This window comes from Musca domestica, unplaced genomic scaffold (genome assembly GCF_030504385.1).
Source record: "Musca domestica strain aabys unplaced genomic scaffold, Musca_domestica.polishedcontigs.V.1.1 13, whole genome shotgun sequence".
NCBI classification, from domain to species: Eukaryota; Metazoa; Arthropoda; class Insecta; order Diptera; family Muscidae; genus Musca; species Musca domestica.
Window position 1 is genome coordinate 5,154,992 of NW_026712172.1, and position 256,641 is coordinate 5,411,632.

At 34.8% G+C, this 256,641-nt stretch overlaps 10 protein-coding genes and 2 long non-coding RNA genes across 25 annotated transcripts; 7 read left to right on the forward strand and 5 right to left on the reverse strand.

Annotated features, from left to right (window-relative positions):
• Positions 1-11,051: 11,051 nt before the first annotated feature.
• LOC101892722 (calpain-D) lies at positions 11,052-24,751 on the reverse strand. 2 transcript variants are annotated; one of them, XM_005179313.4, is made up of 10 exons: positions 24,077-24,751; positions 20,699-21,228; positions 15,131-16,313; positions 14,590-14,831; positions 13,967-14,248; positions 12,368-13,908; positions 12,106-12,312; positions 11,777-12,043; positions 11,574-11,716; positions 11,052-11,510 (listed from the first exon to the last, which is right to left on the reverse strand). In XM_005179313.4, exons 1-10 carry the CDS (start codon positions 24,415-24,417, stop codon positions 11,333-11,335), a joined length of 4,914 nt encoding a protein of 1,637 aa, XP_005179370.2. In that variant the 5' UTR covers positions 24,418-24,751; the 3' UTR covers positions 11,052-11,332. The 2 variants fall into 2 exon arrangements, with proteins under 2 accessions (XP_005179370.2, XP_019890894.2); XM_020035335.2 differs by lacking the exons at positions 20,699-21,228; positions 24,077-24,751 and adding an exon at positions 23,607-23,682.
• A 5,925-nt stretch (positions 24,752-30,676) lies between these two features.
• On the reverse strand, positions 30,677-32,330 carry LOC131800751 (uncharacterized). The gene is made up of 4 exons (XR_009341522.1): positions 31,510-32,330; positions 31,001-31,420; positions 30,800-30,944; positions 30,677-30,749 (listed from the first exon to the last, which is right to left on the reverse strand). It is a non-coding gene; the product is annotated as an uncharacterized LOC131800751 (long non-coding RNA).
• Positions 32,331-33,115: 785 nt separating this feature from the next.
• On the reverse strand, positions 33,116-33,877 carry LOC101900881 (acylphosphatase-2). The gene is made up of 4 exons (XM_005175768.4): positions 33,719-33,877; positions 33,638-33,654; positions 33,469-33,578; positions 33,116-33,411 (listed from the first exon to the last, which is right to left on the reverse strand). The coding sequence occupies exons 1-4, from the start codon at positions 33,765-33,767 to the stop codon at positions 33,297-33,299; spliced, it is 291 nt and encodes a 96-aa protein (XP_005175825.2). The 5' UTR covers positions 33,768-33,877; the 3' UTR covers positions 33,116-33,296.
• An 8,922-nt stretch (positions 33,878-42,799) lies between these two features.
• Positions 42,800-47,205, forward strand: LOC101889117 (uncharacterized). The gene is made up of 5 exons (XM_005179910.4): positions 42,800-42,988; positions 43,077-43,336; positions 43,391-43,631; positions 43,687-45,177; positions 46,599-47,205. Exons 2-5 carry the CDS (start codon positions 43,219-43,221, stop codon positions 46,714-46,716), a joined length of 1,968 nt encoding a protein of 655 aa, XP_005179967.2. The 5' UTR covers positions 42,800-42,988; positions 43,077-43,218; the 3' UTR covers positions 46,717-47,205.
• An 8,648-nt stretch (positions 47,206-55,853) lies between these two features.
• LOC101889633 (serine/threonine-protein kinase par-1) lies at positions 55,854-97,896 on the forward strand. The gene is made up of 14 exons (XM_020035514.2): positions 55,854-56,405; positions 78,739-78,891; positions 78,952-79,247; positions 79,314-79,430; positions 79,498-79,561; positions 79,635-79,750; positions 84,065-84,235; positions 84,314-84,437; positions 84,504-85,738; positions 85,820-85,935; positions 85,999-86,114; positions 91,033-91,432; positions 91,495-92,575; positions 92,656-97,896. The coding sequence occupies exons 2-14, from the start codon at positions 78,774-78,776 to the stop codon at positions 93,025-93,027; spliced, it is 4,326 nt and encodes a 1,441-aa protein (XP_019891073.2). The 5' UTR covers positions 55,854-56,405; positions 78,739-78,773; the 3' UTR covers positions 93,028-97,896.
• A 9,304-nt stretch (positions 97,897-107,200) lies between these two features.
• On the reverse strand, positions 107,201-147,862 carry LOC101888937 (G-protein coupled receptor moody). Of its 2 annotated transcripts, none has more exons than XM_059118554.1 (6): positions 147,716-147,862; positions 125,760-125,943; positions 125,458-125,696; positions 121,485-122,031; positions 107,831-107,898; positions 107,201-107,759 (listed from the first exon to the last, which is right to left on the reverse strand). In XM_059118554.1, exons 1-6 carry the CDS (start codon positions 147,766-147,768, stop codon positions 107,357-107,359), a joined length of 1,494 nt encoding a protein of 497 aa, XP_058974537.1. In that variant the 5' UTR covers positions 147,769-147,862; the 3' UTR covers positions 107,201-107,356. The 2 variants fall into 2 exon arrangements, with proteins under 2 accessions (XP_058974537.1, XP_005179966.2); XM_005179909.4 differs by lacking the exon at positions 147,716-147,862 and adding an exon at positions 141,803-142,389.
• Positions 146,346-182,006, forward strand: LOC101888758 (G-protein coupled receptor moody). 2 transcript variants are annotated; one of them, XM_005179908.4, is made up of 6 exons: positions 146,346-147,631; positions 170,227-170,307; positions 173,785-173,925; positions 178,483-178,653; positions 180,192-180,982; positions 181,044-182,006. In XM_005179908.4, the coding sequence occupies exons 2-6, from the start codon at positions 170,228-170,230 to the stop codon at positions 181,733-181,735; spliced, it is 1,875 nt and encodes a 624-aa protein (XP_005179965.2). In that variant the 5' UTR covers positions 146,346-147,631; position 170,227; the 3' UTR covers positions 181,736-182,006. The 2 variants fall into 2 exon arrangements, with proteins under 2 accessions (XP_005179965.2, XP_011291038.2); XM_011292736.3 differs by lacking the exon at positions 146,346-147,631 and adding an exon at positions 164,359-164,516.
• Positions 182,007-186,874: 4,868 nt separating this feature from the next.
• Positions 186,875-188,318, forward strand: LOC101888468 (E3 ubiquitin-protein ligase TRAIP). Its single transcript, XM_005179906.4, has 2 exons — positions 186,875-187,188; positions 187,239-188,318. Exons 1-2 carry the CDS (start codon positions 187,049-187,051, stop codon positions 187,858-187,860), a joined length of 762 nt encoding a protein of 253 aa, XP_005179963.2. The 5' UTR covers positions 186,875-187,048; the 3' UTR covers positions 187,861-188,318.
• A 17,876-nt stretch (positions 188,319-206,194) lies between these two features.
• Positions 206,195-211,967, forward strand: LOC101888295 (E3 ubiquitin-protein ligase TRAIP-like). 4 transcript variants are annotated; one of them, XM_059118565.1, is made up of 3 exons: positions 206,195-206,289; positions 210,404-210,541; positions 210,603-211,967. In XM_059118565.1, exons 2-3 carry the CDS (start codon positions 210,420-210,422, stop codon positions 211,915-211,917), a joined length of 1,437 nt encoding a protein of 478 aa, XP_058974548.1. In that variant the 5' UTR covers positions 206,195-206,289; positions 210,404-210,419; the 3' UTR covers positions 211,918-211,967. The 4 variants fall into 4 exon arrangements, with proteins under 4 accessions (XP_058974548.1, XP_058974547.1, XP_058974549.1 ...); XM_059118564.1 differs by having other exon boundaries at positions 206,201-206,289; positions 210,357-210,541; positions 210,603-211,966; XM_059118566.1 differs by lacking the exon at positions 206,195-206,289 and adding an exon at positions 206,295-206,411.
• Positions 211,968-219,495: 7,528 nt separating this feature from the next.
• Positions 219,496-221,636, forward strand: LOC101888119 (E3 ubiquitin-protein ligase TRAIP-like). 3 transcript variants are annotated; one of them, XM_059118563.1, is made up of 3 exons: positions 219,496-219,556; positions 219,730-219,867; positions 219,929-221,636. In XM_059118563.1, exons 2-3 carry the CDS (start codon positions 219,746-219,748, stop codon positions 221,280-221,282), a joined length of 1,476 nt encoding a protein of 491 aa, XP_058974546.1. In that variant the 5' UTR covers positions 219,496-219,556; positions 219,730-219,745; the 3' UTR covers positions 221,283-221,636. The 3 variants fall into 3 exon arrangements, with proteins under 3 accessions (XP_058974546.1, XP_005179961.2, XP_058974544.1); XM_059118561.1 differs by lacking the exon at positions 219,496-219,556 and adding an exon at positions 219,581-219,653; XM_005179904.4 differs by lacking the exon at positions 219,496-219,556 and having other exon boundaries at positions 219,564-219,867.
• A 1,831-nt stretch (positions 221,637-223,467) lies between these two features.
• On the forward strand, positions 223,468-225,585 carry LOC109611979 (uncharacterized). The gene is made up of 2 exons (XR_002194228.2): positions 223,468-225,183; positions 225,235-225,585. It is a non-coding gene; the product is annotated as an uncharacterized LOC109611979 (long non-coding RNA).
• Positions 225,586-228,210: 2,625 nt separating this feature from the next.
• On the reverse strand, positions 228,211-248,617 carry LOC109611981 (E3 ubiquitin-protein ligase trul-1-like). Of its 6 annotated transcripts, XM_059118558.1 has the most exons (6): positions 247,005-247,570; positions 246,837-246,939; positions 240,807-241,150; positions 240,577-240,593; positions 229,834-229,971; positions 228,213-229,772 (listed from the first exon to the last, which is right to left on the reverse strand). In XM_059118558.1, the coding sequence occupies exons 3-6, from the start codon at positions 240,849-240,851 to the stop codon at positions 228,266-228,268; spliced, it is 1,707 nt and encodes a 568-aa protein (XP_058974541.1). In that variant the 5' UTR covers positions 240,852-241,150; positions 246,837-246,939; positions 247,005-247,570; the 3' UTR covers positions 228,213-228,265. The 6 variants fall into 6 exon arrangements, with proteins under 6 accessions (XP_058974538.1, XP_058974539.1, XP_058974541.1 ...); XM_059118556.1 differs by lacking the exons at positions 240,577-240,593; positions 240,807-241,150; positions 246,837-246,939 and adding exons at positions 247,646-247,859; positions 247,924-248,617 and having other exon boundaries at positions 228,212-229,772; positions 247,037-247,166; XM_059118555.1 differs by lacking the exons at positions 240,577-240,593; positions 240,807-241,150; positions 246,837-246,939 and having other exon boundaries at positions 228,211-229,772; positions 247,037-247,166; positions 247,394-247,582.
• Between the last annotated feature and the right edge of the window lie 8,024 nt (positions 248,618-256,641).

Below are 256,641 nucleotides of genomic sequence, written 5' to 3' on the forward strand. Positions count from 1 at the left end.
TTATATATAAATATATATAGATATAGAAAATTATTTTGAGAAGAAATTTTGACCTACTACTCACTTTGGTGGGCTTTGGTAATTAATTCAAAAATACCAAACAAACAAAACTACTTATTGCATTAGTCTGTCATTATATTCTTTAAACATCATGTTACAAATTCTTCTGTTCTTAAAGAAAAATGGTGAGACAATGTTTTAAACCGATATTTTTCCTTGTTTGACCTTACAAAACATTTGCAACGTCAAATAAATGTTTGACAAAAAATGAGGAAAATAATTGATCATATGTGTTCACATTATGGACACACTGGTCAAATTTTTGTTTCCTGGCAAATAATTTTGTTTTCCCAAAATCAGCTGTTTTTGTATTTGCCGTCAAATAATATTTGTTGGTCAGATTGTGACAAAGAAATATTTTACATTTTTCGTCAAATATTTGCCCAATGTGACCTTACCTTAAGTGTGCCCGACTTCTGCCAATTTTGTGTATGTATTTGTTGTTTTAAAAAATAAAAAGATATTTTCAAAATCAATGATTGGAAGAAACTTAAATTGCGGGGCGCGCATTAATAACATTAACGAGGTTTACCATGGAATTGAAAGATTGAACACTTAGGATCATATTTTTGAGAGAACATCAAGGCATTTCATTTATATTTCGCGTTATTTGACTCATTTTAGAAATGAACAAAAATATCAAATAAATTAAAACAACTTGTTGCCTATAATTTTGAATAATTCTGAGAGGAAGCGGGCATAGCCTCAGGGCTGTATTTCTGCAGTTTAACGAAGCTGTTGTACCTCCTTATTGTACCATGATAGCACCTTTTGAAAGGTTATAGTGTCAACTATAATTTGGGTTAAATTTTATGGGCTCCAAAAACGGGTCCAAAAAATCAATGATTTTGATTCTTGCTCTCAAATGTTGGATATTTTTCAAATATTAGCTTTCAAAACATACCTATATTGTCAACATCGGTTTAGTAGGTCCGGGTCTTGGTATATGGATCCGTCCCCCAAGAAAAAAATACTTTCCCGGAATCAGCGTAAAAACTAAACTAAGCCAAAACATTTCAATGAACTGAATGGGGTTGTATGGAATCCATGGTAAAGTTAAGAAGGTAAAGTCATTTGAAATAAGCATACCCATTTCTGCATTTTCTGTAATTTTCCTTGTCACATTTCACTGCATAAAAACAAGTTCCCATCTCTGAGTTGTGTATGTACAATGGATTTATAAATACAAATTTTGACAATGAGATGTTGTCAAATGAATAATTTTTGAAAAAAATTCAAGCATGACTTTACCTCCTTGATTCTACCATGCATGGAATCAAAGTGACATATCGTTCGATCCGAGAAAGACAATAACACAAATTGTATCATTTTGGAAATGCTAGGGTGGAAATACATAAAGCGCATATTAAGCTGATGAACAAATGAGTTTTAGGTTGACTTAGTTCGATTTTGGCCCTAGGCTCCTTTGTTAATCTCCGAAGAAGCCAGCCGATAACATAAGTCAGCCAGATAAGCGCTTTATGTTTTCCCACCTTTAATTTAAATTGTCATATCCATTACTTTTACTTCAAATAAATCCTCTCAAAGTAGGTTAACCCTACAAAAAGTTCTAACGTAAACATGGCATTATAGTGTTCACCATAACTTGCCACTCGTTTTGTGTAAATTCCTATATAAAGTTCAATCCGGGACCTTCGATTTTGGGATGGATACCAACACAGTCGAGTTGAGGAAAGTACTTCTTCGTAGAGGTCTTTCAGTGTTATGCTAGGAACACAATTGGAGCGAACGACGAATTTTTTCGCGGCGTATGTTCGTCGTCAAAAATAAAAACCATATGTGTATATGGAAGTGCACACAATTACGGCGCCGGCGAAAATTTCGTCGGTCGCCGCGAACTCAATTAGCTTTATTTCTATTTCATACGCCGGCGAACGGCGACAAAACAGTACAAGGTGGCCATACTTGTACGAATTTTATGTGTTTTAGTAAATAAAGTTACTTTTTACTTAAAAATTTGTTATGGTCACTCTACTATCTGTTATTCGTATAAAAAAACATAAATAATTTGTTTATTTATTTGTGCACTTGCGCCTGAGTGAAGATGGATATCAGTGAATTTATAATAGAGAAGATGGACATAACTGAAATTATAAATTATGAGTTCTTGTATAATTTTCATTGAAGTCAACAAATGAGCAAAAAGTAAACAACTTCATCAGCTGTTTTATAATTTCGTCGGTATTGTGTTCCATACGACGAATTTTCGCGGCTCATTTTGTCGCCGCGTAGGGCGAAATTCGTCGTTCGCTCCAATTGTGTTCCTAGCATTAAGCTATTTTTGATTTGTCTTCCTAGAAATTTGATTGTATTCATCGTTTCTATGGTGGTGTCTTGTATTATTATATGGGGAATCTTCCTTGCTACTTTGGATACATACATGGTACAATGAATTTAAGGTAGGGCAGAACTACCATATGATTTTAATTTTTTTATTTTCCTGGCTTAATATGTCAACTTTATTTGTTCATGTGTGTGTATTCTTTTCAATAATAAAAAAATTGTTCAGAAAATATTCAAATTTGGGTGTTTTCAAAATGCTTATTGCGACGTATGCATCGACAAAATCTACAGTTTTTGTCGCGAAATAAACTATAAGAGATATATAGTACATGATTTTGAAAAGAAATTTTGATTTTCATTCTGTTTTCGCGGTTTTAAATTATTTATTCAAAATCAATGCAACAAGTTGTTTGCTTTTTTTATTGTTTTGATAGTAATTCTGACATTACAAGCCAAACAGGTAGACCTCTATACTTGTAATTTTTTCAAAGTTAGCCTACCTTGTATTCATTGTACCATGGTTACATATGTTTCTGCAGTTTTTTTTTCCATATATATTTTATTGTGACATATTCGGCCCTATTACGGTTATCGTCGGCGTCGCAAAATTAAGTCGAGGCGACAATAATGATATTAGGGTTGTCGTTTTTTGTCGATAGCGACAATGGTTGCCATTATCATTGTCGATACAATAGTCGACGTGAAGTCGATTTTTGAGAATATCTGTCGCCGTAAAAAATTGTGACGACATAGCATTTTTTAGTCGACGTTGATATTGTAAGCATTTTGTATTTGATATTTGAGCATGAAAATAACAACAGCAAAACAATTTGAAATTTTGGTTTCCGAATTGGAAAAAAATCCATGTTTGGTAAAAGGGTTTACCAAAGGTCATGTTCCAGCTAATTTTAAATCTGATTGGGAATCTATTGCTACAAAATTAAATGTAAACGGGCCTCCGATTAGAGGCTCCGATGGCTGGCAAAAAGTATGTAAAAATTAAAATTAATTTTGTATGTTTTTATTAGTTGGTTTTCTAAAATTCTTCTAGGTTTGGAAAAAATTTAAAACTAAAAAGGAACTTGTGCACAACAAAGATGAAACCAGCAGCACTGGAGGTGGCATTTTTAAGCAAATGACTGTCGCCATTGGATGAGTCTGTCGCTAATATAATGCAGTTTCAAAAGTTACTGAACAGACCAGGTGGTGCACTTGGAATAGAAAATAAGGAAAACATAAGGGTAATAGACGTTATAGTTCATGAAAATGAGCAAGTGGACAATGCTGAAGACGAGACTGATGTAACCTACTATTGAAACTTCTCGATCGCCCAGAAAAAAACAATGGTAAAAAGTCATCAAGGAAAGTACAAACTATTGAACTCTTGGAAGAGCGTTATAAACTTTTGGAACAACAAAATCAAGAGCCAGGCAATGCAAATATGTTTGTTGGTTGCCTTAACACTCGCCGCTGCACTACTAATACACACTTCTTTTCATCCTCACTTGAACTTAAGATATGTAACGCATTTATAATCTTCATTTTTTTTCACTATATTTTTTATTTTTTCGAAAGAGTCGAAATTAGAATTCAAAATACAAAACAAAATTATCTTTTTTTTTGTCAATAACAAGGGAGTGTTGCCAACGTTTTTTAATTGTTGCCAACTTTTATTTTAAACTGTCGATGTCGCTTCTATGCCTTACCATAATACCATTTTTGAATCGAAGCGACGGCGAGGGCGACTCGCACATAAAGTCGACGACGACTATAGTAACGACAACCGTAATTGGGCCGATTATATTTTATGTGACTGGCTTCTTCGTAAAAAACAAAGAAGAGTATAATAGATTTTTTCGACATCATAAAAGGATAATCGGTTATCGTAATAAAAACCTTTGCATTCTTGCAGTTTCGGAACAGAGCATTTGTATACAAAGGATGACTTAATCTTATGTTGAGAATACATAATACGCTTTTTTGACTCGCTTAAGTGTCATCCGTTGGCTTGTTCGTAGATGATCGAAGAAGTTTCAGGTTGACTTAGTTCGATTTTTAGCATACGCTCCTTTGTTCTTCTCTGAAGAAGCCAGCCAGTATTCTTACCTTTATGGTCTCTTCCAGAATGTTAACCTTTTTTACTTCGGTAGCCGATTTTCCCATTATGATATCGAAAAAAATTGCAAAAATAGTACATTCCTGCATGGCTCAATAAGAATGGTTTTTCAACTTCAAAGCAACTAGATAAATTCAACTCTGTACCGGAGTCTTTTTATGTTAAATATACATTTAAGCATTCAACAATTGGTTTAGTTTATTTTACATTTTTTTATCAGAAAATTCTTATATTGAGTGAAAAACCACAAAACATGAATGGAATATTACAGTTATTCCACAAAGTTGATTTTATAATAAAAGGATAATCATTATCTCAAAATTTTACAGTTTGTTGTCCAATAATATCAAAATTATGAATTTCTATTGGAACTGAAATTGAAATAATTTCAAATTGTTTTTTATAGTTGAAAACAATACTCACACATATACAAACTGTGTATATGTGATGAAAGGTAACATTACAACAAGCTTGAAATTCCTTATAATCTACATGGTAAATTAAGAAGGAAAATTCATTTCAAATAAGCATAACCATTCTTGCATTTTCTGTAATTTACCTTGTCACGTTTCACTACATAAAAACTGGTTCCAATCTCCGATTTGTGTATGCACAATGCCTTTATAAATACAAAATGCCTGTATAAAAATGTTGTCAAATGAAGATTTAAAAAAAATATAAACATATGATTGCATGACTTTACTTTCTTGAAGGTGGGACAAAGCTACCCCCTAAATACAATTTTTTCTTTTGATGCTCTTAAGGTGGGAATACATGAAGCGCCTGTTTGGGCCTGATTATATTGTTCTTAAAACAATTAAAATACTTAATGGATGAATTCGTGGTATAATTATTACAGGTATCGGTAAACCCCAGCTGATTTGACTCTACAGTAGTAATAGTATCAAATTCCGTATGACGGTTTGTGATTTAATTCCATTTTTACATATAGGAGGTATACACTTTTTATATAAAAATTCACTGCAGCTCAATGTGATTTTTTTTTTTGCCTAATAATAGAAAAAATCAGTTATATTCTACAAAACACCAACACCGATGGTGCGAAGACATTTACATTAGGTAATTAGTCGTATGTTTCATGTTTCCTAAAATTGCAAAATGTAGAATACTTTACGTATATATGCAGTGTGGTTTGAATTTGAAAGGGATGTTGCTTTTCCACGATGTTCTAGAGATTACCTGAAAGGTTAAGAGATTTGGACCTAGAGTTGACAACTATACATCCAGGGAAATGATATGAAAGCATTAAAATTATATATTTTAAGAACCATTCTTCTTCCTTTTTAAAATTAGAAGCCAAAATTCCAAAAATGTAAATTTTTGAAATTAAAATAATTTATTGAAAATGAATCGTTTTGTTTACATTTTTGGACATAAATTTTTATGTGGTTGTTGTTACGTTTATTGTACAACAACTCTGGCTGTTACCTGCATTAATCTACCATGCGTCGAATTTTAACCGCAAATTTAATTGTTTAAGGCTGGAAATACATAAAGCGCATATTTGGCTGACTTAAGGCTGGAAATACATAAAGCGCATATTTGGCTGGCTTAAGTCATCGGCTGGCTTCTTCGTAGATGAACAAAGGAGTTTTAGGTTGACTTAGTTCGATTTTGGCCCTAGGTTCCTTTGTTCATTTCCGAAGAAGCCAGCCAGATAAGCGCTTTATGTATTCCCACCTTTAAGGTTACTAGCTTAAAGGTGCTGGTACAAAAATAGGTTTTGTACTGGCCTAAGCCATAGGTTGATTTAGTTCAATTTCAGTCAAAAGTTGTATCTTGTTCACCCACGCTCTTTTGCTCTCTTACGAAGAAACCAGCCGATGATTTAACCCAGACAAAAAGCGTATTAAGGTGCAAGTACATATAGAGCTTTTTTACTGGTTTAGGGTGAGAGTATATAAAACATTTTTTGACTGGCTTAAGTCATCGGCTGGCTTTTTCGTAGTGGAACAAAAGAGTTTTAGGTTGATTTAGTTCGATTTTGGTCCTATGCTCCCTTGTTCTTTTCCGAAGAAGACAGCCGATGACTTAAGCGTTTTACGTGTTCTCACTATTCTCATCGACTGACTTCTTCCTAAAATAACAAAGGATTCTTAAGGTGACTTGAAGCCAGCCGATTACTTAAGTCAGCCAAATATGCACTTTATGTATTTCCACTCTTAGTTCAATTCCGGCCCATCATTTATACTTGTTCATCCTACGCTCCTTTGTTCGTTAACAAAGAAGCCGGCCGATGACTTAAGCCTGTCAAAAAAAGGGTTTTACGTATTCTCATCTTTAGATTTCCCAGCGCCTCACCCGCTCTCAATAGTATGAAGAAAGTATTTTGCAAATTCTCCAGCGCGGCTTAAATGTATATTTTTAGAGGACTGTATTATTATTTAAATTTGGTGATGAACTAGGCAATCGCTCTCTTCCAGAAACTGCAAGAATATACCTGGTTTGGAATTTATGACGATATCATAAATGGAATCGTTAATTTTAGTAAAAAATTTTCTTTCTTGCAGTTCTGGAACAGACCATATAAAAATATTTAGATAATCAGACTTGAAAATGATTACAATCTATATCTATAAAAGAAAGTTGTGTTAGTTACTAAGCTTATAACTTAAGATCCGCTAGACTGATTTTAGCGATTCACGCAAATTCGGAATTGTCTCCTGTCAGAAAAGGATAACATCAAAAAAAAAAAAATCGCGTAAAAATGTGATATATTAACATTTTCATTTTGACTTTTGATATGTACAATAGTAATGTTTTATTTTGCATTATTTTTTTCCACTTTGACTTACTTTTCTCTAATGTACATTTGTAGTGTTTTTTATATTTTATTTTTGAATTCGAATATTAATACCAATTTATTTGACTTGATTTCTGGAGAACTGAAATTGATGTCGGGTTACATAGAGTGCCGAATTATGTGGTGGCGAAACGGAATAGATGATATCAAAATAATTTGACGCTGTCACACCAAAGTTAAAAGATGTTTACTTTTTCAAAATCGCTAAAAAATCACAAAAAAAATAGATCTCATTGCAAAAATTCTCAAGTCGGGAAAAAATCGAATCGAATCGAATGGAATCGAATTTTAAAATAACAGTACATTCTCTTGACAAACTTTGTAAGGATTTTTAAACATTTGCTGTAAAAAAAATCAGCGAACAAGTTAAAGATTTTTTCAATTGGTTATTCTTCTTTTGTCAATTCTTCTTTTTTTCAATTTGTATTATTATATTGAATTCAGTGGATTTTTTGTGAAAAAAATAATGAATAATTTTTCACTATATACAATTGTTCACCATAAAAATGAAATAAGTGCGAAATATGATGTTAACTGACATCTACCTTTTAACTCCAGGGCCGACATCGTGGTTCAGCTGGAAAATGCGAACACATTTAAACAAACAAAAATTACCGAAAAAGCCTAATGGGGCTAGCGTAGCGTGGACCTACTTCTTTCATGTGACAATAATTCGTCCAATGAGAGCTAAAAAAGCTAAATTTTTTTGGAGTACAATCAGTAAAATACAATATATAAAGGGTGGAAAATAGTAGAGCGAATGGGCCGACATCGTGGTTCAGCTGGAAGATGCGAACACATTTAAACAAACAAAAATTACCGAAAAAGCCTAATGGGGCTAGCGTAGCGTGGACCTACTTCTTTCACGTGACAATAATTCGTCCAATGAGAGCTAAAAAAGCTAATTTTTTTTTGGAGTACAAATACCATATATAAAGGGTGGAAAATAGTAGAGCGAATGGGACTCTTAGTAAGAAAAGGATTCATATTCTTCCAGAAATTCTTCCCAAACATTCAAGATACCTTAAATCGCTTTTGCAGGTCATGATATCGATCATAATTCACGGATAAGGGTACAACCCGATTTCATATTTATATAACCATCATAGCATACGACATAAGCTATTTTTGGGGTCTTGGTCACATTTTCATTTTTTAGCCCTTATTTGGCATGTTTGTTTCTAAGGGGGTAGTGAACATCTTCGCAAAAAATTTGAAATTTTTGGAGTAGGGTCCATATTGGTCTTGAACACATTCATAAATTTTTATTGGCAAAAAAATTGTGTTTATGCTACCTTGGGGTAGGGAACCATCATACTGATAATTGCCCCATAGGAATTTATTTAAGTAAAGTCCCCACATTGGAGTATCCCCAAGTGCACTTTCACATCTAATGTGTGGTCAAAAAAAAAATATTCTATTGAATTTGTAACCAAGAGAATATTGATTGGGAATGAAGATTTGGGATGTACATCTATATGAAATAAATTGTGAAAACATGAACAAATTACAAATATAAGAAAGTTGCATGGGACCGAATATTTGTTGAATTGTCATTGAATTATACTATGATGAAAAATATGGACTTTATGGGGTCTCCAACTTACAATTTAAATGGCAAATAAAATTATTTCCCATCTTTGACTATTTACAAATTTTGTGAATAATTATGCTTTGACAAATATGCATAATAGACAAAAACTACGGACCGGCAACGCGGACCGGACCAGCTAATACATTATAAAATTCATCCTTTGTAACCGCTTTCAAGAATCGACTCCAATTCTTGATTCAGCTTCTCTTAACGCTACCACCATTTTTATCAGCCGGTTTCATCTCTCAAGTCTTAAAACTTCTTGGTGATGTATAATTTTGTATATGTTGGCCGCTATCATGGTAAAATTAAGAAGGTAAAGTCATTTCATTTCATCTCCGCATTTTCTGCATTATTTCACTACACAATAAACAGGTTCCCACCTCTGATTTGTGTATGTACAATCGATTTATAAATACAAATTTTGACAATGAAATGTTGTTCAATGAATAATTTTGAAAAAATGTTAAACATATGATTGCATGACTTTACCTCCTTAATACTACCATGGCCGCTATCATGCAAATAGTGAACTTCCCGGCGGGAACATATTCCCAAAATCTCCGGTAATATGTATTTTCTACTTTCAATGCTACGACGTGTTTCACCCTTTGAAGTTGACGTTAACGCCACGAACTAGTCTGTCAAAGTTGTGACAGCTTTGTCTATATATTTATACATTTTAAATTTAATATATTTTTATTTAATTTTAAATTTTGTGGTAGGACTCTTTTAATTTTTTTTTTATTTGGGACTTTTTTTTCCCTTATTCAGTTATTTTTCTTGAATATGCCACGTGGGTCTTTTTTGTATGTGTATATATTTTTTAACATTGGTTCTATGGCTTTTTTTATTTTGCGTCAATTACTTTTTGTTGTTTTATTTAGTCCCCTGGATGGACTTTTTCAGCAATAATCAACTTTTTTGGAGAACAGCTACCTTTTTGTTTTTTTTAAGTTTCTTACCACAGGTGGTGGATAACTAAAACCAATTGTTTTTGTCGCTAGTTCTTTTCACTTTAAGAAAAGTGAAGGCCCGAATGATCAATTGTACGAAGGCGAGAAAAGAACACAACATTATGGTTCGATTGTTGATTAGACTTTCCATCCGGCTTTTTTATGTTTCAAAGCAATAAATATATACCCAAAATTGGCAGAATTCGGGCACACTTAGAAAAAAATGTAATCAGCTGGAAGCTCTACCTTACCTTTTTATTGTACCATGCTTAAGGTCAGATCTTGTTTTCTTTTGCAGTATTAATTTAAAATATTAATTTTACACGCAAAAAATTGAAAGCTAGAAAAGACTAAAGCAAACCACACACGATACAACTGGTTGTACAACTTGGAGAGGTTGTATTCAAGTCTGTTTCGTTTATGGGCCGGTTGTACAAAGTTGTGTCCCAATTGTACAAAAAATCAACAATTTTTGATACTTAGCATGTTGTATCAACCGATTGTAACGTTTATGGGCATGTCGAATACAATATCATTCTGTGTTTATTTTTGAAGGGGCAACACCATTGTTTCGCACATCAAAACAACAAAAAAAAATCGATCAAATGTGTGATTTTAATGACTATTATAATATTGTAAAATGAAATTGCAAAAAGTAATAATAATAGAATTGCAAAAGTAATAAAGTAATAATAAGTAATAAAAATAATTTATAATATTTTATAATAAAAAATAAATAAATATATTAAAATCTATGAACAGTGAAGTTGTACCGCAATGTTGTATCGTGTGTGTTCCTTTACACAAAATAGTAGCACAATTTAAAGGAGAGCCGTATTGAAATGTAAATAATTTTGAAAAATATCAAGGTATTCGCATGTAACTTAAAACTTTTACCCCTTTATTTTTACATAGGCGATTCATAATTGCATCTAGAGAATGAAATTTATAGGCAAACTTTGGCATAACATCTGTCGCATTGGGAAGATATGATACATGCATCAAATTATATGAATTGTTCACAGTCGATGGTTTATATCCATAATTTTGTAAAAGTTTGCAGTTTTGGATTCTGTGGATAGAAAGACCGACTCACGTAGAGAGCGATCCGTTGCTCAGCATATTCTTGAACAACACTAATCACTACAACTCTTCTATTGAACACACATATCCATTCTTAATTTGTAAAATGCGTACTTAAGATAATGTACTTACAACTTTCTTTATTAATAGTTAGATGAACTAAAACATTTTTAAATAATAATCATACCGTAGAGCGTAATATACCTACATTTAATAATAAATATAATCAAATACATACACTAATTAATTGGTTGTTCAGTTTGGTTTTTGGTTATTCTTGCAAAAATTGTTGATGAGTGGAAATGGGCGGGAGGGATATGGGGTGATGTGAGCAATGGTATTTAATGACTAGATGTTGTGAAATAATGTCAACTGAAGTGGAGTGAGCTAACGCCTTATGTGATCAAACGTGGGGCATGCAGACCGTGCACATTTTCAATTGGTGGACAATGCGTTGCACCCGGAGGACCCCAGTCATGTAGTCCTCTAGAATTTGCCAAACGATGTGTTAGACGGTGGGCAATACTAAATCCTCCACTACCTTCCAGCTGTGTTAGAACTATAATGACTTGCCTAAAAATAGAGACGGATTGAAACTCCAAAAATCAGTACTACATCCAAATGCATGTATGTTACCTTTGAAGTGGCGGAACAGAGTCGACAGTTTTCAATTCACCTCTGGTGGAAACAACATTGTAGCTCTCCTGGCAGTCGCATTTGACATGGATCCATTTATTTTCATGTCGATTTTCAACCATTACTACCAAGCCAGCCCATCCCTTAAAGGAAACAACGGAAGCATTTTAGTGGTAATTATCGCTTTAAATGAAATTATCTACCTTGGTTAAATAATAAGCAGTCATGCCTTCTCTGCCTTCGTGGCGTTGTCCTTTGGTTAGCGTCAAACTGATGATGGCATCCGCTAAGAGATGTGGTGGGGGTGTTATCTGTTCAACAAGTAAACGTTTCGAGCTATGAATGGCTAAAATACAACGAGGATATTGGTGGGGATCCTCGATACCAGTATGCCAATGATTAAATGCTAAACAAACTAGTAAATAAATATCACGCTCCAACATTTTGTGGCAGCCCACAAATCCGCGAACCTGTACAGGAGAAATTTGGTGTTAGTTGTGCCATAGATCGAAAAATTAACTCAGCAAATTACCTGTCGTTTACTGTGTTCCACTAGGCGTCCAATTTCTGGAGATGCTGGAGAACGTGTGCGGAAAATGACCACACACAAGTCTAGCTGTGAACGTTGAGATTTCTCCGAATTTCTTTGGCCCTCTTGAAATAGTGTGAATTCGGCTTCCGTTGGTTCCAGAACGGTAAGGAGCACACAGGACATGGAACACAACGGCTGAAGAGTACCCTGAAGAAAGACAAACTCTTGAAAAATGGACGTTGTATTCTGCTTTATAACTTACCTTTAGACGAACTTCATTCCATCCCGAGCGTACTTTACAGATGTCTATGCAGTCAAAGTAATTTAGAACGTCTTCAAAGGATATCCAGAAAACGCCTTCTGAGGCTCCGTGGGGCATTAACGCCTCACGAAGCTCATCTGTCCATAGGTCTGAATCGTCGGACCAATCTCCACGCCATGAAAAGTGTCCCCATGGATTTCGCAATTTTAAAAGTCGATGCCCGTGTATATCTTTAACGTCCAGAACTGAATAGGCGTGTCGTGGTCGCAGACCTTTTCTATGATATTCGTCCTCATCGACTTTCATATTACCTCCACCACAGCTGGCACCCATTAGGAAACGTACACCTCTTGAACTCAAAAGCTGGGCCCAAATGAGGTCTTTGTCGAGTTCATCCTCACTGGGCATTGGTAAAGAGCTTGCCTGCAGCGGTATACTTTCGCAAGGTGCACCTGTTAACGTCGCTAAACCCTCAATGGCTCTACCGGAAACTAAAGCTTCGTAGCATCCGTGGATTTTGGCCACAGCCTTCTCAATAAGAGGGACCCACAGTTGTTTTCGTTTGGCTTGAGAATAAACTAGATGACCGCGTTTGTCGCATGGCAACAAATCATCTACTAATACCGTAGTCCACTTCCCATCTTTACACAGTCGAACTTGATACGCTCCCTGGGGACAAATCTCCTTGGTAACCAAAACTTCTCTAACGAGATCTTCCCGTTCGGCAAGTACGGCAAGAGCGCTCAACAGCCAACAATTACCCAAAACACCCTGACATATATCTGAAGGTAATGGTGTACGGAATACTGCCCACGGAGGAAAGGCACCTCCATCGCAATTGATTTCATGTGGCCTTCGCCACTGTACAACAGGATTTCCTTCTGCCAAACTCTGTTGTGGATTATAGTAGAGACTTTTCGGCGCCGGAGGAAAAGAATCATCAACAAACAGTTCATTATTGTCGCGGCAGTACTGAATTATATTTTCCCATTTATGCAATGCCTCGGCCTCCTCTATTCGCCGCAAGTTTTCCATTAACTTGCTCTCCTGTTGCAGTTCAGCAGAATGTCGATTTGTTTTATGCAGCAGTGCCATTTTTGTTATGTTATTCACTAAACCACGGGGACTAGAACACATTTCACAGACGACCGACGCTGAACAATTATCGTAGGTGCATGCAGGACATTGCCATGTTTTTATGGCCCCACCAGCGGCTCCACTCGAACTATGACGATTTTGAGATATTTGTTGACTTGTACTGCTGATGATATTGTTGCTAGAGGAAGCCACAACAGTGCTATTGCGCGATATGATACCACCCGAACCGCCGGTACTATGCCGCTTCGGAATGGCCCCAGATGAGGAACGATTTTGTCGCGGAGAAGGGCTTCTCGAAGTGCGTATTGACGGAAGTTGCAAATTTGTTGTTGGTGTTACATTTGTCGCCGATGTTCGGTGGTGTGGACCCACACCACCAGGTGATATTGCATCAGGAATGAATACACTACTACCTCCACTGTGATTAACACTGCGATGAATTTCTGAAAAATGATAAATTATAGTTGAATTAAAAATCGAAAAAAATCACATAAAAATTACCTTCGGGAATTGGACACACCATACGATCTCGGTCACTTTCGATTGGCAGTGTTCGAACAGCCTTGCAAGCACTACACACTCCCGTTGCCAGTGAGTTTTTCAACGTACATTGTGAACAAGTCCAAAATTCTCCCTTACGTAGTGTCATATCCTCTACAGAGGATATGCTTTTCAACTTTGATCCTCCGCAAACAACACAGGCATGATCTTTGATGGAATTGACCAGGGTACATTTTTTGCAAGTCCATGTTGTAATTGGGTCATTAGATCTTGGTAAATTATCTACAAAAAAAGTTAGAAAAGTTTTTACAAGACATTTAAAGTCAAATAAAAAAAGTTAAAACAAATTGAAATCTGCATAAAACTAATCGATACATAATACTAAAATGGAAACACAATATTACGCCAAAGCGGTTTATGGAAGATGGAAGTTTGTTTCTGGGAGATTTGTATTTTTTTTAATAAACTATGGTAATATCAAACGATCTTCCTGAGTTTGAAAATGTATCATCTGCTTCCAGGAGTTTATAACTCGAATAGATGACAGAAAACAGAGTTTGCAAAAATTCAGTTGTTAATATATATGAAGCCTCTTCTACACGAAAATGCTAAGAATTACTCACCAGTCGCATGAATATCAGTTTTGGTAACAGTTATTAAATTAGGCTGTGTCAAGGATGGTTGAGTGCGCAGATTTTCACAGATTTCGCAACGCTCAGTCCACATACGGTTGTATGCATAGGAACAGTTTGTACAAGTCCACATTCTTCGGGAATTTGGAATTGAGTTATTGTCAGTACGTGTAGCTGCCATTGGTGTGCCTACTCTATCTGCACCACGAACAGAAGTTGCTGGGACATTGGATCTAGAAATAATAGTTTCAATTATCAATAAGAAGATTGCCAGTAGTGGCGTATGTTAATAAATACTACGGGAATTGCGGTTGGAACTAATAAACACAATAGCCAGTTATGTGAAAGTTATTTTTGGGTTGATGTATGTGTGTTTGTGTTAAAAGTAAGTAAAACAATAAAAATAACAAAATATTCAAACAAGTTAATAGTTCGTTTTATTTGTGTCCCTTCTTTGAGTGAGGTAAAATAAGAAAAATAAAACTAAAGGAGTTAATACGTTATTTCAATATAATCACACATTATGGCATACATTTTAGATTCACTGGTCTTACGGGGACCCTTCCACACTTTTGCGTATATGGAATGTTCAGCATTGCTATCGCCTTTCAACGCATCTGCGGTAATTGTCGTTGTCGTCAATATTGGGTCAAATTTATTCGCGGCATGTGGGTGCGGGCCTGCTTTGTTGACTGCCTGTCCTTGGTTGTGATGGGTATGATGATCTAACCGTAGAGCACCACCACCTATTGCACCACTACTGCCACTTGCATCCAAAATTGTTGCTTCAGCCTGCAACATATTACCCATGATGTCAGATGCACTGCAAGAGGAAGAATTCGAAGAGCTGGAAGTGTGGCTGGTAGATACTCTTAACTTCACATTACCACTGCCATTATGGGCACTGTTAAAGTTATGGTTGTTATTATTCAATAAATGCGTCGTTATAGCCGTAGTGGCCGTTGCTACAGCCTTAGCTTGCAGTTCGGCTAAAGTGTGCTGCTGTTGTTGTACAGCTATACCAGCAGCTAATTCATTTGAATTCTTATTTTTTGATTTGTTATTCTTATTGACCACAGCATAGAGGGGATGGTTTGGTGCAGCAGTACTTGTGGCAGTTGTATCATCGTCGGTATCAGCAGCAATCTCACCCGCCCCTCGACTAGCAATCGAGGGTCTTTGTATAATGCAATCATTTTCATATATATGTTGTGACTTGTACATTCCCTTGCTAAATGTGGCATAGCATATTCCTGTGGTGGCGGTCTCATTGGAACTTCGTCGTTGAACGGGCTTACGTTCAATGCTGTCGCTTCTATCGCAATATTGGGGCAGGGATTCAGCCTTCATTACCGGCTGGCGATATCTCTGCCGTTCATCGCTTCCTAGTCCACCACCACCACCACTAACACCGTTTCCGCCGACATCGATTGTTGGCTGATGATGAGCGGCAGCAGTAGTGTTGGATTCTTGTGTGGCCCAGCAATCATTGACTGCAATGAATACACTGTTGCGCGGAATGGTAAACTTCTTGCTGGAATCATCTACTTTATTTGTTCGCGACAGTGTTGTTATAGTAAAATTACACTTTGGCTCACGATTCTGATTCTGGGTTTGGTTATGCTTTCGACAAATTGTGTCCTTACCGCCTACCAGTTGATTTAAACGTCTTGATGATTGCTGTTGTAATGGTGGCAGTTGTTCAAATGTTCTTCCTAGAGTGTTAAAAAATTACAACAATAATTGGCATGTCTATTTTTTGTGGTTTTCTATGAAATAAAAATTCAGCACATACAAGAATTAAAGTAAAAAAGTTAAAGACTCTTAGAAAGTATTAAGGAATTCAAAATAGGTAATTACTCAAAGGAAAAATTCAATGAAAGAAAACGTTGGAATATAACAACGAAACATCAAAAATTTGAAAACAAACAATTGTTATGCTTTATTGCTGTGTTTCTTTCTTCTCTTCATGCTTGTTTGCAATTATCTTGGATTAAGAGATTCGTGGCCTACATAAGATCGGACAAAGACACATTGTGATTTAAAAATTCAAAGAGAGTCATATCACAATAGTGCAAAAAGTATTAAGTTTATTGTAAAATTGTTGTCAAACGTAGTCTCCTTGGCCGACCTTGTGTAGACCATGTTAAGTTTCAAATTTAAATGTTAATGCAAGCCACACACGATACAACTGGTTGTACAGCTTGGAGAGTACTCAAATTGTGTGTTTCGATCACAAACGATAAAACTTAGTGTACAACCTCTTTGTACAACTTCACTTTTTGTAGAGTTTATTTGAGTTAAGATGATACCGGAAAAAATTCATGCTCTATAATTTATTATAAATTATTATTAATATTTGAAATTCCACTTTGTAAATTGAAATTCAACTTTATATATACATTAAAATCACACATTTGATTGAATTTCGTATTGTTTTGATTTGCGAAACAATGGTGCTCACACATTTGATTGAATTTCGTATTGTTTTGATTTGCGAAACAATGGTGCTGCCTCTTCAAAAATAAACACAAGATGAAATTGTATGCGACATGCCCACAAACGTTACAATCGGTTGCTACAACATGAAAAATATCAAAATATTTTGATTTTTTGAAACGATACAACCTCTTCAAGTTGTACAACCTGTTGTATCGTGTGTGGCTTGCATAAAGGTGAGCAGTCGATGTGTCTACCTGTATTCTTCTACCATGGCTCCTTTGTTCTTTCCGAAGAAGCCAGCCGATGACACCTTAAAGGTGAGAATACATAAAACGTCATCGGTTGGGTTTTTCGTAGGGGAACAAAGGAGTTCTAGGTTGACTTATTTCGATTTTGGCCCAGGCTCCTTTGTTCTTTTACGGAGAAGCCAGCCGATGATTTAAGCCAGTCAAAAAAGCTATTTATATACTTCCACCTTTAGGGTTAACAAGCTTAAATTATGAGCCGAAATTGAACGAAGTCAACATAAAGCTCCTTTGTTCTTTTAAGAAGCGTTTTATGTATTCTCACCTTAAATATGCATGTCGTTTTAGAAGCACATTTATTATAATTTGTCAATAATATATAGACTTTTCGTTCCAATCGAATGCGGGGAGAGACATGAAATTGTTCTTGACTTTTCAACATACAAAAATTTGTTAAAAATAAAATATAACTATTGCAGTAAGTTTTCATATAAAACTGACGATTTTTTATATCAAATTGATACTTTCTAAATGTCTCGAAAAATATTAAGGTAAAGGTGAGAGTACATAAACAGATTTTTTGACTGGCTTAAGTCATCGGTTGGATTCTTCGTAAAAGAACAAAGTTTGACTTAGTTCAATTTTGGCCCGTTATTCATACTTGTTGCCCAAGTGTCCTCTGTTCTTTACGAAGAAGCCAGTCTAAGACTTAAGCCAGTCAAAAAAGCGTTTTATGTATTCTCACCTTAAATCCATGGTGCAATAAGGAGGTAAAAAAGATTCGTAAAACTACGGAAATACAGCACTGAGGCTATGCCCGCTTCCTATCAGAACTATTCAAAATTATATGCGACAAGTTGTTGTCATTAATTTGATATATTTCCTCAAACACCAGGAATTAATGAAATGTCTGGATTTTCTTTCAAAAATATGGTCTAAACTCTTTAATGGCAAATTCCGCAATCTACGTTTCTTCCAATCATTGACTTTGAAAATAATTTATTTTTATTTTTTAAAACAACAAAAACAACACAAAAATGGCAATTTTTACATATGAAGTTTCCAAAAAACAAGCTTTGTCGTAATTTTCGCCCATGTTGCTACCTGGTATTTCTACCATGGGTAAAACGGAACAACTCCAGTTTAGTACAAACTCCCCGATTGGGGGGACGGCCCCAGGATCCCAGATTTTTGACCCGAAAATCTAAACTAGAGTTGTCTCGTTCTACTCATGGTAGAAATGGCAGGTAGCAATAAAAGCGAAAATTACGACAAGGCTACTTTTTTGGAAACTTCATATGTCAAAATTGTATGCAAAACGATTTTTTTGACACATCAAATTTGAGACAAACTGGTTTGGTTTGCACCAATCAGAACATTGAATTTTGTAACATGAACAATTTTGTTTTCTTTTATTAAAATTTTTATTTTACACGGTTCTCAAATTGAAATAAAAGATTTTAATGGACTCTATCGACGCTGTGCGTATCATTTTTAAAATAGCTCTCCGACTTCCCTAGGTATTAATGTGCATGGATATCTTAAGATCATTGCAAACTTATTTTACACCCCTCTTTGCAGATCAGCTATAAATTGTCTTTGTCAAATACAATTCCAATTTTAGCTACCTATCATTTAAACAAGGAATATTTAGTGCAATCAAAATTTTGACAAGCTACACAACGCGGGAGTATTTCACTGGCAGTTCTGCGCTTTACATAAACGTTAAAGGAATGTCTTTGAAGATTGTTGAATACTATCGGGGGATTCGAGGATCTTTGTATCAGTAGAAACAGGTTACGTCTCACAATGTGTTGTAAACATGGCCGCTTGTGTCGCTAATTTTGGATTCAACAAATATTGAAACGGAGTCGCATCAAAATTGAGCAAAGTTTTGGCTAACACATGCCTTAGGTTAATTTCCAAACGTGTTTGTATCAAACTGTAAAGGTTTTTATACAAAACTAGAATCCCAAATAAAATTGTATTCCGATTGCATTTTAGTCATTTATTTAAAACATTCAAACCGCATAATGTTAATAGTTTAATGAAGGCATGTGGGAGTTCGATTTTTATACTTAAAAAAGAATAACGAAGATTTTTAATTTCAGTTACTAACGTTTCAGTCGCATTTTCAGCAGAATTATGCAAATTGTTTTACATTTTCCGCGCTCTGGTCTCAGAGATTTTCTCGATTAACTCTCATTTGCTTTATATACATTTTCAAATCGTTCAAAAAAAATTTTATACGCATATATGTGGCGAATTCAAATTACAATCATATTAAGTTGCCACCAGCTGTCTTGATAGGGTAACCTTGTAATTCTACCATAGCTTTACCTTACCTTTTGTTGTACCATGTGCAAACCTATTTTGCCCCAATTCATGACCTACATAATAAAGTCGGCCTGTAAGCCCATATGACAACTAACTTTTCTCTCAAAAGACATTTTGGGATTTGAAATTCAAAAAGAGTCAAATCACAATAGTGCAAAAACTAGTCTTCTTGGGCGACCATATACAGGCCTTGCCCAAATTTGATACCGGTCGTGTCATATGTTATATCGGTTGTTACATTTCAACATATCCGATTTTACCAAAGGACATTAGTATATAATGGAAGGAGTATTCGCAGAGTGTTTGACTGGTAAAAACGTTTTAGAACAGCGATGACATTTTTTACCAACAAAAACGTTTTATTTTATAAAAATTTTTGCTTTCTTGTTACTAAAAGAAATGACATAGACATTTTAATACCAAACAAAAAAAATGCCATTCAACTTCCTACCACAATGTAAATTACTTTTTAGCCCCTTTGGAACTCTACAATCGCCGCCGAATTCATCAATGTTTCAATTTAATAAAATAAACAGTACGCAGGAAGCTAATAAAATGAGCTTTACATGATACGATTGTTGAATGTATTCTCGAGTTAATTACACTATTACAGTAACAATACAATTTTTTATTTAGCGGTGGGCTATCCAAATTACGTTCGTTATCTCTTGAATACCATCAATCAGTTATGATTATCGAATTCTAATGACTCAATATTGACTGACTAACTGACATTAATTAAACAACATAAATAAAAGAGGGAATATACAAGGAGGTAATTTCAATTTGGGTTTTCTAACAGTTCTACTTTTCATAATTCTTACTTGAAAGCAATGATCAAGGTACTAACTAACATTTCTCTAATTGGAAGGATAATGTCGAAAAGTCATGAAGTGGTTATAGAATTAAGACTTTTTAGAAAGTATTTTTGTTTTATATACATCCATACAACTCAAAATAATACAAACTTATATATTAACGGAAGAAAGCACAAAAAGCAAAACAAAGACAAAAATAATAAAATCAACGAAAAGAACACCAAAGTACAAAGTGTAAATATGCATAAACTTGCTCACCAAATAATTCATTCGAGCTCGAAGCTCCACTGGCGGAAGAGTATTTATGCATAAATGTTTCTGGTAAGTTGAATATATCTTTGCGAGTATTAACAAAGCATATGTGACAACTGCGGCAGGAAAATGCCTTTTCCGATGTTAAGCTTTGTGTTCTACGAAAATATGGCGCCCTTTTGCCATTTCGCTTTGATTTTCCGTCGAGATTTTGACCACTATCGAAACTTGATTGCTTACAATTTGGCAACTTTCGATGGTTAAGAGTTTCCTTATATATGGGCGCTAAATAGCTAACCGTATCGCAGATCAAGCAGTGCCAAGTTACCGAATTGTTGTCCGTGTCACATTTATCGCAAATCCAACGACGATTGAGGGAAGGATTCGAAAAATGATGAAACAGTTCAATGGAATTTTTAACGTATTTTCTAGTATTTTCACAGTCAATGCAGTTTGCCGGCAAATTTTGTTGATTACGTTGCGGTCGCTTCAGGCAACCTCTAAGTAATGATTTATAGACGCGTTTGTATTCCGTCCTGAAATTTAATTTGATGTTAATGTTTAATATATATATTATATTAAATACATTTATATATGGCCTACGTACACACATAATAAAATATATGTTAACGTGAACCAAATCAAATAAAAAGAAAAAATTCTGAAAAATAGAAATTCACCCTAAAATAAAGAGCAAGCTATGTAACCCACATCCACAAACGGAACCTTTACTGAAACGCCTTTTTATTTGGAAAATTCACAAATGCTAGACAAGAAAGTAACAACTATTAAAATCAATCGAATGTTTAAAAAACCATTTACGTATCATAACCGAGGCCAATACTTTTTAAACAAGAACAGACTTCTGTGACAATTCACTACTCCATTATAATGTGTATGTATGCACATTCCAATTATAATTTAATACCCCTACTATTTGCTTATGTCGTATTTTGATAACAATTTTCAATAGATAAGAAAATAAACGAGGAGTAGAAGAAAAACTTTCTATAAAAAATTTGATATATTTTTTGGGAAATGTTCTGTTAGGTGTGTTATTTGTGAGTTCCATATTAAAATTGTAAAATATCACATTAAAAAAATTTTAGGAAATTTTATATAAACTGTGAAGTCAAATAACTAGGTTTGGGATAGTTTAGTTCAGAATTCTGAACGAAACATTATCTTACAGAGAATGAGAAAGAGATGACAATAAAGAAATAATAAAAAATAATTCTCAAATTAAAGTTCTTTATGAATTAACAGGGATTCCAACCGATTTGTATCACGTCCTTGTTCGGAGAGCTACTCATATTCGTCCTAAAAAAGTAAAATAATGCAGATCGCTCACACAAAAACTATGTATCTCTTGAAACTCGAAACCTTCACAGCATTAACAGGTAAAAAGCAGTTAAGATCGGCCGTGTCGATCTTTTACCATTTACCTTCTACCATTTGGAAAGAACTTAAAAATTTCAAAAAATTCCGAAAAATACTGCTTAAATGAAACTCGAGCTATACGAAGACGTGAACTTGCACAAGTAATTTTTTGTCATAGGCTATAGTACCCATTAAGATCTTCAAATACGAAATTCGAAAAAATTCCGGTGAATAATGTCGTGGAGCGACACGATCCATGCCAACTGGCAAAATACAAACGAGTGCAAAATTTTAGCCTCCTATCTCAATTCGTTCGAAAGAATACGTAATTACAACATGCAGACAAATAGACAGAAGGATACCTCTAAATCGAGTTAGAATTTTTTACTTATCCAGAACATATAACATTGTAGGGTCTATCATGAGTATTTCGAGGAGTTAGAAACGGAATGGCAAAGCTCATATACCATCCATTGAATGGTGGATGGAATAAAAATATGTGTAATTAGAACATGTTATGAATAGCTATAACACAATCGTAGTGTTATAATCCCTTAAACAAATTGTGAAATGGAACTTTCAGGACTTTATTTTAAATCATTTTTAATACACCCGAAGCAACTATTAATATAGAGAAGTTCAGCCTTACTTTTACAAGAGAGTTTGGTCTGCATTAAATGCATATTTAATATCATGAACTTTAGAGCAATCGCTCTGCTCCTTCACTTTAAATGGTTAAAATGGCAAAAGAAGCAAAAGCGGTGACTCCTCAGTGTTTGCTCACCTATTGATGTAAAGAAACCCGCTTCGAGTAAAAACTTGCAAACCTTGAAGATTCGTACACGTGAAGGAACGGAGTTAATATTAACAGGAAAAAAAGTATGTCAGTCATTTATATAATAGCTCCAACACGAAGATAAAAGAAGTCTATTCAATAGTGCTTATTATACACACAACATCAGACATACATAAGTATATACATTGATACCTATGTACCATACATATGTGAGTTATGACTCCAATGCAAGTAATTTATAATGGTATTTACATACTCACAATTTTCCAGGGATATAGGTAAATATTTATCAGATTAAAATATTGTCGAGGCAATTCGTTGCATTATGTTTGCAAAATTTTTAATTGGGTTTTCCCAAAACATCTAACAAATGATGACGTGAAAATTCAAGGACATTTGTTGTTAACGCACTACACTTGACTTTAACGACCTACCGAGTACATTTATTTAGCTTGCAAAATAAGTACTAGTTGCAACATATTTTTATGAATGTTCGTGGAATTCTCTTTTACAATTGTGCTGGAGTTATGCAAACAAATTATTGTGTTATTGTTTTGAAAGTATTACTGTTGGCTTGAGCATTTGTAACAATTCAGGAGAACACCTGACACCATGACACACTGACTGTGGTAACATTTTTCAATCTACACTATATATTATTTTTTATACACCTTTAATTGATTACAAAATATTATCTATAGTATTTTAACTGAAACTGATCAATTGAAAATAGCTCACCATTGTGAAACCAAATGAAAAAAACATGTACGCACGGACCGACCGACCAACCAGCAAGCATGCCTGACGATTTAAAACTTAAATTTGGTTTTCTGTTTTCTTTTGCTTCTGTCCTTTGCAGAGTCGTTTTGACATTTCTGTTCGTATAATAGCTTTTGTTGTTGTCTACCCAACAAGAACAAAAATCAATAACAGTCTTGAGTCTCGTAAACAAAAAGGTTTGTTGGCACTCGAATCGATTTTTCACATTACTTAAACGAGAGCCACGAGTCGTCCCCAACGACGAGGACAAAGCAATACAAACAGAGAGAACTGCACACAAAACATTACTCTCTCACACATATGGACAAAGGACGACACACATATGTTAGACAATGTAAAAGACAAAATATCAAATGAAAATGGGCGCCTATACAGGAGGAATATTGTCCACAGATTAATATGTTCCCTAATTTTAAGAGGATACAAACCTGTTGGCCTGAGTGTCCTCACGATCAGTATCAAGTGGTTGCTGTATTGCAGTTTGTTGTGGAACCGGGCTGGGATTTTGATATTGTATCTGTGTTTGTTGATTGCTAGAGAATGTTGATGGCGACTTGTTGTCTCCCGGTGTCGTTGGTCCTTTGGCACTGTTTGCTCCTCCCGTAGAATGTTTACTGCCCAAATCGGTATTTGTATTGTCGCTATTTTTTAGAGTGCCATCACACACCTTGCGCATTGAACCACAGTTTAGACATTTTAGGGATTCCGTCGGATTGATAATATTGCAATTTGTGCATTGCCACTGTAGAACAGATGCTATTGTGCCCATCCTTACAATTTTTAACCCCTTTGTGTCTTAAAGCGATGGATGATTATAATAACACTTATTTCTTTATATGAAGTCCACCAATCCATCCAGCAATTCATTCATTCCTTTTTTGGCCGACCACCCACAAATTTCCACCCCTTTTTTAAGAGCGTCATCCAATCTTAAAAATCCATTTGAAGTTTATATTTTAGGCTATTATTTCAAGTGGAGGACTTTCCTGGGATCCCATTTTAGACATATATCGCTCAAAAATCCAGTTAAACAAATATATACACTACTTTTTTACACGAAAAAAATATTTGCGACCACCAACTAGAAGGCAAAGTAAAAGATAAATTGACTGCAACGACGGCCGCTGCTGTCGATTAATTTTCGTCGCCGATCTGTCTGTTATGATTGGCTTCGACTTGTTTAAAGTACAATTGCAGTGTTTTATTTAATGTAAATTCAAAAATATGATGCTATTATTTAGTTTGTTTGTTTCAAAAACGAAAGCTTTGGTTGTGAAATCTTTATCTAGATGAGCTTTAATTTGTATATATCACTGTCAAAGACAGGTTATGTTCAAATTATCGCAGCAACAGTTTTCATTTTTGCCTTTGCGCAGCCAGAGCGTAGTAAATCTCGAAGATTATAAAAAGTTGCCAGCAATTTCAAACACTGATTCAACCATGGTACAATGAAGAGAAGGTAGGATTCAACCATGGTACAATGAAGAGAAGGTAGGCCAACTTTGAAAAAATTGCAAGTATAGAGGTCTACCTGTTTGGCTTGTAATGTCAGAATTAATATCAAAACAATAAAAAATTAAACAACTTGTTGCATTTATTTTGAATAAATAATTGAAAACCGCGATAACTGAATGAAAGGTCAACACTTCTTTTCAAAATTATGTACTATATATCTCTAAGGGATTATTTCGCTACAAAAACCCTAGATTTTGTCGATGCATACGTTGAAATAAACATTTTGAAAACACCCGAATTTCAATGTTTTCTGAACAATTTTTTTGTTATTGAAAAGAAAACACATACATAAACAAATAAATATGACATATTAAGCCAAGAAAATAAAAAAATTGAAATCATATGGTATCATAGCCCTACCTTGATATCATTGTACCATGGATTCAACTACTGGTTTTATTTACATACCAAGGGAACTTACATTAGACACGGTCTTTTAGGGTGGGAATACATAAAGCGCATATTAGGCTGGATTAAGTCAAAGAGGAACAAAGGAGTTTTAGGTTGACTTAGTTCGATTTTGGCCCTAGGCTCCTTTGTTCATTTCCGAAGAAGCCAGTCGATGATATAAGCCAAATCAGCGCTCTATGTATTCCCACCTTTAATGTGGTCGTGCAAAACCAAGTACAATTCTATTAAAATGTTTATTACACTTACATGACCATTCGGAGTAAATCAGTTGGTATGAAAAATACAAAACAATTAAGTCTATTTACTTACCGTCACAAGAAGATATTTTGTCTGTAAGACGTAGACGTTCAAAAAAATCAAAAAAATAAAGTTAAAATCAGAAATAGTGCAGTGTCTTTTAAACGTGTAATAAAAATCAGTATCCGTCACATGATTCTGATTAATTAGGATCCCGTCAAATATGATTTATTCAAAATTAGAATGATTTTGAAAATCAGTCGGTCCTTCATAACGACCCATGACTGAATCAAAAGGAGGCAGGAGGCAGAATCATAGTACGAAAAGTAAACAAACAAAACGTAAACAAGTTTTGACATTTCGTCTGATTTTTAAAATCTTTTGTAAATGTACGTCTGACGTTTCGTCTGATTTTGAAAATCTGCTGTAAAAGTACGTTTACATTCGATATATATCAAGGTTAACCAAGACCAAATTGTTCAAAGGAAAATTTCAGATATTTGGCTGACTTCTTCGTATAGGAATAAAGGAGTTTAAGGTAAATAAGTTCGATTTTGGCCCTACGCTCCTTTGTTATTTTCCGAAGAAGCAGGTATGTGACCTAAGGTGAAAATACCTACAATACTTGTTTGATTGGTTTAAGCCATCGAACCAACATCGAACTAAATCAACCAAAACTATTTTGTTCCTCTACGAAGAAGCCAGCCGATGACTTGAGATGAGAATATATAGGGGTGAGAATACATAAAGCGCATATTTGGCTGGCTTAAGTCATCGGCTGGCTACACAGAATCAGAGGTGGGAGCTGTTTTTTTATGCATTGAATTTTGAGGTAAAGTCATGGTATAATTATTACAGGTAACAGCAAGTCCCAGCTGATTTCACTCTACTGTAATACTAGTGTCAAACTCGATATGACGTTTTGTGATTTAATTCCATTTCTTGATATACAATAGGTATACCCTTTTTTGATATAAAATTTTACTGCAGGGCAATGTGAACATATTTTTCGTCTAATAATAGAAAAAAACGCCGTTGTACTTAACAAAACGCCAAAGGCGATGGTTCGGAAAACTTTTTTTGTAGTTAAAGAACATCGACACCACGTTAGATAATATATTCGTATATTTTATGTTTCCTAAAATTGCAAAATGTAGAAAACTTTATGTATGTATTCTGCTTGGTTTCAACGTGAAAGAGATGTTGCCTTTTCCACGATTTTCTAGCGATTGCTTGAAGTGTTGAGAGATTAGGACCAACAGCTAACAACTATACATTCAGGCGAATGATATGAAAGCATTCAAACTAAATAATTGAGGAACTATTCTTCTGTATTTTAAATTTAATAACCCAAATTCCAAAAATGTATATATTGGAAATTAAAATAATTTATTGAAAATTAATTATTTGGTGTACATTTTCGTTTTAATTATTTGGTTTACATATTTCTGACACTTTTATTACTTACAAAACCAAATTTGTATGTGTTTGTTGTTACGATTGTTGTACAACAAAACTTGATGTTACCTATATTATTCTACCATGAGGTAAAGTAGAGAAAATGCATAGTTGGCGATGCTAATTTGAAATGTGGTTAAATTTATTGCATTGTACCACGCGAAATAATATAAAATTCCACATGTTTGAAATTAATTAATTAATTTAATTTTAATTTAATACATTTGAAATTAAAATAATTTATTGAAAATTAATTGTTTTGTTTTCTTTTTTTGGGCACATAATAATTGTTGTTACGTTTGTTGTTCAACAACACTCGCTGTTACTTGTATCATTTTACCTTGGCTTGGTTCGATTTTGGCACTAGGCTCCTTTGTTATTTTCCGAAGAAGCCAGCCGACGACTTAAGACAGTCAGTATTCTCACCTAAGGTGAGAATACATAAAACGCTTTTTTGACTGACTTAAGTCATGGGCTGAATTATTCGAAAAAAGAAAAAAGGAGCAAAGGGTCAAAATCGAACTAAGTCAACCTAAAACTCCTTTGTTCCTCTACGAAGAAGCCAGCCGATGACTTCAGCCAAAAAAGCTTTTTATGTACTCTCACCTAGTGTCAAATAGACTTTAACATATGTAACAATTGGTTTGTTTACTTTACATTTTTTCACAAAATGTTCTCCATAAAATTGAATCTAAGATAGAGGGACTGTATTGTTTCATCCCAAAATTATACATTTTGTTGCCCGTTAACGTGGAAAATATGCATTTCTGTTGCATCTAAATTTGAAATAATTTTCTTTTTTATTCAAAACAAAATTCACATATACAAACTCTGTATATGTTTTGACATAATAGGGACAATAAAAAAAATGTATTTAGGAGATATCTTTGGTATACCTCATGCCAGAACTTGCAGTTACCTTGTAAAACTGCTATCAGACAACAAGGTTTTTGCATATCTAGTCTTAAATTTTCCATATGTAGATGCTGCACATCTACATGGAATACATGGACGACATTTCAATTGTGAAATACATGAGTAAAGATCATATGTACTTTTTCGATCATAGCGGGCCCTATTTTCATCGGAAAATATAATTTAATCGAAAGTTTTGTTTGTTTCTTGTGTAAAAATATATAATTAAAATTAGCAGTAAAAACTCATCCAAGAATAATTATTTTTTTTAGAAAATACAATATAGCACAATAGTTTAAAAAAATAAACAAAATAGCCTAAGCAAGTGTGTGCTAGTAAATATTCACCCTTATTACGGCTGCCGTAGTCGTATCGAAAATTGCAAGTTGGCGCGTCGTAACGACTAATTGGTATGATGTGCGTCGTATGCGAGAAATTACAATTCTGCATGAAATTCTGTTACAATTATCGTACAACAAGACGCGTTCTAATTCGACAAACCCTTCAAAATTAGTCGTTAAAGACTTTGTTGCCGACACACACAAAAGTTTTTTCCCAATTGAGATTACAAAAGAATAAATAATATACAAAATGAATTTGAATAAGAAGTATGTATCAACATTACAAAAACATATGTATGCACATCCATGGTACAATGAATTCAAGGTAGGGCAGAACTACCATATGATTTAATTTTTTTAATTTTTCTGGCTTAATATGTCAACTTCATTTGCTTATGTGTGTGTCTTCTTATCAATAATAAAAATTGTTCAGAAAATATTCAAATTCGGGTGTTTTTAAAATGCTTATTGCAACGAATGCATCGACAAAATCTACAGTTTTTGTTGCGAAATAAACCATAAGAGATATATAGAATATGATATTGAAAAGAAATCTTGACCATTCATTCAGTTTTCGCGGTTTTAAATTATTTATTCAAAATCAATGCAACAAGTTGTTTGCTTTTTTATTGTTTTGATAGTAATTCTGACATTACAAGCCAAACAGGTAGACCTCTATACTTGTAATTTTTTCAAAGTTGACCTACCTTCTCTTCATTTTACCATGTGCACATGTATTAACATTTCGCTTTTTCTAGATTTAAAGTCACAACGAAGAAACAATTGAACGAAATGATCCAGATCTTGCAAATTAATATAAATTAGGCTTAAAAAAAATTAACATCAAGGAAGAATGGAATAAAATTGGGGCAAAACTCAATATCCTAGGACCGCCGGTTCGAACAGGCGAGGCCTGGATGGATGTCTGGGCCGACTACAAATTCAACTTAAGGAAAAAGCTAGTTCATAACAAGGCAGAATGTCGTGCTACAGGTGGAGGGCCCTTCAAGCAGTTAATTTTAAGCGACACGGAAGAAGCAGCATCCCGCTTGTTACAATTGGACACAATTGTAAATGCGGGAAACCAAGCAATTGGAATTCTACATTGTCCACTACTTGTTGAACTGGAGACTGAGGAGGAAGTTTTTGACGGATTTGACATTAGTGAAGACAAAGAAAACCACAATCCCTGCACACTGACTCCCCCAAGTGTAAACACTCTACACCGAAATACGCAACAGAAGCAGGCTTTGGTCATCCAGGATGTCTGTACGCTTCCCTCTGTAAGCACAAATAACCCGCATCAAAATGAAGTTCAGGAAGAGCTTCCAACGACTTCTTCAAAGAGACAAAACAAGCTGACCACAAATATGACTTCTTGAAGAGCAACTGAAGGTGCAAACAGAACTATATAATGATGTTAAACGATCATTAAATAATATTGAAAGGTACCAACGCAAAAACTACAAGCTGAATGAAGAAATGTTAAAACAAAAAAAAAAAAAGTTAAGTTAAGGGAAGAAAAATTAAAACTTTTTAAAGAAGAATATGAAAATAAGACGGAATTCAGAAAGGAACTATTGCGAGAAATGAGGAGTAGTTTTCAGTGAAACAATTTATGTAAATAACTTGAAGCATAGCTTTTATATTTAAATATTAATAATTAATTTTATTTTTTACACGATAATAATAAAATGATTTAAATATTTAAAGATAGTATTATTGATGATCTTATCAATGGTCGTTCATTTCAACATCATTGGGATCTGACATGACGTAGGGGCTTGTGTTAACTATCGGCATTTCAATTTTGAATTGTATGCAAGTGTTGTGTAAGGCTGGAAATACATAAAGCGCATATTTGGCTGGCTTAAGTCATCGGCTGGCTTCTTCGTAGATGAACAAAGGAGTTTTAGGTTGACTTAGTTCGATTTTGGCCCTAGGCTCTTTTGTTCATTTCCGAAGAAGCCAGCCGATGACTTAAGCCAGCCAAATAAGCGCTTTATGTATTCCCAGCTTAATGCTGCACAAACTGCTGTTGCTTTCCCACACATATCAGGGGTGTAATGCAATTGTCTCGCTCCTAATATACATCGAAATCTGTTTTTCAACACACCAATTGCTCGTTCAACTATATTTCTTGTTTTTGAATTGAATCTACACTCTGGTGAGCCTTCGTCAGCAGATCTAAATAAAAATTTTTCCAATGGATATCCTGCGTCACCTACAACGAACTTTTTAGAATGCATCACTAATTTTAGTTAATATACATACCTAATATCCATGTATTTCTTTCGCCATTTTCAAAGTTTTCTTTCAAGTGTTGTTTCAAATCACTTGTATTCCGAACCAACGAATCGTGAACGAATCCATGATGGTGTGACGTTATATATCTAATTCTTAATTTGTGATCACACACCTACAATAATACAGTGACTAAAACTATTTGCATTATTTATAAGTTATCCAACATACCACCGTTACATTAAGACTATAGAAACCTTTTCGGTTCAGGTATTTGAAAGTCTCTTCCATTTTCAGCGCAACAATTTTTATGTGCGTCCCATCTATACACCCAATCACTCCAGGAAATCCAGTATTGTTCAAAAAATGTTCCTTAATTTCATATTTCTCTTCTTCTGCAGTGGGAAAAGAGATCCAATCTGGACACAGCTTATTATGCAATACTTCTATGCACTCGCGGAACACTTTGCTGACAGACGACTGTGATAAACTGACATGGAAATCATTACCAGCGCCCTTTTGATAACTTCCTTCAGCCAGTATTCGAATCGTTGCTGCTAGTATGCTTGGCTACGGCTACGAAAATCTGTAGTGATTTGAGCCAAAACATAATTGAATGCATCCTTACTAAGCCTGAAGTAACTAACGAATCTAAAGAAAAAACTGTTTATTTTAGCTTCTTTCCCATTTTACTTTTTACTTGCTGGGAATCAGTCATGGAAAATATGTTAGACTCTTACCGCAATATTTTTCGCCTTACGTTTAAATCATTTTGAAGATATTCATCTTCATCCTCAGATAAAAAATTGCCAACACTTAACATATTTCTATATTTAATTTAACAAAAAATCGTTTTACTTCAACTGACGATTTTATTTTTTTACCCAGGTAGCTCATAAATTCTACAAATGTTTGTTATTCCAGAGCACCCTGCTTTTTCACATCTATCACAAAAAAGACGTATTCGAAAATTGTACATAATACCAAAAAAATTAGTTACGACAACGCCTACGACAACGTCTACGACACTTAAGGGCTAAGTACATAAGAAGCTTGAAGTCATGGCTAGGCATTTTAATGTCAAATTATAATGGAAAACGACGGCTGGATTTTAGTGCGGCTCTGGAATCCCTTTGTGAAATGTCACAAATATGCCTAGCCATGACTTCAAGCTTCTTATGTACTTAGCCCTTTAAACGTCTACGACAACGCCAACCATAATAAGGGTGATGAGTCAGATGTAAAATGACAGTTAAAACATACACAATTGAAATTCTTATCGTATGACAGCAGCTCAATAATTATGCCATGGATATAATATTTGAAATTTTCATTCAAAAATATGATCCAAACAATTCAGTCTTTCAATTCCATGGCAAAACTGGTTAATGTATTTAAAGCGCGGCCCGAATATACCTTTCTTTCAATCATTGATTTGAAAATATTTTGTTTTTAATTTTATTAAGCATGGTAGAATTAAGAAGGTAAAGTCATGCAATCATATGCTTAAGGTGGGAATACATAAAGGGCTTATCTGGCTGGCTTAAGTCATCGGCTGGCTTCTTCGTAGATGAACAAAGGAGTTTTAGGTTGACTTAGTTCGATTTTGGCCCTAGGCTCCTTTGTTCATTTCCGAAGAAGCCAGCCGATGACTTAAGCCAGCCAAATATCCGCTTTATGTATTTCCAGCTTAAGCGCTTTATGTATTCCCAGCTTTATTCTGTCAAAACAAATACACATATTGTGTATGTGTGTGTATTGTTTTAAATAAAAAATACAATAATTTGAAATTTTTCAAATTCGGTTGCAACATAAGTGTATACTTTCGACGTTAATATGCAAGACATTGTACAACTTTGGAATAAAATTGTATTGGCAATGTGGTTTCCCTCAATATGAAAATTTTGTTAAAAAATGAAAATTAAACAGAACCAACTGTTGCACACTTAAAAGTCTAGTTCACACTATAAGACTCCAGCACAGTGTTCCAAGTTTTTTTTTTAAGTTGACCAAACTTTCTTAATGAACCATGATTCTGCCGTAACTTGTAATTATTGTACCATGTAAGTGTGTGCATATTGAAATTAATACGCTTTATTGCCAAAGTAATAGTACGTTTATATATATGAGGGTTAACCCACTGGATTTGGATTTAAATTGTCATATCCATTACTTTTACTTCAAATAAATCCTCTCAAAGAAGGTTAACCCTACAAAAAGTTCTAACGTAAACATGGCATAAGAATTTAATTTTCTCTTTGTGTTTTTGCCGGGAATTTCAAATTATAAATAATAATAAAGTTGTGCAACCATTTCGAAAGCCATAATAATTCTATTCATAAACAATTATTAAAATTATAAATGAAGAAGGGTGTAAGAATATTTATTTTCATTTTTAATTAAATACAATTTTCATTCATAATTTTATTATTATTATTATTATTTTTTTTTTTTTTTTTTTGTTTTAAATCATAACTTGTTTTGGCATATTCTTCAAGAATTGTGTGCAACTTTATATAAACATTATCTAGTATCTAATAGAAAAATTGTCAAAAGTGAAGCTTTCGATCTCCTTTATTTGTCCAAAAATTGCCTTATCGATTCGACTCGTGGGACTTCCCGTTTTCTCTAGCCATATTTTCCTGTGGAAAGAAAGTTATTTGCAAGACAGCACACACGATTTACATCAACTTACTTACATTTGATTAAAGGCTTCTGGCGGACCTTGTATTTCGCCCTTTACAGTGTCGTCCCTTGTATTCATACACCAACCACGAACACCCAATTTCTTCGCTTGCTTTTCGGTAAACTAATAATATATAAATTACATCAATTCTTTACTGCCTTATTCTTTTTGTTAGACCATACCATTCTAAAAGAAACTCCTAATAAAATTTGAAACATTAATGGTAATGAAGCCAGCTAGTTTTTATATTTTTTTATAATTACCTTGAACGATTCCAAACACTTCAAAATCACAATGTAAAATTGTAGACATTTTTACAGAGTTTTGTTTTATTCCTATTTGTTTGTCTATTTCTATTTGGGTGCTTGAGAATAATTCATTTTTTACCCATATGATTATCAGATGGTCGCTGATGTGTCCTGAAAATGAGTATGTGTGAGTGCAATTTGTGAGCGTTGTAAGATTAATCGTTCAACAGATGCCTATTTTTTAATACATCTAATTGTTTGTGTTCATGTCGTGTACATGGTAGAAAAATACAAGTTGTGTTCCAGAACCTGCAAATTAGTACTTATTAGCACTAATTCTGCTACAACGCGTTCCCGTATTCCAAAAACTAGCAAAACTTGCAGCTCTCTCAAGAAAAAAATGGCGCTGAGTGGTGCACATTTCTGCTTGTTTTAGCTACATGAATTTGGCCGAGCAGAAATGTGCATATTGTAAATTTGACATTTAATTGGCAGGGCTAACAAGGTTGAAAAATGTATTGATACATTTCAATAAAGAAAATGATCAACTTGAAAACTAAAGGAAAAACTAATATTTGTCGTGCAAAAAACAAAAAGAGAAAATATGGAGCAACTGATGTATTTACTTTTGGATGATTCCAGCAGTGAAGAGGACTGGCTGAATGAGGAATCAGATTATTAAATTATTATAAATTATTAATTTTAACTTATCGTCTTCAATACTCATTTTTTAAATGTTGGCGCTCTTTTCAGTAAGGTTTCACCAGTCCTATTTAGGCTGTTTACTTTTGGAATTTTGAATTATGACATTTTATCGCATTTCTGCTAATTTTCCGTTCCCTTATTTTTTGAGCAAACCTAAATGAGAATGACATTTCGAACTGTTCTCTCTTCTGCTAGTTTTACTACTAAAAAAGTACTGGAACACAACTACAGGTAGATGCATCAACGCTTAGGAGCATTGTTGACATATCAATTGTTTAAATATTTCTTCAAAAATAAGTATATTTGTATATGTTTTCCTACACGACGCCAATCGGAGGTTGTTATATGTATTTTTTAACAATATTTAAAAATTTGAATAATTTTTTATTCAACAACTTTGATTCCAAAATTGGTTTGACAGTTCATTGTCCCAGCAGCTGTGTCGAAGCGTCTACCTATATTCTTCTACCATGTGTCGTGTAAAAGTATATATTTATAAAATTTTCTCGTGATAACTGATCAATCACAATAAATTTAATTGGGAAAGATATGCTTTAAATGTTTGGGGTAGTTTGGCTTCAAAGGTATAAATGGAACCCTCAACTGGAGTCTTATGTGGCGTTTCCACTGCACTTGATTCGCTCTCTATTCGTTGTTTGACAATTAACTATGAAAAAACTACCTAATTCTTCACACAAAATTTCCTGAGCGAACACTCATATTTGTACGTTGTTCAAATCAAATCACTCTCAGAACAACAAAAAATATGTCCCATCCCTAACAAATGAGAGCATTTATCGAAAAAATAAATTATGACATTTAAAAATTATAAATAGAAAAATTTAATGAAATTTTGAAAAATTTTCGGAAGACTGAAATTTATGAATGAAAACTACAAAGTAGAATAGTGTATGTACATTCAAACGAAAGTAAATTTTGTTTTCTCTCTCATCCGAGGTACGCATTTTGTCCACGAGTTGAAATTACCACAGAAAACAGGAAACAAAAGAGGCAATATTTTCAAAATGTTTGCATCGGCAGAAAAAATGTTTGACAAGAGTCTCTCCAGCAGAATTTAAAAATAGAAAAATACAAAAATATGTTCAAAATGTCAGCATTTACACAAAAAGTTGGAAACGTGAATGAAAATTATAAAATGAATGTTTTAATAAATCTTTGGGAGAAAAATAATCATTTCTTCTATCCATATTAGTGAGAATTTAATGTATTTTAGTATAAATTCCCATTAAAATCAACAAACAAAATTTTGAAAAAAAGGAATTATTTTACTATGAATTACGAATCGTGCCGTATGAACGGGTTAATTCGTGTACCTAGTTCTGAGAGCTAACAACGTTGTTCGGTTTCCAATGGAAACATGCTATTATTGTGTAAATTGCTTTACAAAATGTGTGTATGTTTTGATTGAATTGTGGCATCAGAAATGTAAAGGTGAGAGTACATGAAAGGCCTTTCTGACTGGCTTAAGTCATCAGCTGGCTTCTTCGTAGATGAACAAAGGAGTTTTGGGTTGAGTTAGTTCGATTTTGGCCCTAGGCTCCTTTGTTAATTTCTGAAGAAGCCAGCCGATGACTTAAGCCATTCAGAAAAGCGTTTTATGTATTCTCAGCACATTTATACTGTTGATGATTACCCCACTGGGTTTATTAGCTATTGCGTGTATTGATGTACCCTTTAAAATATAACCCGGGTGAATATTCGTATTTCTGTAACATCCTTTTGATATATGTTGTATGGCAGAATTGTTAAGGTAGACCTGTGCAACCATATGTATAATTTTTTCAAATTTGTACGTTCGACGACATCTCATTTTTAAAATGATTATTATATATCAGGATTGGGAAGATGTTTTCTATGCAGAGAGAAAAGAGATTTTCTTGAAAGAACTGTATTTTAAATGAGGCTAACCATGTCAGAATCAAGAAGGTATTCATTTGACAACATCTCATTGTCAATATGTATAGGCTGCCTTGAAATTATTATACCACGGTATATTTTATTTTACCTAAAAGTTCATTAAAATAGAATGAATTGAGACGATTTGAAGAAATAGTAGAGTAAAGTTTTTTAGGTTCAAACAGACTATAACCTGATTTGAGAACGTGTGTAGATGACTATATTAATTTTCCAATTAAACTGAACGTTTTTACAAGTTTGTGCAGAAGATTATATGAATTTTCCAATGATTGTGGAATGTTTTACTGGCTGTTGTATTTTTCCTTTACATATAAAGGTGAGAATACATTGGTTCGTCCCAAAAAAAAAAAAAATGGTCGCTGACCGCCTCCAAGTACATATATTGGCCAACATTGAGAGACTTCTGTTTTTTGTCAGGCACTAACATCAATTAAACAAGTCACACCAAACACAATACTAGAAATCAATGATTTTGGTATTCATTTGGCAGTATGAGATGTTTTCAATCACAGTAATAGTTTTTTGTTCTGTTTACACGACCTATCTAATGAGCCTTAACTCATGCCAAAAAATATCATATATATCTCCACCCTAATTGTGTATGTAAACACACATGATTAATAAACCAATAGATCTGGTTAAACTAGTGGGTTAACCTTCAATAATGTAAACCATGGTATAGTTATTATAAGGTAGAAGCAAAACTACGAAGTTGACTTATATGTCCCTAGTCATTTTTGAGTCTCGGTACTAGGGATAGGTAATGGGAAGCAATAATCGACTTTCCGAGTTTTCGATTTTGTTCTAAAAGTGAAAACTCGAATTTTTCAACAATCGACTTTAGTAAGTTTGAAAAATCGAATATTGACTTCGAGTTCAAGTTCCAGAACGTTAAATACTGAAATCAATTGATCGAAAGTCGACTTACCTACCCCTATTACCGAAACCATAAGCCTTTGAAAGTTACCAATTTATGTCGGTAATTCAAAAATGAATTATAGAATTCCACTGCAGGTTCTTGAACAGAGAAAACTTGTGCACTACTGATACTATTCCCATCCCTTTATTGTAAAACATCTGGCATTATACAACCGAAATATACTTGAATGCCAATAGTTAAACAGCTGAATGGATTTCGCCGCACTTCCTTGCAAAGAATTTTCTCATGATAGAACTAAGAAGGTAACGTCATGCAATCATATGTTTGCAGTTTTTTCATAATTATACGTTTGACAACCTCTCATTATCAAATCTATATTCATAAATTAATTGTATACAATTAAAGATCAAAGATGGGAACCTATTGTCTATGCAGTGAAATTCGACAAGGTAAATTAGAGAAAGAGTAGAGATAGGCATTATAATTTGAAATGAGTTTACCATGTATTTTCCCTGCAACTTCGAATCCAAGTGCCTGCACCGTTTTGTCCAATGGTGTGTAAACCACCTTACACTATTTTCATGTTTCCCTTTTTCGTTCAACAATGGTTCAAATTTAATTTGTAGCTAGTTCCGCGTTCTTTTAGTGAATGTGTTTAGTTTTCCTCATATCTCATTCGTAAACAACAGGGTACTCCAGGATTTTGCTTTTTGTTTATTTTTTTTATCAAATATTCCTTTTTGGCCTTCATATTCGTTTCGTTGGCGGCGCATTCACTCTGTTTTGCAACAACAAAACAGGACAGTAGGGCGCGCGCAAGATAGATTTTTCTGATTAATATGCGGCATTTAAAAAATAACTCCTTTACTTTTTCGCAAAGTTCAACCTTTTCACTCCTTCTAATCAACAATTGCCGAAGTTTGGGGGCATACCAAATGTTCATGCCATTGATATCATTAAAAAGTATTTTCAACTCTTTCATTTTATCAAGGACTTGATCACTGGGCTTTATCATCGAGCCCTGTGAAACTTGGGAACAACTCTAGTTTAGTAAAAACTCAGATTTTTTCGAAATTTTTTCCAGAGGTAGGTATTTTTACCCTGATCCCGGGAAACTATTTTTTCTTGGGGGACGGACCCGGGACCCCAGATTTTTGACCCAAAAGTCCGGGATCAAGACCCCGCCTGGACCCGGATCCACTTACCCGATATAGACAATATGGGTATCGATTGAAAGCTTATGGAAATACCTATCCAACAAGTGGTCACATGAAGGGGTAAGTTGGTTCGGAAGTTATAGTCAAATTATCGATTTTTTGGACCCGGATTTTTTATGAAACCCCCAAAAAGTCAAAAAAGGGCCCACTATGGGTCAACAAAATTGTTTCCAAATTATAGCTGACACTCTTACCTTTCCAAAATGCTACAATTTGTGCTAATACCTTTTTCGGTTCCAGAGATATGGGTCTTTCCATCCGCATAACCCGATTCTAACCAGTTCATTAAAATTATGTTTTTAATAAAAAAAGTGTTTATTTCGCGTAGCAGTCGTCGGAATAACAAAAGTTTTCTAAATTTGGCACTTTTTGTAAATAGCCGGCCTTCGGCCGGGGCTTGAGATTTTCACCTATGGGTATGTCCGACCCCGGCTAACGCGAACAAAAGGTTCATAATTTCGGCACTTTTTGTAAATAGCCGGCCTTCGGCCGGGGCTTGAGATTTTCTCCTCTGGGTATGTCCTACACCGGCTAACGCGAACCAAAGTTTTCTAAATTGGATACCTTTTGTAAGTAGCCGGCCTTCGGCCGGGGCTTGAGGTTTTCTCCTCTGGGTATGTCCTAAACCGGCTAACGCGAACCAAAGTTTTCTAAATTTGACACTTTTTGTATATAGCCGGCCTTCGGCCGGGGCTTGAGATTTTCTCCTCTGGGTATGTCCTAAACCGGCTAACGCGAACCAAAGTTTTCTAAATTTGACACTTTTTGTATATAGCCGGCCTTCGGCCGGAGCTTGAGATTTTCTCCTCTGGGTATGTCCCACACCGGCTAACGCGAACCAAAGTTTTCTAAATTGGATACCTTTTGTAAGTAGCCGGCCTTCGGCCGGGGCTTGAGATTTTCTCCTCTTGGTATGTCCCACACCGGCTAGCGCGAACCAAAGTTTTCTAAATTGGATACCTTTTGTAAGTAGCCGGCCTTCGGCCGGGGCTTGAGATTTTCTCCTCTGGGTATGTCCTACGCCGGCTAACGCGAACCAAAGATTTCTGAATTTCATTCTTACGCAAAATATACCTTTTTTTATTGAAAACATAGTTTTAATGAACTGGTTAGAATCGGGTTATGCGGATGGAAAGACCCATATCTCTGGACTCAGTAAAGGTATTAGCACAAATTGAACCTTTTTGGAAAGGTAGAAGTGTCAGCTATAATTTGGCATCAATTTTGTTGTCCCCCATAATGGACCCTTTTTTGACTTTTTGGGGGTTTTATAAAAAATCCGTGGATAAGTGGTCTAGTCAAGAAAAAAAATAGTTTCCCGGGATCATGGTTAAAATACCTACCACTGAAAAAATTTTCGAAAAAATTGAAGAGTTTTTACTAAACTAGAGTTAAGCCGAAACTTGTGTCTTTATAGCCGTTATCATGGGTATACTCTTCGGCCTCTTGGATGCTATGTTCAAACACAACTGGTACTTGAATCCTCTTTCTTACAATATTGATGATGTAAGAATGTAAGTTTTATAAAATCTGTTGTTTGCTCCGATTTATATATTTCAAGTCCCAATGACCTGCATAATGAAAAGTTCGTGCACATGCGGTAGTGATTGATGCGAAAAAATAATGCGTGAAATAAAAAACCATGCGATGAGGGAAAATAATAATGATCAATAATTCTAAGTTATACTATTCTTATAAAAACACTATTACTAAATTAAAATCTGTATTTTTATTTACCGTTTTTACCGATGTGATTAATACGCAAGTTAATACCGATAATATGCTTACCATGTGCGATGCTTAAATCTTTCCACAATTTACGATTCGATGGACCCATGTCACATACTACTGCCACAACTAAAAATTCTGCACTCCGTAGGGGTTCAATAGTCTTCTTCAATATTTCGGAGCTTATGTTGAAGTTAAAATCATAGAACACGGATTGCTTCCGTTAATTAATTATTTGCATCATAAAAGTCGATGCATGCCGACAGAAGCCCTTCACTAAAGTTTATTTTGCTGCACCATCGCTGAAGAGTAGAGACGTGTGGTAGCGGATGACCTTTATTGTACAAATGTCTGTATGCTCTGGGTCCCGCAGTATGAAGGCATATATCATTTGAAATATCTTGTCATTTCCATTCTATTCTGTGCTTCTTGCTTAGCATTTCAATTTGGTCATTAGTAAATATTTCTTTCATTGATGCACAAAGAGTATTTGCCTACAACAATTTATGATTCAATTCCTTCCTTTCGTTTTGAAACTTCACTTTATTTTCAGTATATTTTTTGTAATCTGCAACAAAAACTACTGGACTAAAAATAAGTAAGTTAGTATAACAAGTAAAATCTGTTAAGGTCGAACGGGCCGAACTTTTAATACCCCCCTCAATTTGGAAAGTTACAATTTCGAAAATAAGGTTCTGATATCAGTTATACGAACGGTATATATATGGATAGGACATATGAAGATGTATATGAGAAGATATAAGATATAAGAAAGTTCATTTCATAATTTTTTACGCAATGCCGAGAGTATCGATTGTTTCTGTAGAGCGAATTCCTGTGCCTGCCCCCAAAATTTTAATTACGATTAATTGATTAAACAGCATTCCACAATACATTTTGTTATTAAAGTCACAAGTTTCTATAAAAATACAATTTCACTTGCAAAAACAAAAGTGGTTTCAAATTGAAAACATTACATCTTCTGAAGAAGCTAAATACAAAATTAAAATCACTTTCGTACCGAATTCATTCTTATGGCATGCCTGATAATGTTGAATGGCGTGTGTACATTCAAACGAAAGCAAATTTTGTTTTTTATCTCATCCGAGGTACGCTTTTTGTCCACGAATTGGAATTTTGACAGAAAGCTGGAAACAAAGAGGCGAAAATTTCCAGATTTTTGTATCGACAAAAGATTTTTTGACAACCTAATTTAAAAACAGAAAGTGTCTACATTTATACAAAAAGTTGAAAACATGAATGACCTAAATTACAAACTTAAAAGCCCAATAAAGCAATGCCTTGAATCATTCATGAATGAAAATTGTTAAATGAAATTTAAAATAAATCATTGGAGGAAAAACAATAATTTCTTCTATTATTATTAATGCTAATTTCATATAATTTCGTACAAATATCTATAAAAAACAAAAATTTTTGGAAAGGAATTATGTTACTATGAATTACGAATCGTGCCATATGATCGGATTAATTCGTGGATTTATTCATGTGCCACTACTATTGTTAGTACTTTTTATGATACTCTTCTCAAATGATACTGCAGAAAGAATATTAAGCTTATTTTGGGAAACGCCAGAAGGGAGTACGATTCTCATTTACTATGATAAAGTTCGACACTTAAAGTGCTTGCTTTTCACCAAAATCGTCCAATCATAAAGCTAAGTGAACAATCTTTTCAGCGGGATGAATTCATGATACTGGTAGCGATCAGCAAATATTGCAAAGCTATCAGTTTCTTTTTGAAAAACACTACTCTCTGTAATAGAGGGTAATATGAAGATAATAAGTCAAATGGGGAATACTCCAGACTTAACTAATCGAGTATCTAGCAACTTAAATAATTGTAAAACAAATTTCAGAAACACGCACAAATATTATTTTTTAAGTTATAATGCAGGGTTGCCCATCTTCGACGGACCCCGGAAACAAATCATTCAGAAATTCATTCAGAGCGCCGTCTTGTTGAAACCAGAACTGCCTCATACGCTTTCGACGAATAATTGGCATCACAAAATTGGTCATCATGTCGCGATTCAATGTGAAATGGGCTTCATCGGACATGATAATTTTGTTCCAAAATTGCTCGTCATCTTTGGCCATTTCGCTCGGACGCTCGCGTGGCGTGTATTGGTTCATGGTAAAAATCTGCTTGGACTGACGCTTCAGACGCGGTATGTCATTAAGCGATGTGACATCTCTGTCAAAAGTTACGGCGTTGCCAGATGGGTCCATCGAATATGGGCAACCCTGTAAATTTTTCATTTAAATTTGATATAACATGAATTTACGTTTGTTTTTGGGCTATATAGTAATTTTTGTTTAAAAAATTACTTTTATTAAAAAAATGTTGATGCATGTGTTATTTTTTCCAAAATGTGTAATATTATTACACTCCGTGTGTATTATGCAGCTTTTTTGGTGGCAACACTGTCGTGTACCTTATTTTGTGAGCGAACAACGTGATTGAAATTGCAATGAGAACATAACATAAGTCGAACAATCGACTATGAATAGTCGAGTACTCGGTTTTCACCCAAGTCCATAGTCGAGTTCGGCAAACGATAGTAGCAACTAGTTTCGCGCTCTTTAGTGAAGATGTTCAATTTTCTCATGTCTCATTCGTAAACAACAGAGTACCCCGAGTCTTTGCTTTCGTTAGTTTTTATCGACTATTCCTTTGTGGCCTTCATATTCGTTTCATTGGGACGTTTTTCATTTTTGTTTCCAATGCTCTCATAATTCGCTCTTCATTGTTGCGCTGTCGGACTTTCTCGGTCTCCATAAGCTCATAAGCAGGTAATTTGGAATTGTACAATATAATTTCCAAATCCAAATATCCATTCAAATATAAAAAAATGAAATATTTGGCATTCTCTCCGTTTAGATTCTACAACAGCTGGCCTGCATTTGCAAGCAAAGATTCATTGGATACACCTATTCCCGTTCCCGTTTTCCGAATATACTTTCTGGAGCTTGAGTTTTCTGTTCTCTTTCTCTGTATCAGCTTAGGCTGCCGCTGCTTCAGAATGGATCAGTTTTCCCATGATTTAACGGTGGCCTTGGAAGAAACCTCACTACTTGATCGCGCCAAAGTCAGCCGATGGGGTCAACAAAGGAGACGAACTCGTTCCACTGGCAATTTGCGTAAGTTGGGTGTATTTGTGCTGCAGTTGATTCTTGAACTATCATTTTTTATAGCGTGTGCCCCACAGCCAACCGAAGACTCCAGTAGTCCAACCGATGCAGCACTAGGAGCATCTGTTCAGACAGCCACAAATAATAACGATGGACTCGATACCGTAAATGTTAATTTACCAAGTGACTCAGATGACAAGGAGGAGCTGGGTGTTCCACGTCTGGCTTGTAAATCATTGAGTACGGCACGTGTTTTGGGCACATTGGAATCGGATTCACTTAATGAGACATTCAGTCCGGCGAGGTATGTTTTGTTAGATGGTATGATAAACTAATAATTGCACATACATTCTTTCTAGATTCTTTAAACCGAGCGCAAGAAGGAAACGTAAGCTGAAACGCATCTCAATGGATTATGAGGTAATTGGTGCAGGATCTACAAGTCAAGTTCCCGAGCCATCTGTATCGACTTTGAGCTTGGCCCCGAATAACACCTCAACAGGATGTCCTGGCACATTATCGATGCGTAAACGAGGCCTAAAACCCGAAGTCAACAGTCGTCAGATGTTTTTCTGTGGAAAGCGTAAGCGTTCGAACCGTGATCGTTATCAGGAACATGACCACTCTTCAAGTATGCCACGCCACAACAGCCATTTGGAAGAATATAGCATGAGACCACGCAGTTTTTCATCCACATCAAAACCACACAGCGATAGGCTTTTACCTTTGAATAAGGGTCTCTTATCAAAAATTGAGCGCATATCCCAACAACAACAAAAGACTGAAGCTGCAAAAACTTCTCAATTCGAACAAATGGAAAAGGAAAGTTTTATTACTACAGTGAGTGTGGCTGATAGTAAAATTAATGACGCCATCGAAGATATTGGAAACGAATCAACAATTTTAGACGCGTCGTCAACTTTTAATTTGAGCCCGGACGCGTCTGGATCAATGATAGCTGAACAAATATTTGGTCCCGGCAAGGAATCCTCATTTCTACTTTCCAATGTCATGTCACAACAACAGGACACAAATTTTCAAAACCACCGTAAGAAACGTTCTGCTGGTCATCATCATCGTCGACGATTACTGCAATTTTCTGTAGACCAAAACTCAATGGATTGTGAGGATTTCAACAGTTCGAGTTCGTTGAGCTCATCTGATTCGGATGATCATGCTGTTAATGACACCGACCGAGAAGGGGATGATGAGTTAACTGACTGGCCAGGGAACGAAACGCTATGTGGTGAATCGAAATACGATACCAAACGTAAACTTACAAAACGCAATACATTGCCGCAAATTAAATCTGACCCTGAAAGTGTGGGATCTTTGCAGATTGGCGAAGATGACACTGTGATGTCGAACAATACCACTGTTGGTGAAAACACATCGCTAAACTTCCCGCCATCCGCCGATTCAAACAGGGGCGTGGTTACAGAATTACCGTATCAGTCGTCGGAACCCATCAACATTGCCAGTAAAATTGGATTTTCCTCGTTGTGTCGTTCGGATGTGGTCTCTGATGATGTCACCGTACCAATTAAACAGATCGAAAGTGAAATGTCAGGTGAAACTTCAAATCCCTTTCTCTCATCGCCACCTTGCCAGCCAAGTGAAGTGAGAGAAATACGGGCAGGTTGTCGCCGCGTTAAAGGCGAACGACCAGGATTTAGTATAAAAACATCAGTGAATGAGCGTTTGGCACGTTTTTTGCAAGATCCAAGACAACTTCAAATTCGTCTGCCTGACGTGGAAATATATGAACATGAAAGTCTTTTAAACTTGGCCCAATTGTATTCTTTGCAAATGTCACTGGATAATGGATGTGCTGTGCTAAATAAAACAAGGTAAATAATTGCGATGAGTCAATTGGATTAGGGATGGCATATTCCTCAGGGTCACCACTCCACTAAATTATTCCATATTCAATTTTATTTCGATTATAACAAAATAAGATTTTCCGGAAATGTAAAATTCTAAAGATGACTATGTTTAAAATTCTGATGCTATGTTCTCATTGCAATTTCAATCACGTTGTTCGCTCTCAGAATTAGGTACACGAATTAATCCGTTTATATGGCACGATGCGTAATTCATAGTAACATAATTCCTTTTTTCAAATTTTTTGTTTGATGATTTTTAATGGAATTTGTACGAAAGTACATGAAATTAGCATTAATACTAATAGAAGATGTTATTCTTCAAAAGACTGATTTTATCTTTAATTAAAAAATGTTCATACAAGTTTTGAATTTTTTGTTTAAATGTTGACATTTTATTTAAGTATATTTTTGTATTTTCCGTTTTTAAATTCGGTAAACTAGGTTGCAGTCACTTGTCAAAAAAAATTTTTGTCGATACAAAAATTTTGAAAATATTGCCTCTTTTGTTTTCAGTTTTCTGTCGAAATTCCAACTCGTGGACAAAACTCGTACCTTGGATGAGAGAGAAAACAACATTTACTATCGTTTGAATGCACATACGCCATTCAACATTATATATTTCATTCATAAATTTCAGTATTCCTGTAAAATTTTAAAATTTCATGAATTTTTTTAATTTATTTTTATTTTTTCGATAAATGCTCTCATTTTTTAGGGATGGTATACATTTCATAGTAGTTCTGAGAGTGATTTGTGGGGGAATCAAGTAGATATTTCATAATTAATGGTCGAACAACGAATAGAGAGCGAATCCCGTGCCATGTGAATTTTGCATGATTTTGTTCGAAATAAGTACATATAGTTTTGAAGTGAGGCTTAAAGGGATATTAATATTCTTATAATTTGTATCCATAAATTATCTTACTTTGATATGAAATTGTTCTACATATAGAAAATGTATCCCCCGAGCAAGCTCTTCTATATGTGTTCCATACGAGTCGCATTGAGCATGAAATCCATTGAAATTAGTGGAAATCGGTTTAAAGCTATGATTAACCGGTAACTAACTAACTAACTACCAGTCCTTGCTTCGGAACTACTTTTGAAATATTTAGGTATTACTGCGTGTGCGATTTATATTTTTCATGTTTTGATAATAGTACTTTTCGACGTGAAAGTGGACATGGGAGGCTTTATTGTAAATTCTATAAAAATCAGAAGTTAGAAAATTGGACAGTTCAATTGTCACTAAAAAAAGTCCTCAGAAAAGAAAACAACGTGACACCCATAAATCCAATTGACACCGGCCAACTTCTGTTTCTCTTTTCCAGAAAGCCACAATATGCATGATTTTATCATTTTTAAAATTTCATTATATTTTTTAGCAAAACTACACAATCCGTCAACATTGAACAACAGAGTCTGCAGGATGGTCTATTTTTGAGCGACTTTAAAAGACGTTGCTACGACAGTAATGAAGCTGAGTTATTGCACAATAAATAATCAATTTATAGATGTGGATGGAAGCACATGTATACAGTTGCCACCGGATGCAGTGTCATTTGAACAAAAAAGTGCAACTTGGAAAATCAAACATTAATGCGTTTCAAATAATTAATACGTTAATTTGTGTATGTATATGATGAATGAATGTACGTATTATATATGTATGTATGTATGTTATTTGTATTCCTAATATCAAAATATTAATATTAATTTTTAGATAATTTGTTTGTTTTTTTTTTTTTTTTCATATAAAGTGGTCATACAAATTAATTTATAGTGGCAATTATTTTTAAAATATGTAAAGTTCGAATGATGTGTTTTGTCTAGGTAAAATTTAGTATTGGCTTACTTATACCCATTAAAATAGCTTCGATCATATCGACGTCACGATATATACTAGATATAGTTTTATTATTATGAGTTTCATGATCAATTCTAATATATGCATTCAATTCGGAAATATTAGAGTACTAATTTTCATCCAGATTTTTGTGTTTTTTTGTGAATGCTAAATTACACAGTTCGTTCTGAAATAATTAACATGTAAAAGAGTTAAAACGTTACAATAATTTGATTTTAAAGCAGGCCACGGCCATTAAGTTAATATAAACGTTTCAACTCGAGCTTTTGACTTAATTGAAAGACGAGCATCTATTTTTAGTTGAGAGGAAATATAAATACGTATTTGAAGATACACGCGTTTCATGTAAATATCAATTTAGAAATCAGCTGTAAAAAATAAGAAATTCGCTTGCTTAAACATAAATTATTTCACAACACAAATAAATACTTATACAACAATGCGATCATGTTTTCTTTACCTTGACTTTTGAATGACTGTAGATAAGTTGCTTACGACAATTTAAATGCAGTTTAATATTTATTTTTTTTATCTTTAAATCCGCCGTTCGCGGAAGCATAGATGGATGTTACAGGATACATCCACAGGTTGCGGATAGTGGAATACCCATTTGAAATTTTGGATAGCTGCGAGTTCAACACGACGAACTTAGCGCCCCTAATTGAGAAATAATTGGTGAAACCTGGGCACATCACGGAGTAATAGGTGGCCAAGACCACAACATTGTAGGAAGACTCCAATTTGGTGGAGAGTTAATCCCTCTCCAATGAAGAATTGAATAACCACCCCTAAGGGGAGGTCAAACTTTGTAGAGGACCATATGTCGGGTAATGCCAATGAGGTAATGCTACTGTTTTCGTTTCCCAGAAGCTGATCATCAACACGGATTCCGAAAATTGCATAGCATAACAACAGCTTTACACGCCATTTCCACACATGTCAGCAGAGGAATCAACCAGAACAGGCCGTGTGACAGAACAGTTATGGTGGCAGTCAATCATGCCACATTGTTCGAGGACATTGAACGCAACGCCCTCCGGCCAAGTTTGAAACGTTGGATTGTAATCTACTTTCGTCCACCCACATTCGTACGTGGAATTGAGAAACAAGAAGTCGAGCTACCGTAGAGTGAAACAGGGAGTTCCCCAAGGTGGGGTGATGTCTCCGGAACTGTTTACTCTACCTTTCTGACATTCCACGCCCTTCCAGACGGCATAGAGATAATATCGTACGCAGATGATTGTGCGTACGTGGCGTCCGGACCCATCATAGATGACATATGCGATCGGTTAAATGCCTACTTAGTTGATCTAACCGCCTTTTTCACTTCGAGGAATATGAAGATATCCGCCACTGAATCGACGGCCACACTTTTCACCACATGGACTGCGGAGATGAGACTATCTTTGAAAGTGCAGAGCGATGGAGCTGTAATTCCGACCAACAACTACCTCAAGGTCTTGGGGTCACATTCGATAGCCTTTTCAAGTCGTTCGCGCATAACACAGCTATCTGCGATAAGATCAGAAGTAGGAACAAGGTTCTCAAGTCTCTTGCCGGCAGCTCTTGGGGTGCTGATAAGGAAACCTTGTTGGCCTCTTACAACTATGCGGCTCCGGTGTAGTCCGCCAATGTGAGTGCTACGCAGGAGAAAAATATTTAGTCCAGCCAGATCGGCATCTTTGAAACGCAACAGGCCATCTACATGAGGAGGCGAAGGTCTTACCTGTGCGACAGCATAATAAAATGCTGTCGATGCAACACCTGCTTGGGTGTTACCAACAAAGCCATCCGAATCACCATCTGGTGGATAGACAACCTCCGCCCCGACAAACCGGAGTAGTTTTGGCTCAACTAAGTTCCGGATGGTGCAGCCGCTTCCATTCCTATTGGCCCCCGATGGACGGCGATGTGCAGAACATCTGCCTAGCTTGTGGCACAGGACCGCATGATACGCTGCAGCCAAACGTACTCACCTCAAGGGCTACCAACACTGTTCTGTCACACGGCTTGTTCTGGTTCAGTCCTCTACTAATATGTGTGAAAATGACGTGTAGTGCTGTTGTGGTACTATGTTGTGGACGGAATCCGTTCTGGTGGTTGGGAACTGTATAGCTTCCTCTAATGCTGGGGAGGAGTAAAGCCTCAAGAGTCTTGGCTACTGGGACAAAAGTGAAATCGGCCTGTACGATTCGCCTTTACTGGCATCCTTGCCTGGCTTCAGTAGCGGGCCCACCTCTTCGGATCAGTCACCGTTACGTCGATAAAAGTGAATGAGGTCCTATCACCGGGTGACACTATGGTTAAGTCTGGCGAACTGTGACACTCTCCTCTCACTCTCATCCTCGTTAACCGTGTAGAATGTGGAGCAGTCAGTCTGCTCTGCCAGCGCTGATCCCCTCTGGTCATTACCTAGGACGGAATGCCACAACTCACGGTGGGCATTAAAATCCCCTAGTACCAGGCTGTTGTTGCCTACCAACAATAGCCTAATATCAGGCAAATAACGTGGTTCACAGCTATTAATCGGCGGGATATACACATTAAGCACCTCTACCTCGGCAGTTCCACACTTGACTGCTACCCCCATACATTCCATGTACGGGTCACTAAAGACTAGCTCAAGCAAGATAGGTCTGTACTGAACAGAATGGTGTAACAGGAACGCTAATCCCCCACCTCCACTTCTGGTGCGATCCTTCCTTAGTACGTTGTAACCATAACAACGTTGTAGGCTGCAATTTTCATTCAACTTGGTTTCCTGCACCGCTGCGATCTTAATATTCCACCGATTCATAAATTCCACTATCTCATCTATTTTGCCTCGGAGTCCGTTGCAATTGAATGGCAAGAATGATGCACAGTCCGGAGTTGGAACAGCAATGTGTGGCGTTAGGTGCTGCGGTGTTGGTTGCTGTTCTGGAGACTGCGGTGGAGTTCCATACTCCGACGACGTCTCTGATGAGGACGACGAAGAAGTGGACTCGTGGACTACGTTACTGCAGCAAGTCGCAAAATAATCCCTTTCGCTGTAGTTTCGCAAACGCCTTAGTCCGGAACAGTTCTTGAAGTGCACCCATTCTCTACATCCATTACATCGCACCGAAACAGATCTGTGGTGGATGACGTTCTGACAATCCGAGCAGAACCAAGGTCAGGGGGAAGCATTCCGGGATATGCTGCTCCCAATGCAGAAAAATGAACAAACACAAACATGTACATACTGGGTTGGCAGCCGCTGGCCGAAACTGGGATCTTGTTGTTTCGGGTCAATCCGATATCGTAGAACCCGCTGCCGTGGGATTGATGCTTAGTAATAGAATTATTTATATCACCAGTCATGAACTCCGATTGACTAGATGTCCGCATTCTTGATAGAGATATCTGGCATGAACTTCGATTGGACCCTCAGCTATCCAACTCTAGACGGTCTAACTGTATATCAGACGAAAGTTCATCATCATGATTAGATGTTTTATGCAAAATTGGGAGCTCTTTTAACTTGGTACATCGTAATATTTTTGTTAAACTTAGATCGAGGAGATGGGCAACATCGGTCCATCTCCTCCGCTACAAAAGGTAAAAAAAGATAATAATTTGCCGTATAAAACAAGAACATATCATCCAATTTTGGCAAATAAACATCATGTTAACATTAAGAGTGTCTGTTTACTCGATAATTTGTACAAATTTTTCAAATTTCTTAATCTCCAATAAGAGAGAGACACATTTGGATTTGAGTTACTGGGAGTATGCAAATATTGCGACTTTACTTTAAAAACAAGTAAAAAAAAAAACAAAGTTCGGTCGGGCCGAACTTTTAATACCATCCACCCTAGGGTAAAGGAAACATTAGTACCCATTATGACCAACAAGTACGAATTTTTAGACAAATTCAAGAAGAAATGTGGCAAAAATAATCAAACTACCGAAAATCGGGAGGTAGCGTTATATGGGAGCTATACCAAAGCGTGGACCTATACATACAATGTTTCGCCACACGAACTAGGACCCATTATGACCTACAAATACGAATTTTCAGACAATTCTTTGAAAAATGTTTCAAAAATCATCCAAATACCGAATATCGGGGGGTACCGTTATATGGGGAGTATACCAAAATTTGGACTGATATATCTCATTTTCAATACCAACCATCCTAGATACAATACAAATTGTTCTGCTAAATTTTGACGCTCTACGTCAAATAATGTGGGCTGTATCGTGATTTCAATGGACAGACAGACAGGCGGACATCGTTAAATCGACTTAGAATTTTATGCTGATTATGAATATATATACTTGGGTCTTGGGTCCGTTTGTAACATCCCTAAATATTCGTCATATTTAGGGATGTTACAAACGGAATGGCAATGTTAATATACCCTCCTTTCCAAGGTGGAGGGTATAATAAGGTGTGTCTGGTTACTTTTCCAGCAGGAATTGTCCAGCAACTTCTTTCTGAGAGAAAAGGTAGTTTTATTCTCTTTTGCAAGTAAAATGCGAAAAGTAAACAGACGGTATTCCTGCAGAAGCTTGCAACTAATCAGCTGATTTGTCAAAACAAACCAATTTGTCCCCCATAAGGAGAATTAAAACAAAGGAAGCAATACTAATTTAACAAGTTTTTTAAATAAAAATGTTGGAAATAGTCTTTTATTTTCTTATTACATATTAACATTAACGTTTTTCACATTTTGTAAAGTTGTTCTCCAAAAACTATTAGTCTAGCTAATTCCAAAAAAAAAATATTTTCAAATTGAAAGCACAAAAATAAATAAACAAACTATAGAAAACATCTGATTGAATGTCGATAAATGAGAAGAAGAACAGTTGCAAGTGATTGCAAGAAAAAATTTGTCCAGCAAGAATTTGCAAACTCTCACTGAAAAAACTGTCAAAATTTCTCTCTCCAACCGCTCTCTTTTGCAGAACTTTCGGGTTAACAGACGACTTCCAGTAACAATTTGTAACAATTGTTACAAATTTTAGGGTAACCAGACACACCTAATAATGCTAATGTTGCAGAACGTGTACCGTCAACTTCCTATATAAAAAAGCTAAGTTCCGGCAAACCCGCACGTATGCTTTGAAAGGCGATGCACCCAAACCAATCAGAGTTCTGTGCAGATTTTGGTCCAGAGACATAATTGGGCCTTTTTTTCTTCGGAAATGAGCAAGGAGTGGCCGTTACGTTATCGTGCAAAGTTGAATGCATTTTTGGTCGCGAACATTGAAGAGGAGAATAGGTGTGTCTGGTTACCCCCAAAATTTGTAACAATTGTTACTGGAAGTCTGTTAACCCGAAAGTTCTGAAAAAGAGAGCAGTTGGAGAGAGAAATTTTGACAGTTCTTTAATTAAGAGTTTGTAAATTCTCAAATTCTTGCTGGACAAATTTCTTCTTGCAATCACTTGCAACTCTTCTTCTTCTCATTCATCGACATTTAATCAGATGTTTTCTATTGTTTGTTTGAAAAATTGGTGAGCTGAGAAAGGATTCTTTTAATTCTTTGAATGGGGGACAAATTGTTTTGTTTTAACAAATCAGCTGATTAGTTGCAAGCTTCTGTTTACCTTTCTCATTTTTCTTGCAAAAGAGAATACAACTACCTTACTCTCTCAGAAAGATGTTGCTGGACAATTCCTGCAGGAAAAAGTAACCAGACACACCTAATGTTGACAACGTTTGGTTTCAACAGGACGGCGCTACGTGCCACACAGCCGAAGCCACACTCGATAATTTGAGTCCTGTTTGTGAAGATCGCATTATCAGACGCAGAACTAATGTCGGTAGACTAGCTCGAAACTGCGATTTGACATCGTTTGATTATTATTTGTGGGGTACCGTAAAAAACAAGAGATACGCCGACAAGGCAGAGACAGTAGACGCTTTAAGGGACAATATTGTGAAGCCATTGGTGAAGGCTACTGCATGGCCAGCCGAGACAAAAATTTGAATATTTTTACTTTCAAATAAAAAAGGAATTTTGAGAAAATATTTGGTAGTTTTTAGCTTTTTTTGAATGTTATGTAGTTGAACAAACTTTGAGAGCACATACTTGTACTGATTGTTGCTCTGTACCAGAACCTGCAAGAATCTACTATTTTTGCAATTTTTTTTGTCAATATCATTAAATCAGGTTTTGCAGTAAAATTTTTTTACATTCTCACAGTTCTGGAACCGGTCATGTATGTTGGAAATAATAGGAAACCATAACATAAATCTGAATGAGCTACATTGGAAAACGATACAATTCGAATATATTTGGCATGGTACAATGAATTCAAGGTAGGGCAGAACTACCATATGATTTCAATTTTTTTATTTTTCTGGCTTATTATGTCAACTTCACTTGCTTATGTGTGTGTGTCTTCTTTTCAATAATAACAAGAAAAAAAGCTGTAAGTTCGGCCGGGCCGAACTTTTCATACCATCCACCATTTGGTACAAATTTGGCAATTTCCAAAAAAAAAAAAAATATAAAATAAAATCCGTTAAAAATTCTGTTAAAATCTAAAAAAATACCGAATGCTTATACGACGACGTGGATCTGCATAGGCAACTTTTGTCATAAGTTATTACAATATTTAAATGCGAAACTTGAAGAAAAATCTGTTAATAATGTAGCTGAAATCATCAAAATTCCGAATATTTGGGGTACCGTTATATGGGGACTATACGTAGACGTGGACCTGCACAGACATTTTTCTGGCATGGGCTGAAGTATCCATTATGAACTTCACATGCGAAATTTTAAACAATCCCGGTAAATAGTGTCGCTAAATTCATCAAAATACCGAATATCGGGGGGGTACGGTATATGGGGGCTATATGAAGACGTGGACCTACATGACCATTTTCTGTTTTATGCTGCAGTATCTATTACGAACTTCAAATACCAAATTTGGAACAATTCCGCTAAATAATGTCGCTAAAATCATCAAAATACCGAATATCGGGGGGTACTGTTATATGGGGACTATATGAAGACGTGGACCTACATGGCTCATTTTTTGACTTAGGATGTAGTATCTATTACGAACTTCAAATAACAAATTTGAAACAATTTCGGTGAATAATGTCGCTAAAATCATCAAAATACCGAATATTTGGAGGTACCGTTATATGAGGGCTATATGATAACTTGGACCTACATGGCCCATTTACGAACTTAACCTGCCTACTAGCAAAATATACATGTGTGCAAAATTTTAGCCTTCTATCTCAATTTGTTCGAAAGATAGCGTGATTACAACAGACAGACAGACAGACGGACAGACAGACAGACACACAGACAGACAGACGGACATGGCTAAATCGTCTTAGAATTTTACGCTGATCAAGAATATATATACTTTGTTGGGTCTGGCATGAGTATTTCGAGGAGTGACAAACAGAATGACAAAATTAATATACCCTCCATAGTATGGTGGAGGGTATAAAAAATTGTTCAGAAAATATTCAAATTCGGGTGTTTTCAAAATGCTTATTGCAACGTATGCATCGACAAAGTCTACAGTTTTTGTCGCGAAATAAACCATAAGAGATATATAGAACACAATTTTCATTCAGTTTTCGCGGTTTTAAATTATTTATTCAAAATCAATGCAACAAGTTGTTTGCTTTTTTATTGTTTTGATAGCAATTCTGACATTACAGGTAGGTACAGGTACTTGCAATTTTTTCAAAGTTAGCCTACCTTGTATTCATTTTACCATGGTATTTGGGTAATATGGGCGCACTAAATATGTTACCATATAGGGATGATCATTATTTTTGTACCAATAGAGTTGTCGATCGTACAGAGTTTTATACCCTCCTCCATACATAGTATGGAGCATGGTACAATTGTACCATGGTATGGACGGTATATTAAGTTTGTCATTTCGTTTGTAACTCATCGAAATAATAATTTTGGACCTAACAAAGTATATATATATTCTTGATCAGCGTAAAATTCCAAGACGACTAAGCCCTGTTCGTCTGCTTTAATCACGCTAGAGTCAAAATATTTTTTTGTGAAATTATTTTTAATGGAATTATCTGAAAATCCACAAAAGGAGTTATTTTTGAGTACTTTACCCCCTGGAAGAGAATTCTCTAAATAGGCCCCCATACAACGGTACCACCCGATATTTTAATGATTTTAGCCACATTTTTCAATGGAATTATCTGAACTCCTACACAAGAAGTTCTTTGTGAGTACTCTACCCCCTGGAAGAAATTTGCTGATATAGGTCTACGATATTGTATATCCCTCGTATATCGACATTTTTACCGGAGTTGTTTCAAATTTCGTATTTATAGATCATAATGAGCACAAGAGCCTATGACAAAAAATTGCGTATACAGGTCCTCGTCTAGGGATTAAAGTATTAAAAGTTCGCTCCCCCGAACTTGGGTGCTTTTTTACTTTTTAAATTACGTACGACGTACGAAACATTTTACCACTGTGGGGAAAGTGAGTATTTTTCGGGTCTAAGGTAGGCCAATTACGAAAAAAACCTGCAATACTTTTTTAGTTTATTTTATTAATTATTATTATTAATTATTTTCATTTATAATTTATAGCAACTAATTGCAAATCTAATAGATTCTTGCAGTCGTTGGAACACAGTACAAAAAGTAGTTCAAAAAACAAATTGCAAAGTCGATAAATTGAATCGAATAGTCGATAATCGACCTGCATACCCCTAGTAGGAATATTCCGTTTTGTAACGGTAACACCGTAACATTTTTATCACTGCTGCAAACGACAAGGAACAGTTGAAAGTTCACGAACAGTCTCACAATAGTCGTGTGTTAAATAGAAGAAAAATAATATTTGGCCAGTGTCGTTGTTTTGCGCGAGTCTTTTCATAATAAAATATTTTCATTAAAATTCAACAAATTAAGATTACAACAATAAATTGAAAATCTATTGACGAAATCTGTGATATTTTGCATGTGTGATATTTTCTCACTTTGATTTTTTCTATTGAAATCGGGTAATTTGTGTGTGTGAGTGCGAGTGTGTTGGGTCTAGCCGACATTGACGACCTCGTTCGAGGCCAATATGCAATGTTCTCGTTAATTTTGCGGTTGAAGAAGAAAATTCATTCAAATGCTCGTCGTTCGTTTTCGGTGAATAGCAAGGGAAGTGTTTTTCCATCGAAAATAAATTAATGGCCCTCGATGAAGTGAAAACGCAGCCATGATTCATTTAGTGAAAAAAATAATTGTGAATATAAAATCAGCCGTTGACGAAGTCGCAATGGCTGTAACTTGTTAATGGTTTTCGGGGGCTGGAAAATGCATTCATTGTGTTTAACAGTGGAAAAATGGTGAGTTTGCCTGTACATGTGAAAACGTTCGACATGTAGAGATGTGTGTGCTTGTATGAGTATCTATACGAGGTTGGCCGTGTACACGCGTTTAGACTTTTCTGTTTATATAACTCTCCAACTTTTCCAAATCGCAGTTAGACATCGAGAAATCGAGAATTACAGCATGTGCCTGCCAGGCACTGAGTGGAGCAGGTGTTTGAGTGTGTGGGGCATTATTGGAATTGTTATGAACTATTGATAAATTGAATGTCCATGCATTAAACCGTCTTTACATGGGGTAGATTATGATTTGTGTTGCGGATGGGTAGCAGAATCGGTGGTGGGTGGCTGATGGTGACAGTGATAGTGGTAATTGTGACGGTGGTTGTTTATCGATTTTCCCCCTTCAATGTTAATAGTTCTTTGCTCCTTTGTTGTGCTGTCACTTTGGCGTGTGACCCAATGACTGTTGATAAGATACAGTGTTTGTTTGTTTTCGTTTATTTTTGTCTTTATAACGGTTAATTGTTAAAGACTTGGTTGGATATGTTGTCCAACAAATAGGTATATTATTTTTAGATACATCGATTTTTTTTGTTGAGAGTGGCCCGGGTTGACACGTGTGTAGTAGACGGAGCTGATTTTTGAATAACCCCTTTAACCATCCTTGAAATAATGAGACGCAATAAGGAACTTCTTATATATGTGGGTTGTTACACATTGTCAGGACAATTAAGTTCAAATCTATATAAAAGTCTAGTTCGTATGATTTTTTAGACATAAGATTTAAGTAATTTTTTCGATTGAATGATCTGACCAATTAAAGTGAAAGTAAGTAGTTAATTTTGTGCATATCCATTGTACGCAAAAAGCAGTTCTATTCAAGCAAGAATCTTGAAAATGTTCATGAGGGCATGTGGAAGTTCTAAATGCAGTTAACTCACATGCACTAAACATTATGCTATAAGAGCGATGATTCTTGCGGCACGTAAACTACATAGTGTGTGCGATTTGTACTAAAAGAGTACTAGGAAGTTATGGATACTGAACTAACTTCATGTATTGCAATTTTAAAATATGTCATGTATTCGGATATCATACTACAAAAGTACAAAATATAATAGGGTAAGTGCGCCTAAGTTCGGAATGTCTCAGTAGTCGGCATTTTTTTTATATTTAAACTCAAATAAATACGAATTTTTATAGTTAAGTGTAAAAAAGAAATAAAAGAAATTATAATAGCTTCGAATATGATGCCAACTATGTTTGTATAAAATTTCGCTAAGAAAAATTATTTATTCCATTAAAAACTACATTTTTTCTCTGAAGGACTTTCAGCACGAAAGAAGCAATGCATTTTCTAAAGAAAATATGTTTATTTTTACAAATTTTCAACAGGGTCTTCTCAAAACCTTTATGGAACTGCCAGAAGACATGAATATTGCTTTCGAATTATTATAACTATGATGTTCTGGAACAGACCAATTACTGACAAAACTTTGAAAATCTTGAAATAAATACTTTAAAATAATGTTAATCAACCATGGTTGGGCATATTGCACTAAATTTTAGTGCACTAAGAATTAAAGAATTAGTAAATTTTTAGTGGTAGTGCAATTAACTAAACTTTAGTGGTATTAAAATATAAATGAACAACCACTATAATCTAGTGCTTCTAAAAAATACAAGTTAAAAGGCGTCAGTCGGTTTTGCCGATAGATGTATACTCTCAGCCTATATTATTAGTCTGATATAAATACTGTGACGTTTGTTGGGAAAATACATCGAAATATATTAAAAATTAGGACGGAAAAAACTAGAATATACTCCTTAAGGTATAAAAATACTAATAATAATAACAACTAAATGAGAGATGTAATGGACGAGAACAATAATAAGATATATATATATATATATATATATATATATATATATATATATATATATATATATTTATATTTATATATAAACAAAGAACAAAGAGAAATTTGAATTTTATAGTGACAATTCAATACTTGATCTAACGTTTACTCCTGAAAATGGCACTGCCGATGTGATAGACCCTTTCGAGCTTGATTTAGTAGGAGTCAACAGACTTCTTTTTAGTGAAGAATTTATTAAAATAATTAAAAAGGTAATAAAAATAAAGCTTTTTTTAGAGAAACGAAACTACGGAAATGTGTGTAGTAAAGGGTGTCAGAAATAAGTAAAAGGATCGACTTAAGTAAGTTCTAATTGCATTCTTCACATGCGGAGCAAACACACAAAATAATGTCGAGTTTGAAGCAAAAAAAAAAAAAAAAGTTAAAAAGCAGAACTTTGAATACCCTCCACCATTTGGAACGAATTAGGAAATAAAATCCTGAGAAAACTTTGGTAAAATTTAAAAAATACCGAATATTGCCGTTATATTGGTGTATACGACGTGGACCCACATAGGCGTTATTTGCCATGAGTCATTACAAATTCAAATTCGGAACTTGAAATAAACGGTGAATAATGTAGCTAAAATTGTCAAAATATAGAATATAGGGAGGTACCGTTATATCGGAGCTGTGCGAAGACCTGAAGACCTGCGTAGACAATTTTTTGTCATATTCTGTAGCATCCATTACGAACTTCAAATACAACATTTCAAACAATTTCGGTGAGTATTGTACCTGAACTCGTCAAAATACCTAATATAGGGAGGTACTGGTATATGGGGCCTATACGAGGACCTGGACCTGCATAGATAATTTTCTGTCATAGACTGGAGTTTCCATTACGAACTCTAAATGCGTAATTTGAAAAAATTTTGGTGAATAAAGACGCTAAAATTACCAAAATACTGAATATAGGGAGGTACCGTTATATGGGGGATATACGAAGACGTGGACCTGCACAAAAAATTTTATGTCTTAGGCTGTAGTATCCATTGCGAACTTCAAATACCAAATTTTGAACAATTCCAATTAATAATGTCTCTAAAGTCATCCAAATACCAAATATCGGGAGGGATAGTTATATGGGGGCTATACGAAGACGTGGACCTGCACAGACTATTTTCTGTCTTAGGCTGTAGTATCCATTACGAACTTCAAATGCGAAATTTGAAACAATTCCGGTAAATAATGTCACTAAAATCATCAAAATACCGAATATCGCGAGGTACCGTTATATGGGGGCTATAAGAAGACGTGGACCTGCACAGACAATATTCTGTCTTAGGCCGTAGTATCCCTTTCGAACTTCAAATACCAAATTTGAAACAATTCTGGTGAATAATGTCGCTAGAATCATCAAAATACCGAATATCGGGAGGAACCGTTATATGGGGACTATATGAAAACGTGAACCTACATGCCCCATTTACGAATTTAACCTACCTACTGTAAAAATAAACCTGTGTGCAAAATTTTAGCCTTGTATCTCAATTCGTTCGAAAGACGGATATCGTTAAATCGACTTAGAATTTCACGCTGATCAAGAATATATATACTTTGTTGGGTCTGGCATGAGTATTTCGAGGAGTTACAAACGGAGGGTATAAAAAAAATGAAAACAGACAGAAAGCTGGTCGGAAATCAGTATTTTCAGAAGATGTGCTAAGCTTCTTGTGTGATACCTGTTCTCCGCTCTCCTTGATAGAAAGTAAGAGCTTTTTAAAATTATTTCCCGGAAAAATGCCTAGCAGGCTATCTATCACCCGACTACTGTCCGACAGTAACCAAAAATATGTCCACAAATTGTCAAGTATGTTTGCACTACAACTGATTTTTGGTCTGGAGGAAAGAAGTAATTTTTGGATGCTTTCTCTCTAAAAAGAAAATCTGTTGCGCTGGCCTGCCGAAGATTCAAAGAAACACATAAGAGTATCAGACATAATATGCGAGGTAAACGAGCAATATAATTTGCCATTTAGCACAATTGTTTACACTATAACTGGCAAATATGACGTGTTTTGTGCATTATAACATGAAATCGGCCGAAAATATATATGGGAGCTATGTCCAAATCTGAATCGATTTCAATATAATTTGACAAATTTATGTTTGTTCCAAATTCCGTTAAACATTCCAAAGTTCATTGAAATTGGTTCATCCAATACATGAAATCGGCCGAAAATATATATAGGAGTTACATCCAAATCTGAACCGATTTCAATATAATTTGGCAAATAAATTTTAAGACCAAATTTTATAGGGTGTTTGATGAAACAAATACATGAAATCGGCCGAAAATATGTATGGGAGCTTTATCCGAATCTGAACTGATTTCAATATTATTTGGCGAATTTATGTTTCTTTCGAATTCCCTTACATATAGAGATACATAGCGTGCTTGGTGCATCAAATAATTGAAATCGCCAGAAAATTTATATGGGAGCTATATAAATCTGAACTGATTATAAAATTATTTTTGCAAATAAATTTTTTAGACAAATTCCATCGCACATTAAAAATTTCATTGAAATTCGGCATACACAGCGTGTTTGAAGCATCAAATACATGAAATATATATGGGATCTACATCCAAATCTGAACGGATTTTAATATAATTTGGCAAATTTGTTTTTGTTTCAAATTTACTTCCGATTCTGTAAAATTTATATAGCCTATGTTACTTTCATGTTTTCATAGTACACTTGGATATTTTCAGGAAAATCTCAGCGGTTTTCGAGCCTGCAAATGACAAACAATCAAACGTACAAACATTTTCCTCATTTATAAATATAGGTAGATATATCACATCAAGTGCTTTAAAATTATTTAATTTGTGAGAAATTCGTACTCTATAGGACCAAAAAGTACTAAAATATACAATATTGTTACGATCGGTAAGAGGTAGACTAAATAATATTGTTATTATGCAATTAGTACGAAAAAACAAATCTTCTACCATGATTTGTAACATAAGTTATTTAATTTATTCTTTGCTATAATTAATTAGCACGAAGTGTAACCGGGACTTTACTTGGATCGTAGGTATTAAAAAATATATACTAAATATATAATATTTAGTTTAAAAGCAAATATTGTTTGATTCCGTCCCATCATCATAATACGAGTACGTGTTAAAAGACGTGTTTTAATATTGAAAACAAGCAAACTAATGAAAATTTTATTTTCTGTATATACATACAAAACTTATGTATGAGAAATATATCAAAGCATTCTACAATAAATAAGACTAAGGTTTATTTTATCAAAGTACAATCTTCAATCTCAACACCCCCACTAGATTGGTCTTTGATACCAAGTAAATTGCAGCAGTGGATATGTTTAGAGGATGGCAATGCTTTGGTCATCACGTCTGCTACCATATCTCCTGTTTTTATATAGGATATCTTTATTTGATCTTCTTCGATTAATTCTCTAATAAAGTGGTCGCGAATGTCGATGTGTTTAGATCGAGCATGAATCTTGCTATTTCGAGAAAGATAAATTGCGCTCTTGTTGTCACATTTGATTTCAACAGATTGAAATTCATTAAGCTCTGTGAGAAGTGATTTCAACCACATAGCTTCTTGTGGTGAAGTCGATAGTGCCATGTACTCGGCTTCGGTGGTAGAAAGTGCTGTGGTTTGTTGCTTCCTTGAGTTCCAGGATATTGGCCCGTTTTGGAATATGAAAACATAACCAGTGCTTGACTTTCTATCGTCCACGTCACCAGCCCAATCAGCATCGGTAAATCCATTTAATCGGATTGAATCATCTTTGCTAAATTCCAATGCATAGTGCTTTGTGCCTTTTAAGTAACGAAAAACTCTTTTGACGGCTTGCCAATGTGCTTTCCCCGGATTTTTATTAAATCTTGAAAGAACCCCCACTGCATATGAAATATCTGGTCTTGTTACCTGGACTGCATATATAATACTTTTAATTGCTTCCTGATATGGTACATTTGCCATTTCAATTATTTCTTCTTTGCTTTTAGGACACATATCTTTAGTAATTTTCTGATTAATGTCCATTGGGGTTGAAATTGCGTTGCATTGATCCATGTTGAACTTTTTCAGCATATCATCTATATATAGTTTTTGATCGAACCAAAGCTTTCCTTTTTCTCTATCTCTTGTAAGTTTCATCCCCAATATGTAATGCGCCGGACCAATGTCCTTCATCTTGAAGCATTTTGAGAGACTTTCCTTTATATGCACTTTTCGTTTTTGATTATTCGAGAAAATTAATATGTCATCGACATAAACTGCAACGTAAGTTTTCTCTCCATTTTGCGTTTTGAAATAAATTCATGGCTCGGTTTTGGATTGTGTAAGTCCAATTTTCTTAAGTTCTTCGTCCTATTTTCTATTCCAAGCCCTACTTGCTGATTCAATCCGTATATCGATTTCTTTAGGCGGTAAACTTTTCGTTTGTCCTCGTTGCACCCTTCTGGAATCTTCAAGTATATTTCTTCCTTAAGATCACTTTGTAGAAATGCAGTCACCACATCCATTTGATCTATGTCCAAGTCGTAACGCACTGCCAAGCTCAGGAGTAGTCGAACTGATGAAAAGCGCACAACTGGAGAAAAGGTCTCACTGTAGTCGATTCCTTCTTTCTGTGAGTATCCTTTAGCTACGAGTCTCGCATGGTAGCGTTCAATTTCACCGTTGAAATTTCTTTTTATTTTGAATGTCCATTTGCTATCAATTGCATTCTTTCCTGGAGGCAAATTTGCTATTTCCCAAGTACCATTTTCAGATAAGGCATTTAGTTCATCAGCGATAGCCCTTTTCCAGTGTTCACTTTTTAGAGCTTGTTTCATACTTGTCGGCTCTTCAGGGCATTCAATATGACTCACTTGTGCATATTTTGGATTGGGTTTCATAGTTCTGGAAGACTTTCTTAATTGCGGAGATGTGATTCCAACTTCATCATTCATTTCGTTTGTCAAATCAGTACATTCTTCAATTTCTTCTTCGGAATTTCCTTCCAGATCAGTTTTATTTTAAATTTTTTGTACTCCCTGAATGATGGAACTTTCTTCCCCCACTGAATCACATCCGAGATCAATTTTGTAAAATGAAAATCCATTTTCTTTAGGTTCCAATTCGTACATGAAATCTGTCTCAAAAAATTTCGCATCTCTATTTAAGATTACGTTGTTAGTTTTGGAATCGTAAAATCTGTAAGAAGTCGGATGTTTTGAATAACCAACAAAAATAACCTCTTTGCCTTTTGGGTCCAACTTCTTGTGTTTCTCCTTTGGAATTTGAATGACAGCTTTGCACCCAAAAACTTTAAAATTTTTCACATTAGGCTTCACACCATACCAGGTTTCATCAGGACTCTTGAAATTTTGGCTTTTACAAGGATTACGATTCAATAAATATTCCGCAGTATAAACAGCTTGTGCCCAAAAATCTTTATGCAGATTGGAATCTATTAAGAGGCATCTTGCTTTGTCCATAATAGAACGATTCATCCTTTCTGACTTACCGTTTTGTTGCGGTGTGTAAGGCACAGTAGTTTGATGCTGAATACCACTTTGCACGGTGATAGATTTCATTCTGGAATTGCAGAACTCAGACCCATTGTCGGTCCTGAGAGTTTTGATTGTTTTGCCGGTCTGGTTTTCGACATTGTTCTTGAATTCCAAAAACTTCTCAGCCACTTCACTTTTCGCCTTTAAAAAATATACGAAAACTTTTGAAGAAAAGTGGTCAACAAAGACCACCATGTATCTTGAGCCTGCAAATGAACGGCATTCCATTGGACCGTAAACATCACTGTGTATCAACTGAAGGACATCAGTGGTACGATTTGCCGATTCATGAAATGGATGTCTAGAAAATTTTCCTTTGTAGCACGTAAAACATTCAATGTTACATGGCTCACAAGTAATAACAGCGACAGATCCTTCAACCATTTTCTTTCAAATTTCACTACTGACATGTCCTACGCGCTTGTGCCACATTTTACCATCTTGCGGAATTTTGCCCATGTAAGCACCATAATTTGAAGTCTTCAATTGAAACATGCCATTCACATGATATCCAGCTGCAATTACTTCCTCATCATTGTTGATAACTTTGCAGCCTTTATTATTAAAATGAACTTCGTGACCATTTTGCACTATTTTTGACACCGACAACAGATTAAGGCACAATTCAGGTACCAGCAGTACATCTTTGAGCACAACGCTTTCGAATTGTTTAGCCACACGAGTTGTCAATTCCACATTACCCATGCCTTTAACATTGATTTTTGAATTGTTCGCAATTGTCACTTCAGCAGTCTTGGGTTCCAGCTTCCCATTGAAAAATTTTTCGTTGGAGGATATATGAGCCGAAGCTCCAGAGTCAAAATACCAATTTTCCTTTGCAGTGCTACATACAGAGAACGAACCATTCATAGCATTTACCTTCTTCTTTGTATTGGACTTATTTGGACACTTAGCAGCTATATGTCCAAATTCCTGGCAATTGAAACATTTTGGACCTTTAGGTTTTTGCTTCTAACGGCTAGGAAGAGCGAGATTTTCATCATCACGGGTTCGAACATCCTGCAAAAGTTTTAGCTTGATGGAATCGCCAGTGATTTTCATTCCTGAACTTTGTATGCCCATGATCATTGGTTTGTACTCCTCTGGAAGACCAGCAAGCATCATGGATCCGACCCATTCTTCATCCAACTTCAATCCAGCACTCCTTAGCTTATGTGCACTAGTCAATATATCGTTTACATACCCTTCCACGGACGCAAAGCTATTGAGTTTCGCAGAACAGAACTTCTGGATAAGGCCGACTCTTCTTACTAAGCCAAAATCAGCAAAGACTTCGTTCAATGTATCCCATATTTCTTTGGCACTGTTGCACTCTCGAATATGAGGATACACACATTTATCCACTAACATTATTAGTTCTGCTCTAGCTTGAATCTTCTTTTCCGGCTTGGTTTCCAGTCCTTCCACAGACGCCCATAATTCCTTCATTTGAAAATAAGCCATTACGGCAAACTTCCAATCCTCAAAGTTTTCATTTCTGCGGAGTTTCTCAATAAGATTATTGTTCGTTGCCATTGCAGATCGATAATGTAATCTCAAAAAGTTTAACAAATTTAAATCTTTTACGCGTTCAGGCCCATAACCTGTTAAAAGACGTGTTTTAATATTGAAAACAAGCAAACGAATGAAAATTGTTTTTCTGTATATACATACAAAACTTATGTATGACAAATATTATATCAAAGCATTCTACAATAAATAAGACTAAGGCTGGAAATACATAAAGAGCATATTTGGCTGGCTTAAGTCAGCGGCTGGATTCTTCGTAGATGAACAAAGGAGTTTTAGGTTGACTTAGTTCGATTTTGGCCCTAGGCTCCTTTGTTCATTTCCGAAGAAGCCAGCCGATGACTTAAGCCAGCCAGATAAGCCCTTTATGTATTCCCACCTTAAGGCTGGAAATACATAAAGCGCATATTTGGCTGGCTGAACAAAGGAGCCTAGGGCCAAAATCGAACTAGGTCAACCTAAAACTCCTTTGTTCATCTACGAAGAAGCCAGCCGATGACTTAAGCCAGCCAAATATGCGCTATATGTATTTCCACCCTAAGGTTTATTTTATCAAAGTACAATCTTCAATCTCAACAGTACGGTACCGTGTTTTAACCGTTTTGGTATTTGGAATTGGCATTAAAAAAATAGTACAATTAAAATGTAATTGTTTTATTCTTAGGATAAGCGATTAGCGGAGAATTGTTTTTATATCCTCTGGAACGACATGAGATTGTATCCTTTGTGTGCTGGTTTTGGCGGATTGTGCTGGCTGCTTGTGGAACATTGCCAAGTAAATAGGCCGCCAATGTTTAACAGTGATTTATAACATCGACTGTTTAGGGAAACTAATCGTCAAATCACCCCCGCAGCGTACAGAAATGAAAATTCAAGGTCAAGGTCAAGTTTTCTTTCGAAATGAAATTTACAATATTAGCAGACTTAAATTAAATAAATCATAAGAAAGGGACTCCGAATATGAGGTTTGAGATTTAAATAATATGGGTGTTGCGAAAATATTGGTTTTTGATCATAGAAAATTGTGCATAACCAAATCGCAAAGTGGCTGTCCTGTGTTTCCCATAACCCCACTAATTCTACTCTGGAGATCTTGAATAGACGCTGGGCTGTTGGCCTGTAAAAGAACAATAGTTTCGATGCTTGTGTGAAAGTGAACGTTGTCCCAGGTAGGGTTTAGTGTTTGCATTTCGTTATCGGCTTTCGATGGAACTCTGGATTAGTTTATTGGGTTTTCTAGTGGGCCAAGACACGACGTAGTTGATGTTCTTCCGGCAATTTTTACTCCGAATGACAATGTAATGACGTTTGTGAAATACATATTCCTCCCCGGGGAGACAAAAAACTGCTACCTGTTATGTGCCAGGTAAGGTGGTACCAATCGAGAATCTCAAATACCAAACATCAAATATTACCATATAACTGGATACCGGGCTACATCTGCCAAAGAAGCTGGGATTTGTTACGAACTTTAAACGCCAACTTTGAGAGAATTTCGTTGTAAAATGTGTTCAAAAGTCGTCTAAATGCCTGTTATATGAGGGCTAGGGAGGACTCATACCATAGCAATTTTGGACCCTTATGGAAAGTTTACCGAATATCGGGAGGTGCGTTTATATGGGGGATATACGATATCGTGGACCCATATAGACAATTCTCTTTCAGGGGTTAAAGTACTTATAAATAACTCCTTGTGCAGAATTTCAGACAATTCCATTGAAAAATATGGCAAAATATATGTAGCCCATCTTCGAACTTGTCCTGCCTGCAGACAAAAAACGGATCGATGCAAAAATTTAACTTTCTATCTTAATTCGTTTTGACTGTATCGTGATTACAACAGACGGACGGACGGACAGGGCTAAATCGTATTAGAATTTTTCGCTGATCGAGAATATATTTATATACTCTGTTGGGTCTAAAATTATTATTTCGATGAGTTACAAACGGAATGACGAACTTAAGATACCATCCATACTATATATGGTGGAGGATAAAAAACAAAATTTTCTAATATTGGATATACCATTATATAGGGGCTATATCAAAAAGGTGACTTATATTTTACGAACCTAAAATACATTTGAGTGAAATTTTGTCCACAGATTTCATTCCATTTAGAAGAGAGTGGTTGTCACAGACGGACGGACATCGCTAAATCGACATTTGCAATTTTTTGACATCATAAAGGACAAATCGGTTATTGCAGTAAAATCTTCTACATTCTTGTAGTTGAGGAATATAGCAAGAATGTTATGCTGATTTGAAATTTAAATAAAACAGATGCCAAATTATAAAATGGACAAAAAAATGTATTTGGTAAATATTTTTTGTCAATAAACATTTAAATATAATTTCGGCCTTTTGAGGGCGTATTTCAGCAATGACCTTTGCTTTCCGAAGCGTATGTATCTCCAGTGGAGATTCTCCACACAAAAATAATAAAGCGGCACCAAATAGCAAGAACTCACGTTCGGTCCATTTCTAGAAATAATGTTGTCGTTGAAATGTTCAATAAGTCCATTGTTTCAACCGCAGTATGACAAATGGCACCATATTTCGTTCACATCCGTATCTTGACATTTTGACAACAACAATTCATTGATCATGATTCTGTATCCCCACTGTATCTGTATTCCCCACTTTTTATACCCTCCACCTTGGAAAGGAGGGTATATAAACTTTGTCATTCCGTTTGTAACATCTTTAAATATTCGTCGTAGACCCCATAAAGTATAAATATTCATATATATAAATACTAGCTGGCCCGGTCCGCGTTGCCGGCCCGTAGTTTTTGTCTATTATGCATATTTGTCAAAGCATAATTATTCACAGATATGACTGATATAAGTGTTCGCGTACTGGTCGATTAAGTGTTTTAAAATACCTATACCCATATTTAAGCCGTGGGCTTCACTATTTAAACCGTGGGCTTCAAAGGTGTGGATGTGCCATACAAATCTATTAAAAAGTATATATCAATCTTATCCACATGTAAGGGGTCAACTTAATTTTTAGTATGCAAAATTTTTCAGTCAAATGAGCAGCAATTTGGAATTTGCTGTATTTTGTACACCTCATAATTGAGGGCTGAATGAATTCAGAATAGCCAAAGTTAATTACTTTTTTAAAGCCATTAGCACCTCAGATTGTCCATTAGAGTTCTTATAAGTCCCCCTAACCATGTCGGTCTGTTTGTCCGCCAAAAGGTGGACTTGAGGGGGTACTATTATATGGAAAAAATTCTAAAATTTGTATATTTGTTCAAATTTTTATGTAAGATTTTCACCCCCAAATACACAATTTTAGCCAAATCCTTTGAAATATGGTAAAATCAGGAGGTTCCTTTATATGGGCACTACTCCGAGACATCGACCTACATTGAAAACATTCTTCTACCCCTTATAATCCAATATGACAAATAGAGACCAAATCAAAAATATAGTACAACATCATCTGATCTGATTTAAATGAGTAAAAAACAAGTTAAAAAGTATCGGTCGGTATTGCCGACAGATATATACCCTCAGCCTGTGTTCGATTATTTAAATATAATTTGACTAGTGTTACAATTATTCAAACGTTTTACCCTCTATGAAGCAGGTTCCGAAAGAATGGGCCAATATTGTCTATTTCGTATCGGACCCCAATATATGATATAAATATTCCGACGTTCCTGGTATGGATTATATCGACTAACTCCTTCACTATGTATGAGATATGTAATAATTTTTAGAAAATGTTAAAATGTGAGTGATGTACAAGATAGAGTCTACCGAAATATTCCACTTTTATACTTCATCTGATACAAATAAAAAATATTGAGCGAAATATTTGGCAACAATAAAAGAAAGGATATTTATGTACACTTTTATGCGAAATCATAATTCCGATAAATTTCATATTCATATCAGGCTCTTGTTTAGAGAATTATTTGAGCATAGCAAGTAGTAAAGAATTGCTAAATTGTTTCGAAAGTTATGACAGATAAAATTATTGAAAATTGTGACCCCAGAAGGGTTGGCAGGTATATATTAATTTCACAACCGATCTTGTATGTGTGAAATTTGAGGAGAGTTGGATGTTTATTTCGCTTTATTTGGGCGTTCGTTTTTCAAAATCTTGAACCCTATGTATGGGGGAGAAGTAATGGTTCGATCTATACCACCTTTATAACAGATCTTGTGTTGATAGAAATGTTGAGATGTGCCAAGTCTAAATGGAATCGGATGTTAATTTGGCGGTTTATTACTTTATGGGTATTCAAAATTTCGACACTTTGTGGGGGAGGTACCAAAAGGAGTGTGCCGATAAATTCCATTTTCGCACCAGACCTTGGACTAATAAAATTATTGGGATGTGTGAAATTTAAAGACTATCGGACTCTTACATCACATTTTATAAGAGTTTTAATAATCCAAAATTTTGACCCTTTGTGGGGGAGGTCCCTGATGGAGTGGACCGATATTGTCCATTTTCGCACATGACCTAACAATGATGAAAATATTAGGATTCGCAAAGTTCCAGCAAAATCGGATTATCCTTTCTCTTTTTGTGCAAAAAATATTTTTTGAAAAGTTCGACCTTTTGTGGGGGAGGTACAAGAAGGAGTTAACCGATACATTCCATTTTCGCACCAGACCTTGGACCAATAAAGGTTTTGGGATGTGTGAAATTTTAAGACTATCGGACTCTTACGTCACATTTTATAAGAGTTGTAATTATTCAAAATTTTGACCATTTGTGGGGGAGGTACTTGATGGAGTGGACCGATATCGCCCATTTTCACACCTTACCTAGCACTGATGAAAATATTAGGATTCGAAAAGTTCCAGCAAAATCGGATCATCATTTCTCTTTCTGTGCAATAAATTCGTTTCTTTGAAAATTTTGACATTTTGTGTGGGAGGTACCAGAAGGAGTGGACCGATATCGCCCATCTCCGAACTCGATCTAAGTTTGACAAAAATATTACGATGTACCAAGTTTGGATTAAATCGGATACTTCCTTTGAGAGATATCGTGCGCACCAGCCAGCCAGACAGACAGACGGACGGACGGACATCGGTAGATCGACTCCAAATGTTCTGAAACGGATTTGGTCCAAAGAGACCTAGGGTCTAAAACCGTTATTTCGACTAGGCACGTTTTGACCGTATCAAATGATGTATACCCTCTGTAGCCATATGGCTGAGGGTATAAAAACTATCCACCATATTTTTCATCATAGTATAATTCAATGACGATTCAACAAATATTCGGTCCCGTGCTATTTTCATATATTTGTAATTTGTTCATGTTTCCACAATTTATTTTATATAGATGTATATCCCAAATCTACGTTTCCAACTAATATCCTCTTGGGAGTTACAAATTCAATATAATACAAAATGTTCTTTTTTGACCACACATTATATGTGGAAGTGGGCTTGGAGATACTCCAATGTGGGGACTTTACTTAAATAAATTTCTATGTGGCAATTATCTGTATGATGGTTCCCTAACCCCTTAAAGACAAAGATGCTAAATAATGGCCAAACAATGAAAAAAGTGGCCAAGACCCAAAAAATAGCTTAAATCATAAGATGGTTATATTAATATGAAATCGGGATGTACCCTTATCGTGAGTTATGATCGATATCATGACCCGCAAAAGTGATTTAAGGTATCTTGAATGTTTGTGCAGAATTTCTGGAAGGATAGAAATCCTTTTCTTACTAAGAGTCTCATTCGCTCTACTATTTTCCACCCTTTATATTTGGTATTTTACTGATTGTACACCCAAAGAATTTTGCATTTTGAGCTCTCATTGGACGAATTATGAAAGAAGTAGGTCCACGCTTTGAAATGAGCTCAATTAGGCTCTTTCTGTCATTTTTGGTTATTTAAATGTGTTCGCATCTTCCATCTGAACCACGATGTCGGCCCTGTAGTTGAAAGGTAGATGTCAGTTACAATCGTATTTCGCACTTATTTCATTTTTTGGTGAAAAATTGTATATAGTGAAAAATTATTCTTTATTTTGTTCACAAAAACTCCACTGAATTCAATATGATATTACAAATTGAAAAAAATGACAAAAGAAGAATAACAAATTCAAAAAATCTTCAACTTGTTCGCTGATTTATTACAGCAAATGTTTATAGACTCGATTTTGAAAAAGAAATTATCTTTTAATTAATAATAGCTCTCTTTTGGTGTGACCGCGTTAAATTATTTCGATATCATCTATTCCGTTACGCCACCACATAATTCGGTACTACACTTCCATGTAAACCGCCATTAATTTCACTTATCAAGAAATCAAGTCAAATAAATTGGTATTAATATTCGAATTCAAAAATAAAATATAAAAAACACTACAAATGTACATTAGAAAAAAGTAAGTCAAAATGGAAAAAAATCATGCAAAATAAAACATTACTATTGTACATTTCAAAAGTCAAAATGAAAATGTTAATATATCACATTTTTACGCAATTTTTTTGGATATTATCCTTTTCGGAGAGGAGACAACTCCGAATTTGTGTGAATCGTTAAAATCAGTCCAGCGGTTCTTAAGTTATAAGCGTAGTAACTAACACAACTTATATTTATATATATAGATTCACTAGCTGGCCCGGTCCGCGTTGCCGGCCCGTAGTTTTTGTCTATTATGCATATATTCCCAAGCATAATTATTCACAGATATGACTGATATAAGTGTTCACGTACAGGTCGATTTAAAGTGTTTTAAAATACCTGTACCCATTTTTAACCAGTGGGCTTCAATATTTAAACCGTGGGCTTCAACTGTGTGGATGTGCTATACAAATCTATTAAAAAGTATATATCAATCTTATCGCCATATAAGGGATCAAATTAATTTTTAATATGGTAAAAATCGTAGCAAAATCTTCCAGTCAAATGAGCAGTAATTTGGAATTTGCTGTATTTTGTATACTACATAATTGAGGGCTGAATGATTTAAGAATAGCCAAAGTTAATTACTTTTTTAAACCCATTAGCAACTTAGATTGTGCATTAGAGTCCTCATAAGTCCCCCTAACCATGTCAGTCTGTTTGTCCACCAAAAGGTGGACTTGAGAGGGTATTATAACATGGATAAAAATTCTAAAATTTGTAGATATGTTGAAATTTTAGTGTAAGATTTTCACCCCCCTAATACGCATTATTAGCCAAATTCTTTGAAATGTGGTTAAATTAGGAGGTACCTTCTTTATATGGGCACTACTCCGAAACATCGACCTACATTGAAAACTTTCTTCTACCCCTTATAATCCAAGATGACAAATAGAGGCCAAATCAAAAATATAGCAGAACAATATAGCATGTCATAGCATTTCGCGTGATTTAAATAAGTAAAAATAGTTTTATCCACCTCATAATTGAGGGCAGAATGATAAGATGGGAATTAATTTTATTTGCCATTTAAATTGTAAGTTGGAGACCCCTTAAAGTCCATATTTTCATCATAGGATAATTCAATGATGATTAAACAAATATTCGGTCCCGTGCTACTTTCTTATATTTGTAATTTCTTCATGTTTCCACAATTTATTTCATATGGATGCACATCCCAAATCTACGTTCCCAACCAATATTCTCTTGGGGGTTAAAAATTCAATAAAATACAAAATTGTCTTTTCTGACCACACATTAGATGTGAAAGTGGACTTGGGGATACTCCAATGTGGGGACTTTACTTAAATAAATTCCTATGTGGCAATTATCTGTATGATGGTTCCCTACCCCAGGGTGGCATAAATAAAATTTTTTAGCCAAATCAATTGATGAATTTTGTCAATACCAATATGGGCCCTACTCTGAAAATTTCAAATTTTATGCGAAGAGGTTATCTACCCCCTTAGAAACAAAAATGTCAAATAAGGGCCAAAAAATGAAAAAAATGGCCGGCCAAGACCCCAAAAATAACTTAAATCATAGATGGTTATATAAATATGAAATCGGGTTGTTCCCTTATCCATGAGTTATGATCGATATAAAGACCTGCAAAAGTGATTTTAGGTATTTTGAATGTTTGGGAAGAATTTCTGGAAGGATATAAAACCTTTTCTTACTAAAAGTCCCATTCGCTCTACTATTTTGCACCTTTTATTTCAATATTGGTATATTACTTATTATTCTCCCAAAGAATTTTGCATTTTGAGCTCTCATTGGACGGATCATTGTCACGCTTTGAAATGCGTGCTTTTTCGGTCATTTTTGTTTGTTTAAATGTGTTCGCATCTTTCAGCTAACCCACGATGTAGGCCCTGGAGTTGAAAGGTAGATGTCAGTTAACATCCTATTTCGCACTTATTTAATTTTTTTAGTGAAAAATTATTCTTTATTTTGTTCACAAAAAATCCACTGAATTCAATATGATAATACAAATTGAAAAAAAAATTGACAAAAAAAAAAAGAATAACAAATTGAAAAAGTCTTCAACTTTTTCGCTGATTTTTTACAGCAAATGTTTTAAGATCCTTCCTTACAAAGTTTGTCAATAGAATGTACTATTACTTTAAAATTCGATTCCATTGAAAATGTTTTTTTTTTGATTTTTGCAATGAGATCTCTTTTTCATGATTTTTCAGCGATTTAGAAAAAGTAATTATCTTTTAACTTTGGTGTGACCGCGTTAAATTATTTCGATATCATCAATTCCGTTTCGCCACCACATAATTCGCTACTACACTTCCATGTAACCCGCCATCAATTTCAGTTCTCAAGAAATCAAGTCAATTAAATAAATTGGTATAAATATTCGAATTCAAAAATAAAATATAAAAAAACACTACAAATGTACATTAGAAAAAAGTAAGTCAAAATGGAAAAAAATCATGCAAAATAAAACATTACTATTGTACATTTGAAAAGTCAAAATGAAAATGTTAATATATCACATTTTTACGTGATTTTTTTTGTATATTATCCTTTTCGGATAGGAGACAATTCCGAATTTGTATGAATCATTAAAATCAGTTCAGCGGTTCTTAAGTTATAAGCGTAGTAACTAACACAACTTTCATTTATATATATAGAAGATAGATATATAAATGAAAGTTGTGTTAGTTACTACGCTTATAACTTAAGAACCGCTGAACTGATTTTAATGATTCATACAAATTCGGAATTGTCTCTTATCCGAAAAGGATAATATCCAAAAAAATCGCGTAAAAATGTGATATGTTAACATTTTCATTTTGACTTTTGAAATGTACAATAGTAATGTTTTATTTAGCATTATTTTTTTCCATTTTGACTTACTTTTTCTAATGTACATTTGTAGCGTTTTTTATATTTTATTTTTGAATTCGAATATTAATACCAATTTATTTAATTGACTTGATTTCTTGAGAACTGAAATTGATGGCGGGTTACATGGAAGTGTAGTACCGAATTATGTGGTGGGGAAACGGAATAGATGATACCGAAATAATTTAATGCGGTCACACCAAAGTTAAAAGATAATTACTTTTTTAAAATCGTTAAAAAATCACGAAAAAAGAGATCTCAAAATGGGAAAATATCGAAAAAAAAATTGCCAATGGAATTGAATTTTAAAATAAAAGTACATTCTATTGACAAACTTTGTAAGGATCTTTAAACAGTTGCTGTAAAAAATCATTTTTTCAATTTGTTATTCTTCTTTTGTCAATTTTTTTCAATTTGTAATATCATATTGAATTCAGTGGATTTTTTGTGAACAAAATAAAGAATAATTTTTCTCTATATACAATTTTTCACCAAAAAAAAATGAAATAAGTGCGAAATACAATGGTAACTGACATCTGACCTTTCAACTCCAGGGCCTACATCGTGCTTCAGCTGGAAAATTCTTAGACATTTAAACAAACAAAAATGACCGAAAAAGACTAATGGGGCTTATTTCAAAGCGTGGCCCTACTTCCTTCATGTGACAATAATCCGTCCAATGAGAGCTCAAAATGCAAAATTTTTTGGGAGTACAATCAGTAAAATTCCAAATATAAAGGTTGCAAAATAGTAGAGCGAATTTGACTTTTAGTAAGAAAAGGATTTCTATCCTTCCAACAATTCTTCCTGAACATTTAAGATACCTTAAATCGCATTTGCAGGTCATGATATCGATCATAAATAACCATCGTATGATTTAAGCCATTTTTGGAGTCTTCGCCACTTTCTTCTATTTTTGGCCCTTATTTGGCATCTTTGTTTCTAAGGGGGTAGAGAACCGGTTCGCGGAGTAGGGCCCATATTCTTGACCACTAAAAAATTGTATTTATGCTACCCTGGGGTAAGGAACCATCGTACAGATAATTGTCACATAGAAATTTATTCATGTAAAGTCCCCACATTGGAGTATCCCCAAGTCCACTTTCACATCTAATGTGTGGTCTGAAAAGAAAAATTTGTATTCTATTGAATTTGTAACCCCCAAGAGAATATTGGTTGGGAACGTAGATTTGGGATATACATCTATATGAAATAAATTGTGAAAACATGAACAAATTACAAATATAAAAAAGTAGCACGGAACCGAATATTTGTTGAATCGTCATTGAATTATACTATGATGAAAAATATGGACTTTATGGGGTCTCCAATTTACAATTTAAATGACAAATAAAATTAGTTCCCATATTACGGTAATGGGTGTAAAATAGTAATTATATTTGACTATTCTGAAATCAGTCTGGCCTCAATTATGAGGTGGATAAAACTATTTTTACTTAAATCACGTGATTTTTTTCAGTTTGACATGCTATGTTTTTCGATTTGGCCTCTATTTGTCATCTTGGTTTATAAGGGGTGAAGAAAGTTTTCAATGTATGTCGATGTTTCGCATTTTACCATATTTCAAAGGATTTGGCTAAAAATGTGTTTTTGAGGGTGAAAATCTTACACAAAAATTTCAACATATCTATAAATTTTAACATTTTCTCCATGTAATAGTACCCCATCAAGTCCACCTTTTGGCGGACTAACAGACCGACATGGTAAGAGGGACTTATGAGGACTCTAATGCACAATCTGAGGTGCTAATGGGTTTAAAAAAGTAATTAACTTTGGCTATTATTAAATCAATTAGCCCTCAATTATGAGGTGTACAAAGTACAGTAAATTCCAAATTACTGTACGTGAACATTTATAACATTCATATCTTTGAATAATTATGTTTTGACATATATGCATAATAGACAAAAACTACGGGCCTGCAACGCGGACCGGGCCAGCTAGTATATATATAGATAGATAGATAATCAGCATAAAATTCTGAGTCGATTAAACGATGTCCGTCTGTCTGTCCGTCTGTCTGTTGAAATCACGATACAGCCCACATTATTTGACGTAGAGCGCCAACATTTAGCAGAGCAATTTGTATTGTGTCTAGGATGGTTGGTATTGAAAATGAGATATATCGGTCCACTTTTTGGTATAGCCCCCATATAAAGGTACCTCCCGAGATTCGGTATTTTGATGATTTTAGCCACATTTTTCAATGGAATTGTCTGAAAATTCTTATTTGTAGGTCATAATGGGTCCTAGTTCGTGTGGCTAAACATTGTATGTATAGGTCCACGTTTTGGTATAGCCCCCATATAAAGGTACCTCCCGATATTCAGTATTTTATTTTTTTGCCACATTTTTTCACGGATTTGTCTATAAATTGGTATTCGTTGGTCATAATGGGTTCCAGCTCCGGTGGCGAAACATTGCATGTATGGGTCCATGATTTGGTATAGCCCCCATATAACGGTACCTCCCGATATTCGGTATTTTGATGGTTTTTGCCACATTTTTTCACTGATTTGTCTAAATATTGGTATTTGTGGGTCATAATGGGTCCTAGTTCGTGTGGCGAAACATTATATGTATAGGTCCTCGTTTTGGTATAGCCCCCATATAACGGTACCTCCCGATATTCGGTAATTTGATGATTTTTGCCACATTTTTTCAAGGGTTTGTCTGAAAATTGGTATTTGTAGGTCATAATGGGTTCTAGCTTCTTTGGCGAAAAATTGTATGTGTAGGCCACGATTTGGTATAGCCCCAATATAACGGTACCTGCCGATATTCGGCATTTTAATGGTTTTTGCCACATTTCTTCTAATGTTTACTTTGCCCTAAGGTGAAGGGTATTAAAAGTTTGGCCCGGCCGAATTTAATGTTTTTTTACTTGTTTTTTAAAGAAATAAGGGTCGATGATTCCGCCAGCCAAAAGAATGCACAGACAGTACATTTATCGTGATGCATTGATCATTTTTGAACGGAGCAGATTAACTTTGCGGTAAATTTGCTTGTTGACATATTCATTTAACCAAAAATGTGGCTCATGACAGAAAAGAATTTTGCGGCAAAAAAGCGGAATTTCGTCCAATTGAAAGGCGAACAATTACTGAATTCATGGCTGATAGTGTGGCTCGCAAAAAATATTCTATATATATTTTGCGGGATCTAATATGCTTATTTCGAGGAGTTAATGCTAGAATACATAAAACGCTTTTTTTGAGAGTCTTAAATCACTGGATGGCTTCTTCGGAAAAGAACAAAGGAGCGTAGGGTCAAATTCGAACTAAGTCAACTTAAAGGTGAAAGTACAAAACGAGCATTGTTTTCTTCGGTTGGCTTCTTCCATGGTGGAAGAATTTAGGTAGTCGCATAGACACAGCTGCTGGGACAATGAACTGTCAAACCAATTTTGGAAATGACATTTTTAAATGAAAAATTATTGAAATTTATAAAAATTGTTAAAAAATGCATATCATAACAACCTCCGATTGGCTTCGTTTGGGAATACATATAAAAATCTACTTATATTTGAAAAAAAAAAAATTAAACAAATTTGACATATCTATGCTCTTAAGCATTGATGCATCTACCTATATTCTTCTACCATGGCTTCTTCGTAGTGGAACAAATAAGTTTTAGGTTGACTTAGTTCGATTCTGGCCCAAGACTCCTTTGTTATTTTCCGAAGAAGCTAGCCAACCAGAAGGGTTTTAGGGATTCTCACTTTTAAACTCCTTTGTTCCTCTACGAAGAAGTCAGCCGATGACTTAAGCCATTCAAAAAGCGTTTTATGTATTCTCACCTTTACACACACGGAATGACAAACTTAAAATACCATTTGCAAATGAAACGAACTATTATTATTTACATAAGAATATATATCCCCTCTCATCTATAATCTTTGCAATTTAATATACTTGTCCTTAATTAAATGCTCTATAATATATAGACTTTGCTAATGCCTTTAAAATCGATTTTGTTTCTTCTCCACGATTTTTTTTCTTAAAAGCACAACAATATAATGAATACTAGAATATATTTTTATATAGAGATTTCGTATATTTTTTTTCAGGATATGATTGCCAACAACTGAAGATAATAACAAATATGGGAGAAAGTGACAACGAAGACATCAAGACAAAGAAAAGTGGGAATTCTGAAACGAAATCGTCAACAACAAAACCACAATCGCAAGAGGAACGAAGTGATATTGCAACCCGAAATGGTAGGCCCTCGTGGCACGAATCTAAAAAAATGTTAACTCGAATATTTCTGTGTATTACAGGTGATATCGGTGTGGAGAGGACACGGAATCGCGTGTCCTCCTCATCGTCTTCGTCGACGGTGGGTGGCGGCGGTGGTTCGAGGGATGAGACCCATGCCGAGGCCACTGACACGAAGGAGGCCGCCAATGCAAAACCGAAAATAGACTCAAAAGGGCATTCAATTCTTCTGTCAGCAAAGGATAGTCTGAAAGTCAAGGAACCGATACGTGTGGGCTTCTATGACATCGAAAAGACAATTGGAAAAGGAAATTTTGCAGTAGTCAAGTTGGCAAGACATCGTATCACCAAAAATGAGGTGGGTGATTTGCAATTTTGTAGTCCAGTTTCAAATAATTGAGCTTTGTGTCTTTCCGATTTACAGGTTGCAATCAAAATCATTGATAAATCACAATTGGATGCTACGAACTTACAAAAGGTCTATCGGGAAGTGGAAATCATGAAACGTCTCAACCATCCGCATATTATCAAATTATATCAGGTAAATCCACTCAAATCCATTCAAGATCCTAATAAGACGAACGAACATATGTGCTCTTCTTCTGCAGGTGATGGAGACGAAAAATATGATTTATATCGTGTCCGAATATGCTAGTCAAGGTGAAATATTTGGTAAGTTTATGACACAATCAAAGCTAACTCGGACATTATTTAATCCTGTATGTTTGTATACCTACATTCACAGATTACATAGCAAAATATGGAAGGATGTCGGAAAATGCTGCACGCTATAAATTTTGGCAAATATTGTCAGCTGTGGATTACTGCCACAAAAAAGGAATTGTCCACAGAGATCTTAAGGTAAATTAGTAAAGGCGAAAAAATCAATGAATAATTTTACTATCTCAATACATAGCCGAATAAGATACGGTTTGAGCTCGGCTTGTGTCATGTCGAATGTGTTTAAGTAACAAGATGTAAGATCGTTATTAACTTCTTTACATCAAATGTCCCGAAATTAAATTTGTTGTGTTTGTTCCCAGCAAAAACCTAGGCCGGTTAACTCATTTAAAAATAATGAAAAAACAAACTTCCATCGTCCGACGAAAATTATGGTACTAGTACATAGAGTTACGGATCTTTATGTACCAAACATCCAATACACAAGTGTGCAAAATTTTAGTCTTCCATCTCAATTCGTTCGAAAGATAGCGTGATTACAACAGACAGATAGACGGACGTCGAAGCTGATCCAAAATACATATACTTTGTTGGGCCTAACATGAGTATTTCGAGGAGTTGCAAATGATATTACAAAGTTAATATACCCTCCATAGTATGGTGAAGGGTATAAAAATTATACAAACAAATTTTCAATTCGAAGTTGAATTTTATCATGAATGCCACAAAATCGAATCGATCGTTTTTGTTTTAGCTTCTCCTGATTCCGTAGATGTGGAAATTGTGGAAAATATTATGTTCAAAAAAATGTTTTGTGTGAAAAGGAAACTTATTTTGTTAACTATTACACAATGTCGGGAGTGTTGATCATTTCTGTAGTTGAAGCGCAAACTAATGGACACAATACTAAAAAAATACGCCGGATATTTGTAAATTCCTGTTTGTCATTTTAGACCCCACAAAGCATACATATTCTTGATCAGCATAAAATTCTATGTCGATTAAGCAATGTCCGTCCGCCTGTCTGTGGAAATCACTCTAGCTTCCAAACGAATTGAAGTAGATTGATAAAATTTTACACAAATGTATATTATGTCTGCAGGACTTTGGTATTGAAAATGAGCCATGTAGGTCTACGTTTTCGTATGGCCCCCGTATAACGGTACCTCGCGATTTTCGGTATTTTGATGATTTTAGCGACATTATTCAACGGAATTGTTTCAAATTTGGTATTTGAAGTTCGTAATGGATACTTCAGCCTAAGACAGAAAATTGTCTGTGTAGGTATACGTCTTCGTATAGCCCCCATATAAGGGTGCCTCCCGATATTCCGTATTTTAATGACTTTAGCTACATTATTCACCTTTTTTTCTAAGTTTTGCATTTGAATATTGTAATATAATAATTTTGACAAAAGTTACCTATGCAGGTCCATGTTGTCGTATTGACCCTGATATAACAGCTACATTCGGTATTTCTAAGATTTTTTTGAAAATTGTCAAATTCGTTCCAAATGGTAGAGGGTATTCAAAGTTCGGCCCGGCCGAACTTACAGATTTTTAATTGTTTTTTTTTTTTTAACTTTGCATCAGTTTATTATACGTAAGGCCAGAAGAAAAATACTAGTTTTCGAGAAAAAACTATGTGGCAACACTTTGTCAATAATTTGCTTCGTCAATTGAGAAACAATTACAATTTGCTAATCACTTTAAATAAAAATATAAAAAATGTATATTTAATTGTATTTTTATTATTAAAACGAAATTTTTATTACTTAAAAGTGTTTTAAAGTTACAAGTTCCAACAAAAATACGATTTCACTTGTAAAACCCAAGGTGGTTCAAAACCGGAGATTTTCTTCGTTTTCTGAATGTATGTATCTTCTAGGAAAATGCAAACTACAACAACTAATCTGTACAAGTCATGTTACCATAAGCTGATTCGATACGATTGTCTGGTATCCACATAACGATAGAAAACTTCCTGGCTAACATATTTGAGGACAACAGATTTAAACGTAAATTAAGGTCTTACAAGATGGAGAATATTAAAAGTTCGCCCTTTCGAACTTAATTCCCTCATTCTTCTTAAGAAATACTATTTTCCAAATGAAAATGAACAATTCTTTCTTTTTATACCCTCTTTATACCTTCTTTCTTTTTATACCCTCCACTATCGTATAAAGGGTTCTAAGATTGTTATTCCGTTTGAAACACATCGAAATATTATTTTTAGACCCCGCCTTGTGATTTCCGTCTATGGAAATCACTCTAGCTTAAAAGAAACGAAGTAGGTTGATCAAATTTTACTCAGATGTGTTTTCGGTCTGCTATATAGGTCCCCATACAGGGAGAGATAAGAAACTGCAACAAAGTCAAACGCCATAATTTTTACATTTTTTTGACTGAAAGCATTAAATTTTAGAATAAGTTTAGATTTGGTTAACTTTGGTACGAATAATGGACTTCAAACTTCAAACGGCCTGTTGGAATGTCCAAGGTCTGCGGCCAAAATCTTTTCGTGTCCCAAGGATTTAATACACCCTCCAGAATATTTTCCCGACAATATTCGGCGCTTATTCTGATGCCACTGTCGATTATTACGAGCGGAGAGCGACCATTATTTGTTATGGCGGCCCACACCATCACCATGGCCGGCGCTTGAGTTCTGGTGGCCAACCGAAGGTGCACATTTTCAGCTGACCTCTTTGGCAAGTAAACACGATCATTTTGTTTGTTTACAAACTGCTGGACAACGCATGTTTTATAATCGGAGAAAACCAAATTCGGCAGTTCACCACTGTCGGCCAAGCGAGGCAACTCCTTAGCTCTTTTGAGTCTATTTTTTTCCTGTTGGGGTGTAAGTTCTTGTACTTTTTGGAATTTCAATAGCTTTACCCCAAGCTCATTTTTCAATATTTGCCGAATGGAGTATTGCGATATGTTCAGCACACGAGCCATTGCGACGCGGGTTCCGATCAAGTCGCTTCTTTACTTTTCGATCCATTTCTGCTGATGTTGCGGTTTTCTTCCGTCCACTTCCTTGACGCCGGGCTACGCTACCAGTATCACGGTAACGAGCGATGGTACGAGACACAAAAGATTTATTCATATTTAAATGCTGGAGTGCTCTAACTATAGCCACTTGTGGTTTTCCAGCCAAATATAAAGACGTCACACGATCACGCTTGAATTCCATAGCGAATAACTTTTTTTCTGGAAAATTTTTATCAAAATGCTTAGGTACGCTTGTAAACAATATAATGAGCTGTCACTGGAATAATTTTAACAGATGTTAGACGAGTGTCTTAGAAATGGCAGCAGTCTGAAATTGGTCGCAGTTTTTTTCATCTCACTCTGTATAACTGCACCGATAGATTTAATAATTTTTGGGTTTTTTAGTCACAATTTTAATCTGAATTTGCTGTAAGTTGTCAGCATGTGTCCCCATTATGTTTTGGTGATTTGTGTCACACTTTTCACCGGAATTGTTTCAAATTTGGATTTTGAAGCTCCCAATGGGTACCTTATCCTATGTCAGAAAATTGCTCTTCGTATAGCCCCCATATAACGTTACCACCCTTTATTTGGTATTTTGATGATTTTAGCGATATTATTCATCGGAATTGTTTCAAGTTTCGTATTTAAACATTATAATGGCCTATGACAAAAATTGCATATACAGGTCCACGTCTGTATGTTCGGCATATTTATGCTAAACATTTGCTAATTCCTTGAAATTGTGGGGGGTATTCTAGGTCGAACTTATTGCTTCTTTACTTGTTTTACATACGAATATGCTTATTGATATACATAAATAAAATCAGAAAAAGTAAAATTATATTTTGTCCTATTCTGTCAAAACATATACACAGTTTGTATGTGTGTATTATTTTGAATAAAAAAGAAAATAATTCGAAATCATTTCAAATTGGAGACAAAAGAATGTATACTTTCTATGTTAGCGGGCAATAAAATGTATAATTTTGAGATAAAACAATATTGTCTCTCTACCTTGGATTCAATTTTGTGGTGAAACCTCAATATTCTATTCATGTTTTGAGATTTTTTCGCAACATTAAAATTTTGTGAAAAAATGTTTAATAAACAAAACAAATTGTTGAATGTTTAAAAAAGTCTATTTGACATATTAAGATTCCAGTACAAAGTTGAATTTTGCCAGTTTCCTTGAAGTTGATCAACCTTTCTTATTGAGCCATAGTAGAAGACGGAAATTTCCAACCAAAAACAATGTTATATTTTTGCCACGGAAGACAACAACATTTCTAACACTCGAATTTTGATTTTTAATTTTGAAACTTGGATGTAGTCATTGAAATGTTATGAAAAAATCACTGATCTCATTTTGTCATAAGACCATGAGGTAATGATTTTTATATCGCCCGGTCAATCTTGAAATGCCCTAAAAATAACAAGTCAAATATTTAAAAAAATCTGATTTCAAATTCGTATTTTTTTCTTTTCACTTCTCAAGGCTGAAAATCTACTTTTGGACAATAATATGAATATAAAAATAGCAGATTTTGGATTTTCCAATAATTTTAAAGTTGGCGAATTGCTAGCAACATGGTGTGGCTCACCGCCGTATGCTGCACCCGAAGTATTCGAGGGAAAACAGTACACCGGTCCGGAGATTGATATATGGGTATGACAATAAAACAAAGAAATCGCGAAGCACGAAAATATGTTTTTCCAATCGATTTCCAAATTTCTTTCTTCGCAGTCTCTTGGCGTGGTTTTGTATGTCCTGGTCTGTGGTGCTTTGCCATTTGATGGCTCAACGTTACAAAGCCTCCGAGATCGGGTGCTATCTGGCCGCTTTCGCATACCATTTTTTATGTCTTCAGGTATGTTTTCAAGATTGTTTTTGTTTTGCGATGTTCTCCAATATTTGATTGCAACGTGTCTTACAGAATGCGAGCATTTAATACGACGCATGCTTGTATTGGAACCATCGCGCCGCTACACAATCGAACAGATCAAATTGCACCGTTGGATGTGCCCCGAAATACTGGAATTGTCGAATATAGCCAAATTCAATGTCAACATGGACGGTACTACGAACATTGAACCCAACGAGGACATCTTGCGCATTATGTCTGAATTCGCTGGCATACCACCGGAAAAAACTCGTTCTAGTCTTAAAAAGAACAGTTACGACCATGTCGCTGCCATTTATTTACTACTCCAGGATCGAGTCTACAACAAGAAACTGCAGCAGGAGCAGAAACACATGCTAGGGAGTGCCACCTGCAGTACTGGAAGTACTGCCTCCATTTCACTGCCAAAACATTCAAGTATAAGTAAACAGCATGCCCTAGCTGGTTCCACACTCTCCCAGCTGTCTGCGGTATCCTCGACCGCTGCAGCCCATCAGTATTCCTCGAAAATGCTGTACAAACAGACCAAATCAAGTTCTACGGATCAGCATCACCGTCTCAAGTCCGGCCATGTTCTACCGCCAGAGGAACACAATCAATTCGTCAGGGATCATTACAGTCTCATGACAAGGTTGAGCCGGCAGACGTTATTGGGCGAACGCGGTGTCACCACCACGAATGCTGATCACGTACTGCAGCCCAAGATGCCCGACAGTCAGATGCGGTATCATTTCGAACGGTTGGGTCGAATGTCTCGCCAAGATCTGAGCAGCAGCCAGCTGCCCATAGGTAGTTCAACATACGGCATAGACAATAACAAACACTCGATATCCAATTTAAATTGCCGAGACATTGGCTCCTCCAATCATTGCTTGAATGGCGGTCTGCCAACAGCAACAACAACAACAACTCTTAGATATGCAGACGATCGTTCAATGCGCGAACGTCTCTTTGGGGGAGTTGGAACAGCAGGAGCTACAAACTTCAACATCGAGGAAAGTATCCTAAAACAGAGTTCAGAAGACTGTAGGCTTTTGTTACAAAAGGCCACTGCCATATCCGAATCCAAAAACAATAAACACAAAACCAAAACGACTGAAGCCAAACAAAAGTCCGACACGAAGCTCAGCGATTCTAAGTCTATTTCAAGCTCAACTAGTTTCGATTCCTCGTCAAATTTAGATCAAAGTCTTAGTTTTCGATTCAAAATGTCTGCAGAGGCGACAAAACTGTTCCAGACATTGCAGGAAAGTCCCCTGCCACTGGAGGTAAGTTGTATTGCCAATATCCGAATGTCGTTAATTGAACTCACCCCACCCTCACACACACACACACTCACACACATCTAGAGCCCAACGCAAGAGAATGAGGGCGAAACCAATCCCAGTGTTACAATAAATTTTAATAACGATCGCACGACACCACAATCATCTGAGAAGGGTAAATCGAAGAAAAATTATTCCAGGTAAGTGTCATTCGAACCATGGAGATGGCTAATTGTAATTCGTTATTTTTCAAAATGTTACAGCACCAATGACAACGAAAAGTCTACAACGAAGAGTTCTTCGAACAAAAAGGTTTCGGCTCAATGTAGTTCGAGTACTGATGAGGGTTGTGAAACTGACATGGGTAACGATGCCAAAGGTAAGATAATATTTTATAAATTACTTATCAAAGAAGAGCTCAAAACAAACTTCGAATAGATTATACAGTTCATTATCTAATAGCTCTTTTAGATACAACATTTTATCCGGATACCAACCCACATTATCGGGATTTATTGCTTAATTTCGAATAATTCAACCAAAATTAGCGTACAAAAACAGATCTTCTCACGACCGGATTTATTTAAAATTCGGTGTGGAATCTACATACAATCGGGAAGCATCACTGGGTACTGCATTAGTATTGCGGTAAATCGCAAATGTTTCCGCAAAGGCATTTTTTACATTTTGCATTGGAACAATGACAAAAAAAAAACAGTAAGGAAATGGTAAAAGTCGGGCGGGCCGGCTATATGATACCCTACACCACCATACATATTTAGTAGAGCTTCCGTAACAGAATAATTTATTTAAAGTTGATCATTCCACCTATCAACATTTGACTTTAGAGCAGTCATAGTTTCAGAGGGAACTAATATATGGGAGGCCTATTCAATTCGATTTTCACTAAATTTGATTCGATTTTCACATTTGAGTGCATGATATCACTTAAAGAAGGATCATATTAAAAAATATATATCGGAGCCGAGTTCCACAAAATGGAAACGTACGTCCCGAAATTCTCTCCATTAGGGCTAATATTAGCCATTATTTGCACAAAAAATCTGAAATTGGTATATGTGGGAGCTATATCCAAATCTGAACCGATCTTCTTAAAATTTGGCAGAAGTATTTCCGAGCTCTATAAGATAACTGGTTCCAAATATCATTGTTGTCGAATGCATATTACAAATGTGAGGGACATAAACACCAAATAAGACGAAACATACATATATGGGAGCTATAGCTATATCTGAACGGATTTTCACTTTCTTCTAGACTGTATTCGGTCGGATTTGGACAGATATTGGCTATTTGGTGCACAACTAACCCGAAATCGGTTAAAGATATGTGTGGGAGCTATTTCCTAATCTCAACCGATCTCGATAAAATTTGAAAGAGGTATTTTCGAGCAGTATCTGATGTCTGGTACCAAATATCATTCTTCTACAGTGGGTATTACGCATGTGAGGGACTTAAAACCCCAAATCGAATGAAACGTATATGTGGGAGCTATAGATATATCTGAAGCGAATTTCTCCAAATTTGATGTACTAGCTTCTAGCCTGAATTCGGTGGGATGTACCAAAATACAGGTCATTTGGATATATATTAGCCATTTGGTGCATAATTAACCCGAAATCGGTTGAAGATGTATGGGAGCTATATCCAAATCTTATCCGATTATCATCAATATCAATAGGGTTCATTCTTGGGCCAAAACAAATATTGTTCGCAAAATTTCACATCAGTCGGATAATAAATGCGACCTGCATTTTGTTCACAAGAATACATAGACGAGCGGTCGGACTGACATGCATAAATCGATTCTATGAAGATCCTCAAAAGTAACTATGGGTCTATCTAGCTTCCTTCTCCATGTTACAAACAAATGCACAAAGACATAATACCCTTGCTACCATGTGGTGTAGGGTATAAACAAACCCGTCGCCGTACATGAGAAAACAGCTGCTTCGCATTGGTGGTAAAATTCAGTTTGTGCACACACGCAAAATTTTCTGTTAGTTCCACGTTTTTTTTTACAAAAATTTAACAAAAAAAAAAAAAAAATAAAAAAGTGAACAACATAAGAATACACAACTGAAAATGAGATAATTTTATCAGCTGATGTCTGTGCCGGACTTGACGCATGTCAAAAGTTGAGAGTGGAAAAATTCCGTTAAAAATGCTGTTAAAATTAAAAGTAGATGTAGCTGTTATATTAGGGTCTACGACGACATTGACCTGCATAGGTAACTTTTGTGATAAGTTATTACAATATTCAAATGCGAAACTTAAAAAAAAAATCGGTGAATAATGTAGCTAAAATCATCAAAATACCGATTATCGGGAGGTACCGTTATATGGGGGCTATACGAAAATCTGGACATGCATATGAAATTTTTTTCAAAGGCTGTAGTATCCATTACAAACGTCAAATACCCAATTTGAAACAATTCCGTTGAATAATGTCGCTAAAATCATCAAAATACCGAATATCGGGAGGTATCGTTATATGGGGGCTATACCAAATCGTAGACCTACATGGCACAATTTCAATACCAAAATTCCTGCAGACATAAAATACATTTGAGTAAAATTTTATACTTCAATTCGTTCGGAAGCTAGAGTGATTTCCCCAGACGGACGGATATCGCTAAATCGACATAGAATTTTATGCTGATCAAGAATATATATATACTTTGTGGGGTCTATATAGTATGGCGTTTACGTTTACAAATCAGTAGAAACCTTTAGAGGTATGCTAGAAGAGATCAATCTATAAATGTGAAAAAACTCACTTACATATGACTCTAATACGTAAGGACCATGGTATAATAAAGACAAGGTAGGGCATAACAATCACGTGAATGCAATTTACCTTTTATCTATTATTGTCATAACATTTATATTTTTTTGTGAATATGTGGTTTTGAATAATTAACAAAATCTATATATATATAAAATCAATTGTTGTTCGTTGGTAATGGACGGCTGGACCGATTTGCATAATTTTTTGTACAAACGTTCGTCATACCTCGAGTTAGGTTTAAAAAAAAAAAATATTGACCACGCCCACTTTTACGCCCACTATTTGCTAAAATAATGAAGATATCCGGTTGAAAATTATTACACGAGATACTGTTGACTTTCCATCCAACCCTAAGTATTTGGGGACTGAGGAACTAACAACGCCTACTTTTTAATCTAAATATATCAATATGTATAAAAGAAAGTTGTGATTATGACTCAAGAACGATTCAGACAAATTCGGAGTTGTTTCTTGGCAGAAAAGGATAAAATCCAAAAAAAGGGTAAAAATGTGAAATTTTAAAATTATCATTTTGACTTTTGAAATGTACAATAGTAATGTTTTATATTGCACGATTTTTTCCATTTGGACTTGCTATTTTCGAATGTACATTTGTAGTGTTTTTATACCCTACAACACTATGTGTTGGGGGTATTATAAGTTTGATTGGGCCAGAATTTATGTAACACCTCGAAATATTGGTTTCCCATATAGGAAAGTATATATGGATCTTCCTAGCTCGCCGAGCTGAGTCGATCTAGCTATGTATGTCCGTCCGTCCGTCTGTCCGTCTGTCCATGTTAATTTGTAATAATACAGGTCGCAATTATGGCCCGATCCTTACGAAATTTTGCACGAAGGTGGGGTTAGGGTCAGAATAGAAGCCTATTTCTTTTGGAGACGATCGCCAAATGTTTAGGGGTTGAAATGGACCAAATGTCGGATTTTGCAGTAGCTATACAGGTCGCAATTATAGACCAATCGACGCGGAATTTCGCACGTAGCTAGAGTTTATGGCGGGGAAGAAGCCTACCAATTTGGGTGGTCATCGGATAATATTTAGCGGGTAAAATATACCATATCTTTTGTGTTGAAAAAATTCAAAATTTTTCATTAAACCGCGAATATTTTAAATCCCGGCGAAATCACAAAGCCATGACAAGGTTACTTCTGATCTTTACATTGATGTTAACATCCAACAAATCGGATATATAGCAAAATATGTGCGAATATATGTCTATCAAAGAAGAAGCTTGAAAGATCTCTTATATGTCGAGAACGGCTGAATTGATTTCGACAGTTCTCATTAATTCAGAATGGCCTCTTGACAGGAAACAAAAAACTTCTAAAAAAATCGCATAAAAACATCTCTCTAAAGATGAAAATATTGGATTTGTAACATTTTCTTGTATTTTTTCAATTTTGTCATATTTTTGCCATATTTTCATTTTGAATTAAACATTTGGTAATATTTCTACAGCTAACAAAACTAAGTAGTAAGGATATCAGGATATCATATACAGATCGCATTTATGGCCCGATCCTTACGAAATTTTGCATGGGGATAAGATGAGGGTCAGAATAGTTGCCTACTCTTTTTGGAGATGATCGCCATATATTTAGGGATTGAAATGGACCAAAAAACTGCAAAATTGTCAGCAGGTCGTAATTATCGCCCGATCCTCACGCACATTTGAATGGGGGTTACCGGACATTACAAAAGCCAAGCAGTTTTGTATGGCCATCCAAAAATATTCAATGTGTGAAATAGTTTGCCAACTTTTGTAGACAAAATACGAAAATGTCCATTTCAGTGACTTTTTGGAGAATTCACAAATACAGGAAAGACGCACTTCTGACTATTTATGTAATGCTGATTTCGTTGAAGAATATAGTCAAATGTCTGTATCTCATATAGATGCGTTTCAGTCAAAAACCAATAATAAATGTTAATCTTTTGCCACTTCTGAGAGATTATAGGTCTTTGGGAAATATTGGTTCCAGATCTAGGAAGACCATTTACGTGCAACATCTACCAATAAATTGGAAATGAGCAAATTAGTTTAAGTTGCTATTATTCGAAAATTAGAGAGGTTTCGTTCTCTAATTTTCGAATAATAGTATAGATAGATGGTATTCTTTTATTATTTGTCACAATATCTTGTGGAATTCTTTCGAGTATCTCGCCTATATAAACTGTATCGTTTTTTATAGTGTTGTAGGGTATTCAACGGTCGGCCCCGCTCGACTGTAGCCTTTGCTTACTTGTTTTTTTTAATTCTAATATGATGTGTATAAAAATGTCCAAAATCTGTTAAAATACTTGTAATTATTGTACCATGGTGTGGACTATGTATGTATGGACCAGGCTTTATATTGTATTTTAATTAATGAACTAGTGTCCTAACTTCTCCCTAATCGCGGGCGAAAAGACAGGGCACACAAAGCTTATGTAATTGCTTAACTCTTCCTCGTCTCCTTTCAGATACTTCGCAATCCTCTACGGACTTGCGCAATCAACGTATACAGTCATACGCAAGTAGCAGTTCATCAAGTGGTGTTATCGGAAGTTACTCCAAGAGTCTCAGCCAAAACCTAAGCCGGGCATCGTCGAAAAGCAACTGCTCCACATTCGAGAGCATTGACTTCAATTTAGTTACCAGCATCGATTTGGCCGGTAGCTTGCCATCGTGTGCGAGTAACTCGACCATTGCCGCTGCGGTGTCGGGAGCCAGTGGCAGTGCAACACCCGAACAGTCATCAGAAGGCTCCTTCTACAACAGCAATAACTCATGCGTGTACATGCCCCCTGTCACAAGCACATCATCCATGCTGTCGACCAAATCCACGCCCTATTCGGACAAACGATCTCCAATACATTTTCGGTAGGTTGGAATGATATTCCGCCACAACTCGGCCATCAATTTTGTATTTTCTCTCATTACAGGGAAGGTCGCCGTGCCAGCGATGGTCTAGTTGCCCAGGGCATTGTCAGCTCCACGGGACCGCTGCACAATGGCTCTGCCTATGGCAGCTATCGCTATGATACCCCAAACAAGCGAAATGGCTGGCTCGAACTACAGCAGCTGCAACGCGAAGCCCACACTCTCAATTCCAAGTACAGATCCAATCTGCCAATGGACGAATTCAATAACTGTCAATTCCAGCATAGTCAATTTTACACCCTGTCAAACAGAATACCTGCTATGGATTTCCATCCAACATATACATCGCATTTGATGCGAACCATGGATAACATGGAAAACTTTCCCGAAAAAAACGGCGGTCCATTTCACCCGTCTCTCTACCATTACATGCGCATGGACGCTACCCAGAATGCTTACCCCGGCAGTTTGCCGCGACAAGATCCTAATCTCATTCTAAGCCAGATGAACCCTGCCACGGCAATGTTGCCAATGCAGAAACCGCCATTGCAGCAACAACTGTTGCAGCATAGATTGCTGCAACAAAAACGTCAATTGTTTCAGAAGCAATACGCTTTGGAGGCCCACTTGGGTCGTCCTCATCACCTAATAAGGGAGCACAGCTACAAACTTGGCGCGCATCCGTCTCACGCTGTTACCCCGACGTCCACGCCGCCTCCTCCACCACCGCCTGCCGTCATGCCTCACAACGATGACTTTGTACAGTTGCAAATGTTTGAACGCAGCAGTGGCAAGCTTCATCACAATTCCCTGACACCGTTAGCGGTGTACAATCATCATCACCAGCACAGCATCAATAGCTACATGAAGACGACATACATTAAGCAACAGTCGGCAGATGTGGCCGTAATACCGCCAATTGTCCAAGGCAGGAGGAGTCCCAACATAAACCGACATGCTTCGGAAATATGGTCAGCGACCGGAGCCCATGTGGCTGGGAGTGGCATGGCAACAGCAGGAGGAACAACGCCGCTATTAGATCATCGCAAAATGTCTCCAGTGAAATTGGAAAATGGCGGTAGTCGTGGAACCGTCTCAACACCGTCACCCTCCCCATCTGTATTACCACCGCATGCATACCATGTAATTGTGAATCCATCATTTCTTTTATTTCGTAATTATTAATCGATCGATTGTTCTTCTTTCCTCCCCTCCGTGTACAGCCATCGTCATGTACAACAACACCATCACTAGCACTATCATCATCATCGTCTGTGGCTGCTCTAGCTTCAGCGTCGCTGGCACCCGCCTCATCATCCTCCATCAATCCATCCACCTCGAACACCTGTTCCTCCTCATCCTCGTCCTCCACCGCATCGTCGGCATCGGCATCGTCATCATCATCATCCACGTCATCATCATGCTCAACCAATACGACAAACACAGCCCCTCTATCGAAAAAACCACCACCAATGCAAGCATCCGCAACGGCTTCTTCACAAATAAATTTATACACACCAAATTGGCAGACTGTTATCAAACCGCTTAGCGAAAGTCCCATACTCGAAATTGCAGAGCATTTGGAATCGGTGTAAGGCTTTTAGTTTTGTTTGTTACTCAATTCTGCGCCTATTTATCGATCTATCTATCTACTGTTTTATATCTGCATACCTATATACAAGCATACAGACATATGGAGTATATTTAAACATAAATACTATAAATAATATAATCTATACATACATACATACGTACATACATATATTGGTATACAATATGCTATTATTATATACTAAACATAGGTATTGCGATTATAAATATATCTACTATGTAGTTAGCATTCAAAGTTCCCAATGTGCGTAGAAGGGGAAACGATTTTTGTGCATTTAAGGTTACTCTGGTTGTCCCATAAATCATTAGAAGTTTTTTAACGACTGTACAGTGGGGTTACAACCTAAAAATAAACCCGTCGTTTCGGTCAATTGAAAGGTTCCAGCACCGACTAACTACTGTTTTTGATAGTTTGTTTATTTATTTAAAAATTAAGTTATTGACTCAGTGAACAAATATTTGAAGGAAATGACATGCCGTTGAAATAAGGTATTAGGACAAATTGTAGCATTTTGGAAAGGTGAGAGTGTCAGCTATAATTTGGCATTAATTTTGTTGACCCCCATAATGGGCCCTTTTTCGACTTTTTGGGGGTTTTATAAAAAATCCTGGTCTAAAAAATCTATAATTTGACTATAACTTCCAAATCGCTTTACAAAAAAACTAGAAAAAAGTTTATGTGAAAAAAAAAATATGTAGAGGCGATGCTCCCAAAATACAAATGTCAAAAAAATAAAAACACAATTAAAAACAGCATTACGAATACTTTTTTCAGTAAACTAAAAAAGTTGGACCTAAAATAGTATTCCATTGACATTTACAGTTAAACGAATGTGACATTTGCTGTTAAAATATCTTAACATTGCTAAAGGCTAGTATCTAGCATGTTACAATAAGGAGGTAGAACAGCTTCGTAAAACTACAGAAATACAGCTCTGAGGCTATGCCCGCTTTCTGTCAGAATTATTTTAATTTATAAGCAACAAGTTGTTTTTATTTATTTGGTATTTTTTGTTCATTTCTAAAATGAATCAAATAGCGCGAAAGATGAATGAAATGCCTGGATGTTCTCTCAGAAATATGATCCTAAGTCTTCAATCTTTCATTTCCATGGCAAATCTAGTTAATATTATTAATGCGCGCTCCGCAATTTAAGTTTCTTCCAATCATTGATTTTGAAAATATTTTGTTTTTTTTTTCAAAACAACAAATAAATACACTAAATTGGGCACACTTAGAAAAAAAATTGAAATCAGCTGGGTGCCCTACCTTACCTTTTTATTGTACCATGGCATAGACAAATGAAAATATAGACAACGAAATGCTCTCACCGTTTATCTTCGAAAAAAATCGAATCAGCAGATGTCGTCTATATCGTTTCAGGGGTTTGAGTGGGAATATTGAAATCACTCAATTCTAAAACGTTAAAAATAACAAAAACTGTAGGATATTTGTCAGTTGGAAATTGTTCCATAATAAAATAAATGTGGAAATTACGAGATGACATCAAAAAATTCCGGAATAATCAAGTGAAATTCTTGAAAAACGATGAAATGTGTTTTCGAAGTCGAGTGGCTTGAACGCGTAAATGAGCATGTTGACTATGCAAAACATGATGAGAGCCACCTGGAAAAAAAGACCAAACTAACTTTTCGTTGTCTATATCTTAATTTGTCTATGACCATGGTATCTAGTACCAAAGACATAAAACTATAAAGATTGGACAAAATGCATATGGGCATTAATTTTTCTATCAGGTAATAGGTGGCAGGCGACATAACAGACATTTGGACATTTTAGAAAAATATGTTATTTCGATATCGCCGAAAAATGGCGGAAATACGCGGAAAAAATATCAGGTATGCCATACATGCCATAGACAAATGAAAATATAGACAACGAAATACTCTCACCGTTCATCTTCGAAAAAAATCGGATCAGCAGATGTCGTCTATATCGTTTCAGGGGTTTGAGTGGGAATTTTGAAGTCACTCAATTCTAAAACGTTAAAATTAACAAAAACTGTAGGATATTTGTCAGTTGAAAATTCTTCCATAATAAAAGACAAGTGAAAACTATGTAGTGACATCGAAAAATTCAGGAATAATCAAGTAAAATTCTTGAAAACCGATAAAATGTGTTTTCGAAGTCGAGTGGCTTGAACGCGTAAATAAGCATGTTGACTATGCAAAACATGATGAGCGCCATCTGGATAAAATAACAAAACTAACTTTTCGTTGTCTATATCTTCATTTGTCTATGCATTCAATCGATAAAAATCAACAATAACCCTTAAAAAGTGTCAGTTCTGTTAAATTATAACATAATGCTATATCACGATATCGTGACATAACATATTTTTCCACTACCAACGCCATTTCTATTAAGTATTTTATAACATACTTTAAGGCGCTTCACACAATTAGTTATCTTAAAGAGAAAGTGCAAGAGGAAGGAGCACAAGTGTAAGATAAATTTAATATATGTATGTTATATAGCACTGTACAGCATGTATTTTATATAGTATAGCGTTTCGTTTAAGATCTTTGAGATTAATCCACCTGCAGGCCATAATCTGTAACTTTTGCCGATTAAAAAGTCTATGTAGTGTCTTATATTTGCTCATCTATGTCTTTAAAATGTATCTGACATTATAAAATATTAAAAAAAATGCACAGATCGCGATGCACTCGATGAGAGAACTTTTATCGCTGTAGAGATAAAATGACACCACATGGCATAACCAAGGTAAATTTTAATACTACAACACAGGAGGTGAATTTATAGCTTAGCCTTATTCTGCTAGACAACAAAACTATACACTTCAATATTATGCACAAAAGAGATACATTTTTTTGCAGATTTTTAATTATCATGTCACCATGTAAATACACCCGGTGTATAATCTAGCTGTTCGTTTTTTTAAATGTTCAAAAGCAAAGAATTCAACTGACATAAAAAATCCATATTTATACCCTACAACACTATGTGTTGATTGAGCCAGAAATTATGTAACACCTCGAAATATTGGTTTGCCACATAGGAACCTATATATGGATCTTCCTATCTCGCCGAGCTGAGTCCATCTAGCTATGTATGTCCGTCCGTCTGTCCATGTTAATTTGTAATCAAGCTACAGGTCGCAATTATGGTCCGATCCTCATTAAATTGAACATGGAGGTGGGGTCAGAATAAAAGCCTATTGTTTTTGGAGATGGTTGCAAAAGTATTTAGGGGTTTTTCCTGATTTTGCAGTTGCTCTATAGGCCACAATTATGAACCAATCAATGCGAAAATTTACATGGAGCTAGAGTTTAGGACTGGGCAGAAGCCTACCAATTTGGCTTCGGCCATAGGACAATATTTAGCGGGTAAAATAGACCCAAACTTTTATGTAAGAAAATATGAAAATTGCCACTAAACCGAGAATATTTTTAATCCCAGTCATATCAAGAAACATTAAAAGATCACTTCTGGGCATTAATGGGTACAATATATATGTAAAAGAAATAGATCTTCACAATTCCCATCCCGATTTTCACAATTCCCATTAATTCGGAATGGTCTCTTGCCAGAAAAAGAAAAAATCTAAAAAAATCGCGGGAAAATATACCAATAAAGAAGTGAATATTTTTTGTTCCATTATTTTCTATTTTTGCCAAATTTTTTATCGCCTACGTTTTGATAGTATTATATACATGCCACAATTGTAGTCCGATCCTCACGAAATTTTTCATAGGGGTCAGAATTAAAGCCTATTTACTAAAAAAAATTAAAATTTTCTAATTTTGTAGTCGCTCTATAGCCCACAATTGAAAACCAATCGACACGGAGTTTCGCATAAGAAGAGAGTTAAGGACAGGGAAGAAGTCTAGCATTTTTGATGGATTACATTTAGCTGTAAAATGGACCACAACTTTCGTGTGAATTTTTTTTAATACCTAACAACACGACGGAGTGCGTAAATATTGGCCAAATTCCCCGGGACAGAAACCTAAGGGTAACATCTGTGTAGGGCTCTTTGACATTATTTAAAAAACGAAATCATCCAAAACGGATTCGGACAAAGGCGACCTCGAACATATTGTAATGTTGTAGGGTATCACATGGTCGGTCCCGCTCGACTATAGCCTTTGCTTATTTGTTTTTTGATAGAGATGGAAGGAAATACAGTAAAATAAAGGTAATAACCAATGAAATTCCCACAGCAGTCAGTTTTATTATATCCCAATACGTCTGCTCCGAATTGCTTTGGTCTCTTTGCATCTATAAAAGGCTAGTTTTGGTAAGATGTAGTGCTGGTGGTGTATATGGATTCCACCGGATGAAAACGAACAGTGGCTGCTGAGTTAGCAAATCTCCAAGCTCTGAGTGAGCTGTGTTGTCCACAAAGTGTGGGAACAAAAATTTATTACAAATGACAAAAGTATCCTTCAATGTTCACTCATTCATGCGATTCTTTCACGCTGAATAAAACTCTTGCATATAATTGCTATAACAAAAAAACATACAAGAGCTTTATCCCTCCACGTTCTTCAAAAGCCTGCAGATGATGAACGAGCTTGTTTTTAGAAATCTTCCAACACCGATTTGCTGACCTTCTAATCATATTGGGAACTCTTATAGAACGTTCTATAAATATTTTAATGTTAGTTGAGCTTAGTCACAGACTTTTATTATTATCACTTTGCAGAGAATTGAAAAATGTAGCGCGGCTTTGCTTTGGTACTTAATTTCTTTAAATTGCTGAACATATATCATAAATATACTGAACAATTTTGTACTTAACAAATTATAATTACATTGGAATGTACAATAACATAGTCAAATATAATTGTATACAAAAATAAAAAGCAATGCACTATAGTCATAAATACATATACATACATACATACATATACAATTCATATACACAGACGAAGTTTATGTATTGCATTTGTTGACTGATCACCGTATTAAGATTGGGAAAAACATGTTTTCTTTTTCGATCAGATACATGAATCAAATGCAGGCGATAAGCAGCGTATTACAATTACATAAACACATTCACATATACAACGCATAGTACGACAACAAAATGATAATCAAATAATGTACATCATCAATCTTTCCCACAGCGACATATTTTAATCATAATCTGTTAAATAGTTTAGAATCGATTAGAAACCCGTTTAAACCCTCTTGAAAAAATAACTAGACTCAATAATAGCTAATGTAAGACATGAATAAATACAACTACAAGAAACATAATAATATGGTCCTTGAATATTTTTCGATTTGGAACAAAAATTGCAAAACATTTGGCCCTTCGGTAGTTATCACGGTTGGATTCAAAAAGTTACGAAATAAAGAAAAAATAGATATTTTGTAAAATTAAACAAAAATCCAGCGTTGCAAATGTCTGAAATCAAAGAAAAAACAAAACAAGAAATGTTTAATTTTTTTTATAGAATTTCCTATTTCACAGTCTAAAAAATATAAAAATTAAATCTTTATTACCAGAAAGTAGGCTTAGACTAAATCAATTGCAATCGTTTGGCAGAAAAAAAAGAAAAAGAAATGGCCAGCATTTGCCCCAAATTACTTGCAAACAATGAAACATAGTTGTGTTACTAAATTCTAGTTAAATTTTTTGATTAGCATTGAGGAAAATTACAAACGATAACAATAATATTATAATTATTATTATTATTATTATTATACTAAATATTTATTATATTTAAATTAAGCAACAAAATAATAACAATAATAATAAACATAAATAAACAATACAACAAACAACAATAAAACAATTGATTATTATTTATAATAAATAAATAAATAAAAACAATTTAATAACAAATATCAATTATTCAAATGCATTTATACACTTTAATATTATAATAATTAAAATGACAAAAATAAACTGAAAGAAGAAGAAAAAATCAATTAAAAATTACAAATAAATCATTGCAAAATAAATAAGCGAAATATTCTTATTCCTACAATGGCGAAATTGAACAATTTCTTTTTAATTATTTATAGTATCTTTATAAAATTAAATAAATTTACTCACTCTGTGTCAAACGTCTTCCATTGCATTCGAAAAAAGAAGTATTCAATCCTGAATCTAGTTTTTTCTTTATAACAACTGTTCGAAAGCGAGAGGTTTAGAACTCTTCAGTTATTTCAATTTAGATTGGGACGAAGCGTACGTTGAGTATAATTAGCAGACCTCATCTCTTGGAACCTTCATCTTAAGGAGATCTTTAGGAATTCCATATACAGATGATCTTTAGCTTATCTTTACAGGGTGAGATACAAAACTGCAACAAAGTCAAACGCCATAATTTTTACATTTTTGTTTAAATTTTATTGAATAAAAAAAAATGTGGGAAGTTGGATCAACTTTTAAAATAAGTTTAGATTTGTTCGAATTGTTTGCCTTTGGCATGAATTATGGCCTTCAAACCGCCAATGAAACCGTCACACGCTGTCCCAATGTTGCTCTGCGATATTTTGACCCATTCCCAGGGAAGCGCTTGCTTTAGTTGATCGACACTTTGGTATTTTTTAGTGCCAACTTTGCCTTCCAAAATACTCCAGACACAATAGTCCAACGGATTGGTATCCGGAGATTTTGTTGGTCATTGTGCGCTGGAAATGAACAGTGAAACCTCACTTTGTAGCCAATCTCGGGTGGCGCGTGCTGATTGCGATGGTGCCGAGTCCTGTTGACCGATAATATTCTGATGCCACCACGATTAATACGAGCGGAAAGCGACCATCGCACAGTGGTCGCTGCAATTGGCCAAAATTCAAAAAATGAAAATCAGATATTTATTGTCAAATGTGTACGTATGAACTCTTAAGAGGTTAAGCTTTTTAGAAAACATAATAATCTTGACTCCTTTTCTAACGGTACACTTCGAAATTAGCATCAAAAAAGAGAAAATGTAGTTAGTTGCTTTTTTCAGTGGGATCAGTAAAAAAAAGAGTAAAAATAGATCTGTATTAAAAAATTAAATACATTTTAAAATGACAACTCTTGGCATTATTATTGAAAAGCAAGGTATTGACTTATTTTTAGTGCAGTAATTTGTGTGTTTAGTAGTTGTGTATAATATAGACGATGTGAGTGTTCTGAGTGGCCTTTAAGATTAATTTTGAAAATAAAATTGGATTTCAGTTAAAGTTTTAATTGTCTTCCCCCCTGAATCCTCCAATGTGATTTTTTTCACGCCATTTGTAATGGTCCTAAGATTCTAGAAGTGCTAATTTAACTTTCAGATTTTGGCAGATTTGTATGTTATGCCCAATATACTGAAGTGACTTCGCTCCAATTTTGTCAGTTCTATGGTGCTAGTAACATAGGATATGTTATTGTTGTTTGGGATTGATAAGGATATAATTGAGGGGTGTTTAATAATGTTGCCTGCATTGTCTTCTGGGTATAATATTAATGTCGAAAAATTTAAGGACTCTGCACAGGAAAAGGCTAAAGAGTTAACAAATAGATATCCATGGCACTATCTTCCACCCGCAGCTAATAAAATGTTAATACATGCACCCGACATTATAAATTTGTCATTGTATCGATTGGAGAATTATAGGAGGTGGCCGTGGAGTCTAGAAACAAAGATATAAAAAAGTTTCGACTAAATCATACCCGAAAAAAATCTCGTGTTTCAACAAACACAGATCTTATTAACCGTTTTCTTCTGAGCTCTGACCCTTTTATAACGGGACAGCGAACGTTACCAATCAATAAAAAATCTATATTATTAAAATCTGCATTTGATTTACTTGAATAACACTGAAATTTATAAATATCCATTAGTAACTTTGATTTAATTTTATATTGAATTGTTTATTTTGTTTACAGAAAAATTGTCTATTTTGTTTACAAAAAAATAATCAAATTTGGAATTGATTTGTATAAAAAATACCTCTATTTTTGAAGGTACCTTTACAGGGGGACTCTACCTAAAGGCGGGCCGTTCCAAATAATTTTCAGTAAGACTATTTTTTAGCTCTTTTGAACGTAAAATGTCAATTAACAGAACAATCTAGTGTAGAAATGTGACAAAAATTGGGCAAATAACCTTTATTCGGGAGGTACGTTTTAAGGTGACCATGCCGAAACATGCATCGACCATATCCATTTTGTCACATTTTTTATTTTTATCCCATCAACCATATTGATATCTGCACTGAAAGTATTTTTGGACGCTGTTCCCATACGACGTCGACCACTGTGCATCGGCTGTTATGGCGATATAGATACCTTTTTTTGGCGGTAATAGTATCTAAGTTAAAATCGCATTGATGATGCCAAAAGATAATGGCTGAGCATTGCTACGGTCGATGCCACCAGTCGGAACTTGAGGACTTTTGCCTGATGTCGCTGCTGTTGTGTTCACTATAAACAGAACATAGTGAACATATAAACATAACATTCCTTTTTAATAGTCTCCAACATCCTTTAGGGATTATATTATTAAGTTTGTCATTCCTTTTGTAACTCCTCGAAATAAACGTCCGTTTGTTAATATCACAATAAAACCCGACAATGCTTATTAATCTCGACAGATGGCCATTTATGTATACCCTTCGTGGGGAAATGACCAGAAAGAAGGATCTACATATCACATATTCATTGGAGACGTAAAGTTGGTAGAAAATGTTGGACGCTCGATGTTTGAGGAATATCGGACATTAATTTCACACCTCCCTAGCGATATTATTCAAAATGTTCACCATTTGAAGTAAAGATACGCTGGCGAATGGGTCAATATTGTCCATAATCGCACCTGACCTAAGTTGTTTATACATTAAAATGTGGAAAGTTTGAACTATTTCGGGCATTCTTACTTAGCAACATTTTGAGTTTGATTTTTGGGGGGGGAAATAGCAGAAGTAGTAAACAATACCGGCCATCTCCCATCTCTCTCGAGAGCTATCGTGTGCACTAGCCGGACGGGTATATCTAGTTCAACTCCAAATGTTCTGATACGGATTTTTTCGAAAGAGATGTAAAATATAAAACCATCCAGATAATGTAGACATTTTTTAAGGATTAGAACGCGCGGGAACTCCGGAGTTTCGTTACTTTCTCCAAACTGTTTAAAAATAATTATTTAGTTTTTCGTTATTTACGTTTTTCAAATTATAATTGATTGTCAACATTACTTTTTAGTTTCTATCACAACAATGTTTTTTTTGTAAAATTTTAGTTGTTGTAGCTGATGAATTGGTATACAAATGCTGTCAGATACGAAATTAATGAACAAGAAAAATGTAAATAGCATTAAGTTTTACAATTAGGAAAATAATTTCTTAATATAATAGGTTATATTTATATACTCCAATATTACTAAGGGTGTATCCATAAAAATATCCGATTCAAGCATTTTTTTCGTTTTTCTTCTGGACTATAAACAAACAAATCGCTTGGTCTACAAACGCTTTAACATGCCACGTACAACTGACCACGTAAAAAACGGGAACGTGTCAAATTTAGTCCGCATACACGAAGAGTTTGGCCTTACGATTAATTTATTGTCATCGCGAATGTCGAGCATAGGGGAACCTGCAATCTGCTTGCCACACCCAAATCTAAGCCGATCTCATTATTTCATTGTCAAATTTAATTGAAATTCGACATACCTAGCGTGTTTTGTGCATAAAATACATGAAATCGCGAGATATAGCCAAATCTGAATCGATTTCAACATAATTTGACAAATAAAGTTTTAGGCCAAATTCTACCATACCTTCCAAATTTCTTCTCAATATAATTTTGTAATTGGTATTTTTCCACATGGTTTATTAACAGTTTCCTGAATAAATAAGTTTGAATGCTATTAGTATACTTCTTAATCAAACGTGTATCATATACTGGGATTTGAGTAACGCTTTAGTGTTGTAAGTAACGCGAAGTGTTTTTTTTCAATTATTCCAAACTCTTTCATTACAGTTGGAGAATCTGGGAGCCATATTGGAAATGCGAACATTAAAACAGACCCAATGCTAGTTTTGCTATTAATAATTCTAACAAATGACTCCTAAATACCACATACCTTACCTATGTAGACTCGCGCATTTCCATTAAATTGAAAAATATATTCAAAACATCCAAATATTTGAATCTATCTCTGAATGATATTTCTACAATCCAAAGGACTTTCTTTCTGGCACAACCCTTCACTTATATTTTCCTGAAGCGTTCCTCAAACACATCAACTTCCGTATTACAAGTATTTATTTTTTTATATTTTGTCATTATTTTATATTGCACGAACTGTTTTCAACATAGGTTACAAACGTTGTATTCCAGAATCTGCAAATAACTACTTATTATTTTTTTTAATTCTTGCATAGGGCAAGAACAGAGCTAATATTGATTTGTAAATTTTTTATTATTTTTATACCGGCTATATGCCTAATCGAAATAACGGCATTAGACCCTAGGTCTCACTTTGATCTGGCAGTGTCCGTCCGTTCGTCTGGTTGGTCACACATCCCATATTTCTATCAACACAATATCTAGTGTGATGATGGAATATAGCGGTCGACTTCTTCTGTTACCTTGGCCATAAAGGGTCAATACAAAATAAACATCTGATTCTTTTTCTTGGAAGATGGTAGAGGTCGGACCACTCCTAGGGTACCTTGTCCATAACTGGTAAACATTTGCATTCCAATAACCTACATTAATTGTAAAATGAACGTATGAATCCTCTGAAAGTCCCAATATTTCTACCAGCACAATATCTGATGTGAGTATGGAATTTATTGGTTAACTTCTTCTGGTACCTTCCCCATAAAGAGTCGATATTTTGAATAATTATAAAAATAAAGTATACACATATCTCATAGCTAAAGTTGATAGAGTCCAAACCTGGCACTTCATAATATTTTTATTAGACTTATCAATTATAGACTCGTATTAATATTTTACATATCAACACCTGGAGGTACATTTTGTATTAATCAATTCAGCTGGAAGATGGAACAAAGACATTCAAAGTTACTTAATCGGCTGACACAGTTACTAATTTCATATGGACAATTTCAATCAAACAATCCCAAACTACTTCCTTCCTACAGAAAATGTTCCAACATGCACATGTTCCAACAACAACATTCATGGTACAATGAAATAACGGCAACCTCATTTCAAATTAGCATTCCCAGCTCTGCGTTTTCTGTAATTTACCTTGTCAAATTTCAATGCATCGGATTTTGTGTGTATACAATGGATTTTTGAATATAGATTTTGACAATGAGATGTATTTATACATTTGACAACATCTCATTGTCAAATTTGAAAACAATTGTAAACATATGATTGCATGACTTTACCTTCTTAGTTCTACCATGCTTATATTTTAAAAGGTCATAAAAATAAATAAAAACCCCTTTGGAGTTTTGCTTTTCTGAACTAATAGCAAAAACGCCACAAAAAAATTATAACACGCCACACCAAATCGAAATTAATGAAATCAGGGTGAGATGAAAAAACTGCAACCAACTTCAGACTGCTGTCATTTCTAAGCCACTCGTCCGACAGCTGTTAAAATTATTCCAGTGACAGTTCATTGTATTGTTTATAAGCGTACAAAAGCATTTTGCCGAGAATTTTCCAGAAAAAAAAAACAGTAAAGAAAGTCATAAAGTCGGGCGGGGCCGACTTTATGATACCCTACACCACTTTGCTAATTTAGTTGAGCTCCACATAACAATTGAAAGTTTTTATGGGAGAATTTAATCATACACGCTATGATTATAATTATAATTTAAAGTTCAAAGGACTAAATATGCCGAAGCATTTGTATCTTTCAAATTCGGACTTGTATTGCCCATTTGGTGCACAATTAATTTGAAATCAGATAAAGATATATATGGGAGCTATATCCAAATCTGAACCGACATCGATAAAATTTGGCAAAGATATTTCTGAGCTGTATTTGATATATTTCCCTGAATATCGTTGTTAGGGAGTGCATCTTACGACTGTGGGTAACAAATATAACAAATCGGATGATATATGGGAGCTATAGCTATATCTGAACCGATCTTCACCAAATTTGGCATACTACCTTCTAGACTCAATTCGGTCGTATGTGCAAAATTCCATCCCACTTGGGCAAATATTATACGTTTGGTGCACAATAAAAGGTAAATCGAACCAAGTTATAAATGGGAGCTATATCCAAATCTGAACCGATCTCGATAAAATTTAGCAAAGGTATTTCTGAGCTGCATTTGATATATTTCCCTAAATATTGTTGTTACAGAGTGCATATTACGGCTGCGGAGGACAAAAATAACAAATCGGATGAAGAATATGTATGGGAGCTATAGCTATATCTGAACCGATTTCGACCAAATTTGGCATACTTATTTTCAGGCCCAATTTTGTTGTATGTGCAAAATTCCATACTATTCGGGCTGATACTACACGTTTGGTGCACAATAAAAAGGAAATCGGACGAAGATATATATGGGAGCTATATCTAATTTTTTACCGATTTTCATAAGTCCGATTTCAATAGGGTTCGTCCTTGGGTCCAACAAATGTTGTGTGGAAAATTTCATCTCAATCGGATAATAAATGCGACCTGTATTTTATTCACAAGAATACATGGACAGATGGACTGGTATGCATAAATCAACTCAAAAAGTGATTCTATGGAGATCCTCACAAGTAACTATGGGTCTATCTCGCTTCCTTCTCCATGTTACAAACAAATGCACACAGACAAAATACCCTTACCACTATGTGGTGTAGGGTATAAAAACGTTATTCGTGATGGAATTCAAGCGTGATAGTGTGATTTCTTTATATTTGGCTGGAAAACCGCAAGTGGCTATCGTTAGAGTACTCCAGCATTTAAAGGTGAATAAATTTTTTGTATCTCGTACCATCGCTCGTTACCGTGATACTGGTAGCGTAGCCCGACGTCAAGGAAGTCGACGGAAGAAAACAGCAAAATCAGTAGACATAGCTCGAAAAGTAAAGAAGCGACTTTATCGAAACCCGCGTCGCAGTGGCCGAAGAATGACTCGTGAGCTGAATATATCGCAATATTCCATTCCAATATTGAAAAATGAGCTCGGGGTAAAGCCAAGTACTTATACCGCAACAGAAAGAAAATAGACTCAAAAGAGCTAAAGAGTTGCTACGCTTGGCCGAAAGTGGTGAACTGCTGAAAACATTTGTTGTCCAGCAGTTTGTAAACAAACAATATTATCGTGTTTACTTGCCAAAGAGGTCAGCTGAAAATGTGCATGTCGCTCTCCGCTCGTAATAATCGACCGTGGCATCAGAATAAATGCCGAATATTATCGCGAAAATATTCTGGATGGTGTATTAAAGCCTTGGGCACGCAAACATTTTGGCCAGAGACCTTGGACATACTCAGCACCATCGCACTCAGCACGCGCCACCCAAGAATGGTTACAAAATGAGGTTCTTCGCTTCATTTCCAGGGCACAATGGCCACCAAAATCTCCGGATACCAATCCGTTGGACTACTGTGGCTCTAAAAAATAACAAAGTGTCGATCACCTCAAGCAAGCGCTTCGCCGGGAATGGGCCAAAATACAGCAGAGCAATATTAGGGCAGCGTGTGACGGTGTCATGGGCCGTTTGAAGGCCATAATTCGTGCCAAGATCACCAATTCGAACAAATCTAAACCTATTCTAAAATTTGATGCTATTTCCGACATTTTTTGCTTTCATTCAATAAAATTAAAATTGTGGTTTTATTTATTTCACCCTGTACACCATATTATGGAGGGTAGATTAAGTTTGCCATTCCGTTTGTATCTCGAAATAGACATTTCAGACCCCACAAAGCGCATATATTCTTGATCTGCATAGAATTCTATGTCGATTCAGCAATGTCCGTCCGTCTGTCCATCCAAAATTTTTGGTATTGAAAATGGGCATATATTTTATATATATTACTGTACCGCCATGGGAAGATTAAAACAAACTGTATGGGGAAGACAAGTAAAACCACTGACCCAAAACAGACCAGAATGGAAAAGTATCACAACACCGTCTTGCTAACTCTTTCAAAAAAGCCTACATTTTGAAATACTTACCGGAGTTGATCCAAATTTGGCACACGTCGTACATAATATAGCAACAAGTAATTGGGTGTGTGTATGTGTGTTTATTTTTTTTAAACATTCATGTATTATGAGAGTGCGTGTAGTACACAAAAAAATGAATCTTATAAAGAATGTACAAAAAACGGAAATCTAAATTTTAAGATACAAACGTTTCTTAAACCTAAAACTTTTGCACAGTTCAAAAAGTTATGATTTGGGCTTTCGATTGAACTCTTTATTCTGGGAATTGCCTTCACACCGACACCTCAACAGATTCCAATAGGCTTGACGATATTCCGACGACATCAGAACGTATATAATCGGATTGATACAGGTCGTCAAGTAGACCAACAAATAGCCGCTTATATTGAAGATGTGGTTATCGGATAGTCCTTTCCAGATTTTCGTCAGCGTTATGGGCAAATAGCAGATTACGAACGAAACAAATATAACCAGGATCATTTTCAAAAGACGACGATCCTTTTGACTCATACGGCCTGGATAAATTGCCGAGGCGTTTGAGGTGTTGACCATAGAGACGTAATGATTTGTTCGGGGACTGAAACGGGTAAACGACGTCCTTATGGAGGTTTTAATGGGGTTTTTAGTTCTACGAAAAACAAAACGATAATATTGGTTAGCTTATGTTGGCATTAAACATTGTATGATTTGAGAACTTACCGAGAAGTGGTATCCTTTGCTGGAGTCGTAGCAGGTTTTTGTTGAGACTGATTGGATTTATCGGTATCCTGTAAAATTGAGAACATTGTCATAGCATAATCAATAAAATAATTGCAGGAAATACATTAAAAATCTTTGGTTATGGATATTTGTACTTATGTGTACTAAATGGTACCACATTTCGTACAAATTGGAATTGGGGTGGACCGATAGAACTGGAATCCTGAAATTTACAATGAGAGGCACTGATGGAGTGCAGAATAGATGTTCCCAAGGGGTTTTGGAAATTCAAACTTTAAGGTTTCGAAAAGTTCTAAAATAGTACTAAACTTCTAAAATGGTACCCTTTGGTATTATGTGAACGGTAGCCCTATCCGTTACATTCGGTATGAGGATCATGGTGGGAAAGTATATCAATGAAGGTGGTTTTGGAACTGCGTACTAAATGTGCGAACTATACAAAATGGTACTAAATTTGGAATTTTGTATTGGAATCCCTGTTGGTGGTAGGTTTGTTTAACACATGCCCACTCTACAAATGCACGAAAGCACTAAATGGTACTATATTTGGTACAATTTGGTACTGGGTGAACAGATAGTTCTAGAAGTTTGTAATTTGTTTATATTAGGGTCGCTGTGATTTTGGAAGTGTGTATTATAACTGTACTAATGGTACTAAATTTGGAAATGGGGAAAATTACAGAGCGAATTACTGAAATTTGATTTTAAAATTACTGTTGGTATCTGAGTATTAGATTTGGAGGTGGGTTTGGAGATTCGTTCGAAAAGTACTAAATTGAATTAAATTTGGTATACTCTTGGTGTCTGTGATTACGATGTAGCTTTGATTTGGAAATGCTTCCAATTTTTGTGGAAAAATATTGTGTGGTACTATATTTAGCATTGGGTGCAGGAATAAAACTGAAATCCTGAAATTTGATATTAAGATTACGAATGGGATCTGTGTTTGAGATATGGAGGTGATTTAGGAAATGTGTACTATAATTGTATGAAAAGTACTAATTAGTACTAAATATAGTGTTGGGTGAAGAAATAGATATAGCCACACATTCTGGATTTCATTGGTATCGGTCATATATATCGTGTTTGGTGCATAACATGTATGAAATCGCCGAAATATATATGTAAGCTATACCCAAACCCCAACTGATTTCAATATAATTTGAAAATTTTTTCTGGTGCCAGATTTCGTCTCTCAAATATGTGAAATCGGCCGAGATTATATATGAGAGCTATAATCAAATCTGAGCGTATTTGAATATAATATATAATATATATATAATATATAATATATATATATAGAATATAATTTGTCAAATTTATTGTTGTACCAAATGAAGTCACTCATGCCGAATCGGAAATACGTATCGTGTTTGTGCATCAAATATGTGAAATCGGAGGAAAATATATATGGGAGCTATATCCAAATCTGAACCGATTTTAATATAATATAACTAATTTATTTTCTATTCAAAATCCCGTTACATATTCCAAATTTCTTTGGAATAGAACATACGTATCGTGTATGGTGCATAAAATATATGAAATCGGTCGAAAAAATATATAAGAGCTATATCCAAATCTGAACCGATTTCAATTTAATTTGACAAATTCATTTTGGCTCCCAATTCCGTTACTTATTTTAAATTTCATTACAATTGGAAATACATATCGTGTTTGGTCCACCAAATACATGAAATCGGCCGATATGGGAGCTATATCCAAATCTGAACCGATTTCAATATAATTTGGGAAATCGATTTCTCAAATAAAATCCATCACACGTTTCAAATTTCATTGAAATTGGGGATACATAGCGTGTTTGGTGCATCAAATGCTTGAAATCGGTCGAAAATATATATGGGAGCTATATCCAAATCTAAACCGATTTCAATATAATTTGACAAATTTATTTTCGGATCAAATCCCGTCACACATTCCAAATTTCATTGGAATCGAACATTCACATCGTGTTTGAGACATCAAATGAACGAAATCGGTCGAAAATATATATGGGAGCTATATCCAAATCTGAACCGATTACAATATAATTTGGCAAAATTATTTCTGTTACAAAATCCGTTACGCATTCCAAATTTGGAGACTGCATCTGTAATCGATCTATAGATATGTGCATATAAAATCTACATTTTTGGGAGGTACCTCCGATTCGGATGCTATATCTCCAGTTCCAAGTGGAATTTCAAAAATGTATATAGCCTATGTTACTTTCAGGCGATGTTGCAGTATACATAGAAATTTTCAGGAAAATCTGTTCAGCGGTTTTCGAGTCCATAAATTACAAACAAACAAACAAACATACAAACATTTTCCTCTTTTATAGATATAGATTTATACTCTACTTATACTCATGGTACAATAAAACAAGTAAAAACACATTAATTTCGTCCGGGCCAAACTTTTAACACCCTCCACCTTAGGGTAAAGGAAACATTAGAAGAAATGTGGCAAAAACTATTAAAATGCCGAATATCGGGAGGTACCATTATATGAGGGCTATACCAAATCGTGGACCTAGACATGCTATGTTTCGCCAAAGGAGAACCCATTATGACCTACAAATACCAATTTTCAGACAAATCCGTGAAAAAATGTGGCAAAAATCATCAAATATCCGAACATCGGGACGTACCGTTATATGGGGGCTATACCAAAACGTGGACCTATAATTATAATGACTCGCCACACGAACTGGGGCCCATTATAATCTACAACTACCAATTTTCAGAGAAATTATTGAAAAAAATGTTTAAAAAATCATCAAAATACCGAATATTGGGAGGTACCGTTATATGGGAACTATATCAAAACGTGGACCTATACATACAATGTTTCGCCACACGAACTAGGACCCATTACTACCCACAAATACCAATTTTTAGACAAATCAGTGAAAAAATGTGGCAAAAACCATCAAAATTCTGAATATCGGGAGGTACCGTTATATGGGGGCTATACCAGAACTTGGGCCGATATATCATCATTTACAATACTAACCATCCTAGACACAATACAAATTGCTCTGCTAAATTTTGGCGCTCTACGTCAAATAATATGGGCTGTATCGTGATTTCAACAGACAGATAGACGGACATCTTTTTCATTTAAATCGACTTAGAATTTTATGCTGATTATGAATATATATACTTTATGGGGTCTACGACGAATATTTAAGGATGTTACAAACGGAATGACAAAGTTAATATACCCTTCTTTCCAAAGTGGAGGGTATAAAAAGGTAAGAAAGAGCTAACAGCTGATTACATTTTTTTTCTAAGTGTGCCCGACTCCTGCCAATATTGTGTATGTATTTATTGTTTTCAAAAAAAAAAAAAATAAAATAGTTTCGAAATCAATGATTGTTCCATGTTTACCATGCTGATCAAAACACTTATTTTGATTGGAATCCTAAGGTTCGTTCGTTTACTTTCCCAGCAGCATTTACTCCCTAAGAAGTAACTGAGAAAAAATACAACTTCTTTTCTCTCGAGAGTAAAAATTGTAAAAATTAGACGAAGAGCATCATTTGTAAGATAACAGCTGATCCATCAAAACAACTTTGGGGCAAACCTTAACAGCAGAAATATTTTGATGCAGTTTCTTTGTTTTTACTTTTTCATTACAGAAAAAAAAAACAAATAATAAAAATATATAAACTCTTTCCATGCACAAAATATCTTCAACAAAAAAAAAAAAACATTTTACTCCTGCATGTCCATGGACAATGGTGTTCCACGGTTGGCTATGTTTTTAGCTGGATTTGACAATAGATCATCATCCACTCTTAAACTATTTTTTTCCTCTTAATTCACGTTTTCTTTGTCCATTTTTTTAATAAGTTTTATTATTATTTTTTTTTTCTTCAAAAAATTAACCAATCTAATTTTGTTTGTTTACAAAACAACTCATTATTTAACAGCTGATGTTACTGAATGACTCCTACTGGAGAAATTTTCCCAGTAAGAATTTCCAAACTTTCAGAAACTCTATTTCATTTCGCTCTACTTCACTGGACTTAAACAAATTTTGACATTTCGTCTTATTTTGGTTTATGATCTTATTTTTGCACCATAATGCCTATATTATTTATACTATATAAAATTGGATATACGAAAAGGTCCGCAATGTAACGTTGTTTTTCTTCAGCTAGTGCTTATTTCATGAATGGCAACACTTAGCTCATGTCTGATTTAAGCCGAAGCCAGGATCAATGTTTTGTGCCCTGTTTTGGAGTTCAACCGCAGAGCAGGGGCCGTATTCTGTAACTTTTTAACAACTTTACTCAATATTTATTTTTTATACCCTACACCACAAGGTGGTCAGGGTATTATGTCTTTGTGCATTTGTTTGTAACAGGCAAAAGGAAACGAGATCACATTCTGAGTCGATTTATGCATGTCCGTCCGTCTGTCCATGTATTTTTGTAAACAAAGTACAGTTCGCATTTATTTCCCGATCCAGATGCAATTTTGCACAAATCATTTGTTTGGCCCAAGAACGAACCCTATTGAAATTGGAGATTATCGGTCAAAATTTAGATATAGCTCCCATATATATCTTCGTCCGAATAGTATAGAATTTTGCACGTACGATCAAATTGGACCTGAAACTAAGTATGCCAAATTTGATCGAAATCGGTTCAGATGTTGCTATAGCTCCCATATATACTGTTCATCCGATTTGTTATTTTTGTCCTCCGCAGCCGTAATATGCACTCTGTAACAACAATATTTGGGGATATATATCAAACTAGCTGAACCCGGTGCGCTTCGCTACCCCTTTTGATTTTATATGCATTCAAAATTTTATTTACGAATATATGTTGGATAAAGAAAAACAAATTTAAAAATTAAAAAAATATTGCACTAATTTAATGCGTTAATAAACAAAATCATTACAAAAGCAGTAACATGACATGCATACACGAAGGGTTTGTCCTTTGGATTTATTTATTTCATAGCAAATACCAAGCGTGCAGGAAACTGCAATTTTTTTAAGTAGAGTGGTTTTTCTATTGTAATTAGTGGATTCGAGATAGCAACATACTTCGCCGTAATAATCGTATTTCAAATAAATTGTTGTGTTGTTTTTAGTGTTAGCCTAAGGCGTTGTGGGTCAATGGTTCTTATTAAAATCATATCCCAATCTGATCCGATTTAAATACAATTTTAAAAAAATTACTTTTAAACCAAACTCCGCCACACCTTTCATAATTCATTGAAATTGGTGCGTCAAATATGTGAAATCGGCCGAGAATATATATATGGGAGCTATATCCAAATCTTAACTAATTTCCAATTAATTTATCACATTTATTATTATAACCAAATTCCTCCACACATTCTGAATTTCATTGGAATCGGTCATATATATCGTGTTTGGTGCATAATATGTATGAAATCGGCCGAAATATATATGTTAGCTATATCCAAACCTCAACTGATTTCAATATAATTTGGCAATTTTTGCTGGTGCCAGATTTTGTCTCTCTCGCTTTGGGTGCATCAAATATGTGAAATCGGCTGAGTATATATTTGGGAGCTATAATCACATCTGAGCGTATTTGAATATAATTTGTCAAATTTATTTTTGTACCAAATTTAGCCACTCATAATCAAAATCCCGTTACATATTCCAAATTTCTTTGGAATCGAACATACATATCGTGTCGAAAATATATATGAGAGCTATATCCAAATCTGAACCGATTTCAATATAATTTGACAAATGTATATTTGTTTTAATTTCCGCTACACATTCCAAATTTCATTGAAATTAGAGATACATAGCGTGTTTGGTGCATCAAATACATGAAATCGGTATATTTTCGACCGATTTCATGTATTAATTTGACAATTTCATTTTGGCTCCCAATTCCGTTACTTATTTTAAATTTCATTACAATTGGAAATACATGTCGTGTTTGGTCCACCAAATACATGAAATCGGCCGAAAATGTATATGGGAGCTATATCCAAATCTGAACCGATTTCAATATAATTTTGGAAATCAATTTTTTAGATAAAATCTATCACACGTTTCAAATTTCATTGAAATTGGGGATACATAGCGTGTTTGGTGCATCAAATGCTTGAAATCGGCCGAAAATACATATGGGAGCTATATCCAAATCTTAACCGATTACAATATAATTTGGCAAACTTATTTTTGTTCCAAATTCCGTTACGTATTCCAAATTTGGAGACTGTGTCTTCAACCAATCAATGTGCATCAATGTGCATATAAAATCTAAATTTTTGGGAGGTACCTCCGATTCTGATGCTATATCTCCAGTTCCAAGTGGAAATTCAAAAATGTATATAGCCTATGTTACTTTCAGGCGATGTTGCAGTATATATGGAAATTTTCAGGAAAATCTATTCAGCGGTTTTCGAGCCCATAAATTACAAACAAACAAACAAACAAACATACAAACATTTTCCTCTTTTATAGATATAGATACAGCTCAGAAATAAATTTGCTAAATTTTATCGAGATCGGTTCAGATTTGGATATAGCTCCCATACATAACTTCGTCCGGTTTACCTTTGATTGTGCACCAAACGTCTAATATTTGCCTAAATTGGATGAAATTTGGCACTTACGACCGAATTGAGTCGTAGTATGTCAAATTTGGTGAAGATCGGTTCAGATATAGCTATAGCTCCCATATATACAGTTCATCCGATTTGTCATATTTGTTACCCACAGCCGTAATATGCACTCCGTAACAACGATATCTTTGCAAAATTTTATCGAGATCGGTTCCGATTTGGATATAGTTCCCATATATATTTTTATCCGATTTCAAATTAATTGTACACCAAATGGGCAATACAAGTCCGATTTTAAAAGATACAAATGCTTCGGCATATTTAGTCATTTGAACTTTAAATTATAATTGTAATCATAGCGTGTGTGATTGAATTCTCGCATAAAAACTTTTAATTGTTATGTGGAGCTCTACTAAATTAGCAAAGTGGTGTAGGGTATCATAAAGTCGGCCCGCCCGACTTTAAGACTTTCTTTACTCGTTTAAATCCTCATTTGTTTGTTTATGTTATAATACAAAATAAATGTTATAAACTTTTGAATAGACAAAAGTTATAGAATAGGCCAGCAGATTTCGGTGGGCTTTTTCTCGGAGCTGAGATCAGACATCGTTGGACTATTATTTGCTAAAGATAAGAAAAAATAGGGAAAATTGACGCTTTAAAGGACAATATTCGTGCGGTCATTGGTGAAATACAGCTGCACACAATTGATAATGGGATTGAAATTGGAATCTACTGCATGGCCTGGCGATGCCGAAAGGATTGCACTTTCAAACAATAAAATAATAATGCAGTGGTAGTTATAGCATTTTCGACAAAAATTGTTGGACCCATAAAGCGTTTCTGTTTAGATTAAAAATAGTGTATAATCTGATCTATGAGATGGACGGAAATAACATGATATACTTCGATGGCAGCTATAGATGAATTGGTTTTACAAATATGGGTAATATGCTCACAAGGGCTTGGTTCCAGAAGTAGAAGATTCTACAATTTTCTGGGAAGCTCTTATCTTTCTTACCCCACTTTGATAAAAGGCAGTTTCCACAACCTGTTAAAGACATGTCCATTAAAGTGATTTTTACACATTTTACGATTAACATTTTTGTAGCAAACTTCAAAGCGGGCCCAACAATTTTGAAACTTAAACGAAGTGCTACATTTTAAGAATTATATGATGTAAAAAGTAATATTCATAGAATAAGTGTAATATAATATGAGTAATATTACACATGTTCTATGAATATATTAATATATACTATAAAGCGTTACCTTTCAGCCTAAAAGTATGTTATAATATTGATTAACAAAAATGTAGAAAAATTAGCTTTACCTAAAATCCCGTATTTTATGTAAAGTAAAGGATGAAATTTACATCATCAGGCTTTCATTATTATATCTTTCCTTTAAAATAAATTCATTTTTTTCAGAGATATGGCAATAAAATGTAAATGTGTCATCTTCATTTTAGTTGAACAAAAATAAACAAAACAAATTTGTAACAAGTAAAAAATCAGTAAAGAAAGTCTTTATGATACTGCGCATAACAATTAAAAGTTTTTATGGGAGAATTCAATTATACACGCTATGATTATAATTATAATTTAAAGTTCAAAGGACTAAACATGCCGAAGCATTTGTATCTTTTAAATTCGGACTTGTATTGACCATTTGGTGCACAATTTATTTGAAATCGGATAAAGATATATATGGGAGCTATATCCAATCCTGAACCGATCTCGATAAAATTTGGCAAAAATATTTCTGAGCTGTATTTGATATATTTCCCTAAATATCGTTTTTACGGAGTGCATATTACGGCTTTGGGTAACAAATATGACAAATCGGATGAACGGTATATATGGGAGCTATAGCTATATCTCAACCGGTCTTCACCAAATTTGACATACTATCTTCTAGACTCAATTCGGTCGTAAGTGCCAAATTTTATCCAATTTGGGGAAATATTAGATGTTTGGTGTACAATAAAAGGTAGATCGGACGAAGTTATATATGGGAGCTATATCCAAATCTGAACCGATCTCGATAAAATTAAGCATATGTATTTCTGAGATGTATTTGATATATTTCCCCAAATATTGTTGTTACAGAGTGCATATTACGGCTGCGGAGGACAAAAATAACAAATCGGATGAACAATATATATGGGAGCTATAGCTATATCTGAACCGATTACGATCAAATTTGGCACACTTATTTTCATGCCTAATTTGGTTGTATGTGCAAAATTCCATACTATTCGCGCTGGTATTACACGTTTGGTGCACAATAAAAGGCAAATCGGACGAAGATATATATGGGAGCTATATCTAAATTTTGACCGATTATCTCCAATTTCAATAGGGTTCGTCCTTGGGCCAAACAAATGATTTGTGCAAAATTTCATCTGGATAGGGCAATAAATGCGAACTGTACTTTGTTTACAAAAATACATGGACAGACGGACGGACGGACGGACATGCATAAATCGACTCAGAATGTGATTCTATGCAGATCATCAAAAGGAACTATGGGTCTATCTCGTTTCCTTTTGCCTGTTACAAACAAATGCACAAGGACATAATACCCTGACCACCTTGTGGTGTAGGGTTTAAAAACATTAAGTTCGGTTGGACCGAACTTTTAATACCCTGGGTAAAGGAAACATTTTGATATAAAAGTATCTGAATTTAAACGTGTTCCACTTTAAACACAATTTACCAGTAAGGATAATAACGTTTGGATAATGCAGCTAAACTTAACAAAAACAAATTAAAGAGCACTAAATTCGACCGGGCCGAAGTTTGAATACCCTCCACCATTTGGATAATAAAATAAACAAGTAAAAAAGCTGTAAGTTTAACTTTTAATACCCTCCATCATTTGGTACAAATTTGGCATTTTCTAATAAATAAAATCCGTTAAAAATTCTGTTAAAATCTTAAGAATACCGAATGCTTATACGACGACGTGGGCCAGCATAGGCAACTTTTGTCATAATTTATTACACTATTTAAATGCGAAACTTGAAGAAAAATCTGTTTATAATGTAGCTAATATCATTAAAATACCGAATATGGGGGGTACCGTTATATGGGGGCTATACGAAGACATGGACCTGCACAAACAATTTTCTGGCATGGGCTGAAGTATCCATTCCGAAATTCACATGCGAAATTTGAAACAATCCCGGTAAATAATGTCGCTAAAATCATCAAAATACCGAATATCGGGGGGTACGGTATATGGGGCTATATGAAGACGTGGACCTATATGGCCCATTTTCTGTTTTATGCTGCAGTATCTATTACGAACTTCAAACACCAAATTTGAAACGATTTCTCTGAATAATTTCGCTAAAATCATCAAAATACCGAATATCGGGGGGAACCGTTATATGGGGGTTATATGAGGAAATGGACCTACATGGCTCATTTTTTGTCTTAGGATGTAGTATCAATTACGAACTTCAAATACCAAATTTGAAACGATTCCGGTAAACAAGGTCGCAAAAATCATCAAAATACCGAATATCGGGAGGTACCGTTATATGGGGCTACACGAAGACATGGACCTGCACAGATAATTTTCTGTCTTAGGCTGTAGTATTCATTACGAACTTCAAATGCCAAATTTGAAACAATTCCGGCGAATAATGTCGCTAAAATCATAAAAATACTTAATATCGGGAGGTACAGTTATATGGGGGCTATATGATAACTTGGACCTACATGGCCCATTTACGAACTTAACTTGCCTACTGGCAAAATATACATGTGTGCAAAATTTTAGCCTTCTATCTCAATTTGTTCGAAAGATAGCGTGATTACAACAGACAGACAGACGGACAGACAGACAGACACACAGACGGACATGGCTAAATCGTCTTAGAATTTTACGCTGATCAAGAACATATATACTTTGTTGGGTCTGACATGAGTATTTCGAGGAGTTACAAACGGAATGACAAAATTAATATACCCTCCATAATATGGTGGAGGGTATAAAAATAGAATCCGTTAAAGATTTTGTTAAAATCGTAAAAATGCTGAATAAATGGAGTTACCGTCAGTTTGGGATCACAGGCTGTAGTACCCATTACGAAGTACAAATACGAAATTTAAAACAATTCCGGAGAATAATGTAGCTAAATTCATCAAAATCATACAGTTATATGGGAGCTATAACAAAACGTGTACCTATATAGTTCATTTTAAATACTAAAAGTCCTGCGGACGAAATCTACTTCAATTCGTTCGGTAGCTAGAGTGGTTTCCATAGACGTACGGTCATCGTTAAATCGACATAGAATTTTAGGCTGATCAAGAATATATATACTTTATGGGATCTACGATGCATATTTAGGGATGTTTCAAACGGAATGACATTGTTAATATACCCTCCCTTTCTTGATATGAATCGTTAATTCAGTTCTTTAGTCTAAAATAAATGATATGCATTATCGATTTTTATATCCTTCGTTTTGGAAAGGAGGGTATGTGCCTAGGATGGTTGGCATTGAAAATGAGATATATCGGTCCAAATTTGGTATTGTACCCATATAACGAACGGTACCTTTCGATATTCAGTATTTTGTTGATTTTTGCACATTTTTCCACGGATTTGTATAAAAATTAGTATTTGTAGGTCATAATGGGTTCTTTCTCGTTTGGCGAAACATTGTATGTATAGGTCCACGTTTGGTATAGCCCCCATATAACGGTACCTGCCGATATTCGATATTTTGATAAAAATTGGTATTTTTAGTCATAATGGGTTCTAGCCCGGTGGCAGAACATTGAATATTTTGTTCTACGTTTTCCTATAGCGCACATATAACGATACCTACCGATATTGGGTATGTTGATAATCCTAGTCACATTTACCCGCATAATTGTTTCAAATTTGGTATTTTAGAATATTTGATAGATGGCAATCCTTGAAGTATAAAATTGTCTGAAGATGTTCCCGTTTTGGTATGGCCCCATATAACGGCCTCACTCACTTCATGGTTTTTGATGATTTTAACTGCATTATTCAAAAGGTCTTACAGGTGTATGAAGTTTAAAGTGAAACACGCTTGAACTCAGATGCTTTTATATAAAAACTAGCTGAACCCGGTGCGCTTCGCTACCCCTTTTAATTTTATATGCATTCAAAATTTTATTTACGAATATATGTTGGTTAAAAAAAAACAAATTTCAAAATTAAAGAAAAAATTATTGCACTACTTTTATGCGTAAATAACCAAAACCATTAGAAAAGCAGTAACATGACATACATACACGAAGGGTTTGTCCTTCGGATTTATTTATTTATGTAACTGCAATCTTTTGAAGTTGAGTGGCATTACTATTGCAATTAGTGAATTCGAGATAGCAACATACTTCGCCGTAATAAGCGTATTTCAAATCAATTGTTGTGTTGTTTTTTAGTGTTAGCCTAAGGCGTTGTGGGTCAATGGTTGTTATTAAAATCATATCCCAATCTGATCCGATTTAAATATAATTTAAAAAAATTACTTTTACACCAAACTCCGCCACACCTTTCATATTTCATTGAAATTGGTGCGTCAAATATGTGAAATCGGCCGATAATATATATATATATATATATGGGAGCTTTATCCAAATCTTAACTAATTTCCAATTAATTTGTCACATTTATTATTGTAGTCAAATTCCGTCACACATTCTGAATTTCATTGGTATCGGTCGTATATATCATGTTTGGTGCATAACATGTATGAAATCGGCCGAAATATATATGTTAGCTATATCCAAACCTCAACTGATTTCAATATAATTTGGAATATGTAACGGGATTTTGTCTCTCTCGCTTTGGGTGCATCAAATATGTGAAATCGGCTTAGTATATATATGGGAGCTATAATCAAATCTGAGCGTATTTGAATATAATTTGTCAAATTTAAACCGATTTTAATATAATTTGACAAATGTATATTTGTTTTAATTTCCGCTACAACTTCCAAATTTCATTGAAATTAGAGATACATAGCGCGTTTGGTGCATCAAATACATGAAATCGGTCGAAAATATATATGGGAGCTATATCCAAATCTGAACCGATTTCAACTTAATTTGACAAATTCATTTTGGCTCCCGATTCCGTTACTTATTTTAAATTTCATTACAATTGGAAATACATACCGTGTTTGGTCCACCAAATACATGAAATCGGCCGAAAATATATATCCAAATCTGAACCGATTTCAATATAATTTAGGAAATCAATTTTTTAGATAAAATCTATCACACGTTTCAAATTTCATTGAAATTGGGGATACATAGCGTGTTTGGTGCATCAAATGCTTGAAATCGGCCGAAAATATATATGGGAGCTATATCCAAATCTGAACCGATTTCAATATAATTTGACAAATTTATTTTCGGATTAAATCCCGTCACACATTCCAAATTTCATTGGAATCGAACCTTCATATTGTGTTTGAGACATCAAATGAACGAAATCTTTCGAAAATATATATGGGAGCTATATCCAAATCTGAACCGATTACAATATAATTTGGCAAACTTATTTTTGTTCCAAATTCCGTTACGTATTCCAAATTTGGAGACTGTATCTTCAACCAATCAATAGATATGTGCATATAAAATCTAAATTTTTGGGAGGTACCTCCGATTCTGATGCTATATCTCCAGTTCCAAGTGGAAATTCAAAAATGTATATAGCCTATGTTATTTTCAGGCGATGTTGCAGTATATATGGAAATTTTCAGGAAAATCTATTCAGCGGTTTTCGAGTCCATAAATTACAAACAAACAAACAAACAAACAAACAAACCTACAAACATTTTCCTCTTTTATAGATATAGATTTTTTCTTTACCCCTCCTTTTTACTTGTTAATTTGAATATGGCAAGGTGAATTCAGTAAACTTGACGAAGAAATTTGGTATGAACTTTAGCTTATCTGACAGTTGATATTTAAATGAAACTCGTAATGACAAAAAACGATTTATTTGTCAGACAACATCACTTGTTAAAGTATCAGGACATAAGAGATTCGAATACTTACATGTGAGCTACTCGAAGCAGGATCGGTTACATTGTGCATTCTTGAATTGGAATTCTTATATGAAATCGGTAGATTTTCCAGAGAACAATTAACATCGATATATTCGATGTCTTCGTTGACACTAAATGGACGCAATGGTAAATCTTCAGTATTTGCAGCAGCAGCTTCTTTTCCTTTTGGTTTTGCGGAATTTGCATTCAACTGAGGGACTGACTCATTCGGGCGAATATTTGTGGCTGGAGGTGGTGAGGCCGGTGCAGTCGACGCCTTCGACGCGGGATCCCTTGTACGAAATGCAGCTTTTCTTACCAAATAGAAAATTCGAGCATAACAGAATACGATACAAAGGCACGGCACCATAAAGGCCAACACGAAGAGAAATTCCTTCGGTGTGTGACCGTTATTATCTGGCAATATGGAGCAGGAGCCAATAGAAATGTCAAGTCCGAACTTTCCCCATATACCGCGCCAGGTGGGTATCATAATGGTGAAACTTAACAGCCAAGTGCCCAGGACCATGAGAGCCAAGTATCGTCGTTGATATATTCTGGAAGAGAAGTTAAGATCGCGCGTTGGCAAATGATTTGATTAAAAGTGAAAATTAGAAGATATACACATGCAGTACAGATTCCATTATAAAAATCTCTTAAAGCAAATCCATGACACAGTTAACAATGTAATCTCATTTGCCAAATCGGCATATTGGAACTCATCTATAATTTCCATATTATTTAAAAGTTTGCTCCATGATTATTTACGCAGGACGAGTGACACATTTCTCGTTAAGTTAAACAATAAACAAATATTCCTTTTTTAGCTTGTCTGCAGTGGAATTCTCCAACTCATTTTTGAGTTACCGACAAAAGTCGGTAAGATTAGAATGCTAATAATTTCGGTAATTAACGAAATTTGTCGGTAAAACCTACCGATAGATACCAATGTTGTCAACTTCAACTTATTTTTTACCCTCCACCAAACATAGTTTTAAGTTCGTCATTCCGTTTGTAACTCATCGAAATAATCATTTTAGACATAACAAAGTATATATATTCTTGATCAGCGTAAAATTCTAAGACGTTCGTCCGTCCCTCTGTCCGTCTGTTGAAATCACACTAGAGTCAAAACAAATTGAGATAGGAAGCTAAAATTTTGTAGAGGTCGGTCTTTTGTCTGCAGGCTGGTCAAGAACGATCGGTCCACGATATCATATTGCCCCCCATATGCTGGTCCACGTCTTCGTATGGACCCCAATATAACGGCGACTTCCTATATATTTTAAGGATTTTATATATTTTTAAGATTTTAACAGAATTTTTAACGAATTTTATTTTATTATTTTTTTTGAAAATTTCCAAATGCGTTCCAAAAGGTGGAGGGCATTCAAAGTTCGGCCCGGGCGAACTTACTTTTTTTTTACTTGTTTATATCAAAATTTTGGGTATCAAAATTACCGATTTTTGTCGGTAAATCAAAAAATGGGTTGGATAATCCCAGTACTGATCAGGTCTTTTTATCGGCTAATGGATAATTTTAATATTCCCTATTATACAGTGTGAGATGAAAAAGCTGCAACCATCTACAGACTGCTGTCATTTCCAAACCACTCGTCCGACAGCTGTTAAAAATATTCCAGTGACAGCTCATTATATTGTTTAGAAGTATACAAAAGCATTTTGGTGAGAATTTTCCGGACAAAAAGTTATTCGCTCGTAGTAATTGACCGTTGCATAGGAAAAAATGCCGAATATTATCGCGAAAATATTCTGGAGGGTGTATTAAAGCCTTGGGCACGCAAACATTTCGACCGAACATTTGACCTTGGACATTCCAACAGGACTCAGCACCATCGCACTCAGCACGCGCCACCCAGGAATGGTTACAAAATGATGGTCCTGCTTCATTTCCAGCGCACAATGGCCAGCAAAATATCTTGATACCAATCCGTTGGACAATTGCGTCTGGAGTATTTTGGAAAGCAAGGTTGGCACTGAAAATACCAAGTGTCGATCATCTCAAACAAGCGCTTCGGGCAGCGTGTGGCGGTTTCATTGGCCGTTTGAAGGTCATAATTCGTGCCAAAGGTGACCAATTCGAACAAATCTAAACTTATTCAGAAGTTTGATGCTATTTCTGACATTTTTTGATTTCATTCAATAAAATAAAAAAAAAGTCGGGCGGGGCCGACAATATGATACCCTACACCACTTTGCTAATTTAGTAGAACTCCACATGAAAATTAAAAGTTTTCATGGGAGAATTCAAGCATAAACGCTATGATTATAATTATAATTTAAAGTTCAAAGGAATTAAATTAATTGGTGCACAATTAATTTGATATCGTATAAAGATATATATGGGAGCAATATCCAAATCGGGACCGATCTCGATAAAATTTGGCAAAGATATTTCTGAGCTGTATTTGATATATTTCCCTGAATATCGTTGTTAGGGAGTGTATATTACGGCTGTGGGTAACAAATATAACAAATCGGATGAACAGTATATATGGGAGCTATAGCTACATCTGAACCGATCTTCACCAAATTTAACATACTAGCTTCTAGACTCAATTCGGTCGTAAGTGCCAAATTCCATCCCATTTGGACAAATATTAGACGTTTGGTGCACAATAAAAGGTAAATCGGACGAAGTTATATATGGGAGCTATATCCAAATCTGAACCGATCTCGATAAATATTAGTAAATGTATTTCTGAGCTGCATTTGATATATTTTCCCAAATATTGCTGTTACAGAGTGCATATTACGGCTGCGGAGGACAAAAATAACAAATCGGGTGAACAATATATATGGGAGCTATAGCTATATCTGAACCGATTTCGATCAAATTTGGCATCCTTATTTTCAGGCCTAGTTTGGTGCACAATAAAATGCAAATCGGACGAAGATATATATGGGAGCTATATCTAAATTTTTACCGAGTATCTCCAAATTCAATAGGTTTTGTCCTTGGGCCAGACAAATGTTGTTTGGAAACTTTCATCTCAATCAGATAATAAGTGCGACCTGCATTTTGTTCACAAGAATACATAGACAGACGGGCGGACGGAAGGAAGGGCAGACGGACTGACATGCATAAATCAACTCAGAAAGTGATTCTATGGAGATCCTCTAAAGTAACTATGGGTCTATCTCGCCTCCTTCTCCATGTTACAAATAAATGTACAAAGACATAATACCCTTACCTCTATGTGGTGAAGGGTATAAAAACAAGTAAAAAAGCAGTAAGTTCGGCCGGGCCGCACTTTGAATACCCTCCACCATTTGGAACGAATTAGAAAATTTTCAAAAAATAAAATCCATTAAAAATTCTGTTAAAATCTTAAAAATACCTAATATCAGAAGGTGCCGATATATGAGGGGGATATACGATATTGAGGACCTATATAGATAAATCTATGTCTGGGGGTAAAGTACCCACAAGGGACTCCTTGTGTGGAATTTCAGACAATTCCATTGGAAAATGTGGCTAAAATCATCAAAATACCGATTATCGGGGGGTATCGTTATATGGGGGCTATACGACATCGTGGACCGATATAGCCTGTCTTCGAACTTGACCTGCCTGCAGACAAAGAGATATGTGCACAATTTTAGCTTCCTATCTTAATTCGTTTAGACTATAGCGTGATTGCAACAGAGGGACAGACGGACGGAAAGGACTAAATCGTTTTAGAATTTTACGCTGATCAAGAATATATATACTTTGTTGGGTCTAAAATGATTATAAATGATTGCAAACGGAATGACGGACTTAATATACCCTCCATACATGTTTTGCTCGAAAGTGACAATTTTTTGAAAGTTAGATGCTAGATAGCAAATTAAGAAGATTACATTGCTACTGTAGCAATTTCCGATAATCTTTTCGACTTTTTAATATCAAATAATTAGATTTTATGGAGCGTGCTCTGTACAATTCAACAAATTTTCACTACTTGGCCACTGCGTACCTGGTATATTGACGAGGATGTGCAATGATCACATAACGGTTAATGGTTATTAAGGACACGGTGAAAAGGGACACTGCCATAAGGCCATATCTTAACAACGGGAATAAACGACACAACAGGTCCCCATGAATCCATGCTCGTCGTAGAAATGTGGATGCAGCCAAGGGCAAATTGAAACACCCGAACAATAAGTCCGATACTGAGAGGTTTATTATGAACATGGCTGTGGAATTTCGGTTCTGTAAAAATCAAGTTGTTTTAAAATAGTGGAATGGCCATTCAAATTACTCTAGCCCACTCACCTGTTTCCCTCGGGACAGGGCAAATATGGTCAAAATATTACCCGGTATACCAATAACAATGAATAGTATGCAACCTATGGTGGCCGTGTTGAGTAGATCATCCGAATAGCCCGCAAAGAGTTCATTTGTTTCACTCGGTATTTTGTTTGTAAGAGTAGTGTTCGGAGGGGATGGCATCTTTTCTCTGAAATATTTGAAATGAATTATAAGTTAATTTGAAGCTTGAATTGGTTTCCGATTCAACGATTGTTTTTAAATTAGTGGTGCTGCAAGCTAGAGCCAACAGTCTGGCATTATGGATTCCTAAAGATTTAAGGATCTTAATGAGTGCATAAAAATCCCTGGATTACTTCGCTATGCCCTAACATTTAATTTTTGTCTACAGGGTGAGATAAAAAAAAACTACAAACGCCATAAGCTTTACATTTTTTTAAATTTTATTGAAGGAAAGCAAAAAATGCCGGAAATAGCATCAAATTTTAGAATAAGTTCAGATTTGTTCGAATTGGTCACCTTTGGCATAGATTATAGCCTTCAAACGGCCAATGAAACCGTATATGCTGCCCGAATGTTGCTCTGTGGTATTTTGGCCCATTCCCGGCGAAGTGCTTGCTTGAGGTGATCGACACTTTGGAATTTTTTAGTGCCAACCTTGCTTTACAAAATACCCCAGACACAATAGTCCAACGGATTGATATCCTGAGTTTTGCTGGCCATTGTGCGCATCAAATGAAGCGATCAACCTCATTTTGTAACCATTCTTGGGTGGCGCGTTCTCAGTGCGATGTCGCTGAGTCCTGTTGGAATGTCCAAGGTCTGTGGCCAAAATGTTTGCGTGCCCAAGGCTTTAATACAACCTCCAGAATATTTTCGAGATAATATTCGGCATTTATTCTGATGCCACGGTCGATTAATACGAGCGGAGAGCGACCATCGGGTGTTATGGCAGCCCACACCATCACCATGGCCGAGCTTGAGTTCTGGTGACCAACCGAAGGTGCACATTATCAGTAGCCCTCTTTGGCAAGTAAATACGATCAATTTTTTTCTTTACAAACTGCTGGACAACGAATGTTTTCTCATCGGAGAAAACCAAATTCGGCAGTTCACCACTTTCGGCCAAGCGAAGCAGCTATTTAGCTCTTTTGAGTCTATTTTCTTTCTGTTGCAGTGTATGTTCTTGCATTTTTGGAATTTCAATGGCTTTACCCCAAGCTCATTTTTCAATATTTGCCGAATGGAATATTGCGATATATTCAGCTCACGAGCCATTTTTCGGCTACTGCGACGCGGGGTCGATATAGTCGCTTCTTTACTTTTCGAGCTATGTCTGCTGATTTTGCTGTTTTCTTCCGTCCACTTCCTTGACGTCGGGCTACGCTACCAGTATCACGGTAACGAGCGATGGTACGAGTCAGAAAAGATTTATTCACCTTTAAATGCTGGAGGGCTCTAACGATGGCCACTTGTGGTTTTCCAGTCAAAGATAAAGAAACACATTATCGCGCTTGAATTCCATCACGAACAACACTTTTTCTGGAAAATTCTCACCAAAATGCGTTTGCACGCTTGTAAACAATACAATGAGCTGCGACTGGAACAATTTTAACAGTTGTCAGACGAGTGGCTTAGAAATGACAGCAGTCTGAAGTTGGTTGCAGTTTTTTCATCTCACCCTGTATATGGGAGCTATATCCACATCTGATCCGGTTATCACACAGTTATAATCAGAATTCGTCCATAGGTCAAAAAAATGACCTGTGCAAAATCTTATCTAAATCGGATTATAAAAGTGACTTGAATTTTGTTCACAAAAATACATGGACAGACAGGCGGACATCCATAAATCGACTCAGAAAGTGGTTGTATAAGGATCTTCAAAGTTCTATCTCGTCTCCTCCTTCATGTTACAAACAAATATGTAAAGACATAGCACGCTCTACCAAAGTGGGGTGTAGGGTGTAAAAATTGTGCTAGTGTTAGTATAAAAATAATAAAACGAACCAAACAACCGAATTTGTATGTTGATTGAAGTCCAGATTTATACTATGCAATTTTACTGGCGGCAATTTTTATCGTTCTCCTTTAGCAACAAAGCAAAGCAATTATTTTAAGAAATTTTAATTTTCATCATTGCCTTTTCTGTCATGTTTATACCCTCCACCATTGTGTGGAGGGTATATTTAGTTTGTTATTCCGTTTGTAACACCTCGAAATATACATTTTAGACCCTACAAAGTATATATGTTCTTGATCAGCATAAAATTTTATGTCGAATTACCGACGTCCGTCCATCGGTCTGCCTACCCGTCTGGGGGAATCACTCTAGCTTCGGAACAAAATGAAATAGGTTGAAAAAATTTTACTCAAATGTATATTATGTCTGCAGGACTTTTGGTATTGAAAATGGGTCATGTAGGTCCAGGTTTTGGTATAGCCCCATATAAAGATACATCCCGATATTCGGTATTTTGGTGATTTAGGCGACATTATTCACAGGAATTGTTTCAAATTTGGTATTTGAAGTTCGTAATGGGTAGTACTGCCTAAGACAGACAACTGTCTATGCCGGTCCACGTCTTCGTATAGCCCCCATATAACGGTACCTCCCGATATTCGGTATTTTGATGATTTTAGCCGTTTTTTCAAGTTTCGCATTTGAATATCGTAATGGCTTATGAAAGAATTGCCGCTAGAAAACTTGCCTAACATAAATTCGGATTAACAGCCTGCCTTTTGTAACAGTATATTTTCCCATTTGTTCGCAAATTTTATGAGAATAAAACATAATTTGATTTTAAAGCAAAAGTTATTTTCTGTCAGTGACATATGCATGGAAGCTCTTGACATTTTTCCAATTTATTTTAAAATTTTTTATGAATTCTAAATTAATGTCGATCCGATTCTATTTATCGCAAAACCCTATAACTGGAGATTCCTTTTTATTTATTTATTTATTATTTTTTTTTTTTTTTTTTTGAACGAAAATATTATGACAATCTGGAACCCACCGCACCAGATTCAAAATGCCACTACCCATAATTAGAGGAAGCGTTTTATGGGGGTTCTAGATCCATTCACAAGTAAAAGTGATTACCACAGAATGGTGTGTATAAATGGTTATAGGGCTTTAAACGATTACTTCGATAAGCCAGAGATGGTATGGCAAACTTGCAAGTATAGAGGTTTACCTGTTTGGCTTGTAATGTCAGAATTAGTATCAAAACAATAAAAAATCAAACAACTTGTTGCATTTATTTTGAATAAATAATTGAAAACCGCGATGACTGAATGAAAGGTCAACACTTCTTTTCAAAATCATGCTCAATAGAAGAGAAGCTTACAATCTCGTCACTTGGGTAAAAAAATGTTTTTTGTTAGAAGTTATTTTTAAAATAACTTCTGGGGAGAATAACCCAGACAAAAAACAAGGGAACTGATGAGGATTGGTGGCTCTTTCCGAAACCTAGATATTCCCTGCCTTACCCCCTGGTAAACATTACCACGTTCTCCACTAATAAACAAACATTGTTTTTTATAAAAACAATAATAAAGGGATTAAGCCTGACCATTTTAAACAAATGCTAAAAACGTGCGGGGCCGACCATGGGATACCCTACAACACTACAATATGCTCGAAGTCTCCTTGTATCCAAATCCATTTTGGAGGATTTCGTTTCTAAAATAATGTGAAAGAGCCCTGTCTACATGTTACCCTTGGTTATGTTTACGCACTCCGTCGTAGTATTCAAAACAATTTCAAACGAAAGTTGTGGTCCATTTTACAGCTAAATGTAATCCATCAAAAATGCTAGACTTCTTCCCTGTCCTTAACTCTCTTCTGATGCGAAATTCCGTGTCGATTGGTTTTCAATTATGGCCTATAGAGCGACTAAAAAATTAAAAAAAAAACAAGTAAAAAAGCTGTATGTTCGGCCGGGCCGAACTTTGAATACCCTCCATCAATTGGAACAAATTTGGCAATTTTCAAAAAAAAATAAAAACCGTTAAAAATTCTGTTAAAATCTTAAAAATAGCGAATATCTATACGACGACGTGGACCTGCATAGGCAATTTTATCATAAGCTATTACAATATTTAAATGCGAAACTTGAAGAAAAATCTGTTTAGAATGTAGCTAAAATCATCAAAATACCAAATATGGGGAGGTACCGTGGGGGTTATAAAACGTGGACCTGCACAGACAATTTTCTGACATGGGCTGTAGCATCCATTACGAACTTAAAATACCAAATTGGAAACAATTCCGGTAAATAATGTCGGTAAAATCATCAAAATACCGAATATTGGGGGTACCGTTATATGGGGACTATAGGAAGACGTGGAGCTGCCCAGACAACTTTCAGTCATAGGCTGTAGTATTAATTACGAACTTCAAATACCAATAGTTCCGGTAAATAATGTCGCTAAAATCATCAAAATACCGAATATCGGGAGGTGTCGTTATATGGGGGCTATAGAAGACGTCTACCTACATGGCCCATTTTGTATGCTGTAGTATCTATTACGAAATCCAAATACAAATTTTGAAACAATTCCGTTAAATAATGTCCCTAAAATCATCAGAATACCGAATATAGGGGGGTACCGTTATATGGGGGCTATACGAAGACGTGGACCTACAAGGCCCATTTTCAATACCAAAAGTCCTGCAGACGTAATACACATTTGAGTAAAATTTTCGGAAGCTACAGTGATTTCCACAGACGGACAGAATTTTATGCTGATCAAGAATATGTATACTTTGTGGGGTCTAAAATGTATACTTCGAGGTATTATCAAGGGAATGAAAAACTTAATATACCCTCCATACTATGGGGGAGGGTATAACAATTTTTAGTCCATTTTAACCCCTATATGTACATATTAAGAACAATGGGCTTTAATGCTGACCCTAACGATGCGCCATGCAATTTCGTGAGGATCGGACGATAATTGCGACATGCATATAATACCCTCACAGCGTAGTGTTGAGGAGTGCAAAAATTTAGAAAATTTTCAATTCAAAATTGTTGGCCAGAGACCATTCTGAATTGATGGCAATTGTGAAAATCGGCCTAGCGGTTTTTGACTCATAAGCAGAATAAATAACATTTATTTCCTTTACATATATATATATAGTTCCTATTTTGCTATATATCTGATTTCTTGGCTATCAGCATGACTTTAATGGTAAGGAGTGACCTTGTAAAGTATTTGTGATTTTAATGGGGTTAAAAATATTCGCGGTTAGTGGAATTGTTTTTAATATCTTACATAATAGTTGGCAGGCTTCTTCTCAGTCCTAAACTCTAACTCTATGTAAATTTCTGCGAGTGCAAAATCAGGAAATTTTTCTGTTTTTGGTTCATTTCTATCCCTAAAAATTTTGCAATCATCTCCAAAAACAATAGGGTTCTATTGAATAATAACTGAAAACATTTCGGCGAAATTGGGGGAACTGAAATCAGTCAGTATATCAATTGGAGAAGCAGGAATAATAGGTACTTGTTGCAGATGGTATCTTTGTGCATGGAAACGGTTTATGTTTTTTATTATTCATATTTATACCCTTCACCACAAGGTGGTGAGGGTATTATGTAGGTGCAGTTGTTTGTAACAGGCAAAAGGAAACGAGATAGACCCATAGTTCCTTTTGATGATCTGCATAGAATCACATTCTGAGTCGATTCATGCATGCCCGTCCGTCCGTCTGTCTGTCTGTCCGTCTGTCCATGTATTTTGTAAACAACGTACAGTTTGCGTTTATTGCCCTATCCAGATGATCTCAGCACAGATCATTTGTTTGGCCCAAGGACGAACCCTATTGAAATTGGAGATAATCGGTCAAAATTTAGATATAGCACCCATATATAACTTCGTCCGATTTACCTTTTATTGTGCACCAAACGTCTAATATTTCTAATGGGATGGAATTTGGCACTTACGACCGAATTGAGCCTAGAAGCTAGTAAGTCAAATTTGGTGAAGATCGGTTCAGATATAGTTATAGCTCCCATATATATTGTTCATCCGATTTATTGTATTTGTTACCCACAGCCGTAATACGCACTCCGTAACAACGATATTCAGGGAAATATATCAAATACAGCTCAGAAATTTCTTTGCCAAATTTATTCGAGATCGGTTCAGATTTGGATATAGCTCCCATATATATTTTTATCTGATTTTAAATTAATTGCGCAATAAATGGGCAATACAAGTCCGATTTTAAAAGAAACAAATGCTTCGGCATATTTAGTCCTTTGAACTTTAAATTATAACTAGCTGAACCCGGTGCGCTTCGCTACCCCTTTTGATTTTATATGCATTCAAAATTTTATTTATTTTATTTAGAAAAGCAGTAACATGACATACATACAAGAAGGGTTTGCCCTTCGGATTTATTTATTTCATAGCAAATACCAAGCGTGCAGTAAACTGCAATCTTTTAAAGTTGAGTGGCATTTCTATTGCAATTAGTGAATTCGGGATAGCAACATACTTCGCCGTAATAAGCGTATTTCAAATAAATTGTTGTGTTGTTTTTTAGTGTTAGCCTAAGGCGTTGTGGGTCAATGGTTCTTATTAAAATCATATCCCAATCTGATCCGATTTAAATATAATTTAAAAAAAAAATTACTTTTACACCAAACTCCGCCACACCTTTCATATTTCATTGAAATTGGTGCGTTAAATATGTGAAATCGGCCGAGAATATATATATGGGAGCTATATCCAAATGTTAACTAATTTCCAATTAATTTATCACATTTATTATTATAACCAAATTCCGCCACACATTCTGAATTTCATTGGAATCGGTCATATATCGTGTTTGGTGCATAATATATATATATATGTTAGCTATATCCAAACCTCAACTGATTTCAATATAATTTGGCAATTTTTTCTGGTGCCAGATTTTTCTCTCGCTTTGGGTGCATCAAATATTTGAAATCGGTCGAAAATATATATGGGAGCTATATCCAAATCTGAACCGATTTCAATTTAATTTGACAAATTCATTTTGGCTCCCAATTCCGTTACTTATTTTAAATTTCATTACAATTGGAAATACATATCGTGCTTGGTCCACCAAATACATGAAATCGGCCGAAAATGTATATGGAAGCTATATCCAAATCTGAACCGATTTCAATATAATTTGGGAAATCGATTTTTTAGATAAAATCTATCACACGTTTCAAATTTCATTGAAATTGGGCATACATAGCGTGTTTGGTGTATCAAATGCTTGAAATCGGCCGAAAATATATATGGGAGCTATATCCAAATCTGAACCGATTTCAATATAATTTGACAAATTTATTTTCGGATTAAATCCCGTCACACATTCCGAATTTCATTGGAATCGAACATTCATATTGTGTTTGAGGCATCAAATGAACGAAATCGGTCGAAAATATATATGGGAGCTATATCCAAATCTGAACCGATTACAATATAATTTGGCAAACTTATTTTTGTTTCAAATTCCGTTACGTTTTCCAAATTTGGAAACTGTATCTTCAACCAATCAATAGATATGTGCATATAAAATCTAAATTTTTGGGAGGTACCTCCGATTCTGATGCTATATCTCCAGTTCCAAGTGGAAATTCAAAAATGTATATAGCCTATGTTACTTTCAGGCGATGTTGCAGTATATATGGAAATTTTCAGGAAAATCTATTCAGCGGTTTTCGAGTCCATAAATTACAAACAAACAAACAAACAGACAAACATTTTCCTCTTTTATAGATATAGATTATAATCATAGCGTTTATGATTGAATTCTCCCATAAAAACTTTTAATTGTTACATGGAGCTCTACTAAATTAGCAAAGTGGTGTAGGGTATCATAAAGTATGCCCTGCCCGAATTTTAGAATTTCTTTACGGTTTTTTTAGTTTGTAATGAAAATGTTAAAAACGAATAAACTGCGTGATAGTGTGATTTCTTTATATTTGGCTGGAAAATCACAAGTGGCTATCGTTAGAGCACTCCAGCATTTACGGTTACCGTGATACTGGTAGCGTAGCCCGACGTCAAGGAAGTGGACGGAGGAAAACAGCAACATCAGCAGAAATGGTTCGAAAAGTAAAGAAGCGACTTTATGGAAAAATGGCTCGTGAGCTGAGCATATCGCAATATTCCATTCAGCAAATATTGAAAAATGATCTCGGGGTAAAGCCAATGAAAAAGTGCAAAAACTTACACCGAAACAGAAAATAGACTCAAAAGTGCTAAAGATTTGCTTCGCTTGGCCGAAAGTGGTGAACTGCCGAATTTGGTTTTCTCCGATGAGAATACATTCGTTGTCCAGCAGTTTGTAAACAAACAAAATGATCGTGTTTACTTGCCAAGAGGTCAGCTGAAAATGTGCACCTTCGGTTGGCCACCAGAGCTCCGCTCGTATTAATGCCGAATATTATCGCGAAAATATTCTGGAGGGTGTTTTAAAGCTTGGCTACGCAAACTTTTTGGCGGCAGACCTTGGACATTCCAACAGGACTCAGCACGCGCCACCCAAGAATGGATACAAAATGAGGTTCCTCGCTTAATTTCCAGCGCACAATGGCCACCAAAATCTCCGGATACCAATCCGTTGAACTATTGTGTCTGGAGTATTTTGGAAAGCAAGGTTGCCACTAAAGAATACCAAAGTGTCGATCACCTCAAACAAGCGCTTCGTTGGTAATGGGCCAAAATATCGCAGAGCAACTTTCGGGCAGCTTGTGGCGGTTTCATTGACCGTTTGAAGGCCATAATTCGTGCCAAAGGTGACCAATTCGAACAAATCTAAACTTATTCTAAAATTTGATGCTATTTCCGACATTTTTTGCTTTCAATCAATAAAATTTAAAACAAAAAAAGTTTGTTGTGGTTTTTATACCCTTCATCATACTATGGAGGGCATATTAACATTGTCATGCCGTTTGTAAATCGTTTATATTCGCCGAATTTTTTTCATGTTTCGTATTTCAATATTATAACGGCTTATGACAAAAGTTGCCTATACAGGTCCACGTCTTCGTATAGACCCCAATATAACGGATTTATTCGGTATTTTGAAGAGTTTAAAAGAATTGTTGGCGATTATTATTTTTTTCGGCCCGCCTGAATTTACTGCTTTTTACGTATTTTATATTGCATTGAATGCTTATTTTTCGAAATTTTTACTGGAAGTCGCCTTTTAGCAGAAAAGCTCTGCCAAATGAAATAGATTCCAAATAATGTATAGACAGATAAAAAATTCTAACTTAGAGCGTGAGCTTATTCGACTTCGAAAAATATGTGTTAATTTTTTTAGAATTGGATTTGTTTTTAAATTTTTCGATCTCATCGTGAATTATACAATTATTATATGCCCAAGCATATTTTTAGTTTATAAATGTTAATATTAGGTATGTACGTTAAGACGGTTAAGAGAATTGTCTGTCTCACGTGGACTGGACCGATATATCCCATCTTAGCTTGTTTTGACTATCCGATGATATATTTTTTGGATAACAAAGTTGAAGAGTGGAAAATTCTTCCAATTTTGGCATATTTTTCTCTTATATTTTAAAAGACAACACCCTTGGCCTACTTAAGGTCGGCCAATAAGCCCATCTGACAAACAAGTTTGCCGTCAAAAGACATTTTATGATTTGAAATCCAAAGAGAGTCAAATCACAATAGTGCAGAAACTACTAAGTTTGTTGTCAAATTGTTGTCAAAAGTAGTCTTCTTGGACGACCTTTTGTAGGCCTTGGACAATGCAAGGTGCAATCATGGTAGAATTACAAAGTTATCCTATCAGGCCAGCTGGTGGCAACTTGAGATGCCAACCAAATTGTTGCAATATAAATTCGCCACACATGTGCACATAAAGAAAGAAACTGAGAGTAAATCTGTCTTTTTACGCTCTATGAGATCAGAGCACGGATAATGACATTAGAAAATTTCTTTATTTAGTAGGTACACCAAAATGAACAATAAATGACAATAAAAAAATAAGTGAAAATTCGGGCGGGGCCGACTATATGATACCCTACACCACTATGCATATTTAGTAGAGCTTCCGTAACAAGAGCATTTATTTCAAGTAGATCATACCACCTATCAACATTTGGCTTTAGAGCAGTTATAGTTTGCTATAGAGTCTAAGATATCACTTGGAGAAGGTTTATATAAAAAATATATATATCGGAGCCGAGTTGTACAAAATTTAAATGTATGTCCCGAAATTCACTATTAACATTATTTGCACAATTAACCTGAAATCGGATTAAAGATTTAAATGGGAGCTATATCCAAATTTTAGCCGTTCTCGATAAAATTTTTCAAAGGCATTTCCGAGCTTTATAAGATAACTGGTACAAAAATTGCATTGTTGTCGAATGCATATTACGAATGTAAGGTACGCAAACAACAAAGCGGATGAATCATATATATGGGAGCTATAGCTATATCAGAACCGGTTTTCTCCAAATTCGATGTACTTGCTTCTAGACTGAATTCTGTCCGATGTACTAAAATTCAGGACTTTTGGACTGATATTGGCCATTTGGTGCACAATTAACCCGAAATCGGTTGAAGATATATATGAGACCTAGATCCAAATCTGAACCGATCTTGACAAAATTTGGCAGAGGTATTTCTTCGCTGTATATGATAATTTGTACCAAATGTCATTGTTGTGGAATGCATATTATGCATGTGAGGGACCTAAACCCCCAAATCGGATGAAACATATATATGGGAGCTATAGCTATATCTGAACCGATTTTCAAATTTGATGTACTTGCTTCCAGACTGAATTCGATCAGATGTACAAAAATTCAGGTCATTTGGACTTCTATTGGTCATTTGGTGCACAACTAATCCGATATCGGTTGAAGATATATGGGAGCTATATCTAAATCTGATCCGATTATCATCCGATAGGGTTCGTCCTTGGGACAAGCAAATATTGTTTGCAAAATTTCATCTCAATCGGATAATAAATGCGACCTGTATTTTGTTCACAAGAATACATGGACGAAATGAAATGCATAAATCGACGCAGAATGCGATTCTATGAAGATCCTCAAAAGTAAATATGGGTCCATCTCCCTTCCTTCTACATGTTACAAACAAATACACAAGGACATAATACTCTTACCACTATTTGGTGTATAAAAATCGAACTTCCAATTGTGGTTTGAATGTTTTAAATAATAGCATGTTTCCATTGGAAACCGAACAACGTTGTTCGCTCTCAGAATTAGGTACACGAATTAACCCGTTCATACGGCACGATTCGTAATTCATAGTAAAATAATTCCTTTTTTCAAAAAAAATTGTTTGTTGATTTTAAAGGGAATGTATACGAAAATACATGAACTTCTCACTAATATGAATATAAGAAATTATTGTTTTTCTCCCAAAGATTAATTATATCATTAATTTTACAATTTTCATTCACGTTTTCAACTTTTTGTGTAAATATTGACATTTTGAACATATTTTTGTGTTTTTCCATTTTTAAATTCTGCTGAAGAGACACTTGTCAAACATTTTTTCTGCCGATAGAAACATTTTGAAAATATTGACTATTTTGTTTGCAGTTTTCTGTAGAAATTTTAATTCGTGGACCAAATGCGTACCTCGAATGAGAGAGAAAACAAAATTTACTTTCGTTTGAATGTACATATGCCATTCAACATTGTAGTTTTCATTCATAATTTTCAGTCTTCCCAAAAATTTTTAAAATTTCATTAAATTTTTCTGTTTTTCATTTTTAAATGTCATAATTTATTTTTTCGATAAATGCTCTCATTTGTTAGGGATGGGACATATTTTTTCGTTGTTCTGAGAGTGATTTGATTTGAACGACGTACAAATGAAGGGCTCACAGCTATACCGAACTAAGTCATAAAAACATAATTCGAAGATATTTAGAGGTAAAGTAAATGCACTGCAATTAATTTCTGTAAGGAATATTTCAGTCTACTAAAAGAAAATGTAAAAGTCTATATTCAAAATTAACTAATGATATAAATTTAAAAACAAAAATAATAAAATATATTACTAAAAATATATTCAAAAACAAAAAAATCTACTTTGGTTCATTATTACTCTGATTAAAATTTGAATGTTTCACAGTTAAAGCGAACCAAGTCAAAAAATATAATAAAGTGTTCGCTATATGACTAAATATAGTTGATGTTCCGCTTGTAATAAGCAACTGATGTTGATAGCTTTGGAATGCTTTTTGAAGGTCGAAAGTACAGATATAGTGTTCATCAGATGGTACTTCTGAATTCAGTGAGTCTCGAGCTAGCTGTGCTGCTTTTAAATGAAGTTCCTGTTGCCAAATTAAATTTGTATTTTCATCTTCATGGAAATTTATTTTCATGTCAAGTTCATCACAAACTCGACAAGTATCCTTATTCGGATAAAATTTCGTGCTGAACTTTATAATAAAAAAACATTTTGTTTTGCGTAATCTGCAAGTTTCCAAAATGACTCGAAAAATAATTCTCTGTTAGATTCATTCACCTGGTTGTTCCATTTTATTCTGCATCCAAAATCATAATTAGGTATAAATGTTTTTGCGGAAGTTGTAAGACACTTCTGATTTGTGTATGCTTTTCCACTGTTGCAGCGAAGCTTATGCACACTCCACTTTTCCGGGATTATTCATCTTTATTCATCTTTTACTTTTAAAAATTATAAAAATACCGAATAAAGGGAGTTACCGTAATATGGGGGTCTATACGAAAATTTGGACCTGCCCAGGCAAGTTTTGTCATAGTTCATCACAATATTTAAATGGGAAACTGCAAAATATCCGGTAAATAATATCGCAAAAACATCAAAATTCTTAATACGAAATACGAAAGTCATCAAAATACCGATCATTTTCAATACCAAACGCCCTGTAGACCAAACACACATCTGAGTAAAATTTTATCAACCTACTTCAGTTGGCTTGGAATCTAGAGTGATTTCCACATATTGACGGACATCGCAAAACCGACATTGAATTTTATGCTGATCAAGAATATATATACTTTGTAGAGTCTAAAATATATATTTCGTGGTGCTACACACGGAATGACCAACTTAATATGCCCTCCATACTATACCCTCCACGTACATCTGTCGGCAAAACTGACTGATACTTTTTAACTTGTTTTGTTTTTTATATTGCTGAAAACTGAACGGCAATATACACTTGCTCACTAATAGAACTGATTTACAGTGAAACACACTGACTTGGTTCATTTTTGCTTTGAATAAAAACGAAAAGGACAGTCGTTGACTTAGGTTTTTTACCGTTATCTTTGGAACGAAACACTTTTTGACATTATGCTTTGCAGTGTAAATAGAGTTGCCACATGCGGGGACATTGGCACTAGTTTCGGCATTTTTTATTTTTCATGACTTGGTTCGGTATAGCAGTGAGCCCTCCAAATATGAGTGTTCGCTCAGGAAATTTTGTGTGAAGAATTAGGTAGTTTTTTCATAGTTAAGGGTCAAACAACGAATAGAGAGCGAATCAAGTGCAGTGGAAACGCCACATAAATAACCGGAATCCAATCGAAATACAATTTTATTTGGGATTCTAGTTTTGTGTAAAAACCTTTACAGTTTGACACAAACACAATTTGAAATTAACCTGACACATGTGTTAGCCAAAGCTTTGCTCAATTTTGATGCGACTTCGTTTCAATATTTGTTGAATCCAAAACCAGCCACAGATGTTTCCTTGTTTACTCTATAACCTGTTTCTAAGGATACAAAAAACCTCGAATCTCCGAATAAAATTCTACAATTTCCAATGGCTTCCCTTTAATATGTATGTAAAGCGCAGAACGGCCAGTAAAATACTTTCGCGTTGGGTAGCTTGCCAAAATTGTGATTGCACCTTATTCGAAGGGTAACTAGCCAAAATTGAAATTGAATTTGCCGGGCGGCCAGAATTTTGTCATAAAGCCTAAGCCAAAATTGACAACTCATATCACAAAGACAATTTACAATTGTCAGTTACTCCCAAGTTCTATGCAAAAGAAAAAGTCTTTTATGTCAATAAAAGAAAAAGATGTTTATATTTGCTTTGTTGTAATATTCACCTATGTTGCTACCTGGTATTTCTTCCATGGGTCCAATGGTTTCGTATTGGCAAATCAGATTGTTGCTAGCCGATTCATACAGAGGTACGACTGTTTACAGCTTTCTTGCCAAAGAGAAAAAAACACCTTAAGCTGCGAATACTTAAAGGGTTTTTTGACTGGCTTAAAGCATCGGCTAGTTTCTTCGTAGAGGAACAAAGGAGTTTTAGATTGACTTAGTGCGATTTTGGCCCAGCCGATGACTTAAGCCAGTCAAAAAAATCGTTTTATGTATTCTCACTTTTACTATCTCTGCTGTTTTTATACCCCCTCCATTCTATGGACGGTATATTAACATTGTCATTCAGTTTGTAACTCCTTGAAATTCTCATGTTAGAGCCTACAAAGTATATAGTATATTCTGGGTCAGCGTAAAATTCTAACTCGATTTAGTCATGCCCGTGTGTCTGTCTGTTGTGACCACGCTATATTTGGAAAGAAATGAGATAGAAGCCTAAAATTTTTGAGCACTTGCGTATTTTGCAAGTAGGCAGGTGAGCTTGTGAATGGGCGATGTCGGTTAACGTTTTCGTATAGCCCCCCATAAAACGGTATCTCTCGATATTCGGAATTGTTTCAAATTTCGTATATGAGTTTCGTAATGGGTAGTACAATCTATGACGGTAAATTGTTATTCGGCATTTTGATGATATTTGCAACATGATTCACCGGTATTGTTTCAAATTTCGTATTTGAAGTTCAGAATCGGTACTACAGCTTATGACAAAGAATTACTTATGCAGGTCCAAGTCTTCGTATAGTCCCATTTTTATTTGAGCGCTATTTTTCGACGGAATTTTACTGATATTTTTCAAGTTCCTTCCAAATGGCGGAGGGTATTAAAAGTTCGGCCGGTCGAATTTTATTAATTGTGAATGTTGAGAGGAGAGAGTACATAAAAGGCTTTTTTGATTGACTTAAGTCGTCGACTGGCTTCTTTGTAAAAGAAGAAATGAGTTTTAGGTTGACTTTGGAAAGTTCGATGTTGGTCCATTATTTACACTCTTTCTCCCATGTTATTTTACGAAGAAGTCAGCCGATGACTTAAGTCAGCCAAAAAAGCGTTTTGTGTGCTCTTACCTTAATTGTTTTGTTTTGATTGCTAGCAGGTTTGTACAGGGATGCTGCTTGTTTACTTCTACCCTAGGGAAGAAGTAAGCAGACCGACCTTATATTACCAGCAAAGTTGCTCTCTTCTGTGTTTTCCCTCTGTTGGGTTATCATACACACGTATGTATTTATCCAACCATTTTCGAAATTTGGTCTAATAGGCACACTTCTTCTATGTATCCTTTATTCCCTATTTTCGTAATATGGTTAGGTTTTTCGTTTGTGGTTGACTGGACTGATCTCTACGACAAGCAAGCAAGATTAGATGATTTTGCAATGATCGTTTTCTAAACAGAAGCGTCGAATGTCTAAATGTTTCGCCACAGATTTTTCATGAACTTGGATTAATCACATCCATACGGCCCTAAACTGATGACCTAAATGGCGTTCATATTTTTTTATTTATCTCACAAAAAATTCCAATCAAACAAACAAACACACTTTGGCTATTGAACCCTGGCATTTCCTTTTGTCTCTTAACGCGTTGTTGACATTTCTACATGTATCTTAAATTAATGCCAATATTAAAATTGTTTCGAAGATCATTGGTCCCAATGCATTTTTCTGTTGCTCATTCAAAATCACCAATTGTGGAATTTCATGATTTATGTTCGATATATAATAGATATTGTTATTATTGTTATTATTATTATTATTTCTTCTGTGCTATGTAGAATTGTTGCGGAATATGAACATATATACATACACACACGCATATATATTTAAATAACGCATACATACATACATATTCATGTTTGTTTGTACGACGAATACTCATTGACTTACTAAATTAAATCTTATCAAAAAAAAAAAAAAAGAAAGAAAGAAAAAAGAACGGCCAGTTTGTTTATTAATCCGTCCGACTGCGTGCGATGAGTCCACCAAGAAATTGGGAAATTCTTCCAATTTTGAACTTTGTGCGTGCTTTTCTGTTCGATTTTTTTTTGGTCGATGGATCGATTGTTCTTTCGCTCGTCACTCGGCGTCGACGACTGGGTGGACGTTCGAATTGTTGCTACACGTTGGATGATGCATCGTTATATATTACATTGAATCTGTAGCGCGATTACCACTGTGACGTATGTTTTTGACTCTAAAGAAGTCCATTTGATTTCACCCGAATGTCACCACCGGCACACCACAATCTGTTTCGCGCCACACTTTATGACCGCAAATTTAGGGACTTTTGTCGAAATTCCAGAAATCCAAGGAATTAATGAAAGTGAGTTTGGAATTTTTGCTTCTGCTGCTGCTGCTGTTGTTGTTGGGTGTTATGTAAGTACATAAGTATACCGAAACGAGCGCGGCGGCGTTACGATCGGAAAATGGTACTTTTGTATATTAACGCTCGAAACATCTGAATTATACTAAAAAGTGAAAAAGTTTTGAAAAGAACAAAAACAACGAAAACAGATGAAGTCTCAATGGGAGCAATGAGGCAAGAGTGAGAAATACATACCTCCTCATTTTCCCACCTCCTTCCACCCACCCACCATTTTTCCCCATGAGCACAGAAGGCAAACCGATCGAATACTTCGGGTAATTTTGAATTGGATTTGTTTACGTTTTCGATATTGTTTTTGGTGGTCCTATGGCCGATACATTTTTATTATATTTGTTGCTATTGTTTCATTTCGAATACAACAACCAAGATTCACTAGAGAATCGTGCTAAACGTGCGATCGGAATATTTTCGAGTTGATCCAAACAAAAAAAAATTATACACTTCAACAGCAAGCACACACACACACCACAAACATTCCAACAATTCCTACAAGAGCGGCTGCCAACACCATAGCTGCCTAATTCATGTTCGATAAACTAAATTGCGTTTGGATCCATTCCTATGATCTCTTCTAATAGATTTTCCTACAATTAGAATATGTTGTCTACAATGACATTTTTCTTGGGGGCTATTTGAATATTATATACGCGGTGCTTTGCGTGTATGCCCAGGACCATTTTAAAAAAAAAAGTTGATATGTTTGAAGATGTGCTGATTAAATATGAAAACAAGTTAAAAAGTATCAGTCGATTTTGCCGACAGAAGTATACCCCCAGTCAATGTTCGATTATTTAAATATATTTTGGCTTCTGTTTTAATTATTTGAACTTTTGACCTTTTATGGAGTAGGTTCCGAAGCCATGGACCAATATTGACCATTTCGTATCGAACCTAAATAAATATGATATAAATATTACGAGGTGCCAGATGTGGACTATATCGACTACTTCCTTCACTTTATATGAGACCAGCTGAACTCGGTGCTCTTCGCTACCCCTTTTGATTTTATGTGCATTCAAAATTTTTTATACGAATATATGTTGCTTTAAAAATAAAATAAAACAAATTCAAATTTTTTGAAAGAAAAATGTAATACTTTAATGCGTAAATAAACAAATAGCCTACCAACGCGTAAATATGACTGGAACAGCTGACCATGAGAAAAGCAGGAACATGGCACGCATACACCTAGGGTTTGTCCTTCGGATTTATGCATTTCACAGCAAACGCCAAGCGTGCAGGAAACTGCAATATTTTGAAGAAGACTGGCATTTCTGTTGCAAGTAGTGAATTCGAGGTAGCATTAAATTGTACTGTTAGCCTAATACCATTGCAAAGGAGTTGTGGGTCAATGCTTCTTAATAAAATCATATCACAATCTGAACCGATTTCAACCTCAACCGACTTCAATATAATTTGGCAATTTTTTTTTTTTTGGTACCAGATTTCGTCTCTCTGTCCTAATTTCATTGATATCTAGCATACATAGTCGTTGGGTGCACAAATATGTAGAATTGTCCGAAAATGTATGTGGGAGCTATAACCAAATCTGAACCGATTTGAATATAATTTGACTAATTTATTTTCTGATCAAAATCCCGCCACACATTCCAAAAAAAATATATGGGAGCTATATCCAAATCTGAACCGATTTCAATATAATTTGACAAATTTATATGTGTACAAATTTAGGCTCCCATGCCAAATTTCATTAGAATTGGACAAAAGTATCGTGTTTTGTGCATCAAATATGTAAAATCGGCCGAAAAAATATATGGGAGCTATATCCAAATCTGAACCGATTTGAATATAATTTGACTAATTTATTTTCTGATCAAAATCCCGCCACACATTCCAACTTCCATTGGAATCGAACATACATATCGCGTAATATCGAAATCGATCGAAATCGGAGCTATACCCAAATCTGAACAATATAAATTGGCAAATGTATTTTCGATTTAAATTCCGTTACGCATTCCAAATTTGGAGAATGTATCTGTAATCGATCAATAGATATGTGCATATAAAATTTAAATTTTTCGGGGGTACGTCCCATTTTGATGATATATCTCCAGTTCCAAGTGGAATTTTAAAAATGTATATAGCCTATGTTACTTTTAGGCGATGTTGTAGTACCCTGTGAAATTTTCAAGAAAATCTATTCAGCGGGTTTCGAGTCCATAAATTACAAACTTCATTCGGTTTCTTTCTGTTTCGTAGAATGAGGCGGAGACTGCAAGAACTGATTCAAGTTGTTTCTTTTTTCTAAAATGTTCTTGCATTTTTTAAATCAAATGTGTGAATCCAGTGCCTATCTTCTGTAACCTTGTCCCTGTGGTTTTTTGCCTCAACATCAGGCCATTTGACCCATCAGGCCCATAATTCGTCTGTGTAGCTGTAAGATTTGAAACAACCCTTAATTTTCGTACCAGCTTGTAGTATGGTAAACCATAAAATCAGAAGATTACCAATTCTATACCAGTAGCGCACAAAATAAAAAGAGAATAGCAAAAAAAAACAAGTAAAAAAAAAATTTATACCCTCCACCATTCGGAAGGAACTTGAAAAATGTCAAAAAAATCCGTCGAAAAATACCGCTCAAATGAAAACCTTTATATGGGGGCTATACGATTCCGAACTTGAAATACGAAATTCGAAACAATTCCGGCGAACAATGTCGCTAATATCATCAAAATATCGAATAGAGGGAGGTGCCGTTATGAGGGAGCTATGCTAAGACGTGGACATGCATAGAAAATAGGTTGTAGTACCCATTAAGAAGTTCAAATACGAAATTTGAAACGATTCCGGTGAATAATGTCGCTAAAATCATCAAAATACCTAATAGCGGGAGGTAGAGTTATATGGGGGATATACAATATCGTGTACCCATACATACAATTCTTTTTCAAGGGGTAAAGTAGCTACGAAGATCTCCTTGTATAGAATTTCAGTCAATTCCATTAAAAAAAATGTAGCTAAAATCATCAAAAACCCTGCTTGCGGACAAAAGACAGATCGGTGCAAAATATTAGCTTCCTATCTTCATTCGTTTTGACTATAACGGGATTAAAACAGACGGACGGACCGATATATCCAGCCATGCATACCTTCAGTTGCTAAAAATTGACATGTAAAAATTCCATGACTTTTACCCGAACACTGTGATCATTTTACAAAACTACCAACATTTTCATTCACAATATTTTAGGTTATTTCTCATTTTCTGAAGAGATACAAACCAAAAAGAATGGAGGCTATAGGAGAGGAGAGAAAGAGCGAAAAATATAACAATTAAATGAAACAAACGTTGATTTTTCTTTTTTGCTGGTACAAACCAAGAGATTCCAGCCATGCTGTTGATTTGTTGGCCCGCCTGTCCGGCAAAACAAACAGAGAACAGAGAGAAACAGACAAATACGTAATTATCTGTTTTTTTCAATTCGATTTGTTTTTGGCTGTTATCTCTCCTACGGGCTCTCATTTAACGATTTGGAGGGGCCCCGAGTGAGTGCGTACGTGTGTGCGTGTATCGTCTATATCATGTTTGTTTAATTTCGATTATTCGATTGAGATAAAGAATAAGTGTCGGAGGGTTAGTGAAATGCATGCAGGACTGATTGGAGGGCGTCAAAAGGCTAGGCTCGGCAAAGAGTATCTACATGTTGCAGGGTCTGTAAGGTTTTCACCATTGGTTGTTTGTTTTTGTTGTTGCATTTGTTGGTAATGGGAGTGTAAATTTAATGTGTTTAATTAAAAATATTTCAGCCCAACAACAAAAGCCATAGAATGAGCGACTGACCGATCGAACGTCTGTCCGCCCGGCGGGCTAGTCATATCAGAATTGATTGTCAGCCAGTGATGACAAACAATAACTACAGATCAGTGAGTGGTTGATGATGATGGTGGTGTTGTTCTTGTTGTTGTTGTTGTGGTTATGTGAGACTAAGCAAACTAAAACGGACCAAAACATTCAACAGAGTTTCTTTGCGTGTTATATGCTACGTCTGTATGTCGTTGGAATCATTTGTGTGGCGGTTCACTGCTCGTCCGTCCGTCAATCTGTACGTACGTACGTGCTCATAAAACAACTGTGTCCCACCAACTTCGTTATCCACGCTGCTGTTGCTGCTGCGTTTTACTTTACAGGGCGCGAAGTTTTGGTTCGCTTTAAAGTAAAGTATTGTATAATGGCAAAACGACCATAAAATGGAATGAATTGTGTTTAACGCGCTTTGAATTGACTCTCGGGCCGTTCTCTTAAGCATTCGCTGATAAACAATCGACAGAGCCAGAAGCAAACGATCGACGATCGGCAAAGGCCAAGACCGGATGACAGAAATTGAAAGCGACGATCGTGGTGTTTTCAGTATTTGGCCAGTTGTGAGCAAAGCGTGTGTGTTTTCATTTTATTAATTTGTTGTACTTTAAACGGAGTTTTCCGATTGTGAGCTGTTCAAGATCCAAAAGAAAAGCCTTGCGCTATCAAAGAATATTTGTTTAAATTTCCTTGACAACAATTTACGTTGCGCCAAATTAGGATCGTATCCCTACACTACGTCGTCACGTAAACGCGATCTTTAATAATTAATTGCAATATTCTCTTGTAAACTGTGATCGCGCGTGTTTGCTGTCTTTATGTGTGCGCGCGTGTGTGTGTGTCTGTGTCGGGAATAAACAAAACAATCTCAGAGCTTTGGGGGTGTTTTGTGCTCAGAATTAATTGTGAATAAAATCTGTTTGGAGTGACTTGGCCCCCTCCAATTCAATGGAGGAAATTCATACTCAGTGATGTCATTACAATAGCTCAAGCTAAAACTGTTACTCGTGAATACTTGGCTAAAAAGTTCGGAAGCAAATAAACATTCCTATCATTCGATTTCGTATTCGATACAAAGTGGCGTGTAACCTTATCAAACGGGCTCCGGGGTACGTACGTATGTACGTGATCATTGATACAAATTTCTATAGAAGTTTTGTTTTGTTCTTGTGATTTGATTGGAGATCGAATTTAAATCGAAAACAAATAAATTCAATAATTTATTATTGTTATTTATATTGAAGAACCAAATTGTACGATATATACATAACACCACGCCAAACACTCGCATGTCTAAAACACCGAAAGAAATTCGCCCGGCAATAAATCATGACACATAAGAGTGAAATGTGAAAAGTAAACAAACGGAGCAAACATCGACAAACAACAACAACAACAGCAGCAGCAACCATATCGAATTCAAGGCATTTAATCGAATACCTTTAAAACACACATAAATAATAGAGAAACAAACAAGTAGACATACCTACACACATATATCTAAAAGGTAAATAAATAAAGCAACGCAAATCTCTACAAACAAACTACAACAACAAATGCATACATTTCTACCTTAATATACCTAACTTACCTTACAATAACACCATCCCATGCAACAACAATAACAAAACGATATAATATCATCAACAAAGCAAGTGTTTCCTCAACACTCTTTATTAGTCATCTGATGCCAGCGGTGTCTGTCTGTCCAGTCAGTCAGTCAGTCATTCATTCAGCCATTCCGACAGTCATTTGACTCAGTTCAGTATCACAGAATTTAAATGATGTTCCAAACAATATTTAATGTTGAATCACCGTTTTAATCGAGTTAATATATTTGTGTTTTTACCTGGAAATTGTACAACGCAGCGGCCTCGACAGCCCCCTTCACCTGTATGCATCTTAGCTTCTCTTTTGAACGAACTACACTTGCTCACATTCTCTGTCCCCATTCCATCTCTCTCTCTCACTCTCCACATTTCTCCCATATAAAGAGGCCAACCTAAAGTCACAGCTAAAACGGCAAAAACATTTGTCAAGTTTCAAAAAAAAAAAAATACACTCAGCATCTTTTATAGGAAATTCATATAAGTGTTGTATAGCGGTATACATATGTATGTATGGGGGTAAATAATTTATAATTGCATGAATGTTATTGTTAATTGATCGTGAGAATGTGTAAAATGCTGAGAAGTATTGCCAACATAAGAGTTTGTCATAATTGTAAGGGGTTTTCATCGATTACCCTCTTTAATTAACAATGGTCGTTGGTAGATATCCGGGTAAATGGATTACAGCGCTACGACTACGGGTGTCCAATTAGGGTCTCTTTTATTCTTCAACTGGATATTTTTCAATAAAACTATATGAAAATAGCACTGCGTTTTTTATGCAGACCAAAGAAATGAAGCAAAGGGGTCGGCAAAGAAGTTTTCATAGATTAAACATGTATCTTAAATGTCCGATGCCAGTGGTCCTTTATGTGTAGTTTGTCAATTTCATCACACTCGACACATACATTATCGGAATTTATTCATTCATTTATTATTTATTCTATGAAAATTAGAAAAGAAAACTTGTATAAGAAAATAAATGCCAAATAAAAAAAATATAATGTTTTCTATATATGATCGGCCAGTAAGCCCATTTGTCAACCATGTTTGCTGTCAAATGACATACACTGAAAGAAAACGCTTCATACCATAAATGAAATCCTACGTTCCGTCAATGAAATTTGTTATTGACTTTGAACCAACGTACAGGTTCATTGAATAAATGAAAAAAGTTTCATTGAGTTTCATTAATGTAAAATTAACGAAATTGTCCATTAATATAATGAAAATTATTCATTGATTCAGAGAAATGAAAATGGTGGAGGGTATTAAAAGCTCGGTTCGGCCAAACTTTGTTTTTTTTTTACTTCTTAATACCTACACCACAATGTGGTAGAGGGTAATTTGTCGTTGTGCATTTGTTTGTAACAGGTAGACTTACGCGAGATAAACCCTACTTTTTTGGATGATCTTTATAAAATCACGTTCTGAGTCGGTTTATGCATGTCAGCAAGTCTGAACGTCTGCCCATGTATTTTTATGAACAAAATGCAGATCGCCTTTATTGTCAAATTAATATGAAATTTTCCATGTATCATTTGTTTGGTTTAAGAAAAAACTCCATAACGTAACGTTTTATCCATTTCATGAAACTGCTTCATTAAATTTAAATATAACAATTATCACAATTTTCCCACTAATTGTAAATACTATGGTTGCGTATTTGTTTGTATAAGACAGCGCTATTATGTATAATTTCTATATTCACATTTTTTCTGAATTTTGTAAAAATAAATAGTTTTGTAACATTAATGAAATCCGCTTCATATATTCAATGAAACCAAAAATCATTGAATTTAAAAGCAACGTAAGTTTTCATTGCATGAACAAAAAATTTATTATATTAATGTAGATTTTCATTGCATCAATGAAAAAAATCAACGAAACCGGTTCATTGATACAACGAAGCATTTTTCTTTCAATGTATGGTGATGTGAAATGCAAATAAAGTCAAAACACAATTATTTTTCGGCCAGGCCGAACTTTGAATACCCTCCACCATTTGGAACGAATTTAGAAATTTTCAAAAAATAAAATCCGTTAAAAGTTCTGTTAAAATTTTAAAAATACCGAATATAGCCGTTATATTGGGGTCTATACGACGTGGAGCTACATAAGCATTGTCTGTCATAAGCCATTACCATATTCAAATTCGAAACGTGAAATAAACGGTGAATAATGTAGCTAAAATCGTCAAAATACAGTATATCGGTCCACTACCTGAATCTGCATAGACAACTCTCTGCCACAGGCTGTAGCATCCATAACGAACTTCAAATACGACATCTCAAACAATTTCGGTGAGTATTGTACCTAAAATCGTCAAAATACCGAATATAGAGAGGTACTGATATATGGGGCCTATACGAAGACCTGGACATGCATAGACAATTTTTTGTCACAGACTGTAGTTCCCATTAAATACGAAATTTAAAACAATTCCGGTGAATAATGGCGCTAAAATCATCAAAATACCAAATATTGGGATGTACCGTTATATGGGGTCTATACGAAGACGTGAACCTGCATACGAAATTTATTGTCATAGGCTGTAATACCCATTGTGAACTTTAAATACGAAATTTGTTACAATTCCGGTGAATAATGCCGCGAAAATCATGAAAATACCGAGTATCGGGAGATACCGTCATATGGGGGCTATACGAAGACGTGGATCTGCATACGAAATTTTTTGCCACAGGTTGTAGTACACATTAAGATCTTCCAATACGAAATTTGAAACGATTCTGATTAATAATGTAGCTGAAATCATCAAAATACCGACTATCGGGATGTACCGTAAGAAGGGAGATATACGAAGATGTGGGCCTGCATACAAACATTTTTGTCGTAGGCTGTAGTGCCCATTACGAACTTCAAATAAGAAATTTGTAATAATTCCGCTAAAATCATGGAAATACCGAATATCAGGAGGTACCGTTATGTGGGGGCTATACGAAGATGTGCGAAGTACGAAGCTGCCCACTGGTAAACTATGCATGTATGCAAAATTTTAGCCTTCTAGCTCAATTCTTTCGAAAGATAGCGTGATTACAACAGCCAGACAGCCGGATTCGTTTTAGAATTTTGCGCTGTTCCAGAATATATTTGCTTTGTAGGGTCTGTTATGAATATTTCGTTACAAACGGAAAGACAAAGCTAATATACCCTCCATAGAATGGTAGAGGGTATAAATCAAAGGTCAATATTATAAGCGCGCTTTTATTATCACCTACGATATCCAATTGTTTCCACCGAATTTATTAGTTTAATCGAGCCAAAATTCAAATTTAAAAATAAAAACTATTGAGATTGGTTAAAATCTCAAAGTTTGAATCCGTGAGGCTTTCGAAGAAATAGGGCGCCACTTTTCGACTTGATTATGCAAACTTTCATAAAAGCGCAGTGAGAGCTAGTGATAGCACGAGTAATCGATTGATTGGAAATCATCGATTATTTTCCTTCAAATATCCGTATAATAATCGATTGACATACAGAAATAAAAAGTTTTATGGCCAACCTCTATGTGTAAATCATTTATATGAATGTTACAAAAATACCCCGGGCGTACAAAATTTAGAAGTTGGACAAATTCAATTTTGACAGCGCTTATTTTTCTCTTATTTGTTTCATAAAAAAAACAAATAATAAGAAAAATGTGTACATTTAATAGTGGAAAGGGCTATATTTGGAAAAGTTTGTTCTTTTTTATAGTTTTCTTTGCATTAAAATATAACACTTGTGTTTTTGCTTAATACGGCAGTACCATAACCATAACGAGAAAGGCGAGTATTTTATATGCCACGTCGGATATTAGGTAGCCCTATATTGTATAAATATAAAAGAAAGTTGTGTTAGTTACTACGTTTATAACTTAAGAACCGCTGAACTGATTTTAATGATTCATACAAATTCGGAATTGTCTCCTATCCGAAAGGGATAATATACAAAAAAATCACGTAAAAATGTGATATATTAACATTTTCATTTTGACTTTTGAAATGTACAATAGTAATGTTTTATTTTGCATGTTTTTTTTTCATTTTGACTTACTTTTTTTCTAATGTACATTTGTAGTGCTTTTTATATTTTATTTTTGAATTCGAATATTAATACCAATTTATTTAATTGACTTGATTTCTTGAGAACTGAAATTGATGGCGGGTTACATGGAAGTGTAGTACCGAATTATGTGGTGGCGAGACGGAATAGATAATATCGAAATAATTTAACGCGATCACGCCAAAGTTAAAAGATAATTACTTTTTCAAAATTGCTAAAAAATCACGAAAAAAGAGATCTCATTGCAAAAATTTTCAAATCGGGAAAAAATCGAAAAAAAAAAAATTCAATGGAATCGAATTTTAAAATAATAGTACATTCTATTGACAAGCTTTGTAAGGATCTTTAAACATTTGTTGTAAGAAAAAGCGAACAAGTTGAAGATTTTTTCAATTTGTTATTCTTCTTTTGTCAATTTTTCTCAATTTGTAATATCATATTGAATTCAGTGGATTTTTTGTGAACAAAAAAAAGATGAAATAAGTGCGAAATACGATATTAACTGACATCTACCTTTAAACTCCAGGGCCTACATCGTGCTTCAGCTGGAAGATGCGCACACATTTAAACAAACAAAAATGACCGAAAAAGAGTAATGGGGCTCATTTCAAAGCGTTGACCTACTTCTTTCATGTGACAATAATCCGTCCAATGAGAGCTCAAAATGCAAAATTCTTTGGGAGTACAATCAATAAAAAGTCAAATTTAAAGGGTGCAAAATAGTAGAGCGAATGGGACTTTTAGTAAGAAAAGGATTTCTATCCTTCCAGAAATTCTTCCCAAACATTGAAGATACCTTTAATCGCTTTTGCAGGTCATGATATCGATCATAACTCACGGATAAGGGTACAACCCGATTTCATATTTATATAACCATCGTATGATTTAAACTATTTTTGGTGTCTTGGTCACTTTTTTCATATTTTGGCACTTATTTGGCATCTTTGTTTCTAAGGGGGTAGAGAACCTCTTCGTATAAAATTTGAAATTTTCGGAGTAGGGCCCATATTGGTCTTGACCACATTCATCAATTGATTAGGCTAAAAAATGTATTTATGCTACCCTGGGGTAAGGAGCCATCATACAGATAATTGCCACATACGTAAGTAAAGTCCACACATTGGAGTATCCCCAAGTCCACTTTCACATCTAATGTGTGGTCAGAAAAGAAAATTTTGTATTCTATTGGTTGGGAACGTAAATTTGGGATGTACATCTATATGAAATAAATTGTGAAAACATGAACAAATTACAAATATAAGAAAGTAGCACGGGACCGAATTTTTGTTGAATCGTCATTGAATTATACTATGATGAAAATATAGACTTTATGGTGTATCCAATTTACAATTTAAATGACAATTAAATTTAGTTCCCATCTTACGGTAATGGGTGTATAATAGTAATTATATTTGACAATTCTGAAATCAGTCTGCCCTCAATTATGAGTTGAATAAAACTATTTTTACTTATTTAAATCACGTGAATTTTTTTTTTTTCAGTTTGACATGCTATGTTTTTCTGCTATATTTTTGTTTTTGTTTGGCCTCTATTTGTCATCTTTGATTATAAGGGGTAGAACAAGTTTTCAATGTAGGTCGATGTTTCGGAGTAGGGCCCATATAAAGGTACCTCCTGATTTTACCATATTTCAAATCTTACACAAAAATTTCAACATATCTACAAATTTTAGACTTATTTGACTAAAATTTAAAAATTAATCGACCAGTACGTGAACACTTATATCAGTCATATCTGTGAATAATTATGCTTTGACATATATGCATAATAGACAAAAACTACGGGCCGGCAACGCGGACCGGGCCAGCTAGTATTGTATAAAAACTACCCAAAAGTGCCAACCAATTTCTAATTTCCCATTGTGATATTTGACGCAATTCTCTCCACTGTGGGCAATTAAATGCATTTTCCGTTAAAGGGTTCTAAAGTGAATGTTATATTACATCTATACGAACATCCCCTGCATTATGCAAATACTTAAAAATCGACAACCCTATATGTATATCAAACTATGAGAACCTGTTGTGAATTGGTAAGAGATTTGGATAAGAATAGAATCCCCAACACCTCACCGAACTTGGCGCAGCCATTTATCCATTCATAAGGCCATAACAAAACGTGTGGATGCGTGTGTGTGTGCAGCTATCTTTGTCTATCGGCATGATATTACACTTGTTGCGTTCAGCTGACTCTTCGTTGTTATTGTAGTTGCCGCTCTACTGCCTTGGATGCACACACGCACGCACGCACTCACTTCTTTACTCGTAAATCTGTCTTCTGCCCAGCAAGTAAAGAGTAACAATCACATGGTTGGATGAATGCACATACAAACATATGTATGTGCTCATCATTGCGTTGGCTCGCTTGCCCGTCTTCCGTACTGCGATAAGAATGCTGGCTGTTGCATTGGATCGATGTGGCAAATCATCAAACAAACATAGATTCTGATAAGACTCGCCTCGATGTAAAATCGACGGCTGAGACGACAACATCCAGACAACCAACCAACCATCCATCTACAAATCCGACAATGCCAGCGAGTAGGCTAATGATGGACAATTAAGACAATTTCGTAGACAATTAATACAATATCGCATTACCAGCACCATTTATGCCTACATACGGATGATAATGAATGATTATTGTGCATGTGTGAAAGTATGGGGTATTTGTTGGGCGGAAACGTCTGTAAGACGTTTATTTTATTGTCAATGGGTGAAATGTTGTGTTTTATTAATCTAGAGATGACGCGACTTCTTTTTGAAAGTAGATACAATTTAAAAGACAGCAAGGAAAGGACAATAGTTTGGGTTGACCGGTTATAGGGTACACAACACCAATATGCATATTTAACTGGTCTATGCGCTAAAAGTAAGCGTTTACGTTGAGAGCTCGTGTGTAGAAAATCTTGCCAACTCTGAACGTTGTTAAATGCGGTTAGTTTGAAATCGTATGGAACTAACATTTGAAGTGATTTCCAGTAATTTTCTTGGAGGTATTTTTGTGATGTTTATGACCATTTGTTTAACCTATATTATCTTTCTCGTTATATTTTCTTTATTTACCGGTTACGAACCGAACTGCTATTTCTGTATTTTAACCAATTTCAATTAAAACAAGTAGAAAACTGCCGAACTTTGAATACTCTCCACCATTTGGATCGAGTTGGCAATTAAAAAAAATAAAATCCGTTAAAAATTTTGTTAAAATCTTAAAAATACCGAATGTTGCCGTTATATTTGGGTCTATACGACGACGTGGACATCCATAGAAAACTCTTTTCATAAACCATTACAATATTCAAATGCGAAACTTGAAAAAAAATCGGTGAATAATGTAGCTAAAATCATCAAAATACCGAATATAGGGAGGTACCATTATATGGGGGCTATACCAGAAAGTGGACCTGCACAGACAATTTTCTGTCTTAGGCTGTAGTGTCTATTACGAACCTCAAATACAAAATTTGAAACAATTCCCGTGAATAATACCGCTAAAATTATTAAAATATCGAATATCGGGAGGTACCGTTATGTGGGTGCTATACGAGGACGTGGACCTGCGCAGACAATTTTCTGTCATAGGCTAAATAAAAAAAACTAGATAGGCTAGATAAAAAAAAACTGCAAAAAAGTCAAACGCCCTAAACTTTACATTTTTTTTAATTTTATTGAATGAAAGTCACAAATGTCGGAAATAGCATCAAAGTTTAGAACAAGTTTAGATTTGTTCGAATTGGTAACCTTTGGCACGAATTATGGACTTCAAACGGCCAATGAAACCGTCACACGCTGCCCGAATGTTGTTCTGCGGTATTTTGGACCATTCCCGGCGAAGCGCTTGCTTAAGGTGATCGACACTTTGGTATTTTTGAGTGCCAATCTTGCTTCCCAAAATACTCCAGACACAATAGTCTAACGGATTGGTATCCGGATATTTTGGTGCTGGAAATGAAGCGATGTACCTCATTTTGTAACCATTCTTGGGTGGCGCGTGCTAAGTGCGATGGTGCCAAGTCCTTTTGGAATGTCCAAGGTCTGCGGCCAAAATGTTTCTCATCAGAGTGCTCTAAAGATAGCCACTTGTGGTTTTTCAGCCAAAGATAAAGAAACACATTATCACGCTTGAATTTCATCACGAATAATTTTTTTCTGGAAAATTCTCACCAAAATGCTTTTGTACGATTGTAAACAATACAATGAGCTGTCACTGGAATAATTTTAACAGCTGTCGGAAGAGTGGCTTAGAAATGACAGCAGTCTGAAGTTGTCTGCAGTTTTTTCATCTCACCCTCTATTTACACATAACAGTGAACCGATCCGGACAAAAACCACGGTTGGAGCTGCCTGAAAAACCTGCTGCGAAAAAACCGAAGTTCAAAAGGTATCGGGAACCACTGAACCAAACTAACCCAAATCGACCAGTTGTTTTCAGCCTTGCTATTAAATAATAAAATGTCGTGATATATCAAATTTCTTGATTCGAAAATTTTCTGATGTCTATATATGACTAACCTTGCGTTTACAATGTATTAGTTGTCGAAAGAAATAAGTTTCCATTTCTAATAAAATTATGAGAGGAAAGTTAAAAAATCTTTTTCTTGACCTCTCAATGTTTTCTTTCTTCCTCCTTTCCGTTGGCTTTGCTTCATTTTTTGCAAAGCCGAAAATTATTTGCCGTTGCTCTTTATGAAGTCGTGTATTTGTCAGTAAAATACAACGCAATAATTTACCTTGTATAAACATCGGGTTAGTCATTAAAAATTACAGCCAGACTAATTGTTATATTGAGAACTCATTCCTTAGCAAGGCTTTTAAAAAGTATATTAATTTGTAAATTTTTAAGGAATAAAGGTGAGAATACATAAAACGCTTTTTTTGACTGGCTTAAGCTATCGGCTGGCTTCTTCGTAAGCGAACAATGGAGCGAAGGGTGAGTAAGTATAAATTGCGGACCGAAAATGAATTAAGTCCACCTAAATCTCCTTTGTTATTTTAAGAAGAAGCCAGCTTATGTCATCGGCTGGCCAGCAAAAAGAACCTTTGATGTATTCTCACTTTAGCCAGTTATTTCTTAATTTTTCTGGTTTGGCAAAGAGTAAAGAAAACTCTTATTACCCGAAGTGGAGGAGGATCCTTATTGGTTGAGAATTATTCACCGAATTTTTGGTATTGCTTTCAAAAAAGCAGACATCGTATTAGTTCCTAACTAGCACCTAGTCTACATGCGAAACTCTACAAAGCCATTAAGAATTTATAAACTGTTGTTAATATTCATTTTACATTTTGTCTTCATTGTTTCACTGCATTTTTTGATGATTCAGCTTTAAGAGTTTAGCGCAGACAACAGAACACATCCACAAGATACAACACAGCCGTGTCATGCCCATTGTTTCTATAACAAATATTTGATGAAATGTAAATCGTATGTATCACCCGGATGAGTAATCGCCTCCAACTCTAAAACTCTCGTCATAAGCCAGTTGTCGTGGTGGTCCGTCTGTCTACCTTTACCGTTGACATAGAGTTGGTGTTTATCAGAAAAATTACGAAAAAAACGGGTTGAGACAACTTGCCAATGAAATCGTAAACACCGAATGGTATATGAAATAATTAAAAAAAATCAACAATACAAAGGTGAGGTTAATTTTTGAAAGAATTAAATTGCATTTGTTGCGCAAACAATTTATGTTCAGGGAAGACTCTGCGACTGTACGAGTAAGATGAACAGAGTCTAAAAATCTGAATCTGAAAATTAAAAAAATGCAATTCAAGGGGAATGATATAAAATTGATATCAAATAAAATTCAATAAATTTAAATTTGTCAACCCGGTTTGGGTCTGAGTGTGTGTGTGTGTGTGTGTGTTTTCTATGAATAATAAGAGAATTCTAAAGACAACTAAGACTACTATTAACACAAAATTCAAACCGCATTTGATTCATCAGTTTATGGGTGCTTATTTCAGAATTTGTTATCATTTTTCAATTTTATTACAAAACAAAAAAGAAAATGAGCAAAAAAACAATTGAAACAGCGAGTAATGGGTGTGAGTCGTTGCGGTTTCGAAAGAAATGGCATTGCTCAAGAAATTCCCAATAATTTATTACGTTTTATAAAGTTCGATACAGGGCATATTGAATCGGTAGTTATAGTTCACAAAGAGATAAACAGATTACGTAAAAGTAAGTTTTATGAGAAAAGAAGGGAGTTGAATGAGGTAAATGCACTTTTCTGCGACCTTCACTCCAAAAAACTACCTTTTCGTTCCGGTCAACTTTGCACATGTGAATTGTAACTCATCACATCTGGACTTCAAAGGGAAAATTGCGGAAAATCCACAATCTTCATTCTACCATGCACTAGTTGTTCGAATATTAAATGTCAAAAACATGATCCTCTAAATCATAAAAAAAATTCTTGAGAAAATTGAATTCAAAATTCAATTGTTATATCCTCTACAGGAAGGTACAAAGTGAGATGAAAAAACTGCAACCAATTTCAGACTGCTGTCATTTCTAAGCCACTCGTCCGACAGCTGTTAAAATTATTCCAGTGACAGCTCATTGTATTGTGTACAAGCGTACAAAAGCATTTTGGTGAGAATTTTCCAGAAAAAAGGTTATTCGTGATGGAATTCAAGCGTGATAGTGTGATTTCTCTATATTTGGCTGGAAACCCACAAGCGACTATCAATACAGCACTCCAGCATTTAAATGTGAATAAATCTTTTGTGTCTCGTACCATCGCTCGTTACCGTGATACTGGTAGCGTAGCCCGGCGTCAAGGAAGTGGACGGAAGAAAACAGCTACATCAGCAGAAATGGTTCGAAAAGTAAAGAAGTGACTTGATCGAAAATTAGCTCGTGAACTGAACATATCGCAATATTCCATTTGGCGAATATTAAAAAATGAGCTCTGGGTAAAGCCATTGAAATTCCAAAAAGTTCAAGAACTTACATCGCAACAGAATGAAAATAGACTCAAAAGAGCTAAAGAGTTGCTTCGCTTGGCCGACAGTGGTGAACTGTCGAATTTGGGTTTCTCCGATGAGAAAACATTCGTTGTCGAGCAGTTAGTAAACAACCAAAATGATCGTGTTTACTTTCCAAAGAAGTCAGCTGAAAATGTGCACCTTCGGTCGGCCACCAGAAATCAAGTGCTGGCCATGGTAATGGTGTGGGCCGCCATAACAACCTATGGTGACTCTCCGCTTGTATTAATCGACCGTAGCATCAGAATAAATGCCGAATATTATCGCGAACATATTCTGGAGGGTGTTTTAAAGCCTAGGGCACGCAAACATTATGGCCGCAGACCTTGGACATTACAACAGGACTCAACACCATCGCAATCAGCACGCGCCACCCAAGAATGGTTACAAAATGAGGTTGCTCGCTTCATTTCCAGCGCACAATGGCAACCAAAATCTCCGGATATCAATCCGTTGGACTATTGTGTCTGGCGTATTTTGGAAAGCAAGGTTGGCACTAAAAAATACTAAAGTGTCGATTACCTCAAGAAAGCGCTTCGGGCCAAATACCGCAGAGCAACATTCGGGCAGCGTGTGACGGTTTCATTGGCTATTTGAAAGCCATAATTCGTGCCAAAGGTGACCAATTCGAATAAATCTAAACTCATTCTAAAATTTAATGCTATTTCCGACATTTTTTGTTTTCATTCAATAAAATTAAAAAAAAATGTAAAGCGTTTGACTTTGTTGCAGTTTTTTATCTCACCCTGTATATTGAGTTTGTCTTTTCATTGGTAACTTCTCGAAATATCACTTTTAGACCCCCGATATTCGATCTTTTGATCATTTATGGTCAATTGTCAATGGGATTGTTCAAAATATGGTATTTGGGGTTCGTACCAATTTGTGATAACCATACCACCTCATTTTACATAAAATTGTTATTTATTTGAAATTTCAAATTCCAGGGTGCGTGGCCAGTAAACGCATCCGACAACCAAATTTGCTGTCAAAAGACTGATTTTCTTTGAATTTCAAATTGTTGTCTTCTTGGCCGATGTTATATAGGCCCTGGTCCATGGTATTTTATAGTATTCTGTGTTAGCAATGTTGTTTTTGTAAAATTGTTAAGTACTGTAACTCCTGCTCATTCCTTATAAACACATGTATTTTGGCTTTCGCATTATTTAACAAAATATCTCTCTCTCTCTTTCCTTTAAAAAACAAAACGATTCCCTCCATTGTGAGAAACTAAAAATAGATTGTTAGTTTCAGGAGATTGAAAATTAAAAAAAATTACAGCACAAAACAAAAAAAAAAACAACAATGAATGAGTAATCAATTAATGGTTGATTGATCTTTGAACTTTTATAAAATGATTAAAATTTGTTTTGTACTCGGGGATACGAATGTAGGTGTGTGTGTGTACATGTTTATACACATGGTTATGTATTCGTACATATGGTGTGTAGTTCCATGTACATTCTCACACAACATTAGTTCATTGCGTTCTGATGATGTGAAGTGGTGTTGTTGTTTTTCTTTCTTAAGTTTAATGGCAACATGCGATCGTATCGAAAACTCAAATTCAATCGTATCGAAAACTGAAATTTTATAGCAACACATTCGATTTGGTTTTCTTTTGTTGGCGGTATTAAATTATCATTTGAAGATAGGCTTCCGGATAACTTTAACGCCAAATAGTTTGCATAATATTGTTTTTTTAACCCGTCCAGGTATTGTATTGGTTTATTGAAGCTACAGCCTAACGTACCTTAACAACACTCAATGCGCAGAATTTACTAAGCAATGCCGAAGTACAGAACAAAACTTATGTACATTGTCATTGGACGAAATTGTTCACAACATTTGGTGACCATATCCATCCACCATTTAAATCAAACATCCGAGGGTTGTATAATGAATGACTGTGGATATGGGAAATAGACGGAAGTGAGGTAATAAATTCAACATTACCATTCTCATTATGAAAAACTTAGACTGTTTTTTCCGACTCCAAATAGTAGCTGTGACCATAGGCTGGACAGTGCCAGTGGCTATCATCTTCGGCAATACAATTTGAAATTTATTGATTTTTTAACACCACTTAACTGTCCGATTTCGGGAGAAAGAAAGTTTGACACTTACGGTCGTAAATTTTTAATTGTTGATTTTATGAAGCCATCCAAACTTTGACATTATCATATTCCGGATATAATTCGATTTATTGGAAAGCCATAGTTATGACTGAATATTTGTTTATTTCAGTTACAAATGGGAACAAAGCTTTCAAAGTAGTATTTTGGCAATGTTCCGCCAAATAATTATTTACAGGGTGACACATTGAGAACACGCTGCCTCCATATTCTGACAAAACACATTGTTTTCATTAAAAATATATAAGAATTTTTTAGGCAAACGTGTGTTTCCGAAATATATGTTCATTGCAAAAAAATAATCAAAAAAACATAACAGCAAGGGCCCAAGCTGTAATATCGCATCATGTGTGACCTTGTTAAATTGACATAGGCTGTAACCTCACTTTACGAGGTAATATTTTTGTTGTCAAATATATAAAATATTTTTTTTACTCAAATATACTTGCACAATATACATTTTGTGAAACACTTTTTATACCATCCACCGTACATAGTATGAAGGGTATATTAAGTTCGTCACATATATTCTTGAGTTAGCCCCGTCCGTCCGTCCGTTTGTTGTAAACACGCTACAGTCAAAACGAAGTTGGATAGGATCAATTTTTGTATGCAGGCAGGTCAAGTTCGAAGATGGGCTTTATCGATCCACTATATAGTATAGGCCCATATAACAGTACCTCCCGATATTCGGTATTTTGATGATTTTAGCCACATTTTGAAACATCAATGAAATCATATTTTTGAAGGTATTTCATTTATTTATTTATTATGTGAATAAATCTAACAGCAAGCGGAAATAGTCTTATGGCTGTATTTCTTTCTGTAATTTTAGGAAGCTGTTCTACGTCCATATTGTACTGTGATTATAGTCATGGTAGAAGAATACGAGCAGATGCATCAACGCTTGGGAACATAAATGTGTCAAAATGTTTAAAATGTTTTTATACCCTCCACCATTCTATGGAGGGTATATTAATTTTGTCATTCTGTTTGTAACTCCTCGAAATATTCATAATAGACCCTACAAAGTATATATATTCTGGATCAGCGTAAAATTCTAAACAGATCTAGCGATGTCCGTCTGTCTGTCTCTCCGTCTGTCTGTTGTAATCACGCTATCTTTCGAACGAATTGAGGTAAAAGGCTAAAATTTTACATACATGCATAGTTTACCAGTTCGTAAATGGGCTATGTCGGTCCACGTTTTCGTACAGACCCCATATAACGGTACCTCCCGATATTCGGTGTTTTCATGGTTTTAGCGACATTGTTTAACGGAGTTATTTCAAATTTCGTATTTGAAGTTCGTAATGAGTACTACAGCCTTATATAACGGTAACGTATAGCGTATAGCCCCCATATAACGGTACCCTTCCGTTACTCTGTATTTTTATGATTTTTGCGACATTATTCACCGTAATTGTAACAAATATCGTATTTGAAGTTCGTAATGGGCACTACAGCCTATGACAAAAAAATGTGTATGCAGGTCTACGTCTTCGTATAGTCCTCATATAACGGTTTTCATTTAAGTGGTAGATTTCGGATTTTGTTTTGAAAATTTTCAAGTTTCTTTGAAATGGTGGAGGGTATTAAAACTTCGGCTCGGCCGAACATAGCTGCTTTTTATACCCTCCACCATACTATGGAGGGTATATTAATTTTGTCATTCCGTTTGTAACTCCTCGAAATACTCATGTCAGACCCAACAAAGTATATATGTTCCTGATCAGCGTAAAATTCTAAGACGATTTAGCCATGTCCGTCTGTCTGTCTGTTGTAATCACGATATCTTTCGAACGAATTGAGATAGAAGGCTACAATTTGCACAAATGTTTATTTTTCCAGTAGGCAGGTTTAGTTTGCAAATGGGCCATGTAGGTCCAAGTTATCATATAGCCCCCATATAACGGTAGCTCCCGATATTCGGTATTATGATGATTTTAGCGACACTATTCACCGGAATTGTTTCAAATTTGGCATTTAAAGTTCGTAATGGATACTACAGCCTAAGACAGAAAATAATCTGTGTAGGTCCACGTCTTCGTATAGACCCTATATAACGGTACCCCCCGATTTTCGGTATTTTGATGATTTTAGCGACATTATTTAACGGAATCGTTCCAAATTTGGTATTTGAAGTTCGTAATAGATGCTGCAGCATAAAACAGAAAATGGGCCATGTAGGTCCACGTTTTCGTATAGCCCCCATATACCGTACCCCCCGATATTCGGTATTTTGATGATTTTAGCGACATTATTTACCGGGATTGTTTCAAATTTCGCATGTGAAGTTCGTAATGGACACTTCAGCCCATGCCAGAAAATTGTCTGTGCAGGTCCACGTCTTCGTATAGCCCCCATATAACGGTACCCCAAATATTCGGAATTTTGATGATTTCAGCTACATTATTAACAGATTTTTCTTCAAGTTTCGCATTTAAATATTGTAATAACTTATGACAAAAGTTGCCTATGCAGGTCTACGTCGTCGTATAGGCCTTTGGGTATTATTACGTTTTTAACAGAATTTTTAACGGGTTTTATTTATTTTTGTTTTTGGAAATTGCCAAATTTATACCAAATGGTGGAGGGTATTAAAAGTTCGGCCTGGCCGAACTTACAGCTTTTTTACTTGTTTTCATGTTTACAAGCTACAGTAGTTGCCTGTTTGACCTTCCCAAAAGGGCGCAAAGAATTCTATACCCTCGCCACATTTCTCTCATCATCAGACCATCGCCGCAGATGAAACCAAATGAAAATCGTTAAGGCAAGAGTGCATTCGCACCAAATGTCTCAGATTACAATAGTACAGTCTTAGGAAGGGGGAAGTTAGATGGCCGTCCCAATCGAAAGCGAGCAATATGCGGCGTATGAATGAGGCGCAATGAAACTGACCCTCTTAAATTATTTAATTGACACTAATTTAAAAATAAGAGTAACGTAACCCGAATGTTGGCACCAATTTAACCCAATCCGTCCATAGCATGGGTGTGTGTATGTCTGCCCATCTGACAGATAGATAGATAAATGAATGGGTGAATAGATGGATAGGAGAATGATGATGGCGATGTGAACCCATATGGGCTACCATACATTCTCGAATTGAAGTTAACCAAATTGGATGTGAATGTGCATGTGTGCGATCTACACCATTCGAACTTTGAACAATCATTATTACAAGCATACAACAAAATTCCGTTAACATATATGCACATGTCCATATTCATTCATTCATTCATTCGGTCCTTCCATCATTCATACAATGCAGTCATTCATTCACCCATTGGTCGGAGTCTGATGAATTTTTTATTAAGATCTCTTTTCGATTTTGTTTTAATTTTTTTCTCTTCATTTTTGACTTGATTCGCCAAAGAACGCGTTCTTTTCGATTTCTAAATTTGTTACTGCGAGACAGTAAGACAAACCGCGTTACTGTGCTCAGTCGATATCCGGAAGATAGCCGTGATAGTTGAAAAACAAAAGAAAAACACAAATCAGACAGAAGTGAAAAAGAAAAACCTAAACATCAGTAAAATTACAACAACAACATAAAAGCGAAATCGGTAATTGATTATTGTGTAATAAAAAGTTTATTAAAATTACCGTTTTTTTTTTTTTTTCAAAGAAATCTGAAGCCTCATTTTGTTGAATTTTTAAATTCTGTGAAACTATAATTATTCAATGTGGTGTGGTTTGGTGGATATCAAAGGAAGCTAACCATAAAAAACCGATGATTAACACCAACATCCATTTTTATTATTAATAATCCACACTCAGACTATGTTCTCTGTTTACAAACCGACATGTGAGCGGAATGATTCTTGTGAAAGTCAGATAAATACCAAACGTTTTGTAAGATCATTAAATTTCAATAAATGAACTTTAAAATGACAATAGCAGTGCTTAACAAGTAAAAAAGCAGTAAGTTCGGCCGGGCCGAACTTTGAATACCCTCCACCATTTAGAACGAATTAGAAAATTTTCAAAAAAATAAAATCCAATAAAAATTCTTTTAAAATCTTTAAAATATCTAATATAGGAAGGTGCCGATATATGGGGGGATATACGATATTGTGGACCTATAAAGACAAATCTATGTCTGCGTGTAAAGTACTCACAAGGAACTCCGTGTGTGGATTTTCAGACAATACGATTGGAAAATGTGGCTAAAATCATCAAAATACCGAATATCGCGGGGTACCGTTATATGGGAGCTATACGTTATCGTTAACCTATATAGAGAATTCTCTGTCGGTGGGTAAAGTGCTCACAAAGAACCCCTTGTGACCATTCCGTTGAAAAATATGGCTAAAAACATCAAAATACGGAATATCGGGGGTACCGTTATATACAATATCTATACAATATCGTGGATCTATATAGATAATTCTCTGCCGAGGTATAAAGTACCCACAAGGAACTCCTTGTGTGGATTTTCCGACAATTCCGATGAAAAATGTGGGTCAAATCATAAAATACCGAATATCGGGAGGTACCGTTATATGGGGGATATACGATATCGTGGACCTGTATAGATAATTCTCTCTCAGGGGGTGAAGTACTCACAAGGAACTACTTGTGTTGATTTTAAGACAATTCCATTGAAAAGCGTGGCTAACATCATCAAAATACCGAATATCGGAGGTTACAGTTATATGGGGGATATACGATATCGTGGACCTATATAGACACTTCATTTTGAGGAGGTAAAATGCCCACAAGGAACACCTTGTGTGGATTTTCAGACAATTCCGTTGAAAATGTGGGTAAAATCATCAAAATACCGAATATCGGGGGGTACCGTTATATGGGGGCTATACGATATTGTGGACCTATATAAATAATTCTCTGTCGAGGTAAAAGGTACCCACAAGGAACTCCTTGTGTGGATTTTCAGACAATTCCGTTGAAAAATGTGAGTAAAATCATCAAAATACCGAATATCGGGGGTACCGTTATATGGGGGCTATACGATATCGTGGACCGATATAGCCCATCTTCGAACTTGACCTGCCTGCAGACAAAAGAGAGATCTGTGCAAAATTTTAGCTTCCTATCTTAATTCGTTTAGACTGTAGCGTGATTACAACAGACGGACAGACGGACGGACAGGGCTAAATCGTCTTAGAATTTTACGCTGATCAAGAATATATATACTTTGTTGGGTCTAAAATGATTATTTCGATGAGTTACAAACGGAATGACAAAGTTAATATACCCTCCATACCTTTTTTGGTGGAGGGTATAAAAATATATTTATTTAAAATTTTAGAGCGTTACCCAAAAATTCGACGTACTTAGTCCAAGCTTTTCCACCACCAAAATAAAACACATGTATTTATATGAAAGTTACCCAAATATGTCGGATGTACGAAATTTCAAAATTGAACAATTTCAAAACTGATCATTTGGATCATACCGACGTACAAAAAATTTTAACATATTTGTGTGGGCTCGATATAACGCAACAGCTAGGAAGGCATTTTCACTACTTGAGACTACTGGATACTAATGGGAAAAACGTCTATTAAAGTCTTGCACGTTATGTTCTTGTTTCGATCTGCTGTTTTTATAGTTAGCTGCTCAGCTTAAAGCTAATTTAAGCGTTTTTAAAATAACTTTTTATACCCTCCACCATACATAGTATGGAGGGTATATTAAGTTCGTCATTTCGTTTGTAACTCATCGAAATAATCATTTTAGACATAACAAAGTCTATATATTCTTGATCAGCGTAAAATTCTAAGACGATTTAGTGCTGCCCGTCCGTCCGTTATAATCACGCTAGAGTCAAAACGAATAAAGATAGAAGTTAAATTTTGCACAGACCAGTCTTTTGTGTGCAGACAGGTCAAGTTCGACGATGGGCTGTATCGGTCCACGATATTGTATAGCCCTCATACAACCGAACCCCCGATATTCGGTATTGTCATGATTTTATCCACAAGGAGCTCTATGCAAGTACTTTAATCCCTGAAAGAGAATTTTCTATATAGGTCCACAATATCGTGTAGCCCCCATACAACGGTATCTCCCGATATTCGGTATTTTGATGATTTTAGCCACATTTTCAATGAAATTGTATGAAAATAAACGCAAGTAGTTCCCATTGTTAACTTTTATCCTCTGGAAGAAAATTGTATGTATAGGTCCACGATTTGGTATAGCCCCCATACAACGGTACCTCCCGATATTGGGTATTTGGATAATTTTAGCGACATTATTCACCGGAATTGTTTCAAATTTGGTGTTTAAGGTTCGTAATGGGAACTACAGTCTATGAGAGAAAATTGTTTATGCAGGTCCAGGCCTTCGTACAAGCCCCATATATCACTACCTCAGTATATTCGGTATGTTGATGATTTTAGCTACTTTATTCACCGAAATTTTTCATGTTTCGTATTTCAATATTATAACGGCTTATGACAAAAGTTGTCTATGCAGATCCACGTCTTCGTAAGACCCCAATATAACGGCTATATTCGGTATTTTTAAGATTTTAACAAAATTTTATTTTATATGAATATAGGTATGTGAAAATGTTATATTTTAAGATTGTCAAAGTTTATGCACAATTGGATGTTGTTAACAGGTGCCTCTGGGTTCTTAAAGTTTTTTTTTTTTTCTACCATAGTATGGAGGGTATATTAACTTTGTCATTCCGTTTGTAACACCTCGAAATATACATTTCAGACCCCACAAAGTATATATATTCTTGATCAGCATAAAATTCTATGTCGATTTAGCGATGTTCGTCCATCTATCCGTCTGTGGAAATCACTCTAGCTTCCGAACGAATTGAAATAGATTGATAAAATTTTACTCAAATGTATATTATGCCTGCAGGACTTTTGGTACTGAAAATGGGCCATGTAGGTCCACGTTATGGATTTTTTTTGTAAGTTCCGCATTTAAATATTTTAATGGCTTATGACAAAAGTTACCTATGCAGGTCCATGTCGTCGTATAGACCCTAATGTAACACCTACATTCGGTATTTTTAAGATTTTAACAGAATTTTAACGGATTTCATTGTTTTTGAGAATTGCCAAATTCGTTCCAAACGGTGGAGGGTATTCAAAGTTCGGCCCGGCCGAACTCACAGCTTTTTTACTTGTTTTATACTAACAATTTCTTATGTTATACCAATAATGTGGGGTTCGCCTTAAAGTATGCATTAAAAAGTTGAAGACTAATGAGAACATGACACTAACAAAAAGTGTAAACTAGATTCAAACTATGAAAGAATCGCCAAGGTAATACGATACAATTTTTTATTTGATGTTCCTTCATTGTCAAATTTATATTTTGTAGTTCTTAGCTTTTGTCCAGAAAGAATATAAAAAGTCGGTAAAGGCTAGATTCCACATCGTGTTAGTGTCATATGTAAAGTGATTTTTTAACATTTTAAGTAGAAATTTAAGTGCGCCCAACAACAAACTTAAACTTATTCCTTATTCCTTTATGTTTCCTTTCAGGAGACAAATTATTAGAATCGCCTTAAAGTATGTAATAAAAATGGTTAACAGAAATGTAGCAAAATTAGCTTTAGATAGGATTGTAACATTATGTGTAGCCTTATTGAGTTTTGATTAACATTTTGTGCAGGAAGGACAAGCATATTTCGTCTTGTTTTGCTATAATATTTGTAGAATATCTCGCATTTTCAGTTTTTTAGTACAAAATTCGAATAACAGATATTGTGAAGTTTTTGGCAAAAAACATTTAGCCTGTTATTCTGGGATTTTTAACCCATAAAGACTGAAAATTATCAAAATACCGAATATCTTAAGCTACCGATATATGGGCGCTATACCAAAACGTGGATCTATACACACAAGCTAGAACCAATTATGACCTACAAATACCGATTTGCAAAATCCGTGAAAAAATGTGACCAAAAACAAAAAAAAATCCGAATATCGGGAGGTACCGTTATATGGGAACTATGCCAAAACGTAGACCGATATATCTCATTTTCAATACCAACCATCCTCGACACAATACAAATTGTTCTGCTAAATTTTGACGCTCTACGTCAAATAATGTGGTCTGTAGGACAGACAGACGGACATCGTTATATACGATGAATATTTAGGGATGTTACAAACGGAATGACAAAGTTAATATACCATTCCTTTCCAATATGGAGGGTATAATAATGGATTATTCATTATTTTTGTAAAATATGACGAGTGGCAGACGTAAATATTTATTTGGAGTTTTTAGGAAAAGGGTTGCCATATTCGATTAGCCAATTAGTCTACCTCGACTGTTTTGCCATGTCTCGAACAATTCTCTTTTACTTTTTTCTCTATTGTTGTTCGACAAAGAAAAAACATGTTTTTATCTTCCTGAATAAGTCTTGCTTGAAAAGTAAAAAAACATTTCTATCGCTACAAGGTTTATTTTATGTACCAGGTTGAAAAATAAAAAAAAATAAGTACGGAGATCCAAATACCTAACAAACATTGAAATAATTCGAAATTTATGAGTATTTTAAAACGTAGCATTTTTGCTGCTACGTCTTAACTAATAATTTCATAACATTTTTTGCTCTCATTGGAGTAAAAACGTTAACGAACTGATCTTGTGTAGGCTATAAATATTACTATTTACCCAGAGAAACTTTTCCCAGATTACTAATTTTCTCATCGCCAATGTGCTGTTGCTACAGATCCTTAAAATTTTTCCTCGTTTTTATTTCCACATTTTAAAAATTGAATTTAATCATTTATTTCAATTTTTAGTGTATTTGTTCAATTGTGTTTATGTAAGCATGTAAACATTAACCAAACTCTTAATCTCAGAATGTTTCAATTAATGTCACAATAGTGCCGGCAATCTTTTATTGTCTACATATCTGTACTTCTTCTATGTTTGTTGGAAAGCCGAACAAAATATTTTATCGTCCAAAAAAAAAAAAAAAATAACGGGAACTTATCAAAATTTCAAAATGAGGTCGTTTACATATTTAGCTACTTTAAATGTCTACATATATGCATAGGTATATACACGAATCTGCTATTGAAAGCTCTTTGAAATTTTGATAAGTATTCAATTGTTTGACAATTCGGTATTTAGGGGACTTGGTTATCATCAGTACAAATCAAGTAATATTCCACCCCATTTTGAAATAATGCGCTTTACTCATGGCAATATCCCCCCAACTATTTGCCTCCACCCCTCTCACAAGCAATTCCTCATTACTGATTAAACAAATGAAACAAAACACAATAATAATATTCTCATTCTCTTTTTGATTTTTTCCAGCATGAGTAGCAGTACCGCAACCTATGACAATAACTCTGACATCGGCAACGTCGACGACAACATGGCAGAAGCCACAGATGGGTAAGTCCGGTAGCTGCTTAAATTATGAGGGATTAATTCTCAAGTCATTATTTTGTTAAGGTTTCTATCCTCGTGCCACGATCGTGCCATAGGTTATCTATACAAAATAACACACAAATATAAAATATTTCCGAATAACGGCTTTCTTAGGGTTATAATGATATATGTATGTACGTCATCATGACCAACAAATGAATAAATGTATGAATGTTTACCCCATATGCAAACGGGAGTTTTCGAATTAATCATTCGAGGAATATTACTTTTAGCATATTTGCCCATGAGGGTAGCCATTCGTCACAAGCTTCACATACGTTCGTTTACGGATAAAAATGGAGACTAATTCTCCATTTTCTCAGAATTTCTTGTTGAATATTTAGCTTCTTTTGCAGAGCTTAGAACAATTTCCAAAAAAAAAAAGACATTCTAAAACGGTGCAAGGCAGAGAATGTCACAACTTGCTCGCGCGCAGGATTGCTCGAAAAGTGGGAGTTTTTTACGGATTATACTTTTCTCTCTTTTGTTTTGTGGGGCAGAACTCCCAAGCTGCTCCTGTTTAAAACTAGTCTCCACGATATCGAACGAATTTCGCTCCAACTCAAAAACGAGGATAGCAAGATTATCATATGTCACATATTATATCGTAGCTCTGGGAGTGATGGGTGAATGGACGAACAAAACAAAAATTTACACATTCCCGTCCACACGATCAAATGGTCGTACAATTCTAGAAACAGTTAAAAAAAACAGTAAAGATAGTCCTAAAGTCGGGCGGGCCCGATTTTATGATACCCTACACCACTTTGCTAATTTAGTTGAGCTCCACTTAATAATTAAAAGTTTTTATGGGAGAATTCAATCATACACGCTATGATTATAATTTAAAATTCAAAGGACTAAATATGCCGAAGCATTTGTATCTTTTAAATTCGGACTTGTATTGCCCATTTGGTGAAAATTTCATTTGAAATCAGATAAAGATATATATGGGAGCTATATCCAAATCTGAACCGATCTCGATAAAATTTGGCAAAGATATTTCTGAGCTGTATTTGATATATTTCCCTAAATATCGTTGTTACGGAGTGCATATTACGGCTGTGGGTAACAAATCGGATGAACAATATATCTATATCTGAACCGATCTTCACTAAATTTGGCATGCTACCTTCTAGACTCAATTCGGTCGTATGTGCCAAATTCCATCCCATTTGGACAAATATTAGACGTTTGGTGCACTATAAAAGGTAATTCGGACGAAGTTATATATGGGAGCTATATTTGATATATTTCTCCAAATATTGTTGTTACAGAGTGCATATTACGGCTCCGGAGGACAAAAATAACAAATCGGATGAACAATATATATGGGAGCTATAGCTATACCTGAACCGATTTCGATCACATTTGCATACTTATTTTCACGCCTAATTTGGTTGTATGTGCAAAATTCCACACTATTCGGGCTGATATTACACGTTTGGTGCACAATAAAAGGCAAATCGGACGAAGATATATATGAGAGCTATATCTAAATTTGTACCGATTATCTCCAATTTCAATAGGGTTCGTCCTTGGGCCAAACAAATATTGGTTGGAAAATTTCATCTCAATCGGATAATAAATTCGACCTGCATTTTGTTCACAAGAATACATGGACAGACGGACGGACGGACAGACGGACTGACATGCATAAATCAAATCAGAAAAGGATTCTATGGAGATCCTCAAAAGTAACTATGGGTCTATCTCGCTTCCTTATCCATGTTACAAACAAATGCACAAAGACATAATACCCTTACCACTATGTGGTGTAGGGTATAAATATCACTCGCCAGTTATTTAAATTGCCTTATTAAAATATTGGGGAAATATGGAGAAGAGAATAGAATGTTTATTTTGCATTTTACGAGACCCGTTTGACCCGATGTCGGGGAGGAACCCGTAGGAGTGGTCCGATATATACCATCTTCACACGACTTTTTGTTTTAGCAGATGTATTGGGATGTGTGAAATTTAAGGGCAATCGGATGCTTATTTCCCAGTATGAGAGCAATAATTATTCAACATTTTGAACTTTTGTGGGGGAGGTACATGATGGAGTGACCCGATATTATCCACTTTAGCAGCATTTGAAACAAATGTTAGGGTTTGCAAAGTTTGAATGGTCCCAAAATGTTTTTTCTGAAAAAATTGTTACCATTGTGGGGTAGGTACCAGAAGGAGTGGAACGATATTGCCCACATCCGAACTCGATCTAAGTTTGATAATAAAACTACGGTGTACCAAGTGTGGATCAAATCGGATACTCCTTCGTAGGCACCAGCCAGCCACACAGGCAGACAAATGGACGGACGGACACCCCTAAATAGGCTCCGAAGAGACCCAGGGTCCAAAATCGTTATTTCGGTAAGGCAGGTATTGGCCTATCAAATGATATATACCCTCTGTAGCTGAGGGTATCAAAAAGCTTAAAATTTGTGTCCATCTGTATCAATAAAATTACTCGTGATATGGAAAACTATTAAAATTTATTGGAAATGTTAACATTTTCTAAAAAAGAAGACAATTAGAAGTATAAATCCTTTGGTTAAAATTCCTTTGGTTAAATTAAAAACAAGGAAACAAAAAATGAGAATTTGTGAATCATGTTACTGTGAATGACGAATGGCGTCGTGTGAACGGGTTGATTCGTGTACGTTGCTCGAATTCATGCTATCACATCCACGAAATACCTTAACTGATTTGATAAACTTGTCAAATATTCAAGGAATTTAAAGATATAGAAGATGGCATTGTGAAAAATGATATTGAGAGAAGAATCAGTCAATTCATCACAGGTGGGACCCTGTTACAGTTTAATTTGACATGGTAATATAGGACCGTACCTAATACCCGATGTGACGTACAAAAATACTCACCATCCAGTGGTAAAAATTTCGCTGCAACTACTGCTGCTGAGAAAATAGGCTCTTCCAGGTACAAATAATACCTAAAGTTATATGTAACACTCGGATATGTTCCATGTTCCAAGTGTACTAACCTCGTCGTATTCCCACTTCCATACATGACATTTCACTTGGCTGTATACATAACGGACTAGTGAAATCAAGTTGTCAACTTTAAAATACAAAGACATTGTTTATGATCGCGCAATATGACAGATAGCTCAAAGGAATGCGATCTACTCACTAAAGAGTACCATCAAATGAATGAATTTCTTTAATGATCGCAACCAATGCTACCAAAGACACTTGGGTCATTCTGCCATGAACCATGATTTCACAGCGCATCAATGCAAAATAAAAGCAAACAAATATTAAATTCGTTAAAATGTTCAAAGGCAGCTCTTTGAGTTCTTAACACAACATAGCCCGCTGGTGGTTTGATCGACCATCGGCAACATGAAACCCCCCTCTGTTATTATCTTGGGAAGTACGACTGACAGTAATAACATTTCGTTTTATTTCTTTACAGATTTTCATCTTCGATGCTGACATTCGCCGCCATTATGACGTTGCTAATAATGATCATTGGGATATTTGGCAATTTTCTAACAGTAGCCGCCTTAATCAAGTGTCCGAAAGTTCGAAATGTAGCTGCGGCTTTTATAATGAGGTAAAACATATTCCAATACATTTATTCAATTTTCAGAACATTAAATTTCTTTATCTATTTTACGGGCTTTTTATCAAGTATTTTAAACAAAATTCTCTTCGAGCCTGAAGTCAATATTTGCTCAGTTCCAGGACGACGGGAATATAAAAGTGTTTATTACGACAACCGATTTTTCATTTATGATTTCTTCAAAATTGTAAAAAATTTAGATTCTTACAGGTTCTGAAAAGATAAAGCCATTGTTTTTTTATGATATTTAACCCAACATTTGACGATTTTCAATCTGCATCTTCAGGGTTGACCTACGAGAATAATAAGTCTACAATTTATATTAAAATATCACAGCATTATACGGAACAAGTAAAAGTTGCCATTACACCAAGTTAGCAAGGAAATCGGGTTAGATACAACAGTACCTCCAATTAATATACTTCATATGATTTGATATGCTTTCCAGAACAATGGATTTCGGTACAAGATATCAGATATAGCCTAGAAATCACTTTGTCAAATTTTGTCGATCAGATGTATATACAGGGTGGGATAAAAAACTGCAACAAAGTCAAATGCCATAACTCTTACATTTTTTTTTAATTTTATTGAATGAAAGCAAAAAAATGTTGGAAATAGCATTATCTTTTAGAATAAGAATTTTAGAATAAATTCAGAATAAGATTTGTTCCAATTGGTTACCTTTGGCACGAATTATGACCTTCAAACGGCCAATGAAACCTTCACACGCTGCCCCAATGTTGCTCTGCGGTATTTTGGCTCATTCCCAGCGAAGCGCTTGCTTGAGGTGATTGGTCCTTTTTAGTGCCAACCTTGCTTTCTAAATCACTCCAGACTCAATAGTCCAACGGATTGGTATCCGGAGATTTTGGTGGCCATTGTGCGCTGGAAATGAAGCTAGGAACCTCATTTTGTAACCATTCTTGGGTGGCGCGTGCTGAGTCCAGTTGGAATGTCCAAGGTCTGCGGCCAAAATGTTTGCGTGCCCATACACCCTCCAGAATATTATCGCGATAATATTCGGCATTTATTTGGACGCCACGGTCGATTAATACGAGCGGAAAGCTACCATCGTGGGCTTTTATGGCGGCCCACACCATCACCATGGCCGGCGCTTGAGTTCTGGTGACCAACCGAAGGTGCACATTTTCAGCTGACCTCTTTGGCAAGTAAACACGATCATTTTGTTTGTTTACAAACTGCTGGACAACGAATGTTTTCTCATCGGAGAAACCCAAATTCGGCAGTTCACCACTTTCGGCCAAGCGAAGCAACTCTTTAGCACTTTTTGGAATTTCAATGGCTTACAATGGCTATCCCGAGCTCATTTTTCATTTTTTGCCGAATGGAATATTGCGATATACTCAGCTCACGAGCCATTTTTCGGCCACTGCGACGCGGGTTTCGATCAAGTCGCTTCTTTTCTTTTCGAGCCATATCTGCTGATGTTGCTGTTTTCTTCATGTGGTGTCCGTTGGAATTGCAATTTTCGAATTTCGGTTTGTGCCCATTTGTGCCGTTACAATTTTTTCGATATCTCTTACCAATTCCGAAAAAAACGACAATTTCGAAAGTATGTCAGTATTGCAATTTTCGAATTTCTAAAAAAAATTAAAGTTGTGCTGGGTCCTGCTTGATTTGTGCTAACTTGTGCCGTTTGTTTTTTCTCAATATCTCAAACCGTTTTCAAGATATGCAAATTCCGAAAAAACCAGTATTTTTCAGAAAAATTGCTGTAATTTTTGTAAAAATTCAAATATCGAGATGCGATAAATTGTGCTGAGTTTTGCTCACTTAGCACACTCGTTACTCGTTAAAATCGTAAAAATCACGAAAAATTGTGCTAAGTGAGCACAACTCAGCACAATTTACCGCATCTCGATATTTGAATTTTTACAACAATTACAGCAATTTTTCGTTATATGTATTTTTTTCCAATTTTAACTAGTAACGAGTGGAAATACAAATTTTCAATGTATGGACGAAAAATTGTGCTAGGTTAGCACAAATCAGCACAACTTTTAGTTTTTCGATATCTCGTTTCTAAATATGCGATTTTGATTTTTACGATTTTAACGAGTAACGAGTAGAGATACAAATTTCCAATGTATGGACGAAAAATTGTGCTAGGTGAGCACAACTTGCAGATTTCAAAAATTCCCCATATTACAAAAGTTATTCATTTTTTTAATTTTTAGCGAGTAACGAGTAAAGTTGGAAATTCGTTATGTATGGACGAAAAATTGTGCTAAGTGAGCACAACTCAGCACAATTTATCGCATCTCGATATTTGAATGTTTACAAAAATTACAGCAATTTTTCTGAAAAATACTGTTTTTTCGGAATTTGCATATCTTGAAAACGGTTTGAGATATTGAGAAAAAATAAACGGCACAAGTTAGCACAAATCAAACAGGACCCAGCAATTAATTTTTTCGAAAATAATTTTTTCGAAATTCGAAAATTGCAATTCTGACATACTTTCGAAATTGTCGTTTTTTTCGGAATTGGTAAGAGATATCGAATAAATTTTAACGGCACAAATGGGCACAAACCGACTACGACTTAGCACAACTTTTATTTTTTCGAAAATTGCAATTCTCTCAGATTTTTTTCGAAAAAAAAATCTTTTTTCGAATATCTCAGAAATTTTTTCGAATTTCGAAAAAAAATTTCGGCACAATTGAGCACAAACCTAGCACAATTAAGCACAACTTTCCTTTTTTCGAAACTCGAAAATTGCAATTCCAACGGACACCACATGTTTTCTTCCGTCCACTTCCTTGACGTCGGGCAACGCTATTAGTATCACGGCAACGAGCGATGGTACAAGGCACAAAAGATTTATTCACATTTAAACGCTGAAGTGCTCTAACGATAGCCACTTGTGGTTTTCCAGCCAAACATAAAGAAATCACACAATCACGCCTGAATTCCATCCCGAATAACTTTTTTTTCGGGAATATTTTCACCAAAATTCTTCTGTACGCTTGTAAACAATATAATGAGCTGTTACTGGAATAATTTTAACAGCTGTCGGACGAGTGGCTTAGAAATGACAGCAGTCTGAAGTTGGTTGCAGTTTTTTCATCTCACCCTGTATATATAAAAGATAGTTGTGTTAGTTAGTTACTGAGCTTATAACGCAAGAACCGCTGATCTGATTTTAACGATTCAGACAAAATCGGAATCGTCTCTTGGCAGAAAAGGATAAAACCCAAAATAACCACGTAAAAATGTGAAATTTGAAAATTTTCATTTTCATATTGCGTGATTTTTTCATTTTGACTTACTATTTTCGAAAGTACATTCGTAGTGTTGTTTTTTATGCATTTATTGATTAAGCGGAACTATACGAATAATATCATTTCAGAAGATAACAAGCTATAAAAAACATCAATATTTCATCGTACACGAACGGTTTTTTTCAATTTGAATAACTTTATTTAATTGACCCGATTTCTTGAGAACTGAAGTTGAGGCGGATTACATTGAAGTGTAGTACCGAATAATGTGGTGGCGAAACTGAATAAATGATGTCGAAATAATTTAGCGCGGTCACACCAAAGTAAAGGGATAATTACTTTTCCAAAATCGCTAAAAAATTAAAAATAAAAAAGAGACTATCTCATTGCGAAAATTCGAAAATCGAAAAAAGTAGAGAAAAAATTTTGCAATGGAATCGAATTTCGAAATAATTGTACATTCCATTGACAATCTTCGTAAGGGCCTTTAAACATTTGCTGTTAACAAAATAAAAAAATATTTTCACCAAATAAAAAAAAAAGTTATGTTAGTTATTACGCTTATAACTCAAGAACGGCGGTAAAATTTTATAAACCTACTTCATTTCGTTCGGAAGCTAGGGTGATTTCCACAGACGAATAGACGGACATAACGCTTTGTTATGGGGCTCATTTCAAAACGTGGACCTACTTCTTTCACAAGACAATAATCCGTCCAATGAGAACTCAAAATGCAAAATTCATTGGGACTGCCATCAGAGAAATACCGAATATAAAGAGCGCAAAATAGTAGAGCGAATTGGACATTTAGTAAGAAAAGGATTTCTATCCTTTCAGAAATTCTTCTTAAACTTTCAAGATACCTTAAATCGTTTTTGCACGTCATGATATGGGCCACACCCGCGGATAAGAATACAACCCGATTTATAGTATATATTACATTTTTACCATATTTTTCATGCTAAACATCCTTGCAAAAATGATCACGCATAAAATTTTCAATTTTCGGAATAAGACTTCAAAAGAGCTTCAAAAAATATGCATTAAAGACTAAAGGTACGGGGCGGCAAGGCCAACCGGGCCAGCTAGTAATATATATTCTGTATATTGCTCTGTTTCAGAACTGCAAGAATGTAACAATTTTCTTTTGTCAATTCCATCGCTTATACCTCAAATCAAATGCACCAAATTTTAAGATTCGACCTATACGCTGGAGTCCTTTACATTTATTATGTTTATGCATGTTTTATGGTCGTTCAAACATTAAATTCGCTTCTTAATTATTTATTTTCCATTTCAGTTTATGCATTGCCGATTTGTTGTTCTGTGCTCTGGTTTTACCGTTCAGTGCCTATCGTTTCATTGAGGGAACCTGGGAGCCAAGAGATGTCCTATGCAAAATGATTCCATTCATCCAGTATGGAAACATTGGTGTTTCGCTTTTATGTATAACCATGATAACTATCAACAGGTATGTCTATGAACAGTGCAGTTTAAAAGTATCTGCTCATGCCCGATTGCGCCTTGCTGAGCAAAACGAGTAAAAATTGCAACATTTGTAGATTTTTTAGTCGTTCTGCAACAGAGCCAAGTTTTTCTCAGAAATCTCTTGAGGGAGAGAGAGAGAGGGTAATGTAATTCCTACTTACTCGGAGAAAAAGTAAACTTTCAAGTTCATTATACCCTCCACCACAAGGTGGTCAGGGTATTATGGTATTTGTTTGTAATAAGCAAAAGGAAACGAGATAATCCCATAGTTCCTTTTGATGATCTGCATAGAATCAGATTCTTAGTCGATTTATGCATGTTCGTCCGTCCGTCCGTCTGTCCATGTATTTTTGTAAACAAAGTACAGGTCCAGATGAAATTTTGCACAAATAATTTGTTTGGCCCAAGGACGAACCCTATTGAAATTTCAGATAATCGGTCAAAATTTAGATATAGCTACCATATATATCATCGTCCGATTTGCCTTTTATTGTGCACCAAACATGTAATATCACCCTAAATAGTATAGAATTTTGCACATATAACCAGATTAGGCCTGAAAATAAGTATGCCAAATTTTATCGAAATCGGTTCAGATATAGCTATAGCTCTTATATCAATTGTTCATCCGATTTGTTATTTTGTCCTACACTCTGTAACATAGATATTTGGGGAAATATATCAAATCCAACTCAGAAATACCTTTGCTAAATTTTATGGAGATCGGTTCAGATTTGAATATAGGTCCCATATATATCTTCGTCCGATTGTGCACCAAACTTGTAATATTAGAATAGAAATTGAGTCTAGAAACAAGTATGTCAAATTTGGTGAAAATCGGTTCAGATATAGCTATAGCTCCCATAAATATTGTTCATCCGATTTGCTGAACTTGTGCTGCACAGCCGCAATATGCACTCCGTAATAAAGATATTCGAGGAGTATATCATATACAGCTCAAAAATACCTTTGCCAAGTTTTATCGAGATCGGTCGAGATTTGGATATAGCTCCCTTATATATCTTTATCCGATTTCAAGTTAATTGTGCACCAAATGGCTAATACACGCTCGAATTGAAAAGGAACAAATGCCTCGGAAAATTTAATAGAAATTCATTCAGAGGAGGATATTCCTCTCATATATTGGTTCTTTTGGACTTTAAATTATAACTATAGTCAGAGTTGGTATGATTTAATTCTCACAAATTCCCCAAAACAACTTTCATTTGTTATGTGAAGCCTGCTAAATGTGTAAAGTGGTGTAGGGTATCATAAACACTTTCTTTACTGGTTTTTAATTTCGAATATGTATGTTTCACACAAGATCTCTGTTGCAAAATTACTATATTTTACGCAACTAACCCTACCCAGCCTCAAGATCGATTTATCAACAGATTTCTGAATTTATAATCAATAAAATTGCTCCGAAATGCAACATCCGGTACAATTTTCTATCACTTGCTGCAGAATACTAAATACACCGATCATCTTAACATTTTCAATATTTTCTCTCGTTTGCAGATACGTTATGATTGCCCACCACAATTCGTATGGAAAAATCTATAAACGCCATTGGATCGCTGCCATGATGGTGTTTTGCTGGGTATTCTCGTACGGCATGCAACTGCCCACTCTAGTCGGGGCTTGGGGTACATTTGCATATGATCCCAAACTGGGAACGTGCTCGATTCGTGAAGACGACCATGGTCACAGCAGCAAGACCACACTCTTCATAACCGCCTTCGTTATACCGTGCCTTATTATCATTGCATGCTACACCAAGATATTTTGGGTTGTACACAAATCGGAACAAAGACTCAAACGACATGCCAACAAACAGAACTCCATACCGAATAATCTGAGGCCGCCACCTTCGGTGGGTAGCAATGTCGAGACGGGCAATCTCCAGAGTAGGGTATCGTCCAGTAGCAGTTTTTCAACAGACGTAAAGCAGGAATCTGTGCAAAAGCAACCCACCACCCGCATCAAGGACCAGAGAGAGGTACGTGCCAAACGCAATGAATGGCGCATCACTAAGATGGTGTTGGCCATATTCCTAAGCTTCCTCATATGCTACCTGCCCATAACAATAGCCAAAGTTGCTGATCGGGATGTGGAACATCCCAATTTGCAGATACTCAGCTATATAATGCTGTACATGTCGGCCTGCATCAATCCCATCATCTACGTCATTATGAACAAGCAGTATCGCAAGGCATACAAAACGGTGATCATGTGCGAGCCGTCACGCTTATTGCCCTTTGGCAAACACGGCGCTGGTGCAAACGGCGCCGGTGGCAGTAGTGCTGCAGGTATGTGAAACTATTGCCATGGTTATGGAGCAAACATCTAAGTCACTCTCATTTGTTTTAGAGAAATGGAAAGATACCGGGTTGAGCAACAACCACAGTCGCACAATTGTCTCGCAAATGTCGGCAGCGGACCCGGCAAATACCAGCTGCAGCAGCTCCGCCCAAGTGCCAGCTATGGAATTGACACCATCCCAAAGAAGTTCTCTGGTGAGCGACAATACAGCAAATACGATGGACTCAACAATGACGGCGCAAGCGGTGTCAGTGCCAACATCTATCGACAGCGTGAACAAGGAGCCATTGAAAAACGAGATGACTCCCTCAACGGCCCCATTGAGTCTGCATTCGATCACCGACACTCAAAACAACAACAGCAACAGCAACGGCAACGGCATACAACGCAATGGCAGCAATACGGCACCACTGCGACCAATCAAAGAGATCAATCGCATAGCCCTAGTGGGCGGAGATATCATTTTGGAGGAGGAGGAAGAGGAGGACGAGGAGGTGGCGCAGACACTGGCAGTACAAGCACAGAAGGCGGCGATACCTGCTCCCCATACGGAGCCATTGATTACGGCGGTGGTGCCACCACAAGCAGCCGCAACATCAAGTCCAGCATCCATGACACGGCCCGCTCCAGTGTACGTGAACGCGAGTGTGTTGCACCAGAAGAAAAACCCATCTTACGGTCAGAACATAAACGTCACTCCAGATAGTAAAAACTCCAACAAACAACTACTCAAACTCTGAAAGACTCCATCTGAATGCTTTAATAACCAAATAAGTCACATTCCAATCGAAGCACATTCCATTGCGCACATTCCATACACTCCGATTACTAGTATTCCATTGTCCATACTCCAGGTTATCTCTTGTATATTTTCTCTGCTTCTTATTGTTAATCGATGACACACAAAGTGCTATAGTTTAAGTCGACAATGGAAAACACATCCCCAGGTCCTTCACAAGACAGTAGCAATATAGCGAATCTGTAAGAGTGCTAATGAATGAAACAAAAGTATTTTTTATATTTATATTTTCTATTTATTTATACATACATATAATTATTATTATTATTGTAATTATTGATCAAGACAAGATAAACCGAACCATCGAATTGTGCCTAAACAAACAACTCACTCGCATAATAAATGATATTTTGGTTGTCCTATCGAACGTTGCGGTGCCATCGAAGCATATATATAGAGATGTACGCCGAAGCGCTCACAGGTCAATCGAGTGCAATGTACATTTTTATCTTCTATTTGACCTGCTTTCTTTAAATGTGTATGATTTCTGAGTTGATATGTAATACTGTTTTTGTTAAATTTAGTTTAAATTTTAAAAGACAAAGTCATTCCAATGTTGCCTTTACATTTTTTTTACATCTAATATTACTACTCTTTACATATGTATGTATGTATGTGTACATGGATATTTACATACAATTAAGAATAAAACATGTACTCGATTAGATTTAAGTATACACCGAATAAACAACACCATTCCAAAGTTTAAAAATTTAAAGCAAAGTTTTTCTTTAATAACCAAAAGACATATTAAAGATCTGGTGATTGATGAGGGAAACGGCATTCAGGAAATAATCTGAGTTTATACAAACCATCCTTCTATTTATTGGAGAATCGTAGGTAAGTGTAAGAAGTCATTTAATTTCATTAGTCCTTATTGCCTCAGACTAGGCAATTTCACATGCGGCAATTTTTATCTCGTAAACTCGGCTTAGGTGAAATCAATTTAAAAATCAAAGTACCATTTTGGTACTGACCCGCAGTAATGTCGATGGAATCACTACTTGTTGCGTGCCTTAAGAAACTTTATGACTTATGGTTACGCATATATAGTTGTTATTACTCGTCAAACATGCAGCTACATGTGAAAAAGGCACGTACAACAAGTAAGCAAAGGCTATAGTCGTGCGGAGCCGACCATGTGATACCCTAAAACACTGCAATATGTTAGAAGCCAATGAACCAATGGTTATCCAAAATGCTAGAATTCTTCCCTGTTCTTAACTCTCTTCAATTGTGTGAGCAGGACATTTTTTCTGTTTTTGGTTCATTTGAACCCCTAAATATTTTGCGATCAACTCCAAAAGCAAGAGGCCCCTCTGTATCACCAAATTTAAACTCATCTATATTATTTGCTTGTCTACGATATTTAGCTTTATTCATCAACGAAATCAGCATTAAAAAGCCAGAAGTTCACCTTTTGCGTATTTCGGATATCGCCTATGAGTAATGTTGGTATTTTTACACACAAAAGTAGTGGTCCATTCTACCCGCTGTCCTAAACTCTAACTTCATGCGAGATTTCATGCGGCAGCAAAATCAGGAACATTTTTAGTTGTTGGTCCATTTCAACCCCTAAATACATTGCGGACATCTTTGAAAACAATAGACCTGTCCATTCTGAGCCTAGCCCTACCCTACTTCGTGAGGATAATTGCAATCTGTATATAATAACAAAATGTACAATTTAATATTATAAATCAAATTGAAAAAATCGCATGCGATAAAAAATATAAAAATGTCACAAAATACTACAAAATCTATATTAACATCATTATAGATATCTTTTTATGTGATTTTTTTTAGATTTTATACTTTTATGTAAAGAGAGCATCTGAATTGACAAAATTTGTCGAAATCGGTCTTGCCATTCTTGACATGGACAGATATAAGCATTCTAGTTAACATCCCCTTCCTTTCTATATATACATCCTATATATTTACTATCGGCATCTACGTAACGGCCAGAGTTGACCTGATCGTCTATTTCGCGGTTTAATAGAAAATTTGAATTTTATATAACACAAATGTTATGGTCTATTTCACCCACTAAATATTACCCGATGACCATCAAAATTGAAAGGCTTCTACCCAGCCCTAAGCTCTAGCCCCATGCTAACTTCCGCTTCGATTGATCTATAATTGCGACCTGTAGAGCAGCTGCAAAATCATGAAATTTTTCAGTTTTTGGTCCATTTCAACTCCTAAATATTATGCGATTATCTTCAAAAACAATAGGGTTCTATTCTGACCCTACCCCCACCTTCATTCTAAATTTCGTGCCCATAATTGCGACCTGTAGAGTGATTACAAATTAACATGGACAGACGGACGGACGGACATAAATAGCTAGATCGCCTCAGCTCGGCGAGATAGGAAGATCCATATATACTTTCCTATGTGGGATGTGCGTGAAGATAAAAACGATTTTAACTCTCGAATACAACGCTTAGTCTGGCAACACTTTCTGTTGTATAACAGTGTATAACAGATATGCGGAAAATAAAAACGATTTTTGTAGAGGTGAAATAAAAACGATTTTTGAAGATACGAAACAAAAATGCATTTTTTTTTAAATTTGTAGTTATTCTTGTTTGTACCTGATAATGAACATAATTATAAATATAAAAATATAAAATAACTAATTTAAAGGTTTTTCAATAAAAAAAACCATCGTCATCATACCGATTATTTTTTAATGGAAGAAAATTACATAGCCCACTGTGCAGCAATAAAAAATAGTGCACGCATATAAATGGTACTGCAGGAAAGGCCGTTCCAAGAGATTTCCAAAACGCTTTTACTTGGCCAAATCGATCGTGGAAAATTAGAGAAAAAATGATTTTTCTTATTTTTCAAAAGTTATCAACGAGTCCCACTGTGCGAAAACTCATGGAATAGCACGTTGGAAAGCCCATGAGGTGTACTTTCAAGATATAAACACTCCTGAAAGATTAATCGTGCAGATTTTTTTAAAAAAATATTTTTCCTAAAATCAAGTGTTTCCTAGAGGGAAACATAAAATGGCCTACTGTGCAGCAATACAAAATAGGGCACGCATGTGAATGGCACCGCAGGAGAGGTCGTTCCAAGAGCTTTCTAAAACGCTGTTACTTGGCAAAATCGATCTTGTAAAATTAGAGAAAAATTGATTTTTCTTATTTTTAAAAGTTGTCATCGAGTCCCACTGTGCGAATAATGGAAATAGTGCAAGCTCATGGAATAGCACGTTGGAAAGCCCATGAGGTGTACTTTCAAGATATAAACACTCCTGAAATAGTAATCGGGCAGATTTTTTTTTTTTTTTTTTTTTTTTTTTTTTGTAAATGTTTTTCCTAAAATCAAGTTTTTTCTAGAGAGAAACATAAAATGGCCCTCTGTGCAGCAATAAAAAATAGTGCACGCATATGAATGTCACTGCAGGAGAGGTCGTTCCAAGAGCTTTCTAAAACGCTATTACTTGGCAAAATCGATAGTGAAAAATTAGAGAAAAATTGATTTTTCTTATTTTTCAAAAGTTATCAACGAGTCCTAAGAGGCACTGCAGGGAAGGTCGTTTTAAGAACTTTCTTAAATGCTATTACTTGGCCAAATCGATGATGAAAAATTAGAGAAAAATTAATTTTTCTTAGTTTTCAAAAGTTAACAACGAGTCCCACTGTGCGAAAACTAAAAGTAGTGCAAGCTAATGGAATACCACGTTGGAAAGCCCATGAGGTGTACTTTCAATATATAAACACTCCTGAAAGATTATTCGGGCAGATTTTTTTTTAAAAATTATTTTTCCTAAAATCAAGTGTTTTCTAGAGGGAAACATAAACGGCCCACTGTGCAGCAATAAAAAAATTGTGCACGCATATGAATGGCACTGCAGGAAAGGTCGTTCTAAAACGCTATTACTTACGATTAATCTTTCAGGAGTTTATATATTGAAAGTACACCTCATGGGCTTTCCAACGTGCTATTCCATGAGCTTGCACTATTTTTAGTTTTCGCACAGTGGGACTCGATGATAACTTTTGAAAAATAAGAAAAGTCAATCTTTCTCTAATTTTCCACGATCGATATGGCCAGATAATAGCGTTTTGGAAAGCCCTTGGAACAACCTTTCCTGAAAATTTTCCAAACCATTCAATATTTTATCCAAAACAATAGGAATGTTCGTTTACTTGATAATTTGTACAAATTTTTACTTGACGCTGTTCGTTTAACCATAGACAAATAAAGGTATAGACTAAAAAGTTTTAAAATTTTCCCTTCCGGCAGATGTCACTATTGTTGATCTTGGGCCAGTCATTTTTCACGACATATTTGGATAATGTAAAAGTAAACAAAGTCGATGTGTCGTTTTTAATTGATAAATAATAAAGAATCATAAAAATATTTAATATTTTGTATTTTGAGAGAATTGAGTGAGTCTACTGAACCTCTCTCACAGCATGAACGACATCTATTGAAGCCCTTTTTTCAGAGATAACAGATGAGACAACTTTTTAGTCTATACCTAATTTGTCTATGGTTTAACGAAAAGTCCAGTAAGTGAGAGCGAAATGGGAAAGACTTGTTGACATTTATAGTTAAAAGAAAAAGCATTTAAATTTATTAAAGAAAATGGATAAATAAAAAGTTAGTAAAGGTGTTCAATTAGGTGTCAAGTCTATCTAAAAAAAATTGTGGATCCGTGAAACACCATAGCCCATGGAGATGCTGGAATTATAGGTATTTGTATCTTTGTGAATGGAAGCGATTTATTTTTTATTATTTATTTTTTTGTAATAAAAATGTAAAAACAAATAAACTCCATCAAAATATATCTACTGTTGATATTTGCGCCAAAGTTGTTTACATGAAACAGCTGTTATCTTGCAAAATTTTTGCACAATGCTGTTCGTTTACTTTTTGCAAAGTTTTTCTCTCGAGAGAGACGAAATCGTTTTTTTTTTTTTCTTTTTCTCAGTAATTTCATACTCAATTAATGTTACTGGGGAAAAGAATCGAACGAACCTAATACATTCAGAGACTTTTTATATGTTTTGAACTAATACATTAATCAGTTGGCTTGGCATTGTATTGTGAGAAGCCGTATACAACATTTTTGTTGCGACAGTGGAGTCTTCTCATAATCGAAGTTTGTGTTTCCCAGCCGGGATCATTGCCAGCTGATATCGTCGAATACGTAGTTTCTTTGTTTGAAGTGGTTAACGTCTGGTGATGCAGAAGTCGTAATATGCACACCTAATATTTAATATCGTTGATGAAATCGAATATCCATACAATGTCTTCGTCCAGCCAGTGTCCAATTTGTGTGGAATCGTATGACGATCCAAACAATATTTGTAGTACAATATGCGGCCATGTCTTTCACAATTCATGCCTATTAGAATGGCTGGAACAGTAAGTACTTTCAATATTTCCTGGAATTCTGCTAATAAACTCTTCTTTAGCTCAGATACATGTCCTATGTGCAATAGAAGAAATCCAGCACCCCACCGAATTTTTATCGATCTCAGAGTCGATCAAAACAATTCAAATGAAAAGCCAGCCAAGTTGGTGATTAAAGGAATTCCACCACTACTACTGGAAGCTCCGTTTTTCAAACCCGTATTGGAATTGATGAGCGTAATGCAAGTACATATTAGCGAATCAGACATAAAGACAGTTACAAGAATAGCCAATACACTGCATGTGACCTTCCGGCAGGTCGAACATATGGAAGCGGTACTGAAAAATAAGCACAAACTGAAGAAGAATCCAACTACATCAGCCATAGTTATCCATGAAGTTGTCGATCCTGAGGTAAAGGCTTTATTCCAATACAGCCACAAATTGAAGAGGATAGGCTATAAAATCTTTTTCATCAGAGATAATAAAGTATTTGTTAAGAAAGAACAAACTGACAGTGAAATTGAAATATCTTCCAAAGAGACAGTGAACAGAATTTACGATGGCAACAGATGGAACACACCAAGCGCGCCTTCGTTATATGCTATATCAAGTTCGACTTCTAACCAAATTCCTGTTGAATATAATAATGAGGTCCATCGATATATTAATGATAGTGATTAAAATTGTCTAGTTTTAAGAGTTTGATTATCCATTACAGTATACCATAACGTTTTATATTTAACTCGTTGACATTTAGAAAGCATTCATAAACTGAGGGAATGTAGAAATGCTCGTACAATTGCATTTATAACAAACATTTATGTGTAGCTTATTTGTTTATATGCGTGGAACTATCAAATATGTGGTAGGAGCTAAAAAAAAATACACGTGTTTTCCGAAACGAGTAATTTTTGGATAGTATAACAGGTAGATATGGCTGCATATGGTCATATATTTTACTGAACTCTATGTTACGAAGAGATATGTACTATTTTTATTACACATATGAGTAAACCATTGACCAAACCATTTCTAAAATAAAATCAATTAATTCTTTAAAAATATCCAACAAGGAACTATTTCCTGATGATAAACTTTTAGAATCGATAATTTGTAAATAAAATGAATATAAATTACAATCAATGAGTTTCAATATTTGATTTGGAAGTTCTGTGTAAAAAGAAATGCAAGTGCAAATATTTTTTTTTTCAACTAATAATGGTTGTAGTCTTTTGCATATAAACAGGAATATACTTCCTTATATTAAAAAAAAAATTGGTGTTCATAAAGTCTCTTTTGAAAGGAAAATACGAAAAGTAAACAGACGGTATTCCTGCAGAAGCTTGCAACTAATCAACTGATTTTTCAAAACAAACCAATTTGTCCCCCAATAAAAGAAAGGAGCACCACCAATTTTGCAAGTTTTTTAAAAAGGAAATTAGCAATAAAATAAAGATAGATCTGATGTGTTCCCCAAAATCCTTTAAACAAGTCGCTAATGGCTAATTTGTCATAAAATGTTGGACATTTTCTTATTACATATTAATATTTACGTTTTTCACGTTTTGTAAAGCAATTAGTCTTGCTAATTCAAAAAAAAAAAAAAACAAAATATTTTCAAATTGAAAACACAAAAAGAAATAAACAAACATTAGAAAACATCTGATTGAATGACGGTGAATGAGAAGAGTTGAAATTGAAAGATTCCTAATTCATTCGTCCTCTTATTCCTCTAATGTTGCCATATTTACTTAAATAATGAGATTTTCGTACATCACCAAATCGAACGAGATCTGAAGGCGCTAGAATAATCGATTTTGAATTACGGAATTCCAACCATTCCGATTGGATTTTGTAATATCCCTGTTCGTTTGGCTTCGTGTTTTCCTCATTTAAGAATGTGTGCACTTAGGGCATAGTTTTTAAAACAATAATTTTGTTCAAAAGCCCTAGAAACTTTCCAACAAATAGGGTCCGCACCAAAATTACTTACATCGCTTTAATAATAATGAAGCCTTATTCCCCTTAGTCTCATTTAATGAAATAGAGGCATGCGAAGGAAAGCATCTGCGCTAATTGTCAAAAATTTATATCCGATGTAAAGCTCAGGCACGTTTAGCGTTCAATATTTCTTTGGTAACAATGATGCCACAGTCTCATACATATTTTCCATAATCGGTTATTAAGAAATCAGCTTGTGGGAGGAGCCACACCCCGGAATTTCTAACAAAATTATGCCCTATGTTACTTTCGGACACTCCAGTACCATAATGTTACTATATTCCCTACAAACGTAAATATGAATTTAAATTGAAACAAATTTCAAAAAATTTAAAATAACAGCTCTGTTCCGAAACCTGCAAGAGAATCTCATATCATTTTTTCTGCTGCCTATTTTGTAAATAATTAACAATGGTAGTGTTTTTGAAAAATTTTATAACTTTAAAAGCAAAATATTTTCCAAGAAATGTTAAATAAACAATTGCGTTATTGTCGTACTGATAAAAACGGCCTTAGTGGATATCGGAACAAATTTTTAAAGGATGGACATAAAAAATGTTCAGACATGAAACCTTTTTAACTGGTTTAATTTCAATTAGCGGCTGCATACCTACACGGAGTTTGTAAAATAAAAAGACAACATGTAATTGACCATTGGTATAAATATTTATTCCAAGTTAAAACTTCTGCAAGTAGTGACAGACTTAGAACTAAATACACACTGATATGTGCATATTTTCCATGACACGATGTACCCCGGGGGTCATTGGCTACTCATAAGAGAACATACATGTGTAACATATACGTAGATGCGAACATATTCATTTATACAAAACACTGCAGTGTCTGCATGGAAAGAATTCATTTTGATTTCTTTAAAACATTTACGTGGGTCTGTGATTTAATGTGTATTGGCTCGCTAGATCTTGTCTCCTTTGCATACACGCAATTGTTTCTCCAATATACCGAATTGTAGCCATATTGTGATTTCAGAACTTTCGCAAATTGGTACAAGTCGTATACCTCTTCGCTAACAAAATCTGTAATTTCTATATTTTTTGCGGAATCGTTGGTCTTAAGTCTTTCCTTGTGTTTCAGAAAGTCCACTTTGAGTTCTTGGTTATTGAACTCTACGATCAGTATGATCTTATCTGGTTGCATATTCTGGCGTTCGTAAAATTTTCTTTCCTTTATTGTAGTTCGTTTTACGTCCGTCTTGGACAACTTTATTTCCATAATTTTGCCAAGTTTTATTATGGTTTTTTTGTAATCATCAGAATCCATTTGCGCTCTCGGCAGATTCTTTACAAGTACACTATTTGCATTGTTTGTATTTGAGGAGGAAATTGCTTGCTGAGCATTCTGCTTGATGGTGTTAGTATTATTTTTTGAAGACTCGTCGTCTGCATCTACATGATTTAAAGCCCTGCCCCTTTCTAGTTGATCGATTGTGGCTTCCAATTTTTTATTTTTTTCCATGAGATCAGCATTTTTGTTACGTAGCTGTTCATTCAATTTGTTAAGTTCCTTTGTTTGACTTAGCAATTCATGAATTCGTATTTGGACTCCGAAAAGATCCTCCTGTACATCGATGTACTTTGTATCCAGTTCTTTGTGTGATTTCTCCAAATCAGCATATTTTTTCAATTTATCCTCCAGCTCCAATATATAAACTTGTATTTTTGGATCGGTCCCCTGAATCAATTCAGTCGATGGTCTTGTTGCGGCTATTTCGTCTTCCATTGTATTCAGAACCTGTGCAACAGAACTCTTTTATTCAATAAATAAATTTTCAAGTTTCTATAAAAAAAAAATCTGATATTAGCGCTTTAAAGCTTTGCACAAAGCTGCCATATGTAAAGAATTTGCTCAAAAATGGATGGATGGGTGTTCACTCGAATAGGATTGCGAAGGTTTAAGTTGTCCAATAATTAATTTCGTAATTTTTTTTTACAAAAATTATGAAGGTATTTGAAAAATTATAGATTGTATGTGTATGACGGGGAATTTATATATGAACTATTTGTATACCCTCCATCATTCTATGAAGGGTATATAAGCTTTGCCATTCCGTTTGTAACTCCTCGAAGTATATATATTCTGGATCAACGTCTTGGACGATCTAGCGATGTCCGTCTATGCAGGTCTACGTCTTCGTATAGTCCCCATTTTTTTAAGTGGTAGTTATCGGAATTTTTAATTCCTTTTAAATGGTGGAGGGTATTAGTTGTTGCTTTTTAGTTGTTACACATCAAATTTTTGTTAGCGGTTTTGCAGGACTATATTCTTCAAAAGTTTTATTAACATTTTATAATTTTATTTTACAAATTTTTGATAAAGTTTAAATTTTTTGGGGTTTCCGCAATTATCAAATAAAATACAAAAAAAAAAATAATGTATATGGAACCTCAGACATATCAAAGCCTTTCGCAAATGGACGAGAGATTTTAAAATATTTAAAAAAAAACCTTTATTAAAATCAATACGTCTAAATACGAACGATTCGAGTAAAAGTAACTTTGTTTGTTTGAGCATTAATTAAAAAAAACATACTTGATTCCCCACACAAAATTTTCTGAGCGAACAAATCATGTCAACCTCTGAACGGCATTTTATAAGAAAATATTTTTTAAACCATTTATTTTTGCAGATATTTTCAAATATGTTTGATATATCAATGTTCGCGAGTGTAGATGCATCCATCGTACAATAAAAAGGTAAGGTAGAGCTAACAGCTGCTTATAATTTTTTCCTAAGTGTGCCCGACTTTTGCCAATTTATGTATGTATTAATTGTTTTGAAAAATGAAAAAAACTATTTTCAAAACCAATGATTGGAAGACACACGAATTGCGGCTTGCGCATTAAAGCTATTAACCAGTATATCCATGAAATTGAAAGATTGAACAGTTAGGATCATATTTTTGAGAGAAAAATCTAGACATTTTATTCACTTTTCGCGGTATTTAACTCATTTTAAAAATTAGGAAAAATATGAAAACAATAATTTTGAATGAGTCTGACAGGAAGCGGGCATAACATCAGGGCTGTATTTTTGTAGTTTTACGAAGCTGTTCTACCTCCTTATTGTACCATGGATACATCTACCTGTATTCTTCTACAATGGCCCATATGGGGAATTCCCCGTAAAGAACAATAACATTCATAAAAAGCTTTTTATTTAAGAAAAGTAATGTTGCCATATCAAACACAATGGTTGCCATCAAGGCCTATATAAGGTCGGCCAGTAAGACCATCTGACGACCAAGTTTTCTGTCAAAATACATTTTAAATTCTTCCTATGACTACAACAACCAAATTGTGACAAAAACTTTTCGAAATAATTTAAATTATTAAAGGAATTTGAAGAGAAATCTATATAAATTATGAATAAATAGGAATTTGAAAATGAGACTTTGCCAAATATGTATGCAGAAAGAAGGAGGTTCCAGGAAGGGGTACATTTTTTTCGATCCCAAAGGATGACGTGTCGTGAGCAGAATGGACTAACGTTTGTCAGGTAGAATTTAAAGCAACGTCTTCTGTATGCTCTGAAAACTTCGACGTTGTTCATGTGGTGAAATCTGGAAGAGAATATTGTCGCGAAAATATTCAGGAGGGTGTATTAAAGCCTTGGCCACGCAAACGCTTTGGCCGCAGACCTTGGACATTCCAACAGGACTCATTATGGCGTTTAATTTTTTTGCAGTTTTTATCTCACCCTTTATGAATAATTGATAGGTATATCATTTGATACGGCCAAGACGTGTCTCATCGAAACAATGGTTCGAGACCCTAGGCCTCTTTGGACCAAATCTGTTTCAGGACATTTGGAATCGATCTAGAGGCGTCTGTCCGTCCATCCATTTGATGCACACGATAACGATAACGATCGAGTTCTTAGATGAGCAGTATTAGTCCAATCCTACTTGTACCTACCTCAAAAAGGTCAACAATATCAAAGAAATTAATTTACCTAATACATAAAAAACAGGTCATCCAATTTTGTTCAAACTCTGTGCATCTAAATAACCATATCAGGGCTAGGACGATATCAGTCCACTCTCTCAAGTTCCTCTCCCACAAAGGGCCAAAATGTTGAATAATTTTATCTATCATAAAATGCATAATTATCAAACATCCCACACAAAAGTCGGCATTCTGATACATGATGTGTTCCTTTTAGTTTTGTTTTTCTTTGTTGGCAATCTGCCGTGATTACTAGATTTCGTCTAGAAAAAAAAAAAAAAAACAAAAAATTGACATTAAAATTAACAGACAGAGCTGTATTTTTTACTCGCTTCTTGGCCGACCTCATGGTACAATGATATCAAGGTAGGGCTATGATACCATATGATTTTAATTTTTTTATTTTCTTGGCTTAATATGTCATCTTTATTTGTTTATGTATGTGTTTTCTTTTCAATAACAAAAAAGTTGTTCAGAAAATATTCAAATTCGGGTGTTTCCAAAATGTTTATTTCAAAATCTAGAGTTTTTGTAGCGAAATAATCCTTTAGAGATATATAGTACATGATTTTGAAAAGTAGTGTTGACCTTTCATTCAGTTATCGCGTTTTTCAATTATTTATTCAAAATAAATGCAACAAATTGTTTGATTTTTTATTATTTTGATACTAATTCAGACATTACAAGCCAAACAGGTTGACCTCTATACTTGCAATTTTTTCAAAGTTAGCCTACCTTCTTTTCATTGTACCATGGCCGACTTTATATAGGCCTTGGTTGCCATCATAAAATTGTCTTTCAATTTCAACTGGATTCTGCAGCAGACAAATCGTATGCAATACTCACTTTTATCAATTTGCCTGGCATTTTAAATAATTGTAAATCGGACAAATTCACCACATCCTTTGAAAATATACCTATGTGATCTAGTTATTATTTAAAAACAAAATAAATATATTCTTAAAAATTCAAAACCTAATAAATTGGCAAGATTAATTATTATTAGATTGAACTTGATTTATGGAAACTTGGGTAATAGGAGCTATTTTTAAATAACTCCTGAGCAAAATATCCCCAGACAAAAACCAAGGGAACCGATGAGGATTGACGACTCTTTCCGAAATCATGTTATTTCCTGCCATGCAACAATAATGGGATTCAGTCTAGTAAGTCACTAGTAAGTAAATAGCAGTTATGAACAATTGTTGTGTTCCCGTACTTTTTTTATTCGCTCTGAGATTACTGCTTTGCCCATAAAGTACGGGAACGGAAAACGTTTCAAACGTGTACCGGAACGGAGTTGAAATATAAAATTGTACAATTAGTCCCATATAGTTCTACATTGAACATGTTACACTTTTAAATTGTAAAGAAATGGTCTGTTCCAGGTCTAGCAAGAATCTACTAGTTTTGCCACTTTTATCGATATCATAAAGGGAAAATCTGTTATCGTAGTAACCTTTAAATTCTTCTGACTTCTTGTTTACTTTATTGTTTTGAAAAACAAAAACAAAATATTATCAAAATCAATGATTAGAAGACGCACATTAAAGCTATTCGCCAGTTTTGCTATGGAATTGAGAGAAAAAACTGTTTAACTCATATTTTTGAAAGAAAATTCAGGCATTTAATTCATTTTTCCCGCTGTTCAATTGATTTTAAAAATGAGGAAAAATATTGAATAAATGAAAAAAACTTGTTGCATGGAAATTTGACAGGTAAATTGGAAGTAACAAGACTCTAGCTTCAGGGTTTTTTTTTTTTTTTCATATGTAATCATTTTGCCCTACCTTGTAAGAATTAAGAGTTTTCGTACAAATTTTTACTGGAAGCTGTTCGTTTAACCAAAAGTCCAGTAAGTGAGAGCAAAATGAGAGAGACATTTGAGTTACTGAGAGTTTGCAAATTTTTACTAGAATAATTTCCCAGTAAGAATTATTCAGTAACATCAGCTGTTCAAGAATCAGTAGTTTCGTAAACAAACAAATTTGACCAATCTTTCTTTGCGGAAAAAAGTCACTGAAATATTAAACAACAATGGATAAGGAAAACGTAAACGAAAAGATAAAAAAAATAATTTATTAGCGGATTATGAGCTTTTTCGTTTATTTATGTGTCAAATCCAGCTGAAAATTATGCATCCGCGGAGTACCGTTGCCCATGCCTATATCAATTGGAGGTGCATGAATAATAGTTATTTGTTGCAGACTTTATCTTTGTGTATGGGAACAGTTTATGTTTGTTATATTTCATTAGTTTTGTAACAAAAATGTAGTGTGTGTAAATAATTTGCTTCTAAATATTTCTGCTGTGATGGATCAGCTGTTATCTTACAAATGTTTTGCAAGATGTTGTTCGTTTACTTTTTGCAATTTTTGCTCTTTTGTGAGAGAAAGTCGTATTTTTCTCAGTAACTTCCTACTGAGTAGATGTTAAGGTGCAAGTACATAAAAAGCTTGAAGTCATGCATAGACATATTAATGTCAAATTATAATGGAAAACGGCGGCAGGATTTTAGTGCGGCTCTGTAATCCCTTTACGAAATGTCACAAAATACGCCTAGCCATGACTTCAAGCTTCTTATGTACTTGCACCCTTACTTTTTATCGTATATACTGATATTTTCATTTTCCTAAAAAAAAAAAAAACAAAAACGTAAAAAAGTTTGTCAGTACCACCTGATTACTTTTTTCTGAGTGTGACCGACTTCGGTATGTATTTATTATTTAAGGTTCAATTTGTAACAGATATACACAAAATCTAGAATATAGAAGAAGTGTTGGATGAACTTAACACTGCCATTGATAAATCCAAACAGATTATCAGAAAACGTGAAAACTTTAAAGGCAAAAATCGTCAAATTACCGAATATCGGGAGGTACCGTTATATGGGGGCTATACCAAAACGTGGACCTATAATTACAATGACTCGCCACACGAACTGGGACCCATTATGATCTACAACTACCAAATTTTCAGAGAAATTCGTGAAAAAATGTGTCAAAAATCAGCAAAATACTGAATATTGGGAGGTACCGTTATATGGGGACTATACCAAAACGTGGACCTATACATACAATGTTCCGCCACACGAACTAGGACCCATTATGACTCACAAATACCAATTTTTAGACAAATCAGTGAAAAAATGTGGCAAAAACCATCAAAATACCGAATATCGGGAGGTACCGTTCTATGGGGTGGTATAGCCCCAGCTGGAGCTGGAACCCATTATGACCAACAAATACCAAATTTTAGACAAATTCGTTAAAAAATGTGGCAAAAATAAAAAAATATCGAATATCGGGAGGTACAATTACATGGGGGCTATACCAAAACGTGGACCTATACACGCAATGTTTTGCCACACGTACAGGGACCCTACCCTATGACCTACAAATACCAATTTTCAGACAAATCCGTGAAAAAATGTGGCATAAATCATCAAAATACCGAATATCGGGAGGTACCGTTATATGGGGACTATACCAGAACGTGGACCGATATATCTCATTTTCAATACCAACCATCCTATACACAATACCAATTGCTCTGCTAAATTTTGGCGCTGATTGTGAATATATATACTTTATGGGGTCTACGGCGAATATTTAAGGTTGTTACAAACGGAATGACAAAGTTAATATACCCTCCTTTCCAAGGTGGAGGGTATAAAAATTGTGAACTCGAGCATTCCGTTTGGCTGAGGGTAAGTAACAATTTATAAAGAGGAGTCAACTTTTTACCTATGAAATTCCAACAAATTGAACTTGAATTTTAGTGGAATGTTGATGATTACCGTGATGCAGCAGGAAGATACAACTTATTGATAGGGTTTCGTCCTTTATAAATTATACCACAATAAGGTGGGGGAATAAGATCCAACTTGATATTTTTGATGATCTTCTGTGAGTAATAAATCTTTATATATGAAAAAAACTAAATAATTTTATAAACTTTGGTCTAAAAAATATTTAAATTATTAGTAATTTTTAAATAATTCTTTAAATGAAAATGGGTCTACCTGAAAAAATCGCCTTTAATAAATTATAAAAAAGGCTAGATGTTTTAAAATGTTTGACTTAAGCTAAGAAATGTCGTTTTGGCCATTTTCGGCGAATTCTGACACTTGATTTGGCGATGGCTGTAGAAACAAGTAAGGGCGCAAGTACATAAGAAGCTTGAAGTCATGGCTAGGCATATTTTGTGATATTTCATAAAGGGATTACAGAGCCGCACTAAAATCCTGCCGTCGTTTTCCTTTATAATTTGACATTAATATGCCTAGCCAAGACTTCAAGCTTCTTATGGACTTGCACCTTAAGGCTGGAAATACATAAAGAGCTTGAAGTCATGGCTAGGCATATTTTGTGACATTTCACAAAGGGATTACAGAGCCGCACTAAAATCCAGCCGTCATTTTCCATTATAATTTGACATTAATATGCCTAGCCATGACTTCAAGCTTCTTATGGACTTGCACCTTAAGTTCGGCCGGGTCGAACTTTTTATACCCTCCACCATTTGGAAGAAACTTAAAATTTTTCAAAAAAAAAAAAAAAAAATCCGTCGGAAAATACCGCTCAAATAAAAACCGTTATATGGGGGCTTAAGAAGACGTGATCCTGCATAAGTAATTTTTGTCATATGCTGTAGTAACCATGGTACAATAAGGAGGTAGAACAGCTTCGTAAAACTAGAGGAATGCAGCCCTGAGGCTATACTTGCTTCCTGTCAGAATTACTCAAAGTTATATCCAACAAGTAGTTTTCAGTTATTTGATGTTATTTGTTCGTTTTTAAAATGAGTCAAATAGCCCGAAAGATGAATGAAAGGTCTGGATGTTCTCTCAAAAATATGATCCTAAGTGTGCAATCTTTCAATTCCATGGTAAAACTGGTTAATATCATTAATGTACGCCTCGAAATTTAAGTTTCTTTCCATCATTGATTTTGAAAATATTTTTTTATCTTACCTTTTTATTGTACCATGAGCTTCGTAAAGCTACAGAAATACAGCCCTGAGGTTATGCCCGCTTCCTGTCAGAATTATTCAAAATTATTGGCAACAAGTTGTTTCCATTTATTTGATACTTTTTGTTCATTTTTAAAATGAGTCAAATAGCGCGAAATATAAATGAGATTCCTGGATATTCTCTCAAAAATATGATCTAAGTTTGCAATCTTTCAATTCCATGGCAAATCTGGTTAAAATTATTAATGCGCGCACCGCAATTTAAGATTCTTCCAATCATTGATTTTGAAAATATTTTGTTTTTATTTTTCACAACAACAAATACATACACAAAAGTGGCAGAAGTCGGGCACACTTAGAAAAAAATTGTAATCAACTAGTAGCTCTACCTTACCTTTTTATTGTACCATGGTAGTAACTGTTCCGAACTTTATATATGACATTTGAAATAATTCCGGTGAATAACGTCTAAAAAATCATCAAATCATCGGGAGGAACCGTTACATAAAGGATACATGATATCGTGGACCGATATAGATAATTCTCTTCTAGCGAATAAAGTTCTCACAAGGAACTCCTAGTGTGGAATTTCAGACAATTCCATTGATAAATGTGTCTGAAATCATTAAAAGACTGAATATCGGGGGTTTCATTATTTGGGGGCTATGCGATATCGTGGGCCGATACAGCCCATCTTCGAACTTGACCTGCCTGCGGACAAAAGACAGATCCGTGCAAAATTTTAGCTTCCTATCTTAATTCGTTTTGAGTGTAGCGTGATTACAACAGACGGACGAATTTTACGCTGATCAAGAATATATATACTTTGTTGGGCCTAAAACTATTTTTCTACGGAATGACGAACTTAGTATACCCTCCATACTATGTATGGTGGAGAGTATACAAATTCTGACAATGTAATTTTGGTTTTTGAGTTTTAATTTGATTAAGGTTATGAATATTCCTATGCCTCCGGCCATGGTACAGAAAAATCGAGATAGGGCAGAACTACAATATGATGTATTCTTTTCAATAATAACATTTTTCAAAATGCTTATTGCAACGTATGCATCTTCAAAATCTACAGTGTTTGTAGCGAGATAAACCTTTAGAGATATATAGAACATGATTTTGAAAAGAAGCTTCGACCTTTCATTCAGTTTTCGCGTTTATTCAAAATCAATGCAACAAGTTGTTCGGTTTTTTTTATAGTTTTTATAGTAATTCTGACATTACAAGCCAAACATGTAGACATCCATACTTGCATTTTTTTCAATGTTAGCCTATCTTGTCTTCATTGTACCATGGCTACGGCTATGCTGTGTGTCACGTCTAATTGAAACTTTAGAAAAATAATATATTTTTATTTTAAATAAAAAATACTTACATTTTATTTTGAATATCTCTGACAGAAAGCGGACATAGCCACAGGGCTGTTTTCAGTAGATCTACGAAGCTATTTTACCTCCCAATTGTACACTGATAATTTGGAACTATTTTATCCATTGCTATTACGATGACCCAAGTAAACTTGTGTAATGCAATCGCGGACATAAATATACTTTAGTTCTAATGTAAGCCACACACGATACAACTGCTTGTACAACTTGGAGAGTACTCAAATTGTGTGCTTTGGTCATAGACGATACGACTTTGTGCACAACTTCATTTTGCGAGCAGTTACTTTGGAATAAAGATGATGTCGGAAATAATTGCCTGTGCTATAATTGACGAAGTGTTGGAACAAGAAGAAAAATAATGTAAAAAAGAGGCAAGAAAAAGGAAAAAGCGGTCAAAGAGGTGGCTTTTACAAAAAGAAAAATATTCAAACAATAAACTTTCAAAAACATTAAAAAATGTGAACCAAATGATTTTAAAAATTATATGCGCATAACGGAGGATGTATTAAATGAACTCCTGTCAAAAGTTTCAATTCACATACAAAAACAGGACACAATAATGAGACAGGCCATTTTCATAATGAGACAGGCCACCGTTTGGGAATAACATTGCGTTTTTTGCAACAGGGTGTTCATACGAAGAACTAAAGTTTTCAACGACAGTATCTCAACAAGCAATAGGAAAAATTGTGATCGAAAATTGCGAACCAATTATAAGAGTATTAAAGATATATAAATATATATATTAAGATAAAATATACTTCAATATTTTCTTTAATTACAGTTTCCAAAAACTCCAGCCGAATGGATAGATATAGCTGAGAAATTTTATGAAAGATCAATGTTCTCAAACTGTGTTGGAGCCCTTGATGGCAAGCACATTAATATTATAAGGCCATGTCATTCAGGATCATTGTATTTTAATTATAAAAAGACCTTTAGTATTGCCTTAATGGCAGTTGTCAATAGCAAAAGTGACTTCTTGATGGTCGATATTTTAAAACCTTTTGGACAGTCTAATTTAAGAAGTGATGAGATGTACAACAAAGCGAGATGTATAAATAAAACTAAGTTCGGCCAGAGTAAAAGTAGAGAATGCTTTTGGCATTTTATCTTCCCGCTTCCGCATTTTACGAACTGTGATAAACTTAAGTCCAGAGAAGGCCACTACGGTTGAACTAGCATGCTGCTACCTACACAACTATTTGCGTCGTCAATCGATTTCCAATTTTGAAAAGACTCAAAAGTAGTGCTCTTGACTAGATTCATAGAGATCATCCCGTCGAAGCTAGACAAATTAGGCTTAAGTTTTGTGAAACAATAAAACAATTGAAAACACTTTAATAACATAATTTTTATTTACATTAAATATTTTTTATTAATATTAAAATAATTTAAAAAGTATTTGATTTATTGGTACTCAGAATCATTAAACAATTCTTTAAAATCTTGATAGTGGTGTGACCTATTTGCTGGGTTTGAAGTTGTACCTATATTAGCTTAGGTTTCCCTACGGCTTGGCAATACTGATGTCTGTATATATTGAACAGAATCGTCACTAAAAAAATAAACGGGGTCGAGCTGCTAGAATGTGGCGTGGAAGAACCATTCCATATATTTTTTTGGCTATCGCTTGGCAGTACTGATGTCTGTATATATTGAACAGAATCGTCGCTAAAAATCATCCGGGTCGAGCTGTTGGAGTGAAAGATCTATTGTAACTGTTTTGCAGTGTATTATAGGTCAATTGATTTAATTGTCCCATCATCAAAATTGCATCAATGACTCTTTTTGCATGGTTTGGGTTCATTTGCCTATACATGCAAGCCCATCCATTTGTATGTGTAGTGGCTTCATCTTCGACTTTTTAATTGTTTGCTGTTCAGCAGCTTTTTTTTCAAAAACTATTTTCTTGTGGGCCTGTGACTTCCTCTATCATGAAATTAAAAATGTTTTTATTCACTACAAATAAAGTATTTACCACAGCTTTCCTACCTACCATATTTGTTGGAACCGGTTCTTGATCTGAACTTAAGTTGGATCGACCAGGTAAAGGAATTCCAAGTCTCGTAAAAGGCAAAATCTTCATAGTACCACAAATTTGACACATAAATTTCATTTACTCCCGATCCAAACTTTTGGCTCTTTATCACTTTCTTCAATTTACGGCGCCAACAAGTCCGAGTATTTACTGTTTTCTCTTTCAATTCTTCAAGGGTCCCATAATTTTTTATTTTTTTTATTCAATTAACAATTTATCATAGCTTTTATTGCACATGTTTTTATTTTTATAATTTTCATTTTTGCAATTCCACAATTCCGGCATACTTTTATAAAATTCAATAAAATCACGCATTTGTGTGGAGTCTTCCACTTTGATGTCGTTTTGATGCGCCCAAAAGTGGTGTTGTCTCAACGAAAAAAGGCAAAAAATGAAATTCTATGCGACATACCCACAAACGTTACAATCGGTTGGTACAACATGCCAAAAATCCACTTCATATAACTGCCCCACACGATACAATCTTGAACACAACCTCTCCGTGTTGTACAACCAGTTGTATCATTGTGGCTTGCATTATGATATCATAACAACATATGTTTAGCTCAGAGGGGCTCCGCCGATGGGAGTAAAACGCCGAATGCGTCGAGCAGTGTACCGTAGGGGGGTAATATAAAAAGAAATAAAACACAATAGTTTTTCTTAATATATAGAACTATTTATTGCTAGTTTGATGGTTGGTAACAATTTTACCAGTGGCAACAATATGCCTTTCTATGCACAACGATATGTGCTGCAAACGATATTGCGGGTGTTGTCTGTCCGAATGACAGCGAATTACTCCTTGATGACTAAAGGAGGCGGCAAAACAAGTGACAAATAATTACTCGTTAAAATGTCAAAGGCGCTAGCACAAGGTTGCAATAAACCGTAGCGCGTACATTTTAACGAATAATTAATGACCAAACCAGGGGTCAATAAAAACCAATTTTGAATGCAATTCTAAATTAAACAACATAGTTACCAATGTCAGCTGATTTAAAACGCTAAGGCAATATGCAAGTTTTTGGAAAGGTCTATGGAAAAGAATATTGGAACCACATTCTTGGATTTTCCAAACTTTTATTTGTCATATGTTTCTGTAATTCGTAATGGTATTTGATGTTCGTAATGGATGCTACAGTCTATGACAGGAGATTGTCTGTGCAGGTCCTCGTCTTTGCAAAGTCCCCATATAACGGTACCTCCCGATATTCGGTATTTTGACAATTTTATAGACATTATTCACCGGAATTGGTATTTGAAGATCGTAATGGATACTACAGCCTAAGGCAGAAAATTGTCTGTGCATGTCCACGTCTTCGTATAGCACCCATATAATGGTACCTCTCGATATTCTGTATTTTTATCATTTTACCTCCAGATATTCGGTATTTTGATGATTTTATCTAGCTATTCACCGATTTTTTAAGTTTCGCATTTAAATATTTTATTGGCTTATGACAAATGTTACCTATGCAGGTCCATGTCGTCGTATAGAATTCCCAATTCGTTTCAAATGGTGGAAGGTATTCAAAGTTCGGCCGGCCGAACTTACAGCTTTTTTACTTGTTTATATTAACATTCCTCTGTCATGAACTGTATTTTAGACACAAACCATTTGCGCAAAATGCACTTTTTCTAGTCTTTACCATTTTAGGTCTTTGGTACGGGTTCATAGGTAAAGCATTGGCCCAATTATAAGGTTTTCCTTCGAGCGAATTAATCTTAAAAAGCTGTTATTTTATCAGGTGAAGTGCCAAAATTCATGCTTGAGGCAAAAATACATATTTTCGCCTTGACAGAAGAATTTTATGGCGTATGTGTTTGTTGCCAATTTTTTGTATGTATAACAGCTCTGCTGCATTGTAGAAGAATGAATAGAAAGAATGAATGAATGAAGAATATGTAAATTTTTTTAAAATATTTTTTTTTCAATAATAATTGCATTTTTATTATTTTTCTTATACGACACCAATCGGAGGATTTTATGATATGCATTTTACAACAAGTTTTCGAAATTTGAATAACTTTTCATTTAAAATTTTCAATTTCAAAATTGGTTTGACAGTTCACATGTACATTCGCAAATAGTAACTCAAAAAGGAAAAAAAATCATGCAATACAAGACATTAAAATTGTACATTTCGAGAGTCAAAATGAAAAATTTCACAGTTTTACACATTTTTTTATCTTTTTCTGCAAGGTGACAATTCCGTATTTGTCTGAATCATTAAAATCAATTCAGCGGTTCTTGTGTTATAAACGAAGTAACTGTCACATTACTTTCTTGAAATGAAAAACAAACAGTTGTTGCATTCGTTCTTAGTAAATCCGGGTCTTGAATTCGGAATTTCGGGTCGGGTCTGGGATCCCGGGACCGTCCCCCAAGAAAAAATAGTTTCCCGGAATCAGGGTAAAAATATTTACCTCCGGGAAAAAAAATCGTTTTTACTAAACTAGAGTTGTTCCAAACTCTAGCTTCAGTTTTGTGTTCTTCACATTTAATCAATCAATAAGTGACAAATCTTCGTTAATCTCGTAACTCAGGTGTTCAACGCAAAAGTATCATGTCGTGTACAGGAGTTTTATACCCTCCACCATACTATGGAGGGTATATTAACTTTTTGTCATTCCGTTTGTAACTCCTCGAAATACTCATGTCAGACCCAACAAAGTATATATATATTCTTGATCAGCGTAACATTCTAAGTCGATTTAGCGATGTCCGTCTGTCTGTCTGTTGTAATCACGCTATCTTTCGAACGAATCGAGATAGATGGCTAAAATTTTGCACACATGGTTATTTTTCCAGTAGGCAGGTTAAGTTCGTAAATGGGCCACGTAGGTCCACGTTTTCATATAGCCCCATATAACGGTACCTCCCGACATTCGGTATTTTGATTATTTTAGCGACATTATTCACGGGAATTATTTCAAATTTGGTATTTGAAGTTCAAAATGAATACTACACCCTAATATAGAAAATTGTCTGTGCAGGTCCACGTCTTCGTATAGCTCCCATATAACGGTACCTCCCTATATTCGGTATTTTGATGATTTTAGCGACATTATTCAGCGGAATTGTTTAAAAATTGGTATTTGAAGTTCGTAATGAATACTACAGTCTAAAATAGAAAATTGTCTGTGTAAGTCCATGTCTTCGTATAGCCCCCATATAACGGTACCTCCCGATATTCGGTATTTTGATGATTTAAACGACATTATTAACGGGAATTGTTTTAAATTTGGTATTTGAAGTTCGTTATAGGAACTACAGTCTGTGACAGAAAATTGTCTGTGCGGGTCCAGGTCTTCATATAGGCCCCGTATATCAGTACCTCCCTATATTCGGCATTTTTATGATTTTAGCAACATTATTCACCGGAATTGTTTCAAAATTGGTATTTGAAGTTCGTAATGAATACTACAGTCTAAGATAGAAAATTGTCTGTGCAAGTCCATGTCTTCGTATAGCCCCCATATAACGGTACCTCCCGATATTCGGTATTTTGATGAATTTAACGACATTATTCACGGGAATTGTTTCAAATTTGGTATTTGAAATTCGTTATGGGAACTACAGTCTGTGACAGAAAATTGTCTGTGCGGGTTCAGGTCTTCGTATAGGCCCCATATATCAGTACCTCCCTATATTCGGTATTTTCATGATTTTAGCGACATTATTCACCGGAATTGTTTGAAAATTGGTATTTGAAGTTCGTAATGAATACTACAGTCTAAGATAGAAAATTGTCTGTGCAAGTCCATGTCTTCGTATAGCCCCCATATAACGGTACCTCCTGATGTTCGGTATTTTGGTGATTTTAACGACATTATTCACGGGACATTTTTCACCGTTTATTTCAAAATTGGTATTTGAAGTTCGTAATGAATACTACAGTCTGTAAAAGAAAATTGTCGGTGCGGGTCCAGGTCTTCGTATAGACCTCATACATCAGTACCTCCCCATATTCGGTATTTTGACAGTTTTAGGTACAATACCCACCGAAATTGTTTGAAATGTGGTATTTGAAGTTCGTAATGGATGCTACAGCCTGTGACAGAAAATTGTATATGCTGGTCCAGGTCTTTGCACAGCTCCAATTTAACGGCACCTCCTTATATACGATATTTTGATGATTTTAGCCAAATTATTCACCGTTTATTTCAAGTTTCCAATTTGAATATGGTAATGGCTTATGACAAACAATGCCTAGGTATGTCCACGTCGTATAGACCCCAATAAAACGGCTATATTCGGTATTTTTAAAATTTTAACAGAATTTTTTAAGGATTTTATTTTTTAAAAATTTCCAAATTCGTTGCAAATGGTGGAGGGTATTAAAAGTTCGGCTCGGACGAACTTAGTGCTTTTTAACTTGTTATGGCTAATCTAATTCAAGCAACAGTATGGACGGCATCATACTTGAGTCCTTTTTAAACATCAAAAGTGATTCCTGCAAAATGATATCGAGAAGATGCACTGTTTGCAAACTATTGAGTTATCTAGTATACCCTGCATTCCACCATAATGTTCTTGCTTGACTTTGTGGAGATTTGCAAATCCCCCCAATAAGAAAACGCTCTGGCACGGCTACTTCTTATTTGAGAATAAAAGCTTTTTCAACTCTTAGTATTCAATTGCAGCGACATACTATTTTAGTTGTTGGCTATATACTATTTTAGTTGTTGGGAATATACTATTTTTGTTGTTGGGATTTAAGTGAGTTACGATATATTGTGATCTGTGTTCCTGGGATGTAAATGGGAGGACAAAATATGACCCACCCAAGAGCAAAAATCAAAAAGATAGTGTGAAATAAATAAATTAAAACATTGTAAAAAGTTAATATTTCATTCATTCTTATTTATTCGAGCAGTAATACTTGGCAGCACTGTCATGACTTGCTATTTTTTTTTACTGTGCTTTCGGGAAAAATCTTTAAAATACTATTTTTTGGAGTAAAATACACCTATGTTATAATGTTTTTTGTCTAAATCGAATCCCGTCTAAATGAAGATTTGCGGTAATATTTTAAATTCACGCTAATTAAACTCCGCGCTTTCGTACACAAAAAACTACACGGCTGCGCTAAGAAGGAGAAGATAACAAAACTGTTTCTGTTTTTCCATACATTAACAACTTCAACATGGCTGCGCTGAGAAGAAGAAGAAGAAAATTGTTTATTTTGATGCACCAGTTGTGACACCTGCAAGACTGTCTGTTTATTTTCATTCTCGATTGATTTTTATACCCTCCACCTTGGAAAGGAGGGTATATTAACTTTGTCATTCCGTTTGTAACATCCCTAAATATTCGTCGTAGACCCCATAAAGAATATGTATTCATAATCAGCATATAATTCTACGTCGATTTAACAATGTCCGTCTGTCTGTCTGCTGAAAGCACGATGCAGCACATAGATCGTCAAAACTTAGCAGAACGATTTGTATTGTATCTAGGATGGTTGGTATTAAAAATACCACGTTTTGGTATAGCCCCCATATAACGGTACCTCCAGATATTCGGTATTTTGATGATTTTTGCCAAATTTTTTCACGGATTTGCCTGAAAATTGAAATGTTTTATGTTTGGGCCCACGCTTTGGTATAGCCCCCATATAACGGTACCTCCCGATTTTTGGTATTTTGATGATCCGACGAATATGTCTATAAATTGGTATTTATGGTTCATAATGGTTTCTAATGTTTCCTTTACCCTGAGGTGGAGGGTATTAAAAGCTCGGCCCGTCCGAACTTAATGCTTTTTACTTTTTTTGTTTGCAACCATTCACTTATGATGTCATCCAGATCAACAATTTATACATGCCGTATTTGTGGAAAAACTATTGGAAAAGTCTACAGTGTTGGGTGCTCTACTTGTCCCAATTTTTTCCATCCGGCATGTATTGGAACAGCAATGAAGTTAAATTAAAGAAAGGATTTGTAATAAATGTTCACAAAATATAACACCTTCATGTAGTAATCCTGGTCGTACTAGTGATAATGATGTTATGTTGTTGCTGTTGTGAATGATATGGCTTCGGCATTGAAAACTAAAATTGAACAGCAAATGCAATCATATGTTGCCGATTTTCAAAGGGCTTTGGATGATGTCGTGGCATATTTTCGGTAGGAGTTTCTGGATGGGTTGCGCAAAGTTTCAGATGATGTTAAGAAATGTGAAGACAGGATTGGCACATTATCTTCAACCCTAATCACCATCAAAGGGGAAATTGATATATGCAATTCCTGAATATCGAGTATTGATACTCGCCGAAAGCGTATTGAGAGAAAGGAGGTACAGGATGGTATTCTTCAAATCTGTCAAAAAAGTTCAAAAATTGTCCCTAATGGACTTCCTAGCGGTCTTCACAATATAAGTGTCTGTCATTAAAAGTGCCACCATCTGTCATGTCTGCATTAATCAAATTGACATACAGAATTGCTGTTATTTTGCCGGTGATAAATTTTTTGTTAAGTTTAACTCTGCGCTTTTAAGAGACAATATTATGGATAATTACCGACTTCCTCCCATTAAGTTGAATGCCGTTATTGGTGGTAATCTTCAAGCCAATGTATATTTAGACGATAACCTGACTCCTGCTTCTGCCAGGTTAATGTATGTTTGCAGGCAACATAAAAACCAAGGAAAAATTACGAAAATTATATTAGGTAATAGTGACGAGCCGGGAGTTAATGTTTTGCTGGTGGACGGCAATGAATGATTTCTTAAAATTGATTAGAAAACTAGCTGAATTGTTTAATACTTGAATGGTTTTTGTAATCTTTGAGTAGTTATTAATGATTCTTCCTGAGGCGAACGTTATTTTAATATTTCTTTTTTGAAAGAGTTTTTATTTTCTTTTTTAATAAGTTTCCATAATATTATTTTTTGCCTTCATCTCTTTTTCTTTTGTATTATAAATTTTTTAAGAGGTAATTCCATTATGATCTCAATTTCGGTTTCAATTAGGTTCCCCAGTATATTATTTATCTTTACTTTTAATAATTTCAAATAACCTTGGTCCTATTGTTGGTAATTCGTCTTTTTTTTCAAAAACATTGTATGTCCATTGGTCATCTAAATTGTCAAAGTTTGCTTCCGTCTATTTATAACACCACCCTTAGTGAGCTTAAAAATCCTAACCTTACGTTTCGTCGAAAACTGTTGCGATTCCTGGCTGCTCATTTGTCCGCAGTTGCCGACATAGAGGTGTTGGTATTTATATCTTGAAAAGCATTAAGTATAGGGTGGTTTTTCGCTCTGAAAATCCTGGTGTCTGTGAGTCGTTATTCATAGAACTTGTTTTTGGTTTAAGAAAAGTCGTTCTTGATGTTGTTTATCTGCCACATGGTAATATTCACAACTTTGAGGAGATACATAGAGATATTTTATAAAACTACGATTGTAGGCGACTTTAATTGTAACTTTTTCGACAATTCCAATTCGTTGCCTACCCATTTTTGATCCAGTTTCTCTAATTATTTTTTTTTTTTTTGCCTGCAGTCACCTCTGTTCTCTAATCTCCTCTGATGTCCTTCTATTTCTCACCATTCCTTAATTTTTGGCATCACTTCTATAAATTTGACATCTGCGGAACATTTTTTTTTGAATCTCGGGACTATAATGATATTAATTGGGACGGCCTGATTGATTATCTTGTCGATGTTGACTTAAGTAGTTTATATAATACGTCTGATATTAATTTACAGCTTTCGTTTCTAATTTAGCTTATTGTTAATATTTTTCATTTGTTCCTATCGTTAGAAAACGTTCCATTGATCCGTGGTCGAAAAGCAATTCTATAATATTAGCGAGCTCTTTGCGTGATATTGCGTACACGAATTATTTAAAATTTCCTACGCAGCAAAATAAGGCGGTGTATCGAACAAAGCAAAGTCTATTCTTAGAAAGTAGCGTAAAAAATATTATGAACAACTTTTCAATGTACTAGATGCCACTCAGGTCTGGAGACAACTTCTTACCGGTGTTATCATTGACAGGGACGACAACCTCTCAACTGACTTTGATGTTAATGTTTTGAACGAATATTTTACTTAAAAAATGGTTTTTCCCATCATCAAAATGAACACTATTGAGAATTTGAGACATTTTAGTATACTACAGCCGCTTTCTAAAGTTGCGGAACATCTCATAAGACTGCAGATTCAATCATTTATAGATGACCGTAATTCATGTAAATTAATTGCTTCTTATTTATCTGGAAGTTCTCAGTATGTTTCATGTAATGGTAAGGCTTCTAGATTACGTAATATTTACAACGGTGTACCTCAAGGTTCAATTTTAGGTCCGCTTCTTTTTGTATTATATGTTAACGATATTAGTAGTATCCTATCTAATTGTGGTTGTCATCCGTTTATGTACGCGGACGACATTCATTTATTTTTTAATGGACAATCAAGCTTCTAATTAGAGAATAGCATAAATACAACATTAGGTTATATTTCACGTTGGTTGAGTAATAAAAGTCTAGTAGTAAATGTTTCTAAGGCGAAATCAATGATATTTGGCCCCCCTAGTCGACTGAATTGGAGTATTAACATACAAGTTAATGGTGTAGCAGTGGATTTTGTTGACCGTATAAATTGTTTAGGTGTTGTCCTTTATATGTTTATGTTTTCTATTACAAGCAATAGCCATATAAATACATTTTTCTTGGGCTGGGGAGCCTAGTTGACAATATTTTTTATAAATAATTTCATATGTTACTTTATGATACGCTATGTAATAATTTTAAAATATGTTTTTTTATTCCTATTATTGAGTACACTTTGGCTTTTTCATTGCAACATATAAATAAATAAATGAAAAGTTTGCAAACAAGGAAAATGGCCGGACTTAACTTGGTATGTCCTATCTGCGCGGATGAATTTCAAATGCAGGATGATGTGTATAGCACCAACTGTGGTCACCTCTACCATTTCAGTTGCATGCAGCAATGGAGAAGCCGGTAAGTAGTCGCCAGATTTAAAATACACACGAAGTTATACTGATATTTATGCTATATATAGATCAACCATCTGCCCTCAGTGTCGGCATCAGAATCCTTCCACACATAAAATATTCCTACTTGGTAATACGACTTCCACTCCTTCTCCCCGTAAAGAAAATTTAGAGGTCTTGAAGATGAAATTAGAATCCAGTATCGATAAAATAAATGAATTGCAATCCCAACTTGATCTGACTGAGGTGAATTTTCTCCATATGCAAGAACAGTTTACAAAGGAACGAGAAATAAAACAAAGCATTGAACGAAAACTGGCAGAATACAAAACCAACGACGACAACTTTTTGAGTCTACATGCTCAGTATTCAGAGTCAGAGGACCGTATAAAAGTGCTGCTGGAAGAAAATGGTCGCTTAGCGGTAGATATTAGATGCAAATCAGATGAGATCGATTCCAAAAATGTCGAAATTTGTATGTTGAAAAAGCAGTTGGATACCGCACTTCAAGTTGACCAAATTGAAAATGGTAATGGGAGTTCTCGTATTGAATTTCTTGAACGGCAAAATTACCTTTTATGGAAAGAACTCGCTAGGAAAAGTATAGAAATATTGGAACAGAAAGATAAAAACCCGTCATCGTCAGAAATAGTCGTAAAATCATTAAAGCAGAAACTACAGCATATCACAGAACAACTGGAAAAAGAAATTAATACAAGCACACAGCTTGCTATAGATAAAATAAATTTAAAAAGTCAAATTCAACTTATGCAACTGCAATCCAACAATAACGAGCAGGCCACCAATACACCACAAGAACTGCGAATGGGTACAAACAAGAAGGAACCCAATACAGACATGCTTGACATTACTTCGGTTGCTCCAGCAACTGAAGATTGCGTTCAGGATAACGAATCGAATAGTGGTGTGGTGCTTCAAAAATTTCCCTATAGAGAAATTCAATATCCTTTGGAAGAATTAATAGTTTCAATTGGATCAAAAATGAATATACATCTACTACCAGAAGATGTTTTAATAGTGAGGATTTTAGATAAATTTACAACAAGAACATTGCCTACAACTGTTTGCATTCATGTAGTTTTTACAAAAAACAGTCTAAAGCATTGTTTTATTGCTCAACAACGATTGTTGAGACCTTTCTTCGGAGGTATCGCCATAAAGGAATACGTCGACCGAGATATAAATGGGTTATTCTTGTATGCTATAAAAAACCTACGTGGTGTAGCCTTTGATAGTATTACAATGTGCAATAATGTTGTTATTGCAAAAAAGAAATCACAGGACGAGAATGGTGTAGTTATTAATAGCAGAGAACAAGTTGATGAACTGCGCAATAAAAACTATTACAAGATAACCGTATAAAACTCAATTTTTTTGTAAACTTCAGATGAAAAATGAAATATATCTTAATATTTAAATTAATATTGTTAAACAAAATATATATATTTTTTTCATTTCGGTTCACTATGCACAAAAATAGCGCTTTTAAAAATACTGGCATTGTGTTAGTTTATTTATAATTGAAGTTATACAACTAATAAAGTACGAACAATTTCGTGCTGAAAATTCATAGTGTTACCTTAAATTGGACGTAGTTTACAAAAATATTCAACTTCACCACTATGGCAAAATGTTTTGTACGTCCGTATTAGCCAATTACGTCAGGTCCATATTAAAATAGACTTCATTAAACTGTAATATTTTCAGATTACAAACATTTATATTTTTTTGTATAATTCATTAATGCTTTCAATACCATGGTTAGTTATTGCAGGTAGCAGCAAACCCAGCTGATTTGCCTTTGTAGTAATACAAATGTCAAATTTCATATGACGTTTTGTGATATAATTCCATTTCTTGATATGCACTTTTTTCATATAATTTCACTGCAGTTCAATGTGTCTACTTTTTGTCTAATAATAGAAGCAAAACATTGTTATCCTTAACAAAACATCAACAGCGACGGTTAGGAAACTTTTTTCGGGTTAAACGATCAGCGATAGCACATAAGGTAATATAATCGTATTTTCACGTTTCCAAAATTGCAAAATGTTGAATACTTTGTATGTATATGCAGTTTGGTTTCAATTTTAAAGGCATGGCGTTTTCCACGATTCTCTAACGGCTCTTTAAATTGTTAAGAAATTCAACAGCACTTTGCTGTTACCTTTATTACTCTACCATGCATATGAACATTGTTGCGAAAATACTCTAATTCAGTTGCAATACAAATGCGTATTATGTTAAATTTGTCATTCCGTTTGTAACATCCCTAAATATTCGCCGTAGATACTATAAAGTACACTAGAGCCCCGACTTGCGTCGTTAATTGGGACCGGAGAATTGCGACGCAAATCGAATCACCTTTTTCTATACATATACAAAATGCACTGTAATTCAATTTACTTACAATATTCAAAACAAAGAAAAAAATTATATTTTTGAGAAAAAAAAACAAGTATGAATACATTTTTATTTATCCCATTTATTTCAAAAAATGTTTATAATTATTATAAAGAAATAGCAAAACAATAAATCAAGAAAAACTTATTATTATACCCTCCACCTTGGAAAGGAGGGTATTCCGTTTGTAACATCCTTAAATATTCGTCGTAGACCTCATAAAGTATATATATTCATAATCAGCATAAAATTCTAATACCATATAAAGGTACCTCCCGATATTCGGTATTTTGATTATTTTTGCCACATTTTTTAACGGATTTGTCTAAAACTTGGTATTTGTTGGTCATAATGGGTCCTAGTTCGTGTGGCGAAACATTGTTACTATAGGTCCACGTTTTTGTATAGCCCCCAATGTTCGGTAATTTGACGATGTTCGGTAATTTGACGATTTTTGCCACATTATTTCTGGGATTTGTCTAAAAATTTGTGGGTTGTAATGGGTCCTAGTTCGTGTGGCGAAACATTGTATGTATAGGTCCACGTTTTGATATAGTCCCCATATAACGGTACCTCTCAATATTCGGTATTTTGATGATTTTTGACACTGTTTTTCAAGAATTTCTCTGAAAATTGTAGATTATAATGGGTCCCACTTCGTGTCATAATGTCATAATGGGTTCTAGCTCCTTTGGCGAAACATTGCATGTGTAGGTCCCCATATAACGGTACCTCCCAATATTCGGCATTTTGATGATTTTGGACACATTTCTTCACGGATATGTTTAAAAATTTGTTAGTTGTAGATCATAATGGGTCCCAGTTCGTGTAGCGAGTTATTGTAACTATAGGTCCACGTTTTGGTATAGGCCCCAATGTTCGGTAATTTGACGATTTTTGCCACATTATTTCTGGGATTTGTCTGAAAATTGGTATTTGTAGGTCATAATGGGTTCTAGCTTCTTTGGCGAAACATTGCATGTGTAGGTACCCATATAACGGTACCTCCCAATATTCGGCATTTTAATTGTTTTTGCCACATTTCTTCTAATGTTTCCTTTACCCTAAGGTGGAGGGTATTAAAAGTTTGGCCCGGCTGAACTTAATGATTTTTTACTTTTTTTTCTTTGATTTTGACTCATTTTTTACGTCTTTAATGTACTCTGGCGAATCTCACACTAAATTCTAACCACGACCAGACAGTTGTTCTTAGCACCACAAAGAAAAGGAAATTCCACCTATTTCACGCAATTTGAAAATGTGTTAACGTACAGGTGACGATCAGTAGTGTTGCCAGAAGTTGTAAAAATGACAAACCACAGAAAAGATGCAAATGCAAAAAAATAGTAATCCACAATGTAGCTCGGAACGACGCAACTTGAAATTGCAACGACACAAATCGAATTTTCTGTTTTTTGAAAAACGACGCAAGTCGGGGCTCTAGTGTATGTATATTCACGATCAGTATAAAATTTTAAGTCGATTTAAACATGGCAAAATTACAGAAGGTAGGACAAAGCTAAATACATTTTTTTCTTTTGGTGCCAAAATATATACAAATTTTGTGTATGTGTGTGTTTTGTTTTGAATAAAAAATGCAATAATTTTTAAATAATTTTCAATTTGGTTGAAAAATAAATGTATTTTTTCAACATTATTGGGCAACACATTGTACAATTTTGGGATACAACTGTATTGTCCTACTATTTTAGATTTAATCTTGTGGAATAACCCTAAAATTCCATTCCTGTTTTGAGAGTTTTCCCCAATTTAAGAATTTTGTTAAAAATGAAAAATAAACAAAACCAACTGTTGCATTTTAAAAATTCTACGTGACACTATAAGACTCCAGCACAGAGTTGTATTTTTCTAGTTCATTTGAAGTTACGCAACCTTTCTTAATGAGCCATGAATTTAACGATGTCGGCCCGTGTGTCTGTTGAAATCACAATACAGCTCATATCATCTGACTTAAGCTGGAAATACATAAAGCGCTTATCTGGCTGGTTTAAGTCATCGACTGGCTTCGTCGGAAATGAACAAAGGAGCCCAGGGCCAAAATCGAACTAAATCAACCCAAAACTCCTTTGTTCATCTACGAAGAAGCCAGCCGATGACTTAAGTCAGCCAAATATTCTCTTTATGTATTTCCAGTCTTAGAGCTTCAAATTTGGCACAACAATTTGTATTGTGTCTAGGATGGTTGGTATTGAAAATGAGATATGTATATCGGCCCACGTTTTGGTATAGTCCCCATATAAGGGTACCTCTCGTTAAAATCAGATCAACGGATCTTGTGGTATTTTTGTTGTTATTGTGCTTTTATCTTCTTCTTCTTCTATATATATAAAAATCAATTGTTGTTCGTTGGTAATGGAACCTTTATATTTGCCATATTTTAAAGATATCGGTTTGAAAATTATTATACGGGATAGTGTTGACTTTCCCTCAAACCCTAGGGATTTATTTGGGGGTTGAGGAACTGACCACGCATACTTCTTATCTATCTATATATAAAAGAAAGTTGTGTTAGTTACTACGCTTAGAACTCAAGAACCGCTGATCTGATTTTAACGATTCACACAAATTTGGAATTGTCTCTTGGCAGAAAAGGATAAAATCCGAAAAAATCGCGTAAAAATATGAAATTTGAAAATTTTCATTTTGACTTTAGAAATGTACAATAGTAATGTTTTATTTTGCCTGATTTTTTTCCTTTTGACTTACTATTTTCGAATGTACATTTGTAGTGTTTTTTTCTTTGAATGTAGTCTTTTTTGGTAATATAAAGCGACGACAATTATGGAGTGGCAGACCTGAATAGATGATGTCAGAATTATTATAAATGGAATCAAATTTAAAAATAATAGTAAGGACCAAACTTCGTAAGGACCTTTAAACTTCGCTGTAAAAAACCAGCGAACAAGTTGAAGATTTTTTTCACTTTGTTTATTAGTTACTATGTTTATAACTTAAGAACATTTTGACGGATTTTCACAAATCATACAATTTCCGAATGGAATCTTGGCAAAAAAAAGGGGTAAAATATGCCAATAAAAATATAAAAGAAAAAATCCTTTTGGAGTGAAATTTTTTCAATTTTAAAACTATATAGAAGTGTACATTTTTTATTGTTTTGAATTCTAAATGAATAATATCAAAAATGAAATAGTACGCATTACGATGTTAAATGGCGCTCTTTCATGTCTGAAATTGGCATTTAGCTTTCGACTCCAGGATCTACGTCGTGCTTCAGCTGGAAAGAGAACACATTTAAACAAACAAAAATAACCGACAAAACGTTATGGGGCTCATTTCCAAACGTGGACCTACTTTTTTCACATGACAATAAACCGTCCAATGAGAACTCAAATATAAAGAGCGCAAAAAGAAGAGGGAAAAGGATTTCTATTCTTTCAGAAATTCTTTCTAAACTTTTACGATATCTTAAATCGCTTTTGCAGTGATATGGGTCATTACACCCGGATAAGCTTACAACCCGATTTCAATTATATCTTACATTTTAACGATATGAAAACATAAATAATTTCGGTAAATGTTTGTAATTTGGGAAGAAACCATCCTTGCAAAAACTGATCACGTTTTGTATAACCATTATATGATTTAAGGAACCGGACATTTGAATTATACAATGATAAAAGATATGGACGTTATGGGGTCTCCATAAAGTGTATGAGGCCGTTATATGGGGCCATACTAAAACGGGAACCTCTATGGACCCATTTATACTTTAAGGATTGTCATCTATCAAACCGTCTAAAATACCAAATTTGAAACAATTATGTGCGTAAATGTGACTAGGATTATCAACATACAAATCCGAGCAGAAATGTGGCAAAAATCATCAAAATACCGAATTTCGAGATATGGGGACTATACCAAAACGTGGACCGATAGATCTCATTTTCAATACCATCCATCCTATACACAATACAAATTGTTCTGCTAAATTTAAACAAATAGACATACAGACGGACAAATCGACTTAGAATTTTATGCTGATTAAAAATCAATTGTAGTTCGTTGGTAATGGAATCAGTTGAGAACGGCTGAACCGATTTGCATAATTTTTTCTACAAATGTTAGGTTTTTAAAGAAAAAATATTGACCACGCCTACTTTCACGCCCACTAATTCGTGGTCAGGCTGAGGAACTGACCACGCCTACTTTTTAATCTATATGTACGCAAATCAATTGTTATTCGTTTGTAATTGAATCAGTTGAGAATTGTTTTTCGTTTGTATTGTATTGTTATTCGTTTGTAATTGAATCAGCTGGACCGATTTGGATATTTTATTAAAATATTCGTCCTACCCCGAGTTAAGTTTTTATGCAAAGAAAAAGTGGCCACGCCTACTTCTGCGCTCATTTTTCGATTAAAATCCTAATATTTTCCAAAATAATGAAGATATATGTTCCATAGTTAGTCTATAACGTACTCTTAACTCTCACTCCAACCCTAGGCTTCTGTTTGGGGTCGAAGGAATCGGCTACGAATACTTCTTTAAAACTATATGTATAAAATTTAAACAAGAATAGTAACACATGAGTTGAGATCTGAAACAATTCCGGTGAATAATGTTGCTAAAATCATTAAAATACCGCATATCTGGAGGTGTCGTTATATGGTGCCTCTACGAAGACGTGGACCGTGGACAAACAATTTCCTGTCGTAGGCCGCAGTATCCATTACGAACTTCAAATACCAAATTTGAAACAATTCCGGTGAAGAATGTCGCAATCATCATCATCATAGGATTGTACGCTGCTCAAGAATATAAATACTTTGTGGGGTCTTAAATGCATATTTCGAGGTGTTACAAACGGAATGACAAGCATAATATACCCTCCATAGTATGGTGGAGTACATGCAAAATTATCTCCATTCATCATAAATATTGTGCACCTTAAATAAATATGTTGAAAAGAATACAACAGTAAACCACAAAACGAGGAAAACATCAATAATCGCTAACCATGAAAATCGGCAAGTTTTGTATATTGACTACAGTTAGAAGCATGGTAAAAGAATGCAGGTAGTCGCATCGACTCAACTGCTGGGACAATGAACTGTCAAACCAATTTCAGAATTTAAATTTTTGAATTGAGGATTATTAAAATTTATAAAAAATTAAAAACTGCATATCATTACAATCTCCAATTGGTTTCGTATAGGAAAACATATACAAATCCACTTATTTTTGAAAAAAAAACCTTTAAAACTGTTTACATTCCAATGTTCTCAAAAGTTTATACATCTTTCTGTATTCTTATATCATGGTTGTAAGACAACATTTATAACACAGTTTAGGTTTTTTCAAAGAGAAAAGCTTAACTTTACATTTTATATTAGGTTCCTAAAAATATGCATTATACACTAATACTACGGGCCAGCAACGCGGTCCCGTACAGCTAGTGTATATATATAAGAAGATTGGGCTTAACTCTCTAGATTTAGTAAAAGCACTTCAATTTTTTTCGAATTTTTTTTCCAGTGGTAGGCATTTTTACCAAATGATTGATCTTACCTTTCCAAAATGCTAATACCTTTTTTGAGTCCAGAGATATGGACATTTTCCATCTGCATAACCCCACCAGTTCACCAGTCTTTGGAATTACAAAAGCATCAAATTTAGAAAGCTTTGGTTCGCGTCAGCCGGTGTTGGACAAACCCGGAAGAAAAGAGAACAAGGCCCGGCCAAAGGCCGGCTATTTACAAAAAGTGTCAAATTTAGAAAACTTTGGTTCGCATTAGCCGGTGTAGGACATACTCAGACGAAAAAAGTCTCAAGCCCCGGCCGAAGGCCGGCTACTTAAAATAACTGTTAAATTTAGAAATGCTATAGCTCGCGGAGCCGGTTAAACGTACACAGACGAGAATATCTCTGGACCCGAAAAAGGTATTAGGACAAATTGTAGCATTTTGAAAAGGTTTTTTGTTGATTTTGTTGACCCTCATAATGGACTTTTTTTTGACTTTGTGAGGGTTTTATAAAAAATCCGGGTCCAAAACACGATAATTTAACTATAACTTCCGAACCATGACCCCTTACGTCATCTTGTGACCACTTCGATAGGTATTTCCATAAGCTCTTAAACGATACCTATCGGGTAAGTGGATCCGGGTCTTGAACCCGAACTTTCAGGTCAAAAATCTGGGGTCCTGGGACCGTCACAAGAAAATAGTTTCCCGGAATCAGGATAAAAATACCTACCTCTGGAAAACTAGACTAGAGTTGTTCCAAACTCTAGCTTCAATTTTGTGTTCTTCACATTTAATCAATCGTAACTAAGGTGTCAACGCAAAAGTATCATATCGTGTACTGTCCTTTGTAAACATCAAAAGTGATTCCTGGATAATGATCTCGCGAAGATGCACTGTTTGCAAACTATTGATTTGTCTAACATACCCTGCATTCCACCATAAAGTTATTGTTGCTTGACTTTAGGGAGATTTGCAAATTCCCTCAATAAGAAAACGGTTTGGCAGGGCTACTTCCTATTTGAGAAATAAAGCTTTTTAAGTTCAATTGCAGCGACGCTCTATGAACATACTATATTAGTTGTTGGGATTAAAGTGAGTGGCGATAAATTGTGATTTGTGTTCTTGGGATTTAAATGGGAGCACAAAGTATGACCCACCCAACAACAAAAATTACAAAATCAAGAAGATAGTGTGAAATAAATAAATTGTGAAAAGTTAACATTGTAAAAAGTTAATATTTCATTCGTTGTTATTTATTTGAGCAGCTTGCAAACAAAGAAAATGGCCGGGCTCAACTTGGTATGTCCCATCTGCACGGATGAATTTCAAATGCAGGATGATGTGTATAGCACCAACTGCGGTCACCTCTACCATTTCAGCTGCATGCAGCAATGGAGAAGCCGGTAAGTAGTCCCCAGATTTAAAATACACACGAAGTTATACTGATACTTATGCTAAATATAGGTCAACCATTTGCCCTCAGTGTCGGCATCAGAATCCTTCCACACATAAAATATTCCTACTTGGCAATTCGACACCCACTCCATCTCCCCCTAAAGAACATTTAGAGGACTTGAAGATGAAATTGGAATCCAGTATCGATAAAATAAATGAATTGCAATCCCAACTTGATCTGACTGAGGTAAATTTCCTTCATATGCAAGAGCAGTTTACCAGAGAACGAGAAATTAAACAAAGAATTGAACGAAAACTGGCAGAATATAAAAACAACGACGACAACTTTTTGAGTCTACATGCTCAGCATTCAAAATCAGAGGAGCGCATAAAAGTACTGCTGGAAGAAAATGATCGCTTAGCGGTAGATGTTAGATGCAAATCAGATGAGATCGAATCCAAAAATGTCGAAATTTGTATGTTGAATAAGCTGTTGGATACCGCACTTCAAGGTGGCCAAGTCGAAAATGGTAATGGGAGTTCTCGTATTAAATTTCTAGAACAGCAAAATGACCTTTTATCGAAAGAACTCGCTCGGAAAACTAAAGAAATGTTGGAACAGAAAGATAAAAATCCCGCATCGTCAGAAATAGTCGTAAAATCATTAAAGCAGAAACTACAGCTTATCACAGAACAACTGGAAAATGAAATTACTACAAGCACACAGCTTGCTATAGATAAAATAAATTTACAAAGTCAAATTCAACGTATGCAACTACAATCGAACAATAACGAGCAGACCACCAATACACCACAAAAACTGCGAACGGGTACTAAAAAGAAGGAACCCAATACAGACAGGCTTGACATTACTTCGACTGTTCCAGCGACTAAATATTGCGTTAAGGATAACGAACCGAATAGTGGTGTGGTGTTTCAAAAGTTTCCCTATAGAGAAATTCATTATCCTTTGGAAGAATTAATAGTTTCAATTGGATCAAAAATGAATATACATCTAAAACCAAAAGATGTTTTAATAGTGAGGATTTTAGATAAATTTACATCAAGAAAATTGCCTACAACTGTTTGCATTCATGTAGTTTTTAGAAAAAACAGACTAAAGCATTGTTTTATAGCTCAACAACAGTTGTTGAAACCTTTCTTCAAAGGTATCGCCATAAAGGAGTACGTCGACCGAGAAATAAATGGGTTATTCTTGTATGCTATAAGAAAACTACGTGGTGTAGCCTTTGATAGCATTACAATGAGTAATAATGTTGTTATTGCAAAAAAGAAATCACAGGACGAGAATGGTGTAGTTATTAATAGCAGAGAACAAATTAATGAACTGCTCAAAAAGGCTTTACAGTTATCAAATAACAACGTGCAAAATCGAATTTCAGATAAAATAGTTATTGATTAATAAGATTACAAGATTAACGTATAAAACTCCATTGTTTTTCTTTTTTGTAATCTTCTATTGAAAAAGGAAATTTATCTTAATATTTAAATAAATCTATATCTATATCTATTCTATTCTTTATCTATCTATCTATATCTATCTATATATATATAAAAATCAATTGTTGTTTGTTGGTAACGGAATCAGTTGAAAACGGCTGGACCGATTTGCATAATTTTTTGTACAAACGTTTGTCATACCCCGAGTTAGGTTTTTAAAGAAAAAAATATTGACCACGTCTCCTTTTACGCCCACTATTTCGATTTATGTAAAACTCTTATTTTTCCCAAATAAACAAGATATTTATTTTATTTATTTAATCTATTAGTCTATGGATAATTCCTTACAGGCTTTAAAAATTTTTACACGAGATACTGTTGATCTTCCCTCCAACCTTAAGTATTTGTTTGGGGGCTGAGGAACTGACCACGCATACTTTTTAATCTATCTATACATCTATCATCATTTATTTCATATATCATTTATATATGAAAGTTGTGTTAGTTACTACGCTTATAACTTAAGAACCGCTGAACTGATTTTAATGATTCATACAAATTCGGAATTGTCTCCTATCCGAAAAGGATAATATACAAAAGAAATCACGTAAAAATGTGATATATTAACATTTTCATTTTGACTTTTGAAATGTACAATAGTAATGTTTTATTTTGCATGATTTTTTTCCATTTTGAATTACTAATGTACATTTGTAGTGTTTTTTTATATTTTATTTTTGAATTCGAATATTAATATCAATTTATTTAATTGACTTGATTTCTTGAGAACTGAAATTGATGACGGGTTACATGGAAGTGTAGTACCGAATTATGTGGTGGCGAAACGGAATAGATGATATCGAAATAATTTAACGCGGTCGCACCAAAGTTTAAGGATACTTCTTTTTTCAAAATCGTAAAAAAAAACACGAAAAAAGAGATCTCATTGCAACAATTCTCAAAACGGGAAAATATCGAAAAAAATTTCCAATGGAATTGAATTTTAAAATAAAAGTACATTTTATTGACAAACTTTGTAAGGATCTTTAAACAGTTGTTGTAAAAACTCAGCGAACAAGTTGAAGATTTTTTCAATTTGTTATTATTCTTTTGTCATTTTTTTTTTTTTTTCAATTTGTATTATCATATTGAATTCAGTGGATTTTTTGTGAACGAAATAAAGAATAATTTTTCACTATATACAACTTTTCACCAAAAAAAATGAAATAAGTGCGAAATACGATTGTAACTGACATCTACCTTTCAACTCCAGAGCCTACATCGTGGTTCAGCTGGAAGATGCGAATACATTTACACAAACAAAAATTACCGAAAAACCTAATGGGGCTCATTTTAAAGCGAGGACCTACTTCTTTCATGTGACAATAATCCGTCCAATGAGAGTCTTCGTCATTTTCTTCTATTTTTGGCCCTTATTTGGCATCTTTGTTTCTAAGGGAGTAGAAAATTCTCGGAGTAGGGCCCATATTGGTCTTGACCACTAAAAAAATGTATTTATGCTACCCTGGCGTAAGGAACCATCGTACAGATAGAAATTTATTCATGTAAAGTCCCCACATTGGAGTATCCCAAGTCCACTTTCACATCTAATGTGTGGTCAGAAGAGAAAATTTTGTATTCTATTGAATTTGTAACCCCCAAGAGAATATTGGTTGGGAACGTAGATTTGGGATGTACATCTATATGAAATAAATTGTGAAAACATGAACAAATTACAAATATAAGAAAGTATCACGGGACCGAATATTTGTTGAATCTTAATTGAATTCTACTATGATGAAAAATATGGACTTTATGGCGTCTCCAATTTACAATTTAAATGACAAATAAAATTAGTTCTCTTCTTACGGTAATGGGAGTAAAATAGTAATTATATTTGACTATCCTGAAATCAGTCTGCCCTCAATTATGAGATGGATAAAATTATTTTTACTTATTTAAATCACGTGAATTTTTTTCAGTTTGACATGCTGTGTTGTTCTGCTATATTTTCGATTTGGCCTCTATTTGTCATCTTGAATTATAAGGAGTGAAGAAAGTTTTCAATGTAGGCCTGATTTTACTATATTTCAAAGGATTTGGCTAAAAATGTGTATTTTGGGGTGGTGAAAATCGTACACAAAAATGTCAACATATCTACAAATTTTAGAATTTTCTCCATGTAATAGTACCCCCTCAAGTCCACCTTTTGGCGGACTTATGAGGACTCTAATGCACAATCTGAGGTGTTAATGGGTTTAAAAAAGTAATTAACTTTGGCTATTCTTAAATCATTCAGCCCTCAATTATGAGGTGTACAAAATACAGTAAATTCCAAATTACTGCTCATTTGACTAAAAACTAAAAATTAATCGACCAGTACATGAACACTTATAACAGTCATATCTTTGAATAATTATGCTTTGACAAATATGCATAATAGACTAAAACTACGGGCCGGCAACGCGGACAGGGTCAGCTAGTTGTTATATATATATACATAATTTTTTTCATGTTTCTGCCACAATTTTCGACTGAATGCGTTTGACATTTTGAAATTTATGTCATATAGATGTACATCCCAAATCTACGTTCCCAACCAATATTCTCTTCGGGGTTACAAATTCAATACAATACAAAACTTTCTTTTCTGACAACAAATTGTTTGGGAAAGTGGACTTGGAGGTACACTAATGTAGGAACTATACTCGAATTAATGCCTATACGGACAATTATCTGTAATAATGATTCTCTACCCCAAAGTAGCCGAAATTTTTTAGACAAATCAAATCAATTGATGAATATGGTCAAGACCAAGATGGACCCTACTCCGAAAATTGAAAATTTCATGAGAAGAAGTTTTCTACCCCCTTAGAAACAAAGATGCCAAATAAAGACCTAACAATGGAAAAAATGTCCAAAACTCCTGCCATCGTTTTCCATTATAAATTGACATTAATTTGCCTAGCCATAACTTCAAGCTTTTCATGTACTTGCACCTTAACTTTTGTACGTATATACGTTGTAATACGCATTTTGGTTACAACCGAATTTGAGTATTTTCGCAACAACATTCATATGTATGGTAGATTAATACAGGTAACAACAAGAGTTTTTGTATAACAAACGTAGCGACAACCACATACACATTTGTTTTTTGTACGCAATGTAGTTGTCGGAGATATATGCTCAAAATGACAACAAAACAATTAATTTTCAATAAAATATACATTTTTGGAATTTGGGTAATTTGGATGCTTTAAATCATTTCATTTAAATAATAAAATATCAAAACGAATTTGACACTAGTATTACTATAGAGTCAATAAATGACGTGGCCAGTTCTTATCACATAGATAATTCTTTGTTCATTTTTTATAATTGGGTGGATCCCCTCCATAACAAGGAAAAGCTTTTGTACACCGTATTGCCAGACGTTAGCACAAACCGAAATATCTGCTTTCCTATTGTTGGTGACTAAACTTTTTGTTGGTTACTTTGTTGTTTTTATTTTATGTAAACAAAACGGTATACATATGTATTTTGTCGCCTATATAATCGCCATACGGTAAATTGTAGCTTTACACCAACAATGTTTGAACTCACTTCCAACATTATAATCTACTTCTCCGAGATTACCATAACGATCATAATTACAATACCGATCACGATAACAATATATATTATGTGACAAAAAAAGTATTTTCCATAAATATATTTCATTGCGTTTATTTGGTTGTTAAGGATATGTCAACGGGTGGAACATGTTCAATTTGTGCCGATATATTAGGTTCCGATGACATATGCAGCACTATATGTGGCCTCATATATCACTTCGAGTGCCTGTAAAATTGGCTCCAGAGGTAGGTAAAGATTATGCAACAATAAGATATTTAAACAATTTCTTCTTCAAGGTTCAACAGGTGCCCTTTGTGCAAACGGGATAACCCGCAACCACATCGCATTTATTTGGACATCGAAGCTTTGGGAGGACTGACTTCAAGTAATGAAATATATGAAGTTATAATTAAGAATGTTCAGCCAAATTAAACAGATCCGATGTCAACCATGATATTAATTGTTGTTATGCAAATTCCTACAACTGAAGCGACATATGCACTTCACGTGTCGTTTAAGAAGGCTCTGAATAAGGATATATTTTTGAGGAACAAATATAAATTAAAAAGGTGTCAACATACTTCAAACATGCGTTTATATGAATCACTGAATAGAAAACAAAATAAACTCTTCACTTATAGCCACAAGTTGAAAGAAAAAGGTTACAACATATTTTTGTGAGGAATAAACAATATTTGTGAAAAAGAAAAAAACGTTCACCACAAAATGCAATCGTCTCAACAGAACAGGTTGACCAGCTATATAATACAAAACCAACTGTGTGGATCACACACAGATGCGATTTACTCCACAGGTATCAGTAAGGACGACCAATGTAGTATATGAAAGGACAGTGCGAGTACAACCGAGAGAACAGAATGCAAATGCGATAATCTGAAAAAATATATAATTAATTATTTATTACAATGTTGTTGTACAACAAACGTAAAAACAACCACATACCACATCTACGTAATACAAGTGTCAGAGTTTTATGTCCAAAAATATAAACAAAACAATTAATTTTTAATGAAAAATACCGCTAAATTCATAAAAATACCGAATATCGGGAGCTTCTGTTATATGGGGGCTATATGAAAACGTGGACCTACATGACCCATTTAGGAACTTTTTAGGAACTATGTGTGCAAAATTTTAGCCTTCTATCTCAATTCGTTCGAAACATGGACAAGCAGACCATCAATACACCACAAAAACTGCGAATGGGTACAAAAAAGAAGGAACCCAATACAGACATGCTTGACATTACTTCGACTGTTACAGCGACTGAAGGGTGCGTTCAGGATAACGATAATGAAATAGTAAACCCCTTTAGGGATTTTGATCTACTAACCGAATACTTTTCATTTAGAATTTACCCACAGCTATATTGTCTCTTGCATAGTGTAATTACTCCCTATTGCGCATAGTCCCCCGTATACTTGTACCAGCGATTTAAAGTATATTGAAGGTTGTGGAAGAATTTTCCGGAGTATATAATTACTTTTGCTACTAAAGTTCTAATTTGATCTACTATTTTGTTTAGTCCGCATATTGCAGTGACCCTTTCATTGACATCCGTCCCAAAGAATTTTGCATTTTTAGTCCTCATTAGACGGATTATTACCAAATGAAAGAAGAAGGTTTAGGAGTTCGCATCTTACAGTAGAAGCACGATGTAGGTCCTGAGATGTTAATTCCTGTCAGGAATGATCAGTATTTAACATCGTATTGTGCGCTAATTTCTTTCATTCGAATATCTTTCATTCAAAATTAAAAAATAACAATTTTTTCCTTGATATTTTTGGATTTTATCTTTTTCTGCCAAGAGACCATTTCGAATTGGCTATCATTTTGAAATTCGATTCCATTAAAAAATTTTTCTTAATTTTTTTCCCAATTTTTGAATTTTTTTCGAATTTTCTCTTTTCTATCGCAAATTTTGAGAAGTTTAGAGAAAAATATTTGAGGTCCTTTGTGTTTGGTTACGGATATATAATGGACCTTAAAAAGTTTGGCCTGGGAACCCTAAACCCTTTCAGGATTTTGATCTACTAACTGAATACTATTCACTTAGAATTTCCCAACGCCCCAGATTGTTTCACAACGCTATTGCGCACACACTCCCGTTTAATGGTACCTACGAATTAAATAACTTGAAGGTTTCAGTATAATTTTTCTCAGTATATCATTTATTCTCTTACTAAATTTTCGATTTGATGTACAATTTTGTATAATCCGCATAATGAATTCCTCTTTTTATTCGGCATTTTACTGATTGCAGTTCCAATGAATTTGAATTTTGGATTCTCATTGGGCGTATTACTGCTAAATGAAAGGATTAGATCCATGTTTTGATATGACCCCTATCGTTTTTTTATTAAATTCGGTACTACAATTCAATGTAAACAATTTCCATTATCAAAGAAGTTAACCAAATTGAAAAAACCGCTGGAACACGCTATTATTTTTTTCATATTTTATCCTCTTCTGAATAACACGTATATTTCCACTTACCCAATAAATACATAAAATCAGTAAAACAACAGTTTTGTCCGTTGTCGCTTTATACTACCCGAAAAATACTACACATTATATTAGAATTCAAAAAGAAAAAAAACACTAAACATGTACATTCGAAAATAGGAAGCCAATTAAAAAAAAAAAATCATGGAAAATAAAAAATAGCTATTGTACATACCAAATTTTTGGATTATATCTTTTTCCGGTAAGAGACAATTTCGAATTTGTCTGAATCGTTAAAATCTGACCAGCGGTTCTTGAGTTATAAGCGTAGTAACTAACACAACTATATATATATATATATATATATATATATATATATATATATATATATATATATATATATATATATATATAAACACTAAAAATGTACATTCGAAAATAGGAAGCCAATTAAAAAAAAAAAAATCATGGAAAATAAAAATAGCTATTGTACATACCAAATTTTTGGATTATATCTTTTTCCGGTAAGAGACAATTTCGAATTTGAATCGTTAAAATCTGACCAGCGGTTCTTGAGTTATAAGCGTAGTAACTAACACTAACACACTAACTATATATATATATATATATATATATATATATATATATATATATATATATGTATATATATAAATATGTATATATATATATATATATATATATATATATATATATATATATATATATATATATATATATATAAACATATATATATATATATATATATATATATATATATATATACATATTTATATATATACATATATATATATGTATATATGTTTTTAATAGAAAATTACAAAAAAGAAAAACAATCCAGCTTTATACGTTAATCTTGTAATAGTTTTCATCGATAACTATTTTATCAGAAATTCGATTTTGCACGTTCTTATTTGATAGCTGTAATGCCTTATTGCGCAGTTCATTAACTTGTTCTCTGCTATCCAGCTTTATAGCGTTAATCTTGTAATAGTTTTCATCGATAACTATTTTATCAGAAATTTGATTTTGCACGTTCTTATTTGATAGCTGTAATGCCTTATTGCGCAGTTCATTAACTTGTTCTCTGCTATTAATAACTACACCATTCTCGTCCTGTGATTTCTTTTTTGCTGTAACTACATTATTACTTATTGTAATCGTATCAAAGGCTACACCACGTAGGTTTCTTATAGCATACAAGAATAGCGCATGTATTTCTCGATCAACGAATTCCTTTATGGCGATACCTCCGAAGAAAGGTCTCAACAACTGTTGTTGAGCAATAAAACAATGCTTTAGACTGTTTTTTCTAAAAACTACATGAATGCAAACAGTTGTAGGCAATTTTTTTGGTGTAAATTTATCTAAAATCCTCACTCTTAAAACATCCTCTGCTTGTAGATGTATATTCATTTTTGATCCAATTGATACTATTAATTCTTCCAAAGGATATCGAATTTCTCTATAGGGAAATTTTTGAAGCACCACACCACTATTCGGTTCGTTATCCTGAACGCACTCTTCACTCGCTGGAACAGTCGAAGTAATGTCAAGCCTGTCTGTATTGGGTTCCTTCTTTTTAGTACCCGTTCGCAGTTTTTGTGGTGTATTGGTGGTCTGCTCGTTATTGTTCGATTGCAGTTGCATACGTTGAATTTGACTTTGTAAATTTATTTTATCTATAGCAAGCTGTGTGCTTGTAGTAATTTCTTTTTCCAGTTGTTCTGTGATAAGCTGTAGTTTCTGCTTTAATGATTTTACGACTATTTCTGACGATGCGGGATTTTTATCTTTCTGTTCCAACATTTCTTTAGTTTTCCGAGCGAGTTCTTTCGATAAAAGATCATTTTGCTGTTCTAGAAATTTAATACGAGAACTCCCATTACCATTGTCGACTTGGTAAACTTGAAGTGCGGTATCCATCTGCTTTTTCAACATACAAATTTCGACATTTTTGGATTCGATCTCATCTGATTTGCATCTAATATCCACCGCTAAGCGATCATTTTCTTCCAGCAGTACTTTTATACGCTCCTCTGATTCTGAATACTGAGCATGTAGACTCAAAAAGTTGTCGTCGTTGTTTTTGTATTCTGCCAGTTTTCGTTCAATGCTTTGTTTTATTTCTCGTTCTTTGGTAAACTGCTCTTGCATATGAAGGAAATTTACCTCAGTCAGATCAAGTTGGGATTGCAATTCATTTATTTTATCGATACTGGATTCCAATTTCATCTTCAAGTCCTCTAAATGTTCTTTAGGGGGAGATGGAGTGGGTGTCGAATTGCCAAGTAGGAATATTTTATGTGTGGAAGGATTCTGATGCCGACACTGAGGGCAAATGGTTGACCTATATTTAGCATAAGTATCAGTATAACTTCGTGTGTATTTTAAATCTGGGGACTACTTACCGGCTTCTCCATTGCTGCATGCAGCTGAAATGGTAGAGGTGACCGCAGTTGGTGCTATACACATCATCCTGCATTTGAAATTCATCCGTGCAGATGGGACATACCAAGTTGAGCCCGGCCATTTTCTTTGTTTGCAAGCTGCTCAAATAAATAACAACGAATGAAATATTAACTTTTTACAATGTTAACTTTTCACAATTTATTTATTTCACACTATCTTCTTGATTTTGTAATTTTTGTTGTTGGGTGGGTCATACTTTGTGCTCCCATTTAAATCCAAAGAACACAAATCACAATATATCGCCACTCACTTAAATTCCAACAACTAAGATAGTATGTTCATAGAGCGTCGCTGCAATTGAATTTAAAAAGCTTTATTTCTCAAATTGGAAGTAGCCCTGCCAGACCGTTTTGTTATTGAGGGGATTTGCAAATCTCCGTAAAGTTAAGCAGGAACAACATTATGGTAGAATGCAGGGTATGTTAGACAATTCAATAGTTTGCAAACAGTGCATCTTCGCGATATCATTTTGCAGGAATCACTTTTGAAGCTAGAGTTAGGAGCAACTCTAGTTTAGTAAAAGCTCTTCGACTTTTCGAAAATTTTGCCTGAGGTACGAAATTGTTCGTACTTTATTAGTTGTATAACTTCAATTCCATGGAAGAAATAATTATACAACTAATAATAATTTTAAAAATTCTCAGCGTTACCTAAAATTCGACGTTGTGTACAAAGATATTCAACTTCAGCACTATGGTAAAATGTTTTGTACTTCCGTATTACCCAAATACGTCAGGTCCATATCTAAAATTAGTCGGGTCCATATTAAAAATAGATACTTCATTAAATTCAACCCACTGTAATATTCTCAAATTACAAACATTTACATTTTTTCGATAATTCATTTCTATTTTCAACACCATGGTATAGTAATTACAGATAACAGCAAACCCCAGCTGATTTGCCTCTATAGTAAAACAAGTGTTAAATTCCATATGACGTTTTGTGATATAATTCCATTTCTTGATATAATAGGTATACACTTTTATGCCCTCCACCATACTATGGAGGATATATTAAATTTGCCATTCCGTTTGTAACTCCTCGAAATACTCGTGTCTGACCCAATGTCCCGATGTCCGTCTGACGGTCTGATTGTTGTAATCACGCCATATTTCGAACGAATTGAGATAGATGGCTAAAATTTTGCACACATATTTATTTTGCGAGTAGGCAGGTTAGGTTCCTAAATGGGTCATGTAGGTCCACGTTTTCATATAGCCCCCATATAACGGAACCTCCCTATATTCGGTATTTTGATGATTTTAGCGACATTTTTCATCGGAATTGTTTCAAATCTGTCTGTGCAGGTCCACGTGTTCGTATAGGGTAATATAATCGTATTTTTCACGTTTCCCAAAATGTAGAATACTTTGTATATATATGCAGTTATTTTCAATTTGAGGAGGACGTTGCTTTTTCCACGATTTTCTAGCGATTGCTTAAAGTGTTAAGAGATTTGGATAAATTAAAGTATTTTATTTAAAATTAATTGTTTTGTTTACATTTTTGGACATAAAACTCTGACACTTGTATTACGTAGATGTGGCATTTGGTTGTTTTTACGTTTGTTGTACAACATTGAATAAATTGTTCAATTGTCAATGTTGAATTTTAGGTAACGCTGGCATAAGAGTTTCTCAAGCATTGTGAAAAAATGATTATGACTAACCATTGATAATAATATTGTATATTATTGCTTTATTTATTTATGGTATATTGCGTATGTACAAATCAAATAATTACTTATATATTTTTTAGATTATCGCATTTGCATTCTGTTCTCTCGGATATACTACATTGGTCTTCTTACTGGTACCTGTGGAGTAAATCGCTGGTCAACCTGTTCTGTTGAGACGATTGCATTTTGTGGTGAACGTTTTTTTCTTTTTCACAAATATTGTTTATTCCTCACAAAAATATGTTGTAACCTTTTTCTTTCAACTTGTGGCTATAAGTGAAGAGTTTATTTTGTTTTCTATTCAGTGATTCATATAAACGCATGTTTGAAGTATGTTGACACCTTTTTAATTTATATTTGTTCCTCAAAAATATATCCTTATTCAGAGCCTTCTTAAACGACACGTGAAGTGCATATGTCGCTTCAGTTGTAGGAATTTGCATAACAACAATTAATATCATGGTTGACATCGGATCTGTTTAATTTGGCTGAACATTCTTAATTATAACTTCATATATTTCATTACTTGAAGTCAGTCCTCCCAAAGCTTCGATGTCCAAATAAATGCGATGTGGTTGCGGGTTATCCCGTTTGCACAAAGGGCACCTGTTGAACCTTGAAGAAGAAATTGTTTAAATATCTTATTGTTGCATAATCTTTACCTACCTCTGGAGCCAATTTTACAGGCACTCGAAGTGATATATGAGGCCACATATAGTGCTGCATATGTCATCGGAACCTAATATATCGGCACAAATTGAACATGTTCCACCCGTTGACATATCCTTAACAACCAAATAAACGCAATGAAATATATTTATGGAAAATACTTTTTTTGTCACATAATATATATTGTTATCGTGATCGGTATTGTAATTATGATCGTTATGGTAATCTCGGAGAAGTAGATTATAATGTTGGAAGTGAGTTCAAACATTGTTGGTGTAAAGCTACAATTTACCGTATGGCGATTATATAGGCGACAAAATACATATGTATACCGTTTTGTTTACATAAAATAAAAACAACAAAGTAACCAACAAAAAGTTTAGTCACCAACAATAGGAAAGCAGATATTTCGGTTTGTGCTAACGTCTGGCAATACGGTGTACAAAAGCTTTTCCTTGTTATGGAGGGGATCCACCCAATTATAAAAAATGAACAAAGAAATATCTATGTGATAAGAACTGGCCACGTCATTTATTGACTCTATAGTAATACCATGGTACAACAAAAAGGTAAGATAGAGCTACCAGCTGATTACAATATTTTTAAGTGTGCCCGACATCAAAATGAAAACAAAATATTTTCAACAGCAATGATTGGAAGATACCTACATTGCGGCTCGCGCACTAAAGCTATTAAACAGCTTAGCCATGAAATTGAAAAATTTGCAAGTTTGGATAATATTTTTTAGAAAAAATCTGAAATGAATGAAATACACACATACGCACTATTTAACTCATTTTAAAAAGAAGGAAAAATGTGAAAAAAAAAAGTATAAAACAACTTGTTGTATATAACTTTGAATGGGTCTGTCAGGAAGCGGGCATAGCCTCAGGTCTGTAGTTTGTAGTTTACGAAGCTGTTCTACCTCCTTATTGTACCATAAGTGTCAAATTCGATTAGATATTTTATGATTTAATTCCATTTCTTTTTGATATAAAATGTCACATTAATTACTTTTTTCCCTAATAAGGGATAATAACGCTGTTATACTTTGCTTAACGCCAACGCCGATGGTGCGGAAGTTTTATTCGCGGTAAAGGCGACTCCACATTAAGTAATAAAGTCGTATATTTCAGGTTTCCTAAAATTGAAAAATGTAGTATACTTTATGTTTATATGAAGTTTGGTTTCAATTTGAAAGTGATGTTGTTTTTCCACGACTTTCTAGCGATTGCTTGAAGTGCTGAGAGATTTGGACCCACATCTAAAGAGAATACATACAGGGAAATATATAAAAGCATCTAAATTATATAATTGAGGAACTATTCTTCGGCATTTTCAATTTAATAACCCAAATTCCAAAAATGTATATTATTGAAATTGAAGTAATTTATTGAAAATTAATTGTTTTGTTGTCATTTTTGGGCATATATCTCTGACAACTATATTGCGTACAAAAACAAATTTGTATGTGGTTGTTGCTACGTTTTTTGTACAAAAACTCTTGCTATTACCTGTATTACTCTACCATACATATGAACATTGTTGCGAAAATAATATAATAATAAAACAAGTAAAAAAGCTGTAAGGGCCGAACTTTTAATACCCTCCACCATTTGGGACAAATTTGGCAATTTCCAAAAAATAAAACCCGTTAAAAATTCTGTTAAAATCTTAAAAATACCGAATGCTTATACGACGACGTGGGCCTGCATAGGCAACTTTTGTCATAAATTATTACAATATTTAAATGCGAAACTTGAAGAAAAATCTGTTTATAATGTAGCTAAAATCGTCAAAATACCGAATATCGGGGGGTAACGTTATATGGGGGCTACATGAAGACGTGGACCTACATGGCTCATTTTTTGATTTAGGATGTAGTATCCATTACGAACTTCAAATACCAAATTTGAAACGATTCCGGTAAACAATGTCGCTAAAATCATCAAAAAACCGAATATCGGGGGGTACCGTTGTATGGGGGCTACAGGAAGACGTGGACCTGCACAAATAATTTTCTGTCTTAGGCTGTAGCATCTATTGCAAACTTCAAATGCCTAATTTGAAATAATTCCGGTGAATAGTGTCGCCAAAATCATCAAAATACCGAATATCGGGAGGTACCGTTATATGGGGGCTATATGATAACTTGGACCTACATGGCCCATTTACGAACTTAACCTGCCTACTGGGAAAAAATACATGTGTGCAAAATTTTAGCCTTCTATCTCAATTTGTTCGAAAGATAGCGTGATTACAACAGACAGACAGACAGACACACAGACAGACAGACGGACATGGCTAACTCGTCTTAGAATTTTACGCTGATCAAGAATGTATATACTTTGTTGGGTCTGACATGAATATTTCGAGGAGCTACAAACGGAATGACAAAATTAATATACCCTCCATAGTATAGTGGAGGGTATAAAAAGAAATGTAGACCTTTATTAAATTTTCGCGTTTTTATACACTCCACCTTGGAAGGGAATGTATGTTAAATTTATCATTCCGTTTGTAAGACCTCTACATATTCGTCATAGATCCCCTGGTATAATAAAATTAAGATTATGATACTATCATGGCAAAATTAAGAAGGTAAATTCATTTCTAGTAAGTATATCCTTCCCTGCATTTTCTGCAATTTACATTGTCAAATTTCACTGCGACGAAAACATGGTTTCCATCTCTGATGCGTGGTTATACAATGGATTTGTAAATATAAATTTTGACAATAGGTGTGTCTGGTTACTTTTCCTGCAGGCATTGTCCAGCAACTTCTTTCTGAGAGAGTAAGGTAGTTTTATTCTCTTTTGCAAGGAAAATACAAAAAGTAAACAGTATTCCTGCGGAAGCTTGCAACTAATCAGCTATTTTGTCAAAACAAACCAATTTGTCCCCCATTAAAAGAATTAAAAGAAAGAAAGCACCACCAACTTACAAATTTTATATATAACTAGCTGGCCCGGTCCGCGTTGCAGGCCCGTACTTTTAGTCTTTAAAGCATAATAAATCACAGATCTGACTTATGTAGGCGGCACAATTTTGATTATAAGTAATGACGCCATTATAATTACTCCAATTTTGATTATAAGTAATGACTTGATTATGAGTAATGACTCCATGACTAAATATAAATTATATTCATGGCAAAAATTATAATTACCGTCGGTTTTAGATATTTTGAATAGCCTGATCTTATTTTTCAGCTATAGGCTTTAATTTGAGTGTTAAATACCTATATGATAAAGAACATCTATAATAGCCCCATGTGAAAATTCAGCTCAATTTTTGATATTGTAAAAAGCATTCAAATGAGCTATAATTTGAAATTTGTATTTCCAACGTTTAAAATACCGTACTGCGTGGTATTCAGTTTTGTCCACCTCATACTTGAAGGCAGAATGTTGTCAGAATAGCCAAAAAAATTACTCTTTTGCTCCGATTACAGTAAGATGGGCATTAATTGTTTGTCATTTAAATTGTGCGGCGGAGATCTAATAAAGTTACTTTATAATTTCGTATTTTTTTCATGTTTCTGCCACAATTTCCGACTGAATGAGTCGCAGATTGACATTTCGGAGTTTATTTCATATAGACGTACATCCCAAATCTACGTTCCCAACCAATATTCTCTTGGGGGTTACAAATTCAATAGAATACCAAATTTTCTTTTCTGACCACACATTGGTTGGGAAACTGGACTTGGGGGTATGCTAATGTGGGGACTATACTTAAATAAATTCCTATGAGGATAATTATCTGTAAGATGATTTTCTACCCCAGGGTTTTTTACCCCAGGTAGCCTCAAGACTAAGATGCGCCCTTTTCCGAAAAATAAAAATTTTATAAGAAGAGGTTTTCTTCTCCCTTAGAAACAAAGATGTCAAATAAGGGCCAAAAAAATGAAAAAAGTGACCAAGACCCCGAAAATACCTTAAATCATATGATGGTGATACCAAAACGTGATAATTTTTTGCAAATATGGTTTCTACTTAAATTATCAACATAAGCTAAAATTAGTACGAAAAATATGGTTAAAATGTAGAATATACTTGAAATCGGGTTGTTCCGTTATCAGGGGTTATGATCCATATCATGGCCTGCCAAAGCGATTAAAGGTATCTTGAATGTTTAGGTAGAATTTCTATTTTGCGTTCTTTATAGTCGGTATTTGACTGATTGCAGTCCCAATGTATTTTGCATTTTGTGTTCTCATTTGACAATTTATTGTCATATGAAAGAAGCAGGTCCACTTTTTGAAATTAACGCCATAACGCTTCTTCGGTCATTTTTGCTTGTTTAAATGTGTCCGCATCTTCCAGCTGAAGCACGATGTAGGTCCTGGAGTAGAAAGCATTTAACATCTTATTGCGCCCTCATTTTCAATCAAATTCAAACCAATAAAAAAATGTACACTTCAATATAGAAAAAAAGAAAAAGAATCTTCAACTGGTTCGCTATTTTTTTTTTTTTTCGAAAATAGTAAGTCAAAATGGAAAAAAATATGCAATATAAAACATTACTATTGTACATTTTAAAAGTCAAAATGAAAATGTTCAAATTTCACATTTTTACGCGATTTTTTTTTGGATTTTATTCTTTTCTGCCAAGAGGCAATTCCGAATTTGTCTAAATCGTTAAAATCAGACCGGCGGTCTTTATGTTATAAGAGTAGTAACTAACACAACTTTCTTTTACATATAGAGAGATAGATTTAAAAGTAGGCGCGTTCCTCAGCCCCTAAATAAGTATTTAGGGTTGGATGGAAAGCCAACAGCATCTCGTGTAATAATTCTCAAACCGATATCTTCACTATTTTGGCAAATATAAAGATTTTAGATAAATCGTAATAGTGGGCGTAAAAGGAGGCGTGGTCAATATTTTTGTCTTTAAACACCTAACTCGGGGTATGACGAACGTTTGTACAAAAAATTATGCAAATCGGTCCAGCCGTTTTCAACTGATTCCGTTACCAACAAACAACAATTGATTTTTATATATATAGAAGATAAAAGGGAAATTAGCAATAAAATTAAATATGAGCAATAAAAGAAAGATAGGTTTGATGTATTCCCCGGAATTCTTTAAACGTGTTGCTAATGGCGGTTGTCTAAAAATGTTGGAAATAGTATTTTATTTTCTTATTGCATATTAATATTCACGTTTTTCCCATTTTGTAAAGTTGTTCTCCAAAAACAATCAGGTTTGCTAATTACAAAAAAATATTTTCAAATTAAAAACACAAATGGAAATAAACAAACAATAGAAAACATCTGATTCAATGTGAAGAAGAAGAGTTGCAAGTGTTTGCAAGACGAAATTTGTCCATCAAATATTTGCAAACTCCCATTAAAAGAACTGTCAAAATTTCTCCCTCCGACCGCTCTCTTTTGTAGAACTTTCGGGTTAACAGACGATTTCCAGTAACAATTTGTAACAATTGTTACAAATTTTAGGGTAACCAGACACACCCAATAAAATTTTTTGAAACGAATAAATTTGACAAGAAAATGTAAATATATGATTGCATGACTTTACCTTCTTCATTCGACCATGGATACAATCATGGTAAAAGAATATTGGTAGATGCATCAGTGCTTAGAAACATTGATATGTCAAAAATTTTAAAATGTTTTATCAAAAATAAGTACATTTTTAACTGTTTCCTTATACAACCCAGACGGAGGTTGTTATAATATGCATTTTCAACAATTTTTTCAATAATTTTTTATTCAAAATTTTCAATTCTAAAATCAGTTTGACAGTTCTTTATCCCAGCAGCTGTGTCCATGCGACTACCTGTATTCTTCTACCATGGATACAATCATGGCTCAATAAGGTTGCTCAACTTCAAAGAAACTAGAAAAATGCAACTCTGTGCTGGAGTCTTATACAGGCATGTCACAAAACCGTATCGAAATGGTTTTGTTTTTGTTATTCAAAATCGTTCATTATTGTTTTAGCTTCTTCAGATTTCGTACGATTTGGTGAACTACAAATTCAGTTTAAATATGGTAACATTATATATTCAAAATGGCAAAATTAGGGGAATGAAAGAACGAATGAATGAGGATTCAAAACAAAACACATTATTAGAAACATGTATAAGTGCAAATATTCTGTTTAAAAGAGTTTTTTTTGTGCAAAAAGCAACATTGTATTTTATTCCTCAATGTCACTGAGCACATATTTTGTTGAAACGACCACCACCAGTTTTTGCATTTTACTTTTTATTGTGACACAATTTTTTAACGTATGTCCAGTCTGACCATGTCTTTCCACCCATTTGAATCTTTGGTGGGTGGTGCCGAGGAATTTTGGTAAGCTGGGACCAACTTGTTTCAGCAACCACTCGATCACCTTTGACATATCTCTAGGTCCTGGTGGTTCTTCATAAAATCTATAACAACCAATTCTAGTACCGAATTCCTGTGCCAGCCCCTAAAATATGAATTAATGATTAAACAGCATTCCACAAAACATATTTCACATATTTTAAAATAATTACATTTTTGTACAATTTTTTTGAGTGTTCTTTTTTTTTTTTTTGTTTTTTTCTCTTTGCTTCAGTTTATTATTCGTAATGCCACATTGTTTGGTTTTCACATGTGAACAATTTTTGTTTGAAGAAAAAAGAGATATAGCAACAAAAATGTTGCGATTTATATTTTCTGAAGAACCTTAATACGAAATTAAAATCACTTTTGTACCGAAATCATTCTTTTGACATACCTGATAGTGTCAAATGGACTTTTAACAAAATTCTTATGTTGCGAAAAAGTCGCGAAACAAGAATGCAATTTCGGGGTTATTTAAAATAGTAGGGCAATACAGTTTTAACACAAATTTACTTCGAAATATGGATTTATTTTGCAACCAAATTTGAAATAATTTCAAATTATTGTATTTTTTATTCAAAACTATACACACACATACACAAAATGTTTATATGTTTTGACAGAATAAGGGCACAAAAAGAAAATAATTGTATTTATGGGGTAGCATTGTCCTTCTGCAATTATGCCATGGGTAGAACCTACTTTTATGTGGTTACCCTATTCTGTCAAAACATATACACAGCTTGTATAAGTGTGTGTATTGTTTGCAATAAAAAAGAAAATAATTTAAAATTATTTCATGTTTAAAGACAAGTGAGAAAAAAAACAATTGTTGCATGTTTTTAAATCTATTTGGCACAGAGTTGTATTTTCATAGTTTCTTTGAATTTGAGTAACATTTTTTGAGCCATGGGATATTTGGTATTTTGACGATTGAAGCCACATTTTCCAAACGATTTGTGTGAAATTTGGTATAATTTTTGCATAAAAATGTTTTCTTTACCCAACGAAGGGGGTTCGGGCTAGCCGAACTTAATGTCTTTTTATTTGTTTGTTTATATATTAAAAATGAATGCAACAAGTGTTGCTTATTTGATGATAAAAAACTTGTTGCATTTGTTTTAATAGTAATTCTGACATTACAATACAATGGTACAATGAAGACAAGGTAGGTTAAGTTGGAAAGTGATGTCAGAATTTCTATCAAAGCAATATCATGTTCTATATTTCTCTAAAGATTTATATCGCTATAAAGAGAGTACATTTTGTCCATAGATACCATGGCAGAAGAATACAGGTAGATGCATGAACGCTTGGGAGCATTGATATGTCAAAAAAATTTAAATGTTTTTTCAAATATAAGTAGAATTTTATATGTTTTCTTATACTACCTCATTCGGAGGCTATTATAGTTGGGGTTTTTCAACAATTTTTACAAATTTAAATAACTTTTCATTCAACATTTTCAATTCCAAAAATGGTTTGACAGTTCATTGTCCCAGCATCTGTGTCGACGCGTCTACCTATATTCTTCTACCATGATATATATCTTGTAATACGCGTTTTGATTACAACTGAATTTGAATATTTTCTCAAAAGTTCTTATGTAACTGAAAAGAACACACACATGCAGAAGTTATTTTGACAAGTTAAGCAAAGATTGGTAGCAGTGCCCACCTTGATTCATTGTACCATACATGGTAGGAGAATATAGGTAGACGCATTGGCACAGCTGCTGGGACAAACCAATTTTGGAATTGAAAATGTTGAGTGAAAAATTATTTAAATTTGTAAAAATTGTTGAAAAACGCATATTATAATAATATCCGAATGACGTCGTATAAGAAAACATATATAAATCTACTTATATTTGAAAAAAACATGTTGCGTGGACGAGTCACTTAAAGGCGGCGCACCAGAGATGAAAAATAATATTATTCTCATTATAATAGCAATAAATATTTTTTGGGATTGGAGTAAATACATACCCAGAGCAGAATTCCAGCTATGTTTATGGTGTAAAAGAAAACCAGATAGAAAATTAAAAATAATGTTGGATCCCTTTGATCTTCAATGTTTCGAAATAAATTAGTATTGTTTGTACAGCCAATTTTAGATGAAAAGACCGTTGTGTGTTGTTCTTTTATATTTATTTTGTGGAAATAACGACCAAAGTAAGTTATATCAACCATGGGGAAAATTAATGAGTATAACTTACAAAGTCTTTGTTGCCATAGAATTTCCCGAACAAAATCACCAACATCACTGGCCTCAAATATCGCAAAAGTGGGGCCAGTGCATTTGCCTTTTGCCCAGTATTTCAACTGTGGTTGTGGCAGCAACTTAACGAGAAGCCTCACCCTTTGTACCAAGAAACGAATAGAAGTGCCGGTAGTGTCAGCCTTTCCCACAAATTGACAGTCATTGCAATATCTGTGTGTTAGATTGGGGAAATTTATGTGTAGACAATACCAGTTGCCGCACATTCAAGGTGGAGCACAAGGTAGCCCTTAGAATTTAATTTTCTTATAAAAAAAGGACCTAAAGGGTGACAGCGGTTTCCTGCAAAAAAAAAGAAAGAAAATTCATATGTTAGAAAAGGCATCAATTAGGATGTAATTGTCAACCAAAAATCGAAATTTAACCTTAAAACAAAATTCTATGTATTTCGTATTGAAATTGTGTTGTCTTTGTTAATGTCCTAGAGTTTGAGTGAATTCGACTGTGAGGATTTTCAACGCCAGGATTTAATTACAATTTGTTTCACGATTAAACTAAAAGTTTTCTAGAGAAGTTTGGGTTAAATAATTGGTTACCTTGGCCCAGGAATAACCATCTTAAGTGAGTTCTCTTAGGGTAGTCCTTTGGTAGTGAAATTGCGTGAATAAAAACCAATAGACTCTCTAGTAACCTTTTTAGGAAGAATTCTTGAAAAACATCATAGTACTTTTCTCGCTAAACTGGTGTTACATATTACATTAAAAGAGAGAAATATTAGACAAAACAGAAACAAAATTAGTTTTAAGAAACCTTTTATTGATAAATGTTTTCAATGTTTGATTAGTAAAATAAATATGTGGTGATCTGTTTGTAAGGGGGGGTTACCCTTGAGGTAAGGTGATGAGATGATTGTGTGTGTCTTGTGGGGTTTCCAGTAAATTTAAATATGGAAATTTGGAGACCATGGAAGGGCGGGCGAATGTGGTAATAAAGACATCAAAGCAGTTCGTTTGTAAATTTTTTGGGTAGTTCGCCCTGAGTTGTTAGACATGGACTTGCCGCGAGCAAGTCGGATGGTTCATTCTAGCGCCGCAACATCGAGAATTGTAACAGATGGTGCCCAAACTTTAAATAATATAGGTTCATTTAGAACCGAGATTATGATATTTTTTGTGCTATACCACCTACGTGCAATAAAATAGACCATATTGAAAAGTCATAGTAGTAAGTATTGTAGCAATATTCTTAGACCTGACCGATATTGAGCCATGTTCTTTTTGTTGTTGAAAACAGATTAATGTGCAACATTAGTTTTAAGGTAAAATAGGATATTTAGTATAATACTTCCATAATATTAAAAACGGTCAATGCAATAACTTATTCGTCTTATGTGTAACAATGTACGTATTGTGAATGGCCTGTCTTTTGTGTTTTGGTTCCATTAAGTAGCTGCAATAGGTAACATTTTCGACGAAGGTAAATGGACAATATGCGTTTGAATAAAAGCAGATTCTGGCTGTGTTCCCATTTACTAGATCTTTTTTCGGGACAGAAGGGAAATTGCCGTAAAGACAAAGTCGAAAGAAATATTAAATACATGTGCTTTATTAGTGTTCGTCTTTAACTGTTTTGATAACCGAAAGGACATTCTTTAAAAAAATCTAGGAGAACCCCTATGTGTTGGAAATTGTTTTGTTTAAAATGTTTTTGTTTTGTGACTAGTTTTTTTATAACCTTATATAGATATATATTATTTTTTATTTTTTTTTGCAACGTATAATTTTATTCCTTTTTATTATTTTTATTAACACAATATTATTGGTGAATGTAAAAGAATTCAAAGTTTTCATTCAATTATTGGTAGAATCAAAAGAAACCGCACTGCGTCAGTTGATGTTAGCAGAATATCGGGGCAAACATTGCCGAAATATAGGAAAAAGGATAAGATTGGCAATATGGTAAATCCAAATCCGTAATTGATATGTCTCAGACTATCAACGCAACCTCTAACCCCAATTCTAATACTTATAATATGCTCCCTAATGGTAACCCAACTAGTTCTTCTAATAGTTCCACGCCAGCTAATGACGATATTAACAATGTTTTAAGGGAAATTGTAGATGCCGGGGTAACTGGTACGAACGATCCGAACAATCAACCTAACAACGTCCCTTTTTCGTTTCCAAATCCACCTCCCATAATCGAACCCAACAGACAACCAGAGATGCAATCGAATTTGCAACTCCCGGTCCCAATTTGGATAGACCAAGTAAAGTGGAGAAATTCAAGCTTAAATTTGATGGCAATCCGTTTGGCATGTCTGTTGAAGACTTCGTGTTTTGACTCGAATACCTAAAGAAACAATACAAGGTGTCATGGGAAGAAATCTTTGCGAGTTCCAGTCTTTACTCGCTGGCAGCGCTTATGAGTGGTACTGGTTACAAATCAATACCGGTATAGTGATGGATTGGCCTTCTTTAAAAGATGCCCTATATCGACGGTACAGTACGACTCGATCGAATTTTGAAGTCATGAGCGAGATAGTCGACAGAAAATTTAAACCAGGGGAAGATATCGATAACTTTTTCCAATCCATAAATACTTTGAGATCCAGGTTAGTTCAACCCATGGTACAATGAAGAGAAGGTAGGTCAACTTTGAAAAAATTGCAAGTATAGAGGTCTACCTGTTTGGCTTGTAATGTCAGAATTGCTATCAAAACAATAAAAAAGCAACAACTTGTTGCATTGATTTTGAATAAATAATTTAAAACCACGAAAACTGAATGAATGGTCAAAATTTCTTTTCAATATCATGTTCAATATATCCCTTATGGTTTATTTCGCGACAAAAACTGTAGATTTTGTCGATGCATTCGTTGCAATAAGCATTTTGAAAACACCCGAATTTGAATATTTTCTGAACAATTTTTTATTGAAAAGAAGACACACACATAAGCAAATGAAGTTGACATATTAAGCCAGAAAAATAAAAAAAATTAAATCATATGGTAGTTCTGCCCTACCTTGAATTCATTGTACCATGGTTCAACCGATATCGGAAGGAGAGCTGATTCAGATCGTAAAAAGAAATTTAAAGGGACAAATTTTTAAGATGATTTACCCAATGAACATCAGATCTATGGAACAGCTCAGGATGGAGTGTATCTTAGCAGAAAGGACATGATTAAAACGTTAAACAAGATACATGCCTCCTCCTCCGAACCGGCACGTTAGGGTAAACGAACTAAATACTGATAATAATGATTATAACATAAATTACTATGAGGATGAACAAGTTCAGGATGTGTCAGAACTAAAAACCGATCCAATCTGTTGGAACTGTAGAAAAAGAGGTCAAAGGTTTATGGACAGTTTATCCTCACAAAGATCGTTGTTTTGCTACCGATATGACCAACCCAATACCGTGGCAACAAGTTGCCCTAGGTGCATGTCAGGAAACGGCCAGAGGAACATATCGTAGGCGGGGAGATCATGTTCGGGAGACAAGCCCGCAACGATAAACCAGCAAGCACCAACATAAACAGCAATGAATACATTTCTATTCGACACTACCTTCCACTTGAAATCCGAAAATCCAATTATGAAATTGTCAAAAATATAACATTTGGGGAAGTGGAAGGCGACTCTGAGATCGATCATAATAGTGAGATTGCTGACAACAATACAAAAACGTTCAAAAAATTCAAAAACGATTATAAGAAATTAGCTAGAATTCAAAAACTTAGGCAACGAAAAAGAGAAAACCAACTTGTGAAGAATATGGTAACCGAATCAGTTCGAAAATACAATGAAACGTCCGATCCAAGACCTTATGCAGAAAAAACTTAATCGAGTGATGGAAAAATTTCCTGCGTTTCAAAAAAAAATGGGTCTTGGTGTTGAAAAACACACTATTAGCCAGTGGAGGGTACAAATCCAATTAAGGATAAACATTACCGCATTTCACGAGCTATGCATCAAATTGTTTATGAAGAATTTGATAAGATGATAGAGCTGAAAGTAATAGAAGAGAGTGAACGTGAGTGGAACAATAGGACAACCATCGTTAGGTAACCCTGGAAGAACCGATTTTGTTTGGATGCGCGTAAGTTAAACGCTGTAACCATTAAAGACGCGTATCCATTACAAAATATCGACGGGATACTAAGTAGAATTGATCAGACGGTATTCATAAGTAGAGGAGATTTAAAGATTTAAAAATGCCTTTTAGCAGATATAGCTGGATGAAGAGTCGAGGAAGAGTCCGCTCTATCAATTCAGAATAATGCCATTCGGCTTGTGTAATGCCGCACAACGTCTATGCCGACTTATGCATAAGGTCATATCGGTCCGACTTAAATCAAACGTATTCATATATTTGGTTATATCAGAAAATTTCGAAACTCATTTGAAATTATTTGAACAAGGAGTGCGAATCTGACGATGGGCCTCACCAAGAATATGATCTGTTTTAAAGAGTTTAGGTACTTAGGTTTTATAATCGGAGGCGGGGTCCTAAAACCCGATCCTGACAAAATACGAGCGATTAGAAATCTAAAAATTCCAAGAAAGGATGTGAGAAGCTTTTTAGGAACCGCCGTTTCTATCAAAAACAACATAAATTGCCTGATATAAAAATAGAAAACGGTTACATTTTCAAACGCACAAAACCAGAAACTGAATTGAATTCTGTTGAAATGCCTTGGAAACTTTGGGTCCCAAAAAATTTAACCCATTTGTTAATCGAAAAGGCACATGGTGAGGTAACCTCAGCTCATGGCGGTATAGCTAACACGCTGAACCGCCCATTTCAAAAACTTTATATGGATTTTTTAGGGAAATATCCACGATCAAAATCAGGCAATAGTTATATATTTATATTTTTTGACCACTTTTCCAAATTTGTGTTTCTAAAAGCCATAGAAGAAGCTACCACATCTAATTTCGTTCAATTTTTTGTACAAGAGATATTTAGAAAATTCGGAGTTCCCGAGACCATTCATACAGATAATGGGCTACACAGCCACTGGTGTAACACCCTTTTTCGCACTTTTTGGATATGAAATATACACCAACGGCAGTGATTTTAAACTGGCAAGGAAATTAAAGTCACTATGTGACCACGCAATAAATGACTTAAATCGGAAGAAAAGGTTGGAGCTCATTAGGGAAAGAATAGCAAAAAACCTGCACCATGCATATGAAGCAGTGCCAAACACTATAATCAGCGGGTAGTACAATTTTTACCTGGACAGGAGGTCTTTAGACGGAACCATATTTTAAGTGATTTTGGAAAGAACATCAATTCAAAATTTTGCAGGAAATATCTGAAATGTAGGACAGTTAAACCCGTGGGAAACAATATGTTTGAAGTTGAGGATATGCAATGCAAGTCATGAGGGACTTGTCATGTAAAGGATTTAAAAAGCTAAGGCCATCCGCTGAGGAGCTGTCTTACTATAGCAAAATTGTAAAATGTTAGGTAGTTGTGAATTCTAACTAGGCTACAGATTTTGAGCCATGTAGCTAGACCAAAACCACATAAATGGCTTCCCATATGGGGACCCCATACGGGGTCGGAACTATGCCATCACGGCCTGGGAAGTTAGACCAAAGTGGCGGGTGCAAAAGTCACATTCAAACTACGTAAAAGTCCCAACTATTACCAATAATAAAGATAGAAATCCCACAGAGTTGTTGTCATCCAGTGTCGAGGTGTGAAATGTATAATTCCGAAAAAAATCTTGTAATTTTCTCACTTTCTCACAGATATCAATCCAGGCAGGTTGTAACTATTTCCACGAAGCTTTTCCCTCAAAAAGACATATTCATGTGACAAGGTAATTAGGAATCGACCTTAACCACGGGAATAAAAATCCAGAGTACAGATCTCTGATCTTCTATACATTTTTTAGCCAGTATTTCGATTTTTCCTAATTCTTAGTGTTAACAAACTCCTGTTGTAATGGTAAAATGTTTATTTACCATGTCTCATTAACCTTTTCATATACAAAGGTAAAACTTACCCGAATAACCGCCTCTGGCTGTGTGGGGTACATCTTCTGTTCTCCTCCAAAAAAAAAAGATCGTGTCCACGGCGGTATCACCGTAATAATAACTAATAGTGAGCTACAATGAAAATCAAAAGGGCATTAGGAAATAAACAGATGCATATTGTACAACACGAAACAAACCACAACAAACTAGCAGAGTACTAGCTAAGTACCACCAAAAATATATCGTGATGCCACGGTCAAACTTGTTGCTGTCAGGATATATTGATGTAAAGCAACGTGGCCAGCATGCCTTTAACCTGGACACCAAGTATAATGATTGCGGAAGCCGGTAATATTTACCTAAATAGAGAAACAAAAACATTAAATAGATATACCAATCAAATTAATTGAAGTATTTATCCTGTTGTCACATTTGCCCAATATAATGAATTGTTGTTGGTAAAACAACCATACGGCAGCAAATCCAATCATTAATGGCAAAAAAAAAATAAGGAAAACTTTTGTGTGTTTCCGTGGACAGACATGGTGGATGTTCATGACTTCAATAAATAAAAGTTTCTACGTGCCCAACCAATAAATGACCAAAAGTCTCTGCAGGAAAATATTGCAAGAAAACAATGAATCAATAAATATTTTTGGCATAAAGTAAAATAGGGGTCGATCAATCGAAAGTAACGTAGGGATGAAAACAATTCTTCTTCTTTTCCATCCATTCATGAAGAGATGTTCGCGTTTATTAATATGGATAGGGTTCGCTGTCGTATATACCGACAGCGTAGTATGTGTAAACTACACTACTAACGCAATATGAAATTTACCGTTTTTCATCGAACTTTGAGGGGTATTGGAATGTTTATACCAGGGAATCCATGCCCGGCTTGGAGACTCCAGGGTGTGGGAGTTCCCCACGTTATGAATTTAGCATCACGCACATCGCCCCTTGCGAAATATCCTCAGCAATGTTCGATGTTTTGTTGCGTGGACGAGTCACTCAAAGGCGGCGATATTCAAAATGGTGGCGGCGCACCAGAGCTGAAAAAAAATATTATTCTCATTATAACAATTAATATTTTTTGGGATTGGAGTAAATACATACCCAGAGCAGAATTCCCGCTATGGTTATGGTGTAAAAGATAGAAAATTAATAATAATGTTGGATCCCTTTGTGGAAAACGACAAGCGTTGCCATATCAAATCGAAATAAGATATTGTTCAGTGGGAAATTTAATGCTGTTTTTATTAACGCGGGTAGTCGTCAGCCATTTAGTGAGGGTAGTATCGTCAGTGTAGATGCAAACAAAATAATGGTGATTCGTTGATGTGTATGTTACCCAAAATGTCGTGGAAAGTTGAGGAAAATGGTGGAAAATTCACTGCCCTATAAAAGGCTGTATGCAGAAAAGAGCTTTAGTAGTTGTGCAGTAACCGCCATTGAGTGCCGGCTTGATCTTCAAAGTTTCGAAATAAATTAATATTGTTTGTGCAGCCAATTTTAGATGAAAAGACCGTTGTGTGTTGTTCTTTTATATATCAACTATGGTTGTGGCAGCAACTTAACGAGAAGCCTCATCCTTTGTACCAAGAAACGAATAGAAGTGCCGGTTGTGTCAGCCTTTCCCACAAATTGATAGTCATTGCAATACCTGTGTGTTAGATTGGGGAAATTTATGTGTAGGCAATACTAGTTGCCGCACATTCAAGGTGGAGCACAAGGTAGCCCTTAGAATTTAATTTTCTTATAAAAAAAGGACCTAAAGGGTGTGACAGCGGTTTCCTGCAAAAAAAAAAAGAAAGAAAATTCATATGTTAGAAAAGGCATCAATTAGGATGTAATTGTCAACCAAAAATCGAAATTTAATCTTAAAACAAAATTCTATGTATTTCGTATTGAAATTGTGTTGTCTTTGTTAATGTCCTAGAGTTTAAGTGAATTCGACTGTGAGGATTTTCAACGCCAGGATTTAATTACAATTTGTTTCACGATTAAACTAAAAGTTTTCTAGAGAAGTTTGGGTTAAATAATTGGTTACCTTGGCCCAGGAATAACCATCTTTAGTGAGTTCTCTTAGGGTAGTCCTTTGGTAGTGAAATTGCGTGAATAAAAACCAATAGACTCTCTAGTAACCTTTTTAGGAAGAGTTCTTGAAAAACATCATAGCACTTTTCTCGCTAAACTGGTGTTACATATTACATTAAAAGAGAGAAATATTAGACAAAACAGAAACAAAATTAGTTTTAAGAAACCTTTTGTATCAACAAATGTTTTTAATGTTTGATTAGTAAAATAAATAATTTGTAGTTTTATTAAAACAATGCTATTTTGCCAGTAGTCGGCACCACTTGCTAATTGTCGGTATGGTATGTTCCAACAGTCGGCATACCATTTTTTTGTAAAAATAATTAATAATAATAATAAATTAATTCATTAAAATATAATATTTTTGTTTAGTTAAACTGATTCGTCTTTATTGTACTTTTCTTAAGAATATGGATTTTTCACAGACAAAAATTTAATTTTTATTAGAATAAATCATCTTTTCTTAGCGAAATTGTACACAAAGATAGCTGACAATATATTTGAAGTAAACAATATACATTTAGTTATAATAGTTTCATTTATTTGGGCTTAAAAATAAAAAGTGCTGACTACTGGGACATGCCAAACTTAGGCACACTTACCCTATCAGCCTTGATTGCATTATTATCCCACTGATTTCGATTATAACTACGAACCTCCTCTTTAATTGCCAAATACTTTTTAATTAAAATTCATAATAAGTTTCAAGTGTCCGACTTCAGGCAATTTTCACCCTGTTCCAGAACTTGAAATAACCAGCCAATAATAATATCGAAGAACAAAAATACTGAATTCTGGTTTTTGGAACAAACATTTTTTGTTGGTATCTATTGTTTTGAAATACAAAAAAAATTGTCAAAATTTATGACATTTCGGGGCGTGTGCTATAGATAGCAACCAATTTAGTCATCGAATTTTAATATTGAACCATTTGGATCGTATCTTTTGAAAAGCATTTTAAGCATTTCATTTATATTTTGCGCTTTTAATCAATTTTAAAAATGCCGAAAAATATCAAATAAATTAGAACAACTTGTTGGTCTTACTTTGAATAATTCTGATAGAAAAATTATGTTTTTTAATTACAAATACTATTAAATAATAACTATATAGCCGTTTATTACATCCGATTGTCTTCAATAGTGATGTTGTCGAACACATAAATCGTTTTTCGTTGTTACAAGTTTCATTTAAGTATGAACTGTCCGATAAGCAAAAAGTCAGACCATCTTCCCTTTATCTTTTCACGTAAAGTTTACTGAATTCATGTTGCCATATTTTATATTGGTAGTATGGCAATAACAGCAAAATTTATTTAAAAATGGATAATACAAATCGTTTATTTTATATTGAAGAGATGAATTATAATTTTATTTCAGGAAATTAATAACGAATTCATTTTGTTTATTATTTTTAAACTAAAATGAAGATGCCACTGTGAAACAAGTTAAAAACCAGCTGTGCGAAGACCTGGATCAACATAGACAATTTTCTGTCACAGGCTGTAGCATTCATTAAGAAGTTCAAATACGACATTTCAAAAACTTTCGGTGGGTATTGTACCTAAACGTGTCAAAATACCGAATATAGGGAGGTACTGATATATGGGGCCTATACGAAGACCTGGACCTGTCACAGACTTTTGTTCCCATTACGAACTTCAAATACCAAATTTGAAACAATTTCCGTGAATAATGTCGCTTAAATCATCAAAATTCCGAATATCGGCAGGTCCCGTAAATGAGGGCTATATGAAAACGTGGACCTACATGGCCCAATTACAAACTTAACCTGCCTACTGGAAAAATAAACATTTGTGCAAAATTTTAGCCTTCTATCTCAATTCGTTCGAAAGATAGCGCGATTACAACAGACAGACGGACATCGCAAAATCGACTTAGAAATTTACGCTGATCAAGTATTTCGAGGAGTTACAAACGGAATGACAAGGTTAATATACAAAATGCAGTGACTACCAGTTACTTTTACAAATAGCTTGCCATATCTCTGTAAAAAACGCATATATTTTAATGGAAAGATGTAATAATGAGATAATGTGAACTTTATCATTCACTTTTCCAAAAGTAAGGGTGCAAGTACATAAAAAGCTTGAAGTCATGGCTAGGCATATTAATGTCAAATTTTAATGGAAACGGCGGCAGGATTTTAGTGCAGCTCTGTAATCCCTTTATGAAATCCCATGACTTCAAGCTTCTAATGTACATACTTACACCCATGGTAGAAGAATATAGGTAGACGCATCGACACAGCTGCTGCGACAATGAACTGTCAAACCAATTTTGGAATTGAAAATGTTGAATGAAAAATTATTTAAATTTCTAAAAATTGTTTGAAAACGTGAATTACAATAACCTCCAAATGACGTCATATAAGAAAACATATAAAAATCTTCTTATATTTGAAAAAATATTTAAATTTTTTTGACATATCAATGCTCCCCAGCGTTGATGCATCTACCTGTATTCTTCTGCCATGCTTACACCCTAGGGGATAACAAAAGTGGGCTATAAAGGAAAGATATAAGAAGGATCCTATGTATGATAATAGCCTTAGCCATATGGCCTTAGAGGTTTTAGACCCTAGGTCCCTTTGGACCAAATCTGCTTTAGTACATTTGGAGTCGATCTAGGGGTGTCCGTCCGTCTGTCTGGCTGGTGTGCACAATACCTCTCGAAGGGAGTATCCGATTTAATCCAAACGTGATACATCGTAATATTATTGTCAAGATTAGATCGAGCTTTCCTCGCCCACAGAAGGTCAGGATTTTCAAAGAAAATAATTTATCCCACAATAAGCGAAAGAATTACAGAATTTTGTGCAAGTTTTGCAAATTCGAATATTTTTGTCAGTTCTTCGGTCAGGCGCGAAAATGGACAATGTGTGCCCACTCAATCAAGTACCTCCCGAAAGGCCCGAAGGTGGAATAGTTATAACCCTTATAAAATCTGAAATAAGAGTCCATTGTCTTCAAATTTCCCACTTCCCAATATTTCTACCAACACAAGATCTGGTATGAAGACGGAATATGTTGGACCACTCCTTCTGATATCTCCCCCACAATGGGGAACAAGTGTCCCATTCCTCGGCACATCTTAATACATCTATCAGCAAATATCTGTAACGGACGGGATATATCGGCACCTTTCTCACAACGGGTTAAAATATTGAATAATTGTAGCTCTCATAAAATGCGAAATAAGCATCTAAACTTTGCACATTCAAATATTTCTATTAACACTAGATCTAGTGCGTAGATGATGGACATCTGGTACCTCCCCACAAAGGGTCACAGTTGTCAGCATTTATATATCTATATCTTGCGAAAAGTCAGCGATCCTTTTCAAACTTGGTATATAAATATCTCTTTCAACCTGGGATCTTATGTAAATATGAAATCTATGGGTACAGTCCTTGTGGTACCCTTCCCCATAGAAGTTCAACATTTTGATTATCTTTTATTCGCATAAAATTAGAATTTTTTTTTTGATTTTTTCGAAGAAATCCCTTATCTACTATATATGTAACTTAATTATATTTCAAAATTTTTCAAAAATTATTACATATATCCAAGGTACAAATACAAAGTAAATCTCATGCTTTCAAACGATTACAATTACCCCTACATTGTCAAATTTATATTTTGTAGTTCTTATAAGAATGGTCAAAATTTCTTTTCAATATCATGTTCTATATATCTCTTATGGTTTATTTCGCGACAAAAACTGTAGATTTTGTCGATGCATTCGTTACAATAAGCATTTTGAAAACACCCGAATTTGAATATTTTCTTAACAATTTTGTATTATTGAAAAGAAGACACACACATAAGCAAATGAAGTTGACATATTAAGCCAGAAAAATAAAAAAAATTAAATCATATGGTAGTTCTGCCCTACCTTGAATTCATTGTACCATGAGTTGGCCATGGTACAACAAAAAGGTAAAACTACAAAAATACAGCCCTGGGGCTATGCCCGCTTCCTGTCAGACTCATTCAAAATTATATACAACAAGTTGTTTTAATTTTTTTTTCATATTTTTCCTCATTTTTAAAATGATTTAAATAGCGCGAAAAATTAATAAAATGTCTGGATTTTTCTCTCAAAAATATGATCCTAACTGTTCAATCTTTCAATATCATGGCTTTGTTGGTTAATAGCTTTAATGTGCGAGCCGCAATTCACGTGTCTTCATTGGTTTTGAAAATATTTTTTTTTTCATTTTTCAAAACAATAAATACATACACAAAATTGGCAGAAGTCAGGCACACTTAGAAAAAAATTTTAATCAGCAGTTAGATCTACCTTACCTTTTTATTGTACCATGGGCAGAGCTACTAGCTGATTACAATTTTTTTTCTAAGTGTGCCCTACTTCTGCCAATTTTGTGTATGTATTTATTGTTTTAAAAAATAAAAACATAATATTTTCAAAATTAATAATTGGAAGAAATGTACAATGCGGGACACGCCTTGAAGCTATTCGCCAGTTTTTCCATAGATTTGAAAGATAAAACTGTTTAGATCATATTTTTAAAAGAAAATCAAGACATTTAATTCATTTTTCGCTGTGTTTAACAATAGAACGTAGTATATATACAATCATGGTAGAATTAAGAAGGTAAAGTCATGCAAACATATGTTTCCAATTGTTCGAAATTATTCGTTTGACAACATCTCATTGTCAAAATCATAGTACAATGAAATAAAGGTAACCTCATTTGAAATTAGCATTCCCAGCTCTGCATTTTCTGTAATATACCTTGTCAAATTTCAATGAATAAAAACAGTTCCCATATCTGCTTTTGTGTGTATTCAATGGATTTATGAATCTAGTTTTTGACAATGATAAAAAATATTCCAATCTAATAGGTTATGAGCCCATCAAGCTCGGATGAGAATAGAAAAAATTTGTGATTTATTTATTTATTTTTTTTTTTTTTTGGAGTTTAAGGAAAAAATTATATTGATTCCGCTATAAAGATATACGAAAGGTTATATGGAGGAAATCATCATGTATGGTGAGACAGACTAGCCAATTTGGAAGCGGAAGGTCAAGGATCTTTTAGATTTCTACGAGAGAGATCTGGATGTAGTAGAGAAAAGACTTACAAAGCTGGAATCTTTGGTGGAAGAAGCATGACAAGTTCAAGCAAGATAATACAAGAAGTGAAGTGATTTTCTGATCACAAACACAATCACGGATGACATTTTCATGAAGATAATGGATCAAGAATCTACATCAGCAATTTGAAGCAACTTCCAAAGATCAATCCTCTAAGATGCACACGACTCTATTTTCTTATGAATGGATAGGGGAAAATGCCGTTTCTACAAATATATCCGAGATTAAAAGCCTATAGATTGAAATCAAAGCTGGCTTAGTAATAAAAAGGGAATAAGAAATACCATTTATTATACGTGTTGCCAACATCTTTTGAACTGTTAAAATCTTGTTAGATGATGCTAACAGATGATGAAGACAAGTCTGAACTTCTTATGCAGCTCTGTTTTTTGAATGAAATTTCAAGAAATGAGAAGAATTAAAAAAATGAGAAGAAAAGCGGAACTTGTCACTACTGGAAAAAAATGGGGCATTGGATTAAAAATTGCCGTAAATGGAAAACCCAGTAAGATAAGACCATCAGATACATATCATTTAAATGTTGCCCTTCACTCTGTGTCGAATGAAGTTAATTTGAGCATATCTACCAGTTATTGTTGGATTGATAATAGCGCAATAAGGCACTTAACAAATTCAAAGGAATTCTTTATTTATTACCAAAAATTCAAAATACCACACTCAATACAATCTGCGGGTAAAGAGATCTTAAATACATTGGGTAAGGTAAAGCCATTTCATGTAAGTATACCCATCTCTGCATTTTCTGTAACTTACTGCAAGTGAACTGCAAGTGAAGCCGCAAAAGAAAGAATATGAATTAAAAGGCTTTTCAATGATATAATCAATTATTATTATTACTTATTATTACTATATTATTATTACTCCAATGATAAAATTTGAAAATACTGCAGCAATTCCTCTATCAAAGAACCCAGAAGGAATCACAGAAGATATAATGTCAATATGTTTCATCTGAAAATCAACTTGCAGTTCTAATGACCAAATCCCTACCGAAGCCTCGATTGCAATACTTATGTAATCGTTTAATGAATGATTGATGACAAGGGAAAGTGTTGAAATATGTGATTAACAAATTAATATCTACTGTATACCATGGTACAATGATATCAAGGTAGGGCTATGAAACCACATGATTTTAATTTTTTTATTTTCTTGGATTAATATGTCATCTTTATTTGTTTATGTATGTGTTTTATTTTCAATAACAATAAAATTGTTCAGAAAACATTCAAATTCGGGTGTTTTCAAAATGTTTATTTCAACGTATGCATCGACAAAATCTAGAGTTTTTGTAGCGAAATAATCCTTTAGAGATATATAGTGCATGATTTTGAAAAGAAGTGTTGACCTTTCATTCAGTTATCGCGGATTTCAATTATTTATTCAAAATAAATGCAACAAGTTGTTTGATTTTTTATTGTTTTGATACTAATTCTGACATTACAAGCCAAACAGGTAAACCTCTATACTTGCAATTTTTTCAAAGTTGGCCTACCTTCTCTTCATTGTACCATGCTGTATACTATATAGTGGATTCATAACACAGTACTCCTGATATTTATCTATATGTGTTCAGAAAATATTTTTTATATCCTCTTCAATAAAAATATTCCAATCTAATACATCAGTATCATTTGTTAACTTTCCCATCGATTGCAACATTGGAGAAAGTTTGACTTAAAATATCAATCATTTTGTGATTGTGAAGAAAAAAGGTGAAAAAAAACTCTGCTAATTGACATTTGTATCAAATTTTACTAATCTAAACAAGTATGATTTGATAGTTTGATTTAGAAATAGAGTCGATATAAATTGACTAGTTAGCTTTTAACCAATAAATCCTTATAATGTGGGTTAATACGGACAAAATGTTGTATCTAAACGCGTTATAATGTCAAATGGTAATGTCGGTCCACTCCTTCCGGTACCCCACAAAATGTCAAAATCTCTACAGAAAATAATTTACCCCATAATTACCCAATTAAAAGAGAAAGAATCGTAGACTTTTGTGAAAGTTTTGCAAATTCCAATTATTGTATCAGTGCTAGATAGATGATAGATGTGGAACTTGCCAAAAAAAATTTTGGTTAACTAGATATATCTCAATATTTCTTTCAACTAGAGATCTGAGGTGAATATGGAATTTATCCGCCCACTTCTTCTGCTATCTCCACTAAATTAGGCTCAATTTAAATCAAGATCGGCCAAGACGACTACTTCCGACAACAAACCCATCTCTGATTTCTGTGTATACAAGAGATTTAAATATTTGACAATGAGATGTTGTCAAATGATTGTGTTGTAATCCCCTTATTACTTGACTTAAAATTCTTAATTCTACCATGCTATTGTGTTTGGTTAGCTTTAAATTTCAAATCACAATTATTGCTCTGTTCCTCAAGGATCTCTGTTCCTCAAGGATCTACGATAACCAACGTAGTAAAAAGTTTTAAATTCTTGCAGTTCTGGAACAGGCCATATGTTTTTTTCGCAAACGTATGCTTTATTCCAGTACTACCAATAATCTACGAGACTTGCAATTTTCTTCGATATCATAGAGGGAATGTCGGTT

What these genes read in the sequence shown, in the direction of transcription:
- LOC101889117 (XM_005179910.4), top strand. Translation starts at nt 43,219, where the DNA reads ATGGATCAGTTTTCCCATGATTTAACGGTGGCCTTGGAAGAAACCTCA. An exon ending in GAGACATTCAGTCCGGCGAG is followed by an intron (nt 43,632 to 43,686) that starts GTATGTTTTGTT and finishes CATTCTTTCTAG; the next exon opens with ATTCTTTAAACCGAGCGCAA. An exon ending in GCTGTGCTAAATAAAACAAG is followed by an intron (nt 45,178 to 46,598) that starts GTAAATAATTGC and finishes TATATTTTTTAG; the next exon opens with CAAAACTACACAATCCGTCA.
- LOC101888119 (XM_059118561.1), top strand. Translation starts at nt 219,598, where the DNA reads ATGGGAGCACAAAGTATGACCCACCCAACAACAAAAATTACAAAATCA. An exon ending in ATTACAAAATCAAGAAGATA is followed by an intron (nt 219,654 to 219,729) that starts GTGTGAAATAAA and finishes TTATTTGAGCAG; the next exon opens with CTTGCAAACAAAGAAAATGG. An exon ending in ATGCAGCAATGGAGAAGCCG is followed by an intron (nt 219,868 to 219,928) that starts GTAAGTAGTCCC and finishes TGCTAAATATAG; the next exon opens with GTCAACCATTTGCCCTCAGT.
- LOC101900881 (XM_005175768.4), bottom strand. Translation starts at nt 33,767, where the DNA reads ATGTCTACAATTTTACATTGTGATTTTGAAGTGTTTGGAATCGTTCAA. An exon ending in CCAGAAGCCTTTAATCAAAT is followed by an intron (nt 33,412 to 33,468) that starts GTAAGTAAGTTG and finishes TTCTTTCCACAG; the next exon opens with GAAAATATGGCTAGAGAAAA.
- LOC101888468 (XM_005179906.4), top strand. Translation starts at nt 187,049, where the DNA reads ATGAAATCGAATATCCATACAATGTCTTCGTCCAGCCAGTGTCCAATT. An exon ending in CTATTAGAATGGCTGGAACA is followed by an intron (nt 187,189 to 187,238) that starts GTAAGTACTTTC and finishes ACTCTTCTTTAG; the next exon opens with CTCAGATACATGTCCTATGT.
- LOC101892722 (XM_005179313.4), bottom strand. Translation starts at nt 24,417, where the DNA reads ATGGGCACAATAGCATCTGTTCTACAGTGGCAATGCACAAATTGCAAT. An exon ending in GAGCTCGAATGAATTATTTG is followed by an intron (nt 16,314 to 20,698) that starts GTGAGCAAGTTT and finishes TTAACACTCTAG; the next exon opens with GAAGAACATTTGAACAACTG. An exon ending in GGTGTGTCCAATTCCCGAAG is followed by an intron (nt 13,909 to 13,966) that starts GTAATTTTTATG and finishes ATCATTTTTCAG; the next exon opens with AAATTCATCGCAGTGTTAAT.
- LOC101888937 (XM_059118554.1), bottom strand. Translation starts at nt 147,768, where the DNA reads ATGATATTATATCGTTTTGTTATTGTTGTTGCATGGGATGGTGTTATT. An exon ending in CATCCTCGTCAATATACCAG is followed by an intron (nt 122,032 to 125,457) that starts GTACGCAGTGGC and finishes CTTCTCTTCCAG; the next exon opens with AATATATCAACGACGATACT. An exon ending in CTGCTTCGAGTAGCTCACAT is followed by an intron (nt 107,899 to 121,484) that starts GTAAGTATTCGA and finishes TCAATTTTACAG; the next exon opens with GATACCGATAAATCCAATCA.
- LOC101888295 (XM_059118564.1), top strand. Translation starts at nt 210,396, where the DNA reads ATGAAAAGTTTGCAAACAAGGAAAATGGCCGGACTTAACTTGGTATGT. An exon ending in ATGCAGCAATGGAGAAGCCG is followed by an intron (nt 210,542 to 210,602) that starts GTAAGTAGTCGC and finishes TGCTATATATAG; the next exon opens with ATCAACCATCTGCCCTCAGT.
- LOC101889633 (XM_020035514.2), top strand. Translation starts at nt 78,774, where the DNA reads ATGGGAGAAAGTGACAACGAAGACATCAAGACAAAGAAAAGTGGGAAT. An exon ending in ATATTATCAAATTATATCAG is followed by an intron (nt 79,431 to 79,497) that starts GTAAATCCACTC and finishes CTTCTTCTGCAG; the next exon opens with GTGATGGAGACGAAAAATAT. An exon ending in TCGAAGAAAAATTATTCCAG is followed by an intron (nt 85,936 to 85,998) that starts GTAAGTGTCATT and finishes AAAATGTTACAG; the next exon opens with CACCAATGACAACGAAAAGT.
- LOC109611981 (XM_059118555.1), bottom strand. Translation starts at nt 247,544, where the DNA reads ATGAATGGATGGAAAAGAAGAAGAATTGTTTTCATCCCTACGTTACTT. An exon ending in TTTGGTCATTTATTGGTTGG is followed by an intron (nt 247,167 to 247,393) that starts GCACGTAGAAAC and finishes TTCTCTATTTAG; the next exon opens with GTAAATATTACCGGCTTCCG. An exon ending in ATCACGATATATTTTTGGTG is followed by an intron (nt 229,972 to 247,036) that starts GTACTTAGCTAG and finishes TTATTTGAGCAG; the next exon opens with CTTGCAAACAAAGAAAATGG.
- LOC101888758 (XM_005179908.4), top strand. Translation starts at nt 170,228, where the DNA reads ATGAGTAGCAGTACCGCAACCTATGACAATAACTCTGACATCGGCAAC. An exon ending in ATGGCAGAAGCCACAGATGG is followed by an intron (nt 170,308 to 173,784) that starts GTAAGTCCGGTA and finishes ATTTCTTTACAG; the next exon opens with ATTTTCATCTTCGATGCTGA. An exon ending in CGGTGGCAGTAGTGCTGCAG is followed by an intron (nt 180,983 to 181,043) that starts GTATGTGAAACT and finishes CATTTGTTTTAG; the next exon opens with AGAAATGGAAAGATACCGGG.